Here is a 280,991-nt window from a genome sequence, read left to right as displayed (position 1 = left end):
AAAACCATTGGTTCAATAAAGAATGTGAAGTTGTAAGGATTTGCAAATCGAATGTATAATCAAGACAACACTTATGAATTGCGTGCATTGCTGCACATGAAACTAGAGCATTATAGTGGTATAACTAGTAAAGCTAAGGGGCAGTTAAATTTTTAACAAAAGAGTGAATTATATTATATGTCTAAGCCTCAGAATTTTTTGAAAGAATATAGAAAATTCGAAATATTAGGCCTAAAGAACATAATATTACCAAAGATGATTTCTTGAATAATTTTAAAAACTCTTATTGATGGCGAACCATTCTAAAACGATGGAAAAATTAATACAATATATAAGTAAGACCATGATTTTACGTTTGAAAGCCTTGTGAAATTTAATAATTAGTTTATTAAAAAAAAAAGGTAAAAGAGTTGGTGTTCATGATTTAACGCTTGAAACGTTCACTGAATGCAATGATGTTTTTACAACATGTTTGTGTAAACTTTAAAAGTTTCGGTATGTAAACTGTGTTTAGCAACACAGCTGGACAAAATATAAAATTGTTGTATTGCCTAAAAAGGGGATTCTAATCAATGATGAAAATAGAAAAGTAAAGCTCTTACAAGTATGTTTTCTGAATTAATTTCTAAAGTGATGTTTCTCGATTGCGGAAATTGTCAGATTGTCAATATGGGTGGAACAGAATATCATTGACGCCTTTTGGCATTGTCAACTGTCATTAATAAGATTATACACTGTGATAAACGTAAGTTGTTCTATGCTTTTATTGACTTTGGTAAGGCATTCGCTGTTGCATATTGAATAAGTATATGGTACAGATTATTACAATATGGTGCTTCGACAAAACTTTCTGAAATGCTTTAAACGATTTATGAAGACGGGAAGTCATGTGTACGTGTTAAAAAATATATGCGTGTTTTAAAACAAGGAGAACCTCTTTCACCACTTATATTACTATTTTTAATAAATATTATGGAAGACTTATGTAATATGTGGGTATATCTAAGTATAGAGAGAAGCTTTATAATGGTTTGTAAATTGGCAAAATAATTTAGAAAATGTAAATTGACTTGATGCTCGTCATAAATTGGATGCTGTTTAAAAATTACCATATCTAGGTATAATTTTACCACCAAAATGAAACCTATTTGCACAAAATGTTATTTGAGCAGGCACATCTTGCTTTGTTATCAAGTAATAGACTTTTTGATGTTATGCTTTAAGATTTACGCAATAAATTGAGTTGGAGTACTATTTTGAGTACAATTCACATTCTTAAAACAAATATGATGTGAAAGACAGCAATCATGCAATGTTGAAGTGGATGGTGAATTGCCGAGATTCCTATTAAGTTTGTTTAGAAAAATACGAATAATCAAGTACTGGTTTAAGGTGAAACAGTATTCTGAGTACGTTAATGACGAATATAAAAACACTTGTACAGTTAATTTTAAACAGTTGTTGAATGAGCATGAATTTGCTAATTTGTTTATATGTGATAATGTAACGAAGATACGGATAGAAGCTGCTGTTAGAAGATAATATTATACTTACTTACATCTACAGTAAACAAATGTTAGAAATTCAGGCAAACTACAGTGCTATGTAAATTTGAAATAAGATTTTAAAATTGTAAAATATTCAATTTGTATTAATAGCAATGTGTTAAGGATATTGCATACTAGATTAAGACGTTCGGTACACACCTTTTATATTAAAGAAGGAAGATTATAAGTTACGAGGCTAGTAGGTGACCCGATATAGGATATAAGGGGCAAAGAAAACATTATCCGGTGAGATCTGTCACCTTCACGTCGACAACCTGTTTACATGTTTCAATGTCTGTTGCTATTGATGCCCAGTAACAAAGCATTCTCTATTTCACATAAATGGATTAAGGGTAGTAGTAGAAGTAGTAGTAGTAGTAGTAGTAGTAGCAGTAGCAGTAGCAGTAGCAGTAGCAGTAGCAGCAGTAGCAGCAGTAGCAGCAGCAGCAGCAATAGCAGTAGTAGTTGTAGTAAATTTATGGCAGATACAAAGGTTTTACATGAAGCGACCTATATTACAATCAGACAATCTTAATTCATATGAATAGTGTACATATTACGGTAGATAACAGAAAGTCGGTTAATTGTTATTTGATTACATGATTAACAGAAAGCAAAACTCCAATCTTCCGTAATGAAATATGACAGATAAAACAGTATTTCAGTCAACGTCCTATATTAATATCAGAAGTATTTTAAATTGATGATACGTCGATACAGTTGTTATATGCTTAACGTGCAGATGACATGGCTTCTAATTTTTTATCATCAACAATAAGAAAGGGATCGGATTTGATCAACGATTTTTCATGCACACCTTGCAAGGCAAAACTCTTCAACAACGAGGCTCAACATTTTTGTGAGGACTGTAAGAAATACTTCTGTGAGAACTGCTTAAAGTTTCATGCTGAAATTATTCAAGACCATACGATATACAGTCGTAAGGATCTCGCTAAATGGGGAGGAGGCTCCGAGATGTGCGCGATCCACGGTAAACAACTTGAAATGTTCTGTGATGACCACCAAGACCTCTGTTGCAGCGCCTGTGTACCCAACAGCCACAGGTAAGAAATAGTTTTCACATGTTATTACAACACTGTGCTTCAGTTCGAAATATCATCATTAAATTTGGTTATAAAAGAGGTGTCTAAAACAATATACGTATTTTGTAAATTTTAAGGCGAATAATCATTGTCCATGGAAACATAAACTTAACGAAAGAAATGAGAAGTCTATTAGATACGTTCATGTCGTTGTGTTAGTACATTGTTGCAAATGTCACTCATGCAGAACTTTCGTCACAGGATGTTCGGGTATTTAGTTGTCTGTGAGTAACTACTGAAGGTCACAGGGAGACTGCTAACGGCCACAAAATAGAGTACTGCCGGTCATATACGACTGCTTGTCAGAGATTCTACCGACAAACGCAGATAGACTACATTTGATTACAAAGAGACCTCTGACAATCACAGCGATAATAACGACGGTCACAGGGAGAAAACTGACGGCCCGAATAGAAAAAAGAGAGACTTAGTTGACGAACACAGCGAGACTAAAAAGAACGCAGAGAGACTGCATGCGGCCAAGAGAGACACCTGACGGTCATACTGACTGTCAAAGGGTCAATTACGGTCTCAGAGAATACTCACGATCACAGGCAGATTATTAATGGTCAGACGGAGACAACAAGCGGCCCAAAAAGGCAACGACGTGCAGAAAGAGAGTTATGACGGTCACAAGGTAAAAACTGAAGGATTCGGGAGACAATTGAAGACCAAGGATAAACTACATAACAAACGGCATAAAGAGACTAATTACGGACACAGAGAGACTAATGCTGGTCAAAGGTAGACGACTGAATATATACGGACACGGAGAGACACTACTGAAGACCAAAATAGTCCAGTTACTGTCAACATGAGACTGTTGGAGGTCAAATATAAGAGTACCGATTTTCACAAAGAGACTACTGACGGTCCGTGTTAGACTTTTGGCGGTAATGAAAGACTGCCGATGCTCACATGTATACATTCACTAAGAAATGACTGACGTTTTCTGAGAGACTACTGACGATCAAAAAGGAACTTCTAACGGTCATAGAGAGACGCCTGGCGGTCAAAGAGATATTACATGCAACTCAATTTTCTTTCTCCACGTTCATCTGCACACGATGTAAGATCATCTGTAGAAAATATAAACAGATCGAATTGTAAACTCGACGAATTTTCCATACTTAACACCATATCTTTTGCACTATCACGACTTCTGCTTCGCGTATTTACGTGTTTTCATTTCTCGTCTCATGCCATGGGTACGTCGTACAGATATCGCTTAATCTTATCTTAAGTCGAACTAATGTCGTCGTTTCTCGAATAGTGTTGGGAGTGACTTTAAGAAGAACTTGAACTGTTTATAATGTGGTTGGTCAAAAACCGCCTCGCGCAATTCTCAAGTCTCACATGTCAAGGAATGTATCACTGTCGTCAGATGGCTTATAGTATGTATCGCTTGTCATTGCCATCGGACAGTGCATGAAAACCCAGTTTGATAAAATTGTAAATGAAATACGACATGTTGTAATCTCTTGCGATATATTGATGGGATTGATGGCGGATTTTTTCCACGGTGTTTCTTCGAGTATAATCATTATATGTAAGACACTGCGCGAGGTTTTTACTGGTATTGCATGTGTTCAGGCAGGATGAATGCAAAGCATTTGTAAAGTCTCGTAGCATTCATATCCAATGTCAATAGACATAGATTGATTGATATAAAATATATATTGCTCTGCAACCTATAGACTACTTTATCGTAGTTCGCCCTTTCTCATGTCGCAATCATATCGTATCATTTCAAACAGAATTCATCTTAGACGTGATACGGCCGTAACCATATCGGAATTTACCGTTTCATTTCAAACAGGACTCACTTAACTTCACTTGTCTTCTTTTTTTGAATGTGGCTAGATTTATCTCGCCGTATATCGAATATCGCAGTATGTTGCCAAAATGTCGAAGCAATGTGTTAGTGAATAATGCAGCGTTTGTCTGTGTATGAAACGGGTTATTATGTCACTTTCATTGAGTTTCACCTACAAAATAATGATTCCCTCTTGGCTGTCATGTGCAAAACCAATGATGTCTTGAAATCCTACTCAAGTATGCATTAGCGATTATAATTGATAAGTAATGTTTTCAGAGAGTGTGGCAGTGTCCGTCGCATAGAAGATGTTGCCAAAGGCATTCATGAACAGCTGGAGTACAAACGATTGCCTGACATCATAGAAGAAATACAAGCAAAACTTAACACCATAAAGAACTTTGAGAGGCAACACACACTGCGAATTCAACATTCCAAGAGGTTAGTCCGAGATGAGTCACTTCGGAAGGATATCAATACGTTGTTGGATGATATCGAAAAAACAACACTCATGCAATTGGGTGATATAGTAGCTGATATCGTTACCGAGGCAGATGAGGACATACGAAAATGCGAAGAAGCTCATGATTCTCTAGCGGTGTTTGATAACTTGCTGCAATTTGCAAAACGGGAGAAATTGTCTTTTATTCAATTTCAGAAATGTCAGCATGAGGTTAAGATAGTGGAAAGGTTTATTCATGAGATGTATTTTCAAAAAGTTGACAAACAGGTAACATTTCAGCCCGACATCGATTTGAAGAAATTTATTTTCGAGATAGAAATGTAAGGACAAGTTAAAACTAAATGTGCAATAAAACCATACCATACTTTCAAGTTAGTAAGTAAAACAAAGTTCAACGTTAAATCAAAACAAGACAAATCAATCTGCATGATAAACGATATATGTGAATTACCGAGTGGCGAATTACTAATTGTTGACCAATCCAACGATCAGCTCAAGCTTCTTGACAACAAGAAACAGCTCATTTCTCGATTGCGTGTCAACCTAGAACCTTTCAGTGTATGCTACATTGAAGACAACGAAGTGGCCTTTTCACTGAATACGCGTATAGGATACAAAGGTGAGGTACATTTCATTTCAATTAAAGACGGGGAAATGGAGCTGAACAGGAAGATCTCCATGCAGCGTGAGTGCAATTTAATCGCCCACCATGAGGACAAGCTCATTATTGGCTCCAACCGGGAAATTAACCTCTACACGATGAAATGCTACCTGGTTAAACAAATATACGAAGACACGCAGGGAATAGACCAGATGGCAATAAGCAATGATGGCAACATAATATACCTGGTAAAAAAAGAACCAATGAGCTCATTACTTTAGATAACACCGGAAACATGATATCAAAACTCCGTGTTCCGGATTTATCATCCCCTAGCAATGTGCATGTTAGTAAGAGTGGTTTTATGTTTGTATGTGGGTTTCAATCCTTCACGGTGTTACAGCTGGACAGAGAGGGGAAACGAAACCTGGCCACACTGGCCGAGTGTAAGGATGGTGTTAGTAATCCACTGTCATTAGGGTTCTGCTCTCGTACCTCCTCCCTCATTGTCGGACAGTTTGACAACAAAATATTGGTTCTAAACCTTAAATGAACACTAAGCAATTCTATCGTGACATGTTTAAATCATGAATATAATGACCGATATGTTTACTTTGCCATTTGAACAAGCGGTGGATAAATGATTAACCTTAACGGGGGAATGGGGGGGGGAGGGCAAATTGGTTTGCGAACTCCTCTTTAGTATACGGTTTAGTACGGTGCAAGAGAAATATTGAAAACAAATATTAATATATTGACAATTTAAGTCTGATAAGCGCGTTCTTGTGTTTCCATTTAAGTGTTCTATATTGACATATATTCGTATTGTTACCTTAAAGCTAGGTGCGGTGTTTTTACCCCCTTCCCAAAATTTGTGATAATGTAAATGTTATTGGCTTAATTTCTTTATTATTTAATGCACTAGCATGTTTTATGATTGTACCGTTAAAAAATATTACAATACGTGTTTGATACTATCTGTTTTCTATAATTTAATTGACTTGTTTAATAATCTCCTCAGAGACTCTCCCTTATGTGGCCACTGTAATACTAAAGAAAATGTCGAACACTACTTCTTTAACTGCTCACTATTTATAGTCGAAAGGCAAAGACAATTTCGTAACACTAGAAAATTTTATCCTCTGAGCACTAACAAACTACTTTTCGGATCTTCTAACCTCTCAAATGATGATATTGTTGTTTACTTAAAGTATATAAAGTACAGTAATCGCTTCTTAAACACTCCACAGTGAGCACAAAGAGCACTCCACCTCTCCCTTCCAGCTTTCGCATTTTCTCTCTTGATATATCTCTCTCTTCAATCTTATTTCGTACACTAAGCTTAACTTCTACTTTTCTATTATTATTTATTGCTTTCACAATCTATTACTTAGAAATCACTTTCCTCGAAGTTATTTGACATATTATTCTAATTCCTATGAACGTTACATAAATGCATGCAACATTGCATTTGGTTACATATTTTATGTGACAAGTAATCATTTTTGCTTTTCATGTGACATTTTGGGAAAGGGCCGTAACTGAAAAACTCGTGGCCCAATCCCTTTGTATGTCCTTTAACATGAACGCAAGCTTTGTTACATTGCACTGTTTCTGTTTCTTTGCGGTTATCATCATCATATAATGTGTAAATGTATCGTCATGCAATAAATATAAATTAAAATTATAATTGAACACATGCATTTATATATATAAAAATAATTGGTATGTTTATCAAGAATTGTAAGGTACCGGCTTGGAACGGTCAGTAAAATGTAAATTTAGTGGGGGTTTAAACCAGTTTATGTGCACAAACCTCACTCTTATCCCAACAATTCTTAATAGAGATAAAACGCAAAAGGTAAATCTTATCAAAGTATGCATTAACTTGAGGAAACTTATCAATAAAACAAATAATAATAAAAAACGAAAAGGTAAACCCCAAGTACTTCAATGATTAGAGATCCAAACTCTATCTGTAGACGGAGGGAAACAATTCAGAGCACCTAATGCAAATACTTTTCAAAAATACGATGCAGTCATCGTTAGAAACCAAAAACATCACACACAGTCTGCCTTATAAAATAAAAGGTTTAAAACTGTGTGATCATAACGTTTCAAAATAAAAAGCATCATTGCACTAAAACTGGGAACAAATAAAGAAAAACATTATTAAAAATAAAAGCGACTTGTATATGCTATTCTCTCCTTCAAAATGATTTGAAAACGTAAAATATTTGAAGAAAAATAAGTCACAGCCAAAACACTCGGAGTCAGTCAACACGTGTCCGCCAAAAAAGTTTTTAAAGATAACATGAATTAGCAAATTCTTCAAAAAAATCAAAGCACTGAAAGTTTAGTTATGAATGAATGTTATATTCAACCCAATATTTTGTTTCAGGTATTCATCTTCAAAAAACAAGAAGAAAAGTGCTCTTCAAAATATTGCCTTTATATCCACGGTTTAAATAAAATCCAAGTTATTCATTCAAAACTACAGCTTTTTACCAGAATTATTTCGACAACATTGATTGTGTCTGTTTCAAACGGCCTTAGAATAACTAAACTGAATACTCATGTTTTTCTTACGTATGTTCTAAAATGAGCTTTTGTTAGGATAACACCTAAAACTATGTGTTAGTATCTATATAGATGCGTGTATTATACTTGTCATTTCAGCTATGTACGTTCGTTCTGAAGTCAATTGTGTGACGCCAAATTTCACATCAAAATGTGCACTTCATATTCCAACTTGTATCCTCGCTATTAATGATATAATTATCATTATGGAATTTTCATAAAAAAAACTTGTGTACATTAATCTTAAAGTTATTAAATTATGTTATTTTCATTGTTATTAAACTAGATAATAAATGTGTTCTGTTATTTAGTGTTTCGGAAACCTTTTTTATTTTCGTTTAAATGTATCGTTCCCGAAAGGCCTTAATGCCATTTTTCGTTACATTATTACCTAATGAACGATATTGGTTGTGTAACCCTTACCAGTTTGTAAAAACGCGTCTGTTTACCTCGATCGATACGATCTAGATAGATACAGATGCTTGCCTTAGCATCGACTGCGTAGTTTCGTCAAGTTAGGTGAGGATAAACCCTATAAATTACTGTCAAAGTCTCAAACAGCTAAAATGTAAATATTTATCATGCGCTGGAATGACATTACCGACCGCGTGCAAAATTTTGAGGCCCGTCTTTTTTTGCAAAAAGTAACTGTAATTGTTATTGATGTAGATACTGTGCTATTACATTGTTAGCTGTCTTCCATCTGCTGCACGCATCACATATTTGCCTTTTTCTTACATTTGTTGGTAAATTATCATGTTATTCCTCATTTATATTTTAATCGTATTGTCATGGGTAAGAAATATTGTTAAATTTTCTAAGCAAGGGACACAACTTCTTCAATTTATTATCATATTTTGTTCGAGTTGTTTTCCATTCAAAGCAGACTTTCTCGGAATCTTAAATGGATTTGTTCATCAAATTTGAAACTGGTGCATTCCCAAAAATATGGAGTGTCCGCTACAACTATACGTGAAAATGCCAAAGGGACAAAGCGTGCACCTAGAGGTCAGAGACTCAATATGAATCCAGAGGACGAGGCCGCCATCGTACAGTGGCGCCTGTACTTGGCTTACCAGGGCGTGCCAGCCTCAAGAATAATCTTGAGGCTAAGGATGAAATAGATAAAATAAAAATAATTATTACATTCGGTATGATTATTGAAAATATGGTAAAATAGTATGCGATAAATTAAAAAATACATTCTGAAATAGATTATTATTCTGCTAGTTACTAATGTTTCGTAAAATATTATTTTAATCAGATAATTCAACCTGCATCAGTACAGAAAAGGCCCACCCATAACTGGATCCGGAGTTTTCTGACCCGTCATCCTGTTCTCTCGGATCGCTTTGCCGGGAACATGGACAGATCAAGGGCGTCTATGACCACCTAGGAGGTTATTGACCAATTGTATTCGAACTTTATCAGTGTCCTGGATGATTATGACCTTTGAGTCGAGCCGGACAGGGTGTGCTTTTTATCAAACTTACTGCATTATTAAGCGATTTTTTAAATCATCATTCACCAAAATGTTCAGAGTTTACTGATAAGTATTTTGACATGATTCTAATAATTTCATGTTAGAATGAATATTTCAATTGAGCAGTTCAATGAACTCATATCGCATTTGTTAGTATCACATCATACGGATATTATTTCATACATAACACAACCTGTCTAATTTTACATCAGATCTACAATTGTGATAAGATTTGATGGACTGGGAGAGATAAAGTACCGTGATGGTTGGGCTAAACCATTGCCATGTTTTCCAGAATAAGATTCTGGGAGCAGGCATGTAACAGCCCCAATATGTTCCTCAGCTGCCGGCCTGGTTCTATCAACACTCATGATTTTTCAGGTACAAATTGCCGTATGCGCTAGTGCTGTATGATACGTCTCTTACGGTCGCTGTATCCTAGAATAACGTCAGGAAAATATTATTCAACCAAACAACAACAGAAAAAAGTCCGTAGTAAGCGGGATATTAATTATTGAATCAAATAAATTACATGTATATTCCTTCCCCGTGTAAATGAAATTGCTACTAACGCTGAAAGTTTTCAGGGTATCATTCCACACATGGCAATCGAAAGGGTACCAGTGGATGTTCACCTCGAGTGAAACAGGCTAAATTAATACATATGTATTTCACCAGTGGTTGGTAAGAGTATTCATCCCCCACTGCGAAAAGGATATTTCTGTTTTGCCTGTGATTGACAACCACGATAGCAACGTTTCCATCAAGTCCATTAAGACGGTTCGCGATATTCTGCCTGGACTACCGGACCATACAACCCATTTCCTCAAGCCCCTAGATAGAAAAGTAAGCTAGATTAGACCCTTAATAAAATATGTTCTGTTAAAATGCGTCCTAAAAAACTGGTGAGTTTTGCAAGCACCTGTATACACCAAATTTAAAACAGTTCTCATCTGTATACAGTCCTGTTACCTATAATTTTCGTTTTTTGCTTGATTTGTGTTGTATAATTGGAGGTATTCGGACCTTTGAAGGCTAACTTGGCCACGATCATGACGAATCTTGGGCACTTATGTACCATTTGCCATGTGAGTAACCACAAATTTCAAGCCATACTGAGGCACGCACTGAGACACAGCAACGTCATCCCCCATCCAAAGAGCGCTTGAGGTCACGGGTATGTGTCCCTTCAACCAATCGGCGGCCACCCGACCCAAATTATTCAACTCTTCTACTTGACAAGACAAAAACCAGACGGTAGAATTGTCATTGTCATTGATGCGTTAATCGAATTATACACCATTGCAGGAACATACACAGACATATATGCTGATATAAATATACTTTATACTATATAATATATTGTTCAGTGTGATGTCAATTTAATTCATTTCATTTTAAAACTGCAATGTGCTAAATTGTTTAAATATGAAAAACAGAGAAAGACGCAGAGACATGGCCTATCTGTGGCAAATTAACAACAAGCCCTATCGTATCCAAGGGGCTTAAATCCCTAAAGACTGGCCGATATATTGGTGCCAATCCCTGTCAACTCGCTTGATACAACGGAATCCCCGTCGCGGAAACAGGTAGAAAGGGTTATTAGCATTTATGAAATACTGCAAGAGTTGAAAGTATTTTTATTAATTGTTTTATCTGTCAATAAATGTTGCGTTGAAAAATAATTTGATAAAAAAAACGAGCTGTCATTGAAAGGAAAAAGGAGGGGACCGAGGAAAAACGGTTGGCCCGAACGCTAGAGGTAGAAAAAAACGTCACCAGCGGGAGGAGGCTAATGCTGCACGGGTTGAGGAGAGGAAGAGAGAAGAAGAAAAAAAGCCTACCAGGAAGAGGGCCGGGCATGAGATGAGAGCCACTACAACAAGGAGTACCGCAGCAGAAATAAGCGTGATAAGGGTATATGCGTATGTGTGTGCGGGATGTGATGGAAATAGGTGAGTGAGTGATGAGGGGAATGGTGTTTTGGTATAGTTGTGATGTGCGCGATCGATGCTTTCATAACAAGTATTAAAGTATGGAGGAATCTTCTGAGTGAAGTAGCAGTGTGATTGGATGTGTAGGATGCGAAAACTTATGAAGAGTAAATGATAGTGCACTAGTAGTTTTCCTGTTGTTATTTATATGTGATAATGTCAAACATTTCATCAATGAACTGCGACTTGACGCTATAATGAAACGTATTTCAATGTCTCTTTTTTTGTATAACTTGTTTACCTCAGAGATACGTTGAGTGATTGTGATTGATTTCATGAATTATTATGGATGTATTGATTGATGTATTGATTGATGTATTGATTGATGTATTGATTGATTGATTGATGTATTGATTGATGTATTGATTGATTGATTGATTGATTGATTGATTGATTCATTCATTGATTGATTGAATAATTGAATGAATTAATGAACGAACAAACGAACGATCGAACAAACGAACCAATGAATGAATTAATTAATCAGGGTATCGCAGTGATCTGGCTCTATTTATATTATATATATAAATAGAAGGTTTAAACTTGAAACAAAGAGAAGATGTTTTGAAAACAACACGACAGCTATGTAAGTAAATAAAAACATAATTAAAATAAAATAATGTTATCAATCGTATCAATCAAGTACAGCTGATTATGTTTTTGAGTCGATTGCTGCCGTTTTTCATTTCGATTGAAATACTGAGCAGTTCTAACATATCTGAATCGAAATAAAACCCAACAATGGAGGAATAGCAATTCATTTTTAGAAAACAAATATAATTTTAAAACCTATCGGGATTTCCATACTATAAGTCATGAAGTGAAGTGTGATTTACTGTGTATGAAATGAACGTTTTGCGAACATGAATTAAACTATTTTGTAAATGTGTACTTTGGCGGATACTGATGGCTTTTATCCATAAAATATCTACATTATTGTATTTGGTCTTATCTTATAAACATAAATGACACACAAAGCTTTACAATGCAAATGTATTACACCAATGAAGTTATCTTCAGTTAACAATATATTATAAATGACTCAATGAGTGTATCGATATGTATTGAATTTAAATAGCAAACAGGAATAATTTCACAAACAGGTAAAACAGACAAAAAAATTCGCTTTGAGCGACTGTACGTGTATGATGGAAATGTACTTCTTTCATATTATCCTTACATGAATTTGAGGGTGGCTAGAACGGATGTTTTAAGGGTGAAGACTTTGACGGTCACGCGTGGTGTTCCATTACATAGATTAGTGTTACACATGCACAATGCCACCATGGCGCCGCCAGGTTGTTTCACTACATTACAATCCTCCTTCCCAACTTCGATTGGATCGCATGCCCTCACAACGACTGAAAAGTGGACGTAATAATGTTTGTTATTGATAATTTTGAACAGATTCATTAATAAACCTATTTCAACTAAAACAGTGACGTAATTAGGTCAGTTATTGACAGCTTCGAAACATTTTATTCATTTGCCAATTTTGACCCCAAGTTGGATGTAAAAGGTTAATGAGTATTTTGAAACGATTTATCAAATAACCTATTGCAACTCAAAATAAGACGTAATAAGGTATATTTTTGACAATTTTAAAACAAGTTATTGATAACCCTATTGCGACTCAAAAAGGTCGTAATCAGGCAAGTTATTGACAATATTAACAGAATTATAATTATATCAATCAACTCCCAATGATTTAGAATAGAACCTTATAATTTTGCTATTTAAACGAACTTTCATGACGTTTGTTATGAAATTGGGTGGTCAGTGTATATAAATACAATTCAATGTTTTATACTTTAATAACGATATACATCTCATGATATTAAACACAACTCTCCCATGAACAAAAGCCTGCAGCAGTAATAAGAAACACATAAGACAGTATGCGGAGCCTTATATTCATTAGCAGCTCTGAGTAATCATGGTTACATTTGATATGAATGGAATACCAAACAATGACTAAGTGACACGTACTGGGAGCGGATGGGAAACGTTCGTCATATGTTAATGCAAGTTAATATAATGAAGTTGTTCACCTCATTTTAGATAACAAGCTGTTTAGTTCAGAGAGAGAGAGAGGGGGGGGGGGGAAGGCTAGCAATGAGTGACAGTGTTGTCTTATTGTAAAACTCATTTAGCATAATGACGCCACCAGAGTAAATCAGAGTTACTATGCATTTTGATAAAAGTCACAAATGCATTTGAATATTTAGAAACAGAAAATAAAATTTATCACATAACAAGAATGATTGCACTAAAGAATATTACAAACAACAGGTATTGTTTTAACTAGAATTCAATCGACCACAAACATTTAATAACTAAGGTAATTAAATAAAGATTGCTGAATATTTGTTACTTAAATTGAAGCTGCCTTTTGACAGATTAACCGTTTTGACGACTTTTTAATATTTTGTCTTGGAATGAGCCATATTTTGCGTAAATGTCGGGAAACCGGTGATATAAGACTGCTGATTAAAGATCAGGTCATAGTTTTTTAATATTTAAACTCTGAAAATGTTTTTGGCTTAAACCGTTACTAACGCTTTAAGAAAAATGAAAATTTTGGTAGATTTCCAAACAATTAAGATCTGTTATATTCTGTGTTATTCTATATGAATGATTTGAAAACAGTGATGCCAAAATTAGCTGATTCCTGGACGAAAAATGAAATAGTTGTCAACTCGGTCAATATGTGGGAGTGCAGCTTTAATAAGAAAAATGACTCATTACCCTAAAAAATGAAGAAATCATTGATTAAATGAAGTTGTTAAATGAACGCTGACGCTTCATCTGCAAAACGCATCCCAATAAGAAAACATGATATATTCTTATTTGTTTGTTATAAAAAAATAATTTATTAAACTTTACAAATGCCTAGACTTTATAGAGGGATAGACACTAGATGATACAATTGCAAGAAAAAAGAAAATTGTCAAAAACTTATATATAAATGACATCGGTGTGTACAACGCATTGCATCTTACTTACTGATGTATCACATCGCTTACGATTCATGCATCGTTCGCAGTTTTTGCGCATTTTTCCAATTCTCAATTTACTGGGATTGTTTACCACGTTAATTCCATTAAGTTCAAAAATTAAAAATGATAAATTAATATTTTGAATTAAGATGTATCTTGGGATATCGTAACAGTTGATTTCTTGATAGCAAAACATATGTTTAAAGTTCCCTAAGTATGAGGTTGATGGAAAAAATAATTAGTTTTTCCTTGCAAGCGATCATATTATTATTATTCACTCTGTGTTCATGAGTAAAACAATTATTCAATTATCAAAATTATTTCCTACGCCCAAACAAACAACCAACACAATAATAATGAATAAGGTGTTTGCCTCCCTTTCAAATTTTAAAAATAACACTGTTTGAACGGATCAAGTAATTACGTAGAACTTTAATACCGCACTTTGTCTATTTTGATTTAAAGGCAAAACAATGTTTTCACATGCGAACGTCCCACAATGCGCACAATGCGCATGCGCATTACTAGCATTGGCATAATATGTAGGTCGCCCAAATTAAAACTCCGGTGATTCGTCGGGGGCATTAATGCGAAAATGAACGTAGTAACTATATTCGTATGAATAAAAAAAATATTAATCTAAATTTGAAAAAAGGAAGATACATTTTGATGGTTTTAAATGCGTGTCAACAAAACTACGTTTCACTTTCATGTATATGTGTATCACACATAACAGTTGGTGATTTCGTGCATTGGGTTTATAAAATATATGTGTATCACACATAACAGTTGGTGATTTCGTGCATTGGGTTTATAAAATACTTAAAACATGAAGTAAAAAAGAAATTTAAATGAATTTGAATATATTTGCTGAATGAAATTATTGTTAATAAGTTTTAATGATATTCGTTCCTTCCCATGTTTATGAATGACTTTTAGAACTGTTGTTTTACTACAATGATAAATAATATCAAGCATGTATTTTTGTTTACTTAAATCGATTAGTTGTTTCAGTGTCCATACTACGGAAAGATCCCTCCGCGCAACCAGAATGACGCCTCTTGCCACTTGAAGTGATGTTTCATCAACAAAACCTCCACCCGACTCATTGATTCACTACATCCCTCTCTCTATTCGCGCCTTTTTACTGTTCAAGTAATGGATGCAGTATCTACCTGTTCACCCACGGATGTATTAAACCAGAACTCTCAATAATAATGTGTAGTGCACTTCAAGGGGTATCTGTATTTATTACACGGACCCACGTTTTAAATTAAATACTATCATGAGGACCCTTTAACTCCAGATGGACCCAAAGGGTATTTCCAGTATGTTATTAAGGAGCCACTCTTATCTTCATTTTAGGGACCATCTCATGTGTTAGATATGTATTTATTCATAGGACAACTCACTAGGTTTCGAAATTATTGTTTGTTTCATAAATGTTTATTCTACACTTTATATTTAAGTAGAATTACAGAGCAGTTCAAAGTTTTAGCCTCCACCTTACCGGACATGACAACCCCATTCAGCCGAAGGTGATGCCCCTTGCCATCTGAAGTGATGTTCCATCGACAGGACGTCCTTCCCAATTCATTGACGCACATCTATCCACCCCGCCTCTCGCTTTGTGTCAGCTGTGGTTGGTAGCAACAGTACCAACAGATGCAGTTTTCTGTATTCATTGATGTTTTAGAAATTGTTCGAAACTCAAAAGTATGTTTTGCGTTTTAAGATCTAGAGAAAGTTTAACAGTTATATGTTTTCACTACATAAGTTATTTAATTCTCCATGAGAACTACATTTATCTCTGTTGTAAAGTGTCATTAATCTCATAAAAATGATGTGTGGATTTGTTGTATGTCAAATGTTTTATGTTAATAATTGAATCATAACGGCCAAGAAAAACAACCTTGGAAATACATAAAAACCAAAAAGAGATTTCAGTTGGTTTAAGAAATCTTACAGTGAAAACGCTAAAAGGTGCCACCAGCCTTCCAAAGATTTCTTTAACCGCAGCTGGGTAGCAGAAACTCTGTTTGCATTCCCGTGTATATTAATATATTTATTGAACTCAATAATGAGGGTTTCGTTAACGGGGTTAAAAGGATACTTAACAGAAGAAAAGGCTGATGAAATAACGTATTTATTTATAAGACCAAATCAAGGTGGTTTGTTACATTATAATAATTTTACTCTAAACTGAAATAGGATTCGATTAGATGAACCGTTCAAAGTTTTAGCGTCTATAAAACCGGAGTTGTCATCCCATGCAACCGGAATTGATGCTCCTAGCTACCTAAAATACTGTTCCATCGACAGAACCTCCAACCGACCCCCCCCCCCCCCCCCCACCGGTTTGCTGACCAGATTAGCAGAAACTCTTTATTTTATCTTCGTGTATATAATATATTAAACGGTTGGTGGTTTCCTTGTTTTGATATTGATTGGGTTTTTTTTATCTAGAATGGGGTTAGTAGTAGTAGGAAAGGCTGATAGAATATGAAATGAAGCGCAATCATGTATAAAATATAGTAAGCTTTTTGGACATAACCAGTTTTTAAAACAATGTTTCTACCAAAAATGGCAATGGAGAATGGTGGTGATTAATATCAGTATCGTTTGCAAATCCATAACTGTTTATCTTTACTTTACTTAACATTTATTTATAGTTTTGTGTTGGCGCAACACGTTTCTATACTAGCAAGAGCGTAAATACGAACTATTGAATATTTAATTCAAAACCAATTAATGATTAAATGGAACATCGGAGACATAATGAGTGTAATGACTAATAGTGTTTATAATAAATCAAGTGACTTCGATGTTAATTTGGTGCAATATGGTGATAAAATATATACAGCATAATAAAATTACAATGGACAAAAATCTTTTTGCTACTTAAACAAAAACATAAGCTATGAAAACAAGGGAAACATTACATCATTACATTTAAACCTGTTGTAAACTTGTCTTTATGCAAAGGTAATAAAAATTACACAGTGGAAAATAAGACAATAATGTACAAAGTATTTATGCTTGACCTTATTCTTAGAAAATGAATATAAAAGCATAAAGGCACTTAGGTTAAAGTGGTATTGTTTGTAATGTGGCGAGGGAGATAATACTAAAAGTAATACTTTGTAAGTATTTCTGAATTGTCTCCTTTTACCTAAAGACCTTGCGTCTTTTTTAAGAAAATAAGTGATATTACACAATGACTTCAATCACTTTAAATAAATCTAAGTTAATATTTCTTAGTTAAAGTGACACTCTTATTTAAAATAAGTATATACACATGTATAACAAACATAAATTTTGACTGATAACCCTTTAACTACTTACTAAATAATGCATAAATGGAAGATATTATTTACGTATAACAAGATTGTTACCGTGTATTTAATAGCAAAAAGCGCAAAATATTAAATGATTGGTGAATGCTAAAAGATTTACTGTGATCTACTATAGTCTCATAAGGTAGAAATACCGTGTTTTATGCTCATTTCTTTCAAATTGAACTCGGCATGTTTCATAAGAACCATTGTTTAGGACATTTATTCATCCTTTTTGGAATATTAAAAATATATTATGAATTGTGGTAAACCTTATTTGGGAGTAAGAGTGCATCTTTAAGCAACATCATATACTCTTAAACTCCTTGAGGGCACAACCGTTGAGCTAAATGTTTTCAGAATGAATGTAGTAAGGGATAGTATAAAGTGTCTAAACGACGCACCGATTCAATGTATAATCGTGTGGTGAAATTATGATATCTCAGGCGCTTGATAAGTATGCGGAGAAGGGGTGTAGTTGATTATATTGTCAACACTTTACTTGCGAACGGGTGACATTATGACCAAAAGGCAGTGGTATTCATCAATGTCCTTGTGTTGTTGCATCCTTTGATTGGAGAACCCAACTAAAAATAGCATACACTTCAAAGCGCTCAAGGATGACCCACAGGTTTACTTTTTTAGTATTATAATGAACATATTGGATGATTTAAAACTAATGCATGTACATTTGTTAAACACGGACGGTAAATACGCAGCCATGTTTTACATGTTATAAATGTGCTAAAGTTATTGACATTGTGGTAGCCCTTGTGCGATCGCTTGCATGAATTCGTCAAACGATATTATCAGGTGTAGTTTAAAAACTATCATAAACATACATTGTGTAACAGTGAATTAATCTTAATTTTGAAGGTACTAAAATTTTATCGTTTAAACTTCCGGAATCTTGTTACTTTTATGCCACATTTTGGAAATAATACGGAGATTGCCAAGAGTTTACGATTCTGATTGAAGTACTCATCACAAAAACATGTACACGGAAGTTCATGTCTTACAAAATGAACAAGTATCAAAACCAGTTTTTCCGTGCCAAGGCTTCAACGAAGTTTGTTTGGTTTTCTGTTACAAATTATCGTCTTTTTGTAATCGTCTGTATTTTTGTTTGCACTTTTCAAAGTTCCGAGGACCCGTGCTTCTTATTTTAAATCAACAGGTCTTTTTATGAGTCCACATTTCTTTTCTACGATTAAATCAAAAGCTGATGAAATTTGGTGTTTTTAGAGAATAATACTATCATTACTAAAGAAAATATACCCAGACATTGCATTTTCAAGTTATATTGATATGACTTTATACACGTTTCGTATTACCAATTATTCAACTCGTTAGGAAATGGAAAAAAATATGTCTGATTAAGGAGATACACGGATGCAGTTCTGGGGCCGTATTCAGTAAGCATGTTAGTGAATATTTTCAACTTAGTGAGAATTTCGTAGTTTTTGAAAACGATTATTTTAAATACCCGCTACTTTTCATCAGATTTATTCATATGCATATATTGTTTAGACCATTTTTTTGCTTGTTTTCATATATTTTGGTGTACAGAAATTGTTCGTTTTCTTAAAATTCTAGAAAAATGGCAACTTTTCAGTTAGTTGACGATTACTCTGGTCCAATGACAAGGAAAGTATCACATTGCACTCAAACCCGAATGACACTTGCGTACTGTACATAAACCGTGATAAAGACATTTCTGCAATAATGATAGGCCCCCTTTAAGTGCACATACCCATACACATTCATTTTCAACTTCGTGTGTCAGAGACGGGCTACACGAAGGAAAAAACTCTGCAATCGTAAAGTAGTATTGGTATTAAGTAACTATGTTATCATATAAAGACAAAGTCTCATACATAGCATATATTTTTGTTATTGTTTATTAATCGATTATGCATCGATGCGATTCCACAGAATAAAGCCAATATAGCGCCTGAGTAATCCTATGATCAACAAAGGCAATGTTAACAATGGAGTTTGTTTATCAATGTATATATAACGGATGTATTTGAAGGCATTTATTTTTAGACGAACGTCATATAATTCTGAATAATACGAAACCAGTTAATACAAAACGGGAAAATTATATCATGGTATTGTTTTTCCACCAAGTATTAGACTGATAGAACGCAATAAAATTTTGGATGAGTGCCATAGCTATTCACAGGGAATTTCCAGATGAGACTATCGATTATATAACTCGTGTAAATAAAGCGCATTTATCAGAAAACTACATGTCACATACATATTTTATCGGATTTAAAGACGAACAATACGAAGAGCTCAGCTTAAAAATAAATGTATTCTAATTCTGGTGGTCAAAATGGAGAAATGTATGTACATGTACACTAAGGAATAACGATATTATTCTTTAAGAAAAGTGTTATATTATAAACAAAACGATATATTCTCAAGCTGTAAAATGGATGATGTTAAACAAGGCGGGCGTGAGCATTACGCTAAGCTTGGAATTATTGTACATATAAATGACCAACCATACGGAATTACAAATTTACATGTTGCGTTAAACAGTGATGGCATTGTCACAATAAAGAATAAAGGTGATGAACTAATACGGTTTGGTGCCTTTAGTGATCACAATTTATTTCTTGATACATTTGATATAAGTTTGCTTAGCATACGTGAGGAGTTGTGGTCACTATGTGACCATACTGTAACTGATTTAAGAGGAACTCAGAAGCCATACGCTCTTTTTGATGGTATAATTTCGGACCTTTACCATAAACGGGTATTTAAATGTAAACCATTTGGTGAAGACTATGTTTACAGCTGTATGAAAGCATCAACTGCCGTAGATGGCTTTGTCGCTTCCAAAGAAGTTCACAATCAAAATGCGGAAGTACTTGGTATGTCAAAGTTTCTTGTCGGACATTCATGTGAAGCATTTGCAGTACCAGGTGAAAGCGGAACTGCTATTGCCATAGACAACCAACAGGACAATACCATCTTAATTGTCGGCATAATATGTGGCGTAAGTTATGATATTGCGAACGGCAGGTATATAACATGTTGTTTCTTGCCAGATGCGGTTCGCAGCATTGAAGGAAAATTGAAAACCAAAGTCCAAATACATATTAAAACAAGCAATGAATGTCCACAATATAAAATGATTCAGTGTGGAACAACCATTTTCTTTAAATCACCTGAAAATGTATGTGCAGCTGATTTCGAGATCTCAACGCAATTAATCATATACATGGATTTAAATCATAGTTCCACAAAGCAACTATTACCACCATACTTCAAAAGAACTGAACATGAACTACGACACAAGGTATTTCAAAGGAAATACGCAACAAATGCCTCGATTTTTCCAATTGACGATCCCGAACAAATAATTGTTCTGAGTCTGTACGCTTGCGCAAAGTTTCTATATGAGAACGAACTAACATTGGCCGAGAAATCTCTTAAATATGGTTTACGAATTTTCATGAAGGCTAGTGACAAGTTTCATCTTAAGCTGATATGCAAAGCATTGACAAAAGCCACGTGGCTTTACCTAGACAAAGGTGAATTATGTAAGGCTGAAAATATGTTTAACGAAGGACTAGATTTCTTGAAAGAATACAATGACATCTTGCCGGAAGAATACTTGCCATACCATTACTATGACTTTAGCAGGTATTTCGATAAACTAGGTCAAACCGAAAAGGCTGTTGAAATGGCTTCAGAGTGCTTCGTGGCTTTCAAGAGCACATTTCTTCGAAAGAAAACACGAACGTCGATAGACAGGGTCATCTTAGCAGCTTCTTTAAAAGCGACTGCTCTTCTAAACTGTAGCGAGACGTTTAATCGTCATCAATCGGCAGTTACAGCACAAGCTATCCAAGAAGCAGAAGATACTCTTGACTACATAGAGCTCCATATAAAAGAATCACCAGTCGTGCAAAAGGTTGAGTATTATCTAGCAAAATGTGACCTCGAATACCGAAAAGAAAACTTTGTACTTGCGTTAGAAGCAGCAACAAAATCTCGTCAGTTATCAAAAGAAAACGACATTAAAGAAGAATTGATATGGTCCAAAAAAAGGCTTATATTAATAAGGGCTTTGCAAAAAAGATGAAAGGTCTAACACGCAGGCAATTCATATTCGCGAATACAGAATACCGAGACGCAGAAATTGATATTACAGTAAATGGGTAAAAGTATATGTTGCGAATTGAATGCATTTTTTATGTAGGGCTTATCCACGGAAAATTAATCTCCTCGCTTCCTGTTTTTTTTGTATTTATTTAATTTTGTGTAGAAAACAGTTGTCAGTTAACAAGGGAATAAGTGCTGTATAAAAAGAAAATTATAATAATGAATTAAAAAAGTGAAAAGTAAGAACAGATTGAAAGAGTATTTTGTGTATTTTATTGTAATTTATTAAGGTAAGAAATTCGAGTATAAAATATCGAACATAAAATGTTATTATTATGCTGGTTTAAATAAGTTTTACATTTAACTTATTTATAGGCGTATCATTCAATCGTTTTAACAATGCTATGTTTAAATTAATGTGTGTGAGGTTTTAGTCACACCTGCTGGTTTAAGCCACCCCCAGTAGACTTGAGTTCCAGTAAGCTCTTGTTTCACTGACCGATCCAAGGCGGTAATCCAAACATTAAATGGCAAAGCAAGTTTTGATTAGGGTATGGCTTGTTTGTGGTGTTTATGTATGTGGTGTTATATTGTTGTTGTTGTTTATACATGTGTATGTGATGCTAATATGATTTTGTCTATAGTTCATTGTCGTTTGATCCCTTGCCTTGTGCCTTCTTACACAGAAAATATTAAGTTTTCGACTACTGGCTTGTACCTGTATTTTTGATTGTATTTATGCCACGTTCCTTTTACACTTACGGAGTTGTCACCTTTACTGTTTATTTAAATCTAGTTCTACCTTTTTTGTTTTCAAAAAAAATAAACTTGATGTACAAACATATGATTTTTTAACTTTATAGCCCATGCTTTTCTATAATATATTTGATCTAATTGACGCTGTTTATTATGGGTGAAATGAGTATAAATGTTGTGATATTTAAAGAGAGTAAATATTGTTACGTTATGCAAATGGTATAATAACATGTAGTGGTTGACTATAACAATCAAAGCTCCTTTCTTTATATATTAAAGCTGCACTCTCACAGATTGAACGTTTTGACAACTTTTTTTTATTTTCTGTCTTGGAACGAGCCATTTTTTGCGAAACGGCATGGAAACCAGTTATATAAGACGTCTGACAAAAATTAGATCAGATATTTTTATATTTAAATTCAAAAATTGATGTTTTATCTATTGTTTTTAAACCGTTAATAACGGTTTAAACAATAAAATATTAACTTTCGAGCGAAAATATAAAAATCTGCGATCTGATGTTTTGTCAGCAATCTTTTATCATTGGTTTGCAGATATTTACGCAAATATTTGCTCTTTCCAAGACAAAAAATAAAAAAAAGTTGTAAAAACGGTATATCTGTGAGAGTGCAGCTTTAACAAGATATAAAAGTACGTTCACGTCTTGTTTTTTTATCAATAAAATAATAAGTAATACCTAGAAGGAAATAATAGCGGGAAATATAATGATAGAAATCGCCAAGTCAATAGATACCAGCAGGAAGAAAAAATGTGAATTGTTAAGGTTTTCACATATGTTCGAGAGCGAGTAACGCTTATGAATAAATATACTGGAATCCCAGCATTTTATTGATAAAATTACGCAACGCGAAGTTCTTAAGACATAGGAAAATCCAAAACAGATCATTTGTATTTAGCCACGTAATGTTATTAACTTTATAATATTATATATACAACCTTAGTAAATTGAATCAGCAATGAACTTAGTACTATAACTGGTGCATATGAATGAAGTTCATCTTTTTAGCGGAAATTTGTTCTCGATGATATAATTTATGAGTCCTACAAAGCATGTGCATGTCTATAAACCTGGTTAGGTGATACGAAAACCGACAAGAAACCCGGTCTAGAAAAGCATCTAATTATCAATACCAACCATCTGTCTTTTAAAGAAGATAAATGCTATGTTGAAGCCCAAACAATTTATAAAGGCGTCCGTCATTAATGTTTGGCATTGACGACAAATATAACGACGAAACATTGACATTTGTCTTATAATTTCGGGTAAAATTGTATTCATGTAATTTTCTTGTTTACAACGTGAAAGTAAAAAGTATTATTGTAATAATGACAAATAGATACTTCCGAAAAAAAATCAACCGTATCAAATAGCAGTTGCGGTTTGAAACCGTTCGTTTACTTTCAGACACGGTAAGTGCAAAATTATTAACGCTCCTTAACAGCAATTTATGCGGTATTATATCAGCAACATGTAAGCAATATTAAGTTATAGGTGACTGACATATACATTTAATAACTACGACCTGCTTCTATTTAATTGGATGGATACATGTTAAACATATTTGTAATAAAAACGAGACTGTCCGTCTAATTGCATCAAGGTAGTTTGATGGATATAACACATTTGTAGTAAATACGAGAATGATAGTTGTTTTGCTTCTAGTTTATTGGACATATACATGTAAAACACATTTGTGATAAATACGAGACTGATCACTGTCATGCTTCTAGTTATTTGGATGGATACATGTCGAGGGGTGAAAGCGTAAAGGTTCTTCTTCTTCTTCTTTATTTAATGTCACTTAGAACCTTTTCGCATTCACCCCTCGAAACACATTTGTTGGTATACTAAATGATATAAATATACCTAAAGGTCACACGGATACATCTTTACTGCAGGTGTTCAAGGGCTATATAAGTATTCTTCCGCTGCTCTCAGAATTGAAGTCAGAGCAAAAACATATAATTTAGAAGGGGCTGGTCATAACCCTTGATACGTAAACATTTAAACATTACACTCTTGTCATTCGTTCGATATGTGTTGTTTTTCCAAAGGCCCCTTTTCCTAGATGTATTCATCTCACTAAGAACATTGTTGTAACATGTCAAAAAACGAAAACAAAATACTAACATCAAACACCAACATAAACGCTCGTGTCTCCAAATTCCTTTCACCTTCTCTGCTGCAAACACTAATTTAATAACCACGTCGATGAGAGAGACAATATAAATCCAAAGTCGCATTAAATGGATGAGCTGATAGAGCGTGTTTGGTTTCACCCTCGACGCATCAGTCCGCTTTCTTTCCGCACATGATCCATGAGCGCCTACCTTGCAACTATTTCAAGAAGATCTGTCACCCATTTCTCTTATCTGAAAAGGATATTTATCATTAAACATTGTATATTTTGGCGTCATTATTAACGTGACATCATTCGCTGACATCTTCAAGTAGCCAAGTGGCCAGACTATCTTTAAAATGTTTATCAGAGGTGCATCCATTGATAACAAAGTTTAACCTTAATCAATTCATGTTTTGAGTCAGTCATTAAACACATACACTACTATTTTTAACCATACAACTCCTTTTCCTAACCATACACATACATATTGTCCTACTTCCAGCTCAAAGCCTCCGCAAGCGGTCATTTTCCCCTCGATCAGTGTGGAGGAAGTGCAGTTCATCATGACAAATGTCACCATGATAAATCAATTTTCACTCAAGTCTAACTTAAACAACAACATATCTACAGTACCCCAAACCTATTATGATGGTGATCGCAAATCTAGCGTTTCTCATGCAAGACTGCGTATGTTTTGTGGCAGTCTAAACAAGCGTCTGTTCTCCAAAAAAACATGACAGGACGGGATGACTATGATTTCTTCTCAAGTCTGTTTATTTATTGTTTTGTGCAAATATCACGTGTGTATCATGTGTGGAAATAATTGCTGTTTATGCACAAAATATGTACAAATTGTAATTAAAATAACCGAAAAAAATATAGTTTAAACAGAAAAAAGTTATAATTTCCAAAGTCATCGGCAAGTTTTATATGGAACAGAGTACAAACGACATTATACTTGCGAAGCCTTGTAATAGCAATTTTCATCGGAACAACAATTAAAGAAGAACACTCTACATCCCCCTATTGAGCATTATAACAACGGAATCAAAGAATAACCAAAACTACAAGATTATCACGGAATATCAACATACTAATAGTGAAACTTATCAGTGTACATACAAAAACACATCCGTTTTAATAAAATACAAAATCCTCCCCCTTACCAAATATATTTATAGCAAAATAAAACATTACATAAAGTATATCATTAAGCTTGTTATCGAGTTGTCCGACTTGTCATTGATAATGACATCGAAAAATAATGATATTTAGTTTTTGTCGAAATTATCAGCAGCAAACTCTTTTCAGTTAACAAAAGGAAACAGTATCGGAATAACTGACATGGTCCGAAAAAAGGCTAAAACATGTACGCGCTGTGTACTTAAGATGAATGGGTAGACTTGAACGCAATCCTATTAGATATATAACGCATGTCTTTTAAACTATATTATATCTTTGCTCTGAAAGACAATGTGTTGTATGTGTTATAGGAATATGAATGTTGTTATATTTCATGCCGAATAAAGAAACGTTTAGTTATGCAAACAGGCTAATGCATGTTGTGGTTAGTCTATACCAAGCACAGCTGCATATAATTTATATTGATCATTGGTACAATTGCAATACCGGTTTTATTTTTGGCTTCCAATGCAAAGAAGGAAGAATAAGCGGTAAACCCATCAAAGAAACCGGCAGGTAAAGAATTACCTACCGGAAGAAAATAAGGCGTTATTTAGATGATATTTCTTCCTGTTATATTTGGAATTGATTAATGCTAAATCATGCACTATTATACTGAAATCCCCAATACTGATTGATTATATCATGAAACGCGCAGTTCTTCAGATAATGGGTATTACAATATCTATTATTTCTATTCAGCAACTGAGCGTATTTTTACGTAATAAATTATTTTGTGCTGTGTTTTAAATAACCCAAATGAAAAGTATCATTAATGAATTGAGGACCTTAACATTCTAGGAGACATTTGTTTTCGGTGTCACATGAATTAAAGAAAGAACAATTACTTGGTAATGCCCTACACATGTCAGTTGGATGAACATACACTAAGCATGTGCTGGAATTAAGAACAATGCAACGGGTCCCTCCATATTTTATTGTATTATTGAAACATGGTATAATGAAAACAAAAACAGAACGTGGTAAAACTATTTCTTGGATTCAATTCGAATATTGTTGTTTTTCTCTCGAAACGTTGTAAACATTCAAACTCACGACAACAAAATTTTGAAAATGAAATGATTGAAATATTAAAAACGCGCCATCATCTCAAAAGATTTTTTTCAATTTTCGAGACTAAGTCTCATGTAAAACTACGATTTTAAAGTTTCGTAAAAACAGTTTAGACGTTGAAATTTGCCACAGTTTGTCCCCATGGCCGCATATTAATAGAAGATCAATATGTTCACTTTTCATCGGATGGATTTGCATTATTTTTTAACAAATTGTTTTCAAATCTGTGAGTTTAAGTGAAGCTTTACATACAAGCTTATCATTGTAATTGTTTCATAGATGAATCTTTTTCAAATTTCCAAAAATGTGCAAAATACTGATGGATGTTGAAAAGGTTATACATTTTACAAATACATATAACCTGCTTTCCTTTATGCATATGACTGTTTTAATATTTCAAGTATCATTGATTTGATACAAGCACGCAATAGGCAAAGTCCTTCCCACCCTTTTTATGATTCTCCTCAAACATAGAGGGATGAGTTTACGTCTTTCATTTCATGTGGCGTGGCATGATCACTCTGAGCCAAGTCCCTAAGCTAATATACGCCTAGCATTATATATTCAATGCAGCCTCTAAATTAACTTTGTCAAAACTAACTGTCAATGTTACGACGACATTGCTAATAATTTCAATGTTTTGTCGTTCGATAGGAGCTGTGGTAAATTTGGATAGTTAAAAAAATGAAATTCACAAGCAAACAAGATTTCATCTAGATTTCGGTTTCTTTACCAATATGCATGACCGTCAAAATACAGCTCACTGGTATTTCTCTACCCACATATCGAACTTCGTTTGTCAGTAAATGAACAAATGCTCTATTAGGCATATGATCTCAAAATCGTATTTGTATTTAAATTAAATCTTCAGAAATTGACATGATAGATGCAATGCATCAAAGACCGCCGCATATTCGGCAAAGAGAAAATAATCTCGTTAATTATGTACGTCTATGACCTAGCAAACACATGCAGAGAAGAAACCGTGCTACCAATCTCCTTACGTGAAGACGAAGCATAACAGTGAACAATTAAGACAAATTTCTTAGATCATTGTGACAAATCCACAATTCACAGCACCATTCTTACAAGCTTCTCTTGAGCCAATATCTAAACCAGTAATGCAGCACTATTGTTCATGTGATCTTATCTTAGAATTTAACACAAAACATTTAAATTTTCCTCTGTTCCTTCAAATAAAAAGTAGTCATTTCAGTGTGTTTTCCTCATCAACAGTATGATAAAACCCGTTTGATTATGGTTTCAGCATGGACATTTAACATGCCAAAAGTGGACGATTGGATAACAAAACCTTTAGACTTCTGGGAACAGTGCTTTGACCTGCCACAAGTATACGCACTAAACATAAAGCAGCATAGCACGCTTCTCTGTCTATCAAGACGATACACACACGAAGAGACAAATTTCATGAAATAAATATACTTTCAGAATTAAATTGAAAAAATTGTTGTTGTATTCCAACTGTTCAAACCAACTCCTTTATTTGAGATATCCTGTCAAACAAAAAGTTACGGTACAAACATATTACAAAAGAAGATAGCAGTATTCAACTCCATGTAAGTGAAATAAATTACAATACTTCTTTACAGTTATATTTACAACACTTTTTAAAGCTTGTGTTTCGTTTGTGTGATAAGTGTTTTAAAGTTTTTGAATAAGTAAGAAAGAGAATTTGCTACACCAAAGAAAAGGAACATCGTTGAATTTTAAAATTGATGAAGTTTCCGTATTATTATGCTCTGTGTTTGAACGTATTAAGGGTGAAGAAGTAATTTCTCGGACATGAAACAAGGTATCAAATGTCGGAAAACATTCCAACCAGCATTGGGAGCACATTTAGATACCAGATATTGATGGGGTGTATGTGCTGATGCTGACCAAAATTGTACTAATTGACTAAAATCAAAGCGTAAGGGTGGACTATAACAATGGAGAATGCATTTCTATGCAAAATCGGGGGCATATATATTGAAATTCATTGTTTCCATTTCAAAGCACTAAAAAAACATTATTTCATTGGTTAGACAATAGTAACATTCATACCTGACATTTAAAAACACACCCATCTATCTATTACATCAGTACATGGCCACAATATGTAGTGTACTGTACATCTGTCATCCAGCGAGCTCTGCAAAGATTTTGCACAATAATGAAACAGCCATTTTGTCCATATACATCAATTAAAAAAACTGTAAATCTGGTCAGCATTCATTGTCATTGAAAATTTGACTGAACTCAAATTAGAGAATTATGTTATACCTGAAGTGAAACTTTATATCCTGAATATTAAGCAAAAGTCGTGAAACCTTTACATACCATAGCAAGTTTGACAAAATACATTTGTTTATTGACAGATTCGTTGCTTATAGCTGAAATTGTGTGCATTTATAGAACTCGTGGTAACAGATCACTGCAACATTTGCTTCATTCTGGTCATATCATTAAATACTTAAAGATAAATTTGAAAGGCAGATATGTATTTTTACGAGAGAAACATTTCAACCGCCAAAATTTCGTGATCATGAGTAAGAAGATTTTGAAGAAGCATTACAGTGTAAAGTAAAAAGATGTTTCAATTCAACAGCAAAAACGTATAACTCAGATTTTTAATAAAATTATCGAGTTACTAATTGTATTTGTAGCAGTAATAAACGCTGACCATTCAGAGGCTGCATTTTATTTGTGTATGTGCTAAATATACATGAAATTCATTTGTCTGTTATTTTCTTATAAAACACTTGGTAACCTAGATAAATCATAAAAACTGAAGAGACTAAACCAATAATAAAAAATGGCATTCTTGAGGCTGACAGAGGTGTATAGAGATTTGCAGCAATTGAAAACTTTCAAACATTTGTGGTAATGTGATAACAATTCGGTGTGAACCAAAAAGAGCAACTTCACCTTTACATCCAATCGAGGGTGAATACCAGGACGACTGTGTCAGAACTCATCAGCATAGAGAAATGGGAATCCGACGGAGACAGGCCGCCATTCACTCTGTTTTGTGAACCCTACAGCAAATGGAGAAAATCTAAGAAGTAGAAAGACAGATGCCCTGTGTGTTATGTTAACATTTATTTAAAAAGTTGCTGTTGAGAACAATGTCAGAGTAAATGTTCTACAAATACTTACGCACGATTGTTTTCCAGCTCAAAAATAAATAACATATACGTAATTTACCTGGCATTGTTTTGCTTCAGGGTCCCGAAACCATTTAAACGACCATCTTCCACCAAGTTCAAACAAGCAATACATTACAAAGCTAAAAAAACGTTTATGTTGAAGAATATAATGGTTTTTGAAAATGATCAGCTTATCAATAAAAAAATAAAAATGAATTGAATGATAAGCTCAATGGGTAAAATAAATACTACGCAGAAATATCCATGTTTTTTATAATTTTTTAATCATGTTTCTTTTTGTTATTCATGCAACATTAATGCTCTTGTTTTCCTGTCAGATGAAACATACTATAGTCTATTAAATCATCACAAACAAGCATCGTCTTGATGATCATATGGATTTTTATTTATAAAATGTGTTCAACACACTTTCCAAATGGATTTACATTAATCATGTAAACTGGCAAAATAAGCACTTTCTAGTATACACATGAAAGATTGTTTATGTGTGCTGGTACCAACATATTATGAGGATACACTTGAGAGCATAAACATACAATTATTAGCAATTGGTTATCCAGGCAAATAACACAGTATAAATAAACATTTTATTTAAAGCCATAAAACTAGAAATTTGTAAGGACTTACAAAACTTTACTTTAGCTTTCACCACAAGAGGAAATACACAATACATGCATCTTGAGCTTTGTACTTGGTCACCCCAAATATCTTTCACCGTTAAATAAGTTTGTTCAACTGCTCGGCTTTATGAAAAATAAGGAAACACAATAAACTTATCAAATATTGAAAAGAATACGTATACTATGTTTAAAAGCTAAAAGACAATTTTTGTCGTGTTCAATTTTAGAAAATATGTCTACTTTCGATTTCTACTTTTAACCATATATTCAAATAAATTCTACTTTCGATCTCTCAGAAACCCTTTTTCCGTAACAAAGTCATTAAAAACTGTATCATGATGTTATTCAATCAACAGCATATATTAATTATAATAAATATCGATACCTTACCTTAAGGCAATGAGAATATTAAGAATAAATTCATTAAAATAAATGGAAACAAACAAAGCAGACAACAGTTTTATTTATCTATGAGCACTGTTGCCCTCCCTTTGCAGAACCCTTATAAACGTTTTGCTGTGGTACAGTTCCCCGAAACAATCTGAAGACTGTGCAAGAAACAGCATTTTGTCACCTGCAGTTGAGTCGTTCATCATCATCCACATCAAATAGGAATACAGTACCGGACACTATATTGAAGATACATTGGTGCTTTCAAACGTTGTCGTACATGTGTTGCTATGAGTTTAAAATGTGATTGTTTTATCTGCTTTACCTCTCCCTTCTACGCCACAATATTCTTTAATGACTTTTTGGCAGCCTTAACTATGCCCATTGTGAGTAGTGTTTTATCAACGTTTTCGAAAAGTATGAAGCGAGATCCAACGAGCTCGTTATTGCATCATTAGAAGTGTGGTATTCCGACTTTAATCAGGGAGTTGCACTTGTGAAAGTGAAAGAAAATGAAAGTCAACCTAAAGAGTATAGAAATCATTTTAGAACATTAATTGCAAACTTTAACAACTGGATCAAATATGAGGACCTTTGACTTAGCTAGTATTAAACGTCAAAATTAGCAGTCCATAACACTTTGTCCCAAAAGTTTTTTGTTTATAAGATTAATCACTATGATTATATTTTTGTAATGTTAATGGTATGTTTTGTACTTATATATCTGTGGAATAAAATGATGCAAAAAAGAGGCCAACGTCCTCAAATCTTTAGATAATGTACACAGCGGTTTGTCATTATCTAGTGTACTACGCGGTATGCAATTTTGTGACGTAATGTCTTTGACAGTTTCGTATGCATACCACGTGGTATACAGTATAAAAGGTTAATCGTTTTAAGAACTTCAAGACAGAAATATAACATAGATATCACAAAAATTATTTTACAGAAAGATGTGTGAAATTTGTCAATAATAATATTTAATATATGTAATCAGAATATTGTTTGCAAAATAGTGTAGGTTAACCTCGTTTAAATTTGACAATGCCCTTCACACTATCATTCTAAAATACGCGTTATTATGACAAAAACATAATACATGCATCGCATTATTGTGTACTTACTGAAGTACATTGACTTTAAATTGAGCATTCACTTCGGATTCGAAATGTCGCGGGTTCAATTCCCGCTACGACATACCTAGATAGTAGCTTTTCTAACACTTGGTATTAGAAGGGAAATAGTACTTTGAAACCAAGGTCACTAGAACCCTAAGTGCTAACACCGGGTATGTTAAAGTGTCAAGAGGTCTCTGATCCCAATTTCAACAAAATATTTTAGTCATATCTCAATGTTCTGAACTCATTTCACCACATAACGTCAAGATATTGTAAAACGTAAATGTTTTACTCCTTTTTAATAGCGAATTCTCTCATACATTAATTAAAAACATTGATCAAACTTCCGAAGAAAAAAAATATTCAGCAGAAAATGTATAAAAATAACTGAAGTATAATTATTACTCTAGAATACAATTAGAAAAAAAATGATAAACGTTTTTTTTATCTACACATTTTATGAGAAAAATAAATGTTTTTAAAAAGAGTAAACCCATACCAGTTTTTGAATCATACTATGTTTTTATGTACGAAAATTAAATTATTGTTCCCAGGTCAATGCCGGTGTTTGTAATGTGTTAAACAGTTGGAAGTCAAACAAGTATTCAATACATTATGTCATAATGGGCAAGCAATGATAATCTACGACCAAATATTTAAAACAATCACAATTAAATGAACTTTAAATGTCTAAATCTTACCTAAACATATCTATACAAAGTGTTTTTACCGAGAAAGCAATGGAGAAAGGGTGTGATTAATATCAATATTATTTTCAAAATCTGTTTTTGTTTACCTTTACTAAATCATTAAATGGTATTTTAGTGTTGACGCAACCTGTCTCTAAAGTAGCCAGTGCCTACGTACGAACTATTGAATAACCCATTTATTTTAAAACAATTAATGAGTAAATGGAACATCCGAGACATTAGGGTAATAGCTAAAAGCATTTATAATGGATCAAGTGACTTAGATGTGTAGTTGTTGGAATATGGTAATGTAATATATTCAACTCTTTAATACCTTTTGTTAACACAAATATTTTTTTAATTGGTTTTACTGAATTTTACCAGATTTGTCAATTTCGACCATTTAAAGGGAACAAAATACTTTGCAACTAAACCTAACGTAAGCTATGAAAACAAGTGAAACATCACATCATTAAATTGCAACCTTTTGTGATCATGTTTAATTGTAAAAGTAAAAAACAGTGCCAAATAAGACAATTATGAACAAAGTATTTATGATTGACCTTATAATTAGAACATGATTTCAATTAGCATCAAGGCATTTAAGTTAAAAATGATATTTGTGTTTGTATGATAAGGGAAACAATACTTCAAGTTATATATATGTAAGCATGTGAATTGCACTCCCCTTAGCTAAAGAATTTGAGTCTTTATGTTCAATTTTGTAGATGAATACATTTATTGCCTAGTTATCTTTGGCAATAGTCGAGCATGAATTGTACATGAGGACATCAAGCCCATTGGCCAAAGGTTAAAAATGTCGTTAAGGTAAAGACTGCTTGCCTTTTAACTTAGAGGCCAATTTCTTGTCTATTTACCTTTGGCAAGAGTAAAACAGGTTGTTTACATGAAAACTTGTTTATTTATCTTAAGTAAGAATATCCATATCAACAACCACTAAATTATACTTTAAAGTGTTTCCAAAAGTTATGTTCAAAATATGATGCCAAGTTCATTTATATAAAGACACAGTTTACAGATTATACAATACAGCAGCATTGGACCATTTGTCTTTCATTTACAGTATTCGGGCAGAGAGAAAGGTGCGCTAAATAAAAAAAAACATATTACATGCACGTTATTAGTTGATAAAGAGACACACTTATTCAGAATCAATAGAAACACATGTATGATAAACATAAATTTTGACGGAGAAACCTTTAAATACTTACTAGATTATGCATTTTTTGAAAATATTAATAACTGATAACACGATTTAACCGTATATTTAACAGCTGAAAACGAAAAAATACTAAATGATTGATGAGTGCTAAAATATTTACTGTGACTATCGTCTCATAATGTAGAAATACCGTGTTTTCTGCATCTTTCTATAAATTAAACTCGGTATCCTTCATAAGAACCATTGGTTTCGACATTTTTCATCCTTTTTTGGTATATAAAAATAAATTTATTAATTGTGATAAATATTATTTGGGAGTAAGAGTGCATCTTTAAATGATACACAAAAGGGCCACAACGGCCCTAACTTGTTCACCTGACTACAGTTGCTATCAACTGCATGATTTATAATCAGAAAGGGTAAAGCAGCTAACATATTTCTACTAAAATGCAATACATTGTATAACAATAGATCGTAAAATAATACAAAAAATCTTGATCATGGTGAAAAATAACCCAAGAAACAATAAGATCCCGAGTTAATGTTTGCGTCAATTTCATTTCAATTCATACCATAATCTTTAAAATATGTTTATAATTATTTATTTAAACAGTCCATATACCTCTTTAAGAGGGGTGTTGAGGTCGAGGGGACCGGCACACATCCTTGGTTTTATTAAGACATATACTTCATTTATATCAGAAAAAAAGCTTAGCTAAAATAATAATGAGTCTATGCTTAATACGATTAAAATACTACGAATTTAAAGAAACACAAAAAAACTACAGTTTCGAATAGAAGACACAATACATGCATTTATAATACAGCGAAAGATAATTTTGTAATCTAAATCGATTAATTTTGTTTTTAGCTGCGATGCTGACTTTGAATAACGTCATAATTTCAAGCTCTGAATGAATCTATTTTCAAACATGCCCGTTTTGTTTGTATCTACTAATAAATGTTTAAAAATTGATATCTGAATTAATGACAAACATACTATGTATGCGTCTGTATTTCCCTCTGTTGGTGATTATCCTGCCAAAAACGAGACAATGATGAACATTAACCTAGCAACGTTTTATTTTTATAAATCAACCAAAGTGATTTAATACTGTTTTAACAACACCTCAACACCTCTTCTTCAACAGAATCTCTGAGGTTTTAATTGCCTTAAAGGTGCACTTTGTGTTCGGAATATACACGTTTGACGAGTATATTTAAAAAAAAATAAACGATGGCTACCTACTTTTCACCTGACTCAGTGTGTTGTTATTTTGAATTGTCAGGTAAATGTATGACGAACAAGTTATTATATCAATGACCAGTATTACAATATAACATTCAGATAGCAACATTAAAGAAATGCCTCTAATCTACATTCCATCAGATTCCATCGATTCGATTTTATTTTGTCTAATACATAATTAAATTGTCATGTCCTCGTTAAAACTTTAGACATGTACTTTCATTGTAAAAAATACTGAAAGTACACTTATTTTATAACTTACCCATTCGCCAATCACAGAGGCCTGTCTGTTTATATTAACCTGATTCAATTTCATTTTCAACCTTGAGCCTCAAAACACTGTTATCGTGTTTGGAGTGTTTACTTATTTATCAAATTACCATAAGACTACAACATGAGATATTAATTTGTGATAATGACAGACAATCTTATTTGGGACAAATTATTCATCTTAATTAAACCAGCTCCAACAGGAGAGCATAATTGTTATAAATGACTCGATAAAATTCAATCAGCGCGAAACAATGCCCTAACTTAACCCATTATATCTGTGAAGATGATACAGATTAAAAAAAGCTGATATCTACTATGTTGTCCCTTGCTTTTAGCCACAGTTAATCGTAATACTGGACCTCAGTGAGATTTGTACAAAACATATCAACAGTATACAGTTGTTACATGGGCATTTGTGTGACAGTCAAAGCCCATGCAACAACTGTTTTATTGCCTTATTTTAATTTGTTCAAACACGACAAAGACAAATACTTTTGTGAATCGAATGTATTGAAGTTTCACAACAAACATCATTGTTTACGTGATATAGACAATTGAGCGCTTGAAATTTCTTCGGTCTTCTCCGTGAACCAATTAAAATTACCAATCGAATACTGGAAATTCACGAGTCTAAACTATATGCACTTTGTTTTTAGAATATCGGTAAAACCCATGACGTACCTATGACGTAGCATCACGCGCGGATAACGGTCCATTCTGTTTACCGGTCAACAGTTCAAAACATTGTATTTTTTACTATTTGTAAAACAGTCGAAAATAGTGAAGTACATTTATAAAGGGCATCGGTTAATAATTATTTTTGTTATCAACAGCCGAAGAAGTATAATAGTAGCAGTAAGAGTAGTAGTAGTAGTAGTAGTAGTAGTGGTAGTGGTAGTGGTGGTGGTGGTGGTGGTGGTGGTGGTGGTGGTGGTGGTAGTAGTAGTAGTAGTAGTAGTAGTAGTAGTAGTAGTAGTAGTAGTAGTAGTAGTAGTAGTAGTAGTAGTAGTAGTAGTAGTAGTAGTAGTAGTAGTAGTAGTAGTAGTAGTAGTAGTAGCAGCAGCAGCAGCAGCAGTAGTAGTAGTAGTAGTAGAAGTAGTAGTAGTAGTAGTAGTAGTAGTAGTAGTAGTAGTAGTAGTAGTGGTGGTAGTGGTAGTGGTAGTGGTAGCGGTAGCGGTTGCGGTAGTGGAAGTGGTAGCGGTAGCAGTGGCAGTGGCAGTAACAGTAGAAGTAGTAGTAGTAGTAGTAGTAGTAGTTGTTGTAGTAGTAGTAGTAGTTGGTTAACAAAACGGTCGTACATCGTTATATGGTTTACGCAAAATTAACATGGCTTCTTTTTTAGCAAAAATAAATAAAGGGTCGCATTTAAACCACGATTTCTCTTGCATACCTTGCAAGGATAAAGAAGCCCAACATTTTTGTGAGGACTGTAAGAAATACTTTTGTGATGACTGCGTTAAGTTTCGTGCTGTCATTCTTCAAGATCACACTTTGTACGGTCAACAGGATGTCGATACATGGGGTAGAGGCTCGGTATTGTGTGCGACCCACGAAGAAGATCTTGCAGCATTTTGTGAAGACAATCAACAGGTCTGTTGCAGCGTTTATGTGGCCATCAACCACAGGTACAAATAAATGTTTGACATGCTCATATATTTGATGCTAACATGTATATTACCGTGACACTGTCGAGCATATTGTTGTTGGATATCTTATGTTTTCGCAATCTCTCGTCCACCAAAATAGAGTGTCGAGTCAGTGCGACATACGGTGAAACAAATAAATAATACCATCTCATGGACTCTCAAAATGGACAGCAGTACTGGTTTAAACCCAGGAAATGGGCTTTCTATAAGCTATCATATTTTGTAACCATCGAGCAAAAGAACATAAGTATTTTTTATGTTAAACTAAACATTGTTTAGAGTCATACTCCCTGAAAGGATATTTCAAGTCATATATCTCTGCCCACCCCGCTCCCAAAAATACTATATCGTAAGTATGTCCTTTATATGTTTCATTTCCTTAGCCAGAAAAAGTTACAAATTCCTTTCTAAATACCTAACTCTTTAAGAAATATCTCAAACCTTTTTATCGTGGTACCTGTTTACAGAAGCCACATATTTCATAATTTTCAATTATGTTGGCGACCTTTAATTCTTCCACGACCAGCTTAAATAACTAAATATTTCATGATTATAGATTATATCATTCAAATATTCATTAACGCGTTTTGAACAGATTGACGTTATATTTCATTTTTTATTTAAGTAAATAAGAGCTGTCTTCATTTTTGGCGAAATTAAACTCGCCGTGTATCAAACACCGTGGTATGTCGCGAGAAATGTCGCTGCTGTGTTACAGGAAATTATATAAAAAAGTCCAAGTTCGCATTGGCCTATAACGTCATTATCATCCAGTTAAAGCCACAATGTTATGATAACCTCGTGGTAGCATAACCAATAATAATAAATCCTACTCCAGTAAGCTTATTGACAATTGATTTTTCAGAACATGTGACAGTGTCCGTCAAAAAGACGAAGTTGCCAAAGGAATTCACATGAAGCCGGACTGCAAACGATTGCCTGCCATCATAGCAGAAATATAAACAAAACTGAAAACAATGAACAACTATGCGAAGAAACACAAATAGGGAGTTCAAGATTCCGGAAAGCAGATCCGAGATGAAATCAAGTCACTTCGGAAGGAAATCAATACGTTACTGGATGACATCGAGAAAACTACACTCGAGCAATTGGATGCTAATGTAGCCGACATCGTTACCGAGGCAGGTGATGAAAGCAATTAAGCAAAAAAGGTTAGAGACGTTTCTGTTTAAAACAAAACTCGTTCTCAATGCAACATATACAAACTCATATTTGAAAATGAGATGACAAAAGTTTTCTTGTGACATAACTGTGACAAGAAATATCGAAGAAGCTCATGATTCGCTTGCGATGATTAATAACTTGCTGCCATCTGCGAAACGGGAGAAATCGTCTTTCATTCAGTTCCACAAATGTTCTCATCAGATGAAGAGAGCGGAACGTACCAATCATAAGATGTCTTTTCAAAAAGTGGACAAACAGTTATCATTTCATCCCGACAACGATTTGAAGATATTAATTTGCCAGATAAAGATGTTTGGAAAAGTTGAAACCAAACGCGCAATAAAACCATACCATATATTCAAGCTGGTAAGTAAATCAACGTTCAACGTAAAATTAAAGAAAGACAAATCAGCCTGCCGGATCAAAGGTATTTGCGAGTTACCGAATGGCGAATTACTGATTCTAGACATAAACAACTACAAGCTTCTGGCCATCAACTACCGGCTCTACACTGCTCACCTGAGATTTCCAGCAGAACCTGTCAGCCTATGCAGTATTGTAGACAATGAAGTGTGTGCTTAACACTTTAGATAGCACCGAAAATGAGATGTCAAAATTCAGTGATCCGCAGTTAATGTGCATGCGATTGATAGTGGTCACGTGTTTGTATGTGGGACTGAATCTCACACGGTGCTGCTCTTGGACGGAACAGGAAGGCGTAAGATTGCCATGTTGGACGGTCGTAGGGATGGTATGTATTTCCCTCTTTCAGCGTGTTTCAGTTCGCGTACCTCTCCTCCCTTATTGTAGGGCTATTTGATGGACACGAAATCCTGGTTCTGAAACTTGAATGAAAATTTAGATATTATATCTTGACAGTTTTTAGTCTGGAATTCAATGTTTGAATAGATTGTGTTCGAATGAAATGTGTTAAAGAGATTAATTTGAAGCTGAAAAGATCCTCGAAAGTACAAAGATAGCCAATGGATTTTGTTTCTGTTTTAAAAATGAGTATTTAGCTTTCCAGGGTTGGAAGCGGTGAAACTGAAATTCCCAGAAATATACGGTGCATCTGAGGTTAGACAAAACGTCTGGAAACTAATCTTTCAAGAAGTGGCTTACTTAGTCTGAAATTATGTATTCTGGTGTATTTTGTTCATTTACCTCTCCTTTATTGACTAAAAACACACACAATTGAAAAAGGGTCGGGTGTTGATGATAAATCTGCTTGACTAAGTGTCAGTTTTGTTCTCATGAATATACTGCACCATTCATGCAATATTCATACCTCTTACAATACTTATAAGATACAGTCTGTTATCTTTGTTGTCATATCTAACACATGCATACATATAGAACACGTTATTTGCATTATGTTGTTGTGTTCAGTGAACGTCCTATCTAGTTAGATATAGGATCATATTTTCTTAAATTACCGTGCCGTGAGGTATTTTATGTGCTTAACTGGTATGCCATCTTAATTTTAATCAAATATTAGTATGTCTATTTCATATGCTATAATATCGGACGTGTTATCCTGCCATGATAAAAATTATTCTCATCAAGATTACGTGTCGTTATGTCTAACGGGGGAGATGTCTTATCTTGTTTCAAACGAAATCATGTTCTAAAACGGCACTCAAATTACCCTGATATTATCTTATTGTACAACGCTTCATGCATAGCGTGGTTTTGGCTACTGAGCTTGTTTCTGTAGTTGTTCATATAAATTTAGATCAAAGTTATTTACTATAATGTCATCAAAGCGTGCTGTGTTGTCCAATCAATATGTGACCTCGCCAATTGAACATGTTATTAGGTGCAAGACACATGCTTTTCAGTCGACAAGGTATATTTTTACAAATAAATGTGTTGTTATGTGACATGAATTTTAATCCTTTCTCTACATATGTTCTATAAAATTTCTTTGTTAAGATCAAAACTAAAAGTATAAGCTTGATGCAGTACTAATACGTTCACGTTCATGACGCGTGACATTTCTCTAATGTACTTACTGGTTATGAAGTTATATGTATGACGACAAATTCAGTGTATAAAAATGCACTGCGCGGTCTTTCTTATAGTCCCGTATTCTTTGGTATTTCAGAAATATCATCATGAGTTGTTCAGTATTGCTTTTTAAAATGTTAATTAATTTAAATACCAACTGCTTCGATAGAGCAAAATTCCTTCATAAATCCCAGAAATGTGAGTCCCGGCTAATATATCCATTTTATTTTATGATACATATATGATTAAATTCTAAAACTGTTTACTTTTTGTTGTATTCATGAATAATAAACTATGCATCAAATGTTTTAAATTATTTTATGTTTAGAAAACTCTCGAAAACCTTCCTGTATTTGCGTCTAAAGGCACTCCTTAAATAGGCCTTGTGGAAGCCTTTCTATGGGTCTTAATTTGCCAATAAAGAATACAGCTGTGAGACCACAGCCGGTATTCATAAAACACCATAGTCATTCCCTTACTTAAGTTCTTTTCCTAATGTAAATATCTCACTGGTCTTATAACATAATAGCTTGATAAAATCTACAATACTTTAGCCTAATTAATGCCATGCAAAACCCAAAATGTTTTGTAAACAATGCTTGTACTCCTCTCATAATTTGACAATGATTTTTTAAGAATTCGACTTAAGATAAGAAATGACCTAAGTCATCTTAGAAATACCAGCTCAGAGCATTTAAAGGGGGATGCATATATTCGGATAAACAAGCCAGTAATAAATTAGGCCTTAAAAGTAATAATTTATGAATAACATTGGTTGATATATGTCCATTTATATTCGTACCAAGCGTGGTAAGTACTTAACACAAATGGATTGCTTGAATCGTACAGCGATGCATTACCGTATTTTCCTAGAGAGCATTTTCAACACATATTTGAAGAATAAACCCCTATTTATTACATTTTCAAATCTGACATAGAAAATAAGTTTTGTTAGTGTCCTTTAGAGTTTCAACGTTATTATGGCATACTTGTTATCATCATGTGGCTTTGACTCAATAAAAAAACATGCATTTTGTAAATCACTTTGCTGTAAACATGTGTGCGAAGTTGTTGTTTTTTTAAATCCCTAGATGAATTACATGTTGCATAATAGACAAGAGTCCTAGATGCAAATATTTGACATTGACTTTTGTCAAACGTTCTTGAAACTTGAGTTCTGAGAGTTGTTTTGATGAGGTGAAGAGCTCAAACTGGTTCCATAAACGACATACACGTGGTTCAAGAGGTATGGAACGGTGACAAAATCCTTCGCTCGAATCTTTGAACTGCAACAGCTTCAATTGTGCTTACACACCACTACATAAAGATTTGCAAATTCTTCAAGTGGTTTCAAAACAGCGAAAAGAAAACATCAGCCAAACCCTTGGTTAAGATATTTGACTTATACCGTGTTCGTGACCGTGACCCGACGCGACAAGAATTCGATAGTTGACATTAAACGGGCCTGTCACTTTGAGGTGACAAGTCAAGAATATGAGTTCTGTACCGCTATCAATGGCAATGAGGTTATATTCTTGAATCTTACTCTGTTTTTTTACACAAATATTATTGTTTTCAAGATGTTGCAGTCACGTTGTGATCTCATTGTCATTTACGGCATTGAAAAAACTTTTGTGAAATATACTAGTTTCCGAATTGGATTTGGTAACGCACAGAAGGGAAAGTGGAAGACAATTAAAATGATACTCTAATTCAAAATCAAAACATAGACATGTATAACAAACATAAATTTTGACTGATAAGCCTTTAACTACTTGCCAAATAATGCATTTATGGAAACTATTGATTACTGATTGTAACCGTGTATTTAATAGCTGAAAATGCAAAAAAAAAATGTTAAATGATTGATGAATACTAAACGATTTTCTTGTGATCAACGTTAGTCTCATTAGGTAGAAATACCATGTTTTCTGCACCTTTATTTCAAATTAAACTTGGTTTCCTTCATAAGAACTATTGTTTTCGACATATTGTCATCCTTTGGAATATTAAAATAGTTTTAATTATAGTAAATCTTATTTTGAAGTAAGAGTGCATCGTCAAGTCAGTGTCTTGTTTTAAAATTACGAACACACATATATACCCGCATTTTTAACTTTCTATTCTATATTTGACCCCTAAGATTGACCTTAACTTTGATGTTGATAGCTTAAACATAAACTCTGACTGTTGTATCAGTGAGGTTTAAAGTTATACATAGTTAGTATTTTGGAAAAGTGAGGTCAGTTGATATGTGATCTTGTCATTTGTTGTGAAGTTGTTTTGAAAGCCTTTCGTAATGTTACGATATATGTAGTCAGCTCACATGGTTTTGTGATATTTTGACCTCCTACAATCATCTCCCGCACTGAACAACTACCTTTTCTTTTGAATATCTATTTTGAAATTGGAAAACACAAGACTGACTATATAAATTGTGTGCTTGAAAGAAGATGACTGCAAATTGCGCGCTGCTAATGTGATAATTTTGGTAAACGATTGTTGCTAGTTACTTTTGAATTGATTTCATTACAAGTAAATAAATGAACACAAATATCAGTCATTCGACCTTTGATCTTTTAGTGTCTAGTTCACATTCGAAATATGTAGCTTTAAAAATGTTACCACGTAGTCTAGAAAATAGCTTCATCGAACTTAGACTTATGAAGCGGCCACAAGAAATGTGACCTTAAAATTAAGGGTAGATGACTGGACTATTGGCTCTGCATGTCAATAATTTACTTTACCTACTTGACAAGTTATTAATGAATCATTTCATTAACAGACATACTGACATACCGGCAACTTACGCTATCTTTTTTATCTGGGAGACATTAGAAATGAACACTGTCACAAATCTGATGGATCTAATTTGTAACACAGTAAAGAACCATCCGGTACATACCGATTAGATCATCCAATTAAATTAAATCTTTTAGTCATGGTAAAATGTCATGAAGAGTTGCCATTTTAAGATTGAATCTAATATGGATTACTTTTCGCATCACCCCATCCCATATAAAAGGGTTTAATGCATAATTTAACCCTTCAAAAACTGACAACATCTATAATACTGCAATGTATATATTACAATGCAGGGATTCGTGTAGTTATGACTAGCTATTGTTACAAATATTATTGATTGAATTGTTCCTTTGAAATTTCTTTTCTGTTATTTTTATTCTTTGTTCCTCGTCTAAAGCTGATACCGCTAAGCACAGTATGTAAATATTTTAAAGCATCGTGTACCATTGAACAATGCCTGATGGAATAAGATTAGTTCAGCGATATTGTCCTTCTGGGGCTATGAAATTGATATTTGAGATATTCGGACATGAAGTTTGCGAAATCTGAACACTATAAATGGAAATATACATTTAAGAAAAATTATGTCAGTACTGTGATCTGCGTTTGTTTAAAAACAATCAAAGCAAAGCAACAGAAACTTTCAAATGAGCCACATGTTATAGCTTAATGAACTAAGACTATAGACATCAACAACGTTACCAGAAAAGAAATAACGAGATGATATATGAGATAAACAGTCCCTTGGAGTTAATCCTTTTAACAAGCACTTAACCAAACATTTGTCCCACTTAATAAATTAAGCTGTTCAAAAAGCATATTATATAACAACAAAATGGCAATAATGATTCAATACTAATGGATTTTGAAACCAGTTACAAAATTTAGTCTTCTATGAGTTAAAAAGGATTGTACTAGTGAGAGTTTACGGTTAATTATTGAAAGGTTGACTTTAAATGCTTTTGAAATACCTGCACACGAGAAATAAATATTAACTTGGTTCGGAAGATACGGCGTAAGTTCAAGGGAAGTGTTTGTTATGCACGTATATGAGAATAAGTATTTTTTATTTAAAAAATGAGCATTAATATTTTTATTGCAGTTTTTCATATACAATGGATAAGTATCTATGGTTTAACTGCTGGACAAGTCATTGCAATGAATGAAGGTGGTGGGATCAGATTTCATGGAACAATTAATATCTCAAATCCGACAGTTTGGTTGGAATATGTTAGTTTTCATGGATGTGTAGATGAATGTAAACTTCGCTCATCTTGCACGGCTTTAAATTACTACAGGTTTTACAACCTATGCCAACTGAACCTAGAGCCTAATCCAATAATAATTCCGAGTAACCAAAGAGGTCTTCTTTACTGGATAAAAACAGCACCAGAGGTATTATGCTTTGCCATAAAATAAATTGTTATTAACGTCGTAAGTCACCTTATGAAGAACTGTAATAATTCGGATAGAGGTCAGTCACGTAAAGGATCAGAGCCTGCAAATGTAAACCCTTCACCATATTTACACGTGTTAGCTATGTACGTTTTTATATTTACATTATCGAAGTCCTTTGTGTAGATAAACATTGATTGACGTTCATATTGTATAATACGCAAGGAGTTATGACGTCATTGTTTACTTTGATACTGCGCTCCGATTGGATAAGCGCGACCTCATTTGACCAATGATATACGGCATTGCAAAAATCAGCTTTTCTTTTATACAATATTGTCGGTTACACTTCTTTGAGAACAAATACTCAATTGCAGATGATACTGAGAATTTTAATACCAATGAATATGTATTGCGTTTATGCTGTATGAACGCAGTAGTGCAAGCGAGCAAATAAAAAAGATGCGCTAGCACGATTCATGGAATTTCCATGTGTGCCATACTGCGTTCATACAACATAAACGCAAGAACAAATGCGATCAATCCTTAAATATAGCAAAATAGGTTGTGCCTATGTTGTTTATTTCTTTGATAAATGTGACGGTTTCGGGCGTAGCACCTATCTGAAGCCTGTTCATAATAATAATAATGATAACATTAATAATAATAGTGTTTCGGCCGCACCTTGTACTAAATTATAGAAAAGGACTCGGAGCGTATAAAAGGCCACGAAAAACAACTTTGCTTACCAATAAGTATAATTTCACAACGCTTGTCTGAAGTACTGGAGCATTAGATTATGGTTTTAATTAAAATAAGTTTTACATTAAATGAGTTTGATCAATGACAGAAATAATTCTTATCAAAAGAAGCACATCATAGAGACTCGCAGGAAATGGTTATTATGTTTATTAAATACCTAATTCATTATACATTTTTAACAAAATAACATAAGGTGGGTTTTATACATTTTAGATGTGCTATAGTTTTTAATACCAACCTTGGACGATGACAGTTATTTCCTTGTCTATTTGTAAATAGACATATAAATTGAAAATTATTCTTGAAAAACACAAATATGTGCCGCTAAATAAATTGTTTGAGAGTAACGTTTATTCGATTGCCAGTAGCTACTACATATCATATTACCTCACTAAGTTTCATGGATGGCTGGTTTTCAGTATCATAAATTTTGCTTTGCTAAGCTTCTGCATCTCCACAAAAAAATTAAACACCCACTGTTACCAGCCATTGTTCAATTGTATTTGTATCAGAGGGTAGAACATGGACATTAGAAGTACTTCGATCTGCCCTAAGATTTTCAGTTAAGTGTACTAAGAGTAACGTATTCGATATAAATCTCCGCTTGCAGTGTATGCTGCGCTGAAACTGTGATTCAAAACAGTTAGCTAACGCAACTTTAAGAAATGGTTTTATACTTACAAATATGTCTACAGTGTATCGGTGCTTTTCACCTGGCACGTTAAAGAATAAAGAGGTTAATAACCCTTGTATTGTAATGCTGATATCGAGATGTTACTGGAAATTGCCGTAACGTCTAACGCATGCCATTTATGACATTTAAACACACTGAAAATATTGGTTGTTAAACGGCAGGGTCAAGTCATAAAACAGCTTATGTGCACTGGCAAATCGTCGCAGACTCTAAACACTGTGTAGTGGAAATGTGATGTGCGACTTAAGGAGCGCAATATGTTTCCACTCCATAACGATTAAAACAAACACAAATAATCTGAATAACATTTTTATTATATTCGGTTACAGTAGCGTCTAGTCTAAATCAGTCCTTTAAATATTATCTATTTGGCCTCATTCTGCATAAAAACATTGTAAATACTTTTAGCGCGTATATTTGCCACACAGGACCCCGTTGTACGTCCTTCCCGGAAGACGGTTGCCATATCAGAGTCTTAACTTAATATGTTCAAATTTTAGCCGAAACAATGTCGTTGTTCTTGGCATCTTTGAAAATCGCCCCGAAAACAAACAAAATCCGCCACGATATACCAGAAATCGCCCATCGAAATGTTCTTGCTTTCGAACATTCTTATTCATTTCAATTTGAAGTCAGCAAGTTAAACTAATTTTAAATTAAGATAATAACAAAATCCTTATTATTAAATGTCATGGCTCTACAGAATAAAAACATGCATAAACTGGAATTCTAGAATCAGCTTACTACTAACATTATCGTCATCGTGTCATTTTGATGACTTCTTTGTTCAATGGAATACATAAAAACAATATACAATGAACAAATACGTACCAATTTCAATACGTATCTATTTACTTTACTTAAAACAACAACAACAACAACAATCAACAATTAAAAAATATTGATCTTTTTTCATGGTTAACAATTAACATAAACAAACTGAAAATGAATATGCTACGCTACTAATAGACGTAGAATTTAATCCTCAAAGAAATGCGATTTAATGTTTGAATTATAGAAAAAGTATATGATTTGAAGTGTTTAATTCTTAATTGATACAGTCACAATTTGTAATGGCTTTAGGGGGATTACGTATTAATGGTGCACTTAGTTTGATCGAGTGTATGAAGATCCTTAATTATTAAAGGCCACTTAAGCATTGAAATCTACTTTGACAATCAAATTAATTAATCAAATTATCTCTTTCACTTTGTAGGACTCTGCAGAATGCGGCACACACTCGTGTAAGCCAGGCGCTGTATGCAATATTCAGAAAAACGAGTGTGAAGTTAAGGGTAAAGGTGTTGTTTACGACGGCATAAAACTACTTATCAAGCGAAGACTAATATTCATATTTCAAGAGAAAAGAACAAAAATGAATATATAGATTATATGCGTACACAATATTTAACAATTATATTATAATTACTATACAATTTATTTGCTTGCTTTGTACATCTAGAGTTCCAGTAACTCAAGTGTTAAAATAGTAAGTTGTGTTATCCCTTTGTATTTGAATAAATCTTACTAATGTTTTTATCTATTTTAAAGAAGGTCCAATCATTTGACTATTCTTAATATTTAGTTGATTTTTACACTTTTAAAGATTCAAGAATTTGAACAAATACCAAAAATAAGCAGACATTTCCCGCAAATATATTCGGTTTTTTAGTTGAATAAACATGAAACATAAATTTATTTTCAGAATGTTCTTCTTTATCGATTGCGGATAACACTATCCTCTTTGGTAACGTAAACTCAATCGGAGCCAAGGTTGAGATGCGGTGTAAAGAAGGATTCATTTCGAACGGACATACACCCATCACTTTAACTTGTGGAACGAACGGGGCTTGGAGTCCAGAACTTTTGATTTGCCTGCGAAGTATTTTATCACACAATAGTCCTGCAATTCAAATTTTAATGGTGCAAGTTCATTTTCAATATATTGAACAACTACCAAAATTAATCGAAATTTTCCTTCCAAATATATCGGCCTTTTTTCGTTGAACAAGTATTAAACATAAATTTACTTTCAGAATGTTCGTCTTTACCAAATGCGAACAACACTATCAACATCGGTAACGACGTAAACACAATCGGAGCCACGGTTGAGATGCGGTGTAAGGAAGGATTCGTTGCAGAAGGACAGACAGCCGTCACTTTAACTTGTGGAACGAACGGAATATGGAGTCCAGAACCTTTGATTTGCCTGCGAGGTATTTTATCACACAATGGTTTTAGAATTGAACATTTATTGTTAATGATGTTTATTAAACGTTTTCGCGTAAATATCCACATACAAAGTAAATTATAAATGTTTGTAAATCAAAGGACGTAACGTTATATTAACTGTTTGACTTAGTTTTGCTTTTCCGGGTTTAAATAATACTTTTGTTAGTGTCACAATCTCAGAACCTCCGTTTAAACATTTACTATTTTAGTATATTATACCTTACAAATATGCTTCCCTTCTTTGTGAAAAAAGTTGATCGGTCCATATATCATCAATGTCTTTAAATAAATATCCAGTTTTTATGACGTCATCGGTCCATATCATGTTTTTGGCCGGTCCGGACCTCGCCAAAAATATAAAGGTGTTGTTGTTGTTGTTTTTTGTATTTTACATTTCTTGGTTTGATCGGTTTTAACCCCGACTTTGAGTGGCTTGGGGTTTCTTGGCGTCGTGATGTTTAGGCTGCCTTATCTTTCGTATCATGTTATATATACAAATACTTCTTAAAATGATAAAATGTTTCACTGAGTATCTTATTCATGATCTGTTTGCTGTTATGCCATCACATTAAGAAGACGTTAAGAGTACTGTGTATGGTTAATAATTAACTGAACTGCTGAGCAAATGACTTATATTGCAGACTGTCCAAATGGTTGGCTGTATAACGAAGGCTCCTGCTATTTCTTTGGACCCACGACTCTTTCTTTTGCAGCTTCTGAGGTACATTGCTTGCCGATTAATGTTTTAATTATGGCATGTATATGACTAAACAACGATTGCTGTCGTATGAAATACATCTGTGTCTGTTATATAATGATTTGTTACGTAAAGCTTGCTATAGCAGTGTGCAAGATATTTTCATTCATATCAAATAAAACGTAAGTGAACGTATACTTTTTCCGTCGTTTATAAACACTCAAAGTATGGTTGTTGAGTTAATAACTGAAATGGTGTTTGACTACGATGTCAATTCGTAGTCGCAGTGATTGACGTAACACGTACTATATCTTCAACGACGAATCATCGTATACATTCCGTTACTTGTACTAACTATGCTAGACTTGAAACCGTTCGTTTACACGTGCAATTATGATTTTAAGCTTCTCACTACTAGTTTTTTCCTATAGGGTTTTTGTGAAAACTTGCACAGTCATCTTGTCGTTATCAATGACGCTTCAGAAAACAAATTCATCAAAGACAACGCTCGTCAAATGACACGTAAGTACAATACACGATTGTGTGTAATATAAAACCAATCGGTACAGTATAATCTCCATCAATTATCTATAGTATAAAACTGATAATCGTTGCCAACAAACACACACACACACACACACGCACACGCACACACACACACACACGCGCGCGCGCGCGCGCACACGCGCACACAATCGCCACACACACACACACACACGCGCACACGCGCGCCACACACACACACACACAAAGGCATACGCGCGCCACACACACACACACACACACAAAGGCACACGCGCGCCACACACACACACACAAAGGCACACGCGCGCCACACACACACACAAAGGCACACGCGCGCCACACACACACACACACACAAAGGCACACGCGCGCCACACACACACACACACACACACACACACACAAAGGCACACGCGCGCCACACACACACACACACACACACAAAGGCACACGCGCGCCACACACACACACACAAAGGCACACGCGCGCCACACACACACACAGGCACACACATACATATACATTAAATGTTTTGATAATGCCTACAGTTGCTTTGTTTACGACTAAACAGCTCAACAATGGTGGATTGGTTTTACTGTCAATGCAGTCGAGGGGGGTTGGATCTGGAATGACGGCTCGAAGGTCTCTTTTACTGGTACGTATGGAAAGTTACAATAATAGCCAGGAACGGTGCATCTTACTTATTACATTTCAAAGACATTCAGTTATTAATCAGCGCCATGAATATAAAAGATAGTTTATGGAAAAATGAAAACTTCAGAGCTTTAATTTAAGCTATAATCTCTGCCGTGTGAAAAATGTAAAAAGCTGCTATACGACTATCCTCTAACTGACACGAGTTCTTGCAGATTGGCTAATAGGCGAGCCGAGTGGGGACGGAAACTGTGCCCATCTGATGCTCCAGGCTGACTTCCAATGGAATGACTGTCAGTGCACTATACAAGAAAGCCGTTATCCCATATGTGAAAAGTAGTTTACCAACAGGACTGGCCAATGACACAATTCAATCATAAATGTGATTGAAAATCACCATATGCGTTTATGCTCGCCTGAAAGGCTTTTCAAGTGAATAAAGCCGTGCTGAAAAATTCCATTTGACACCCCTGTCAGATGTGTCACGCGCAACAACACTTCGTTTCTCCTTTTTTATTATTTAATTGATGGAAACTAAACTATGTCATTTCAAAAGAAGTCAACTGAATATATATTTCTAACAAATCATATATAAACAAAACGAAAATAATAATCTTAAAATTTCACTGTTTTACTAGAGCTATTGATCTTAAAGAACTAAGCATTCGCTGTAATGTACATCTGGCGCATTATACAAATTGAAATTTGAAGGTATGCTAGAACGAAAGATCTATCAAGTTGCAAGATCTGGACCAAAATCACATACAATATTAACGTTTTCGGAATTATATAAACGGCTGTGTAAATTTAATCATACTATTCTAATTTAAATTAACTTAAAGAATCAATATGTTATAAAACACAATTATGCAAATCAAGAAATGTTCATATGAGCGGAGAAAAGTGTTTTACATATATCCCAAAGTATCACAATCGACACAAATATGAAATATTTGCTGGTTTAAATAACACAAACGTATTAGTATTATCTATGAATCTGGCTTCTTAAAAGGTATTACAAGTTCACAATGATAAGTTATGTATCAACTTTCTCTTACGTTCTAACAGGGTCAGACCTTAAAAGTATAATTTTGTTGTTGCGTTCAAAATGCTGTTGTTTTTGTTGTATGCGTGTCTTACGAACTTTGTTTGTAAATCAAACCCAGATAAACATTGAACAAGATTTATAAGTAGTAATATGCTTCATCCAGACCAAATCGAGATAAAACAGAAAGGTTAACAACCATATCAAATACCATGTGAAATATATATTAAGCGAGCTCTAATTTGTTTCCGGTTTTTAAACCTAATGTATGCGCCTACGAAGCCATTTGTAGATCAAGAATGAGCATGATTCAAATCCCTTTACCCCCACCCCCCCTCCACACACACTTAACGAGACTTTTTAAATTTTATTTGCAGCCTGCAAGCAGTTTTAGTCTGAAGAGGAGGTTTGCTACTCCTGCATTTCTGGATATGCTCCATTAACCTCAATATGCATATTGAATATTTCTGCTTTAATAAATTATTTTTTATTATATATTTTATATTATTGCTATTGCTTTTGTAGGATTGTCAGTTGTCTTTAATAAAATACTTATTCTGATATAAACATGTGGACGGTGAAACGTGTACTCAAAAGGATTATACTCTTAGGTCAAACTCATCACCACAATCAGTTGTAAAACATTTGAAATAAAAAAAAAATGGTAGAATGATACATTTTGCCGGTTGAAACAACGTGAGAGCTCTCTAATATAAAATCTGTAATATTTATGACTTAAAAGACAATTAAACAGAATAGAGGCACACTTTGCATGTGCATAATAGATTTAGAACATTAAGAGTTTGTATTACTTTGTGTTTCATTGATAGTTTTGATTGTTCTTTGCCGAGTTTTGTCACATTTTAGGATTGTATTCTCATGGTCTTTTATTATATAAGGGACTGGTCTGTATCAATGACTATATTTTTTATTATTCGCTTGTTTAATAACTTCATTTTATACATATATGCATATATATATATTGTAAAAGTGTTTTTAATAAATATTTTGAACTATGTTATTTTGGTTGTATGAAGCACGACGGGTCGCCGGTAAGATGAACCCCGACGGGTCGTCGGTTGGATGAAGCCCGAAGATTCGCCGGTGGTATGAAGCCCTAAAGTTTTCCGGTTGGATGAAGTCACAAAGGTTGCCGGTTGCATGAATTCCGACGGGTCGCCAGTTGGATAAAGCCCGACGGGTCGCCGGTCGGATAAACCCCGAAAGGTTGCCGGTTGGATGAAGCCCGACGGGTCGCAAGTTGCATGAAGCCCGACGGGTTGCCAGTTGGATGAAGCCTCAAAGGTGTCCGGCTGTATGAAGCCCGACGGGTCGCTGGTTGGATAATGCCCCAAAGGTTGCCGGTTGTATGAAGCCCGACGGGTCGCCCGTTGGGTTAAGCCCGACGGGTCGCCTGTTGGATGAAGCCCGACGGGTCGCCGGTTGTTAGAAACCCGACGGCTCTGCATTTGTTTAAATGCAATAAAAGGAAAACAACAGAATAAAGCCAAGGAGCAACATGATATCAACCAGAAACGTAAAGCGTAACCAGAAGAGAAAAAACGAGATGATACATGACTGACATATAAATGGTTTGTAATCAATAAACGTTTCGGTACCGTCCTTCCATCGGTCAAAAGGAATTATCCCTTTTAACAAGTACTTAACCAGACACTTGTAACATTTAATAAATAGACGTCAACACATATTAAAATACGCATCGACTCGATGCTTACATCAACAGCGAATAGATTATTCAAATCAAAACAAAGAGGCAACCGTTTATTTCTATTTTAAATTCGGTTAAGTATTTAATTGTATATCCCAATTTTAAGCTTATAGTTTAATAAAACATATTAAGAGAAGAGCACTACGCGCGGGTTTACAATTTATTTCAATTTGTTAAATGTTTTAGAACAATTCCCGTGCATGCATATATTTTTATAATATCCAGTTATTGACAGAAAGTACCATTATCATTCTATTCATTGGAATTTTGTCCTTGAATGCATTCGATCAATTATTCTTCATTACACAATTGTATAATTCGCGCGCAATATTAAGTATTCTATCGTATTTTGGAAACGATTTAATTCAACTGTTCAAGAAACATATTATTGCATAAGATGTGTGTTTTCGGTCCGTTATCGCGGTGTGTTAAAACGCAAAAACCCGGGCGTTATCGGTAGAAAACGTTCAATACTCAGTAAATTCACGTGCCGTTAATGCCCGGCTTTTTGTTTTACATAAGCGCTTTCAGGGCTCTCATCATAACAATGGCAGCTGAGCGACCTTGTTTCTGAACAAAAGTGGGTCAACGGTTCCAACTTTTGCACAAAAACAAATTTCAATATATATTGCTGTATACAAATATCAACAAATTAAATACACCGCATTTAACTTACATATTTTCTTCTGAGTTGTCTTTTCCTGGCATGCTGATGTTTGTTTCCTAGATAGTACTTTATGCAGTTGTTTTGACTATTTGTTCCATTACGTCGCACGCAATGCACAAAGAATTTCAAATATTTTTTTCTCTGATGCTGAAGATGCTGTACATTTTATCAAGAACATATTAACATTTTTTTTCAGGATTAAATTAGTTGTCAAAACAAATAAAGGTTAAAGGACTATATCGGTAATTTATCGATTACCAAATAGGTATTGTGTTTAAATTATCCCATTAATCCAGTCAATTAAAAAAAAAACTTTCCAAACGAATGAACACATCAAAAAATGGCGTCGAAACAAAAATACAACTGCCGAGTTATGTTGCGGCCCTAATCGAACTTAATGTAAAACTTTTTCAATGGCATCACTCATGACGTCACACAAGCACCTGTTATGGAGGTTATTTTGAACTTACTGTTTTTGCATTTTCGTGTCATTTAACAGCTATTTTAAACACAAGCGTTTCTCATGGTGTGTATTTTATGCAACAATAGCGATAGTACACCTTTTTCGGTCGTTACCATCTGCAAAGGCCCTTAAAATAGTAAACCATTTTGTGGGCTTTTGCAGATGGCAACGACCTCTAAAAGGTGTATTAACCCTATATAATACAACAGCAACACGGCAATATTGATTCAAAACAGATAGATCAGTTCAAAGAAATTTTATTGCGTCTGCTCTGAGTTTAAAAGGATAGTACGACTGAATTATTTAAAGGTAAACTTTTAAACGCTTCAAAAATTCCCGCACAAGAGAAATTACCATACACTTGATTCAGAACATTTAGCACAAATTCAAGGAAAGTGTTTGTTATACAAACGTATATGACAATAAGTATTATTGTTTAAAAATGAGCATTTATATTTTAAGTATTGCAGTTGTTCTTATACAACTGCTAACTAAATTTGGCTTATCTGCCGCACAAATCAGCACAATGAATGGAGCTGGAGGGATCAGATATCATGGAACAATTAATATATCGAATCCGACAGTTTGGTTGGTATATGTTAGTTTTTATGGATGTGTCTTGCTCGGCCGTGAATTACCACCGATTTTACAACCTATGTCAATTGAACCTAGAGCCTAATCCAAGAGTTATTGCGACCAACCAAAGCGATCTTCGATATTGGATAAAACCAGCACCAGGGGTAGGTAGTTTTTTTCTTAAAATAAATTGTAATTAACGTGGTAAGTCACGTTATGAAGAACAGTAATTATTATGATAGAGGTCAGTCACGTAAAGAATCAGAGCCTCCAAATGTAAACCCTTCAGCATATTAATACACATAAAACAACTATGTAAGATGGGGTTTTTTTTAAAGCAAAAGCAAATTGTGCCGATGTTGTTTTTTCCCTGGCAAAACTGACGGTTTCGAGCGTATCACCTATCTAGAACCTAATCACAATAATAACAGAGTTTCGACGGCGAAAAGAGGTGGTGTTTTATTCTAATTACAGTACCGGATTTGGTGCGTAAAAATGTCATGAATATACAACTTTCCTTACTAAAAAGTATAATTTTACAACCATTTTCTTGAGAACACGAGCATAAGAATACTGTTTTAATCAAACTCAAGTAAGTTTTACATTGAATGAGTTGTATCAATGAAATAATCCTTATGAAAAACACTACATACGGACACGCATTGTAATGGAATCTTGTTTATAATATATAATATGTAATATATATTTATAATGCAAACAAATGCTAAATAACAAAGTTTAATTGGCACCAGATACAAACACAACATGAAATGTTTCTAAGGGGATTGTCATCTTGCGTAGACCAACAACAATTTATCTCTTTTACTTTGTAGGACCCTGTAGAGTGCGGCACACACTCGTGTAAGCCAGGCTCTGTATGCAATATTCAGACAAACGAGTGTGAAGTTAAGGGTAAGTGTGCTGTTTCCGTCGGCATAAAACTTCATATAAAGCAAAGACAGTTAAATATTCATACGAGAGAAAATGAGAAAAGAACACATAGATAATATGCGTACACTGTCGTTTTCGTTTTGCCGTCCGCCCATTAAGAAATTGCTATACAATTAATTTCTTGCTTTGTAAATTTTGAGTTTCAATAAGCACTATGAGTAAAAAACGAAAGTTGAGTTTAACCTTTGTATTTGAAGAAAATTTATTTATTACAAGATTCTGTATACCTGTGAATATAAAAAAAATCATTATTTTAAACAAACCTATCGGAAGAATATTCTTAATATTAAGCTGTTTGTTTACAATTTAAGAATTTGAACAGATGCCAAAATTAATCAGTTTTCCTGCAAATATATTCGCTTTATTTCGTTCAACAAATTTTAAACATATATTAACTTTCAGAATGTTATTCTTCATCGATTGCGAATAATACGATCATTATCGGTAACGTGAACGCAATCGGAGCCAAGGTAGAGATGCGGTGTATAGAAGGATTTGTTGCAAAAGGACAGACAACCGTCACTTTAACTTGTGGAACGAACGGAGCATGGAGTCCAGAACCTTTGATTTGCCTGCGTGGTATTTTATCACACAATGGTTTTAAAGTTCAAAATTTAATGTAGGGTGTTTATTTGACATTTTCACGTTATAAACCACAAAAAAGGAGATATTGATTTTAATAAAAATTGTTCGTAAATCAGGACATAGCGTTGATTTAATTATTTGATATAGGTCTGCTTTTTCGGGGTTTATATACTACTATTGTTAGTGAAGAGATAAAGTGTCAGGCAACAATATCATATGTTTATTTTACATTTAATTATAAATGGTATGATTTTTGGTATATATATTTCTTAGTCTGATCGGTTCCAACCAGTCGATTGAGTGGCTTTGGTTTTCTTGGCGTCCTGGTATAGACTGACTGACCTTCAGTATCATGTTTTATATATATATATAATTACTTCTTAATATTATTAGATATTTTATACAGTGATACGTTTAGACAGAGTATCTTATTCAAGATCTGATGTCTGTTATTTCATTACATGGAGAAGACGGTTAGTACTGTGTATGGTAATTAATTACTTGAACTGCTCAGCATAATGACTTATATTGCAGACTGTCCAAATGGGTGGCTGAATAACCAGGACTCCTGTTATTTCTTTGGACAAACGCCTTATTAATTTGCAGATTCTGAGGTACATAGCTTGTCGATTTATTGAAATATTATGGTATATGTATGACTAAACAACGTTTGCTGTCATGTGAAATACATCTGTGTCTGTTACATAATGGTATGTCATGTATACCTCGCTAAAGTAGGGTGCAAAGTACTTTAATTCGCCATAACATAAAACGGAACTTAACGTATACTTTTCCGTCGTTTATAAAAAAGTATGGTTGAGTTAATAACTGGGCCGATGTGTACCTTCGGTGTCAATTCGTAGATGCAATGATAGACAATACACTATCTTTATCTTCAACGACTAGTCATCGTATACATTCTGTTACTTATACGAACTATGCTAAATTCAGACTTCAAACCGTTGTTAACACCTGCAATTATGATTTAAGCTTCTAACCACTAATTATTTTCTTCAGAGCTTTTGTAAAATCAGCGGCGGTCATCTTGTCTATATCAATGACGCTTCAGAAAACACATTCATCAAAGACAAGGCTCGTCAAATGAAACGTAAGTTCAATACTATATACGAAATATTTACGTTAATCAAATACGTTTTAATCCGAGATACTTATGTGTAACATTATCAAAATAAGCATTGGCAACCGTCTCTTTAAAAAAAGCTTATATTTTTTAAATACACTTAATCGACTGTGTGTAATATGAAAACACTTCGTTCATTATTATTCCTCTAAAGTATTTATAATATAACCTGGTAATCGTCGCCAACACACACACTTATATACCTCTATATATTTGATAAACAGAAATGTTTTGATGAATATTAAATGTATACAGTTGTTTTGTGTACGACTCTACAGCTGAAAAATACTGGTGGATTGGTATGACTGACAATGCAGTCGAGGGGGTTTGGACCATGATCGATGGCTCGGAGGTCACTTTTACTGGTATGTATAATAAGTGACCGTGTCATTCAGGGATGGTGCATGTTGCTTATCTTGTTTTAGGGACATTCAGTTATTCTTCAGCGCTATAGATAAAGAAATAGTTTATGGAAAATTGACCATTTTACTTTTCTTTTTATTAATGCTAGAATTCGGTTGAACAACGTTTGTCTAGTAATAATATCGAAATTTAATTTTACTTTAAGCTATAAACGCTGTCATGTAAACAATGTAGAACCTGACTTCTAAATAGCCGGTTATTAAGAGTTCACAGTGATACATTATGTATCAACATTCTCTTACGTTCTATTGGGTCAGGATTCATCCATCCTAATCAAACTAAAAACAGAAAGATCCAAAGCTCTAATCATTCCTGTTTGCTTAAGCTCAAGCCTGCGCTGCGTTACGAAGCAATTTGTATATCGAGCATGAGCAAGATTCAAACAAAGAAGAGGAGGTTTACTTTGTTTTTACTTGATTTTGGATTGTTGGGATAATAGTGATGTTTTGCACATAACTGGTTTAAACATTTTACTGACCGTTCCTGGGCGGTACCTAGCAATTCTTGATAAACACACTTAGTTCTTATATAATACATAGTTGTGTACTGTGTTGTTTGTAGAATTGTGTGTTGTTCCATGTTTCTTGTTTGTGATTGCTTGTTTTTGCGTTCTATGTCTTTGGCGTTTACCCTGTGCTTTTAAACGGGGTTAATGGTTAAACTCTCGGCTACTGAGCTTGTTTCTGTAATTTTTCAAGTCAATTGCTACTCCTGTGTGCCTGGATATGCTTTATTAACCTCAGTATGTATATTGAATATTTTTGCTTTTATTCATTATTTAAGATTATATATTTTATAGTATTGTGTTGTTTTTGTACCACTGCAAGTTGTCTAAAATATTTATTCTAACATCCTGACTGTGAAGCCTGTGCTCAAAATGATTATACTCCTAACTTATCATCAGGATCAATATTATTGCAACAAAATCAAATTTCAGATAATTTGTATATGGTAAAATGATACATTTTGCCGATGGAAACAAAGTGAGCGTTCTCTCATTTAAAGAGTCGGTAATAGCCATGACTTTAAAGACAATTGAGAAGAACGTGTATTAAACATTAATATACTCTTAAGTCATAATCATCATTAAGATATATTGTCAAAACTTCAAAATCGATTTGCTTAAATGGTAAAATAATTGTGCCAGTGGTAACAAATTGAGAGATCTGTTATATCAAGTGTGTTATAATAATGACTTAAAATGCAAATTTACATTTTAGAGGAACACTATGCATGTGTATTGTGGAATTTGAACATTAGGAGAGTGTGTTTTCTGTATTTGTACTATGTTTCATTGTTTGATTTTTTTTCTTATTTTCCGAGATTTGTCACTTTCTAGTTCGTATTCTGATGATCTGTAATTCATGAAGAAACTGATCAGTAACAACGTTTGTATTTTTTTATTATACGCCTGTTCAATAACTCTATTTTATACATTTTTTATGTATAATTATGTTTTAAAAGTGTGTTTATTAATAAAGACATTTAAGTGATCACGGTTCTTTCATTTCATGTATTTCGATATATGAAGTAACTGACCTTTAAACGCAATAACTTGCCACACTAAATGGTTTGGTTTAAATACATGATCGAAATAATCAAAAACTTTTGAAAAAAAAAAATGACGTGTGTCTAAAGTGATTTCATTATAGTAAGGTCTATGAATTTGGTTAGATTCTTTTGTAAATAATCTGTTTTTCTCCTTTGTTCTCTATGCTCTATGGGCGGATCAAAAGAATAAATGATTCTCCAAACTTAACATGTTGACCCATTTCTAGGAATATCTTTGTTAAAAAATTATATTTTAGACTTATTTTACTGTAAGACATTCAAAGTTATTCCTTTAATTGAAACTGAACTTGTCTTTAAGGGCCTTCCACAGAGAAAAGCGAGGAAGTACAAAAAATAAACGTTTCAAAAGTTCATGTTTTATTTGGAAATAAAAACATACATTCTTGGTGACATGTGTTTTCGAATAGTAAGAAGATGAAATACTTTTACAAAAGAAGATTTCAACAGATTTTGGATTGTTGATTCCGGCAATTCAGACTCATACACATATTCATTATGTAATAAGAGATTTCCGAGAAAAAAAGGTATTGTTTTGATTGGAAATCTGATAAAATATTCTTTCGTAAAAATTGATTAACTCCTAACTACAGCTCCACATGTTGTAATGGATATATGAATTATGCTCACTTAACATTGAACGTCAAAACTAAATAAATACAGTGAACGCCGAAGGGTCGTATATTGAATGAAGCCCGACAAGCGCTGGTTGGATGACGCCAGAGAAGTGCCGGTTGGATGAACTCGACGGGTCGCCGGTTAGATGAAGCCAGACGGGTCGCCGGTTAGATGAAGCCAGACGGGTAGCCGGTTGGATGACGTCCGATGGGTCACCTGTTGATGAAGCCATACGGGTCGCCGGTTGGATGAAGCCATACGGGTCGCCGGTTGGATGAAGCCAGACGGGTCGCCGTTTGGATAAAGCCCGAATGGTCGCCGGTAGAATGAAACCAGACGAGTCGTCGGCTGGATGAAGCCGGATTGGTCGCCGGATGGATAAAGCCCGAATGGTCGCCGGTTGGAGGAAACCAAACGAGTCGCCGGTCGGCTGGATGAAGCCGGATTGGTCGCCGGATGGATAAAGCCCGAATGGTCGCCGGTTGGAGGAAACCAAACGAGTCGCCGGTTGGATGAAGCCGGACGGGTCGCCGGTTTAATGAAACCAGATGATTCTCTGGTTGTTTTATATACTGACTTAGTCGATCGCATCGAGAGTCAACACGCCAAGCTTAGGGTTAAAGTCGTGATTTACGTCTCTGATTATCATCATCGTGCTAGGTTAACGGGCTCACAGTTCTTAAGTGATCCAATGGGGCATGCCATCAGCCAATTTTGCCTTGGGAATTTATATTATCAGTTGTTATCACAATTTTGTTTTGAGTATGAAGTATAAAAAGCATAAGTGGTTTACTAATACCTGAGTATAAAAAAATTAATGCCAATATAGCCTCTCAAAGAAATGTACTTGCAACAAGAACGAACATGCATGCTTGGTAAAAAGCTGTCTTTACGACTCTGGTTATTATAATCCGACTAGTTAAACGGGTGCAGAGTATCTGCCGTGATTTATTTGTGGTACATACTTCCCCTGATACAGTGAAAACATGCCTATAATACAATAAGGGTTGAATAATTAAAGGCTTTCTAAGGTAGTATGCGATTAAACAATAGAAATAATTTAACAAACCGCTATTTTTTTCTAAGGACTCTTTAGTTGTAAGATCAATACTATCATTGATGTTTGAGCTTTGGGTCAGAAGTTTGAAGAGCACAGCGTGTTTTACAACCATCTGCGTATGAATGACGAATTGCCAATATAGCCATATATAACCCATCAATAACATTCGAACCTTTAACATTACTATTTTATGCAATGACTTTAAATCGTTCTCCTTTTAAAATGTTATTCAAGACAATAGAATGTAGTACAAATATGGGTTAACTTTATCTATAAACGAGAGCTTCAACTATGTAAATTGAGCATTAGTCCCTCAGGTTAGAGGTTGTGCACAGACATTAGTTTAAACCCCCAGTTAATTTACTCCCCGTTCCATTGCGCTAACTAACAATCCTTCATAAACACCCCTAGTTTTTATATATATTATATATCCAGAGTGTTTTATGGAGTTTTGTGCTGTTGTTCCATGTTTCTAGTGTTTGATTGTTTGTATTTGTGTTCTATGTCTAAGGCGTTGCCACTGAGCTCCGGTGGAGGGGGTGGTGGTGGTGGCGGTGGTTGTGGTGGTGGTGGTGGTGGTGGTGGTGGTGGTGGTAGTGGTAGTGGTAGAGGTAGTGGTAGTGGTAGTGGTAGTGGTAGTAGTAGCAGTGGTAGTAGTAAATTTATTATTATTTTTATTATTATTATTATTATTATTATTATTATTATTATTATTATTATTACCTATCCTCTCCAAAGCTTCATATCTTAAAGAGGGATTTATGGTTTAAGTGGTGCACATATTCACCATTTTAAGCCGATATGCAGAATTTATGTTCCAGCCAAGTGTGTTTAAGGTCAGACAATTTCTTATTAAGAACCCTTCTATTGAATGGAAGATTTTCAAAAAAACTTTCACTAAATTAAGCGGACGCGCAGATTGAGAAAATATATCTCGGTACTTCGTGTCCGCTCATCATCTCGATGAAAGGGTTTTGAAATGTCATGGAATTCGCATGTAAATGTTCGTGCCACTTTCAATCAGACAACCAATTTCCTGACCAGTAGTTAAAACGCACGAGAGTTGGTAATATTTATGGACAACCAATAGTATGTATTTAACCTAAGCAATTAGATTGTGTTTTTAACGTATCCCTTTTACGTGTTTATGTGGATATTTTGTTGAAGAAAAAGAAAGGAGTCATAAAGGTTTTCAAAACCGTTGGAATCATAAAACAATTTAAAGATACATATACAAGTATATCATGAGCTACATTTATCTGCATTTGACAGCATAAATTTACCGCCTCTTATCTATATGTTTATATAATATATTATAAGAATGATAGCAGTCATCATTTAATGCATATGGTAAACGTTTTGAACATCATGTTTTCCATCCGATCAAAGTACAAAGTGGTGCACCGAAAGCGAAGAAAACAAAACCTGCATTTCAATCTTGACAGTACAGAAACTAAGATATGTTTTATAACAAAAAAGACTCCACACATTTATATAACGCAAATACAAAACAGATAATTAAAATGACATATATTCTCATTTAATACACATTTAAACGAGATGACAGTAAACATTTGGCTGTTAAATTTGTCACTCTAGTTCCCATTGTAATGTAGGTCAAGGTTATACATTGTCGATTTCGATCATTTTTTTACATTTACGTATTTACCCACTTTTCAATCGAATTTCAAAACCAGTATTTTGTTGCTTGCATCCTCTCCTAAAATGAGGGAGGATGTACGAGTGCAGAACCACACCGGTCGAGGGAAAAACAGACCATCCTCGCTCCCAGCCAGTACGGCCAGCTTTTGCCTGACCTCACTGTCCACCTGCATTACTGTGTGAGAATCCATTCCACAAACAAATACGTGTCCACTAGCACTCACGTGTATACCTACAGGTGATTTTAACTGCGGGTCTTTGAACGTTGATATTTTGTTTCCCATGTTGTCCAGTGTTATAATTTCATCGGTGTTATCGTTAGTAACATATAACGTTTTACCATTATTGCCTATGGCTAATCGGTTAGACCATACCCCAACATTCAAAGTGTCTTCAAACACTTTCTTTACAAACTCACCATTCCTTGTGTAGAGGTAAATGGCCTGGGATGAGCCAACATACAGCTGACCTTGGTGGTGGGCGATGGATATGCACTCATGCAGCATAGGAAATTTCTTCTCCAGCTGTATCGCCCCGTTGTTAATCGTGTAGAAATTTACATTCCCTTTGTTCTCCCAAAGATTATTCACTGTAACAGCCGCTTTGTTGTCTGCAATGGAACAAACGCTTATAGGATCTGAAGTAACACTCAGTTCTGCGATCAGCAGGTAATTGGTGTCAAGAAGCTTGACTTTCCTGTTGAAGAGATCAACAATTAGTAATTCGCCATTAGGTAATTCACATAAACCAGATACATGACAGTTCGTTTTGTCATCTATAGCTTTAACGTTGAATCTCGATTGGCTAACCACCTTAAAAGTATGGTATGGTTTTATTGCACATTTGGTTCCTAATTTTCCGAACAGTTTCATCTTGCTAATAATTTTTCTCCAATTGTTTTCGGGTCGAAATGTTAAATGCTGGTCAGATTTTGTAGACATCTCGTGAATGATACGTTCCGCTAACTTAATCTCATGTAGACATTTATTGTATTGTATAAAAGACGATTTTTCCCTTTTCTCAGATTGCAGCATCTCTTTAAATACCTTTAGCGAATCATGAGCTTGGTCACATCCGCTTATGTCACCATCTACCTTGTGAACGAAGTCAGTTACAATACCATTTAATTGGTCGAGCGTGGTTTTTTGGATGTCATCAAGCAACTTGTTGATTTCTAACCGAAGAGATTTGAACTCTTCGCGGATCCTCGTCCTGGCGTCTAGGATTTCGTGTCTGTGTTTGTTTTCATAATGTTTCACGGTGGCCAGTGTTTCTTGTAGTGCTGTTATAATGTCAAATAGTTTTTTGTACTCGGGTTTATCGTGAATGCCTCGTGCAACTTCCAGTATGTGTCGGATCTTATTACACAGACTGAAAAAGAAAGTGTGTGTGTCCGTTTTGAAATTCGACTGTTCAATTAGATTCTGTTCTGTGATTTCAATACTATTTTTAAATTGTATGAGCTCATATGATTCCAAATCTCCGGAACTTAAATTAAAACATGACAAAATTCATTGTTGAATGATTGATAATATGTCATTTATATTTTTACGCAACTCTGAAGTATTTCTACTGTTCATGTATATAAGTGGCTATTTTCTTCCTTCTCCGGCATGATGGCCCTAAACCATTTTGATTCGGCAAGTTTTAACAAGAAAAGCTTGTCATTTATTGCTCATTAACTGCTCGTGTAGGTCAATAAGACGTTTTTTATTTGATCGAACTTATTATACGAAAACATTTCTGTCATAGTTAAGGAACAAAGTTAAATCGTTCTTCCACATGTCTTCATTTATATGTTGGTGTATGGACTTGAAAATTTCTTACTATTTTATTTTTTCCTTCCGAATTTGTTGTTGTTTTTAGAATAACAAGCTTATGGTTGGAAATACAATATATGTTATGCATCCGATTATTAAATGTGTAATGTAATAAATAGTCACCCTAAATGAGTTTTTAAAGTAATCAATATAATCATTGTTATCATTTAAATTGTTTGTTTTTATATCTGTCAATGGTTTAACGTATCCATAACATTTCGTACCCAATTAGATGTGAAAGATAACACCTTTTCAATGTAAGGCAAACAAAAGGCTCACTAAAGTTATAAAGGTGTATGCATAAATCGTTCACTGTTGAATGTTTGATATAAGGCGATGCTTATATTTAGTATCTGAATAACGTGATGCATATCAGTAATCATTTGAAAAAAGTAAACGGGGTTTTAAAAAAAACTACGGTTTAGATACTTATGCTGTATTAATATCTTTATGAAAGCAGTCTTTTATATTCCATTGAAATATAAACAAGACATATGTTCATATATGAACATTGTAAGAACAAAATGTGTACATATGCAACATGCTTATGTTTATTGACATACATTATGTTATTTAAAACATTCAAGTGAGAATGTAAAATAAGCCCGATAAGTTTTTTTTCACAGATGAAGTGAACGAGTTGATTAGCTACAGATAATTCATTAAACATGTTCACTAAACTAACCAAGCATTGTTGAGAGTAAGGGTCTTCCGTATCATTAACATTAGTGATTGAAGTCATGTTTTGTCAAGTTTTATGTATTTAAAGGGTTTTTGTTCATTCGATGTGTGTATACAAGCAACAAATCTTTAATCATGAATATGTTTATGGTTTTATTATATACTCGCCTATAACGTGCAGCCAAAAATGTGATGTGTCTGTTTTACTCATAACCTGATAATTTAATATTAAAGAAAAACAATACTATTTAACTAACGCGTCTGTCAATATTGCTCCAAATCAGTTGAGGCAGTGCCTTATTTAATTTATTTTACCTGTGATTAACGGTCACACAGACGCTGCAACAGAGCTCTTGGTGGTCTTCACAAAACGCTTGCACCTCTTTCACATGAGTCGCGCACATTTCATTGTGTCCGCCCACTTTAGAAAACTCCTGCTGGCCGTATACCGTATGCTCTTGCAGAATCTTAGCATGAAAGTTCAAACAGTTATCACAAAAGTATATCTTACAGTCCTCACAGAAATGTTTGGCTTCGTTGCTAAAGTTGTCGGCCTTGCAAGGTGTGCAAAAATATTCGTGGATCAAATCCGATCCCTTCAGGATTGTTGATGATGAGAAATTAGAAGCCATTTCGATCACATGTTAAACATATACAGCCATTTTGTTAACTAACGTTACACATTTATTATGTATATGACTTTAGATTGTCTGATTTTAATATCTATAGTTTCTAGTCCGTCATGCAATACTGTTTTATCTATCATAATTTAATCATGGTAGAAATTCAGTTATGCTTTCTGTAACCGCATATCATATGAAGTAGATAACAGGAAATTAAAACCAGAATGTATTAACGTGTTAACAGTTTTCCTGATCAAATTATATTTTTATCGCGTAAGATCATAAAAATAATCATGCTAATAACAAAAATATTGAATAAAAGACAGACATACAGCAGACAGACAGTTTATTTAGACTTGTACAGTATACATCATAATCAATACATATGCTTATAATGATCAATGTCAACGTGAATGCATAATAACAAACAATATAATACAAACAGGTTTATATACAAACAACAATCTAAATCAGAGGCTGAAGAAATTTTTACAATATTAAGTTTCAACATTATTAATGTAAGTCTTATTCTAAGTTAATCTTTAACAAACATACATAGTTTAAAAAGCTATTATTTGATTGCAGTAGTTGTAACAGACGGTCTTGTACAATAGCATTTCTTAATATCTTCCTTTCTTAAATCATTGAAAGATTGACGCATACCGACAAAGTTATATCCACTTTCAATATTATTGGAATTACAGCAATGACAATATTTTTTTATTTCGTACAATATAATTTCTAGCGTATCAACCGGTTTGAATATGAAGTAGGTGCACAGACAGTCATAGTCTACAAAACATTACTCGTAAACTTTGAGGGAAAATGTCTGAATAACTTTCATATTCAAGACTTGTCTGAACATTTATATACATATCTAACACTCTGCTTTTACCAAACCATATCTGGTTCAAATGTATTATGTTTTCTACATTTGAAAACTGTTGTAAATCAATTAACATCAATATTGAAAATACCTTGAAAAACATAACCAAACTATAACCAAAATCATTTAACATCTATCTAATGTTATACACCCGATTACGACAACATGTATCACAATCATTCTTAGCTTGTGCATAAATAGTTTTGATAATAATTTGATCAGTGATAGCAACCATCAACCAATTTGGCAATATACGCACATGTCTTTGAATATATAACGGGTATATTCCCAATTCGCCATAAACAATGACAATGCAAGTATTTGATTTGACTCTTTTACAAAACTATAAATGAATTCTTTCTTACTTTCTAACCTTAGATTTGTTGTGGCAAGGATACAATATACAACTTACAAATATTTATAACAACCACAATTAGATAATCATAAAATGTCTAAAATATACTAAAACGTATCTATAAAAAGAGTTTCTACCAAGAAGGAAATGCAGAAAGGTGATGATTTATATGAGTATTATTTGCAAATTCATGATTGTTTATCTTTACATAATCATTAAATAAGATTTAAGAGTTGTCGCAACACGTCTCTTTACTAGCCAATGCGTACGTACGAACTATTGAAAGACCCATTTATTTAAAACCAATAAATTACTGAACGGAACATCTGAGGTATTAGCATAATAACTAATATCATTACAATGGATCAAGTGAGTCGATGTTTATTTGTTGCAATATGGTGATAATATATATACAACTCAGTAAAATGATTATAACAAAAACCTTGTTTCCTTTTAATAACATCAGTATTTCTTTGGTTTTACTGAAGTTACGAAATTTCGACCATTGAAATAGACAGAAATCTGTTTGCCACTTGAACAAAAACGTAAGCTATGAAAATGAAGCACACATTACATCATTAAATTGCAACCTATTGTGAACATGTCCTAATGTAAAAGTAAAACATATGCACACTGGAAAATAAGACAATTATGTACAAAGTATTTATGAATGACCTTAGAAAATGAATTTAATTATCATTAATGCACTTATTATATTTTTGTCAGTATAATAAGAAAGATAATTGTACAAGTTTCACTTTTGCAAGTATATGTGTATTGCACTCCCTTTATCTTTTGACCTTGGGTCTTTATGTTCAATTTTGTAAATGAAGACATTGATTGCCTAGTGTTTCATTGCAACGTCGAGCATGTATTGTTGAGGAAGACATCATGCCAATTCGCCTTAGGCAAAAGTTGAATATGTTGTTAAGGTGTAGACTGCTTGCCTACTAACTTAGAAGACAACTTCTTGTCTACTTCATTTGGCAAGAGTACAAAATGTTGTTTACATGAAGTCTTTACTTGCTTCTTTATCCTAAGTAAGAGAATGCATATCAATAAACACTAACCTATACTTTATAGTGTTTCCAAAAGTAATGTTCAAAATATTATGCCAAGTTTATTTAAGGAAAGAATTGCGGGCTTAATGTCATTATCGGGGTATGAACGCAATTGGGCTGGTCAAAGTGTGGGGAGTCCAAAGGACTCCACGAGTACTTTAACCAGCCCAATTGCGTTCATATCCCCGATAATGACATCAAGCCCGCAATTCATTACTTATATTTACACTAATAGTTCATTATTTCATTCAAGAATTGTTAAAAAAAACAACTTAATTTCATTAAAAAAAAACTTTCAGTAACGCATTCCTACTAATTCTGTAAATAGAACGACCCGACTCTAACCGGAAGCATTTTTAATGACGTCACAATATTACGGGAAAAGATCAACCACTTGAAATCATTTTAAACGTAAAATTCAAACAGTTATGGCAACTACACATTTAAAATTTAAAAAACTAACACTTTCTAAAATGTTGATTTATATTTTACGGGACCTTCTGACACAATACAAACAATAACAAGATAAATATTTTTCATGTATATTGTTATGCAATGAATTGCGATCCGAACATATCCGAAGATGTTGCGTTCATCGAACGCAATTGCCGAAATGACGTTCATTTAAGGAATGGAAGTTGAGGTGTAAATATTAAAACATAGACACCGCTTAAAGGTTATGCAATACAGAAGGATTGTTGTTCTTTCAATAACATCATTCAAGCAGTTAATCACAGAAAGGTATGCCAAATAAAAAACAAGAATATTTCACATACATTTCAATGCACGTTATTCGTTGTCGTTAATTCATTTACAAAATACTTTCCCTCGCTGTTTCCCTTTCGCCAATTTATATTCGTTTTAAGCTGCACTCTCACAGATTTATAGATTTGACCATTTTAGTTATTGTCTCAGAATAAGCTGATTCAAATAAGATAACTCACAATATATCAGACCTCAATTGTTTGGAAAATTGCCGAAAATATTTCTTAAAGTTTATGTAACGCTATTAGCCATAAAACATTAATTTCCGAACGTAACTATGACGATCTGCGAACTGGTGTTTTGTAAACAGTCTTGTATCCTTAGTATAAAGACATATACCCAAATCCTTACTCAATAAAAGACAAAAAAAGTGACAAAACGGTCAATCTGTGAGAGTGCAGCTTTAACATGCCAAAGATACATTAACGCAGGGATACTCTGTGTTTATATGAGCAACATTCGATATTGATTTAACCTTACAATACACATCTATTTCAAAGTTACAGGTAGATAGACATGTGTCATCAGCAAAGGTTGGTTCATGTACAAGACATTTCATTAATTTATTTTCTTTGATAATAAAAGATTCTGTGTCTTTTAAACGAATGAATAACGTAATAAAGCATCAATAATTGAATTGCACCCAAGAACGAGCCTCTAGAAAAGCAAAAACGTCTAGCAATATGCCAAAAGAAGACAAAATAACAAGCTGTTCTTCATTATATACTATATAAGTATGACACTCAAAACATTTTCATTATGTCGTTTTCTGTCAAATGACACATGCGAAAACTATATATGATAACCAGACACTTTCTATAAAATTTTAAGGATTATTCACTGCTATTAACAAGACGATAAAGAACCACCCTGTACATACCGATTAGATTACCCAGTTATATCTAATCTTCTTGTCATGGTAAAATGCCATGAAGAGTTGCCATTTAAAGATGGAATCTCATTCAAGTTACTTCCCGTATGACCCTATCCGATATTGCAATGCAATGGTTCGTGTAATAATAACAAGCTATTGTTACAAATATTGATTGGAATGTTCGTTTGAAATTCCTTTGTTTTCTGTTATTTAGATTCACCTTAGTCCCTCATCTAAAGATAATAGCGCAAAGACCAGTATGTAAATATTTTATAAGCATCTGGTACAATCGAACAATACCTGATGAAATCTGATTATTTCAGCGACATTGTCATTCTGAAGCTTTGTAGTTGATAAATAAGATATGAAGTTTGCGTTTCGTACCGTTAAAACTCAACACAATAAATGGAAATATAACATTTTAGAAAAATGATGTCAGTGCTGTGCTTTGCGTTTGTTAAAACATAATAAATGGAAATGGAGATGAAAAAGCCACATGAAGCACATTCTTTAGCTTAATTATTTAAGGCTATAGATTCTCGACGAGAGACATACAACGTAACAAGGGGAAAAACTAGATAATAAATTACCTAAACATAAAAGGTATAAGATGAATTATTGAAGGTTTAACTTTTAAACGCCTTCAAATTCCTTAGCACTTGAAAAAGAGGAACAAATATAAACTTGATTCAGAACATCAAGCGCATACAAAGAAAGAGATTGCTATACACGTATATGAGAAATAAGTATTTCTTTGATAAAAAATGAATATTCATAGTTTTATTGCAATTGTTCATATACAACTGCTAAATATGTATGCTTTCGCTGCTGGACAAGTCATTACAATGAACGTAGCTGGTCGGATTAGATTTCATGGAACAATCAATATCTCGAATCCGACAGCTTGGGTGGAATATGTTAGTTTTTATGTATGTGTAGATGAATGTAAACTTCGCTCGTCTTGCTCGGCCGTAAATTACCACCGATTTTACAACCTATGCCAACTGAACCTAGAGCCTAATCCAAGAGTAATTCCGACCAACGAAAGAGGTCTTCTATACTGGATAAAAACAGCACCAGAGGTATTATGCTTTGTCTTGAAATTAAAACTGTAACGAACGTTACAAGTAACCTTATGAAAAACGAAAATTATTAGGATGGAGGTCAGTCTCATAAAGGATCGGAGCCTACAAATGTAAACGTTATATTATACTAATACACATCTGACAACTATATCAGTTGTTGTTTTAAAGCAAAAAGTTGTGCTGAGGTTGTTTATTTCTCTGACAAAATTGACGGCTTCGAGCGTATCACCTATCTAAAACCTGTTCACAATAATAATAGAGCTTTTGCCGCGAAAAACATGGTGCCTTATACTAAATAATGGTACCGGACAAGGTACGTAAAATGTCATGAGTATACAACTTTGCTTACTAAAAAGTATGATTTTACAACCATTGTATTGAGTGCATTAATATTTGGTTTTATTCAAAGTAAGATTTACATTAAAGGAGTTGTTTCAATGGCATAAATAGTCCTTATCAAATATCATCACATAGAGACTCGTTATAATGGAATCAAGTTTATTACATGGTAATATATATTTGTTATGGAAACAAATACTTCGATAACAAAGTTGAATTGGCACCAGATACAGTCACAACATACAATGATTCTAGGGGGATTGTTATCATGCGTAGACCAACAACAAACATTAACGTATTAATGGTGCACTTAACTCAATTGAGTATATGAAGATCAATCGTGATTGTAAAGATAATTTAAGCAATAATATCTACTTTGACAATTAATCAAATTATCTCTTTTACTTTGTAGGACTCTGTAGAGTGCGGCATACACTCCTGTAAGCCAGGATCTGTATGCAATATTCAGACAAACGAGTGTGAAGTAAAGGGTAAGTATGTAGTTCACGACGGCATAAAACTATATATCAAGCAAGGGCAGTTAAATAATCATACTTCAAGAGAAAATGACAAACATGAATACATAAATTATATGCGTACACCATTGTTCTCGTTTTGCCGTCCGCCCGTTAAGAAATTGTTATTTGCTTGCTTTGTTAATTTAGAGTTTTAGTAAGTCCCATGAGTTAAAATAAAGGTGGAATGAAACCTTTGAAAGAAAGAATTCTTATATTTTACACTAGTTTGTAAAGTGGTGAATATAAAGACATAATTATTGTTAACAAAGTACTATCGCTCATATACTTTATATTTAGTTGTTGTTTTTTAACTTTTAAAGACTCAAGAAATTGAACGAATACCAAAATAAATCAGAAGTTTTCTTGCAAATATATTTGGTTTATTTTGTTGAACAAACATGAAACATAATTTTACTTTCAGAATGTTCGTCATTACCAATTGCTAATAACACTATCACCCTCGGTAACGTGAACGCAATCGGAGCAAAGGTCAAGATGCGGTGTAAGGAAGGATTCGTTTCAAACAGACGGACAGCCATCACTTTAACTTGTGGAAAGAGCGGATCTTGGAGTTCAGACCCTTTGATTTGCCTGCGAGGTAATTTATCACACAATGGTTTTAAAATTCAACATTTACTGTAGGACGTTTATTTTACATTTTCGCCACAAAAAGCAGAAATTGGTTTTAATTATAAATGTTCGTATATCAAAGGACGTAACATCATATATACTATATGACATAGTTCTGCTTCTCCGGGTTTATAGTCTAGTTTGTTTGTGCAGAGATAGAGCCCAGGCCTCACTATTACGAAAATACCTAAGTCAAATCTCAATCTCAGTTTGAACATTTACTATTTAAGTATATTTATTCTTTTATCATAATTGAGGATTTTGTATCTTATCTAAGGCTCAGGCAAACGTATTTATATAAAGATGTCGCACATTCGCACATTCCAGAGATTCATTTATTTTACACCAACATATGAAAATGGCTGTAATAAGAGCAGTGAGTTTTTGATAAAGGTTGTATGATGTTTAGGCCAATAACATTTATTGGTGTAATCGGTTTCCACCCAGAGCTGGAGTAGCTTGGGTTTTCTTGGCGTCCTGATGTTTAGGCTGGCTGACCTTCAGTATTTTATATACAATTACTTCTTAAAATTAAAACGTTTCATACAGTGATTCGTTTAGACTGAGTATCATATCTGAATGCTGTTATTCCATCACACGAAGAAGACGGTCAGTACAGTGTATGGTAATTAATTAACTGAACTGCTGAGCAGAATGACTTATATTGCAGATTGTCCAAATGGGTGGCTGTATAACGAGGGCTTCTGTTATTTCTTTGGACAAACGCCTCTTTCTTTTGCAGCTTCTAAGGTACATAGCTTGCCGATATTTTTAATAATTATGGTATATGTATGACTAAACAACGTATGCTGTCGTGTGAAATGCATCTGTGTCTGTTAGATAATGGTTTGTCATGTATATCTTGCTATAATAGGGTGCAAAGTATTTTAGGTCGTTTATGAACACTAAAAAGTTTGGTTTTGTTCATAACTGGGCCGATGTGTACCTTCGGTGTCAACTCGTAATCGCAATGATAGACATAACACGAACTATATCTTCAACGACTAGTCATCGTATACATTCTGTTACTTATACGAACTATGCTGAATTCAGACTTCAAACCGTTGTAAACACCTGCAATTATGATTTAAGCTTCTTACCACTAGTTATTTTCTTCAGAGCTTTTGTAAAATCAGCGGCGGTCATCTTGTCTATATCAATGACGCTTCAGAAAACACATTCATCAAAGACAAGGCTCGTCAAATGACACGTAAGTTCAGTACTATATACGAAATATTTACTTTCACCAAATACGTTTTAATCCGAAATACTTATGAGTAACATTATCAAAATAAGCATTGGCAATTGTCTCTTTAAAAATAAAAAGGTTATATTTTTGAAAATACACTTAATCGACTGTGTGTACTATGAAAACATTTAGTACATTATTATTCCGCTAAAGTATTTATAATATAACCTGATAATCGTCGCCAACACACACACTTATATATCTCTATATATATTTGACAAACAGAAAATGTTTTGATGAATATAAAATATATACAGCTGTTTTGTGTACGACTCTACAGCTGAACAATACTGGTGGATTGGTATTACTAACAATGCAGTCGAGGGGGTTTGGACCATGATCGATGGCTCGGAGGTCACTTTTACTGGTATGTATTATAATAATAAGCGACCTATCAGTCAGGGTGGTGCATGTTGCTTACCATGTTTCAGGGACATTTAGTTATTCATCGGCACTTTAGATAAAGAAATAGTTTATGGAAAATTGACCATTTTACTTTTCTTTTTATTAATATTAGAATTCGGTTGAACAACGTTTGTTTAGCAATTTAATCGAAATTGAGCTTTAATTTAAGCTATAAACTCTGTCGTGTTAACAATGTAAAATCTCAATACGACTTTTCTCTAACTAACACCATAACTTGCAGATTGGGATATACGCGAGCCGAATGGTGACGGAGACTGTGCCCATCTGATGTACCAGTATGACTTCCAATGGAATGACATTTCGTGTACTACACAGTACCAACTTTATCCCATATGTGAAAAGTAATTTACCAACATGATTGGCCAATGACACATTTCAATCATAAATGTGATTTAAAGGCAACACATGCGTTTTTGCTCGCCTGACATTTACAGTGAACATGGCCGTGCTGGAAAATTCCATTTCACACCCCTCTGTGAGATGTGTCGTGCGCAATAACACTCCATTTTTTCTTTTTATTATTTAGTTGATGGAAACCTAACTATGTCATCATAATATTGAACATTTGCTGTTTTAGTCATACTTTGAACATATTATTTTTTCTATGAACCTGACCTCTAAATAGCCGTTATTAAGAGTTCATGGTGATACATTATGTATCAACATTCTCTTACGTTCTACGGGGTCAAGCTTCATCCATCCTAATCAAACTAAAAAAGAGAAAGATCCAAAGCTCTTAATCATTCCTGTTTGCTTAAGCTCAAGCCTGCGCTGCGTTACGAAGCAATTTGTAGATCGAGCATGAGCAAGATTCAAACAAAGGGGGCTTACTTTGTTTTTACTTGATTTGGGATTGTTGGGATAAGAGTAAGGTTGTGCACACAAACTGGTTTAAACATTTTACTGACCGTTCCAGGGCGATACTTAGCAATCCTTGATAAACATACTTATTTCTTATATAGTACATATATAATGTGTTGTTTGTAGAGTTTTCTGCTGTTCCATGTTTCTTGTTTGTGATTGTTTGATTGTGTGTTATATGTCTTTGGCGTTTACCGTGTGCCATTATACGGTCTATGTGTAAACTTTCGGCTACTGAGCTTGTTTCTGTAGTTGTTTTTATACAAATATTGCTACTCCTGCGTGACTGGATATGCTTCATTAGGCGAAGTATATTAATTGATGATTTTTGCTTTATTATCTTTTGTTTTATATTATATAGTTTATATTATTGTTATTGTTTTATGTAGCCCTGTCAGTTATCTATAATACAATATTTCTTCTGATATTAAAATCTTGACAATTTTGCCTTGGGAATTGTCAGTTGTTATCACAATACTGTCTTTGAAGTTTAAGTTTTGAGTATAAAGTATAAAAAGCATAAACTGGTTTATAAAAGAGTAAAAATATAAAATCCCAATATAGCCTCTCAAGAATATGTAGTTGCAACGAGAAAGAACATGCATGCTAATGGTAAAAGCATTCTTTAAGACTGGTTATTATAATCGGACAAGTTTAACGGGCGCAGAGTAACTGACGTGATTTATGTGTGGTACATACTTCCCCTGATACAGTGCAACATGCCTATAATACATTAAGTGATGAATAATTGAAGGCTTGGTTAAGTAGCATCCGATTAAGGAAGAGAAATAATCTAACAATCCGCTATTTTTTCTGAGGAATCATTAGTTGTTAGCGCAGTACTGTCTTTGTTATTTTAGCTTTGAGTTTGAAATTTGTAAAGCCAAGCGACTGTTACAAACATTTGCGTATGAATGACGAATTGCCAATATAGCCCAATGCAGCCTATCAATACCAATCAATCCTGTACTTCTTCAGTATGCAGAACAAAAACCGTTTAAAATCATGTTATCGTTTGTTAAAGTTGTTTAAAGACATTGGGATGTAATGCAAATATGGTTTTAACAAGAGCTCTTACATTTCAAACCTTATTTAAAATTCTCCGGTAAATGGGTACATTCGAGGACTTTAGCCCTGACCAACTAACCCATGCCAATAGAAATAGTTCATGTATTGAATGGATGGTATTTCTTTTGAAGTAAATACCGGTATTCATTTTTATACTAAATCTTTTCTTGCTTTAAAATGAAACACTTAAGTCTATAACATATGTTCTTGAACATTTTCAAAGAAAGATTAATTTATATTGACACATTTTCTCATAATTACCCTAATAACTAATCGGTAGGAAAGTTTATTTCTGGCTTGAAGACTTTGGTTACATTTTATTGCTCTCAGAGTCATTCTTTTGGATAACTCCATATTTAATATGTATGAAAATAAGCAGTATGATCTGTCAATAGAGAACAAATTAACCATTGAAGCATAATTCAACCACAATAATTGGGGTTTTGTTCAAATTGACAAATAAATAGATGTGAATTAACAGTCATCACTGGATGTGTTCCGTAATAATGTAGACAATGAACATGAGCCGATAATTCATTGCCTTCGACATCAGAGGGGGGCAATTTGGAAAATATTATAAAAACTATACAGGAAAGTGAAAAATTGGTGAAAATGATGTTAAAGCGATGTTTGTGTTCAGCATGTGGGACAATACATGAATAGGCATGACACTGTTTGGAGGCAGTGAAAATCGCATGAACAAAATAGAATATTTAACAGAATAAGATATAGAAATTATTGTCAATGATAGATCGCAAAAATGCATGATACAATCAAAAGTACATAAAAATGATGTTTTAATTTTTTGAAAGCGTTGCTTTGGTAAAAGCAATCTGAAAAACATCCATTTGTTTACATCTCATAAATTATAACAACCTTTTTCACAACACAATCACATAGTATAGTTGCTATTGTAACACAGTACCTGGTTATCATGATGCTTAGTGGAGTTGCACCTTTTCAACAAGAAAACCTTTCAAGTTGTAAGTAGTTTTGTCGCTATGGACAAATTTAACCATGGAGAAAACATATGCTTTGGTCAGCATGGACAATTGGTACCATGGGTTTTGATAGCTGTCCTTTTTATTGCCATGGATATTCATGGCCAGAAAATAGCAAGTGGCTTGGTTGCAATGGAGATTTGTAGCAATGGATATAGTAGACAAATGTTGTCATGTACAATGGCAACCATTGTAACTACAGTCGGCTTATTTGCTATGGGGTACACGCACTATGGAGACATCAGGTGGTTGGGTTTCCATGACACAATGGAAACCATCGATACTGCAGGAAGTTAAATTACCATGGTGAATATCAGGCGTTTGGGTTGCCATGGATAATAGAAACAACTGATGCTGACTGTGACTTAGTTACAATGGACATTGCATGTACCCGTGTAATAATTGACGAGAGAAACAATGGATATAGAAAATGGTTTGCCATGGACAATGGTAACAATGGATATGTCAGGGGGTTGGGTTGCCAAGGATAATTGGTACCATGAAGATAGCAGATGGTTGGCAGTTGATAATTGTTAACATGGATATAACAGTTTGTTGGGTTGCAATGAAAATGCAAAAAAGGATAAAACAGGTGATTTGGATTATCACGAAAATTAGTAACCATTGACGTAGTGTTTCCATTGAGAATAGAAGCCATGTATATATGAGTTGGTTGATGTTATTATAATAATTATTATTATATACCAGATTTTTATAGTGCTCATTTCATGTACAAAATACACGTTCAAAAGCGCTTTACAAACTTCATATCACATAAAATGAAAACAGAATAGCCTTACTTCATATATAATGCTTAGAATAAATTACCAATACCGAATTGTAAATTAAACAGATAAAACACTTTAAACGAAGATAATTTTATAAAATATTACAAAATAATTAAAACAGTTGTAAAATTAATGTGGTTTAAATATAAAAACTAGATATATGATAAAGTTTTAAAATTATGTATTGTCTTTTTAATATCAATTTGATAGTGTAGATATAATGAGTTCCCATGTACTTCAGTGAACTAGTGAGTTTTGAGTGCCTTTTTGAAAATAGCCAATGTTTATACAAGAGGGAAGCGCGTTCCACAACCTTGCAGCTGCTGACTGAATGCTCCTGTCGCCATATCTTACTGTACGACTTTTTGGCAACACAAGTGTTAGAGACTTGTTTTGGGATCTTAAGTTCCTGGATGGCGGGTATATTTTAATCATGTTTAATACATATTTTGGTGCTTGGTCATTGAGTGCTGTATAAGTATATGTAAGAATCTTGTACTCTATCCTGCATTGCACTGGAAGCCAATGGAGACCAGGTAACACGGGAGTAATGTGGTCATATCTAGATGTTTTGGAAATGATTCGAGCTGCAGAATTTTTCACATTCTGTAGTTTGTTGATTGAACGTTTGGGTATCATGTTATCACTGTTTTCAATGCTGTAATCAATTTTACTATTTCTAAGTGTATGCCTGAATATAATAAGTAACCCCTTTTGTAAATACGTGTTCCAATAGTTGTACCTATTTTAAACTCCATGCTTTTTATTTCCAGGTCACAAGCTCTTTTTGATGTTTTGATAGGGCGTGTCTGTTTGTCAATCATGTCGCAAAATAGCTAATTGAGCTAATGTTTCTTGTTAACATATACTCGACTTTAAATAAAGATTATTGTATCATGTATCACGTATCTTATTGAGTCGTTTGAGCCTGTGGTTTGGGCCTAATGGTTGTAGTGTTTTAAAGGCAGGCAGGGCGATTTTTTATGACCGCTGACAGAACAACGTGTTGCATTTTTCCCAGCTGAATGAAATGCGATCAGTACGAGTTGGGCTACCTTAGGCGACTGTGTGATTATTTTGACGACATATTTTACCAAGCTTACACTTTTAATGGAAAATATAGGTAAAAAATGGAGTTTTCAGAAATGACGTATTTTAAATTGTGCGCGTTTCATCGACCGATTATGTTTACGATCCATATCAAAACTTGTATAGTAAACTGAAAAGAACTATTTGACTTGATCGTGATGTGATCTTTTTACCTATATATATCATAGAACATCACAATTATACTAACGCAAATGATATCTATAAAAGAAAAATACAAATAAACCCACATCCTGGTAAAGTGATATAATTTATGTACTAAATGTTTAGATAACTAGTGCGCAAAATAAGAATATCCAAGCTATCTTTATACCAGCCTTAGAACTGTCAACTAGAAAGTAGGAGAGATATGCAGACATGACATCATATATATTGTAAGCGCGCTCAAATTATTTATATCATTGAGGTATACGTTAATGTCAATGTAACTACATATTCTGATTTCATTACGCAGTATTATGCCATCTTATTATGCATTTGACGGAAGCTGTAATCACGCTAGTTTACTGTAGATCATGGCTTCAAAAATGCTGTCATCAATTTTGAAGGAATCGTTGTGATCCAGGAATTTTACTGCACAACTTGCAAGGCTAAAACATTCAACAAAGAAACTCAACAATTTGTCAGAGATTAAAAGATTTATTTGTGATAACTGTTTGAATTTTCATGCTGAAATTCTTGATGATCACATGGTGTACGACCCGCGGTTTGTAGACGCATGGAGAAGATAATCTGAAATGTGTGTGGTACATGGTAAAAACCTTGAAACATTCTGTGAAGACCACCAAGGACTTTATTGCCTGTGTGGACAATCATCACAGGTAAAATGATGTGTTTTACAGATTTATTTAATTCATACTAAACTTTTAATTTTAAACATGCTTTTTTATCATTTTTATAAAATAACTATTTGCTTTGTTAAGGCAACCGTACATTTTACATTGACGATGGATTTAGATAGAGTATTATTGCGTCTACTGCAAATTGATAAACATGCAGTTATTCATAGTTTAAAATGATTACGGTTATATGCATACACTTGTTCCAAAGCCAGTAACAGATTGAAGCGAAATTGTATACATGAGGCTAGAATATTTTGTTTTCTGTAAGTCAAATAATAACTCCACTGTGGCTTTCATAGAGAAACTATATACATCCCAATATCCTTCTTTAACGATCATATATTTACACCTCAACTTCCATTCCTTAAATGAACTGCCTTTCGCTAATTGCGTTCATCAATCGATGAACGCAACATCTTCGGATATGTTCGGATCGTAATTCATTGCATAACAATATACATAAAAGCTATTGATCTTGTTATTGGTTGTATTGTGTCTGCAGGTCCCGTAAAATATAGATCAACATTTTTAAAAGTGTTAGTTTATTATATTTTAAATACATTGGTACCAGAAGTGTTTTAATTTTACGTTTTAAAGTGATTTCAAGTGGTTGATCTTTTCCCGCGTTATTGTGACGTCATTTGAAAAAAAAAGTTTCCGGTTATAGTCGGGTCGTTCTATTTACCGAATGGGTAAGAACAGATTACTGAAAGGTTTTCTTAAATGAAATGAAGTAATTTTTTAACAATTCTTGAATGAAATAATGAACTATTGGTGTAAATATAAGGAATGAATTGCGGGGTTGATGTTATTATCGGGGATATGAACGCAATTGGGTTGGTCAAAGTACGCGTGGAATCCTTCGGACTCCACACACATTGACCAACCCAATTGCGTTCACACCCCGATAATGACATCAACCCTGCAATTCATTCCTTTAATACACACGCTATTGATCATTTGTAGCGTAGTAACGAGTCTCGGCGCGTTCATTAAAAATTCATGTTGTTGGAAAGTCGTAGAGTTGCCACTATACCTTGTATGCCTAGTCTTGTCTTTAAATTGTTTAAAATTCGTTTTCGCAACTGACTTCTACATTGTTTTCAGCAGTCTTTAAATTGTTTAAAATTCGTTTTCGCAACTCACTTCTACATTGTTTTCAGCATAATCTAGTCGTACTTAAATATCTTGATAAATAAGTACCGACTCTTATGAATACTTTCCAACGACGTTTTTCTAGCAAGCTAAATTAATTATAACATTTTACCAACTACATATCACTGAACCATGCTGTCATTCCTATGTACATAATGCTACTTACAATTTTGCTGCTTTAAATGTATACGAGTATCCTTATTTTATACTTTTGAAAGAACTAGCAATTTAACAGTGGTATGTCAACTAGATGAACCGTGCGCTAGTGGACTCGCCTTACAGCCGGGAAAACTTGATGTGTTCACTGTATACAGTGCTCTAATCCATCTCACTATTTGTAATTTAATGCATGAATATAGTAAGAAAGGGCTTTGGTAAATATATGTTCAAGGTGTTGGGGCCTCGGCCTCTAAAATTGCCCTTTATTAAACGTATATAAGTTGGGTATTTCGAAAATCGTTAAATAGTTTCTAACACGCCTTTCAATAAAGCGTTAGTGCATTGGCAATGGTATAATCTAATATGGATACCTTGTTACTTCCTATACTACCCTTTATTATTTCTATAAACATCAGTCCAACATGCAACTTCAGTGCGTAGGTATCGCTCACCACCAAGGGCAGCTATATGTAGGCTCTTACCGGGAAATATACCTTTACACGCCGGATGGCGAGCTTGTGATGGAAATATATGCAGACACGTCGGAGTGTATTCACCCGGTCAATCGATTTCATCGCTCCAACACAGTGTTTCATATGGACAGTGAGGGGAGAGGGAAGCTGGTCATTCTTGCCGAGAAGAAGGATGGTGTGTCCAGACCTATATCGGTGTTTTTTTCAGCTCTCATACATCCTAACTCATTGTAGGAAAAGTAGGAAACGCAATTAAGGTTTTTAAAATAGTTTGAGCATCATCAATATCATTATATGTTATTATTATCTATAAACTATACATGTGAATGAGTGATCAAACACAATGAGATAGGTTTACTTTGTGATTGCATTAAGACATTAGAATTATACATTCTTGAGAGGCCTTGGAAGCAGAAACTATATCTAAAACATGAAAGTAACAGTTCGAGTGTTTCGAGAACAATGTAATATAGAGCACTGTCAACACCCGTATCACCGGCATCAGTGATGCAAATTAAGGCCCTTTGTTGACAGACTGTATACTCTCACAACAACTGTTAATTGTTAGGGTCAAATAGTCAATTATGTACATAGTGGGGATAGAGGCACCGTACATTGTCCTTATACCAACGCATCCGCACTGTTACATTGTCTGTAAATCGTAAATTTGGTGAGTTTTAACCATTTTGTTTTCGAATATTCTAGTAGTGAATTAGTACTCGGGTACTCGGAAGACCGATGAGTACTCGGCTTCCGAAGTAGCTGGCTTTAGCAAGGTTCTTATAGCCTAATAATGATAACATCATTGTACAAACAAGGAAGAAAATAATAAAAGAAATTTACATATCGTTTGATCAACTTTACTGCTATAACTGTATGCATGAGATATGTATCTATATGTTTGTGTATGTAGGCATACAAATGTTACAATAAAACCACGTTTTTGATTAAAGAAAACTTTCAATGTGCCAAAGGTATTTGATACGTAAACTATAAATTCATGCATAGTCATGTGATACTTATATGTTAAAGCATGTTCTTGTTTACTTTCTTTACTGTTTTAAATGAAATGAAAAATGAATAGTATCTAGTAGTAAACTTTGATTTGAATCATATTATTGACGTCATGTGTTCTACACAATGATAGTTTATTTCATAATGAATGACACTCCGATACTCACATCGGTTTGTTTAAAATACGAATCTCTTAACTGCCGCCATGTAATTTTTGTCTGGTGTATTTAGCCTTGTTTGACATGTATAATTGTATTAGTGAATAGACGGTGTTAGAATTTGAATTGAACAGATTAAAACTCACCAAAGTCAATGTATGGAACATTTTATTCATTTGTTTATGTTTTTTATTGAGAAATGTGTTACCATATCTGCCAACATAATACGCAATTCCTTAAGTTAATGGCCAGCAGAAAATTGCATCAGTGTGTTAACTCATTTTGGTTATTAATTGGTCAAAGTTATCCAGTATTTTCTATTAACCAATCAAACCATTTAAATAAACAAACTAGCCAAAACATAACCTGTGGAAAAGTAATTGAGGTTTTATACAACTAACTAAAGAACAAATTATTTTGTTTGTTTTTGCAATTTCCAATGGTAATATTCTTATTTAAAATACGGATTTAACAGCGGCGATTTAAAAATGAAAATTGGCCGAATCTAATCAAAATTATTATATGTTCAAAATAGGTAAGCCTATATTCACATTCTTGAAGTGAATAAAGCAACAACAACAATAACAGAAACCATAATCTTTATCGCATTGTTGATCACAAAGAGATACAGCAAATATTTAATACATCCAGAAATTACCAATAAGGGCACAAATCATGAAGGATGACTTTTTCGAATATAAAGTTAAAGGTGCACTCTTACTCCCAAAAAATAATTAACACAATAAATCCATTTGTTTTAACATATCAGAAAGTATAAATAAATGTCGAAAACAATGGGTCTTATAAAGGATACCGTGTTTAATTTGAAAGAAAGTTGTAGAAAACACGGTATTTCTACCTTATGAAACGATAGTAGATTACAGTAAATCTTTTAGCATTAACCAATCACTTAATATTTTGCGTTTTCAGCTATTAAATACACGGTTAGAATCTTGTTATCAGAAATAAAATAGTTTAGTTAGTAGTTAAAAGTTTATCACTCAAAGTGTATGTTTGTTATACATGTGTAAGTATTGATTTTGAATAAGAATGTCACTTGAATTCAACAAATTGATTTTACATTATATGACCATGACATTAAATACAAATTTTCGATATCGAAATACAACGATTATATTCTGTATATTGACATATATTACATATCATTATTTGCTGAAGGGATCAAGCTTTTTTCAAAACACTCCAAATGATTTGCCACACTTAATTACGTAAATAAAAGGTTTTACAAACAATGTGCGAGTTACTTTAAATATTTAAGCAGTTTAATTTGAATGTTCTATTTTCTGTAGAAAGTTTAGGTAAAACACAGATACAACAATAAAGTAAACATAAGCTCGTATGTCTGAGAGGTTTAGATATATACATTATACTTTACAACACGGGTATAAAAGAATGACGCATATTAATGCAAAGCATGAAGTCGGCGCGAACAATTTATCAGAATAAGAGTATCTCATGTATATCAATATAGGGTTCCTACTACTGTTTCTCAAACGAAACACAGTTTAGCTCATAATGTACACAAAGGCTGAGACGTGATTCTTAAGTTGTTATAGTTGAGGATAATACATTCATCAGATTAAAGATGTATGTTTCAAGTATGAAAATGAATCTGTGACTAATATGTAAATGATTTGCGATCTACTTGGGATACAATGAAATAGTTTCCGATGGGATTTGATAAACATTTGTTTTGTACAGCATGGGATCATGTGAAACATTGTAACGTATAGAAAAACATGTTTACATAGCCGATGTATTTCAGTAACAAAAGCATGATACGGTTAGAACAGAAAGCAGTTTGTACATACAGGTTTATATAAACAGATAAGCGTGCTTCAGTACTTCAATGATTTAAAAAACATTAAAATACACAAGCATGCGAAAAAACACTATCGTTAAAGGGACTAGACACCAGATAGTCTCAAAATCAGGAAAAACAGTATTTCCTCAAAACCAACCAAGAATTGACAATACGATCTAGTTTGAGACCGATAATAAATCACTTTACATGATTAAAATAATATTTCGTCGCCGTCAAAGCTGGGTTTATAAAAATAGCTCATAACGGTTTCCCAGTTTATCTTATGAATACTGAGCATGTGAAAGTCACGTGATAAGTACAGATACATATACCGACGCTTTTTACAAATTTACTATTTACGTGTTATACAAACCCAGTAAATTTCTAATTGGAAAATGCGCAAAATTTCGGAAAGATGCATGTGTCGTTAGTCATGTGATACATCAGTCAATAATATGCAATGCGTTGTACACAACGATATTTATTTTATGTTAGTTTTTGACAATATTCTTTTTTTTCTTGCAATGGCATCATCTGGTGTCTAGCCCCTTTAAATTATTATTATGCTTTATGAGAAAATAACATTATGTTATTTCTTTTGAAAGGCATTGCAAAAGGAACAATAAAGCAATCACAATAGAGAACAGTCTTCTTTATAAAAGCTAGATGGTTTTCCTTCCAGCTCGCCAATGGATATTTCTGCGTAAAACATTGCGCAAAATATACAACATGTTAATTGTAGAGTGTAATCTTTAGTAGCGGTGACAATCAAACGGAACACATCGGTTATTTTCCATTTCCATATTCGATAGAAAATGCCCGAGTTTTTTACGATTGGGAGACAATAATATTCAGGGATAAGTTAGTATTTCAAATAATTTTATATCATCAGGAAACAATAATTTGGCCTTTAGAATTTTAGTCTTAGCTATCAATTTAATAATTTAATACTAAAACACTCTACGCTTCACATTTCGTCCTAAAACCTGAATAATATCATAATTATTATTCTGCAATTTATATACTGGTCCCCATATAAAGTATATATATTAAATAATATCAAATATATACTTGCTGGCAACTAATAACAACAATAAATTAATTTATGAACAGGTGTGGGTTATTTTCACACTGTAAATGTCTACCAATGTAAACTTTGAACAAATGATCAAAATATATTTATTGGTTAAGTTGGGATAGCCGCCTAGGGACGAACAGTGAAAACAAAGCAGTTCTAATGAGTGTGCAGGTGCTGATATCAATTAGAACAGCCCTCCTCACTGTCGCCCGATGTTTCCTCATTGTAAGAAATATATCCAAGATGTGACATTATGGTGTCCGCAAGTTTTTCCCTGAACTGTATCCGCAGCAGTTTGCTCGCCCGTTGGTGACACATCCGTTTCAATATTTGCGGCATGGCGCACACAAAGATGGCTGTGCCTACGTGCATGATCGTATGTAAGTCTTTGAATTTGTCTGTCGTTATCAATAAATCAATCGCCATTGACATCAGCAAGACAATTATTGCAAGTTTAAGACAAGTAGTTGTCATTTGTCTTCTACGAGGGTTGTGTTCTTCTATGATTATTTCAAAAATGCTTTGTCTTATTCCACGCCGCCTTCTCACCTTGCAAAGTAATCTATCCTCCCTGGATCGTCGTGATCTCTGAACGTACATTGCGGCCTTGATTGAGTCGTGAAACAGGCGGTCGTAGCAAAGGGAGAAGTCGTTTATAGCGTCCCATAGGTAGAAAACAGTAGTGAAATAGAAAATAAGGTATCCATATGCTATCTTAGGTTCAAGAATCATTGCCGTGTAAGAGAATACGCAAATTCTTGTGATGAATAAAATGGTTTCTAGAAAGACTGCGCACAACATATACAGAAAGAAAAGAACTGCTATGAAGGTCAAAAGTTTTATGAAGTGCGCTAGAATCAGGTATATCGGGTTTCTTTTAGGCAGAGGTAAAGCAGAACAATAGCTTGATATGACAAGACGTCCGAAAGATATTATTGGGAGACCGTGGATAACGTATGTCAAAACCAATTCTACGATGCATATGGCAAGGTAAACGGGAGCAAAAATTATAATACAACAGCAGCCACATCTGTTGTAAATTCTTTGCCACCGAGCGATCTGAATAGCAATGGATGTCTTCCAGAAATTAATATTCAACACCATAAGTACCTGTGAAACTGTAAAACGATACAATAACAAATATCCAGTTGAATTGTCAGCCAAACTTAGTGATCCAAAACGTTTGACGATTTTCAAACTTTCACTCATGGGAGATAATTCTGATTCACTTACATTTGCGCATGGACCATATATTGTTGGTCTCAGACCTTTGGCGAGAAACTCTGGGATAGACTTTGGAATCATAAGCAGAACTGAGGTGACTACAACATAGCAAGCAAGGGCTACAAAGGGACCACCAAGAAAGGGTAGAAAGTTGGTTCTACTCACTTCGTAGCCCGTGATTATTGACCGCAGCCCATATGGTACGCCCAATTTCACACTCGTTGTAATGAAACTTAGCAGATTTGAGGAATCAACGAATGCCTGAAGACCAATTATACACAGAGTGACAATTGGAAAAGCTGCTCTGGTTAATCTACCAAAGAACACACACATGGAACGTGTTTGTAACGTTACAGTGACTTTCTTTATAGTAGCAAGGGGCATGAATAGCGTTTGAAAAAAACTGACATGTTTATAACCCTCTAGTAAATAGATCTCGGTATTGTGACAGTGTCCGCCCATTCCTTGTTCTTGGTATCCGTCTTCTGATTCATTAATAACTTGTCCATTAAGTCTTGGTGTCACATAGGTCGAGCGAGAATCGTCAAATATTTTGTACGCGACAAGCAACAGAGGTATTGGAAAGTAAACAAATAGAATAATGGCCAACATTATTGGAACAATCCACGAAATAGTGTCATACATGAACTCATATTCTGGACAGGTAATATTACGTTTCATCGTTGTTTTGTCGAATCTGTAATCGCAGCAAACTTGCTCAATACCTCCGAATGGGCATACAATGTTTTCACATATCACTTTCATGTACTCTGTTACGTCTCGTTTTCTTGTGTAACAATAGTAACTTGGTCCGTACTTTTCCCCATCCGATAAATTGCTCATCAGCGCAAGAGTGATTCCATTCAGCGCCTTACTAATCGCCCGATCATCTTCTTTATTTCCAACCGTCAGGTTGGAGCAATCACCACTGACTCGTGTCAAAACCACTGGTAGCACTTTAGGATGTCTCAGAACGGACTGATACAGTATACCCAATGACCATATTCCAAACTCGATGGGCCATCTCAAGAACTCCTGGGCTCCGTCCTTACCCCAAAATGTCCAGATCCAGATGTCCCCGTTTATCACATCAGGGTTGCTTTTTATCGTTATACCAGAATTGTTCCTCTGTTTGAGTCCTATAAAGACGTAATTGGACTGGAATCTCCATATACTATAAGCAAAAGTATTCAAAGAACAGTTTTCGACTTTCATTACACATTCCTTATTGTCCGTGAAGTTGTTAAAAGGAATTGAGTTTCTTCTGATAGCACGGTTTTCCGTTTCATCCAAGGTATTATTTAGTTGAAATAGTCCAATGTCTTTTGTACTTGATCTCAATGACACTTCATTCTTTGACAAGCCATCGTGAGATTTATCTCCTTTTGTCGAATATGGCTCATTTCGATCTGATGTTATTTCTCTATATGCTGGCGTATTATTTCGTATATCATCATTTAACTGTTGCAGCGCTAGTCCCATTATTCCCACTAATCCACCGAGTGTCAAATAACAAATAAGAAGCCGTGCATACATCGTTTGACCAATCCAATCTGAAAATGTGGAACAACAGTTTCTGATTTTGTAATTAAGTTTTACTTTAAAAACGTTTATCACGAATATTTCCTCACAAAAAGCTTTTTTGTTGTTGTTGTTTCAGACGTTTTTCAGATCTAAATATATCAAATCCAATAAAAAAACGTTTATTGATTAAACAGGTAAAGTGCTTTGATATTGTGTTTGCGAATAAATGAATACAAAAATTAAATTATTTAAAGAATACATGAATATTCTACGACAATTGTATTTGATATTCACCAGAAAAGTTTCCGTTTAATTATCTCCCACTATCTGTCGCATATCTTAATATGACTTATTCATAATCCTAGCCAAACAGAATATACAACCAACACAATGTGTTTTTAAACTCGACAGAATATTACAATCGTAATATGATTTAATTGTATTCATATAAATCTAACAAGACACACTTTAATTGTTCTAATTGTTCTAATTGTTCTAACAAAATATCTTCCCAATATAAACTTCCTTTTCGCTATACTTTCATCGTTAAGTAGGTAACCGCTATACATACTTTTTACATGAAGAATTAATCCATGCTAAATACTTTTGTTCATTTATTTCCTGGTTAGTATTAAAATAGTTTGCAGGGTTTCATATACAGATAGTTTACTTCCTCCATATGTGGAGAGCATAAACATTTATACAACAGGGAAAAGAATTACACTTGTACAAAAAAGAAGTCAAACTATACAACTATCTATATACATGTACATAAAGCTCATTGGTATGATTTCAACAACTACGTGGACGTTACAGTGAATAAAGCGAAAAAAAGAAGACTTTTTTACCCATTATGATTAGGGTAAAGAGAGAGTTTCCCGTATGGCATAAGAGTCTCTCCATTGCCATCTCCAAAACAAGCTGTATATTCTACACAATGAATGTAAACGTATGGAGACACGTGTGTTGTCAACTGGATGACAATAAGCAAGGATGGCAACATTATATATCTTGCAAAATTGAGCACTGATGAGCTTAACACGTTATTATAGACCAATCTTACCCATAAACATATTTTTTTCATATACCACTTTTCAAATTTATTTTATTTTAAAATGACAGCTATTCATATGGCAATATCAGTTCAATACATTAAAGACTAATGTCGAGTAGGTTTGAAATCATCTGCGGAATAAAGTGTTGACAACAATATTGTTAAAAGGAAGTGTAGAAATGAAATACTGCTTGTTTAGGAGTTTGTTTAAGCCACACACGAGTACGTGATTGGCATTGAAAATCACTGTTTTGTTTTGATGTTATTAGCATAAATATGTTTCCACATATTTGGGAATGTTTTTTTGAATGTTCGGGAGATCGTTGATTTGTGCCGCTTAGGGTGACCATACTGTGGATGTAGGTGGCTTGAACATAATATCTGCAAGTTGTCTCAATGTGGTGATCATTTACACCATGAAATTTATTTTGATTCGTTCTATGATTGGAAAATGTTATGAAGCGGTCATTAACAATATCGATGTGGTCACTTTGGCCATTGTTTGGCAGTTCTCTTAAATATCATCGGGGTTCTGTTTTGGTAAGCTTATGTTTATATGCAATTAGCTTTTCTTAATTCGCAATTAGTTGGCTTTTATTCTAAATGTATTAAGTGTACATTTTACATTTCTCTCAAATGCTTTACCATTTGCAATCACTTTTCTAATAACTACTTTTTAATGATCTTTAAAACAGCCTACCGGTGTGGGTCTTCCTGTATAGGCTACGCATATATACATGTAATGTACTTCACTCCACAAATGGTTTGAGCGGTATGGTTGTTGTGTGTGAGCGTGCTTTGTGAGAAAACATAATATTTACTTATCCTACTGTTAGTATATATTACATGTAATTTTGAAGCATAATATGCATTCTTATTTTGGTATTGTTTTTCATTTTAGAATGCGCGTATTTATCTTTCATACTTCCAACTCAATAAAAGAACCAAGTTAATTTTAATTATAGAAGTAGTAGTAGTAGTAGCAGTAGTAGTAGTAGTAGTAGTAGTAGTAGTAGTAGTAGTAGTAGTAGTAGTAGTAGTAGTAGTAGTAGTAGTAGTAGTAGTAGTAGTAGTAGTAGGAGGAGGAGTAGGAGTAGTAGTAGTAGTAGTAGTAGTAGTAGGAGTAGTAGTAGGAGTAGGAGTAGTAGTAGCAGTAGCAGTAGCAGTAGCAGTAGTAGTAGTAGTAGTAGTAGTAGTAGCAGTAGCAGTAGCAGTAGCAGTAGCAGTAGTAGTAGTAGTAGTAGTAGAAGTAGTAGCAGTAGCAGTAGCAGTAGCAGTAGTAGGTGTTGGTGTTGGTGGTGGTGATGGTGGTGGTAGTGGTAGAAGTGGTAGTGGTGGTGGTGGTGGTGGTCGTCGTCGTTGTAGTAGTAGTAGAAGTAGTAGTAGAAGCAGTAGTTGTAGTAGTAGAAGTAGTTGCAACATCAGCAGCAGAAGCTTGTAGTAGTAGTAATAGTAGTAGTAGTAGTAGTAGTAGTAGCAGCAGTAGCAGTAGCAGTAGCAGTAGTAGTAGTAGTTGCAGCAGCAGCAACAGCAGAAGCAAGAGGAGGAGGAGGGGGAACAGCAGCACCAGCAGCAGCAGCAGGAATAATAGCAGCAGCAACAGTAATAGCAGCAGCAGCAGTAGCAGCAGCAGCAGCAGTAGTAGTAGTATGTTTATTATTATTATTATTATTATTATTATTATTATTATTATTATTATTATTAATATTATTGTAATTATAAAGTCAAAATTAAGTTTGCGTTATACATTCTGATCTCATTTTTCAATTATCTGTTTCATATGATATGTGATTACAGAGGGCAAAACTCAAATCTTAGCAATATTAAATTATGACAGATAAAACAGTGTTGAATGTCGCGATAGATAAAACAATTTTACAATCTAAAGTCATATGAATAGTTTATATCTAGCGCTAGTTAACAGAATGTCGGTGAATTTGATGCGCATAACATATACTTGACATGGCTTCTAATTTCGCATCATCACCAATCTTGAAGGGATCGGATTTGATCCACGATTTTTCCTGCACACCGTGCAAGGCCGACAACTTCAACAACGAAGCCCAACAGTTTTGTGAGGACTGTAAAAATACTTCTGTGATAACTGCGTAAAGTTACATGCTAAGATATTGCAAGAGCATACGATGCTCGGTCGGCAGGATGTCGCTCAATGGGGCAGAGCCTCTGAAATATGCTCAGCTCATTGTAAAAGTCTTGAAATGTTCTGTGAAGACCACCAAGATGTCTGCTGCAGCGTCTGTGTTGCTGTCAATCACAGGTACAACCTATTGTTTAACTTATTTGTAAGATTAATTGCATACAATTTAACATGAAAATCATGTACCTTGAGAAAACAACAACAATAAAAGTGGTTGCGAAACACCTCATGAACGTTTATGCGGATATGTAGCTACTCACGTATGTAAAAGTTACAGTCAGCCCTTAATAGTTGTACTTTAACGTGTATGTATTTTAGTTGAAGTTCAATAGTTTTTAAATGTATGTATGTCTTTTTTTCAGACAGTGTAGTTCTGTCCGTCACATACCTGAGATTTCCAAAGGATTTCAGGAGAAACCAGAGTACAAAAGATTACCCGATATGATAGCAGATATAATATCAAAGCTTGACTGCGTGAAGCGTTATGAACAGGAACACCGAAAAGAGGTTCAAGATGCCGGAACGAAGATCCGAGACGAGATCAGGTCACTTCGGGTGGAAATAAATAAGTTGCTGGATGATATCGAGAAAACAACGCTCAACCAATTGGAGGATTATGAAGCCGACATTGTTACCGAGGTAAATGATAATATACAAAAGATTATACCAGCTCACGAGTCAGTCGCGAATTTTAATGAGATGCTGCTATCGGAAAAGAGCGAAAAATCGTCTTTCATCCTTTATTATCAATGCCAGCGTGAGAAGAATGTAGCTGAATGTCTACTTCAAGAAATATCATCAAAACCTGACAAGCTTTTCTCATTTCAGTCGGATATCAATGATTTTAGAAAACTAATTTCTGAGAGGAAAATGTTCGGAACATTTGAAAACAGGCGTACATTTAAACTATACCATACCTTTAAGGTGGCAAGCAAATCGAATATAGACATGCAATCAATATGGGGCGTAATAAGTTTTCCTAAGGTGGTACTAAGAGAATTTTATGCAAGTTTGACTGTTGGCTTCCAGGATGTTTAGGTGTTAAACTTTGTGGATTACCGAAAGGTGAATTACTGATCGTTGACGTTTCCATTCAGAAGCTCAAGCTTCTGGACACCAAATATCAGCTCGTTGCTCATGAGAATCTTGGTCCAGCAAGACCTTACAACGTATGCCATATTGCTGATTACGAGGTGGCCGTTGTAATAGTTAATGCCAACAATGACAAATCAGAAGTGCATTTGTACACGGTTACAAGTAGGGCGATACGGAAAACAAGACGGTTCCCCGTGCAACATAGGGTCATCGCTATTAGCCACTATCAGGGCAAGCTGTATGTGGTTTCTTCAAACAATACGAAATCGACAATTAACCTCCACACAATGAATGGCGACCTGGTTACGAAAATATACGAAGAACCGTGCTGTTTGAGGAGCATTGCAATAAGCAATGATGGCAACTTTGTATATGTTGTAAGATGGGAAGCTGGTGATCTTATCACTTTAGACAGCAACGGGAACAAGATATCAACATTTTGTGATCCGCAGTTAAAATCACCGAGCGGTGTGCATGCTAGTGAGAGTGGTCATGTGTTTGTATGTTATTATTCTTCCAACACTGTGTTACAGTTGGACAGAGAGCGGAAGCGAAAGCTGGCAGTAGTGGCTAGGAAGGTGGATGGTGTGGACTCTCCTGTGTCATTGTGGTTCAGCTTACGTACCTCCTCCCTCATTGTAGGACAGGATCGCAGACTATTGGTTCTGAAACTAGTATGACCAATGACTGATTTATTTTTAATGGTCTTCAAAAAAGGCTGGAAATCAATATTTGCAGGTCATATTGTCATTTGTGATGACACTTTTAGCTGCATATTCAATCACTTTCACTTTGGACAACATTTGAATGCTTTTCCAATTACGTCATTCAAACCAGGAAAGTCGGTGGTAGCCGTCCAATGAAAATGCGTCTTGCATTTAAGACATAGCCGAGTGCGCGGTCAAGGTCAAAATTGCAAGAGGGTGATTCGAAGTGAAAGTAGAAATACCGCAACAAAAAAAAAACGTTGGATTTGGATAAATACGCGTCTTACTCAACAAGTTTTCAACGGTAGGAAGGATCTTTCAAGCTTCTTTTTGTAATGCATGCGCAAAGTTTGCATGTCCGTCTTTATTGAACGTGTTTTAGGGGGGAAAATCCGTTGTTTTTCAACCTCCCGGTTCTTTCGTAATGGCAAATTTCAGCTTCTGGTCGGTGCATTTTGTTTAAATATGCCGTAAAGATCAATCTTACTAGAATAAAAGTTATGTTTTTCTTGTAGATGGGAATTTTACCTTATCAGAAGTGTAAAAATTATTAGATTATCTCCATTATTGTAGGAACTATGTTCTATTGATTAGGTCCGTTTGGAATTGATGAATTTTTGCACATGTTCACTTTATATTTATTTATATATATATACTAACTTTTTCCATGAAAAATTGTGGAATATTTTTTTGAATTATATAAATTCACTATCTTGACCAATAAAAAATAAATAATAAAAATAAAAATTAAAAAAAAATTAAAAAATAAAAATAAAAATAAAAGAAATTATAAAAAAAATATATATATTACTGTATCCAGGCAATGTGACGAGCACCTGTGGTTCGAAGTAAAATAGATAACAGTAAAGGCCAAAAATAGAAGTTCATGGTGCATGTTAATGTGATTTATGCTCTTCTCTGTGTTAATTTCATTATTAGTAGGCGATAATAGCAACATATTTCATGTATGATTCTAATGGTTTCGAAAACCTTTAATAATCTTCCTTGATTTTATGTTAAAAGGTTTTCTAAAACAATACCAGTGGGTTTACTTTCGCTAAAAACAGGATAAATATATGCCTTTATATGTTGGTAACATTTAGCGCAACACTCGGAGCTCCTCGGCCATTTTTATCGAAAACAACCTCGGATGTATATGGACGGTTTACAATGTCAGAAATCGGTTCACTTTAAGTACGCTGCAAGTAGATCGCGTAGTTATAATAATTTAGCAATTAAACTTAATGACTTAACTCTTTGGAATCTTAATTATCTTTGCAATAATACACTTCACTGGCAATCAAGTTAAACTTAGATCTACAAATACAAGCCAAAAAAATACAATTAATTAAAGTATAATTAAAAAATACAAACTACTTCTACTGATGTACCGGCATACATCCGAAGTTTTTTCGATTAAAATGGCCGAAGAGTTCCGAATGTCAGCGCAAAGTAAATACTGTATTGCCTGAATCATAGAGCAGGCTATGGTATTGGCGTCGCGGACGGCAACGACGTTTGGCAACATGATCTATTTCATGATACGCATGTTACATGTTTATACCGACAAAAAAAATCTATACCATTTTCTTGTGTTGTGTGTTGCTTTTAGTCCCTCTTTTTTACGAGGCGAGCTTTCGGTTTGGGTAAAACCAGAGACGGACAATTTCTACGACCAATGTTACAATTCACGAGGCACTAATTGAACAGGGCAGGCATAAGAAAATATATCATGTTTCTTTTCATTTTTTTAATAACCTGACATATATGCGTTAGACAAAGGCTGGAGACATCTACATGTACACTGCATGTTCAACTTATGACTTATGACGAATGGATTCGGAATCATTCATAACTTTTGCTCGGTAAAAGAGCAGATGCCATGTTTTAAGGGAATTGTAATTTGGAAAATACTCGTTTCGGAGTTTCTTTTGGTAGCACACACAAGGGGAGGTAGCTAGTGGTAGGTATAAAAATCAAGTGTTTTGTTTCGTTGTGATGAAAATCCATACATCCCCTCATATTTGTAAATAATTCCTCAATGGTACGGGAAATGGCTGCTCGATAACTTTGACTCTAAAATGTTACCTTAATTTGGATTTATGTGGTTTAAACATATTCTCACTGTGGTGAAGATTAATTTCATGAAAATTAGTCTGAATTCATTTTTATTTGAGCTATATAATTATTTATTTGATAATTTTCTCCGGCAATTAACGGAGCCGTCATAAACAATTTTGATATATGAACCTAATGTGATACCTATAACATGACTTTGCTTTGGGCAGTGGCGAGCCTTCGAAGCATAAGCTTGATGGGGTGAACATTAGTGTCAAGCTCTTCTGAAACCCTTCCGCAATGTCACGACTTATAAAAAAACACATAAATGGCTTTCGGATATGTGATGTTACAGGTGACATCTACTAAATGTTGTTAATGGATGTGTGCCAAACTATTGTGAAGTACAATGTAAGGAGTAAACACGAGGACTTTTGACCTTGGAACTAGGTGTCTGGAATATGCTCTTCATATCTTTTCAACATCGTGAACGCGCATGAATAGTTATTTAAGAAGTACTTCAAAAATTAAAAGCGATAGACTGAACACAAAAATCGACCTCATGACCTTGACCCTTGCGTGTGACATTGGCCTTGGAGATACAATGTATGTCGGTGCATCATGCACTCTGCGCTTAGGCTAGAAATACACATTTTTGCCAAGTTATTGGAAATCCTTTCATCGGTTTAAGACATTACTTTGACCACTAAATGTAACCTTAACCTTATAGGTAGGTGACTCGAACATTGCCTCTGCAAATCACTGATGTTATTAACAAGTTTCCTTTGACCACTGTGATTTTAACCTCAGGTACATGTAGGCCTAGCCTCTGTTCATCACTGATGTAATTAACACGATTCCAGTCATTTGTGAAATTATTCAATGGCCTGAACGGAAACAATCTGGCTTTTCGCCACTTGATATGACATTGAACTTGAAGGTATGTCGCTTCACCGTTCGCTCAGAATCTCGGATAATGATGTGAACATTTGTTTTAAGTTATTTCGAATTCATCTATTGGCTTCGGATGGTAGGATGTGAAATAGTGAATGGATGGATGCTGCTTATGCTCTTATTTATTCGATGAGGGCATGAGAAAATACAACAACAGGGTATCTCTAGTCGTTTTTTTTGGTTTTATTACATCATGGAAGATGAAATCAACATGGTTGGCTAGTTATAAGCTGGCATGATATTAAATACTGTACATTCATTTTCAAGTGGTTTATCTATACACTGTACATGGATAATGAAAATAAACTCAGCTGGATTAAATAATGAACATAAAGCACTATACATGACAGTAAACCTACGGAGTAATAAATATTAAGAAATAACTGTTCATACAGATAAACCTACAAACGTCTGAACACAGCACAAATAGTAACAGAAAACTGAAATATTGAAGATATTTATCAGTTGGGTAGTATTCATATATAAAAAAACATATTTGCCAGACAGACTAACAAGTCACTCAAAACTATATAAATATATATATATAATCTATAACATTATGTACAATGTTCATTAACAGTTGTCAGTATATAAGTTTTAATTGAGTAGATATTACAAAAGCACAATTCAATTAGCCAAGGCACTATGTACAAATTGCGAAGATGTATCAGTATCAATATTAATTCAACAAGACAATGCACACATATATCAAGCATACAGAAAAACAAATATATTGCATCAACGAATATTGTACATGCACAAGACCAGGGATCTGTACATCTACTTTGACAATAAATCTGGTAAGTGATTCTGTGTCCTTAACGAATGAATAAGGGGATAAAGTCTCAACAAATGAAACGTACACGTCGAACAACACTATCCAAATACGAGTCTCTAGAAGTGGAACATTCAACAACACCCAACAATGTGTCTATAACAGACAAGATAACATGTTATGTATCATTATATACGCATTTCTATATGATATGTCTCCAATGTTTTAAGTAAAATGAGTTTAAGCCTTATAAATGTATCATGGATATGATTCAAACAGTAAACATCCAGACACTTTCTATAATCTTTCAAAATCACTTGAATGGCTCATTCACAGTAGATAGCAGAAGACAGTCACATGTCATGATATGTTCAACCACGAATAAATAGTTTTTTTGCCATGGTGAAATGTCATGAAGTGTTGCAATGTCAAGCTGGATTCTTGGTGTTAACATTTCATAAAGCACCAACAAACACATTCTGGTTGCTATGGTTATTCATTGCCTGGTTGTTATGTTCCTTTAGTGGAAATGCATCTTTTCAACCAGAGTTGCTATGTTAAGGTGGTAGCGATATCTTACATATTGTAAGGCCCTAAAACACAAAAACACAGATTGCTTATGGTAAATCAGTGCCCAATTGCTATGATGCTTAAGAGGAGAAGCACTTTTTTCAGCGAGCAGTGCTCAAGATGGAATCCATATTTGAAATATCATATCATAGAGCACAAAATCACATATTTTGGTTGCTATGGTTACTCAATGTCTGGTTGCCATCATGTTTAAGTGGTTGCAATTTTTCCACGAGAGCCAACACTATCTTTTACAAACAGCTTGGGTAGGATTCTTGCATACTGTAGGTAATATCGTTGCCATGGACAACGGTAACCATGGAGATGGTTGGCATAGACCATTGTTACCATGGATGAGAGATGCTATGGTGATTCATTAAAAACCGGGGTTTTGGTTGTAATGGAAATTTCATGTTTTTGAGTTGCCAGGGACAATCTTAACCATGGAATGGTCAGGTTGTTTAGTTGCCATGGACAATTGCAGCCATCGAGATTGCTGGTCCTCATGAAGGGGAAGGCATGACCCTGGGTTCCAATGGATAATTATAACCATTTACATAGCACATGTCTGTGTTGCTATGGCGATTAATAAGCTAGGAAATTTAAGGTGGTTGAGCTGCCATCTTTACTCAGTAGAGACCACATTGTTGTTTCATCTTGGACTGTTTCCAGGCAGGCAGGGCGTAGAATTCATCACGGGTCATATCCAAAACAGACTGAAAAGGAAATGTTTTGATTGGGTAAAAGTAATAAGAATAGTTAAATAAATCCCTAATAGATTAATTTTAACAGGATATTTACTATTGTATCATCATTGTTGGAAATTGTTTTTATTGTTTTAGTCAAAACATTAACTTCAATATCTGAGCAGTAACAAGTAGGGGGAGCTTAACTGTGCAATAACTATCATATCTTAAGATAAAATACAACACTGACTTCACTTATATGCATGCTTGTTATTAAACATAGTGCTTGACTACATGGTACACAGCAGTTACTTTACCCACAACTTAAGAGATTGTAATAATAGACCAAGGCTAATGTGCTGATGTGAAGGCTGATGAAAATTTACCAAGCTGTTCTCTAAAGATCAAAACAAATCATGTTAAAATATTTATGAAGGCCATTACAATTCTTACCTCAAATTCCTCATCAGAAAGATAGGACTCCAGCTTGAGAGGGTCAACTCCCTCTGGCAATGGTGTCTCCAGAAGTTCCTGAAATAAAGGAGAACAATTCAAGACATTAAATAAATGTTCAAAAGGAAACTTAAGGAATTTGATCATTAAATAAGCTCCTAGTTCCTAGAATCCGTTGTGTGAGATTTTTAGGGTCATACATCATTGACTTCATTCATTTTATTGGTCAGTTATTAATAACAAAAAATCCGATTAGCTACATCGTTCTTATATCCAATTAACACCTATATTGAATACCAGCCCTTATTCCTTGTAAAAGCATTGGAGTTTTCCTTGATGTATGTTTTAAAATTAATTTTTTTTTTAAATATGAATCATAAAAAAGACTATGATACAAGTTAAAGTTTTTTAAAAGAAAAATTATTTTTTTCTTAGTTAAAAACAATTTTAAATGACTTAAATTACCTGGAAAGTGTATCGAGTCTTAGTGATTTTCTTTAATTCGTTAGCCACAAGAATAAGCTCTCCTTCGGTTCTTCCATCCTGCAAAATACAAATCTTTATTGAATTTCTTTCAAAAAGTTAATGATATTTACTTTTTTTAATTTAATTCATATTGATTTCTAAGGCAATTTTCTGGACATCTTGAGGATTTTTTTCAGAAACACATACATGTAAGCTTAAGTAAATGTATTAGCAATATGAATAATCTATGATCAGGTGCAACTGTTATATGTATTTTTGAGAAAAATCAAAACAATCCAGTGTTGGAAAATATATAACAAAGTTTTTCATTTGTCTTAACAAAATATTGCTTAAAGTGTCAGTGATACAACCAAATCGACACTTGCACTATTTTATCAAATATCTACAAAATGCTTTAACAAGAGCACCACAGAGTGAACCCCCAACACTCATCTGTTTGTTGTTCCAGTTGAACAAGGGGCATAACTGAATTACTTTTAAAGGCAGGGTTATGGCCCTTGCCTTACTTATTTTTTTAGTTTACCAATTTTCATTTGGATATAAAAAAAAATGTTATGGCTAAGGCTTATTTAGTCATTCACAGTGACAACAAAGACGCCAGGACTATGGCAATACCTCAACTTTTTTTATAAAAAAAATACACAAGCTAAAAATAAAAATATTTTTATCATAATATAATTTAATGAGCCATTCAATACCCTACAAACAAATACCATCAGGCATGTTGATACAACATATACAACCACAATATGCACAGTTTAAACAAACCTTAACCATTATAACAATGTCCTTAAGGCACCCTTCATGCAAAATGTCATGCCTTACATGTAGTTGAGGGAATGTTTTCTTTCAGTCATTATTTGGTAGTGTATTCTTACTCATTTAGCTTGATTGTGACAGCTATATACAAAAAGCTGATATAAACAGCCAGTCTGTGTCATGGCAAAAATCCAGTACTGGACCAAATGTTCCTTTTGAGAAGCCAAGAGGCTCTTTGGGCTCAAACCCATAACTTCTTGTGTGAGAGGCAGACACCTTCACAACTCCTCCACTCTCATCCAGTATAAATCATATAACAGACTAGACCATACATGTACGTATGTTACAATGTCTTAAAAAGTAAAAATAAAAAGATAATATATGTTTAACTCAATAGATTTGATATCTTATTTGGCATTAATCCTGTTTTATACAATTACTTACATATACACAAAGTTTCAACAAATTTTCTTTGCTTTGTCAAAATTCCATGATTTTAATGCATGTACTTAAATGCAAAAGGTTTTTCAATTTATTTTCTCGTTCTTTTATAATTAGGGTTTTCACAAATCTGCTAAAACTGTTGAACTAGTAGCTAAACTATGATGAATGACAACACTGCTGTTAGTAAATCTATAACAATTTCTATAAAATGCAAATTTGAGAGTTAAAATTGCTTTCAATTTTAACAACTAAATTTAAAGCACATCTATACCAGTTTACACTACTAACGAAATTAGATTCTTTTCACATGATGCTATAACCTACATATATTCTAGCACCATAATAAAACATACTACATTATTATCTATGGCCATGCCAAATGTGTAACAATGCCTAAAAAGCGTTGCCATATATAACAATGCAGTGTATTACTATATATAGCTTGCAAAAAATGGTTTAATGTAACCGCAATGTCTAAAAATAGAAACCTGGTGTTTGATCTTTAGGTTGCAATCTTGATCAATAGCAAGCTAAAATCAAAGAAATAAATAATTACTTAAAAGTAATCCAAACTAAACTATTTTTGGAGTCAATGAGTTTAATTATTAAAATTTTTTTCCTATAAATAATGAAAATTAAATATACATGTAAATAATGTTTAAAAAAAACAACATATTTTTATCATTAGAGAAGAATTTTAGATTTTCAGGAAATTATTAAAAAACTTAAGACCAAAAAGTAAATTTAGAAATCAAGAAATAAAATGTGAAATTAAAGAAAAAAACATTTTCAAAGATTTTTTTTACGAAATAGCTAACATATTGACAAAAATAACATACCACATACAATAAATGTACAAGTAACAACAAACAAGTGTCCCTATAAAGCAAAACAACAAATATCACACAAAATAAGGGGAAAAGTCAGAAAAGTATATCTACACAGAGATGAAAAGGATTTAAGCTTGGACCCCTAAAATCTGACATTTTCTTTACATATAATGGTGTTTATGGTGAACATTTATTTTATTTTTCTATGTTTAAGCACAGACCTAGGTTTATAGGTCTATGGTTTAAGTTTCAAGCTTTGATTTATAAATAACAATAAAACAATTTTAATGTATCATAATAACAGAATGAAAATACAAAACATGAACACACTAAATCACACAATTTTTTCCCTTCAGAAATATAAATTATTTCACATATCTTTCACACATACTGAGGGAAAAGAATATCACTTTAAATACAAACATCTCTGCAGAAAACAAGGGATACTTCACAACACCACATGGAAACAAGGAAAAACACACACAAGAAGACACCCAGAGAAATATTTGATACTCGACAATAAACATATAAAAAATATTGATTCACATACCCTTAGGTTAATTTCCCGAACATTTTCCGCGACAGTCCAGAATGGGAACAGGTTTGTAAACGCCAGTGGCTCAAGCCCCCCATACACCAGATATGCTGGGGGTGGATTGGTAGAATCAATTTCTGAAATAACAATTAGTTTTGTTAGTTTTCAATATTTGAGCTATTTTGTGTTTCCTTTCCTTATAATAAATATAATATAATGACCATATCTTACTGATCTTAATTAATATTTGTTTCCTTGGCACAACATCTAGTGTGTGTATACCAAGTGATAAATTGCGTCATAAATGCTTGGTCAAAAGCAGTATTTTGCTTCGAATGAAGCCTTTAATCAAAGATAACTTTCACCTTATTAAATGAAACATAAGGCATTCTACGCCACTAACAGAGCCCCATTCAAAATAAAATGATGCCTTCCAACGCAGCATTTATTACCTAATTTATCACATGGTATACACACACTGACTTCTCTCCATCTGAATTTTATTTGAGCTCATTTTTCCATACAACGAGAAAACTCTTGTGGTTATGTACATATGTATATATATATATACATAAACATTTGGCCAATTGTTCAGATCTTTATTAAAGTTAACAGCCTGATTAAATACAACATTGATAACTTATACATCATTGATAACTTATACATCATTGATAACTTATACATCATTGATAACTTATTAAGTTGAAATATTTTATGAAATACTTGTATACTTAGATATAACAAGTACAGCTAGCTAAAACAATTGCCTCAAATATTGTTAGAAATATAGCAGATCACAAGCATGAAACATCTAGTGAAGATTTAAAAGTAAACAATGATGAATTTAACAGTGTTGTTAACTTCAACAAAGTTCCTAACAATTTGCTTATTATCTGCATGTACAAGCAAATCATATCTCACAGATCTTATCAATACATGGCACATCATACGTCCACAGAGAACCATGTTTGAGTAATTCTGTCTGTATATTGACTTTTAAAAACAATGTTGCACAAGTTACAAAAAAAAAGTAACTCCACCCACCTTTACAGTACTCCAGTGTGGTTTCCATGGCGCAGCGTCTATCCACGGAGAATCTCGTCTGCGCGGATCCTGTGTGCACATTTTCTACATCTTCATCTCCTTCCGGCCACCAACCCTGGATAAATATACACAGCAATTTCCTTTAGATAGAGTTAAGACACAAAATGAATACCGTCAATTTCCCTTACATAAACTTCAGACAGGTAATGAATACAGAGTTAATTCCCTTAGAGTTAAGACTCAATGAATACACAGTTTCTTCCCTTAGATAGACTTAGGACAGATAATACATTGTCTTTACATTCCTTTATGAATATCTAAACAGAAATTGAGATGTCCGTATTTAATTCTAATTTTTTTTTTACAAATAATCTTAGATCATGGATCCTAATAAACTAATTTTCAGATGTTAAGATGCTAAGCATAAAGCAGGAGTTTGCAACCTGAAGTACGGTAGTTAAAAAGTTTGCTGTATATCATCAAACAAGCGAACATACTGCTGTTCTATATAACCAACACCTTAAGACAGTAAATGATAGAGATTTTTTTTTTGATTTTTTTTTTTTCCGACCAAGTCTTGATATAAAACACAGCATACCTGCCAGAGGAAGACTTCATGTCCGTTATCTACGAGGAACAAAGCTGGTTGTTGTGCGGTGTACAAGTCTGTCTGCAGCATGGGAAACCGTGTTGGAAGGTCCGGCGCACGGGAGGGGTTCATTATCTCGTGGGCCTCAAACACGCCTGAGACACTCGTCATGTGGAACAGACGTAGAGTATGACTGAATGACTCTGGGTCTAGAAATAGAGGATGGAACTAGAAATGGCTTGGTTCATGAAAGTACATGAATGGCACTGGATTGCACCATATTGTAAATTTCCCATTCCAGCATCATTTTCACTATTTTTACAAAGTATAATTATCATGTATCCTTTCAATATCAATTTCTTTAAAAAATATTGTGTTTTTGAGTTAATAATTTCCACCAAAAGAAACCAATGTTTTACCAAAATGATCGTCTATCTGCCATTTTTGTATCCTTAAAGTCAATAGAACATAAGCTTATTGAATAAATATTGAGCAATAAATAAAAAAAATGGCGAACCGAATCAAATTGCTTGAATCAAACAATTGGTTGCTGAATTTTGCTGCAATGATTCATATAACCAATAAAAAATGTATGAAGTATTGGTGCATAAAAATCCTTAATAAATTATAATGACATAATTTCATGATAGACAGTTAATGTCTTATTTTTACAACGAATCTAAAAGAATCGAAAGTATGTAGTAATTCCTTAACAGGCTATTCAAACACTTGGTATAGGCTACTCACTATCCATTAAGCAGTGGTACTTGGAGCGATCATCCATATGGACATTCAACATTCTCCAGAAGTTGAGTCTTTCCCGCCCCTCGTCAACCTCCGATATCGATATTTTAACCCCCTCGTGGAGACCGACCTCCATCGGGCACCTGAAAAATAATCAACAATATATATTGTTGTTTTAAGAGGAAACCAATGTGGAACAGAATGATTTCTTAACATATTTTTGTGCACCTGAAAATAATGAGCTCCTACTGGCATCTGTTCATTACAACTCTTAGCAAGCTAATGAAATGTTCATCATTAAATGTATGAATAAAATTCACTGCAACTATTAACTTTGCAGGTTTTTCACAACTTTTATGGAGAGAAGTGAACATATGCCAATTTGCCATCATGGGAACCAATATTTAATAGTTAATACAGGAGCATTCACTTTACGATCAAACATAATATGAGAAAAATTGACAATTTTGGTCAGGTTACATTTAGTGACGTTGCCATAGAGACTGCCTTCTTCTTAACTGACCTATGAATATTGGTTTTGTTTAATTGCTAATCTATATTCTAATTTACATATCTTAAAGTTTTAATGCGGTTTGATAATTTTTGAAGAATATCAATTAAAACATTTTTCCATTCCACTCCACTTCCCTCTCTGACAAATCTTTCTCTCTTTTTCAATGGGTGTTGATTATTTTATGAAGAAATGAATCCATTTTTTACCCCCTCCCCCTTCCAGTACTTTTTAACGCCCCTCTTACTTGAAGTCATAACTTATTACTTTAAATTTGTGCTATCCGTACTCACCTTTCTTGAAGGTTTTTAGCGGCCTTTCCAGCAAGAATGCGGACATGTTCGGGTGACTTACAACCGTGCCACACTGTCAGCGCACCAGTGACGACATTCAGGAAGAGACAAGACGATACACTACGGAGATTGTTGATTTCTTTCGGAATCTGAAATGGAAAAAAACAACAAGAATGAAGCATTTATCATTATTGAATAGATTTGCAAGCAGATTGGTCTTAAAGGTATTATTCATTCACAATGACTTTTTTATCTTAAAAGATATGGTGGCTATTTCGTGAGGGTTGGGGGGACTTCATCACAAGGTTGTTTTTTTCAGTTTCAAAATTTACATAAATTAACATTTAAAGTTAGACAGTTCACTAAAATTTTTAACATATGGAATTTATTGCTGCATAATAAATACAACTTTATTTGGTAATTTGAATGACCAGGTAAAATAAGGGAGACAACTCACCTCAATAAGGCACATTTCGTTCTCATATTCGTTGCGTATACAGTACATTCTCCACGGCCCTTGAGTATTTGTGTCTTCCTCCTCACGTTTACCGATGTGGATCATCATACGACCTTTAAACAGGTTCAGGAAACAAGCGGGCTCTTTTCCTTCGGTCACACGTACCTATAATGTATTGGGGAAATTTCAATATTCCCTCGGACATACAAACCTATAATTTATTGGGAACATTAGTAAGTCAATCTCAATATTCCTTTGGACACATGAACCTATAATGTATTGGGGACATTAGCTAGTCCATAACAATATTCATTCAGACACGTGAACCTATAATTTTTGTGAGTATTGGAATGAATTCAAAGTATAACAACTATAAATCATTTGTATTTATCAGACTTACAACAAAATATTGGTCTGAAGTAGCATTCTCAATCTTAAATAAAGAGAGTGCATCCTGGACCACATTCAGGCACTTGGCTTTAAGTTATAACATACCGAAAGCGCCGCATTTTGACCCAAATGGTACACTTTCATGCACAGCTTTTTCGTAATACAATGTATATGTTAACACTCACCTGAGGCCCCCTCTCCTCATCCAGTTCCACAGTCATGAGAGCTGATGCCCCTTTCTCGTTGATAGTGGAGGATTTCCCTTGCCAGAAGAAATACGCGCACCTCTCCCGTCCCGCTGTGGAAAATTTGGACGCTTGACCTTTCAGATTCTTCATGCCTGACAAAAATAGAACATGGTAAAAGATTATTTATACATTTGAATGATTGTTCAGAACTTTGTTACGTCGTTAACCTTCAAATCTTTACAGCTCTGGATTTTTAATTGACACACTTATGATCAACTGTATTTTAATCAAGATTTGATACCACTGTTTCAGCTGTACATGTTTAAATTAAAATATGTGAGCACGTCATCAAATAGTTCACATTTATTTAAGTTAATAACGATTTCGTTAATCTCATGATAAACAAGTTCTGAACAATTTGCTAATTATGTGTAAAGAACATAAAAAAAAATTAGCATTCTATTCTGCACCTGCCCAAGAATATTGAATAGTGTCTTGGCTTACGAAAATATTTAAATCTTAGAATCAGAACAACTGTCATCTTTATGTAAACAGCAACACCCACTTCATTGATTGATTGATAAATCATGTTTATTCCAATTTATACACACTTATTTAGTATACAAAGCGAAACATATAATACAGAAGCTTAAATGTTAACATTTACCCAACATACTGTTACTTACCAGCATTAACTATCATATACTGCCATCGTATAACGTAAGTATCTCCTTCATGGAATTGGCCGAACGAGTGAGGCTCGCTCTCGCTGTGATCGTATTCCAGAACGTGCCATACACGAACCTTTAAAGTCTCGATGCAGACCTCACGCATAAAGCCTTCCATATCTTGCTCCCTGAAATCATAATCATTTTCGTCAGCAAAGTGTGAATGCTTTTTATAAAATTAATGTAATAAAACAAAAATTAGTGATACTTTTCTTGTACTGTAAATAAGATAACATTATCCGTGGTAAAGTTGAAAGAAAATTGCAAAAATGAGCAACAATTTTTTTCAAAATCTTTATTTCATACAGAATGCTCCTGTGCTAAATTTTGATTAAAATAACTGCATATGTCTTAGTACCAAATTCATCTATAAATATATCATTTGGATCTTAGCGCCAGAAATTGAAAACCCCATGTAAAACTTGTTTCATGTGTAAAATTTAGCCGATTTTAAATTTGAATTGATGAATTTGCGATACTGACATCAACACATTCATTTGGACAACTTAAAGGGTAGGTTCCTGGACTTTATTAGCTAATGCAGCTCATTTCTTTTGATGTCTGTAAATTCAAATGAAAAATATGTAAGAGTAAAGGGACATAACATTTTATAATCATACACATACCATTTATCTCCCCTGCCAACATGTGACCCTTCTAGCATCAAGGACACAGGACTGGTATTCACGGCAACCATTTCTTTGGCATCATATGGTTTGAGATCAGCAAGGTCAAACTGGAAACAAATAGAAATTAAACATGATCAGAAAGGTCAAACTAGAAACAAATAGAAATTAAACATGATCAGAAAGGTCAAACTGGAAACAAATAGAAATTAAACATGATCAGAAAGGTAAAACTGGAAACAAAAAGGAATTAAACATCATTGCTATGTTATAGGTATATCACAAAATGAATATAAACTATTCCATCATTCTAATATTTTTGGTTTTCATATTTTGCCCCTTTTAATTAACTAGTAAATAACTTCACCATTTTTGTCAGTATATGCATACATACAACCAATTTTAATAAACCTCCCTAGCTTTGAACAGAACTCTTGCAGCCATTATAATTTGTGTTGAAAACTTTATAAGATTATAAATGTGATAACTGTACAAGGGTTTTCAGGGTGCTTAATTGTATTTGATTAACTGAGTTACATTTTTTAAACTAAATTTCTTGTAACAATAAAGCACTTACTGTTACAACCAATATCCTTCAATTAAAACATGAACAATACTAACCTTAGTTGGATTGACCTCTTCCGGACCTTTGACCTTTATAAAGCGTGAAGTGTCTGGCCAATCAGAAAACTTCTCTCTAAACAGGATGGTTTCCATATTTTGGTTCACTTTGCCAAACAGGGCCCAGTCAGGACGAGAATCGGCTTTCCTTGGCAAGCCACCTTCATCCTCATCTGTAAGTTATTTATAGAAATGATGTCATTATATTTTATAGATAATAGTAAATTGCCAAAGAGGGCCCAGTCAGGACAAGAATCAGCTTTCATTGGCAAGCCACATTAAACCTCATCTGTAAGTTATTTATAGAAATGATGTCATTATATTTATAGATAATGTAATTTGCCAATCACAACCTCTAGTCAGGACAAGAACAAGCCACCTCATCTACAATTTATTTATAGAAATGACTTAATCATACTAAATACATGTAAATAGAGATTACATAATTTTCCTACTCAGGATGAGAACCACCTGTATGTTATTTATAGATATGATGTCATTATATTTATAGATGCTGTTATTTGCCAAACAGGGCTTAGTCAGGACGAGAACCAGCCATCATCTTGCAAGTCACTCTCATCATCATTTGCAAGTTATTTACAGAAATTATGTTATGCTATTTGTAGATGATGTTGTCATACAATATTGTTATTCAATAGCTAATCATTTAGGGTTTTATTTATCTATTTTTTTCATATGAAGTAGGATTAAACATTGTCACCATTTCCTGTATTTTTTTACACCAAAATTTATTTTCAAATCAAAACATTTGGGTTGGCAGGGAAGAAGTCTTTATATAATTTTCCGGCCAACTGCGATATTTATTTTTCGTACAATTCATTCAATATTTACCTATAAGAGGTGAGAGTGGATTAATCTCACAGCTGGTATAATCGTATCCTTGCGTCCACAACTGTTGGGCAAGTTTTACTGAGATCTTTCGTTGGTTAGGGGTTGCTGACTTTCCTTGCCAGAGGTAAAGCTCTGTTCCAAAGTCAAATACGTAGACCTGAAATACAGAGTCATCCTTTTGTTAGGAAGTGGATTGGATATGATTTAATGTCTCTAAAATATTTTTGATCCCAACATTTTTGTTTTTTACTTAATTCAACTTCTTGCAAATGCTTCGAGAGCATGGCTTCCATTACATTATCTTCATTTATTTTCATCTCTTCAACCTTAAATGGGTTCATCATAACATTTATCAAACAAAATCTAAACTTTCTTTAAGGACCTGCCAGCGGAATGGGGCTTGTTCTGATATGGCCTGTTGCTGACTCAACAGCTAGTTAAATGAATGGGTACTTATTGCCTTCTTGCCAGACGCCAAACATATAGGATAGAAATCGGAAGTAAAAGATCAGCATTAAACTGTCTCATATTAAGTTCATTTGGCTTGCCCTTAATGTGGTGACTATATTAAACAAACATTTTACTATAAGATGGTGCTAAATGACTTTGATTATCCAAATACCATAAAATATATTCCAATTCATTCTTAACCAAGTAACTAACCCATTAAAGAGTAAGTTTGGCATATTTGGGGTAAAAAACAACAACCCAGTACTCTCCCATGTGCTTAAGACTGGTTACGTCAAGAAATATATTAGACAATTAACCAGGAATAATTGAGAACCATACAAATAACCACCAACTTGCTTCAGGTAATCATACTTGGTCAGAGCACCAGAGTACTCTTCTATGGAGACTTGACTTTTACCCAGGATAAATTTACTTCAGAAATTATAAATCAGGAGTAACTGAGTATAATATTAATGACTACCAAATATAGTTGTAAGTACTCATAAGTACATATTTGGGCGGGATTACCCCAGTACTCCTCCATGGGGATCCAAAACTGTACTTTATAAACCGGGAACAAATGAGTATGATATAAAAGACTACCAAGAGTTGTTGTAGGTACTCACTTGATCAGGAGTGAGCATTTCATATTTGGGCGGATTACCCCAGTACTCTTCCATGGGGACGAGACGAGTACCCTCCAGTTGATACACCATGTTGGTCCCCACTATGTGGTTTTCATAAAGCTCATCTTCTTCAGTAGGACCACATGCTGTAAGCAGAGTTTTACATTTATTATTATTATCATCATGTATATCAGAGAATTGAAAAGGGAATAAAAATTCCTACATTCTTTGTATACGATAAGTAAAATGAACAACTAAAGGAAAACACAAATACTACATTCTTTCTTTGGCCAACTACCAGCAATAGATTATGGGCTTTCCAAGCATAATAATGTGTCTCCTCATTGTAAACATGTATACTAAGTTTCATGTGATTTAGCATGTATTTGTACCCACTTTCACTTGAATTATATCTTTGTACCAAGTTTCATGTGAATATCTTCAAACAATCCTAACTGTATGAGGGCTAATCCAGTAAAACATATAACCCTTGGGGGGAAGGCAATTATTTAAATTGTGTATGGGATGGTGTCTTTTATCGCTAATTTGGACCCCTAAAGGGTAAATTTGCTTCTGTAGGTGGGTGGCATAATTTAAAAGTGCCTTCACTCCAGTGGTTATATGTTTAAATGGAATAGTCCTGAGTAAATTATAATGCCTAACTTTAATTTTGCTTGACGCTAACATCATGCCACAATGATGAATAAATACTTTATTCATTAAAACACCATAACAATAAAAACAACAACAGAAAACCAAACTGAGAAGTATTTTTGCACATACACATGTAAGGTTTGTGTCCACCAATGATCTCCCAAAAGTGTCGGGCATTTCCGAGGTTACCACGCTTCTCCTCGATCGTTGTTACTTCCCTCGCAGACTTACAACCCATATCACGTTTCTGCTTGATGAAATCACAGACATCTGCTGCCTGAAAAAAAAAATCATGAAATAGGTTTAGGTAGGAGTAAAACACAATTTATTAGTTTACACAAACAATATATTTCAGTTCAATAATGAACACAGCTGCTGTAAGGTGATCATGAATCACTTTTAAGCCCTTTGAAGAAGCCAGCATGTGCGTCCTTTTTGAGATGCCAGAAACCAACCCACCACATTCTGGTCTAGAGGAGGATTCATATACCACTATACCACTCTCATCATTGTTATTTTATTGATAAATTTCTATTAAAACCAGGTTGCCCCAGAGTAGACTCCAACTCTTGTCTGTTATTTTTCAATTAAAAAAAAAAGCACAAGTCCATAATTAAAGAAGTCAGAGTCCTTGGCATTGTCATGCACATGCTTATTGTATCTAACAATATATGCACCAAGTTTGATATGAATATCTTGAACGGTTTTACAGTTGAGACCAGTGCACCAAGTTTCATACAAATATCTTGAATGGTTTAACTGCATGACCAAGTTTTTTAACTACAATGCCACCATCGATGAAAAAGACATTAAGCAAGGCTTTGACTAAACATTTAGTAATTTTTATCAAAAAACAGACGAACTTGAATTAATGAGTCTGCTTACCTTGGCTTTTTCTATGACATTACAATAATCTCCAATCCACTGGATAATCCGGTCTGACGTTACCAGCACAAAACAGTCTCCACTGTTTATGGACGACGCATTTGGTTCAACGAGACGACATTGCACTTTTCTACGGCCTGAAAAATTAAAAGACAGGTAAAGTTTTCTATTGCATCATATATCATTTAAATATATATTATGTCCTCAGTTCATGCAAGACATTCAAAGAATAATTTACTAAATCTAAAGAATAAAAAACTGAAATTATTTATTGGTAAAATTGATTATACCTTGAAGATGTTAAAACTAGGTTCTTTTTCATGATTTAGTTTGATTTTCAGCAATTGTGAAGAAAGTTATGATAACGTATATTAAGTCACTCTCATTGTTTCGTGAGAGTGTGGTCTTGTGTTGTCGGGGAAACCGGAGTACACAGAGAAAACCCACTTGTCCAGCTTGGTGACCACTAACAAAACTCAGATACGCGCAGGCCGGGAATCGAACCCACTTTGGTGAGAAGCAAGTGCGCTAACCACTGCACTAACTGGACAACATTTTTCCTGATTTGAAAACATTTCCAAGTAGTTAGACAGATAGAGGGCTTACTTATGAATTCATAAATATGCCGTGAGTTGAATAATTACAGACATTCGTTTCAACTATACCTTTAATATGTAAGAGCATTATAGGAAGGTAGGGATCCATTCTAACGTTCCCTGCGGTGGTTGAGCCATTGGAGTCTGTTTTGCGTAGCTCCACTTTGGAGAAGTTTTCCTTGCTGGCTAGACCCGCTAGAGCCTCCACGGCAAATCCCGAGTTCTGCTGGACTGTGAAAAAAGAAAATGATATTTAAGGCATTTGCTGATGTGCTCATATTTTCAAATACAAACAAGTACAGTTAATACAGTTGTCTCAAATCTTATAAGGAAGTGTATCCATTAAACTTCTAAAGAGTAAAGATTTGAAGTCAACAAAGTGCATGATGACATAAACAAAGTTGTTAGCTTTAAAGTGAAACTCTTATTCAAAATCAATTCATACACATGTATAACAAACATAAATTTTGAATGATAAACCTTTAACTGCTAACTATAAAATGTATTTATGGAAAATATTAATTACTGATAACAAGATTGTAACCGTATATTTAATAGCAGTAAGCGCAAAATATTAAATGATTGGTGAATGCTAAAAGATTTACTGCGGTCTACTATAGTCTCATAAGGTAGAAATACCATGTTTTATACTCATTTCTTCCAAATTAAACTCGGTATCCTTTAAAAGAACCATTGTATTCAACATTAACTCATCCCTTTTGGAATATTAAAAACAATATAATTAATTGTGGTAAATCTTATTTGGGAGTAAGAATGCATCTTTAACAAAGTTCTGAAAATCGGCCCAATGTCTCATAAAACCACACATTGAAGCAGGATAATTGTTATTTAACTTACTGGCTGCTACTTTAACGCTCTTCAATTCCCTTTCTGCCACCCCAGTGATGATTTCCGTGTATTCCGAGCGAACCTCCAGGTTTGCCGACATCGTCCTGAGAGGATTTCGGCTCTTTGGATTGTGGCGACGCTTTGGTTTTACACGACGTGTGCTCTCAAGCCTGTGACAAAAAATCGTGTACATTTTTCAAAATCATATTCATCCAGATTTCCTTACAGGATAGCTCTATATATTAGATCCCTTTATAAATTACAGGTTTTCAAATTGAATGGGAATGAGATATACAATTACCTGTAGTGGCGGAATAAAACAACCACTATCTGATTTTTTTTATTAGTGACAAGCTTATCACATTTTTTGACTTGTTGGAGTTATAATTAAGTGTCATCATTGAGTAGAAATATATATTTTAAGCATAAGCAATAAAAAATTACATAATCTCATCATTGCAATGTAAAAATTGTCCCTTACATGTCGTTTGCTTCCAGGAAAAGCTCATTAAAATCATCTACTGAGACATTCAGCGCTTCTCTGGGTCCCTGTACATCATCTGACTTCAAGAAGAACTTATCCACTTCATCGCCAATGGTGGGTACCATTACACTGGTACCAGACTTGTCATCTTCCTCTTGGGATGGGATCCGGGCCAATGGTGAATGGGCTAAAAATAGACGCAGGTGGGTGGGGAAATGAAATCAATGATGTAGCAAAATTGAGAAAAGGCACTGAAAGAAGATATCAGTGCAAAGCAGCAGTTATTTGTTTTCCTCTCAGTTGATTAAGGGGTAAATCTTCAGCCATAGGGGCATGTCATGACAATTATCGTAGCCAGAGGGGCATGACTATACAACTATCGTAGCTAAAGGGGCGTGTCTTGACAATTATCATAGCTAGAGGGGCGTGTTTTGACAATTATCATAGCTAAAAGGGTGAACTTGACAACTGTTTTAGCAAGAGGGGCTTGTCTTGACAATTATTATAGCCAGAGGGGCATGTCTTGACAATTATCATAGCTAGAGGGGCGTGTCTTGACAATTATCATAGCCAGAGGGGCGTTAATTAAGCAAAGAGTAAGAATATATTAAATAAAACAAAAGATGTATTTAGCTGCAATGTTCAGTTAAAAAAACAACAACATATTTTAATCTCATTTAAAACCTATTTTAGCTGGTAACATATATAATAAATTATTAGTAATGGCATGAAAGCATGCAACAGAAAAAGCAGTGTGACTAGCAAGGCAAAAGTTTATTAAATACAGCATAAAGCATGCAAGATAAATTTCAACGGGCTAAAAATAAAAATTCAAATCTTTGAAAAACCATGGCAACGCTCTGGTTTCAGTAAAACTTATTTAATATACTAACACATTTATTGTAACCTCAATTGTTTATAACATTTGTGTATTTATATTGTAGCTTTACTTCAACGAGACAAGAATAATTATGTTGCTAAGTAATAGTTCTAGGTAATGATTATGTATTTACCAAATTAATGGTTTAATGTGACCCAGTATACTTATGTTGCTAAGTAATAGTTCAAGGTCACTAGTACGTATTTACCATATTAATGGTTTAATGTGACACAGTTTTAAAACCATTTAATTTGGTAAATTAAAATACATACTTATAACCATTAACCATTAACTGTTTGAAATTATATTTTGTCTACAAACCAAGCCTCTGTTTAAATCTTCCGATTGAATTTCAATAACAGTAACGGCTGCTGATTTATAAAAATACATGTACGACAGATTTAAAATTATTTAACTGCCATCACAATCGACAAAATATAATTTTGAACACTAAATGCATTCTTTTAAGTTAAAATATGATTTTATGATGATTTTTCTTAATAAATATAAATTATGAAAATTACACATATTATTGCTATGTTTGCCTAATATTTGTAACAGACAGTGACTTATTAATGCTAATCTGACTAAAAGAAAATAATCTAAACTAAGTATCTTATATAACACAAAAATAATGAGTGAAAAAAGTTTAATCTGCGAAGGATATTATAACAGTAAACATTTATATCATAGATACATTGCAATATAAACTAAGGCCATAAACAAATTGATTTTATCGGTTTTCCTCTCAAAATTGTACAAAAAAAAATCAAGAATCAAAATTAAACCCAAATTATTAGTTTAAAAACAACAACAGAAAATGATAAAATTAGTCAAGTATTTGACAAGGAAATTAGGATTTACAGTGAAAAGATAATTTATTGCGAGATTTGGCCCTACAAATCTGTACGACTTTATCATAAAAAAACCCGTGTGAATTTCTGCTGAACACTTGTTGCTTTAAGGAACTACATGATGATTTTTTTTTCACTGCTCTATCTTTCTTCCTGCCGGGTTGCTAAGTTTTAAATTGAAACCCGACACTAAATTTGGAATCAACTTGATATGGCCAAATATGTAAGATGCACATTAAATATGTAGCTATTACATGTACATGTATAAATGCAAAATGTAAAATATATACAGTAGTAAAGTGACTAATAGGATAAAACAGTAGTTTATAATTGAACGATTATATGTTGTTAATACAACGGAAACAAGACTTCATTTGATCAACTTTTGCGTCCAACTGATTTCATTAATAACTAAATTGTTGGTGTATCTTCTTTGTGATGCAATAACAGATAAGAAAAAAGTAATCTTACCATAATTTATACTACAGTTCCAGTAATTAGGTCTGTTACCTGTCAGGGGCGACCATCATTTTTTATGTCAAGGTCAGAATTACAAGGACCTTTGACTATGACCTTTGCCCTAATTAAATCCTTTTAAAATAAAATAAAAAAAGGATCATCTACTTGACTAATGTGCATACCAAGTTTGAAAACTCTACACGTCAAAGTTAATGATCAGTACCCAAAGTGTGGCGCTGCCAACAAGGATGATGCAGACAACAATTATGGAAAAAAAAATCCGTTGAGTTTTGCCATGCTTTAAGCGACACAAAAACATAATTTCAATCAAAGTCTGTCAAGCGTGAAGCTCTAAATATGTAAACATACAAAATTTTATTACATAAACATTGAATACAGTTCTTTTACTTCTTTGTCAATGATAACTTCCCTGAATGCAATGTTTAACTATTAGTTATTCTTTTCAACTGAATGTTGTGCACCTATACATACAGTTATACCTTAGTGATGCAAAAGTTGATGAAACAAGGCTACTGCAAGACATCTGTCAGAGATTAGTAAGAAAAGTGATCGGTGGGATGGGGGTCGGGCAATGTGAACTTACTCTCCTCGGGGGCGATCAATTCGGGCGGGAGGTCAGGACATGTGACCTCTCGGGGTGTGGGCTTTGTCGGGCTTGACGGGGACAAAAGCCCGGGTGAACCTGGGTCACTATCTGTAAGTCACACAGTGAAAGAAAAACACAAAAATGTGTGGTTAGCAGAGTTTTAGTGAGTAGCTCTTCAGTGATACAGACAACACTAGGTGATAATGATGATGGTTTTTATAAATAATAACCCTCGTATAATTGTCTGATTAAGGTAAGAGTAATTTGCCATCATACATGCTTCAGGCGATAAAACAACTTAATAATTTATTATGAAACTAATGGTCCTAAGTTTTGATTGATAAAGAGTCTTGTTTATCTTAAAATTTAAGTGTATTATCAATGATAAAATAATAACATAATAAAACATGTATTGAGTTTCTCGTCTAAATATCAAAAACAAAACTTATATCTTTATTTGTTCCACACCTTTTCCTACCTAAGCAACCACGTAACAAAACAACATATAAAGCATGAAAATGAAAGGGAAATAATTCTGTTTAGTTGCTTTTTTTAATTACTTCCCTTGAAACAAATAAATGACAATAGTAACATATAGCATAAAACAATGAGTAAGCAACATTTAGCTTTGATGAAATAAATGACAATAATGGTCACTGCTCTATACTGTCTTCATCTAAAATTAATTTCAATTACAAAGTACCGGTACAGAATAATTTGAAATCATAAATCTTATGGAGGAATAGAACTCAAATAAAGATTTTGATGTCGATGAAAGAAAGTATAAAGCATTTACAAACAAAAACATGATGAAATGGCTTCAAAGGAGAATATTTTTTTTGAATAAGACAGACAGAATATGACTTGAAAAAAGAAGCAAAGATGTATTAATTGCTCGTGTTATATTCTGTTTATTTTTATCATAACATAACACATATATTTGAAATGTATCAATATTTCACAGTTTATGAAATTTGCTCATATTCATAAATTAAATTTCCATTTTCTGAGCGTATCAGTCTATAACCATCACCGCTGTTGCAATAAAGCTAGCACACTTTTCACAACAATATATTATACACCAAGGGGGGCAATTTAGCTGGTGTGTAAGGGGGGCTATTCTTGACAGAAGTTACCTACCTTTACTTAACTCTTTTCTAAGGCCTTTTCCGCGTAATCTGGAAACCAGGGGACTTTCATTAACAGTCTGACCTGTAAGGGAAATAAAATAATTCAAAAGTTCAGTTTAGTTTCCACTTATTTAAATTGCAGCTTACATTTTGTAACTAATCAACCAGCATTCACTAAAATTTCAAAACCATGGACAATTGGCTAGCCTTGGTAACAAACAACATAAGAATAAAGCAAAAAGAGCACCAAAGAGTGTACGCAAGCGATTGTCTTTTTTCTTTAGTTAAACAAGGGCCATAACTTGAGAATTTATGCAAAATTTGTACCACGTGAACATCTTGAACATTTTTAGTTTAAACTTATTTATGTTACAACGATTGTGAAACAAGTTGTTACAAAATTATATCAATCTCTCTAGTGGCACAATGTTACGCCAGAGACAGTGGTCTTGTGCTGCGGGGGAAACCAGAGTATCTGCAAGAAACCCACTTGTCCAGCTGGATAACCACAAACCAAACTAACATGCGCCCAGACTGGGAATCCTTGGTGACATATGTGAAAAGCAAGTGCGCTAACCACTTCACTAACTGAACAACCACGAACAGTTTTTGAGTCATGGTTAAATCTAAGGATAGGGTTTCTGCACACCCACAACAGCCAGGATTATCATAATACAGTCACTTCTTTCTTTGAGTAACAGACAAGATTATAAACCTACAAAAATCATACCACAATTTTACTTATCTTCTCCTAACAGTACCATTGACTTACCCGAGGATGATAATTTATGCTCCACTGTGAATTTCTTCACGTCCGTTTCTCCCACACGATCTCTCCATCCGTCCTGTGAGCCTGTCAACGATGACAAACGATCGGCAATACTTGACGGCCGAGGTACACCACTGCCCGTCTTTTCCCGCATCTTAACTATAGCTACTGGGGTTTCTGGACTTGTTGATCGTCGATCCAGTTTGTCCAACTCCAGAGGACGAGAAACACGCTTCTTCCATTCTTCGTCACCACTCTTTTTAAGGGCATTTAATCTGTTGGTAGAATATATATATTTTTACAGACTCCTTTTTTCGAAATCATGAACAATTCATCAAATTGTTTCAAATTAACTTTACATCTTTGAAAGTCAAAGAACTTTGTAAGATTGTTCAGATTATGGTTAGTGTTTGTGCACATATCTTTGCCAAAAACATTACAGGATGGAATGTTTGATCATTAGAATATGATCGCCAAAGTTCCATTACGTCATTAATCATTTTACTAAATTGGATATTAACCAGTAAGGGCAGGCGGCTAGTGTACAGACATTCGTGCTAAGTTTGGTTATAACCAAACAAATAAGAAGGCAGCTGGGCACAGTTCAGTAGATTGTTGGTGTTATTATATAATCTCATCTTCTCTGCAAGTTGTTTTTAGATCAGATTTCAGATTATAGCCCAAGTAATACACTTTTTAGGTGCATACAACTTTTAAATAACTTTAAATATGTATTCTTCGCTTAACATTATATATTTTTCAAAGATTGTGAAGGAAGTTATGATAACTTATAGTAAGTCACTCTCATTGGCACGATGTTGCGCAAGACCATGGTCTTGTGTTGTGGCGGAAACCAGAGTATTGGGAGAGAACATACCCTTCTGGTTTGGTGACCACTAAGTAAACTCACATGCGCCAAGGCCAGGAATCGAACCCGGGTCGCCTTGGTGAGAAACTAAATATTCATTCTTGTTAGCATTAGTTATAAGTATGGGAGCGCACCGCCTAATACCCTATCAGCCTGATCATACCTGTCATGTATGGACCCAGACTTCTGGACTTCCGGCATGTCAGTGATGATCTCTGCGTTCTTTTTCTCATCTGGGGTGACCGGCTGCGTAAAGTGACGACCCATATATTTCTTTTTAACATGGCTCGCCTCAGTTTCATCAACTGACCCTGATGTCTCGGAAGGCTGCGTTTTGTATCTAAAAAGAGAGAAAGAAGTTTTAGAACTAAATGAATGCAACAGAGGATGACCAAATATCAAATATTCATGCAGTCTGGAACTTGCTCAGCAGCCAGTTAGACAGGTCCCCCCCCCCATAAACTTAAAAATGCCCCTAATTGGACTCAAACCTGTAAACCTTGGGACAGATATGAGTGAAATGACACAATGCAGAAAAGTCTTTGACATTATTATATATTTTTCAAATATTTCACAATGCACCAAACCCTTCTGCACTGCAGCAAATAATTTTTTGTTCATTGAAAAATGCATCATTCATCTACATGGTTAGTGATGCAGTCATGCTTAACTATCATGCCACATTTGGCTAGAAGTCATAGAAGATAGGTATGACATTCATAAACAGATAAATTGAGTGAATTTTATGTTCAAATCATTATCATCAAAATAACTGACAATTGAAATACTTAACTACGTATGACATAATACCTTTTTTCTTTATTTTTCCAAAACACAAAAGGCGAGTCCGGAGAATCTATCGGGCTGTTTTCTTTATCCTCAGATGATATATTAGAATATGCACGCTTCATTTTTAAACTTTTGTTTTTTCAACACAAGCTAGTTGCTTTCATATATATACAGCTATAACTGATAATAGTTATATATGTGTTATTTTTAGTGGTGATGGGGTTGAAATAAAAAAAAAAAATATTTGATTTTAGATTTCTTGATTTACATTTGCATGAATATTATGAAGTAGTAAACAATTCATCAAACAAAAGTTAAAGATTTATGGCATTGTTTATTTGTTTTAAAATGTGTTCATCCATCCATTTAGTAAAGTCCTGAACATTGGAAAGATAAACTTTAACACAATACTGTTCAAGTCAAACAATCTGATTAAATCCAATCTTTTTGACAAAAATCCACAAAAGGTTTCGATAGTAAACACTCTTTTCCACAAATTTTACACTGACATGCATTCAAATACTGCAGAACGAATTCAAATTTCAGTGATAACAAAACCGCTTAAATTTCAAATCTTGCCATGACTCAAGGTAAATTTAAACCTTGGCCAATGCATGCAGGGAGAACACATAACAAACAGTAGCTAAACTACTGATAAAACATCAAGCAACTAATTAACCTGAACATGTGATCAGGTAATTAGACTGGCCTACCGATGTAAGGGTTTCCAGTCAACCTTAACCCAGATGTAGGCATTTGTTGACTATTTTAGCACAAAACGATTTAGCAAAAAAAAAATGAATGATTTGATGGGAAGAGACTATAGGTTTAATTAAAACCAGCAAATTCTTATTGTAGACTTCATTTTACATCCTGAAATAAGAATGCCACTATTTAGTGAATGCCAACTGCTGTCTATTTGTATTTTAAAGTTGAACAAGGGGCATTTAAACTCACTTGACAATTATTAAAGCCAGATTTAAGAGCCTTGTTGTATATGTGTATTGTCTCTGGCATCATGTGCACAAAGTTTATTTAGAATATCTTTAACAGTTTTTACGTGTTGTGGCCTAGGTTCAAGTTTCTGTATGAGTGTGTTGCAGCTGCCGACAAATAGTTTAAAGAATTCCACAGGATTGTCACAATAAACTAATTGCTATTTAGTAAATTCAAGATTAAGTTAGCGTATATGACTTATTGAGTTAGCTATTTGAACGTGTTAAGCTTAAAATTTGTCGAGAAATTGGGGCCACAGTGCAATAGTAAGAATTCAATCTTGTTCATTAAAAAGTATATTTTGATTTCCCAGTCTTACTTGGAATTGTAAATTGATAAACACAATTAAATGGACACACAGAAATTTAACTGAAATAAATATACACTATAGCCAACCCCTGCTGGTTAAATAACTCAAGGTACTTGGTCTTTCAAAATGATTCCGGTCACCAGTCTATGTATTTATCTGGATGATACAATTTAATGAATATTATGAATTGCTTTGCACATCAATTTGTTATGGATAATTCGATTCATGTTGCATGCACTGCTGCACATGTTTCTGCACCATAAAAAGATGTATCACTGAAGTGGATAAATACCCCCGAAACCTAGCAAAAATCAGTCATGACCAGTTTAATATGGCTGTTTCCTATCCAATCTACTGGTTTTAACTAGATTAGCTAACTGTAAATTTACAATGGATAATTGTAATCCATTTTAATCCTACAAACTTATCAAGGAAATATGAGTAAACTGCCATTGAAGTGATTCTCCCATGTCAACAATTTGTGTGACATATAACTGTGAGTGAAATTTAATTCAAACCTTTGAATTACAAATTGATAATTTCAGATTGACGGGATGCGATGCCAAATGAACAGGTAAGAAAAGACAGAGTCATCAAGCAAAAAGCAAATTTTTATCCAATACAACCCTGAGATAACCATTTTTTGGTGTATAAATATGTAAACTTAGAACAAAAAAAGAACTTTAAGTATATCAAACAGAGTAATTATGATATTTTACAAATTGCAAAACTTACACAATACATGACAAAGGACGTTGTTTTCCGCCATCCCGTTCATAAAACCTCCTCAGAACCGGGGAGAAATGCATGTTTTCCATTATTCGCACACTTCCACCGTAATTTGTTTCATGCTAGATTACTTCAATACTTATTTTTGACTTCTCATACTTCGTTTCTAAGACGTAACTATGGTTTCGTATTCAATAATACACCACAAAGTCTGTCTCGTTGTTTGAGAATAATCACTTTTAATTAGTCATTCTTAGACGATGTATTATGTAACGATATTTATAGAGATCTCTCAGCAATTATCACAATAGTGATTTTGTAAAATGCGACGTATTACTATACATGTACATATTAAATGTACAGTTTGTACATTAGTTGTTTCCAAAACTTCACTTTAAATTTGAACTTCTACTCACTCACTCTGAGACTTGCTTTTACTCGTAAATCACTTTCCTCGCACCTTGGTTCATGTCATTATAAACTTGTACAATGTATGTACACATTAACAAATTAGTCAACAAAAAGTTGCCCACACTTACAAGTACACACACGAGTAGCCGTTTCAAATATCCCTAAAATTTCACTTTGCAAAAAATTTGCACAAGTATTACTTTATGCTAACCGAATGTCTTCTAGTCGTTATGTTACAACTCATTAGATTTCATAATCACCTCACAGCCATTTTTGCAAATTGTGACTGAAGTATGTCCAAAAACAAGAATTCCTTCTACAGTTGCACACTTAATTACTTGTAATATTACAGAGATAATTATCAACAGAGCAGTTCCTTGTGATATTATCCGGTCATGCGTTATCTTAACAAATCCATACAACACGGACGATTATTATAAATGCACGATAACATCTTCCTAAACAGCAAATTCAATTTAATATGACAATGTATCAAATTATACATCAAAATGGTTCAATTGAGACATAATCGTTTTTCTTTAGAATAAAACTATCCAATAGCAACATACTCGTTTTTCATCTTTAATATTACATACATCATCATAAACTCTTAACACTTGTGAAGTAAATATATGCATACATAGCTACATTAGTATATTGTAACACTTAAAATACTTCCGCAGTAGTTTGAACTTAAGTATTAAGTATTTCCTTCACTTTGACGACAGACCCTATCGACCCTAAAGAAGTGTTTTCCCCACATTTAAGGGTCAAGTTATTGACAAAATTTTAATATCTCCTGTTTACAGTCACATTTAAGTGTTTATTTTTCACAATGTTTTTGCTCTATTTTACCACTATGGTTTCCGTGGTGTTTTGACATGTATATAATGTGGTTTTAAAGGAGTGAATATTTTGTCCTGGTTTTGTATCAAAACACTACTATAACCTTGAATCAAAGTGCCCAGTTAAAGTGATACTCGTATTTAAACTAAATGCATTAATACATGTATAACAAACTTAAATTTTGAGTGATAAACCCTTAAATTAACTTACTGAAAATGCATTTATGGAAAATATTTATTACTCAGATAGCAAGATTGTAACCGTGTATTTAATAGCTGAAAAGGCACAAATATTAAATGATTGGTGGGTCCTAAAAGATTTACAGTAATCAACTATTGTCTCATAAGGTAGAAATACCGTGTTTTCTCCACCTTTCATTTAAACTAAACATGCTATCCTTCATAATAACTATTGCTTTCAATATTCATTCATCCTTTTCCGTAAATTAAAACAGTTGTATTAATTGTGGTACTACTTATTCGGGAGTAAAAGTGCATCTTTAACTTTTCAAAAATCTTTATTTTTATTAATCAAAGAAGCAAGAGCGCTCGGGTAGCGAACATGATCGCTTGTCTTTGTGTGTTTTTTTCATTTAAGCATGTGGTACAACAATTTAAGCAAGAGTTATGGCTCTTGCTATGCGTGTGCATATTGACTCTGGCAACATGTGTACCAAGTTTCATCTAAATATGTTTTACAGTTTTTGAGATATGGACAAAGTTCAAGTTTTTGCACAACACCGCTGATCCTACATCAACGCCAAAACAATGTTACGTCCACTTTTTTCTTCGACAAACAATCTACCTTATAATATCAAGTGGTCACATTTAACATTATATGAAACATAACATAAACAGTCATTGAAATTAGACTTTGGGTGAAGTAGCCTGAATTCCTAACACTGGTGCTTGGCATCAACATTCTTAACAAGCCCTGCTATATAAAATCCAGAATTTGAGCAAGCCCAGAGAGCATTTTACCAGTGCAGGGCTTGGGGCTTGTGCTAATTTCGCCCACTTAATATATTCAGCACTTTGTATTTCTTAATCCTTCATGTTAAAATCCACATTCAATTCAATTTCATTCAAATCCATTTGGCACATAAAAATGTGTCTCACTTGTAACTTTATTTTACAAAATGAACTTTCAAACTCATTTGTATTGTTTTGTTTATATTTAGAACACTAAATAAGTCAATTTTATGACAAAAAAGACTTGTTATTTCACTTTGTCATGAAAACAAACAAAAGTTATACAAATACAATTGACAAAAACTAACAAAGAAAAACTTTACAAAGACCTCCACCAATTATTTAAAGGCAGTGAGTAAGGACGTCTAGTCGCTTGAAAACACTGTATGATTTCTGTAGGATATATCCCATTCATTTTCAAGCATCTTTTCGAAAAAAAATATTCTTTAAATCACATTTGAGTTTGAATTTGATACACTTTTTTCATTGCAAACTTAATTATTCCATTTGTGTATAATTGTATTTCTTTTTAATCACTTTTTTTAAAGAGAAAATTTCCATTTTACGCCCATTTATGCAATCCTATTTCCAACAATATTTGTTGATTCAGTATGAAATATTTATACATTTCTCTATATTTAACTGTGGTTATAGGCAAATGTAATGTTTATTTCACCTAAAATGTTAGGTTGTAATAACTTCACAAGCAGCTAATGGTTTAAAGCTCATTTATTTTGTTTACAACTTCATAGCAAATTGATCAATTGACCTTACTTCTATATGCAAATTATTGTTTAATGCATCATTACTATAATATGCTAATAAACATAGTTATAACTTCACAAGCTTTGGTAAAAAAATACCCTAAAAATTGTTTTCCATAAAAAATACCCCATTTTACAGCCAAACAAAGCATATTTACAATACATTATATCATCATGAAAGAACTTGATATTGATAATTTTATTCCCCTGGTAACTTGAACCAAACCTGTTTGTTTTCATGATATTAACTCCAAAAATAACATGGCTGGTCAGGTGACCAAAACAAAAGAACTACAACCAGATTCCAACCCCTGTCTGATTTTGCATGTTGATCAAGGAAAATAACTCACCAATAATCAATGCCAGAGTTAATCGACATGGCTACATATATGTATATTATCACTCGTAACATGTGAACTTTAAGTCTCATGTGAATATCATAAAATATTTTTAAGTTATGGTGGATCTGAAATAATTGTATAACAACAGCAACAACAACAGCAACAACAACAGCAACAACAACAGCACCATCAAGGCTATGACAATATCTTCACACATCTGTTCCCTTGAACACCAAGAACACTAAATATTAGTGCTGCGGGGACAACACAACCACTCATCTTTCTTGTTTTCAGTTCAGCAAGAGGCTAAACTCAACATTTAATCAAACCAGAGTTACTGGCCTTACTATACATGTGTGCATTGTTCCTTGCAACATTGTTACCAAGTTTCATTTGAATATATCTTAAATGTTTCTTGAGTTATGAACAAGGTTAAAGTTATTGAACATCAACAATACCAATGCTTTATATATGACATCTTCCCTCGAAGAACAGACAATCTAAAATTATAATTTTTCCTAATGCTTTTTGCAACTCACCTCTCCTGTTCCAAATTTCGATCCCGATTAAAACGACGTCGAGATTTGCTGCTACGTCGATTTGGGGTGTCCTTGTAAACTCGAGCCGAGGTACCGTCAAGAATTGCGTCATCACTGTCGAGGTTATCTCCTGATGATTCAACGCCCTCGGTCGTATTTTCTTCACTCTCCGTAACTGGGGACGCCTCCTTTCTTGGACCTGTGAAATTCATAAAAAGATTGATGATAAAATATGTTATCAAGCCATTATCGTTCAAAGCAGGTGTCCATGAATTCTGGCCATCCAAAGGGGAAGTTTACTTTAGACCGATCACATTTTTTTATTGGGGAATATATTCAAGTTAAAAATGACTCATTTTATTTTGTTTTTTACTGAAACTGCATTAAGTTATGCACAAGCACAAAGACAAAACTTCAGTTGGAGTACTTATACGAAGAAAATTGCCTTTCATCACGTAGATACACAAAGGGTCAATTTGAATGAGCTGATTCATTATTCATGACATTGTGCAAACATTGCAAAAAGGATCTAGTGTCTTTTGATATATATTCGTTTACATGTCTTGTAATTGTATCCACATGTTTAAGATGCATAGTTAAAACCATATTAAAAAATCCTAAGCATAAAATTTGTCCATTTATTGCCAGAGGGCTTATAAGTATAATTATTTCATCAATACTTAGGCCATTTTAGCAATCATTGGACAAAATTATCACTGGTGTTATACTAATTCATTTTGTCGATTAAGAAAACAGTTGAAATCTGATGTGTATCACTCTCAAGGCCATTTCCTAGGCAGAAACCAGTACTAAGCCCTTTTTGAGAAGCATATTAAAGAACTATTCCCTGATTGGGATCGAACCCACAACCTCTGGGGTGAGAAGCGGACACTTTCTTTGCTTGGGTTTAAGCTCCTTGTAGGCACTTCAAGCCACCCTGGGCCTGCATGGTTATTAGACAATATGATTATTTAGCAGGAAAAGGCTTGTGCAGATATAATTGAATAGAAAAGGAGTACAGGCCTTGCATCTACTTTTGATCTAGCTGCATCCATGTAAGACTTCTGCAGACAATACTGAATAGAAAAGGAGGACAGGCCTTCCCCTTTATTTTTGTCTAGTCGGGCTCATGAATATTATTTCTGCTGCCTCACCTATTGCACTAGATATTTGTGAGATCACAGTATCCATCTTCCTTGTCTCAAAACTCCCCTCCTTCTTCAGAATGCTCTTGACCTCTACCGTTTCCACGGTAACGACCACCTGCTCTGCCTCTTCTGATACACTCACTTCTTCATCAGGGGGTGGGGCCTTCTTTAATGCTTTATTTATATCACTAACACTCATAACAGAATCGCCGCCTGGTTTTCTATGAAATAATGATAATTTTTCCTCTAATTGAGACTTCAGCACATTCTTTTTACTTGAGTCCAGTAGACTGGTTGTGATTTTCTCTTTTTCAGGAGTTTTTATGGACTCTTCAGATTTGACTGGTTCAAATCCGCGAGTCTTTACACTGGAGGGTTTAACACTGTCAGGTGATGCGCCGGTGTCAATGGCATTAAAGTTTCTGTTCTGATCTGTGTTTGAGGCTGTTAGAGTATCTGAAATATATAAAATGGCATTTTGAACCTCTCTTTGTAACCAGTCTTTTTTAAATGATCATTTAGAGGAGTATAAAGGGAAGATAACTGTCGAAAATCAACATCGTTTAGTAAAATGTAGTATAAGTCGATGACTCAGTTTTTCCCGGTGGTCCTGGGCCCATTTCAACAAAGATGGTATGGCTTAAAATCATTAATTTAAATTCCTAACCCTCAGTTTTTGGCATAAAATGCGTTTAAATAAAAATATCATAAGAACATTTATAGTAGAGAATCTGCCCATGACTGTATGGGTGTCTACTAGCCCTATTAAGCAGCGTTAGGTTTACAACTGAACAAAGATATCATATTTAAACAAAACCCTACGTTTCATACCTACTGAAGTTCAAGTTTAACTTTTCTTTATAATTTAATCATTTCCCATTTTCAGTCATTGATAAAAATTATGCCCAAGGATAAATTGATTAAACATGTTGTATCTTTGATATTGAGCTTTTTAATGTTTACGCTTTAAACATGAACATGTTGTTGACTAATTGCAAGTCACTATAAATTCACTATAATTTCTAGCCGCTAACAGATTAGGCCATAGAAAATCGCATTATGATTCGCATCCCTGCCTTGCCCATCCAAATCATCTGGGCCAAATATCACAAAAATACTTAAGTAAATCTCAATCTCAGTCTCAACTCATTAAGTGATTAAAAATCAAGTATGTTTTTAGACCTTTTAAAAGCGCATTTTATCATAGAATATCTTGATTAACGTCTTTGGTCAATATTCCAAGGGTAAGATATTCTACAGCCAAAAATGTATTTGAGTAAAATTAATATATTTTAACAATTACTTGAGTACATTTTTGCTCTAGTATAAGTTTTCTTTGAACTATTGACAAAAGCTTTTTATCTACACATTCTATGAGAAAATATGATTTCAAATAGTATAGGAACTTGATGTTCAAGCATACTTTTCTTTATGTGGTACATGGAGTTAATATTGAGATTTATTTTTTATCTTTTGTGATATTGGGGCCTGAAAATCAACCTCAGTAAAATGTAGAGAAAACAGCAGTTGCCCCTTTCTTTTACATTCAAGTATTCTTTGTACTTCTGTAATAACTTTTTACATTAACCACCAATAAAATATTTAATACCTTGCTGTATAATCTCCCCACTTAGGTCTGATATCGACGTAGCTCTTGATGGTGTTCGGGACCCCGCTCGGGAGCTCGGTTGGGAAAGGGTTTGAGCAGCATGTTGGGCGATAAGGTCCCGTTGCGCCTTAACTGAAAGCCCGGATAGAATCTCTGGGTCGGGTGGTTTGACGAGACTACACGCTAGTGGTGAGATCTTGGCGGCCTTTTCAACTTCTTCATATGTAACCGGCTGGAATGATGGATCACAATTCAGTAAACTTTCGTTGAAACAATATTCATTTGACAGACTGCTCCAACAAAGTTTTTCAGGGAAAAGGCTACAAACTTAACAAAACAGCGATTTAATGACGGTGTAAATTAATGGAAAGAGTGTAGCTGTATTGTTTTTTCACAGTTTGGATACATGGTAGTCACAGTCCAGAAAGACCGATTAGAGTGAACTGTAAAACTTTATTTTAGTGATCAATTATTTTGGTGATTTATAATTCTGAAAGCTTATCGAACTTTAAGTAATCAATTAAAGCCAAATCAATCAATTATTCTTAATTGTAACAATCGACTGTAACACAGTCCATTGCTTTTGCTGGATATGATTAACCTACACAACTCTTCCTGCTTGGACAATTGTCAATCTATTATAAGGGTTGTGATTGACCAGCTGGAGGGCTGTCAAAACCATTTAAGGCAATGGGTTTGGGGGGTTGGACACCTATGGGCCCCCATGGGGGAGCAAAGGGGTTGAAGAACACTGCGGCAAAAGCAAAACTGGTTTTAATTTGTATTTTGTATTTTGTTTTTTGTCCAGAAGCCTTTAGATCTGGGAAATCTTCGAAAAGAAATCACATTCCTGTATTATCAACTGTAATGTCAAATATTCGCAAGTACCAAATTTGCAAATAATAATGCCATTAAGTCCTATTCGTTAATTACCTGAGTTGCAAAGCGTGACGCCTGTTTTCTGTTTTTACGTCTTGGAGGTGGAAGTACGCCTTTCTTTCTCGCAGCCTCTTTTTTCTCTTCTTCTATCGTCGTGAACAACTTAACCTTATCTGCTAGACTTTGTCTGAAATCAAATTTCAAATTAACTTTTTATAACATGGTGAATTGTACAAATGTTTTATAAATATAATTATATAGTTCATTTCTTTCTTAAAAAGCTTAGTTGACTTAAACAATTGATGTATTGGATTTGAACAGCTCATTTTGCATGTTTTGTCAATAAAACGAGTAATATCCTCGTGTCTGTTATCTCAACTATATTGACACAGTTAAGCATTATTCATATAGATTACCATTTCACATCAATAGATCCACTATTAAATCTACTGCACACAAAAAGTTCCGTTTGATTTTCAGTATGTCCAAAACATAATATTCACATAAATCCAGCTTCAAGATTTTGTTTAAAAATTACAATCCACTTGAATCCACAATTCACCAATATTATAATATCATTTAGCAATAGAAATGATTGAGTTTTTTTTTTCTTTACTTTCATATCACTTAAAGGCAAAAAAACTACCGATACGCCTAGCATGTATTTGTTTGTTTAAACCGCTAAAAATAAACCTCCGTTGTGAGTAAATCTAGTCGTTCCTCCTTTTGCGGTCATAGAACTTGGGTCTTATTCACAGAAAAGTAAACATGCACCAGTGATAAGATATGAACAACCCAGAAAACCAACACAATGAATGAATAATTTATCTTGCATTTATTGAGTTATCACTGATTTTGGCGTGAATGTGAGTAATGGTGGCCTTAACATTAGGCCAAATAAAAATAATGTTGTGGTTATGGGTACCTGACCAACCCTATTTTTAAATCCTTTGCTAAATTATTTTTTAGGTAAGATATTAAATGAAATGAGACTCGATCATTTTTCTAAGGTCATACAGTTTACTTAATGTATTGTGTTTCTTTCTTGGCAATCATTAAAGCTTCACTCTCACAGATGGAATGTTTTGACAACATTTTTTTTTTTTTTTTCGTCTTAGAATGAGCCATATTTGTGCAAATGTATGAGAACCAGTGAAATAAGATTACTGACAAAGGAACAGATCACAGTATTTCAAATTTATAAACTAGAAGTCGGAAAACTCATTTTTCTTAAAACGGTATAAATAACGCTTTTAGTAGCAAAACTTCAATTTTCGAACGTAAATATTAAAATCTTTGATCTGATATCTTGTCTTCAGTCTTATATCACAGGTTTCCAGATATTTACCCAAAAATTGGCCCAGCCCGTGTTTATTTGTCAGCAAGTCACAGGTATACCACAATTTTACATTCATTTGGCCTTAGGGAAATTGGCGAACATTGCTATATTGGATTTGCACAAGAGCATTATGGAGTTATTTATAATTATATCTATAGTCATTATGTCTCCTATCTTGACATTATTTCTTATTTATAACTATCAGTTTTTTGCCTACCATAATAAATACAAGTTGATTGTTTACATATTATCATAAAGTAAACAAAATTTATACATGAGATAACAAGATTATCAGATACTCAAAAACACTTTCACATGATACATGGTTAAAATTGTATAAAAAATTTCATATTGGCCACTGACACTCTGTAATCATTTTTCATAACATGTATAATTTTCATTTTGATATGAAGTGACAAAATCTAGCAAAAATTTTTTTTTTTTTTTAAATTTTGCTTACAAAAAATAAACTTACTTTTATAAAAACATTAATAATACCACAATTAATCCACCACAAAAACCAACAAGTAGGTCAATTAACTCACACCTTCACAAATAATCAGTCAACAGAGGTATAAGTTAAGATTGTTATTCGATTGTCAGTCGAAATAAAAATACGTTATCAGTTATCAGAAGTTTCACTTTACCTACAAGAAAATATTTATTGACAAGGCCTAAAAAAAACTACATTTGGTTCGGGTTACCCGACCCTAACCTACAAAATAGATGCCCACCCTACCTACAAAATGGGTGCCGACCCTACTATATTTAAGGTCAGTTGGAAAAAAATATAAAAAAAAAATATATATATATATAAAAAAAATGTGTGTTTCAATATAAAGTTTAAAAATTAAAATGCTTTATATAGAAGATTATTTTATCACCATTCTCAAATAATGACAATAACATTCTTATATAAAGTCTAATACTAGAACTCCACGAGTCGGATGTGTCGCCTGACGAATTATTTACTGTCGACATTATAGCTGTTAGATTGGCATTTTATTCATTTATAGACAATGATGTTGCCATTTAACTTGAAAGTGTAGGTGGCATTTGAACCCTCAATCAGATATACCTACGGAATAAGTTTCAGGTTGAAACCTCCTATAGTTTACGAGATATGCCACGGACAAAACCTAAGCAAGAAAATTAACAAAGGGCAATAACTCTAAAAATATGGCAGCAAGAGTAACGGTTCTTGTGCACTGCACTTGCCCTCAATGAGATCTATCTAGCTATGAAGTTTCAAGTTGATACCTCTTATATTCTTCAAGATATGCCCCGGACAAAACTTTAAGCATGAAAATTAACAAAGGGCAATAACTTTAAAACTAAGAAAGCAAGAGTTACTGTTATTGTGCACTGCACTTGCCCTCAATGAGATATATCTAGCTATGAAGTTTCAAGTTAATACCTCTTATATTCTTCAAGATATGCCCCGGACAAAACTTTAAGCATGAAAATTAACAAAGGGCAATAATTTTAAAACTAAGAAAGCAAGAGTTACTGTTATTGTGCACTGCACTTGCCCTCCATGAGATCTATCTACATATGAAGTTTTAAGTTGATAACTCTTATATTCTACAAGATATGCCCCGGACAAAACTTTAAGCATGAAAAATAACAAAGGGCAATAACTTTAAAACTAAGAAAGCAAGAGTAACAATTCTTGTGCACTGCACTTGCCCTCAATTAGATCTAACTACATATGAAGTTTCAAGTTGATACCACTAATAGTTTAGGAGATATACCCCGGACAAGCGAAAATGGGACGCGGACACCGCCGCCGCCGCCACCGCCGCCGCCGCCACCGCCGCCGCCGCCGCCGCCGCCACCGCCGCCGCCGCCACCGCCGCCGCCGACAATAGTAACCCCTATATGTCGTCTTTTCAGGCGACACAAAAAAAATAAAGGACGAAGCCTACCTCCCCTACCTGTTTTTAAAACGATTCAGTAACCCTAACCAAACCATTTATTTATTTCTGGCCCAAGATTCATGTTAAGGAGTACTAAATTTCTTTTCTTAAAGGTCACATCAATTACTGACTTGACTGACCATAGTAAAGGACATGATTCAAAAGGTCATCGTTAATTTTCAACAGGTATCTAAAATGATTTAGTCATTATTGAATTTCTATACAAACAGACGGTATTATAGACTTTCATTATTTTTGCTTTTCATTTTAATTCTTGCAAATGTGCAGCATAGCATATATATGTGAGAAATTATGCGTAAATTTGAACTTGATTTATAAATAATAATTGTGAAGATTTGTTTTTTAAATGGATTAGATTTATAAACAATAATTGTTAAGATAAAAAAAATGTTTTTTAAATGGATTAGATTTATAAATTATAATTGTTAAGATTTGTTTTTTTAAATGGATTAATAATAAATGTGTCAACTTTTTAAACAGTACGATAAATAATTCAATTATAACTAGTCTATTTATTCTAAGTAAAAGTTACAACATCTTAAAATAGGGCTGAACAAGCATAGCCAAAATGCCCTTCTTAGTCATTCAGATTTTATAAAAAATGTTGCAACTGACAAAGATTATATATATCCAGTGTTTTCAGTAGGCGGAAAACCAAATAATGACATCATGTCAAACGCATATTCTTTATGATTAAGCTAATACTTTATGAAGGCTATTAGGTAATTCGTTGGCTGTAAATGTAGGTTAAATTCAAAAGCTCATTTTTCATAAATAAAGTTCTAACTTACTTAACAAAGCAATAAATATATCCAACAATGAATCTATATTTTACTCCCTTTCACCGAAATGTTTTAATATTTATAAGTCCATAATTATGTCCAAATTTAGTAACTCTTATGGAAAACAAACACTCCACTAACTTTATTACATAACCAAGATTGTATGATAGCTAATTTCAGTTACTTACGGTGTTATAAATCTAGTGCAAAGTCTTCAAAATAAATCAACAACTATATCATATCATCCCTCATAGCTATATAATTACATTCCCCATTTATCACAAAAGATTTAAGTCATATGAAACATCTAAAAAGATAAATCTATGTAACAATAAACAATGAAATATACAGAAAAATATCAAGTTGAGAAAACGCATTAATGGCCTAACATAACAATGAAAACATAGCAGTGACATCATTTTTGCATAAATACTAACTTATGAGTACAAAGGCAGAAAAACTTTCCCTATTCTACATGTAAATATGACAATGTCAAGATAACTATTCCGATGTAAGGACGTTAAATTACCTTCCCAGTTATATGGCGGTCAAATTACTCCAACAACTTTAACCCATATATAAGGTGAGGCTATATCAACAAAATCTGACGTAATCTGATATTTTCCAAAATTTATTAGGTTATAGAATGATAATGCAAGTGTTTATTTATGATAGACTAGGATTTGCACAGTGGCGTTTATAATATATTTTTTCACTAATTACAAATATTGGGAATTATTATCTATATATATCCAAAGTACAATATAGCTTAAAACTCATGCTTTAATAAATCAATTTAATACCAATTTCAGAAAAAAATCAATTGCAAAAGGTCCCTTTTAACTTAATGTTGCATGAACTGAAATGATTAAACGCCTCTGCCATTACTACATTAATGCCGTTTTATGACAGATATAGATTGATTTTGTACTGGAGCAAAATCTATCAATGTATTACCTCACAAGCTCATCTGTTTGCTCATTGCCTTCTTCTGTTGCCAAGGCAACAATTCCTGATTCCGCTGCCTTCTTTTCTTGCTCTTCCTTTTCTTCATTATCTGCAATTTCCGCTGCAAGTTTGACCTCGTCCTCTGTAATCGGCAATGTTCGAGATCTTTCCCGCTTTTTACGATCGATATATCTCTTAGCACCGCTTGCTGAAGGTTTTTTAACCGATTCCTCGATCTTAGTATGAAACAATGAAGCCTTAGCAGAAACACTAAGTTTAACCGGGTCATCTTCACCAATATTTTCCTCAACGCTAAGACTACGCCAACTTTCACTTTCACGTTCCAAATGATCGACCTCGGAACCGCTTAAAATTCCCGAATCTGCTTTGGAGTCTCTACCTGCTCCGAAATTTTCAAACTTTTTCTTCAATGAATTCATCGTCTCCGAAACTTGACCCTCAGGGATGGCCCCGAGTTCCGCAGCAGTAACAGGAAGTGTCTTGTGTCGCTGATTTCGGCTTCGGCGATCGCGAGGTGGAACGTGTTGTGGAAACTCTGTCTTTTTCAATGGAACAGCTTTGCTCTCTGGGTGTTGGAGAGATTCAAAGACGTTGATCGAAGACTTTTGTATTACTTCTGATCGGAACTTTATGACTGTTTCTAGGCTGAAAATAGATAAAATTGTTTTTTGGCGGTTTATTTACATGATTTTATTGGCTATGTTACCAAGGCATTGTAAAAAACCTGACATTTGAAGGATATTGATTAAATTCAGTAAATAAAGTGAGTTTTAAGAAAATCTTATCAACAAACTGTCCAAGGTTGGATTCAGACAATTACTGTCACAATTAATTATCCGAGAAGAATCCGCTGACTTATAAATTAGAATAAATAACATTTTACTGGAAACATCAGATTCTGAGAATTCTTGTACAAGTTTCATGTGCAAAACATATATTTCTCATTTCCTAGTTACAAAGCATATTGATACACATTAATGGTTGTTTCTCAATCATGCACCATAAAACATGCTGATTAAACCAACACCAGGACTCAAGGTATGAGTATTACCTTTTGCAAGAAAGCAAGAAAATAATGCTATCTCTTCCAGACAAACAGCACTATATTGATATTGCAAAATGTTTGGAAAGTTATCAAGAGCATTAATATTACCTGTCTTTTAGTATAAGGACAAATACAATACAGGGTTTGGTTAGGGTTACCTCCTTTTCAAAAACAGGTAGGGTAACCAGGTAGGCCGCTGTCTATTTTTTATTATTAGGCTTTATATTGGAACGCAATTGTCATCATTGGAGAATGATGTTAAAAAAAAATTCAGAATGAATCTTGAAAGGGTTTAAACTACATATTACAGCACACACTTAAAAAAAAATAAAAACATTTTGATTTATTTACTTAATTTTATTTTGTTACCAACAGACTATAATTAGGAAGTGTCAGCCCCTATTACTTAGGTAGGGTTGGGTAACCAGAACCAAATGTTGTCGTTTTTTGAGCCCCAAGATATATTGCATGGTGTACAGTAAAAATGTACAGGAATATATTTTGCAACACCTACGACCATACCAAATTGTTTCTATGTGGACAGAAAGTTTTTAGGCTTCCCGATCAAAGAAACAGCACATTTTGTATGACCAATGATCTTGCCAAATATCTTAACTTTTCTTTAAATAGAGTTTCTGACATCAGAACACAAGTGCGAACAACATGCTTCATACTTTGTACTTGTTTTCTTGGCATTTGATATCAGATATGATGCATTCTGTGTGATAACCAGGATCAACACACTTAGGTACAAGTTTTATTTGAACTCATTTTGCAGTGGAAATCTATCTAGCTATTGAGATACTCCAAAATGGACTTAAGAGGCTCTGGGGGCTGTTTCAATAAAGGATTTTAGTCGTAACTTCAATTCTCTTAAACCTGTATAAAGATTAACAATACATGTACATCAATTATTTTTATTTACTCAATTTGGTGTTCATTTTCAATGCTGACTCGAGTTTAATTCACTCAAATATGTAATAAAATAATGGAACTATGACACTAAGATAATTTCAACTTACTATAAAAATCTTTATTGAAACGCACCCCTGGTGTCTATATTCTACATATAGGATGTCACTCATTTAGTATTTGGGGGTTTTCCCAGTTGTTTTTTTCGAGGGTTTGTTTGTTTTTTCTGAATTATAAGCTAGATAGGTTTTCTTACTAAGGCTTATTTTTAATTTAGGAACTTAAATAGCTACATAAAAATGTTGGGAAAAGACTTAAGTGTGAGGTTGAGAGCTTAAAGTAAGTTCAAACCACTAGTAAACTCTTCAAATCCTCTTTTCAACTCCTGCTTTTTACTGACAGCTCGAAGGCGATAACATTAAATATTAATATACTATTAGATACACTGTGCATTGTGTGGTCGGTCTATATTGTTTAACAACTTTAAGTGTCTCTCATCCAGTGTCCTTCAATATTCTGTCCATAACAGGATCCTCGTAAAGTGATTTTTTTTTAGAAATATTTATACCGCCTGTGCCTTGTAAATTGGGAAAAAGGTCCAGATCGGAAAAAATACAAAATAAGATCAAAATAGCAAACATAATGGCAAATATACATGGTTTTACCTTCTTATGCATACATTATGATGTGAAAGAGTAAGTCTCGTCAAGATTTTGTTTATTTTTCAAGAAATTCATTGCTTTTTTATTCACTAACATAATCTGCTTTTATGAAATTGGGAAAAAATTAGGGCATTTTTTTGCAAGGGGAAACAGCCTTTAAAAAGCAGTAAATTGCACCAAAAAAAATCACTGAATAGGCTTAACCCTAAAGATTACATTGTTTCATAAAAGTTCCTGGTTATATTGAAGCATTCAGTCCAATATCTAAGAACTTTATCTCTTTTTATGTTTAACATCCTTGTAACCCTCTCTTCTTGTGATGCGTTAGTGTCTTGCCGCTGTGACAGTCACGTTTGGCAGTAAAGTCACATCGACCTTTAAGCCATATGAATCATCTTAGCCAACTGAGCTAGCTGGGTAATAACCCCTAAAAAATAGCTAAGCTTACTTATATAAGGCTGCGTCATTCTACTCAAGTCTGGAAACAGGGCAAGGCTGCTGTATTACGTATTTCTTTCATGTTTTGTCATAACTGCTGAACATGTGAGGTATTGAAACACTCTTACTGGTATTGTTTTATAGTCACAATATTTGAAAAAAAAACAAATATAAAAAAAAAATTAATTATTATATTTATAATACTTACATCACAAATATAATCCATGGTATTATATATCGAATGAAACTCCAAAGCCACCACAAAATAGTCACTAATAACCAAACAATCAGTCTTATAAGATACGCTAGTCCTTTGTAACAATGGTAAACTCCCAATTTCACCATTTTTAGCGACTTCATAACTAAAACTTTTCCTTCCATTATGATTTACTCTTAAATAAAACAGACCAATTTTTTTTAGATTCTGAATTGCAATAGTTAAGTCCCCTGACCTTGCAAAAATCTTATTTTATCACTGTGATGCTCAAAAGTTATTGTTTAGTATTCAAGCTCATGCTTCAACCAATCCGATCCCTGGTAGGATTCACTTTTAATTGTTTAGAAAGCCTCTTACAGAAACAAATTAATTGTTTAGAAAGCCAGTGAGTCTTACGAAAAACAACTGCCAAACTTGCATTTTGTTATTAATTGGTTTTATTAAGTAAGTTATTTAGAAGCTTGCACACATGTATGCACACTGGCTATTAAAAAGGCATTCGTGAGGCATTTTGTGCTGAACACTAAGTTAAAAACTTATTTCTCAAAATTGGTATTAAACAGCTTGTCAAATAGTCAACCATTTGAAATTTGTCTTAAAATGTTGTAAAGCATATCAAATAACCAGTGGCGAACATTCCTAAACAAAATTTTGGCAAGTATTCCACTTTTCTTTTCATTTTTTTTCACACTGTCATTTTACATTTATATCGAACACTGACAATTTTAAATGTAAACTTTCACACAATATAAGGTTACCCTAACTCTCTATAAATGTTTTTCTTCAATTATGAAATGTTTTAAGTCACGTTCACTTGACCATCAGTAATAACAATGACTCACTCCTACAGATATACAAATGTCCATGTAACGCAAAAACATCCTCGTTATTTCTCACACCAACAGTTGAAGGACATCTTCCGTTTGTAGTGGTGGTATTTAACTACTTGTTGTTCGTAACAGAATATAAACTTTTGAATTGTCAGCATTTGACATCCCTACTGGCTATGTCAGTTGGCCAAATTAAATTGTCAACCGTCAGCTGTTATTTTAACCACAAGTCATGCAAGCTATTATATTATATATCATATTAGGAGTGACTTGTTACAAAGAATATTTTAAAGATCCTGTTCTGAATTATTTTTCACTTTTTATCATCTCTTGTTACACGTATCTCTCAGAAATGCTGATTTAACCATGACTTTTTTTTGTAACCTTTCTTTTTTTAATGTTCAGACAAAGTTATTTATAAGGTATTCATATTACATATATATATATATATATATATATATATATATATATATATATATATATATATATATATATATATATATATATATATATATCAGTTAGCCATCCCACTTGAATATCTAACATCTTTATTTCTGATAATAATCCCGATTTCAAAATAAATTTCAATTCTTTTTTTTCTTTCATTTCACAAAAATGTTTCTGTTTTTACAGTTCTGGTATGATTTAAGATTTTAAAATCCATGAATTTTTATTTATACCACATCACAAAATAACACCAAATAATTTTCACTTCAAATATGTTTTTATATTAGGTGGTTAGAAAATCTTGTTATCCCGACAGGTTGCAGTGGTTAACAAGTTTATTACCCTAACGACCTACTAAAATCTATTCATGTAGACTTACAACTGTCATTTTTACAGCAATTTAGGGCGTAAATGTTACACAAGCAAGTTTGGTAAAATACTGTCATTTTTTACCTTAAACTTTTCACCTTAAAGAAGATTATAATACTTTCATATTTATAAGGAGAAGCAAACAGAATTTTATCCCTATTCAAAACATTAAATTTAAGCTTTCCTCATTTCTGTTATTGATATTTTCCCCTTTTTCGTATTGGGAATAATATTGACCATTTAGTACCCAGTAATATCAATATAATTTAAGTTTACATGAAATTTCCCCTTTTGAATTTTTTGTTTGTTAATTTTGCAATTAAAAGGAGTTTATTTGATTTTTGGCGTTAATATTGCAATTAACGACTGTTTGTTAATTTTTTTCTTAATTTTGCAATTTAACACTGTTTGTTTATTTTTTTTGTTAATTTGCAATTAAGGACTGTTTGTTTATTTTTTGGTTAATTTTGCAATTAAAGGCTGTTTCTTTTATCTTGTTTTTTTCTCCCAAGAACAGGATGTATGGTAGGGAAAGTTTTTTCTAATATATACAGGGTACTTGGCTCTGTACCATCACATACACTTAATCTTTTATCTTTATTAGAAATTAAATATAATTGAATTGTTTTAACCAGAAGGCCTCTTAGTGAAATTGCTTCTCCACTGACCAAGGGGAACTACTCTACACATTTTCAAACCAGAGTAGTTTATAATGTTAAAGAATGATTGTTTTGTGATAATGTTAATCAGTATGCACCATATTTGAATAATTTAGAAAGAAAAAATTAGGACTATCAATGCAGTATTAGCACACAGGTGCCCATGATGACTATGATTCCAGCAACAGCAATGATGATAAACAACAAACCCATGACAATATGCAACATTGACACATTGGGAAACTCGATGATTCAAGCAAATGATTGGTTACCTGTCACAAATCTGAATCTCCTGAAGCGTGACAGGCTGTGTTCGTGTTCTACAATCGTCACGACGACGTCGCTGCTGAAATCGTGACCTTTTCTCCGCAAGGTCAGACTGTCGCCCCTCAAGACTGGATAACCGCTCGATAAGCTGGGGACCGGACAAACTCGACTTGTTCTGGTTTTCCTCGTCAATACTTGACTGGTTTTTAGGAGTTATGGTTCCTGATCTGAAAAAGAACATTTACATTTTTGATAGACTAATAGAAAAAATAATACAATTTCTTTTATATGTTATAAAACACTCTATTCTCTCTTTTTATAAATTGTCTACTTAAACTTTGTTATTTTCTGTCAATAGTAGAAAGTAGTTTTCCCTTTCAAGACAGAATCTATTTCACATGCAATTTTTTTTATACTAAAACTAATATTATATAGTAATAATAACAAAATGACCATTTAAAATACCCACATTTCCTTGTTAAAGTATATGCATATAATATACTTAAGTCATTTTTTTCAAACATCCAAACATAGTTCATATTCATACAAAAATTGTTACACCTTTTTTTTATTAAATGTCATCCTCTAAGATTACAGTTAAAACAAAAACTATTGAAGGGCTTGGAAGAACTATCTTCAATATTTATAATTCAGAGATAAAGGTGAAATATAGCAGCCATAAAACAAAATGCAAATAAAAATATTGATGGATCAACTTGTTTCAAAAGTTTTGTGAGGTCGACTGACCATAAACACTGAAGTGAGAAATATCTTGAGCCACCAGAAGAATGTATAGTGCTTTATAGTGTGGATTTGAATTAAAATAAGCTTACAAAAGCTTTAAGGCTGCACTCTTACAGATTGACAGTATTAACAACTTTTTTTATTTCTTGTCTGAAAATGAGCCAGTTTTGGGGTAAATGTCTGGAAACCAGTAATACTAGATTGCTGACAAAATATCAGATTGCAGTTTTGCATATTCATGTTCGAAAAATGATATTTTATGGCTAACAGCGTTACTAAAGCTTTAAGAAAAATGAGTTTTTGGCAGTTTTCCAAACAATTGAGATCTGTTCTTTAGCGTGTTATCTGATATGACAGGACTGAAGGTATTGATACCATTGATAAAACCGGCTGATTCTGAGACAAAAACTAGAAAATGACAAAACTGTCAATGTGTGATAGTGCAGCTTTAATATGCTCACAAAACTAACAAGAGAGCACCAGAGTGAACGCCATCGCTCCTCTGTTTTTCCTTTGTTGATAAAGGGGCATAATTCAACAATTACTTAGGTCAGAGTTATGGATCTATCCATACATGTGTGTATTTTATGTCTCATACTTAATTTCAACTAAATAAGTTATCAGTTCTTTTAGTTAAGGCCAAAGGTAACAGTTTTTGAACAACAATGCGGACTCCTTTACCAATGGGGAAGTCAATTAAACAAAGGCAATAAGCTGTCTGTCTCTCAGAGAAAAAAAAAATACAGTCCAAACCTATTGGCACGATATTCCAGAGACCAGCCAAAATACTTTGACCCTCGCAAATATTGAGCCAAGCAGGAATGCTTACAACGAAATCAGTTCTTTAGTCAAGTTTGAGCCAATGGGGAAATCGAGCCAAACGATATCGAGCCAACAGGTTTCAAGTGTATGTTATTTTTTATCTTTTAGAGACAGACAAGCTGAAAAGATGACTTTTTTAATTCAGAAGGCTTATCTTATATTGCTTATTCTAGCCATTATTGTGTATATGATCTCCCATTTTACCGCTGCAGTAGAGCCTTCGGGGTCGAGAAACCAGAAAATGCTCTAGGAGTTATCGGACACGATCGAACCTCTTCTATCTTGTTGTGCATCTGAAACACGCGCTCTGCCACTGACAACTCTCGCTCCGGCGTAGACTCAGCATCTTGTGCCTCTTCTCTGAAAAGTCAAAAGGGAGATAATTCATAAGAATGGATGCTGTTGAATAGTTTTGTAGCAATATACTTCACTTCTGGAAAGCCAGTTCAGTCCGCTTTTCCACCTTCTACGTTTATTTTAAGATATCAAACCCATAAATAATCAGTGGTAAGTGCAATCGCTTCTCACCAAGGTAACTAGGGTTCGATTCCCAGTATGGGCGCATGTGAGTTTTATTAGTGGTCATCAAGCCGAACAAGTGAATTTTCTCCAGTTTTCCCCACAACAAAAGACCACACTCTCACGCAACATCATGCCAATGAAAGTGATTATAACCATAATAAACAATCGCTGTAAAATGAATAATGTTTAAACTAAATAAGCTAGTTCTCTGGTCACTCATGTAAAAATAATATGCCTCGTCACCCCTTACACTTTTCGTATCATTTAAAAGGACATTGCTTGCTAGATTCTTATATGTAAAATTTTAACCAAATAATAACAAAAATTACATCATATATTATGTTATCATCGTTTGTACATTTCTCTTTCTTTTCAACTGAAATTAGACATAAATGAGGTATTTTGCAATCATTAAAGGCCAAATAAAAGTTGTTTGTTACATTATTTTACGTTGTTTTTATCTATTTTTGTGTGCACAAAACATTTTCAAATTAATACCAAATTCACACAGGCTCACCTGGAGGCAACCTTATGTATATAAATTGTGTTTCCGATATCTTTAAAGCTAAACGCCAAGAGAACTGACACTGAACGGACTTGAACCCATGGACACCTTAACCATTATGCCACCGCAAACACATTTCACTATCAAATGATAATCGGTCAATCCAGACCAAAATTACAAAATCTGTTGACACAATATGCAATATTCATATACCTTAACAACCATGTACATATGAAACATTGCCAAGATAACCATAATTCTATCAGCCAACAGCATCAGCCAACAATGATATTCCAGGCTGCACAAAATCACTTCTCCTAATTTTCTATTCTGTAAACATTAAACAGTTTATCTTATGTCCAAAAAACAAACAGAAACCAACAAAACATAATAAATTTATCACAAACACCCATACATTTCAACACCCTTCCATCTAGTTTAGATTTCTTAAAAACACCTGTTAATCAAAACTTGATAAACTCATATCAAAATCATACCTCAAGAAATCTTATCACTTCATATAATACCACAAAAGTTGCAACAGTTCAATGCAGGAAATAATAATACTTCTACAACTTATTCCTGCATGATAACCAATGTATCTCCAACCATATACAATCACACCCACATACATATATCAACAAGCAACACTCACACGAAACTATATATATACCCAAGTCTCAGAAAATGAACACACATGTGGCAATATACACGACTTCTGATATTTTGGCAGGAAGTTTCTCTCTGTGTGCCTGAGAAATATTGTTATCATCCAATGTTTAAACCCAGGTAACATGCAGACAATCTCTGAGATGCCACAGCGGTTCCATTATAATGGCAACAGTGTTTCCATCTTGTGCTCACAGAAATGACATGACCTTGTTCTCTTTTTTGGCAACAAGTTAATTGCTTCCCTTAATTAGTGCTTGAAGCTCCATAAACTCACTCTTGGTAGAGGTACTGACAGAAGTGACATTGACTTGATTTGCCCTTTGGGAAAACACCATTTCTTAGGTCATCTGTACCTGTTAGCCAGTCATCAAAATTAGACTTTTGGATGAACAAGCCCGAATTCTTATACTATTGCTTGGCTTCAAATTTTTTAACAGGCCCTGCTATATAAAATTCAGAATTTGAGCAAGCCCGGAAGACATTTTGCCAGCGCAGGGCTTGTGGGCTTGTGTTAATTTCGACCACTGGTTAGCTATCAGCATCATCGCTGTCACCATCACAACATCATCGCTGACAACACTCAGGTCCAATATAATGGTCTCAATTGTTCAAAATGTTTCCACACAATCCAAAGGTGTTTTTTTTATGAACATAAAAGTCGGCAAGCTTTAGTTTTCTCTCTGTTAACTTATGATAAGCACAGCCAGATATATAAATGGCTTTTAAACAAAAAGCATGTGTAATATATTTTGAAGGGAATAGACAATAATTGCCCCAAACAAAGCACAATAACTTATGAGAGAGCATGTTTTTGTGACATAATATATAAAATAGAGGCTACAGTATGGTATACATTACATACTGTAGTCATTATGTACATTCCCTTATGTCAGATAATAAAATCAATGTATGTTATTTGTTAAACATCATTTTGTGCATATTCTTATAAATTAATTTCAGACAATAAACTCACAAAATAAACTTGCCAAGTAAAATAATAAAAGACATATGTAATTTTCTTGAGAACATAAACAATTATTTCTCTTAATTTGCCACAAAATTTTGATAAAACATCATAATTTGTTTTGCTCACAGCCAATTCAAGATTGAATAAAATTTCAATTTTCAGAAAAGTTATCAGATCATCAAGGTTTTTTTTTTTTTATGAAACAGATCGGAATGGTTTTATTTAAAAAAAAAATTTCAATTATATATTATCAATGATTTATTTGCATTAACAAAGTTATTCCATCAGAGAAAATGAAAGTTACATTTTTGTTGCATCAACTAAATTAATTAATTAGAAATATCTGTACCAGATGATATTTATCCCTGATGCTCCTAATTTGTAATAATTACTAATCCAGACATCAGATGTACAATGATTATTGCACTGTGCACCAGAGAGAAATTCCCTTGATAATCATTTGCACCTGTAATATTTTCGGTACATACAAGGGAGGTAATTGTATTGTACAATCATTAGAAACATTATTTGTAGTTACCTCCCTTAGATATATTTTGAAATTATTCCATTTTGAGAAAAAAATTCTCCCACGCATTCCAAAAATTGCAATGATAAATTAAATATAAAATAATATTATTAAGGGTAGGATTTTTATGAGAAACTTAAAACAGAAAACATTTCTGAGAACTTTTGAAGTAATCAGAAACATTCTGAGCAAAACAATAAAATTAATACACCCCAGTGAAATAAGAGTATTTTGATCAACTTTCCCACATGCAAACTATGTAAATAACTTCTGTTTTTGTGTAACCCACTGAAAGACATGTTTGTATTCCTGGCAACAGAATAGCTAGCCTATGTTTCAAGGTGGAAGAATAACATAGGTTTTGAGTGATTTTATTGCAAAACGAGATAAGAGGTAACTTATCACTAATTGATATATCAGAGAAAATGCCAAAAAAACTTTGGTACACTCGTGAGAATAAAATGAACATTTTAACCCTTTTATATGTCTACCCCTGAATAATCACTTTTATTAACTTTGTTTTACAACTGAATTAAGTTAAAGTGCACACTAGATGAACTTCAGTAAACTTCCCTGAAAAAAATGTACTTTAGCATATTGAACAAGGGAATGAACTCATGTTCCTTTTTTAAAGGGGCTGTCTCACGTATGATAAAACAGCGAAAAAAATTGTTGAAAACTAACATAAACTTGGCATCGATGTGTACAATGCATTGGAACTTACTAACTGAAGTACCACATAGTTTACAATTTATTTAAGTTTAGCAGTTATTTCGTATTTTTCCATTAAAAAAGATTACTGGGTATGTCTACCAGGTAGAATTCATTCCTCATGCGTGATTGGCTAGTCGGTGTTATCACATGATATTACCGAGGTAGGTGTATAGCTTAATTATTTCACCCGATTAGAATAAGCCTTTGTAGCGCAGTGAGTAAGACACTGGACTTCAATTTTGGCGACGCGGGTTCGAACAAGGGACTGAACTTAGTCAAGATCCTTCTTTAAAGTGTACTGTAGCCTATAAAACAGAGGACTAAACTTAGTCAAGTTCTTTTGTAAAGTGTACAGTAGCCTTTTTAACAGGGGACTGACCTTAGGTAAACTTCAAAGATCCGAGGGTTCTGTAAATGGTACATAACCAACCTTAACTGGGAGAAGATGGAAGATCCACTTGACAATGTGTTTAAATATAGGCAACAAACCTGTAACTAGTTCTGATAAAAGAACTAGCGAAGTAGTACAACGTTACCTTCATGTATCTAATAATGATAATAGTATACTGTAGCCTACCTAGCCTTGCGAATCTCTTCCTCAGCAGTGAGTTTCAATCCGTCATCGTCTTCTTCTGCCACACCCTCCTGTTGCTCTCGACGAGATCGCAACACCTCCGCCAGTTCAGGATCCACGTGCATGGAGCCTGTGACATAAAGTGACACCATCAAGTAAATTCCATTCAAATTATACCAAAAGAATATTATATGGGGAAAAGAAATGAAAGCAGGGGGTCTGGGGTTTGATCACTTGACTTGCAACATACTTATCTGAGCCTGTGACATCTATAATTGCAAACTTTGAACAATTCATATATTAAGTTTTTCTTTTCTAAATTTTTAATGATACGAAACACTGATCCAAATTATCAGTCTTTACGTCGTCAATATTGGTAGTTGAACATACATCGGATTTGCCTTGTTTTTGGTTCAAAAAAATTATATACTAATACTACAGGGGCTGGCTGGTGTTGTTAGAGTTGGAATCATTATAGTTGATGAACACCAAGTGACCTTTTCTTTATCTTAGATTCAGATCTATACAACAGTACGATAGATTGTGCAAATCTTTAAGAAAAGTCCAGCATTACCTGTTGTCTTCAGAGATGGCGTTCGTTTCAATATTCCTTTCGGTCTTTCTGACTCGGTGCGGCCCATCGATTCAGTTCTTGTGAGGCCCGTTTTTGTTCCTGCATTAATAATAAGAGCTCTATCATAACTTGCGATCACAAAATGCAATTTTAATTGTTCCGGTTACTGTTTAAGCATGTTTTCAATTATGTCATTGATTGTTTATTGAACTAAATATTTCTAGTTATCTTTACAGGCATCATATTTTCAGCTTTAATATGAACACTGTGAAATTCTCTGTCTATGGTTTCAATTCCTTTTCATGATTTCTTTTCATACTGACTCAAAATAAAAACAAATTTTCAAGCCCTGCATTGGTATATCTTTACTGAGCTCGCTCAAAATCTGAATTTTCTATAGTGGGGGGGTGTTGATTTCTTTTATCCATGTAGTACTGTAAGATTTTGGGCCTGTTAATTCAAAAACCTTCAATTTCAATGACTGTGAATCAACATGTTTTTGCAATCAAATATTTTTATATCTTTTAAAGAAAATACAACTTACCCTCTGTATTTAAAGGAGACATAACTTTCATCGGTCCCGTCCTTTTCTGCACTTGTCTCTCAGGAGTTCTGTCCCTTGTCGAGATTTTCCGCATTATTTCCGACTTATTATTAATATTGATTGCGCCCCTTTGTTGATTGGCAGTATTCTTACTCTCAACTTCTATACTAGAGGATTTAACTATTATTTCTTGTTTTGGAACACTGAACACTTCAATCTTTTCCGTATCATTACCTTTACTTGGTTCAGATGTATTCACAGATGAATCTTGGTTGTCTTTTTCTACAGATTTGATAAATTGCACAACTTGTGTCGGAGATGTGACATTAATATGAGATAATTCTGATGTAAATTTTCCACCTTGCACAGAAGTCTTAGCCTTTACCTCATCCCTTGCTTCTAAGTCATCAGTAACAGTTTTAAGCACATTTAGACTTGTGTCAATCGAAGTGAGATCAAGTCTGGGCACTTGAGATTTTTCTGAATATTTGGCACCCGTGACGGCAGTTTTAAGTTTTTCAGATCTATATTTCTGTCTTTCCTCAGATGATTGTGAATTTAGTCTTCGAGATATGGCACTTTTTGGGGTTTTAGAGATATCTGAAATTGCCTCAGTCTTATTCAAAACACTTTTAGACTGTTTAGCTGATTTATTTGTATCTGTGTGAGACTTTGAATCACTGTCAGAGACAGACAAACTAGAATCTGTTTCTTTTCTCCGATTTCGTAACATTTGTAAAACTTCCTTATCCGCGATCACTTCATCATCACGTGCGGCAGAAAATCGATCAGCATGCTCAACTCGACCATCGTGGATTTTACGACGATCCACATCTTCACTGGCTTCTTGTTGCTTAGTGACAATCTCGCTCCGCTTGTTTAGAACTTTGGCGAGTTCAGGGGAGGGTTTATCATCTTGTTGTTCTTGGCTAACGGGTGTTGCAGGCAGACGACGTCTCTCGTCTGGTTCAGGGCTGAACCTGGAATAGTATCATTCTTGATTATTTAATTGTTCAACTCGGATATATAAAATTATTTCAGATAGTTATTGACAATTATGAAAAATTATACGAACTTAAAAATAAATGTACACACACAATGTTGGCACATTTGTGAACATTTTCTCCCATATCTGCCCTGGCACAGATTTTGTTCCCTAAAAAGTTTGAGGGAAGGGATTTTCAGACAGTGGCAGCAAGTGAAATGAGAATCCTTTTCCAGCCTTTTAAAAAGTTGGCTACAAAAACATTCTGCTCTCTTACAATGATCACAATTAACGAGCTATTTAAAACATCATGCCCATATACATTCTGACTAAACTTTTAAGTGATGATTGGACAAATGCTTCTTAAGTTATTGATCGAACAACATACTTGAAGCCGAAATTATCAAATGCAACATTTAACCTACAAACCTGCGTTGCATAAAAGACGATCTAAAGCTTGACGATCGTTGTACAGAGTTATCCATATTTTGCTGTGGAGTAAGTTCAGGCTGGTTACGTAGTTTAAGACTCTGTGTTCGTTCAGGTGTTCTCCGTGTGCTTTCACTGCTGGAGCTACTTAGTGAACAGGCCTCTTGTCTCTTCAACAACACTTTTCTCGCTCTTGGCGATTCTGAGTCTGATTTTTCAGACCCTGATGCTTCTGAGCTGGAGAACTTTTGTAACAGCTGTGAGAAGTTGTTTCCACGACGTATTGGTCGAGAGGCCTCTTCCGGTTTCTTAGCAACTGGCGCGACCTCTTTTTCACTGGCTTCGCACAGACGTGAGATTGCAGTTGAGACCTATAAATATCGGGGGAGAAGGTGGTCTGATGAAATTTGCAGGATAATTATTACCACTATAAGGTCTCAGCCTAATTGAGAGGATGCTTCAACCACCCTCGTGAGTTAAAAACTTCAACTTTAAGAATTAACTTAATTGTTTCATTAAGTCATGAATGTGAATTTATGTGTCCAATGCTGTTCCTCCTTATGAACTTACTTCACATATGAATATTCATATTAGTGGGCACTCAGACTTCAGGCATCATGTCAACAATAAGAAATACATTTCAAGCAAATTGGTTAGGAAATGTTAGGAAAATAATATTATTAAAATAAACTTCAAACATAAGTTTAGCAAATATAGATAACAGCACACATTAACTAAAATATTCTAGAGCGAGCAAACCAATCAAGGCAACGACACGTTTAGGAAAACAAACATGGACAAGTCACTTCGTTAAATAAGCTCTATTGAGCTTTTTTAAGAACAGGCAGGTATTGCATTTAGCTATAATTATAGATATAAGCTTTAATAATTCATGTGATTGAAGACAAATATCTCTGTTGTTACAAGGTATAAGAACTGTGAGTTTCCTGGCTTAGGTCTAGAAAAACACTTTCTGGTGTGGGAACCCCACCTAGTACCTACGAAATATCGCCAACCCTACCGTTTTTATAGTCCCTTGATACTCAGATATACTGATTACTTTAATGCCATTACCCAATGATGACAATAATGTTTGGACAATTATAAATAAAGCCCAATCGATTTTATCATAGAAGTGAGCTGCAATGACAATCATTTAAATTGTGTTTATCTAACAGTGAAAATTATGTATTCCAGGAAAGTACCAGTGGTAAACTTTTAGTAGAATACCACCAGAATTAACCGCTGGTATTCCAGTGTTTTTCTGCATTAAATGTTGGTGGAATTCCACTAAAAGTTTACCACTGGTGGTATACCGCTGAAATTTTTACCAAGTTACATCAAGTTTTCATGAGATATAGAAGAAAAATCAATCACATGGATATTTGCCTTTAAACAAAGTCTACAAGTCCTTGGTATTTGTAACCAGTACTTTGGATTTATGGATGACCATTTGAACAAGGATCGAACCAAAAATCATTTCATCCTGAAAAATGAACATCATCACAGTTCACCTTCATAGACATTTAACTTCTTTGTTTTATAATAGAAATTATTCAGTTTGTGACTTCACAACTTACTTTTGACGGAAGTGCAAATCGGGACGGCAAAACCGAGTCGATAACAGACTTATTGCCCAATCGGGGTGAGTCTGGATGACTTAGATGCTTGCTGTGATCAGAGTTATCCAGAGGCTTGTCAGCAGACTGGTTATTATTGTCTCTGGCAGACTGGTTTAAGTGATTTAGTCTCAGAGAATGTGCTAAATCATGCCTCTGTAAAACTGCATTAACCTGTCGGGGTGGGGTGAATGTAAGAATCATGAACTGTGTTAGCAAAAACAACAAAACAACATTGGGTCGATTGTTCAGAGCATTTTTAATGTTAACAACGTTGTTAATGTCATCGGAACTTTTCAATTATTACTTTTTTGGAAGTAAGATGGATTAACTTGTGCTCAGCTGTATTTCTTTAATTATAATGAGACAACTGTTTCAGCTGTACTTGTTTATATTTAAATATGTGAGCATATCATCAAATAGTTCACGTTTAAAAGTTAATAACGATGTCATTTATCGCAGTGTTAACCTGACCAAAGTTCTGAACAATTCGCCCTTTATAACTAAGGCCATACTCAATAAAGCATGTGTTTGTAGTTGCAAGATTTGGGAAATTTTCATGTGGATTGAAGGGGAAAAAATCACACAAAAAAACGTGTCAAAAAATGTGTGTCAAGATTAATTATTGCAACTGCAATTTGCAAACACTTATTATTAAGTATGGCCTAAAATGCACACAACGAATGTTAGAAAAGTCATCAATATACTGTGAATGCATCATACCATCTTTTATAATTATTTTTCTAGAAAAAGCATTGTTTTAATTTGCACTAGAATTTTCTTGACTTAAACCTTGTTCATCTTCCAGAATCTGAAACTTGCATCAGGTTCATTTCACCAACTTTTAAAGGATGTTAGCAAACAATATACAGTTGAAACCCTTTGGCTCTATATCGATTGGCTAGATTTCCTCATTGGCTCAAACATGTTGTCATTTTAGGACCAATTTTTTATGCTATGTAACCATTCCTGCTTGGCTTGACATTCGCTACCGTAGGCTCAAAGTATTTTGGCCCGTCTCTGGGAGCACAGGCCAATGGGGTTTGACTGTAGAAAGTTCAACAAATAAATACTAAGAATGAACATTGTAAAACTATGCCAACAACATAACATGCTTTTATAGACACAATTTGATGACTTTTCTTATAAATCAAACTGAGGATCACTCAATTAGCATACATATCTATTAGCAGTAACCAAGTTTAGCAATTAAAATAAATGACTAGTATGTAAATGTTACAACAAAACTGTGAAAATGCACTCAGTCGGGCAATTAAAGCAGTGAATCACACATTACTATACAAATAGATGGGAAGTTTCAATTTAATGACCGAAAAATTCGCATACTAAGCGTTATGTTTAAATGGTAATTAACTTTTTCGTACATGATCGTCCGATTTTGAAAACAGACTCGATTCTACATTCACTTTATGTGCACTATTCATTCATGCACAATGTAACGAGATGATAATCTTTTTAATAATTTCATGCAAACTTTAGCTTAAGTCATAAAACATGCAGAAATGCACAAGATGAGTTTAAAAATGCACCCAATTGACTTTAACAGACAGGAAATATATTGATTGAAAAGTGCAACTGATATGTGATATGTTTAACTGATTAAAATTGAAGTTTTACCACAAATTTAACAAGAAAAGGTTTCGCGACACTAATGTAAGTGTACCTTGCTGGCATACATGTACATAATGACTAATATATGGGAAGTGATTAATTAATGCAGACAGCTAACAACTTATATCAGAAATTTGGCTTAAAAGTTCCCAGATGAAAAAAAGTATAGTTTTCCCAAGTTTTTATAAATTTTATTGGTTCCAAAAACGAAAATAATAAAATTATAATACTAATGGTACCTATATTTGATTGCACTAATGTTTTAATTGTGTTTGTTCCTAAATTGCATTATTTTAAATAAATGAGCTAGAAGCAATAACATGCTGTTCTGAATTTTCCGAAAATGAAAAAGCCAGGCCTCTTCAAAAATTAATGTTCTTTGAGAAAGCCCTGCATGATAGTTGTCGCTGTGTGTACAAGAAAACGTACAGGTAGTCCAACCTGATTTTATAAAACTGCATGTAGTACATTCTCTCTTACAGACCATTCAGTTTTGGTTTAATAAGATACATTTTGAAACTAGAAACCAATATGCTCTTGTTATGTGTCATCAAGATTTTTTTTCTGCAGTTTGTTATTTTCAATTTCAATTTGATATTTGACACTCACATATCCAACACGAACATCTCAAATGATCAGGACAATATAGTTAGTCCATATTTCAGACGATGAGTTTTATTGTGATCACATCCAATTTACCTCTTTATCCTGTGAGCTCCGAGAGTCTGTCCGATTTTCCCGTGCGAGCCGAGATGACGAGACTCTTCGTACACCAACACGTGCTGTATGTAAACTGTCGTCAGACGCGCTGTCAGCTCGCCGACTGGATAATGAAGCATCTGAAAAATATCAATGTCAGAGAAAATTAAGTTTTTCAAAGGATTTTAAGTATAACAGCATTTTTAATTTTTTTTTACTAAAGTTTATCAATGAATTGCAAGACGGCTATAAGCTGATAAATCACACATGTATGGTTTGGTTGGACATCTTCTGCGGAAAAACTGTGTTGTCCACCATGACAGACTTTAATGAAGTCTGCAGGGCTTGACGAGATTGAACCAGCAATCCATTTATTTAGCACTTAAAGATCGTCGCCCTTATATTTCCCTTTGTATAATACAAACAGCGTCTATTTGAATTACATGCAAAGTCCATGTGGTGACTTGTGGCACAATTCGTGACGCCTCAAACCAAGAGTCAAATGTATTGATAAACTTTAAAATCAAGCTTTTCATTACATTTTTCCATTGTATACATACAATTAAAAGAAATCTGGGCAAAACAACTCATGGCATATGTGAAAGTCCAAAGTCAATGAAAAAATACATCGATCATCGGACCTATTTTTTTTGTAATGACAGAGATATATTTAGACTTTTAAACAGTATCAAAGCAACTTGTGTTCCATTTAAGTGTAAGCCATTTGAAACAGTGTGAGTGCACCATTCCTGCAAGCTTATGATCAATATCACGTAGACATCCATTATGTCATTTTCAATTCAACGCTTTAATGCAACAGGAACCCAGTTGTACTTCGAGACAATTTCCATAATCAATTTTGTATCCTGGTCTATTATATAAAAGCTTTGAATGCTTTTCAGCCACAAATTTGTACTGCATATTGAAGTGCAATCCCCTGGTAGTATTACAGTCTTGCTGTAGTGATCATAGGGTGGGGGTGTGGGGTGATGGGGGTGGGGGTTGTTAGGGTCAGTGTTTTCAATAAGAACCGGCTGCCGGCCAAATTGGCCGGTTCAAATGGCGTTTGGGCCGGTTCAAATTTGGAAAACTAACTAAATGAATTTTAAGTAGAATTAGAAGTAGCTGGTCGGTTACTTTACTATTTGAGTCGGTTCAACTGAAAATATATAGGTAAAAAAAAAAATAGATACGTACGTTTTATAACATTTTAAATCCATAATGTAACATATTCCAAATACACATAACTTAATACAAAATTCCTACTCAATCTACAACATACATTGTTTCACCAGTTTCATGGGCTTTATCAATGGTCACAAAAAGTCCAAACATTACATCGAACTGAGTATCCAAGTCTCAAGTATGACAACAAAGACACAAAGCCATTCAGCACAAATTTTGTCACACGTTCTGAATAGCATTGACCCTAATGGAAGCCATTACAATCAGCTGTCTCTTACTAGTTACTTCCAATAATAGTGCTGACTCATAGTGAACCAATAACATTGCAAAAACCAATAATAGCAGACGGTCCAATTAAGAAACAAAATTCTGTGAAAGCTGTGTGAAATTGATTGATCCAATGAAATTGACTTTAAATATTGTTGAATATTTTTCTCAGGAAGCATGTTGTTGATATGTGAGTAAATTTAAAATATTTAAAAAAAAGAAGTCAATTTTTCCCTAACTCACAACGATGATGAAATAAATAAGGGTCAATACTGACACTAGAATTGTTCACCACATTAACAATTGAGTTAAGCACTGAAAGACCAAGCTGAAAATTGTGCTAACTTAATAATTGTTGTGGGCGAATTAAACCCTTCGACCCGGAGAAAACCCACTTATCTGGCATGGGGACCACTAACCAAACTCAAACATGCCCAGGCTGGGAATCAAAACCAGGTCTATTTGGTGAGAAGCAAGTGTGCATACCACTGTCCTAATGAGACATCTTTATGTCTTATGCTCAGTAACACTGGTGTCTACAGCCATTTCAGAATAAAACTTTTCCAAGGTAGCAGACTAATGTTTTGAGAAACCTCCAGCCAGCAAGACAGCTTTTGTTTTTACTATTTTAAGACTTAGTGTCTCTTTGGCTACCCCCAATAAGCCATGTCCAATGTTGAAAACATTGGTGCCATCACAAAGACCATATAAGGCTTGACATTCAGTGGCTTTTCTATTGATCAGGTCATGACAACCCACAGACAAAATATTGTTACCATATTTAGCAGAGTGAACTGTTCAAAGGTCAAGCAAAGGTTGCAATCAGAATTGCTTTAAGAAGATTATAATTTTGGTAACTCTTCCAAGGAAAAAACAACATCCTCAATCAGCACCCTTAAATAGATTTCATTTTGGGAAGAAACATGACCTGTTATATTGTGAAGAACCAACACGTTTCTTCATGCATTTGATACTCATAAAAGATAAATCTCATTTAATATTCACATAAAATTAACTTTCAAACACATCATCATGATAGTGCAGTTGCACTAAATTTGAAGTAAAAAAAAGTCCATTTTAAAAATGTACATCAAATGTGGGTTAATTTAAAACTGCTGTCACATTTTTAGTTGCTGAAAATGCCATCCCTAGGCCCAGGGGCTGTATTCAATAAACATCTTAGATTTAATATAAAGATAAAACTGAAATCTAGCTGTTTTGATTGGACAATCAAAGATTTGAAATTGATTCTAAGATTATGATAAATAGATGTTTATTGAATATGGGCCCGGTTAGCTCAGTCGGTAGAGCGTTGGACTGTTAATCGGACAACCCGGGTTCCATTCCCGGGCGGACCAGGTCACTTCTGTTGTGATTGGTTATGAAATCCTTTCTACAACCATTCGCACTGTACCACTGCCCCTGGCATGTACAGAAGTTGACAGTTCCTTGCAGAAGTGAAGGCACCTAGTACTGGTTCACCGCCCAGGATAGGTGTGCGGTGGTTGAACTGTCACTCTGGGACCCTTCAATGTGCTCACGCCAGGACTCGGAGTATAAACTACTAACACCACCATGGGCCCCACAGAATGTCAAAAACGGTCTCTTGATATTGACATAAATTGAAGGAGTCAAATTCCCCTACAATACTGTCAAGAAACTTTTTCAAATTTCGGGACCAGCTATACAGCTATATGGCAATTCATGGCAACGAACAAGATACCATTTGAAGGGGTTTAATAATGTGCAGTCCTTCAACGCAGCACATGCAGCAACAGATGTGTAAAGATAATTAAAAAATATCTTTTAAAACACACTTTTTTCTTTGGGAATTTGAATGCGCTTCTTACCGTAATCATGAAACACTCATTGTATCTATTAGTCATGTCATAAAGTTTTTTGTCCGCGGTATCAATTTCAAATACAGAATTTGTTTTAAAAACAGAAAAAAAATATTTGCCAAAAAATAATATTTTCATTGATCAAAATTGCAAAATCCAGAAGAGCTATGATTACTTGACAGGCAATCAATTTTTTATACAAAATACCAATAGGAATATTTAGGTGCGGCAATATTAATTTTTATCGGTCAAAATGATAACAGCTCCTGCAATTTTGTAAAAAAACCATTTCAAAACTCGCCTATCTAAAGATACATGAAAGTGCTCATATTTTAACGATCAATTAAGTGCACCACCTGAAGTTTACGACAGGTTAACAAGGGATGCGACATTTTATCACAAAAATATATAAAATGTTGGAGTAATTTATCAAATAACCATTATAAAACACACGACAAATGTGCACAATATCTCGGGTTTCGAGATGAAAGGCAGTGACTCAGACACGGATTGTAATGGACTTTAATAAAACCTCACCTTAGCTTTAAGTAAATAAATCGGCAGACATTAAAGTTTTTTTCGTGAATTAAGGTTGACAAGATGTTTTCAAAATGTTATCGAGTACTTCAGACAATTCAATCATTCCCGTTTAATGCAAATTCACATGCACAAGAGCCCATCAATGTTTGTCTGTTTTAAAGTTGATCAAGGGTCGGCATCTCACCGAAGAAGATGTGGTTTCAATCCCTACAATGGGTACTTTCTCATGGCCCCCTCAAAAAGGACTCCATGGAGGGGCCCTATTCAATAAGCACCTAAGATTGAATTTAAATTTAAGATTAGAAACTAAGTGTTTTGATTGGCCTGTATATTTAGCTGACCAATAGGCTGAATGGAATCACTGAGGCATGTCTAAGGGTAAGGGTAAGGTCAATATTAATTACTGGTCCTGTAAATATTTTTATCCTAGAAATGGTCTAGCCAGTTTCTATAAGCTATCAGCTATAATTAGCTTTCATCAAACTTAGTATAATCTAACCTAAAGGGGAACAACTCAACATAAATTTGTTACCATCTTGCGTTGAAGCCTGAGTGACTAATACAAGTCACAATTCGAGGGGTGAACGCGAAAAGGTTCTAAGTGACATTAAATAAAGAAGCAGATAGAACTTTTTCGCTTTCACCCCTCGAATTGTAGCACTAAACAACCAATAATTGTTGCCCTGAGGTGACATTTATATAAACAAATAATGAGTTAATGATATGCTATGCTTTGATAAATATCATGTCATTGTTATTGTAACTTCTAACAAATTTATCTAGCTGTAACCCAACTGTATGCAGTCAGGCGTCAATTTGAAGCAGAAACCAAACCATAATTTTAACTGAAAAATATGTAACCATAGCTTAATTAAAATAGTTTGTGGCAAATTATATGGAAAAAAACATTGTGGACAAAACAAATATCCTATTGGCATACTTAGTAATATGCTGGAAAAATTATGACAAGTTTGCAACATCATAATATTGTTTTTAAGTAATTGATAGTTTATCACAACGGTTGGCAAGCTGTTGCTTTCAATCAATTCGTAAGCACGTTAATAACATCTGTATCAATGTTATTAAAGGCCCTATCAGAGTACCATCTTGTTCCACTGATTTTGTTTCAAAAACAGAATGATATTATAAGTTGTAACCCCCTCCCCTTGTGTAGTTAACACTCCTTCATTTTCTATCCAAATCCTTCTTAAAAGAAATAATACTAAAATATTTTGATGGTCTAGCTGCATGCCAAAATATATAATGCCAAATTTTTAGTGAATGCATTCTGAGTCAGCTGTCCTTAAAAATCTCCTAACTACCGTGTACCAAAGGGTAGGGCGGGGAGGGGGGAATTTCAGCCTGTCAATGATGTCATATTTGCACCAGGCACTTTATCAAATTCTGCTGGGGAGTATAATCAATGATGGGCGCAAAATTTAACAGACTGCACATTTAATTGCCAATGTCTTTTTGTGAATGTTTATTTAATTCAGCAATGTTTTCTTTACCATTTAAGTGCCATGCACCCGTCTATTTGCTAAGGTTTGAAATGGTTGTCTGAAAATGCATGATCAACAGTGGTTGAAATAAGTACAAGCCCGCAAGCCCTGCATTTGTAAAATGTGTTCTGAGCTTAATTTGCTCAATTTCTTGATTTTAAACAGCAGCGCTTGTTAAATGATGGCTAGCACGAATATACAGATTCAGGCTTATTCATCGAAAATTCTAATTCCGATGATAAACAATTTTTAACTCTTACAATTAAATTGATGGAAAAAAGTGAAATCACACAAATATTTTCATTACCTTTGCAACCATTAGGCTGTTGAAGAACTAGAGTGAGAGTAGACTTGTATATTTTTCCTTGCATCTTCATTTTTTAAAGATTTGAGCACCAAATATGGGTTTAAGGCATTCCATCTATCAGTTAGTTTTTAAAAGCTTAAATATAAACTCCGATTTCACACACCATTTAGGCTGCTATCAATGAAATCAGCTCACACAACACTTGTATCAAAGAGTATAATGATTTAATGAGCCTTTTGCAGTTTTGCCATGTAAAGGCATGTACTTATAAATGAATGGCATTTCATGTGTTTAACAGGCCTAAACCCTCATTTTGTTGGCCTTTTTTCGGATAGTTTTTGCAAAAACACAAAATTTATAATGTCTGTAAAGATATCCATTGTTAGATTATCAAAGGAAATATGGAGTAAAAAAACTTATATTTCCAATCACTTAAAATTTTCACTATTTTTTGTACACTTTAGTACACTTTATAACACAGTAACCCTTCAACAATCTGTCACACTGATAAAAATGTTAAGTAATCACTCATCAGGACAATACTAGTTGATAGTTGATAGAAAACCTGCCTGTTTTATAGATAACAAACATTACTTTTCACCATGGTAAAAAATGAACCTTGAGGCAAACCAGTCGTTTTTACTATGTTTGTAAAATATATTGTATGTTGTTTAATTTAATTAACAAATCAGGGCTGTTTCATATTGTTCTCGTTTTTTAAACATTATCCAATATTTATTGGCAAAACATACTTGATCTTTCAGAAAAGTGTTGATTGTATCAAAAGCCTTTAAGTAGTCTACAAATGAATCACCACTTTATATATATAAATATAATATTGTATTCTATTGGCAAAAGGATGCTTGATTTTGCAGAGAATGAATGTGGTGTGCATATAGGTCCTTCAAACATCTTTTTTTCATATCCATTTGGAATGCTTTCAAATAGCGTTTTTTCTTATTAAAATAGTATCAAAAGCCTTAATGTAGTCAACAAATGTATCACTAAATCATCAGTTTATGCAGAAATTGAAAACAATACTCAGACATTATAATATTGCACAATAAAAATAACATTTCTTCCTTCCTGCCAATAACTCTGAACAAATCATTTTATCCAAAATTGTTGAAGTGAAAAAAATTGAACAAATGTTTTAATAGTGCTTTATAAGATGAGACAATGAATGACTTGATATAATCTACTAAATCGGCTGACCAGACAATAACAGCTTCAGGCTGGTTGACCTTTCTTAATCACAATTGAATCTCAGAAAAGTTTTACTGAAGACTTCTAGATAAATTCTGGACAGCAAATTGTGTCCAGAAATTTTATCACAGTTACGACAAGCTAGGTCAAGAGGATTAACTCGACAAATACTTGAGCAAGAGTTGAAGGCCCTGACACAGTGATCATTGAGCCTGTAACTGTCACTTGTATCATATCAATGTGTACTTAAGTTTCATGAGAATATCTTGAACCTTTTTTATATAAATTATTGCTAGTTAAGGTTAATACAATTTTGCATGATGCAGTATAAGCTAACTGACGGTTTACAGATAAATAACTTAACATACAGATTTACTGTTTTAACAAAAGTGACTTAATAAGTTTCAGCACTGATAAGTCTGTTAGTATTAAAAAACCTAGATTTTCAAACACAAAAATATATCAAATACTCCTCTCTTCTTTTCAACTGAAATATGTCCTATCTCAACTTAAAAATAAGTTTCTTTAGCATAAAAATGTTAAGATTTCAAAATTAAACTGTTAAATTAAAATCCAATTTCAGTCCAGAAGCATACACACATTACATTTCTATTTCAACAAGACTTATTAACTAAGCTCCCTAAATATCTGAATAGACATAATTGCGATACGGTTTTGAATTTCAAAATAAGTCAATTACTGCCCATATAATAATAGAACATCATCGTTTATACAATGCACACACATAAACGAAGAAACTGTATCTTCTATGAGCTAAAATTTGAATTGTTCAGTTTACGGATGTTATCTTTTTGTAAAATCAAGTTAAACTACTGTCTGCAAGCAGATGCTAATCCTTGGTTGTTCGTTACACTCAGTTCATCAAGGGACATAACTTAACATTTCTTAAGGCAGAGTTATCACACTCTTGGTCACAATTATACATTGTACCAATTTTCATAACAAGCTCAAGTCAACATTTTGTTTAATATAACTCTCTTAAAAGAACTTCTGAATCACAAGGTTTATTTTCATAATATTGCTGATAGCTAAGATGCAATATTGTTCAATTTGTCAGATGTTTATCAAAACTTGACGTATAACCACTCAATTTCCATTATTTATATTAAATCCATAAGAATTGTGAAATATGAGAACATCTTTTGCACACATTTCCGTAAATCTCCATAACAATCAGAATCCGTCATCATGTATACTGACTTTGTTGTACAACCAAACATTTCAACGACCATGATGAAATCTTGACCCCTGAGGTGCTTTTTGATGACAATGACCAATATATTAGCGGCTCAGCACTTGACAATCATCGTTTACGTTTTACCATCTGACCATTAACGCAAAAAGTCAATATCTGCAGTTGTTCAAACGATCATATAGGTCATTGTTGACTTAATGGCTATAGAACCATTTTAAAGCCATATTCAAAATGAACTTCAGACATAATATATAGTTTGAAACTGTCCGAAAACTAAGGCCTTCTAACTTCTGAACATTAGTCAAAGGCTTTAAGTGACTAATAACAAAAAAGTACAGATAAAATATAAGGAGCAATTGTAATTTATTTTTAGAGAAGGGATTTTAGAGGCAAAAGCTAAACTTAAGGCCAGTTATAGGACTCTACTTAATCACTTTCTTTAAAAAAATAAAATGACTACTGAACATTTTCAAGACATTTTTGCAATTTAGGGCTTGAAGCACCTGCATTCTGAGGGCATTTTAAAGCACACTTTTGTTTTTCAAACAATTTCCACAATAAGAAGTAATGTGGTAAGGTAAAGTTTTTCAAACAAAGTTCTGAACTATCAGTCCAATGTTTTAAATGTTATCAATTATAAGCATCTTAAATGTAACATGTAAATTTGTTACATTGAAGTTAAAAATCATTTTTTGATATTAATGTATCTGATGCTTGAAACTTTCATCCACTACTAAAAGGATATTTTTAAGATATCTTTAAGTAAAGTTAAAAAATTACTTTATGAGAATAAACTGTTGTTGTTTTTAAAAAAATTTCGTTTTTTTTTACATGGTTAAGAAATTATTTGTCGTAACCAAGAAATCAGATCATATTACAAGTGAGGTAATTAAACTAGGAAAATGATTTAAGGAAGGAAATTTCTACCAGGCCTCATATACAATAAAAAAAACGTCTATTTTAGCATGAATGCATGTATGAGTCAACATCAAGGAATTTCATTTTCTTGGTAAAATATTCCATGATAATATCTTCAAATCAATACATTCCCAGCTCGGATGCATGAGACACACATAATATAAGATCTGCAACAGTTTGGAAAATGTCCTGTCAGTATTGGGCCAAAATTCATTATTAAAGCATAAATCCCTGGAATTGATGTTCCCTCTATATTCTGATGAAAACAGTGTCTATGTTAGAAACAGACAAGTCCATGATAGCTTCAGGACTGCATGAGACATGCACAAATAAATGAGATGCAATAGTTTGTAAACTAGCTGTCCTGTCAGTTATAGGGCCAAAATTCATTATTAAGGCTTAAATCCCTGGGATTGATCTTGAAGGGCCCTCAATCTATATATTCTGATGAAGACGGTCTGTTAGATACCCAATTTGTGGCTTTAAAAGCCCACAGTAAAGGGTGATGCCAAAAAAATATTATTATTTTTTTAAATTTTAATGCAGTATCATGTTTTAAACTCACTGGACTTTGATGACCAAATTGAAAGAATGTACATGACTTAGGTACAAATATAAAAAATATTAGCCCTTACCAATGTTTTTGTTTAATTAATAGTACTTGTATCAACAAAATCTGCAGTTTAAAAAGGTTAAAATATTGCTTATACTTTTTTATCTGTATATGTTTTATCATATGCATTTTTTTGTTTGGATCATTTAAGTCAAATGAGATAAAACATGATTATTTAAATTAATGCATAAAAATAAATAAAAATTGGCAAGTATTGTGCGCCTTTTACTTCCTTGGGCACTGAAAAATCCATTTACTATATATATGCCAATCAATTTCCTTTTCCAAATCTACCAGTGTAAATATTTCATTTTTTTCTGAACATATATTTCAGCTAAATAGCATGTGTTGAGTGCTACCTTCTACAGACTTGTTTATTCGGGTTTTTACAATATTATAAAAAACTTTTTATTAACATATTTGTTCAGGATTGTACTAAAAAAATTATTTCCTTTCACAATGATTTTAAATGTACTCACACTGCAGTGCGACTGATTTACGACACTTTTTCCTTATAAATTATATATGAAAATTCTGGGAAATGTCCTGTAAAATCTAAGTGCAGTTTTGTTGGTTTAGGCTTAAGGTGGTGCGTTTAAACATGAAATTAATCAAAGGAGACATATCATATAAGGAATATTACAATTATAGGAAGCTTTTATGACGACCTGTTGACCACAGTCTAGTTCTGAGTGTGCATGTTAACATGCATCCGTCTGGACCACTACGACTGCACGCTCAGGTCTTAACAGATAATGTTTACACACCGAACTCGACTAAAAACAGGACATCAGAAAAGCGTCCTTTCATAGAAATCCCACCCCCACCATGTATGATGTATGCCGTTTGGGTAACAAAAAGATACCTGAATATATCATCTATGAGGGCCAACAGCGATGAGCGAAATACTGCTAATATGACTCGAAACTAAAACACTAACTAAAACATAATAATGTTATTATACATATTTTCATAAATTACTTTGAACTTACCCATTTTTCGAAAATCCACCCGAAACATGTTTAAAAATTCCACAAACCACAAAAAAATCACAAAATAAGCAAAAACACAATATTATGTCACCCACAACTGTCTTATCAAACAATATCTCTCAAATTGCGAAAAGGTAAATCCTTTCGGCAAAATATTTTCGTTTCTCTATAGAAGTTCAATTAAATAACAAATCGACAACGATCAGCAGTGCTTCAAAACACGTCTATATCTCATGTCTTGGATATTTAGGGCTAAACACCCACGAATTTCGCCCATATTGAGTTCACTTACGATCGGTTTTATATACAATTCATTGATAAAATCCATCATCTCGAGAGCTCTTCAAATTTTAAATGTAAGCTAGATAGATAAATAGGTCCAGTTTTGAAAGCTCTCCACGAAAGGAGATGAAAAAAGTCATAAAATCATTAAATAATATAATAACTTTTTCGCTAGTTTTAACTCATTTTGTTCAAGAGAAGAGACTAAAAGTTGAAGTTGTACACACTTAATGAGTTTGTTCATGATTTTCAATTAATTATGAAATAAATTGCAAATTTGTTTAACAACACATCAAATTGTCATAAAAGTTTCAGCTGTCTATCAAAAATATGACAGAATGGACAGTATTTTTTGACAATTTAGAGAAAAGTCCATAAAAGAAGCATCTGGTACAAATAAAAAATAAAATTAATATACTTAAATGGTGCTTTCATACTTTTATAAGAATCTTAAAAAAAATGATATTACAATACCATGAAGATCCAATAGTTTTTTCAAAATAAGTGTCACAAATTCTGTTTTAATTTTTCATTATTCACTCCCTTTTTAAACAAAATTTAAGCACATATATATTCAATGTCCTTAATTAATAAATTCCATGAAAATGCTATAATTATAGGGCAGCATCATCTGTGAAAAATCTTTTATCACTGTAGAAAGTGAATATTTCTTCAAGAAGTTATAATCTGCATCATCACGCCTATATTTCAGATAAGGCTACAGAAAATAATAAATAGATTTCTCAACCGATTATTTGAAAAAAAAGTTTAAAGGCTGATTTTATCTTTTAGCTTTTGCAACCAATCATACCAGTTGTTTTTATATGTCGTAGCGCAGGTCTAAATTAATGTTGGCACCATTTTCCTGATTTTTTACCACATACTCTGCCATTATATTAAGGAAAAAAAATCAAAGAACATTAACTGTTGGAGCCAGTTGTTTTGGTTTGGGGTTGGCATAGGTGAAAATCTAAAATTAATGTTTCTATGGCCTAAAATAGACTATAAAAAAAACTACTGAAAGAGTGAATCATTCAGTTTGATAAATTTTCTCATTTTTTCAACCTAAAATATGCTGAGTTTATGGGGAACTGACTCAGCACTTTACAGAAGCTTTCAGTTAAGAGTTTAATACAGGGCAAGTGGTTGTGCCAGCTTCAATTAACACATTAACACAAGCTGATCAAGAACAGAGAGTGATCTTTCACATCTGGCAAAGTGAGTTTAAAAAAATGTTTTGGTTTATGAAATAAAAGTACAGGGTTCTGCAAATGTAGCCTGGATTACCTTACCATTTCATTATCATACTTTTGTTGTGCAGAGTACGCCGGGTACCAGGCAAATAGGCTGGTTGCAGTTTCATCTGTTTTGTTTTTTTTAGCTCACCAAGGGGGAGAACTCTTAATAAGAGCTCCATTCAGAGTCAAATGCCTTCCTCTACTTAAGTGCATAATGATGAATGGGTAAAAAGGTATTTTGAGAAATAAATTTACGGGTTGGGGTAAAATTTTGTGTCATCCCATACCCAAAGTTAAATGAAACAATTGCATATTAAAAATAAAAACAATGCAAGCAAGAGAGTCACAATAAGGTCCGAATTTGTAACCAATTCAATTATTTGCTCCTCCTTACCAACAGACAAGCTAAAAAGGCATTTAAGCCAGGGATGCTGGACTTGGTAATGGCCACCTTTTAAGGTTAATGAACAGCACCTACATGAAGATGACATGGGCACCTGACCCAAAGCAGCTTATAGGGTTCAGAGTGATGCCTCCACCAATGGGATCGCAAGAATCACTTAAAAACAATTCAGTTAATATCAATCACTTTATTCCCAAATAGAAACAAGTCATTTATTGTTGAGTTATTTATAGATGCTCGCCCATGCCCACTAGAGGCATTGGATAGGCGTTGAGACTTGAACACTAAGAGTCTTCTAAACAATTTAGTCAGCAGGCCAGGCAAAACACATCTGTTTAATTATCTTTAGCCAGTATAACATTACAATAGTTTCGTTTCAATTTCTACTTACGTTTATGTCTGTTATAATCCATTTATCTTTTTACAACCTCCCTCAGTTTTTAAGAACACAATTTTAGTCCACTTTCTGTTCATTTCGCTCCAACTAAGTCATTTCTTTTCATAACATTTGGCAACATTTTAGCTCTGTGGTAAATTTAATGTATATAATTTTGCCATCAAAAATGATTTTCAGATCAACGAATATCGACACATAAAGGATATGTTTACATTGTATCCGTACTTCAGCTCGAGTGAACGTTTTATTAATTCATGGTTTCACAGACACATGTTAGTGTCGATACAACATTTGATGGTCTGCTAGCTCTGAGGTTTCATTTTTATGCTTGAATGCAGTTCATACATATTCCATGTAATACAGATCTAGCGTCAGATGTTGTTTATATATATATGTAGAGATCAAGTTACTATGATCATTATAAATATCGGCAAAAAATGACAGCAGTATTTTGAGCACATTATACAATGTCAATTTAAGGTTGTGTTAATATTTTCATTGGTGAATTCTAAAACTATTTACACAAAGTTTAATATTTCTCTTGACCTACGATTTGAAAGATCTAATGGAAATGTCTTGTAAGCTATAAATTGAACAATTACATTTTAAAACTTTTCTAAAATCCATAGAGTTGATTCTTTTTAATCTGTAAAATAATTACACCAATAATGATCTTTGTTGTTGTTGTTTCTTTCAAATTCCTGTATAAAATTGATATTTCGACCCAATTACTTTAATTTCGGGTGTTTAAGTTGTTAAAATGTTCATTCTTTTCATTGTCTAATTTTTATTTCTTTCCATTTTAGAAATGTTGATTACAATAACCAAGCCTGTTCAAGCAAGAAAAACTTTTTGGACATTTGTGAATTAGAAAACAACTTAATTTAACAATTTTTTAAGTTTTTAATCAATTTTTCCGATTATTTTAGTAAATATAATAAAACAATTTTGAGTATAATGGATTCAATCCACACATTTTAAGCACCTTAAAAATACTTGAAAATACTTTAAAAACAACCTTATAAAAAAGAAAAAATGCATACACAGTAGAGCTTGTGATAGATTACACAAAACATTTTAAACTGAAAAAGACAAAATAAGGTAAGTCATCCATCAATAAAGATACATCAATATTGTATGCTTTGTTGATATTTAGATCGCGATTGTTTCTATGATTAATTTATATTGATATAACCATATTTTTTTTTCTGCATGGATAGCATTTCTGAATAACACCACAATGACGCTACTATTTTGATTTAATTTTAAAGGGAGGTAATATAAATTAGTATTTTTTTTATTTTTATTTTTTTTTTTATTTTTTTTTTATTTTTTTTTTTTAAATAATGAAAATAGTATGCAAAAAAATCTCTCAGTGAAAACTTAAATATATTCATACTTAATATTTTGCAACTTCTAAATGAAACTTTATCACAAGCAATTCATTTTTGTATCAATAATGGACTGGTTACCTTAAAAACAGACTGGCACATTTTAAAATGGCCAGCCCACGATAATGTTTGCTATCCACTTAGGTGAATGGCAATGAAAGCCCACAAATGTACAATTATTGTAGTCTAAATATGTATGTATGCAAACTCTACTCTTCATGGGCTATAAAACTTGACAATAAAATAATGTAATGAAACTCTGAAGGAAATCAAGTGCCTTTTTTGTCCATTAAATGCAAACGATGTTATAATGGTTAATATATTACAAAACCTAACTCCATGAAATCTCTTGAATTTGTTCAGGACATGTAGTTTGGAGAACATTATTAACAATCAAGAGACATGATTCTGAATCCCAGTAGTTTGTGTTTTACATTCAAGGGACATAATTCAGAATTCCAGTGGATTGAGTTTTACAATCAAGGGAGGTACCTCAGGATGCCAGTGGTTTGTGTTTTACAATCGAGGGACATAATTTAAAATATAGTTTGGGTTTTACAACTAAGGGACACAATTAAGAATGCCAGTGGTTTGGGTTTTAAAGCCAAGGGGTATAATTCCGAATGCCAGTAGTTTGTGTTTTACATTCAAGGGACATAATTCTGAATCCCAGTAGATTGTGTTTTACATTCAAGGGAGATAATTCCGAATGCCAGTAGTTTGTGTTTTACATTCAAGGGACATAATTCCGAATGCCAGAAGTTTGTGTTTTACATTCAAGGGACATAAAACCTAATGCCAATAGTTTGTGTATTACAATAAGGCACTTAATTCAGAATGCCAGGAGTTTGGATTTTACAATCAAGGGACATAAATCAGAATGCCAGTTGTTTGGGTTTACAATCAAGGGACATAATTCTGAATCCCAGTAGATTGTGTTTTACATTCAAGGGACATAATTCCGAATGCCAGTAGTTTGTGTTTTACATTCAAGGGACATAATTCCGAATGCCAGAAGTTTGTGTTTTACATTCAAGGGACATAAAACCTAATGCCAATAGTTTGTGTATTACAATAAGGCACTTAATTCAGAATGCCAGGAGTTTGGATTTTACAATCAAGGGACATAAATCAGAATGCCAGTTGTTTGGGTTTACAATCAAGGGACATAATTCTGAATCCCAGTAGATTGTGTTTTACATTCAAGGGACATAATTCCGAATGCCAGTAGTTTGTGTTTTACATTCAAGGGACATAATTCCGAATGCCAGAAGTTTGTGCTTTACATTCAAGGGACATAAAACCTAATGCCAATAGTTTGTGTATTACAATAAGGCACTTAATTCAGAATGCCAGGAGTTTGGATTTTACAATCAAGGGACATAAATCAGAATGCCAGTTGTTTGGGTTTACAATCAAGGGACATAATACATAATGCACATTGTTTGAATTTTACATTCAAGGGACATAATTTAGAATTCCAGGAGTTTTGGTTTAATATACAAGGGACATAATTCAGAATGCACATTGTTTGGGTTTTACATTCAAGGGACATAAATAAGAATGCCAGTTGCTAGGGTTTTGCATTCAAGGGACATGATACAGAATGTCAGTTGCAAGGGTTTTGCATTCAAGGGACATAATTCAGAATGCCAGAAGTTAATGTTTTTCATTCAAGGGTTATGATTCAGAGTGTGATTTGTATGGATTTCACATTCAAGGGAGATAATTCAGAATGACAAAGTTTGGGTTTCACATTCAAGGGAGATAATTGAAAATGTCTTCAATTAAGGTTTCACATTCAAGGGAGATGATTCAGAATGTCAATAGTTTGGGTTTCACCTTCAAGGGAATTAATTGAGAATGTCATTAGGGTTCCACATTCAAGGGAGACAATTCAGAATGTCATAAGATTGGGTTCAACATTCAAGGGACATAAACCAGAATGCCATTAGTTTGGGACTTACATTATCATACAAGAAGATCTGCAGGTACAGGTTTAAACCTACCAAAACCAATGCTTTGTTTAATTTGATATTTTTATCTCAATTTTTCCCAGCAATTTATATATTTACTGATATTCTTGTATGATATCGTTCAAAAACAAATAAAGTAACAAAACAACAATCTAATTAATAATATTCAAAGATAACAATATGAACATCATAGCTTCAGGGGTGACAAATTTTCAATAAACCCAGGGATGAACCAAGAACGTGTAATACTTATCTAGTGCCAACTGACAACCTCGGTAATCTTGTCAGCCATAAAGACTTAAGTCCACTTGAACATTTACAAGTGGACCAGTGGCATATTTCAAGGTCTCCAGGGCTGTGGGTAGATAGTTGGAAAGATATATTTTTTTCCTGCATTCCTTTGAATTGGGAATGTTTCAGTCATTTTTCACAAAACTATGACGTTTGCTAAATTCTTATGTTACTGAAGAATAAAACTGATTTCAAATACTTTCTTCATAAATACCATATTTCAGGGAGGGTTCCCAGGAGATATTGGTCTGAGTTCCAGGGGATTTTGATGTTTAACACCAGGGAATTTTTATGCAGCAAAATTTTAAGCAATAACAACATTAATGGTATAAGAATAAATACAGAAAGACACTAATTATAAAAAAAAAAATAATAATTCAGGGGATATGGATTCCTCGGACAGGGACCAGGGGATGTGTCGGAATTCCAAGGGATTTTTCCCTCCTGTGGGGGGATATAGCATGTATGTTTCTTAACCAATAATTTATGGGCCTTTTTAACTTCCAACACAAATATAAAATGACACATTTTCAAAAAGAACTTCAGTTTAAAAAAAAAAGCATTTTTATACATATTTTTTTCTTTAAATGGAATATCCATTCCACATTTGGGGAAAAAGATTTTTTTTATCCTTTTCGGCATAAGGAAAATAGCTGAATTTGCAACAGGCAAATATAAACTTTTTAGAGCGAATGCCAGCATATCTCCGACCATTTCTTGAAATTATACAAAGTTATTGTCTTAATGATCAGCAAAATGGACTAAACTGATTTGATTAACAATAGCCAAATTTACATCTAGTCATCAAGTGTGTTTTTATTATTATTATTGGTTTGCGCATGCATGCGCGCTGGCTCAGTATAGAAAATATTTGCCCCACACCGAGTCAGTTATTATTTATTTTTAGTAAACTAGACAATAAATCCAGCAGTTGGGCTGCGCCTGGATAAATTATGCCCACGCAATGGTTTAATAAAGCAGAAATAAGCAAAAAATGAATACTAAATTGCATAGATTATCATTCGTATTACGTGTAAACTATTGTAAAAATACAAACATATAAAACTTACTTAAGTGCGCGTATGGTTTTGTGTGTGATAAAAAAGCATAAAGTTATTACGCCTTATTTAGAAATGACTACATATGTATGTGGCGATTTGTACTCAATGTATATATGAGAAAATAAATACCATAAAACTTACCTAATACATTAAACTCTCCAATTATCAGCACTTAAAATAGCCACAGTGTGTAGTTGATTTATTATATTTATTTTAAATTCTTATTAAATCAAATATGAATCAGCTTATTACCCATACGTAATACCTAAAGTATACGGAAGTGAGCTAGGTCTCAAACAAGTCGAGGATCTTCGTTCATATAATGCATGAACGACATTCTATATCCAGGTATATATCTTAGGTATATCCAATTTAATTTAAATAAATTTAATAGCTTTAAAGGTGGTGGTTAACCAGCAGATGCATAGCACATGGAATATTAAGTAAGAATGACAAATAGATCTGTCATATTTGACAATATAATTGTACAAAATTACTCATTCGATGCAGGCAATGGGCAAAGGGTGTACTTTTTATTTTAGAAATATAAATAAATATAATTGCTTTATGGCCGACTGAACAGAGTTCCTTTATTGCAGTATGTACATTATAAGATCTGTAAAAGGGATATATCCTGAGATATAGGTAATTTTCATCTACCCCAGATTATAAGTATCTTCCATGGCCGCTCGTGTAAGATGGATTCATCCCAACCTGAGCGTAGGGTGTTTTGTGGAAACGAGGTTTACCAAGTTTCCGCAGAACATCCTGTGCGAGGGTCGGGATGAACCTCTCTTACACGAGTGGCTATGGAGAAGCTTTTTCTCCCACCTCAGTTAAACAAAATGAAGTTAAAATGTACTTTTTTGCTGGAACTCTTTTGTGCATAGTGAAAATAAATGTGTATAGATGTGTGATAATTTGTTGTTGACTGTCATGGATATCAGCGCAGTGATTCAGATTATGTAAATAATCAAATCGTTCTTTAAATAGTTCTGAGGAGAGTGCAGCATTATTTCTTGAAAGGAGCTGTAAAACCTTTTTATGGTAAAATTTGAAGCGAGAAATAATTAATAAGCTTTCATGATATTGCACTGAGACAAGGTTTCTTCAATGCTACAGACAACAGTCTTCAACAAGGGAGGTAATTACAATGTGATGACCATTAAAAAGGAGTTTGATATGGGCGTTTTATCTTTGCCTGTGGGCAAGATAAGAATTTCTAGCAATTGGTTAAATTTTTGGATCTACTTATCTGAGTTGGGGGAAAAGTAGATTGAAACATTTGACCATGCTGGAAATCCTTATCTTGCCCACGGGCAAATATAAAAAAGTATCAATATGTAAAAAATAAATCAATAACATTTTTACTTTATTTTGTTTAACTGAGGTGGGAGAAAAAAACAACATCTACCATGGTGGCTTGTGTATAACAGGTTCATCCCAATCCTCAAGCAGGGTTTTCTGCTGAAACTTGGTTAACCTGACATTGCCCTGAATGTTACACTCTCAGCAATGGAAGATTCATTTATTCTTCTATTTATCTCATGAAAACAGTACATTATCATGTAACTAAACACAGTCATGATTAGTTCCATGATCATTCATAATTGCAGCATACTTTGTAAGGCCATGAATGATATAATCTATTTGTAAATTAACCTATTTGACATTCATTGGCAATAAACTGTATCAGATCTATTGATTAATGAAAAGATATCTGGATAAATCAGCTACTGTACAAGGGTCTTATATACTTGTATCAGAGATGGGTGAAATACAGCTAATCCATGAGTCTGTCCTCTTTCCTTACAGTAATAACAGGGATAATATTTGCCTTTAAAGGGGCTAGACACCAGATGGTCCAAAAATTGGCAATTACAGTATTTCCCCTAAACAAGCCTAGAATTGTCAAAGCGAGCTAGTAGGAGGCCCATAATACATCATTTTACATGATTAAAGAAAAAAAAAACAACAATCATGTTGCTGTCTCATCTGTCAGAGTTTCCCTGTTCAAAAATAGCAGATAATGGTTTCCCAGTTTAAATCATATCTGTTTATGAGAACAGATAAATATACTGACGCTATTTTTAAACTTACTGGGATTAACATGGTAGACAACAGCTGTAAATTTGTAATTGGAAAAATGTGCAAAAACTGTAAACAATGATATCTGGGTAAATCAGCTACTGTACATGTCAAGGTCCTCATATACTTGTACTAGTGATGGATGAACTACAGCTAATCCTCAATCCATGTAACAATACGGATATATCCCTTTAATTGAATGTTTTAATTTTATATTCCAACTTGAAACTTTTCTTATTAACCTATTGTGGTTTTAAGCATTTTATTTTAGGCGATTTCTTTGTTATTAAATTTCTTTTTAATACCTATATATATACTTTATGATAATTCTGACAAAAACCATGCCCTTATCCATGGATGATTGAGGATTTGAGGTTATACTGAGTGGGCAGGGCGCTCTAAGGCACATCTTAAGGTAGGTGCCCAATATATACCCAAGAATCCCATAAAATTATGCTACCAACATGGTTTAGAATGTGGGGGTTCATGGCCAAAAATCAAATTGACTGTTTTAGTATAAAATGATACCCTTTTTTTCTACCTTATTGACATAAAAAGTTTACGTAAAGGGAGATCATGCAGCAGTTAGCCTCCCCCCCCCCCCCGCACCATAATATCTGCTTGCAACAAAAACCATGACATCAAACCTTTAATACCTTTAAATTGGACACCATTATATACCCATGATCCGCTTGCTCTGAACATAGGTATTACTTTCAAATCTGTGACAGGCTTTAGCATCCTAACTCCTATAATTTCATTGTTAAAATGTATCATTAAACTGTCCGATGTATCGGTTAACATGAAAAGAGCGGACATTTAAATCTAAGTACAATCAAATATAAAATGAACATAACCCCAACATTTAAGGCTGTAAACTTTGTACCGACTCACTCATGTACCTTAAATGTTGTTGTCAAGACATCTTCATACAAAACATGTAATTTTGATTATCATTGTATTGCAGTTAGAAAGAAAGTCAGCAAATGGAAAATTCAATAATACAGTGGGAGTGACACTAATGTGCTATAGTGTTGTTGTATTTTTTATCAAGTTAGGGCTCAGATATTTGGCCCCAGGATTGCCCATGCCAAACATTTTTGTGTTTATGAATTCATGTTTTCTGAAAGGAACCAACCTTAAAAGTCCTTTTTATAATCTCTCTGTTAATTTTTTACAGCATTGTTATTAAATTCTTGGAAAAAGGGACTTGGTTAAATGGGAATTCCAAATTGAATACAAAACAACCCATTTTTCTCATTTCAAAAAAGGCCCTAAGATCCATTTCCCATACTGTCGGGATAAAAAAATTGAGTTCCAGGTTCCAGCTCAAACCAGGAACACTTTTGGCCTCTCACCACATTACACAAGAATATGTGAGCCCTAAATCTATCAGGCACATTTCCTTTTACACAAGGAAACAGATTTCATCTTAAAGCTTATAGCTGTCTTGACAATAAATATTAAATTATGAACTAAAATGGACAGGTTGAAATGTATCACCACTTGTATGCTGTCAGCTGTATGCTATATAGTATGATTAAAAAAGATTAAAGCAAAAAACATACCATCAGCAGATTCGTTCAGCTTTGATTTCCGCATAGAGCTTTTGTCTTTCCGTCGTTTACGTCCACCGTCACTAGCCACCGAAGACGACGTAACGCTCTGATCGCTGTCTGACACCCTTGGGCCTTCCTCTCCGCGAGATATAAACCTCCGACGGTCTGACATTTCAGATGTGTCGGAGGTAACGCCACTTGCAATTTCCGAATGGCTCAGTTCTGACACACTATCTAACGCCTCCTGTTGAATAGGATCGCTGTAAAAAAATTCCGAAACTGAAGCCGAATCTCTCCATCTTCCAGACTGGTTTTTATTTTGCTCTGCTAATCGAGTAGATTCAATAAAACCAGTCTGATCTGAATCACCTGAATGCTTGTCTGCCTTTTCAAGCTCCTCAGAGACTGGTTTTCCAGTCTGATCTACATCATCTGGATGGTTGGCTCGTGTATGATAACCACCTGCTGTTGCTGCTGTTGCAGATGAAGAGGATGATGATGAAGATTTACGCTGTATATTGAAGCTTTCATTGTGCTCATCAGATCTGAAAAGAGACAAAAACATAAATGAATATTTTAGCATTTATTTGACACTTAAAGAATTTTGACACTTACAGAATTATTAATGTTTTTAAAAGTACAAAAAGAAAATGAAAATCCAGAAACTGAATTAAAGGATAATTATACAAAATTAATTAAACATTTTTTTAACATATTAGAAACAAAACACAAACATAATTATATAGATGATTGTGACAAAATTCAACCAAAGAAGAAAATAAGGTTAAAACTGTTGTTTTTTTTAAGCTTCAAAGGACGTTTTAGTTGATTGAAATCTGATAACTATTGTCAATATAAATATTGTCACAATTTCCTAAAGCTCAGCTTGACATACTTGATATTACTTTTACATGATTCATAAAGGGGATTCACACACAGGTAAAAATCAATGTTGAGAGTTTGATTTTCTTAAATTTATATATGTTTTATAAACTTAATACAAATTTGAAGTAGAGTTTTGGGCTGTCGTTTTTTATTGTTTAATAGTGTGTTTTTTTCCCTTCTTTATTCTTTCATGATATACTCTTTCAATGCTAATTATTGTGCGTACACAAATTTAATATAATATTACACAATACTTGGCATGCAACACAGTCCCTTTAAAAAGCCCTAAAGGTTGTCAGGTCTGTAAGCGCATTAAAGAGTGTTCTTTGATTTAAAAAGAAAATTGAAAATCTCGCCAGGGTGTAGTGAATGAAAAATAAGCCATGTTTTATGCAAATATATTCAAAACTCAGGGTACAAAACTATCATCGGTGATTAAAATTAATCTTCAAATGAATTAAGCATAAAAAATGCAACAAATCTATATATGTAATGTACAAAAGGTAGCAACAGAAAAAAATAAACAATATTAAGCATAAGATATATGCCGCTATTGTTAAAAATTATCTATTTTTAATATTATTATTAAATGTTTTGAAAAAATTGTTACTTAACCAACCAAGGGGGAGAAATCTTCCTTTGAAATTTACTTTCTTTTATAACTTTGTTCAATGAAATTGTCTCCCTTTCAAAATAAGACTTTTAGGCCTAAATGTATATTCTTATTATTCTTTCATTTCAAAAACAATTTAGTATAAAACAACATCAAATACATACATCTTATTCCCTACACCATAAAATTATATAAAAGCCAAGATTTTAATCCTTAATATTAAAACGTAACACTAAAAGTTTCAAATCCTAACGTCACTATAAAATTATCACAAAAACCTTTTTCAATGACATCTTGTACTCAGGGTACGAAGGTAATTTAACGTCCCACTTACTCACCATAGGATGTAGTTTAAGCATTAAAAATGTATCAATTTTCTCTTCATTTCACCTTCAGTAAATTTGAAAAGTATGCACTCTCTGTGTGTCAGGGTTTGAAAATCGCACGAATACAATCTTAGGGTGACTGTATGATATTAACCGAAAAAGGAGTTTAGCTCTGAACATAGTTTTTCTTTTATTATTATGATTTAAACATCTCATACAGTTAAGAGAAGACATTAAAATGATACTCGTATTTCAAATCAATACATAATAATTTATAAACAAAAATAAATTTTGAGTAATAAACCTTTAACAACTATTTCAATAATGCATTTATTGAAAATATTAAAAACTGATAGCAAGATTGTAACTGTGTATTTAGCAGCTGAAAATGCACGAATAGTAAATGACTGGTGGGTCCTTAAATATTTACAATGATCAACTATCATATTATAAGGTAGAAATACTGTTTTCAGCACCTTTCTTTCAAACTAAACGTGGTATCCTTCGTAAGAATCATTGTTTTTGATATTTATTCATCCCTTTTGGTAAATTAAAACAATTGTATTAATTGTGGTACTGCTTACTTCAGGGAGTAAGAGTGCATTTTAATAAAAAAAAATATGCTTAAATAAAGAGATGAAAAGGGTTACTTACATTAGTTACATGAATGATAAACAATCCATGACAATTTAATTATAATTTACAATTATTTTTTACCAACAAAGACAATGACCAGTGTCAACTCAAATTTTATTATGAAGAAGGGCCCAAAATACCTCAAAGTCAGCAAACTATGGCCGAGTATCATGTACAACCTTTATTAAAGGCTGCTCTAATTGAATTCTTTATTGACTCGGCTCAAATAAATTAACTCTGTAAGCCAATGTTTACAAACAGTATGGCTATCTGACAAACTTTTGACCTCTCGGTCACAAACTTAACTCACCATTGATTTCCATAAACTGCTTACCTATATATCACCTTAATTCAGTTCACTATTCTTTAATACTTAAAGGGACATGTTTACATTTCATAGAGAAGGAAAATTGAATAAAAAAGTTTAGATGAAACTTGGTAAACATGATTGCTTTTTAATTTCAATGATTAAACATCATTAAAATTTGAAATCAGAGATCAAGTAATTATAATTACTGAAAAATGTGACAAGAAAATTACTCTATTTTCTACCAGACATTGAATATTGTATTAATACCGTATTATATCATGCATAGGACGCACTTTTTTACCCCCAATTCTCGTCTTAAAAATTGCCTGCGTCCTTTCTATGCTATTAGAATTTCATCTGTTTTTTTCCAAGTCCATTTCAGGTCGAAAATATCGGACCGGGGAAGAACGCGGTAATAGTAAGTATCTGTACTGCGTCACCGAAGAGAACAACTGACATAGGTAAAATCATGCAAGTTAACACCCGCAGAAATATATTGAATGTTTACTTTAAAATGATTTATTGAGAAATAAATTGAAAACAAACATGAGTGTTTGCTTTTTTATAAAAGGGACGCTACTCACAAAAACTCGATGTGAGTCAGCACTTTAACTGGATTGAGTTATAACGGCAACGGAAAATCGGGAAACGAGGTAAATATCAATTAATTGTGTTCATGATTTTAATGTTTCGATATTTTACAAAACATTTTGGTTGTATGTTACTGTTTTAAAAAATTAATAAAGGAATGTGCATAATGCAAAGTAGCATTATTGTCACTATCAAATCTTTTCAAATGTGCGAATGTGTGAAAAACACCCGCTGTCTGTCATTAGAAAAACATCAATAGAACAAACTATTGCGATGGTAATTCCGTATGGTTGTTTGTTCGCACTTAACCCGATGTGCCTTCCGCTGGCAAGGCTAATTACCGACATGCATTAATTATGCCAACATGCTTTAATCCGTGCAGCGACAAGCCTTATCAAAACAATCAATAGTTTTGACAATACACAGTTTTGTTGCGATTGCAACGGTTGCAACGGTTGACTGTCATTAAGAAGGCATGTCGGGACTATTGCAACGGTTGCAACGGTTGACTGTCAGTCGGGACTATTACGGCATTTGTATAAGTCTTATAATATGCGTGAATGTTCTCAAAATATCAAGACATATATCATTGTTGTGTATGCTAAATTACGACGATAATTATCGAAATACACAAGACAGTTATCGAAATATGCCTTATATACAATTTTTTGGTTGTCTTTTACTTCAATATATGTTATAAATTCTTTACCAACCTCAATTTTTCGGCTCCGATTTTGACATTTTTCCGCTGCGTCCTATCTTTAATATTAAGGGTTTTTACCCGTTTTCTCAACTATTTTTATGCCTGCGTCCTATCTATGCTAGCGTCCTATACATGATATAATACGGTAGTTTAGCCTTCGTTTCATAAAACTGTGGAAATTAGTATTTTAAGGGGACATAGCCCAGTCAGGAATGGGCAGATCTGGCTGGGTTTTTTTTAGACTTATAAGTCCGTTTCTGACTACTGTTTTAAGTTTGGTGAAAATCAGACAAAAATGGAAACGCTATTCTGTTCACAAGCCGTAAAACAGCAATTTTGACAATTTCAAGGGCCTTAATGTAGTCATGCATTAGCAGATCTGACATGGATATCTAACTTCTATATAAGTTTGATTGACAATCAAGCAAAATTGAAGACTTTATCCCATTCACAAGCAATTGTTTACAGACGCACAGGTGAAGGACACCACGCCATAGTATAAGCTTTTATCGCTTTTGGCCAGTAGAACTAAATTTTAAATTTGATCAAAGTTTAAAAAAAGGTTCCCTAAATAAAATATGTGAGCATCAGTGAGCCCCTTAAACTTGATACTATTTTTGACATATTTTAATTTAATTTAGCTTAATGATATATAGCAGCAGTAAAAAAAAAATTCGCAACTTTGCAAATTAAAAGTACAAAAAATAGACTTTTAATAGCATTAAGGCTTAAAATATTTAACTTCAAATGAACATTGGATCAATAACTTAATGTCTGGGCAATAATTTTTTAAAAGTATTTATTATGATGGGTTACGACTTCGACAGTCCATGTAGACAGATATATATTCTATATCTTTGAATTGTAATATTATTTTGATAAAAGCAACACTTAAACCAAGAACAGATTTGCATTAATATTTATTGCAAAAGTTTAAAAAAAAAAAACACTTTATTTTAAAATGCTTGAAAAGGTTGAACATCGTGGATGTATATGTCTTAAAGCTGCGGCACTCTCAAAGATTGGCGGTTTTGACAGCTTTTTTATTTTTTGTCTTGAAATGTGCCATTTTTTGCGCAAATGACTGCAACCAGTAACATTAGACTGCTAAAGAAAAATCAGAATGCAGTTTTTCATATTAATGTTCGAGAATTGGCGCATTCCAAGACAAAAAATATAAAAAATGTCAAGATTGTCAAAACAGTCAATCTGTGAGACCGCAGCTTTAGGTTTAAGACTTATTATGGAAAAAGAATGTGAAGTGATCGAAAATTCCTTAGAGATGAAAAAACACACAAGTTCTAATTTAATCTAGTTTGTGTCTGCAACATCTTTTATTTTGTTTACAGCATGCACCAATCACCTGTTCAATGTTAATTATTGGATGCAGAAGACAATTTTCCTCCTGCCAATTATTACATGCAATTAGCTTCATGTTTTTCTAATTTCTTCAATCTGCACTATGAAAATAAATCTTCCAAATGAACATTCAGTAAAAACAACATGATTGGCACGTGTCACGCAAAGCAATAGAATTAAATTTAATGAAATGCTGTAATTACAATTATGTAATATAGCTTGCTTTATCATTGAAGGGAGACAAATCTTATTCAAAACAAAGGACTATAAACAAAGGGAGACCACTCTCATTATTTTTTACAAACAAAGGGAAACAACTCTGTTAAAAATACACAATTACAGTGCAAAGGGAAACAACTCTGTTTAGCACATTAGCATCTGGAATAAACCTGAATAACTGTTACAATTACAATATTTATAATACATATTTTGATTATTTTAAATTTAGCAAGATGTATACAGCCACAAATAAAAAATATATTAAGCAGCTAGCTTATTCCACATTTGAACTTTGTTAATACAACACAATACACAAAACATATGAATGAGTGAAAATGGCTGAAAAAATGGTGAATTACCTGTCAACAATTATATATCCAAGGAACCATTGGACAAGTATTCCAAAGGTATATTTCCAGATGATTTGTAGAAATTGCACAAAGTCAGCCATTTTGACTAATGGCTTGAACACTTAGCTTTTTTTGAAAAGCTGTAAAGTTGTATCAGCTGTTTTTGAAAAGCTGTATCAAAAAATTCATTGTCTTCTTACATTTTTTTTTCTTTTTAATTCAACAAGATTGTATGTTCCGCACAAGAGACATATTGCCTATAATTGTTTACCGTTTATATGATACATACCATATATATCTTGTTTAAATATTATACTTCATTTTCAAGTCGAAATCACTTCAAAATTATTTAAAATACTATTTTCCAATCATCGATAACAAGGCACATTTAGTTAACTTTTGAAGAGATTTACAAAACTGCTTAAGATACACATCTCTGAGAGGTTGCAGATCCTATATCTTATATTTTATAAATTATGGCTTTCTAAAAATAGAGAAAATGAATTATTCACCACCTACTACCTAACAATGAACTACTTATACATAAAAAACATCAATACTTCCAAATTTTACTCGAAACCATTAACTTTGATAGATGTACCTTAATCACACAAAACCATTCAAAACTTATAATCCTTGTATAGGGAGAGATAAATATCCAAGTTCCATATTATTTTCACAGTATTTTGTGAATTTCTTCGGTTTCTGACATTGTTTTCCACAGAATCTACCTTGATTCATAGAAAGTCTGGTATAAACAATTTCTATTTCCATAGGAACATTACTGATCCAGATGATTATAGATGTATATATGGCCAAGAATAACATCCATTCCTTTAATCATAAATCTTTTTTTTGATTTTTTACCATTTTAATTTGGAACCAAATATTTAGATTCAACTCATTCAGATTCATTTTCCTCCTTTTTTGATATCAAAATAAAGCAGTTATGTAAAACTAATCAAATTTCACTTTTTACAGTATCCCATGCTTAATCACTTCCATTCTTAGTCATTTTAATTGAAAACTGAAAACTCCCTTTTATTTCTAATTTTATTTTCTAAAATTTAATAAACTCCACTATAAACGAAATGCACAATAACACAAAAGCATTAAACTTATAACAATCATTTCTCTTAACAATAAAGATATTACTTTCATTATATCTCTCATTCCTATCCATGTATGCTATTGTATCATAACCAAAATAAACATCATTAGTATACCATACACACTTTCGGAACACATTGCCAATATATACTTAGTAACCGATGATGTCTGTTCGGAAAAAGTTATAACAGCATATTCCAGACTGAGCCCTAAATCGCATTAAGTCCTAGCATAAACTCCAGCTTGCTAAACCATTATTGCGTTCATATCAAAATAAGTCGAAGCATGGTTGTTATAATCAACTGATAGCGACTTGTATATACTGTCGAAACAGGCATTGCACATTTTTTTGTGAACGAAACATAAAACATATATATCGCGGTCGTATTTGCCAAATATTTACCTATTGATCTTGCAACAGGTAATGAACTTCCAAATTGTTTGGCAGATAAAACAAAACAATTACGAACACTGTTTGTAAGATGTTTATAATTCTTTCTGCTCGCGTCTTTTTTCAATTAATGATAATATCCCTACAACCAATACCAAATTCAGTTATTCACGTTAAAATAAGACATTGCTTATAAAACTTCATTGTTTCTAAACATAATAAGTATCATTGTTACATGGAAAAAAACCTACTTATTCAATTTAAATTTACAATATATTATAGAATGCATTATCTACTAATGATTTTGTTGCATAATTTTCATCATTAAGAATTTATAAATAAGCACTTTAAAAGAAAAATGTTCATAAAAATTCATCAAAATGATCAAACAATGAATTCGTTATTGACTTTTATTATTCATTAATTATCCCAAAAATGTTATCTAAAATAACATAAATGACACACGTAGATATATACAATATATTTCCACAGCAGTTAAGCCACAGTTAAACCACAGACCCCCACAAGTAAAACAAAATATAGGCAGTAATTCCTAAAGTTTGTTAACACAGCCGTTGTTCAAAATCCTTTATTCGCACACTTAAAAAGTTCACAATGAGGTCTGAAAAACTTTTGAGTTGCAATTAATAGAAACATTCCTTACGAAAAGGCCCACTAATCCATTGAAAAATATAATCTGGACTAGTTATTTGCTACAAATCCCACCATTATTCATACTTGACATGTAAACATTTGGATAAATTAGACCATATTCGACTTATTTCAATGTAATTCACATTAAATTGTAACAAGTTTGTTATATTGAAACATTGACAAGCTGGTTATTTAATAAAGGTCAACTGGTACATGATTTATATCGCTATTTCGATACTCTATGAAGTAAATAATTCAATCAAATGTTAAAGCGCATTTCAATATAAGACACTAAAATTACATTTCATTTATTGATATATTGCTTTGTGTAATAAAATAAATAACATAAAAACTCCTGAACACAAAAAATGTTTATAACAGAAAGAGGAAATTAAAATTTCAAAAAAGTAAAAAAGAAATTTATCATTGTCAATATATAAAACAGAAAATGAAAAAAACACATTTAGTTCAGTGTTTCCTACCCAATTCTTAAAAAAACACAAAAAGTATTAACAAAAAATAAGTGAACTATTCAATATAAACTGAGTGACTCTGAGATATTTGTGATTTAAAATCTATACCAAATAAATAACCCAGAAGTTAATTATGACTTCATGGCAAGAGTTATACCAAAATTTGTTGACATTCCTATGCCCGCAGAGGGATGTTCGTTCATAATATGTCACCTTTACACCTTAACTCATTAAAACTCTGATAAGAAAATATGCATCATCACCATCTAGCTGCACTGTCATGCTTACAAGACCTCACTTAATGACAGCCTTAATCCTTTTTAAGTCTGTTAAAGTGATTGCATACTGAAATTGATGGGGTACCGGTAATTCTTTTTTCTCTCTTCTTTTTAAAAAACAAATAAACTTATGTCGGCCACCGATTTAAACAAAAAAATACACATTTCAATTTACTCAAATTCCTTCAATGATAATGTTTGTTTTCCCTTTCGATTTGTTTACAAAAATAGATTAAATTGCATATAAATATACATTAAAAGAACACTTTCGTGATGATCAAAGCTAAAATCGTTCATTTTCAATCTCAACATTTCTATAGCTGGGCTTTCATAATATTGGTAACTAATTTCTCAATGATTAATATAAAACTTTACCTTAAATAAGTAACTATTTCTAATATTAAAAGGTGAATACAATATGGGTGGTATGAATACAAGGGAAGCAACATGTATAGGAAAACTTTATCTATCATTAAACTACAATTATCACAACATTCCGAGTAAAATGGAGCAAATCTTGAACAAACAGTAGAAATAGGTACTCTGCTCTTGAAAATTACCGTTTTTCTGATACCTACACATAGAAAAAATAGACAATTTAAAAGGCTTTCAAACTTTTATCCAAAGAAATATTTATCTTAAAGTATTAAAGTCAGAGTTAGGGGCTTTGTTACACATGTAAGAATGTCCCTTGCAACATGTGTGCCAAGTTTCATATACATATCTTGAAATGTTTTATAGTAATGGGCAAGCTTCTTCAAAGCAAGGTCAACAACGCCACCACCAAGGTCATGGCTACAGGTTGACTTCGTTTCTTCAATAAACAGACCAGCTCAAGAAAAATTGTTAATATTATGCCATTTTTGTTACTTCAGAAATGGATATTTGCAAGAGCAGAGTGTTTCAAAGACTCATGAAAAAGATAAGGGTAAACAGTTAAACAAATCAGGATGGGGTAGACTCTACTACTGATAACTACATGATCTTTGCCTTTCTTTTTTCGAAGCCATACAGAGTGATCCAAGGAATTATAATTCTCAATGGACAGCTGCATCAAATTGTATAAAATTGGTTATTTGTTTCAAATTGGGTATTTCTTTGGTTTGGTTATACTTATTACACTAAATGTTTATTGATTGGTCAATATTTCTCCAATAATAACTGTTGACCAATCAAATTCCACTTATGTGCCAACTACCCAAAAAATTACCTGCGTATAACTTATCCGATTTTACACAATAAACAGCAGAACTCAATTATTGAACACACTGATTTTTCATGTTGTTTTTTTTAAGTGTCTCAGAGCAGCATTTCTGTTCTAAGTTGCATTGAAAACAGAAGCAGTTTTTTGCTTGCAAATGCATGTAAAAAGTTTCAAGTGTAACCGCACCCCTGCTTGTCAAACTTTTCAACCTTTAAAAATAGCTCCTAGCAACAATGGAAATATAACCGGGTATTCCATTTACAAGGACTGTTTAACTGTCTTACTAAGTACTGAGCTAGATTATACAGCGAAACATTACAAATGTCCATCTGTTTAATCCCCACCAGATGATTATTTTTGGAGTTAACTCAGTCACAATACTTATTGGCTCTAAACAGTGTCCTATATATATAAAATACCCGGTTACAGAAAAACAACAACATATCACAATGTTATAAGCATATTGCACTGTAACCCTAGTGTCTGGCTGTGTGTATGAGCACTTACAAGAGTTGTGTCCCATGACCAAGTGGTAGTAGTCGTTTGACCTTGACCTTTCCTACAGGAATGTCCTCTGTGACCTTTGACCTTGGGGCCTCGTCTTCCTCCTCATCTTCGTCTGAATATTCCACCTGTTGGGGAATATTTCACTATTAGTTTAGTTGTGTATGAAATTATTCTTACTTGATGTATCAAAAACTGCCTGATCTATGAAAAATGGATTTATGTAAAATAGATGAAATGATGTCACAAAAGTTGAAGACTGTAATTTTATACTCAACTCCAACTTAAAGGCATACAGTAATACTTTTGTGTACTTAAAGGTGCCTTAAGAAAAAGCCCCATTAGTGAAGTTCCCCCATCGCCCCCCCCCCCCCCCCAACCCCCACCCCTTCACATGTTTAAAATGAACTCCGAACATCTTGTGTAAGAAGTAGACACCAACATAATTACACGTGAACACATCCGCTGGACTTCCTACAGATATGACAAAAGTGTAAATGGTTCATACAATACCTGACTTACATTATTGTTTGCATGCTGTCAACGATAACAAAAATAATAAAATAAGGACACCAAGGTTACCTAAATACCTCAAATATTTTCTTTAGCTAAAATGTTTCTTTCTTTTAACATTATAAATCTATACTTATATATCAAGCAATAAAGTTTATTTTGACTTACCTTAAAATGTGACCGGTCTTCAGACTTGCTTCGCCTGGAATCCACTTTCTTCTTGAACGTTCTCTTGGTCTTATGATGTTCATGCACACTCATAGGCCGAGATTTCTTGTCCAATCCTCTCCCTCTTGGCTGCTCAGGAGGTTCAATGTCACTTAAATAATCCACATTCCTGCTTAAAATATCATCCAGACTAGTATCCATTACACTTCCAGATTTTAATTTAGTCATTGCTTTAGCTTTTTCATTTCTCTCTCTTCTACTCCTTTCATCCCTCTTTTTCACAGGTTTAACTTTCTCAGTCTTTTTGCTCCTTTCTTTATGCTCTTCTTCTTCATATGGTTCTATTGGCTGTGGTTTTATTAAAACCTTTGCTGCGACTGATCTTTTCATCATTTCGAACTTGCTTAGCTCAGGTTCAGTTCTTACTCTTTCTCTTCTTGGCTTAGGTTCATGGTGTTCTGATTTTTCATGCTTATCTTCTTCTTTAGCTAAGTCTTTTTCTTCATGTTTTCTGCTTTCACTATCTTTATCAATACTGTCTTTTCTTTTCATGCTTTCATTGTCATCACTTATTTGCTTCCTAGTTTCAACAGGTTTTTTCATGATCTGCTCAGTGACTTTGGTATCAGATGTTTTTTGATGATAAGGCTTAATTTCACTATGAGTTTCTGCTCTGTCTACAGTCTTAACATATTGAGAAGTGACTGTTTTGGATGATGTTTCAACTTTAGGCCTTTCCTCAACATTTTTCTCCACCACCTTAGTGGAAGTCTTAATTTCAAACACACCAGAGGACTTTTGCCTTTCTGGTTGCTTCTGTTCTGTAGTAGCTATCAACTTTTCCTGTTTAGGAGAGTCTTTCTTAACATCAATTGATGTTAGAGGCATGATGGATGAAGTACTTTCAGTTTTTACTGACATAGCTTTAGGACTTGCAACAGTACTGGTGATAATAGGTAAAGCTTTAGTGGTTGGTGTTACATTTGAACTAGATGTTACTACTATCTTTGCTGGTTCAAATTTTCTGACTGGCGACACTCCTCTAGCAGTTGAAGAAACAACAGTGGATGAGGAGGAAACAATTTTCATAGGTTCAGTGACAGTTTTTGTTGGAGATATTATGCTAGATTGTTTTGGAGATTGTGGCATTTCTGTTTGTTTGCCAGTAGCAGTTAATAAAGATTTCGCCTTGATGTCAAAAGTAAATGGTGTTTCTGACTTGGATTTTACAGGTGACTCAAGAATCCTTTGTTTTTCCAAAGATTGTGATTTATCATCTTTATCAATAGATTTGGGGGATTTCAGCTGTATTGATGATGTATTTGTAGACCTGACAGAATCCACCTTTACACCCAAATCATTTATCTTTTGATCAGGTACAACTGATTGTGTTGCTTCTTTTTCTGACTCAATTATTTTACTTTCTGTTGCTTTTACTTGGCTTTTTGGAGGAACAGTTGTTTCTTTCTTAATGTAACTTGTGCCAAACTCGAAAGGTTTCTGATCATCAGATCTGTATGAAACTTTTCCAAATTTCTGTTCAGATGCTTTCTTTCTCTCAACTCTTGGGGATAATGTTGCTATCTTTCTATCACTTCGTGGCGATGAAGGGGGTTTTGTTACAGTTTTGTCTTCAGTTCTCTTTTTGTCCCTCTCTTCTATTTGATTTTTAGTTTCATCTCTTACTGTGGACACAGTTTGTTTTGCTGTAGTTTTAATTGATTCAGATTCTGATGCAATATTTTCTGTTGGCTCCCTATTTACACCTAGCATGTCCTGCATTGTTGGTTTAGTGTGTTTATATGAGACAGATTTATCCTTTGAGCTTTCTTGCATTGATTTAGATTCTTTCTTCCCAGTATAAACAGTTCCTAATTCAAACCTACTGGGATCCACTACACTTGATTTATCTTCATCTTTAAACCTCGACTTAGCTTTTTCAATGTTTGACTTTATCTTACTACTTTGAATTTGTTTTGCTGTAAGCTGCTCAATATCTTCTCTGGATAATCCAGACTTAACTGAAGAATCACTTTCATAAACAACATCAAATTCCTTTCTTTCGACATCTTTAAAAGAGTCCATCTGTTCAGCTTTTCCAGTACCTAGAACATCTTCAACAGATGGTAATTTTCTTCTTGCTCTAGTTAATGAGTCACTTATAACTCTTTCCACTTCAGGAGCTTTACTTACTTCTTCAGCCATTTTTAATTCTTTAACTTGACTTGCACTTGTTTCAGTGTCTTTCTTTGGTGGTTCTTTTTTAGAAAATACAGTTCCAAATTCAAAGTAACTTTTTCTTTCAGGTTCTTTAGCCTTTGACATTGTACCTTCATCCTTATCACTAAATATCCTCGACTTCAATGCTATACTAGATGCTTCACTACTATCTGAAGCATTTCCATCTCTGGTTTTATCAGTAAATCCATATCTTGGACTTTCACTTGGCTTGTACCTTAAATCAGATCTGTCTCTTGAGGGTGATTCTCTACCCTTATAATGTCCTCCCATAGCTCTTTCAGCAAGTGCAGTTCTACTAGTGTAAGTTCCTTGTGAAACCACATCTCTTTCTAAACTAGAATCAGTTCTGACTGGGGATTGCTCCCTTGAAGATAATGCCTGGTCATGTTGTCCAATTTTCAGATCTCTTATAGCATGTATTTTATCTATAACACTTTCCGGTTTATACCTCTTATCATCTGTATCATATATTTCATTTTCATGTTTATCATGTTTAACTTGAGCACCCAATTCAGCTAATCTCAAACCAGACATTTTTGGAACATCTCTTACATTATGTCCAGAAGCTTCAGAGAAGTCACTACTTGTGTCTTTTTCTTCCTTGTAACTTTTTGACCTTGAAACACTTGAAGCATCAGATTTCTTTTCTGAACCAACTTTCATGCTTTTTGATCTAGCTACTTGAGAGTCTGTGTCCCTACTTGGAGATTTGCTTGATAAAAACAAAGAAGGCAATTCAGATTGTTCACCTGCAAATCTTTTCTGCATGGCTTCCAGCTGCTTTTTTCGATCTTCCTTATACTTGACAATTCTTTCTTGTCTAGACATTTGAGATAATTCTTCAAAGTTTATATTAGCAAGAGGAGTTGAGTTATCTTTAAAATTCTCATCAGGACTTTTCTCTCTAGTTTTATTAGATAAAGCACCTAGTTCAAGAGATTTTGCCTTTGCATATTTCTTATACTTTCTTTCAGTCTTACCCATAACTTTTGCCTTCGGTGTTTCAATAATATCCTCAACCTTTGTTTCCACTTTGTCCACTGTTTCTTGTTTAATCTCAGCAGGTTTACTTACAGCCTGAGGAGCAGGTTTAGCAGTGTAGACTGAACCAAATGGGGATGAATGATCAACTCTTTCAAACTTTTTGGCCATTGAAGAAGGCCTTGAATGTCTTGTGGAACCAAGAAGCATTTCTTCCATCGATGGCACTGATTCACTCTCTGCTTTAGTTTTATGATCCGAAACTTTCTGATCTTTATCTATTTGCTTATCTTTAGATTGATTTTCCAAATGCTCACTATGCTTTTCCTTTCTGCTGTTTCTTTTCTTATTCACAGAGTCATCACTAAAATGTTTTGTGTCCTTATCTTTTTCTGTCTCATCTTTCCTAGCTTCCATAAACTTTGTTTTGTGATCATCAGAAACCAACTTCTGCCTTCCAAGTTTTGTAGACTGCCTGTGCTTCTGGTCATCAAGCTTAGTTTCAATCTCTTTTTCTGTCTCAAACTTCTGAGAAGCACTACTAGCGGATCCATAATGTGACAGTTTGGATTTCTCTGGTTTCTCTTGTTGTTTTTCAACCTTAAACTCAGTGGCGAAAGCCTGAGAGCCAACTTTCTCTGATTTACGTTGCTCAGCTATTCTAGCTCTTGCAGCTCTTAACCGCTCTAGCTTCTGGGCAGCAGGGTCATCTTCACTGCTTTCAGATGGTTTTTCCACAATTGTGGCTGGTGACTGCCCAACACTTGATGGCGTCTTACTCTCTCCGGCTCTCTCGCTTTCCGAAAGTGCATGGCGACGAAGCGCCTGTCGAAAGTTAAAAATCAGGTCATCAGTACTTAAGTCCCCTGATTGTTCATCCCCTGCCGCCCCAGCGATCTTGACCTCAGACTTGCCACCAGGCTGAGATGACCTTGACCCTTGACCTTCTTTGTACGAATCACGTTTCCAAGAGTCTCGCTCGTTCCCCATTCTGCTTGATTGACCTTCAAGAGCTACCTTATCTCTGTGATGATCTTGAAGGCTAGAAGCTGCAGTTGCATCTTCGAAGTTTCCGCTCCGTCGCCATGACGAAAATGGTGCCCGCATTGATGTATCATCATACTGTTTCTCAGCTGATTCTTTGTAACGGTGCTTCAAGGCATTGAAAAGGGACCTGCAAAAAATAGAGGACTTTCAAACAAAGTCAGAAGATTACTTATCTAATCCTTAATACTGATTCCAGATACCTTTTTTTAAGTCAACAACTTCTTAGAAAAGTACCATTTTAACAGACTGTTATAAAATCAACAACTATTTTTTCAGTAAAAATTTTTCATCGAAATTAGTCTTTTGGATGAACAAGCCCAAATTCATATACTACTGCTTGGCATTACATTTTTTAACAAGCCCTGCTGTATAAACCCAGATTTGAGCAAGCCTGGAAAGCATTCAACCAGTGTGGGCTTGTGCTAATATTTGACCAATGTATTAAAGCATTCCTAAGAAATATAGTAAAGCTGATTGGGGAATAATTCTTTTTTAAAAGCCAATACTTTTGTCCCAAAACAGCCTTTTTTCTGGGATTTTTGAGACACAATTTTTGCATCAAAATTAGACCAATGTATGACTAAATTCATTATTTTCTCGAAAGAAACACTCTAGACTTACCTATCCTCTTGTCCAGTTGAACGATCTGAGGAGTGACTACTAGCTGAATCACCAGAGTTGACCCTCTGTCGGATCCTCTCCGATGGTCTCTCCCCAGGTGGGCCCCTCTCTGTGGGGGTGGGGCCTCGATCAACTGGACTTCTGTCTATCGGGGCCTCCAAAGAATGTCTGGCCCCAGCTGCCCGGTCACTGAGGCTACAAACAGAAAAGATGTTTCATTAGAGAGGGTTGGGTTACAAGAAACAAACAAAACAGCCCTGATTAAAGCCTCTAAGAAATGTCTGAACTCAGCTGTCTAGTCATTAGAAGGCTTAAAACAGAAATGAGGATATGGTGTTATGCATTAGGAGTGAGGTAAAAGCCTAAAATCTAAATAAGGTAATGCGCTCATTCAGAAAAATTCAACAAGGGCACCGTAGAGAGAACATAATGCTCATCTTCGTTTTTTTCCACTCAAAAAGGGACATAACCATTGCAGGGATGTGATTGACCTGGCAGCTGGAGGGCTGAAACCATTTCGGCCATGGGTTCTTGGGGCACATTTGGGGCCAAAAGCAGACTGCCGTAGAACAACTTTTTTTTTAGAAGCTCTTTCGAGGGTTCTTCTGACTTTAAATTTGAAGCAAACTGGGAGATCAACTCTAACAACCAAAAGCACACTAGTAACATTTTTAATCAGCTGAAAAAAAAAAAAAAATCATTTTTAAAAAAAAAAATATATATATATTTTTTTTTATTTTTTTTATGGGGGGGGGGGGGGTCCCTGGAGCAATTAGATCCGCGGACAAATCACATCCCTGCATTGTTAAGCCAGAGTTATGGACCTTGCTATACAATAGGGTATTGTCACTCTGGCAACAAGAGTACCAAGATTATTTGAATTTTATGAATGTTTTTGAGTCATAATGGTCATGGTTTTTTCAATAAGTGTCGAAGACAAAGTCACCACGACTGCATCAAAATATCATCAAAGCATCATTTGCAAAAAAATCATTTTCATCAAAGCACACACAAGCAAAAAAAATGCCTGTATTCAAAATAAGGTAGGTCTATAATAAATTCCATCAGGAAAATGAGAAGAAGTGATACAAAACAGTCAAAATATATTATTTTTAATAGACATCAAGCAATTTATGTGATGGTTTTCCTTTAAAATGAAAACCTATAAAAAAGAGGTTATTTACACTTGCATTAAAAGAAACAACAATACTGATATTTGTAATGAAACTTAATTATAAAAGAAAATGTAGCCACTGATCATTCTTCCAGGGTTTAAAACTGAGAACAACATGGTAAAAATATAAAGCATTTCTCAGCAAAAATGCACCTGCGTAATTCCAAGCAAGTCTTTTTTGCATAAAAAGTCAGATGAAATTAATCAAACCTAAAGCTATAAATAGAATGCATGAAATGAGCAACAGGTACCTGGTTAAAATAAGAAATGCAAATAAACAACAGAAGCAAAAAGTATTAAAAATAAAAAATGCCGACTTAAAATAAACTGTTGAAAGATAGTATGAGAAAAATGCAGATACCATGATGGCATTTGTCCCATGATGAGTGATCATATCCAGTTTATGCCCACAAATATAATAACTCCCAGTGTATTTGCTACTAATGAAGCACAGCAACTTTATGGGAGATGTGACTTCTTGGAGTGACTAATTTTTGGTAGAGGGGCGTTCAAAAAGTGACTGTTATTTTCATGAGAAGTTTTTTCCACATAGAACAAAATGCCTGGGATACTGCTGCAATTACTGAAGTGATAAAACCCTGCAATGTCACAACCATTGTTAATTTCAGTTTTTCATGCTCTGTCCGCGCCCATTGGATGCATTATGGCTTGACCCCACCGTAAAGCCATAACGACTCTGTTTAAATGCCATATTAGTGACATGAGATAGAAGTGACAACCATTTGCAGTCAAATCCAGACATTGGAGTAGAATTGAAGAAACAGAGTGAGATACAAGAGATCTGGGTGTGATAACCTAGCTCTTTGCAAAGAGACGTTGGTTCTTTAACATGCTCAGTGTAAAGCACCAATACACAGGATACAACTTTCCTGGGTTGAACCAATACCAAGTACACCATTTGCAGTAATACCCTTGAAGTGCCAAGCACTAGGCAAGGAAGTTACTGGCACCATATTTCAGTTTGACGGAGCCAATATTTGAACCCCCAACTTTCTGCACCTGAAGCGAATGCTCTACCACTGAGCTATCGGGGCAGTAGTGTCATAACCTCAGACTGGACTAGCATATATATATATATATATCTTCCTGAGGTTTTAGATGACTGCATATTGAACAAACCCAGTCAGCTTAAGTGTTGGGGAATTTTTAGAAACACATTAAAAACTTGTCCAATCTCTGAGTCTGTGGCACAGAGTCTGCCTTTCTTTACCTTTGTTCATTATAGCATCCATCATTCATATAAATCTTTAGTTACAAATGCAACAAACAGCATTATAAATTTTATTAGCACCCCTCATTTCCAAGATTTTGGCTGCTCAAGGGATTCGGAAATTCACTAAATCCTTTGATCCAAAGAAATACATCACCAATGAACAAAGAAAAGGTAGGATCTAAACTTGATTCCAATTAATCATAGTTTTTTACTTATTCGAAAAAACCCAAGATCAACTTTTTAACGGCCCTCATTTCCAAGAACTTGAGCACCTCAAGGCACTGAGGAATGTTTGGATCTAAAGGAATACATCACTGGGTAAGATAAGACAGGAATCAGTTGTCATTGCAGATACATCAACACGTAGGTTCATTCAACATTGGAGCCTTCAGTCTAGTCAAGCTACCAGACTTGTTTACCAAATATAAAGGCAAAAATGTAAAACCAGTCTATTTTATTGTTTTGAACTCAGATTCACTTTTACCTGGAAATTTGAAAGTTTACTAAGTGGCTTTTTTAAACTTAAATTGATCTTAGATCATAGAATTGGACATGAGTTGCTCTTAAGTGAGGATCAACCTCACTGATCAACTATAACATTGCATCCAATGTCGAGGTCAAACAAGTTTGTGAAAAAATCATTCCTTTGAACAGTACTGGATCAGGGGTGAATCCTGAATTTGACATGAGAGGACTTAGGGACATAACCATTTGACTTTGGCCCCTCCCTCAGGACCAGAATTTATGGATCTGCTAGTGTGGATACCCAACCATATGATAATCTGTACAAGACTGAAATCTGTTCCATGCTGGATTGCTTGTGAACAAATGAGTGTTCCAAGTTTCATGAGCACGAAGTCATCTTGATTTGTAATGGAGTTAATGCTAAGTTTAATTCTTTTGCCCAATACCACTGCAGTCATCCAAAATAGACTTTGGGTGAACAAGCCCTAATTTGACACTAGTGCTTGGCATCAACATTCTTAACACTGCTATATAAAATCCAAAATTTGAGCAAACCCGGAAAGCATTGTGCTAATTTCGACCACTTGTAACCACTTCCAGCAATGACAACATTATATAATTATATAATTATTAATGCAAAGCGTATAAGACAGAATCTCAACAAAAACCATTAAAAACAATGAAAAATCCTATAGATACATCTACAACACCAGGCTATTATTCAGTATGTAATTTTATTGCAGGTTTAAATCTCTCATTTATTATCATTTGAAGGAATCTTCAAAGACTGATTATTTCCAGAAAATAGATTGTGTATCTTGTGGTGCTTGCTTGGAATTCCAGGGTTAATATTTCAAAGCTTAAAAACAGCAGTGGGTCATAAATAACATAATGATGTGATTTTTTGCATCTATAATACAGAATATTGAAGTTAACATTGTAAGACTTATTACAATTATTCATCTTTTGAGGTCAATTAATAGGGTTTAAGCCAGATTTCCAAAAGAACAGGGTGCTGCAGAACAAGAGCTGTCACAGAGACAGCGCGTTCGACTATTCCGCCACTTTTCGTTGTATGGATTGAAAAGTTTTGGTGAAACATGCATGGATCACTGTTAGATTAGATTTCAATGCAATACGTAATGTGCTGAGATATTTACATAAATTTAATGGAAAATATTTGAGGTGGTACGCAAACTTTAATGTAAATTCTAAGTCGGAAAAGGGACATATTTTGTCAAAATGCTTGATAGAGTTACCTCTTCCTGTGTACAGGTTGGGGGCATGATGGTGAACAAGTGTGCAAAGATTCAAAGCCAGATGTCAATAGACTTTGAAAATATTTGAGGTGGTACGCAAACTTTAACATAAATTCTAAGTTGAAAAAGGGCATAATTTTGTCAAAATGCTTGATAGAGTTACCTCCTCCTGTGTACAGGGTGGGGGCATGATGTTGAACAAGTGTGCAAAGTTTCAAAGCCATATGTCAATATTTGAGGTGGTACACAAACCCTTACAAAAACTTAAACGTAAGTGGTTACGCTCGGGTGACTATGATAGCTCTCCTTATTCTTCGAATAGTCGAGCTGAAAAGGACATCATGGTGCTACGGGGGAAAAGGGAGAAAAGGGCGGCATTGAAGAATTTGAACATTATGAATTTCACCAAAAATACTAGGAATTGTGCTTAATTGACATAATAGTAGAATTCAACTGCCAAATATGTCAAATTTGTATGAAATTATAATAATATTTTCAGCTTGAATAAAAAACGAAAGGATCTTTTTATTATCTTGCATTTAATTCCATGGAGGCAGGAGGGTACACAAAGTCATACTGGCCTCATTGTGAGGGTAGTAAGGTGTCACCAAAAAAGGACAGGGTGGAGTAACCTTCCATAAGTCCACAGCATGTCAGGATCATTCATTGTTAGCCCATTCTCTATATTGCCTATGGAGCAATCTTCCAAGAATGATAAGGTACCACTCACTGCCAGTAGTGCCTCAATTGCTTCACATTTGGGTGTTGTCAATCATAACATGTGTACCAAGTTTCATTTGAAAATCTTGAAGTGTTTTTGAGGGATTGCCTAAGGTTAACATAAACAGGATGGCATTATTTTCTTCAAGGTCAAGTTTGACAATAAACAAGGGCCATAACTCAAGTTACTTATCAAATCTATTTGGCATGTTATCAAAGGTGTAATGGATATTATGCCCATAATCATTGTAACCATGTCTGATATATTAAGTTTTGTTGAAATCTAGACAATTTTATAATAGAGCAGATAAGTCTTAAGAACAACACGAGCCCTATTGACTGCTCCCTAGCCATGGGGTGTTCTGAACAATATGTCCCAATATGTCCTTATTTCAAAGGGGTTAAAAGGTGGGCAACAAAATTTAAAGCACAATGTTACCAGGCCTTCAAGTGCAAAGCAATAACAGATCAAATATTCCTGCAGAATACCTTCATGACTCCATATTGACAGCTCAGAAATCCTGGCCAGGGAATGTATCTACCTTACCATGCCTTACATCAGGTTGTGTATGTACAACAACATAACATCATGGAACACAGCCAACTTGCTATCTCTTACATGTTCATGTGTTGCCAGTTCTTAGAACTTCTTCCATCATGATTCGGAACATAACCATAGCTTAGAAACAGTAAAGCCAGGAGAGATTTTAAGTAATTTTACTAACCATGATGCATTGCTTCATGCAATGCCAATTTCTGAACAAGAGCCCCTCCGTGTAATGCCAATGCTTGTCTATACTTGTCAGTTGGTCATAAGAGGCGTGAGAGGCAGGCTGTGTAAAATGGGCAAACAAAACCCACTAGAACACCATGGAGTGAACACCAATGCCTGTTTATTGTTGTTTTTTCATTCATAAATATTGAAGCTAGAGTTATGGGCCTTGCTGTGCATATGTGTGGTAGTTTTAGCTTTATTTATTTTCACAATGATTGTGAAGAAAGTTAGATTAACTTTTACTATTAAGTCACTCTCGTTGGCACGATGTTGTGCAAAAGTGTGGTCTTGCATTGTGAGGGAAACCAGAAAACCTGGAGAAAACCCACTTGTCTAGCTTGGTGACCACCAACCAAACTCACATGCGCCCAGGCTGGGAATCGAACCCAGGTTGCCTTGGTAAGAAGCAATTGCACTAACCGGACATGTGTGTGTTGTCTCTGGTGACATAACTTTACCAAGTTTCATTTGAATATCCTCAACAGTTGTTGGGCTTATAATGGTCAAGATTTATCTTTCACACAATGATGATGATGATGAAGCTACCATTTCTTTGAAAAAAGGATTGAGCTAAAGATCACTTTTTGCCCTTAAAGGGACTGTACACCAGATTGGCACCAAAAAAAGTTTTTTTCTGTAACCAATCTCAGGACAATTATTAAATAAAATGTTTTACTCTTTAATATCATCGAGTCGGAGACCGGGTTCGAACCGCTGTCGCCAAAATTGCAGTCCAGAGTCGTATCCACTGTGCTACAAAGGCTTACATTAGACGGTTGGAATATTTAAGCTATATATCTAACTTGGTAATATCACATGAAAATATCGACTTATTAAAAGCCAATCACGTATAACGAATGAATTCTACTATGTAGACATACCTAGTAATCTTTTTTAATGGAAAATACGAAAAAACTGCGAAAAATAAAGTTATCGTAAACTATGTGGTATTTTAGTTAGTATGTTTCAATGCATTGTACACATCGATATCAAGTTTATGTCAGTTTTCGACAATTTTCTTTTTTTCCGCTATTTCATCATTCAGAGTTCAGCCGCTTTAAGATGGCCCAAAAGAAAATTCAGTGATACAGAAAGAAGACATTACAACAGGACCAGGATGATGCCTGGAATTTGTCTTTTTAGGGTATTTGAAGAGTAAAATCATTGTATGGGGGCATTCAGCTTTTACTTTGCATAATTTTCATTTTTCGACAGGCCCAACTTAGAGGAGTTGCACTTCAAGATTTGGTTTGCTTAGACTGTATTTTTTAAGAAAGAAGATCATTAGACAATTTAACCCAAGCAGCATAGCAAAAACAGCTTTCCTCTGAGTGCTTATGGTGCAGGCTATTCACATTTTGATCTTGAACAATGAGAACAAAATATTTACCTGCAAATAATGAACATACACCCACCTACTCTAGCCCTCAATTAATACAGGTAAAATAACAACAAACCTTACATTAACATAAGAAATCTGTGTGTTGTTATTATTACAGTGTTGTCTGACAAATTACACACAGCAAAATAAAGATTCTGAGCAAAATCATAAACATGTTTCCTGGTAGAAAACAACAAAATATCAAACATATGTCACCGACCATTTCAGAGTTTAGATCAAAGGGAAACAACTCTTATCAAATGGTGTATAGGTGAATACAGCATTATTGCCCCTGCTAGTTTCATGCTAAGTATAGTTTTTGGAACCATATTTTTGTGGCTTGGTGATGACTGCTTCTACTCTAAAAAAAGATATTTGCATAACTAGAAAGTGACTTTGTTTCACTATTCAACTATTTTTTAATCTTTCCAATGTGCAAAGATATCATCTAGAGGCCATTGTGTCTGAATTTATTATCAGTTTCATTTTAGTCATATAAATTCCTATCTTGGTTCAAAATATTCTAGCAAGAATAAACCACGACTTACTTGTCACATGGCACACATTATTACAATTCAAATACCAGCAAACTGTTGTAAATTGTTATTCTATTCTGGTGATAAACATCAGCGTATAAAAATTGACAGGCAGATTTTTTAGCTGTATATGTTAACACAACCAGGTGACCAGAGCTCTTAACATTATGACTTTTATACTTTGTTAATTTATACATTTAAAATGTGGATAGATTATGACAAAATTAAAGATTAAAATGATAATACTTTGATGGACCAGCATCTTCAGATCATGCAAAATATTGTAGAAATAAAAAGTTGTTCCAGTACCTTCTAGCAGGGGATCTGCGAGTTGTGACATCATCAATATTTGTGCTCCTGTCATAGCTTCTTCCGATGACATCATGGGTTTTTGTGCTCACATCTGGAGATCTGGTGTAATGGACCCCAAACTCAAATGGCGCTACATCACCAGGTTTGTCAAATTTATCACGGTCAAAAAACCTGAAAGTAAACGAGCAGAGACTAATTTGATGGTACAACTAATTTGATGATACGACTAAGAGCTCTTAAAATAGCTAGAAGCTATAATGTCTGTTTGTTTTTCTCAGTTAAAGAAGGGTACATGATTTGTAAAAAGCCTTGCTTAATCACACATCTTTATTGTGTCTGGCAACATGACTGTACCAAGTTTCATTGGAATATGTACCATTGAGCTATGGCCAAGGTTAAATGTTTTGCACAATGATGCGGATGAGGCCGCCTAAGAAGCAGAGATTGCTTATGTACAGTAGTCTCCACAAGAAGAGTGTCACTAGGAGTATGCCAACCCTCATCTCTTATTTAAATGAGGTAAAAGGGGCATAACTCCAACACAATTATTTAAGCTAGGGTTATGAACGTTGCTATACAAGTTAATATCTCTGGCAGCATGTGTACCAAGTTTCATTTAAATATCTTGAACAGTTTTTTTTTTAAATATGGCCATGGTTCAAGTTTTCTCACACTGATGCCTACAGCAGCACCACCATGGCTACCACAATACCTTAAATAAAAGTTTACTTCCTACTGACACAGGGCTAAAAACAGAGATGATTTAGTGTCTGCTAGTAACATCATTACATTATTGTTTACTTAATTAATGACATTGTAACTCCGTGTGGAGTTTGACATTTTTACCTGGGACTTGATGTTGTGATGTCATAGTTTCTGTTGGTGATGGCATGTACTTTGAAATGCTTACCTGGACATGATGATGTGTTGTCATAGTTTCTGTTGGTGATGTCATAACTCCTTGTGTGCTTTGACATGCTTACCTGGGACATGATGATATGTTGTCATAGTTTCTGTTGGTGATGTCATAACTCCTTGTGTGCTTTGACATGCTTACCTGGGACTAGATGTTGTGTTGTCATAGTTTCTGTTGGTGATGTCATAACTCCTTGTGTACTTTGACATGCTACCAGCATCAGGGTAAAGGTCAGGGTTTCTCAGTGATGGGTAGGAGGCATAAGGGTCCCTTGAGTAGTCTGAAAATCAGAAAAATTGTTTGGATTTTACAATTTATTTTCCAAGCAAATTCCATGAAGTGTATAGCACTTCTTCATTTGCCCACTGTATGTAGTCACTGCAGATTATTTTCAAATGATGGAAACTTCTGTTTTCAGTTCATCAATGTAAACACTGATTACAGCCCTTTGTTATTTAAGGTATGTTCATTTTTGGGGGGCTGAATATATCATCATCTCCCATAGGCAGAATAAATCTTATAATATAAATCCTCCTAACTTCCCCTCCAGGGAGACGAGGTAATAAATGTACGGAAACTATCAGTGTAATCAGTTTACCCATCAATGCCAAGAGTACACTGCAGAAAGTTGTGTAAACACATTTATTACACATGCACCAAGCACAATTCCAGTATTTTACTGATAAGCACCCTGTGATGTCTGCTTGTTGGATATGATATCGGAGCGCACTGGAAGTTTTTCTGAATATCCCAGACTGCACAAATTAACAAGAGATGAAAATGTTATTAATCAATTACCTATTAATTTGATATAGTTTTCTTCCAATGATAAAATCACCTCCTATGACATTTTTAAAATTACATGGGTACAAATTTATTAAATACTAAGAGTTTCCCAGGACTATATCTCCAACATCCAGGTTCTCCATCACATCATCTAAAGTTCATTTCAAATGTGATTGTCAGTCATTTTCAAACTAAGTTCATTAAATTGTTATGTTATGTTCACTAGAAATAAACGTGAGTGTCAACAGTTCAAAAAAATAAGGTAAACAGTTTAGATTACAACTTATAGGTAGAAGGTCAAGGTCAACAGTTTCAATTGCTCTTATGGTTAAAAAGTCAAGGTCAACAATTTAGATACCAAGTTAGAAGTAAAAGGTCAACATAAACAGCTTGGATTGCACTTCATTGTAAATTGCCAAGTTTAACAGTTTCAAATAGACTAAGAGGTAAAATATCAACAGGATGGATTACAACTTAGAGGAAAATGCTAAAGGTCAACAGTTTGGATTGTACTTAATGGTAAATGGTCAGGGTCAACAGTTTGGATTGTACTTAATGGTAAATGGTCAGGGTCAACAGTTTGGATTACACATTGAGGTAAAATGATCAAGGTCAACAGTTTGGATTGCATTTAGAGGTAAATGGTCAGGGTCAACAGTTTGGACAGCACATAGAGGTAAGCGCTCAATGTCAACAGTTTGGACAGCACTTTCAGGTAAGCGCTCAAGGTCAACAGTTTGGATTGCACATAATGGTAAATGGTCAAGGTCAACAGTTTGGATAACACTTAGAGATAAATGGTCAAGGTCAACAACCTGGACTGCATTTGAAGGTCAAGGTTAACAATTTGAATACACTTAAATGGAAAAAGGCTGTCATGGTCAACAGGATATTGCAGTGAATGGTAAAGGTCAATGGTCAAGGTCAACAGTTTTGATAACACTTATAGAACCATTTATTTATATATATATAGTTCAGTGGTATCATAAAAATATTTAATCAAAACATGAAGATGTATAAATAAATCCTTTAACAGTTGATAATAGACACAATGACAAAATATAATGTCAGCACAATGAAATTTAATCTGATTTCATACAAACCAGCTGAGCCCATATTCTACAAAACTATTTCTTAGAAATTCATATACCTCATTCATTTTGACATTTCTCCAATTTCCTTGTGGTTTTATTTTTCAGGTATAAATCTTAAAACCAGACACCAAACTACTCAGTGCTGACAGCCTTTCATAACAGGGGAATTATTGCTATTCTATTAGTGTTGAACTGAATGCTGGTTTGTTGTACAGAATAAACATAATGTGTGCACAGTCGGGTTAATGGAAGGCACATCATAATCAAACCTATGTGAATGAATCCTGCATTCCAAGAGTGCTGGGGAGGGACTGCCAAAGCCCATCTGTTATTTTACAGTTGAAAAAGGGGCATAACTTTTAAATCCAGAGTTAGAGGCCTAGCTAAACACGCATGCGTATTGTATGTCACAACATATGTACCAAGTTCCAAAATTTGAATATTTTGAACAATTTTTGAGTAATGGCCTAAAAAGTTTTAGCCTAACAACAACGCCTTTGTGAACAACACCAAGGCAATACCTTAAACAGACAACCAGGGGCTTAGCTGACTGTACACATATACGCAGATCTAGGCGTTATGAAATTTTGACAAGTAAAAAATTTTGTTGACCAAAAACCCTGTATTTGAAATATAAACCGAAGGGGACCCACAAGGCTTTAATATGCGTATCCCCAAATTGGCCTTAGCTACGAGCAGTTGAACTGCCTCAAAAAACTAAAGAAATGGACCAGCTACTACTTATTCTACTTGAAATTCTCTTTTTTTAATCTAAAATTTAACCAAATTCATTTCAACTTGCCATTTGAATCCATTTTGGCCAGCAGCTGGTTCTTATTAAGTACACTGGATACCACAGATAATTATGTAACACATATTTTCCCATTTATAAGAAATTTCTGATACTCAGTGATCATATCTGAGAGCATTCACAAAGGAGGCTCTGTCTAAGAACTGGGTTTTATATCTGTATAATCACTAGTCTTACTTTTCCTGGAAGAGATAGGTGATAATAATGTTCAGGAAAATCAATTATGTGCCATAACTTTAAATATTTTGTTTCTTGTTTTAAAGATTGATTTGTTATCAATTAGGACTACAATATGAGGCTCAGAAACTGTGAACATAAAAATAATCACTGCATATGAATCCTACCAAAAGTAATAATACACCACAGGTGAACAAAATGTTTTTGTGAATATGTATGTTATAACAACAATGTTGGGTTACTCTCATTTTCACAATGTTATGCGAAAGTGTGGTCTTGTGCTGTTGGGGGAACCACTACCTGAAGGAGACCCACTAGTCTACTTTGGTCACCACAAACCAATATAAATCAGATAAGGTTTAAGTCACCAAAGCAGATATAAATCAGATAAGGTTTAAGTCACCAAAGCAGATATAAATCAGATAAGGTTTAAGTCACCAAAGCAGATATAAATCAGATAAGGTTTAAGTCACCAAAGCAGATATAAATCAGATAAGGTTTAAGTCACCAAAGCAGATATAAATCAGATAAGGTTTAAGTCACCAAAGCAGATTTAAATCAGATAAGGTTCAAGTTCAAGGTCATGGCCAACCTCCATACCAAGTTTGAAGATTTTGAATGTAGGGCCAAACATACTCTAGTTATCAAGCATACAAGTTTTTTGGTGTTCAAATACACTGACCGTGACCTTTGACCTACAAATCAAAAGGGGTAATATGCAGGCCATGACAAACCTTCCTACCAAGTATGAAGACCATAGGCCAATTTTTAGCATACTTTTGTTATCAATAAGAGAAGCTTTTTGTGTTCAAGGTCATCATGACAATGACCTTTGACATACTGATGACAAAATCAATAAGGGTCATTTGCAGGTTATGACCAACCTTCATACTAAGGACTGCATGGCCAAGCATACTGAGACTATTCATCAACCAGTAAAGGTTTTTGTCCAGTGACCTACAAATCAATAAGGGTCATCTAAAAGTCAAGACAAACCTCCCTACCAAGTAAGTGACAGTAGGCCCAAGCGATCTCTAGTTATCAATCGGAAAAGGTTTGGTCTACAAACCAATATTCCTATTTGCATATATGACCTTAAAAAACAGTTGCCATAGTAACATTCTACCTTGGTAACTATGGAGATATTGGTCACTAAAGAGTGAGCTAAAGGTTGATTCAAATGGTCAATATGAATTTAAGTGTCAGATGGGATTAAACACACAATAACTTTTAACTTCAAAAATAGTCAACATAGACACAAGTTCTGTACCATGATTATATACATGGTGATAAAGGTCACTGTAGGCGGAGATTTAGTTTAAAAAGTTTCTAATATGTTTAGCACATAATAGTTAAGTCTTAAATCTCAATTTGTTACCATAACAACATACCATGTTGGTAACCATGATTATATCGGTCACTGTATGTGGAGCTAGTATAGCTTGAAAGGTCACTGCTGCCTGGGTAGCGAAGGTCACTGGGGTTTCTATGGCGACCTTGAAATAGACAGAGAGCAGTTGTTAAAATATGAAAATGTGAACACAAATTAACAAAATTGTTCTTTATTCTTAAGGTTGAGAATGAAGTCATGCATAGGGGGGAATAGAAGATGAACAAGGGGAGTTAATAAACACATTAAAAAATAGAGTGATAGGGCCTGCTAAACAACAGGATAAAGTCATAAATTAATGTATAGATATAATTTATATAAATATCTTTCTGACCTATGAAAAATATTATTACAAGTCGGCAAAGATTGCCATAACAGTAACATGAATTAAAAGTATACAGCATAAGTTGATGTTTCCAATGTGGCACAAATAAAAATAATGTTTGATTGAACGTTGTAACCCTCCTTCCTACCAATCCCCCACCCCCAACCCTCTTAGTCTCCCAGCACCTCAATCATTCATTACCCATATACATAACAAAAACAAGCAATCAACAACACCAATCTGACTGGTAACATACACAGTTCCTATGGAAACATAAAACAGTAGAAGAATATCGTTTTTATCACCAGAAGGCATGTTAAACATTTCCAACTCTTTCAATCACATTTCTTCAGAACTTTCTTCCCATTCTCAGACTGGTTTACATGAGTACTTCAATAAGAAGAAAGATAAAAGCACTTGGGGTTCTTAATGGTGGCCGAAGAAAAATGGCATAAAAGAAAAGAAACATTCTCTCATTTACAATGTACACAGTTTATATTTAGAAATGAGTTTTTTTATGAGGCATAGTTTATTACATCGAACAACAATAGACTCTTGTTTTATTACCTCATCAGGTCAAATGAATGTTTTCAAAAAACAAGAGAGCGGTAGAGTAAAAGTCAATGCTCGCCTAGTGTTATTTTCAAGTGAACAAGAGTATGTATACCTCAACAATTATTCAAGCTAAAGCTACAGGCCTCAATGTGCATTTCATTGCATGAGCATATTAACCCTTAGGCTGCTGATGGCGATTTTAAAGGCTTTGCAAACAGCTTGGAACCAGACCAGGCACCGAGTAACTCGGCGCCTGGTCAGGTTCCAAGCTGTTTGCCACTCAGTCAATATATCCCCAAAGTTTTAAGTAAATTGAAAGAAATTTAGAATAAAGCAGACGACATTTTTGAGCAGACGACAATTTACCCAGCATGCAAAGGGTTAATTGTCTCTGAAAGCCTGTGTAGTTTGTGTACCAAGTTTCATTTGAATATCTTGAACTGTCTAAAAAAATATGGCTCAAGATTTTGAATGCAATGACTGTTGCCATGCAACAGCACCTGCAAGAATATGAATATCTTGAACTGTCTAAAAAAATATGGCTCAAGATTTTGAATGCAATGACTGTTGCCATGCAACAGCACCTGCAAGAATATGAATATCTTGAACTGTCTAAAAAAATATGGCTCAAGATTTTGAATGCAATGACTGTTGCCATGCAACAGCACCTGCAAGAATACAACAATAACCTTGACCAGTGGTTGAAATAAGCACAAGCCCGCAAGCCCTGCACTGGTAAAATGTCTTCCGGGCTTGCTCAAATTCTGAAGTTTATATAGCAGGGCTTGTTCAAAAATATGATTCTATGCAATAGTATAAGAATTCGGGCTTGTTTATTTGAAAGTCTAATTTCAATGACTGCTTGACCCAGAATTTCTAAGTCGAATAATAAACAGCACAAGCTAAAAAATATTCTCACCAACTGTCCTTAATGATTCTTTATAATCATGATGATTTCTATTTCCAAAGATGGGAGAAAAACCTTCCATAGTTATTTCATGACTTCATGACCTCCAAAGTCAAAATATTTTTGAAAAAGCTTTTTTGCACCAATAAAAAGAACATACTGCCAAGGGGCATAATTTGATAATAATCTAAACTAGAGTGATCGACCATGGTACACATAAATAAAGAATGTTATATGAGCAATTTAGAGTTCATCATTCAAAATAGTTGAACCACTTTTAAGACATAGCCCTTGCTTTATGTTATTGCACTACTTCATAGCAGTGCTTAGTATAATAAACATTCTTTCGAAAAAACAGAAAAGTTTTTTGATACTCTAAGATTTCGAGGAACTAAACCTTTCAAAGCAATCAAAAACTCACTGGGATCCAACAGTTTTGGTTGAAACACTTATTTATATTTCAATTTTATTATTTTGTTTTCTCGATATAGCAAAAAAATATAATATGTTATAACATAAATCATTTTCTGTTATAACGCAATTTTATTCCAATACTTATGTTTTCTCGATAAAGCAAAAAAAAAAATCGTAATAACATAAATCATTTTCTGTTATAATGCAATTTTATTCCAATACTTTTCAAAATTAAAATAAGTGCTTCAAAGAAAAATAAATGTCGGTTACCGTCACTACAGGGGCTCTGTAACCATGGCAACCAATGCTGATGCTTTGCAAAAAAATGTGTTAAACTTAAATCAACAACCAAAATTGCAGTTTCATTTCATTGTTTTCTACATTTGATAACAAAGTTTTACAAACTACAAACATCTCAGCATTCATAAGGAAGATTCAACAAGTCAATCAGTCTATCTCTGTCTAAATTATTCATGGCAAACGGTCCATCAATTAGGACAATCACAAAGAAAAAAATGTGATTCATCATGGAGTAAGTTATAAAAAAACATGTGATGGTTGCAGTGCCTTAGAAAAAAATGAAACTTTTGACTTTTTTTTCTCATCTTCATAAATGATATAATTAGGCACCTAAAAAAGGGTTACATCCTTTTCTAAAACAGGTAGGGTAGGTAGGCTTTTTATTTTTTTATTATTTTTCTAAATAGGCTTTATATAAGGACATTATTTCAGCATTGGAGAATTATGTGTTAAAGTAATCTTCTGTTTAAAGCACTAATGGTTTTAAACTACACATTATAACCCGAACCAAGTGTATTTTTTAGGCCTTATAATTGTTTGGAAGATATTGCATTTCACAAAATTTACAGTTTATACTGCTAAATGTTATAGAAAGATGCACTTTCAATATTCTGCATGAACATGGCATAATGTTATGGGGATCTATTTTAAAAACAACAGTGTTACAAATAAAACCTTTCAAGTAAAACAAAAAAAAAAATTAAAAAAATCTGAATTCAACATTTGGACATTTCGAAATACAGTGTCATAACATTAACAAATAACATATATAATTATAAATTATGTATGATAATGTGAAGAAAATATATAAAAGAATTCAGAAGCTCAGGAAAGTTTTAAGCCTGGGTTAGAAATCGAGCCCGGGACTCCTTCCTTACAAATCAGAAGTTCTGTACCATCTCAACATCCCAATTGTTGTCTAATTAAAAAATAAAATGAACTGTGTATATGGTTAACAAGTTGAATTCCACAACCTTTCAATTCTTCTTTATCTCTATAAGAACCACCGAGGTTACATTTCACCATAAAGCTTACATTCCACCATTACAATAAATTATTGGAGTGTAACCAGCCATTGCCAGCCAGACAGTGTTCATCAGTACACAGGTGTTGTGGTTTTCCCAGGTAGGTAAGGCTTCTCTGTTGATGTTTTAATGGCTAATTGTGAGGAAATGTTACACACACAAGCTAATTTAGGAACGTTCAATGTATCACTATGCACTTCTTGTTGGCCGTAAAACAACACAACATGTTATTTGTTAGTCACTTTTGAATGACAATTCCAGAGAAAATAATAAAGCAAAGCAAGAATGGCCAAAGGTGAAACTAGTTATATTTTAAGCAAATATGAAATAAAAATGTTCTTTGAAAACAGGCACATAATTGTAAGAAAGAAAAGAGATAAATTGAAACTTCAGAAACATTCTTATGTTCACTCATCAGGGCTTGACGCTTATTCTAATACTTGGTTGCCCATCGGGCAACCACCTAGCCATTTTCACTTGCCCGAATGGATTTTTTACTTGCCCAATTTTTGGGGGCTCATTTTGTTGTTATTATAACAAACAGTTATACTTCACATCAAAACCCATTTCCAGATTCAACCTGCACATCAGGGCTTGCTGTATTTGAAATAAATCAGTTGTCATGAAATTTGTAACTAATAGCACATACATTCAAATTATTAAGGATGAAATAAAATTGAATTATAAGAACCAACAGTCAACCTCTTATTATCTTAGCCTTGTAATCTTACATTTATTTTGAAGTAAATTACAATTTATCGCAATGTAAAGTGAAATCGTAAAGTTCCAAAAACCGAGCATCCGAAAATTGGAGCAGTCCGAAAAATAGCCAAAATGACCATTCTCGCTGTGTCTGAGTCCAGGAAAATTGTTTCCCCAAGACTCGACCCAGCGTCATTTTCGTTTCTTTTTATAGCTGATCTTTTTCTCGGATGACTTAGCCTTTTTTCGTTTGAAACATTAAAAAACTTGACAGCGTCGACTGTCAAAACATCATTTGACGTTTCATGTACATTGTGAGGGCATTAACTGGAATGCTAGCTATATGGATTTGGTGCAGCTCACGCGATTGGCCAACGGATCTAGACGGAATTACTCGAGCTCTATCGGAAAATATTCTGCAGTCTTCGCCATCGTAGTTTCGAATGAAAATGTCAGAGGAGCTCCGTTTGACCCGATTTTTCGAGTCAAAAACCAATGAGTGCATTAGTTTCGGTTTGATAAATACTCTCCAAGAAGGAGATTACGGACTACTATTTTTTACCAGAAAAGTCGCCACTATGACGAGTTTTTTTTTGTTACTGCCCGATCGGGCAGGTAGATTCTAAAAACTACTGCCCGCCTGCAAAAATTACTTGCCCCGGGCAATCGGGCAGTGGTTAATGTCGAGCCCTGCTCATAGAAGAAGGTAAATTCATTTGCGGTGAAATTTTAACATTACAAAATTACCTCCCTTCCTGCAAAATGTAATAATTCAAATTTCTGGGACAGAAAATACCAAAGTTACCTCCCTTTCTGAAGACAAAAGGTATTCATTTATCATAATACAAATTTCTGGAAAGAAATATGCACAAATTACCTCCCATTCTAGAAAAAAACTGCATCTCTTTCAGCAAAGATAATTCAAAATTACCTCCCTTAATTCAAAGACACTTCAAAATTATCTCCCTTCTACCAAAGATAATTAAAAAATACCTGGCTTCTACCAAAGATAACCCAAAATTACCTCCCTTCTACCAAAGATAATTCAAAATAACCTCCCATCTACTAAAGATAATTCAGAATTACCTCCTTTCTACAAATGATATTGCAAAATTACCTGTTTTCCTCTTTAACAATGGCAATGAGGAATTTACCACCCTCACAGCATTACTGCTACATTAAAACACAAAACCAGTGTATAAGAACATGCATCAGACTCCCTCACAAGTATGTATCTAATAATAATCATGTAAAATGAAACAGTTTGTACAATTTTCACATCAGGAAGAGGACCCTGAGGAAAATACAGAATTACTTGCCTTTACAGCCAATAATATGAGAATTAACTCTCTAAATACAAAAATACAAAATGCACTCTTTCTTATTCCACAACTCCATCTTGACTGGTTAACAATTGTCCCATAACTATTCAAAAGACAAGCACAGGAAGTCTGTATACCGAAACACTTTAAACCTCTTGTTTCCATGAAAGTATTCTTATTGTTCCACTTGAAACAATTCTTAACTGATCCTTCACTTGGCATATTAGCTACTGTTTAACATTTTCAGGATGTTTGATCAATGTCCAACTAAAGTACAATGTATGAACTTTCTAACAATAAATTAAAAGTCCAAGATGCATGTTACATTTTCAGGATGTTTGATCAATGTCCAACTAAAGTATGAAATTTCTAACAATACATTGAAAGTCCAAGCCGCATTTTACCGCATTGTAACACAGTTTTAAATCCACTGTTTTCATTGTGGTCAAAACTGGCTTCAGCTTACAATGGGGTAGGGGCCTGGGTTGAGGTTATTTACTTTCTGTTTCGGGTAAGACTCATTGGGCTAAGCCCACAAGCATCAAGCTGGTGAAATAGACATGTATATGTCACACTGGGCTCCCAGAAACCTGAATCATGTGGCCAAATTTCATGATACTGGATCAAATTAATTCTATTTATCTAGCAGGTATAACCAGACAATTTCCTAGAACCTTACCCCATTCAAGGTCAGTCTGGCAGCTGTCAGGAATAAATCATCAAGAACCAGATTCCTTCATTATCAACAATAATCAGCAATATCTCTCCAATTAAAAGCACATGGCTGATTTGCATGGACCTACAACATTGCATGATATGGGCCTTGTCATCAATCATCAAGTAATGTACTAGTTTCTTAGCTACAGCAGGTGTCAATTGACTGTAAAATAGCTTCATTCAGAAATTCAGTATTTTGTCAGCGCTAGCAGATTTAGTCAAAGGAGCACCAAGCATGTGCTCTCAACTAAAACTGTCTTTTTTAAAGTCAATATTGAAGAAATAATATGAAAAGAATGCATTTAATGCACTAGTTTATTGACTAAAATGGCTAATTCTTTCCTTTGGAGTGACCACAATAGAACCATGTCATGTTTGTATCCTTTGGGAAGGGGGCCTACTTTCTTAGTTATCCTCCAGATGTGTGCCTCCTCTGAAGCCAAATCCTGAATCCGTCCCTGCTGAATAAAGTATTGATAATCATTTTCTTTCCTTCAATATGCCTCAGTGATTCTCTTGACCATGCAGTTACTTTTACAGATCAATAATAAGCACTTAGAATCTACTCTTTAGTAAGATTGTAGCTGGTTATCCAATACATGAGCCCCTTAATGTCTCATGTATACATAAGAAAGTTACAAAATAACAGCAGGCCTATGAAAATATGTAAAATTAAGATTTTTTTTGTAAAAATTAAAAAAAATTGGCATTTATGCATGTGGGAATGCATTTCAACAGCTTTCAGCAAGTTCATTTTCATTGCTATTTCCCAAATTAAGTTATGACAAGATAAAACATATGATTGTAAAGTTTGCAGATGAAAGTTATTTCAAACCATTAAATGAACAACCACTAAACAGCTCTGGTATGTCTATATTAAATGTCCATCAATCAATGCAATCCTACATATAAAATCGTTCACAGTACAAAAAGTATTTCTGAATTACTTGTGATGGAATATGAAGTCATTCTGTACCAACAGGGCCATGATTAATCAACAGTTTATAACTCAGCTGAAAGATTTTTAACCCCTCTGAGTGGTCATACTTTTTACTGTTGTTTTTTTTCAGAATAAAGAGGTAGGAATTTAAAAAAAAAATCAATAAAACATATGTACCTACCCGCACCTAAATATGTGAGTAGAAATATGCCAAACAAATAATTTATTAATTGTGGACTAGAAAGGTTAGACTGTTATAGAAATAATTTTTTTTATATTTTCTACTTTCAAAGCAGGTGTTTATAATGTTTATCAAAAAATCACTATGGAAACCTTTTAAAAGTGTTTTTTTGTGGAAATTATTAATACTTTAAAAATCTTTATGCACTCGTCGAAAGAAAAATGTGCAGCTTATGTAACTAGCTAAAGTGAAATTTCCTTCACAGAAAATGTCATTAAGACCCTTGACAGGAAAATATTGAAACCAATTTTCCTTCAATTGGAAAACAACCGTATGAAAAAGGCAGGTTTTTCGTGTCTAAGAGCCACTGTTTGGCAGAAACTCTGATATCTACATCCTTACATCTTAGGGAAATTACAAGTCGAGATTAAAAGATAATCCCCAGTGTTAAAAAAGTGCAAACATTAGTCTGCCAAATTACTTTGTCTACAGGATAATATGGGTTTACAGATGTTACGAGCATATTTCATGCTTAAATATTAAACTCACTAATTTAATAGACCTATCTTACAAACGATGCATTCTTTAATAGCTGTATTATCAACAAGGCCGTTTACATGAATACTGAAGTTTTATTGTTACTTTTATTCATGAAGCAATCATTACAGTTTCCCTTCCCTTAAAGCATTATTCTTCGTAACAGCAAAGATCGTATTAATGTTAAACTTCACACTTGTGTAAGCTGTTAAATTAAATTGTGTAAGCTGTTAAATTAAATTAATCTGCATTTTTACGAATTTATGTCGTCACTTTCAGTGCGTGTTTATGCGATTTATAAATCTAATAACTTGCAGCTGCAGACATTAAATGTACCCAGTTACAAATAGTTTCAATGAGCTAACAAATAAATATTTTATCAACTTTTTTTCTTATATATATACAGTGGGTTTAAAATCTATCATAATTACTACCAAAAAACTCCTCTGCTGAGTGAAATAGCGAATAAAACTAAATTACCAGAAAATTACATTTCTTATTAAAGCTGCACTCTCACAGATTGAACGTTTTGACAACTTTTTATTTTTTTGTCTTGGAACGAGCCTATTTTATCGAAAATCCATGACCTTTAAAAACTGCTGACAAAAAATTAGATCGCAGATTTTAATATTTAAGTTCAAAAATTGATGTTTCATGCATTTTTCATAAACCGTTAGTAATGGTTTAGGCCATAAAACATTCATTTTTGAACGGTAATATGAAAATCTATGATCTAATTTTTGGTTACTAAGCAATCTTATATCATTCATTTGCAGATATTTATGCCAAAAATTGCTCTTTCAAAGACAAAAAATAAAAAAGTTGTAAAAATGGTAAATCTGTGAGAGTAGCAGCTTTAAGCTGAAGTACACAATTTCAATAATCAATGCGGGCAATGAAAAAGGTCATCAAAAACACAAATTTAAGTAACACATTACCGTATCTTAATAAAATATCCAAAACCACAAGAATTAAATGAATTCAATAACCAAATTAATCCACTTTTCATTACAGAGGTAACTAAAATTAACAAGTGCCCCTTGTCTATAATTTATCACACTACACAGGAATGTGGCCTTCAGAACTAATGGCTTATCAGTAGTAGGCTGCCCAACCAGACAGCTTATCAGCACAGGCCATGATTAACATCAGAACTGATCAATCAGTTACTGAGAAAACTATGTAAGATGAGCAGTATGAATTTCAATGAATGTTCAATAACTGAAACCAGAGGCATGTTTTTTGGTTTATGTCAACAGTACTGTGTAAGCGCTATAATTTCCAATTAATATGCTGCAAGGGATTAATGATTTTGACCTTGACATGTGACCTTGACCATTAGGCTAAATGTTTCTGACTTTGGGTCACTTATATATGAAGATTTTTAATGGTTCAATATTAGTACAACATGGACCATTTTTGCTCAAAATTAGTGCTATAATACGCTGCATGGATTAATGAAATTTGACCTTGACATGTGACCTTGACCTTTAGGCTAAATGTTTCTGACTTTGGGTCACCTATATATGGACGATTTTTAATAGCTCCAAATTAGTACAACATGGACCATTTTTATTCAAATTTAGTGCTATAACATGAAGCAAGAATTAATGAAATTTGACCTTGTCCTTTCACCTACAGGACAACACTGTCCAATACTGGTTCATTTGTGCCAAAAAGGACACCCAGAGTGTATACATGTCATCACAAGTGAATTCAAATGCTCCTCCTTTCCCTCAGTTGGTGCTGTCAAAATGGAGGGGGGGATAAATAAAACAGACCAACGAGCATCCCCAAAAAGCACACACAAACACTCGACAGTCCTAATTTCTGTCAAACAATGGGGAACACATGTATGTAAATAACTCAATTATCATTCATAAAGCCAGTGTTTTAGCAATGCTCCTAGTGACATTGTGCCTATTGTCGCCGTCAAAATGCACATGTGCACCAAGTGTCATTGGTTTTTGTGTTTATATATGGAATAAGATTTTCAAGCTGACGATTATGCTGACAACGACACTTAAAGGCTATATTACAATAGCACGACTTTTTTTCCCACAACAACTGAGCAAAATTTATTTACCATTTATAAAGGTCATTCATTGGCCAACTGCAAAATATATTTATACATTCAACCCACCCATTTCCTTTTACCCCTCTTTTTATTCAATGGAGTGGCGGAGGGGTCCTAAATAGATTTCAAAACCACCGACATGTTGATGGAATCGTAATAAATAGACAATTAATAGATATTCCTCACTTATTCTATATTCATACAGGAATATTAGTGTGTATGTCAAATTCTTGGCACTTGAAAATTGGCACTGCTGAAGGTAGAAGAATCCACACATTTTGATGTTGGAGAAAGCAGAGATACCTATAAAGATATATTGATATTTATGCAAGCATATATACATTTGATAGTACAAGAAACAAGAACATAATGGCTATGATTATATTTACTTAAAATATTACATTAACAAGAAGCTCGATCATGCAGTCATTGAAACTACCGGGTAAATTCTTGGATGAACAAGTCTGAATTAACATACTATTGTTTGGCATCAAGTTTTTTTAACGAACGTACATGCCCTGATAATACAAAACTCAGAATCTGAGTAACCGGGCTGGAAGACATTTTACCAGTGAAGGGCTTGCTGGCTTGTGTAAATTTCAACCACATAGTAAACTTCAAATATGCCAATACATTTATTTCAGTATAAATCAGCAGTAAGTAAGTTGAAGGTTGTACATATGTACTTAATTACCATAAAATATATAGTTATAGTAAATAAAATAGTTATGCAACTGTGTCAGACCAAAACATTTATTTTTGTAAGAACATACCAACAACCTTTAACCAACTATAAGTAAGTTAAGTCTTAATGCATGTACATATAATTTTCACCAGTCAATTGTACCCACGAACCCCCCAGGTCCGGAGAATAGTGGGGACTTATTGACTTTCAGTCCAGCCAAGCCAGGGTAAAATCCCCACCTTGGGGGAATCAACTGCTGGAAAAATCTCCACCAAAGACCCCGCACCCCAGGGACTCTAGGTAAGGCCTATTCCCCGCTATTTTGGGCGGGAAGACAAAACCATTGCATTCACCCGGCACTGCGAAGCCACCTGGAAGGTAAAAACACGGCCCATTTCCTCGGCTATCCCGGGACTATATCCCCAGACCTGGGGGGGCTGTGTTTACAATTGACTGGTGCATAATTGATAGAGAAGACTTAGTGGATTTATTTCAAATTGTCATTCTTGGCTAAGTGGGGGGTGGGGAATATAAGTAAATAAGTTGAACAAGTACACTCAAAAAATCATATTTAAAGCACCTTTTTCAATATTGACATTCAAAAATTCGTAATATTCACTCTGGCCTATTAAAAACTGAACAGGTTTAAAATTTAACTTCACAAAAGCTGTGAAAATATTATGTTTTTTGATAAGAATAGACAGTCAGTCAGAACTGAGGCTATAATGTCATTTATCGCAATTCAAACTGACAACTTAAATGTAAGGCATTAGTTCTATGAATAAGGTATTTAAATTTGCTAAAACTGACATGCCACTTATTAGAATATTCAATGAATGACTCATTCTGTCATGTTCAAAATCTTTTAAACATATATTTGACATCTTAAAAAAAGAATGGTTTTATGAAGTTTAAAAACTTACTCTCCAATTACCTATATACAAAAAAAAATTGTAAATAAAAAAAAATTAATTAAAAAATTGAACAAGAAACGAAAATGCCCATGTACAATTACAGCAATTTTTATTGTGGTACATTTAAAGTTTTAGTATTTCAAAATCAATCCTATTCAACAGGCTTGTAATCGCTTATTTTGACATTTTTTACTGCAACTTATCTATCATGTATTAAAGTTAAAGTTTTTTACTCCATTTTTCACATATTATTTTGCCTGCGTCCTACCCGAGTATCTTTGCTTAAGTGTCCTATTCACTATAATGCTGTAATCAATTAAGGACAAAGCTTGTTGCAAATAATGACTTTAAAACACTCATTAAGTTAACCAAAAAATAGATTCTTCGATCACTGCCTCAGGTTTTTGTGCTGTGACTTAATGGTTACTGTGTATCTAACAGTCAAAACTATGTTAGTCCCTGCTTAAGCCCCAGTCACACAAACATTGTTGACATGATGTGACCTCTTCAGGACTGATTCCATTTGCAGCTGACAGCAGTGCGGTACCACTTCTGCCCATATTTGGAATTTGGATATGAATGCAGATCATTCAGCGATAGGTTTTGCAACTTGTCTGCAGCGATTATCTGCAATGTATCTGCAACTGTCCACTGCAGGTACATTATAGGCTTGAAATTTGTGCAACTGTGAGTGAACAGGGACTGCTTGGCGATTAGCTGTCGATTGTCGAATGTTGAAGGACTCACATTGGGAGAATATGCAGAAACCTCTGTGCGACCAAATCAGTCACACCAAGTCTTTTAAACATGTCTGCACATTGCAACCGACCTTAAATCCTTTTAGCGAACTCAGCAAATCTCATTGCTATTTCTTTTCGTTGCAAAGCGGCCACATCACAGCCCCAATGCTACTCACAGTGACCAGGCATTTTGTTAGATAAAGGGGTAAACATAATGTCACAGAACTTTGCTGTTTAAAGGCTGTATAAACCCCATTTCTCAGCCTTGAGAACCAAATACGGTACTCCTTCATTTCCAATCCAAATCCTGTGGTAACAAATATCATTAAAAAATTATAAGAGTTTCGACATACACAATAAAGTCAGTTTGTTTCTACATGCCACATATACCACCCTCTTGACATCTGAGTACAGTCCTTAAGAAAACACCTTGAAAATCTTGTAACAAAAAGGGGGGCTAATACACTGGCAGAAATGAAACAAAATATTAATATCAGCGGTACAACACTGATAGAGCCTCCCTTTTCAAATCCATAAAACTGGAGATAGAACATGAAATTAATAAGTTACCTTGATATTTGATGGGATTTTAATATTCCTGGCTAATTTTAACAAAGATAAATTCACAACAGGAGAAGGTGATACTTCATTCCGGTTGAACCAAAGAAATGTGAAAATGTTGAATGAATAATTAATTCCATATCCTAGAAATCTGTAACTGAAAACTCAACAATTTTATGATATTCCTCCTTTCTTCAAGAGTTTCTATGTCAGGCTATGATGATATAAAATACAGTTTCTGAAGTTTCATCCTTGTCCTTATATAAGGCCCACAGAATGTTGGCCACTGATTTTTTTCATGAAACAAAAGAAAACTCATAATTTGCACCATCAGCAGTTACAATGTATCTTAATGTACCAGACTAACCGCCAGAGAAAGTTGAATGTGCTTATAATGTCTGGTCTAAGAAGAATGAGAATTATGTAATTCAAAACTGGCTGATTGTTGTTGTTTTTCAGAATATAATGAACCACTTGACTGTCTTTCTGTCGTTTAAACTCAGTCAAGTCAGCTCTTACATATTTCACTGCTGACGTTTTGCTTTAAAATATTTGTTAATGTATGCAAATGTGAGTACTTAGCTGAAGGTAATGTTATAAAATAAAATTATAAAAAATTTGAAAGCATTTTTGCATCACAGAGAAAAAACAAAAGCGGCAGAGCAAACACCAACTCTCATCTGTTTTTTTGTAAAAAGGGGCATAAATCAACAATTATGAAGCCAGGGTTGTCGCAGGGCCTTGCTGTACAAGTGCATATATGGTATCTCGCAACATGTGATTCATTTAAATATCTCAACGCTTTAAGAGTTATGGATCAGGTTAAAAGTTTAACGCTGTGGGTTTTGACGCTGCTGTATAATGACAACACCAAGGCAATATGACAATACCTCAACTTTTTTTCTTCAAAAAACAAAAAAACTAACACAGAATTCCATTTGCTGCTAAATAGGATCATTTTTCTTTTTATTAATATTTCACATTATCTATTAGTGGACTTAAATAGATTCCATAATTTTGTTCATAATCCCTTATAAACTCACCAAATATCTGTTACAGAAGTTGTATGTATTCTTGATGATTAACAGCACTGTTTAAAGCCAAAATCTGATATAAATCCAAAATATCGGTCAGCACAGCACCGTATATTATAATTAATAAGTCTAAAATATGGCACATGACATATATTTTAACGAAAACCTTTTGACATCATTTGCTCCAATAGTTTAAACGAGGGAGATATTCTTTAACGCTTGATAACAATGTTATCTGAAATCAAACATATCATTATCACCGACTATCTCAATCGCCAATATTTACTCAACTTACAATTCATTAATTAAATATGTAAAACATTCCATTCAGCTGTGAATGAAACTGCTTCACATAAATATACGATACTTCGATCACAACTGAAGTGTCAATGCTGCGATTTAAGTAAACAACTGGATCGTAAATTAAATGTTTAAATGTACTTGTGATTCAAGGCTAATGATAAAGCAATAGAACAAGAACAACTTTTTCCTCAATTCAACTTTTTTTCCATTGAAGGATTTCTTATACATGCAAGTGTCAGATCAATAATTTTATTGATTTGATAAAAATGTTTTTATATACTTAAAATATCATATTACAACTAAGGATGAGCAGATATTGTCTGATAGAAAAATATCAGTCAGTGTTTATTTTTTACCAGTTTAGGAAACCGAAAGGGGCTGGGCCAGGCCTTTTCTGATTGGAAAAAGTTAAATGACTAAAATTGAGTTTCAATTTTCCTAGAAATTTCCAAAAATGCTTCACAAAATAGACCGAAAACATACAAGAATGTGATAAAGCTTGTTTATTTAAGAATAAAAAATCCTTCAAATGAAAGCGGTCCATTATGTATTTTTTTTTCAAAACATAAAATTGGGAAATATAAATCCCCTATGTATTGAACCGCCATTGTGACAGCTTTATTATGTCTCTCTCACCAAGTTTGGGGAAAAGTTGAAGAGAATTTAGGAATTGAAATGAACCGAATGTCAGCCACATAATGGTCAAAGAGTTTGGTAACCTTTCGTTTTACTACCATATACCTGGACCGGGTAACCCGGTACTTACCATTTGCAATACAATAAAAATTCCATTGATTTTTCTTTCAATTTATTACTTGTACCGCCAGTGTCTTTTTGATAGAGAAAATAAGCGTTGTAAGTTCCAAATCATGGTTATATTAGATCATGCTAATTAAATAAAAAAGTATGTACATAAATTATTGTACCCTATTAATATACAATCTTTATACCACTTAAAATGTGGATCTTATCATTATAACACTTAAACAATCAAGCAGTTACAAATAGAGCCAGTTTACTGTATCTTTATTGAATAATTGTATCTTCTTCTCTTTTATTCCGCAGAAATTATTGCTCTTAAATTGGGTGAAAATGGAGGCTGTATTTTTACTGACAGTAATTAAATTTTATGAGCAACAAGAGCACCAACTGTCACAAAATGTTGGTTTGAATAATTTATAACACCATAAGTTGTTGATAAGTGGTAGTAGTGTTTAAGCTAAATTTAGAGAGCAGACACTAAAAATAAAGTTTTTGCCAATTCAAGGGTCATAACTCTTGAGTGACTCGGGTGACATGGCTGCTTAATGAACCTTTAATTATAACTAACAATATATTATTCCCATAGTTAAAGGGTGATAACTCTTAATTCACCAGAGCAGTTAACATATGGATGGTTTAATTGCACTTATCCAATATATGCCAATACACATTCTGACCAAATTTGGTGATGATTGGATAAAACTGCCCACTCAACTAGCCGTCCGCCTGCACTTCGCCACAGGTAAAAATATAATATATGTACGGGGTTTTTTAAAATTGGGATATAAAAATCCCTGTCTTCAAATTGGTCCAAGAAAACATTTCCCCTTAAATTTGCTTTTAGCCAATCTATGATAGAGTCCCTTGAATATAACATTGACATTTTATGAAAACAATATCCTAATGAAAACCAAGGAAAACCAAAAATTGATAAAAAACAGGATAAAATATCTCTTAACAATATACTCTTTCAGGTGAAAATACCAAGTTCAAAATACAACCCATAGAAATGCTCCAGTATAAAGCCAGATGCATTTCAATAGGGTATGCATTTCAATAGAATACTAAAAAGTTTTTCTCCTAATTCAGAAAAAAATCAGTGAACACTACCCAGTAATCTAAAACAAAACGTGAGGCAATTGAAGACAAAGTGGCAATTTTCTGCACAATTTAACACCATTTAGCACCTCTTTGATAGAAATCTACACTTCTCTCAGCTCTGGTAAAATATCTATTAGATACTCATGTAATTATTATACTAGTTTCACTTTTATTACACTTAGTTAAGAGGCCTATTTGTTAACAGACATTATGACTTAACATGATAACATGATAATTAAGGCCGTCCCTTAAAAATGTGTGTTTGGCTTGGCTTGACCCTACCTATCCTACCTTATTTTGACAAGGATGAAACCCTAACCAAACCATTCTTTTTGGCCTTAATCCAGCCAGGAAAGATTCAGTTAATCAGTCGGGCAACAAGTATTTTTTAAGAAATTAATTTGGCCTTATATTTCATTTTTAATATTGGATCATTACAGATGAGAAACTGGTCATATTTTTTTACCAGAAAAAGATTGGCAAAAATAATCTGGAAAAAAAATCATAATCTTCAACAACAAATTTTACATACCAGATATTGTTTGTAAAAGCAACTGGTAAAATATCCAACTTGGTCACTTGATTTCAATTTAAATTCCCAAAATAAGAGACAAAAATTCCACTGCAGCCAAAATTTGTGAAAAAATCCAAACAATTCACAGAACAATCATCAAGGAAAAATCATTTGGTTAAAACTCAAGGTACTGCAGAAGCTTGCTTTCTTGGATCTGTTTCAGATGGAAGCTTGCTAGGAATTTACCTGAGAAAGCCAAAAAGAGAAACCCACTTTTACCTTGTTCATGTATTGAGTAGTTTGTGTTATATGACTTGTTGAAACTCTGGATGATTTCTGCATGCCTGCGAGAGAATTATTTGCAATTCTACCCTCCAAGTGTCTGCGTCTGACGATTTCTCAGCATGTTCTCAGAAAAGACTTTATTGAGAATGCGTTTTGTAATCTGTCGAAACCTATGTTTTAAGATAAATTGATGAGTCAAGTACTAAATATTACATGAAATATCTAAATTCAATAATCATTAATGTATGAAGTCTCAGGTAACAATTTCAGCAGTTCAATATTGTAACATTTATATCAGGATTTCTAGAACATTTTATTTGGTTTCTAATTGGTATCAGTCACCCAGCGCAACATTGTTTTTCAGCAGTGTTTTTCCACCTATTTCTGAATGGTGTCTGAGGGCTCTTAAAAATGTGAATATGCAATGTAGCAAAAATGCCCAAAATTGTGAATTTATTATATTTCAAACAAGAAAACAAAGCAAAAAATTTAAGAATTTTAAGAATTATGAATGCATTTAAACATAACTGTACCACTACCAGTTGACTTGGATTGTGAATTTTGAGTCTGATTTTTGTGAACTTTTTGGGGATTGTGAATAAGGGAAAGTCTCCCTGGCAGGAGTACATGTATTCCATATAAAAAGCCACCATCAAAGTATTTTGACAATTTTGCTTTGGCAGACTGTAATGTATGAAAAGCCAAATGTTTAAAACATCTATCTAGCTTGCATTAATGTGGGTAAGCACGAAAATGCGCTTGTGCCACAATGACAAAACAGGCAGTTTGAACTGATTTTTTTTCACCACAATTGACATTTGAATAAATGATTTTGAAATAATTTTCTACTAATGTATCACAATTATTATTAGCTTCATTCTAAATGACTGATTCATGCATTGATAGCAACTGAAAAGATTATTAAGTGTTTTTCTTTTCATAAAATTTAAGTTTTTACATGTAAAAGAATGCACAAATTGCTGTTTGCACCTGTAGCTACAATAATGAGCGATCAGGGATACTTTTTTTTATTATTTTGACATTTCTTATGTATCCCTGTAACGCTACAACTCTCTACCATTTAACAATGGGCGAAATGATATACTGTAATAATATGCATTGATGTTGAATAATAATGACAAAGTTGTTCAATTTTTATCCGACAGTTATATGAACTGGATTTAATTTGTCATTAGAGTTTTTATTTTCACATTAATATATTATGGGTCACGAATACCGTTGTACACAACCAGTCATATTTTTCCCAGATTTACCAATATCGGGATACTTGATAAACAATTGACACTGGTGTTTTATGATAACTAAACATGTTTTTTGGGCATACTGACATAACTTAATATGTGTTTAATGGTAGGCAATAATATTTTCGTAGAAATTTGAATTTATAACAGAGATAATTTCAAAATTGTGGCCGCAAGGATTCTCTGCGCAAGGTCCACTTGCTACTTTTTGCTGGGATGGTGGACGTCACGAGTCTGCCATATTAAAAAAATCGTCAAAAGACTCGTTGACGGCCATTTAGGTGGACTATTTGCACCTGGTGGGGATCGAACACTTGACCCCTTGGTCAGCTGGTATCATTATAAAAGTTAGCATTTGTACTGTCTTGATATCACTGGATATTTAATATGTTTATTGTGGCACTTGTATTGTCATGCTGTTAAGCTAGCTTTTAAACTAAGTTAAAGCGACCCGATAGTGTCTGCCTGCAAAGCGAGAGATCGTGAATTTGATACCATCATATTGTGCACTCTGTAACATACAGAAATGATCAAATCAGGCTTTATAATGCAATGTATCCCCTGCACTTTATGTACCTTTCGCCGCGTTACGAATGAATGCAAAGCGAAACCAATGGTACGAATGGAATGGGTACGAACTGCAAGGAGATTAAACTGGCAATAAAACAAAATTCTGGTATAAAATACAATTTCGTTGGCATCAAAATAAGAAAATAACGTTAATAAGACAAACCAAAATCTTACCATACGAGCCTTAAGCCTTTATCCTTTAAATAAGGTAGATACGAAACATTCGCCAAAAGATAAACATTGGTTAAGCGTTTGACCGACCTTGAGCATATAACATGTTCATATCTCCAAAAGAAGAGTTGCGAATCGCGGGAAATTTAAAATACACGCTTCCGAAATGATTTTGAGAAATATTAATTTCATCTAAACTAATCTTTGATTTTACACAGAAATTTCAGATCTACTAGATATAGTCTGGAGTTCCTTCCCCTTTCTGCTACGCAACTGTATGATTAGATGCCGGGAACCAGAACATACTAGATATAGTTTATACTGGAATTGACCGACTCGTAAATCATCACTTATACTTAATCTACATTTAATTATAAACCCAAAATTTAACAAATTAGAGATCTCTTCAAGGCTTTTCTTTAGAAGGCTTAGAAGCTCTATATAAGTCAATTGAAGAACTTTTTAGTTGATTTGGAGAGGTCTCTAATTATTTGTTGCCATCATGATATAATGCTAGCGACAATTTAAACATCAGAGAGCTCTTCAAATCAATTGTAGAGAGCTCGATTTCATGTTATTCATAATGGCAAGAAATGATTTGATTTATCTCTAATAATATAGTATCCGTATATAATGCACCAGTCAATTGTAACAACGCCCCCCCCCCCCCCCACCCCCAGGTCCGGAAAATAGTGGGGACTTTGACTTACGGTCCAGCCAATCCCGGCTAAAATCCCCGCCGTGCGGGGACGAATAGATGGTAAAATCCCCACCAAATGCCCCCGCACCCCAGGGACCCTAGGTAAGGCCCATTCTCCGCTATATTTAAAGCGAAGACAAAACCACCGCATTCACCGGGCACTGCGGGGCCACCTGAAGGGTAAAAACACGGCCCATTTCCCCGGCTTTCCCCGATATACCCCCGGACCTGGGGGGGGGGGGGGCGTGGTTACAATTGACTGGTGCATAAGCTCCTTTGTTAAGAGCAATGATGGGCTAAATTCGAAACAACACAATATATAATAATGATTTGAAGATTTCCTGACATAATTCTATAAAAGGTTTACTTTGTCGGTGTATCAAAAACATTAAATACAAGAAGACCTGGAAGGCGATAATTTCCTCTTGTCCCCAACCATCGTTCCAGATTCCCGTCCAAAAAACAACAACAACGGGTATTCCGAATTCCTAGGGTAGGATTGGGGCGGAGGAAATACTCTTATATATGTAAAACTAAAATAGTGTATATGACCAACATCAGAGTGAATAGAAAATCAGATGTTTCAGAAATGTTAACTTAAAGCTACTCTTATAAAAATGCTATACTCTGATTCAAATGCTAAATGCATGTTCTAACTAAGTGATTTGTACACATGTTCTCATTAAAATGGTATGATTCAAATGCTATATTATAAGTATATACTTACTTCTAAACGTGGACAGATCATTTAATCCGCATCGTCGTCGGCTATTCCCCGACGAGATCACAATATTACCGATAGGCATGATGCTAGATTTGAAATCTCACAATATTTCCAATTAACTCCCCGTAGCTGGGCTTATCAGTAAAACATATTTGGTCAATTTCACCAATACCCAACGGTGACGTGTGTTGGAGTTACCAGTAAGCTATTATGTAAGTGTCAATTTCCATTCTGGTCTACCGACAAACACAATTGTGAACACGCTATTTAGTGAACATCACTTTTTATATCCACACTATTAAATGCATTAAAAAGCAACCTCATTTTTTACACAGTGATCTCATGTTTCGTAGGTTATATGAAGCATTCAACTCATTTGTCGCCCACTTGTTCATGTTATCCACTAGCATAGAAAAATCTTAACTGATAAACTATTTGAATTCAAATGCACACTCATCTTTCAGGTTTTTGTTCCCACTCCATTTAAGAATGGTTACTGTGGCTTTAAATGGTGCTATAAATTACAAAAAACATTTAGTATATTAAGAAATAAATACGTTAATGTTTTGCACTAAGCGTTAAAAGTACACCATGGAATAAGTTGATCCAATAATTTTCACAAAAATATCGTAGTATCATATTTAGCATGAAAGAAATACAGTTTTTTTGTATATTGAAGTTAATTCCCAAAATAACACTTAAAGTACACTATGTAATAAGTTGATCCAATAATTTTCGCAAAAACATCATAGTGTCGTATTAAACAGGGAAATAATACAGTTTACTTTATATTGAAGTTAATTCCCAAAAGAACACTTAAAGTACACCATGAAATAAGATGATCCAATAATGTTCACGAAAATAATAGTATCATATTAAATAGGAAAATAATACAAGTTCCTTTACACTAAAGTTAATTCCCATAATACCACTTTAAAATGTTCACACATGATTTTATAAACGTACTGTCTTAATAGTTGACAAGATTTTGTTAAGATTAGAGATCATTTGAGGATTTATAAACAAAGGTTTGGCCGATAATCCTAATCCACTTTAAATTCCTTCAACACTTATTTAGAGCCGTGAGTTATTCAATACATCGCCCATGTTCGCATATTTACATAATCAATTAAAACTATAAGTTATGTATAAGTCGCAATGAGGTTTATATGTGAACTCGTGCATTTCCTAAATATCTACTTAAATTAAGAAAAACATTCGTAAACTATTTATACAGATGTTTAATGCAAAACTTGCCCACAGCTCAGCTATTAGTTATAAACAAGCATTTATTAAATTAATCATCCATATTAACGTAAATTAGTTTCATATCTTCCCAATTTCTTTACATAGATAGCTAGCGATGTATTCGTGTTTCAATAAACTAGCTGACTTAAGGCGGCTTAATACGAATTTATTATAATTGTCCGGAGGTAATTTATTCATTTTTATAAAGCAAATAGTATCAGATATTGTATGGTGATTATTTCAGTACACTATCAGCATTTTTAATATGACAGATAAACCGAAACTGGAAATTAATTTGAACAAGATTAATTTCGACCTTGACCTTATCTTATTTCCTTAATAATATGTGTTGACCTCGATAAAAACACGAATTCATATTTGTTTGATATTAGTTTGCAACATAAGTGTTCGAAATTATATTCTGTCCAATGCGATGTATGTTTGTTTCAATCTGACTTAGATTTAGTTTAGTATTTATAAGCAGTTTTAATCAGATGAATAAGAAGGCTGGATCTGGATCAGTAGACAAAATATAATCTTAAACACTAAGCTGGTTAAATGCTTATAAGTCAGCCGTTACAAAATTAATGGGCCGAGTGGCTGCGTCACCACAGACCCATTTTTATTGGTAAATGTATACTTATAACCTTTAACCATTACTTAGTATAAAAATAGTACGTATCCCTACACTTTTTATACATGTCATATATTTCAAATATCCATGTTCGGCATTATATATCCCATACATTCACAAAGACTCCAACAAGTTAATCCTCAAATGAATACATTTCACATATCCTTGAAATACAACTTTAAAGCACAATACATCTTTTTAACACGCATGTATATATCACATGTTCTTAAACAAAACTTTCAAAACACAGTATATGCGTTAAACTCCCATGCATGTGCTTCACATATCCTTTAATACAACTTCAAAGCACAATATATGTTTTGAACATACTTGATGCATACCATTTTCGTTGTAATGAATTTAGATTAAATTCAGTTTAAACGTTCTGCTGACTTTTCATTTTTGAATTCAGGCGCGTCAAATTGGTGATTCATGAAGTTTACTGACTTAAGCCGCACTACAAGAAAAGAGAAAAGACATTCAGATAAAGATTTTTCTGCTAGTTTTACTCACACAAAAATATAAGGCTTTGAATATAATATCATTCCTTTGTCTTAGACAAACTATGGACGTTTGTTTTGTTGTGCCCTTTTGAAAAAAAAAATTAACACGTTTAGGTGCACAATTACTTCATTTTCTACATAATCCTGCCTAACAAATACTGTGAAACCATATTGAGAGCCAGCGTACCGATCGATACAAACATTTGTTTCTCAATACTGCGTACCATCATATTGAGCCCAAAAAGCCCTGAATATATTCCTGAAAGCTCCCGGAATATTAGATATGCATTTTGTCTGTGTAATTGACGATATAATAACAAAATCACATATGGAATTGAGATAGTCGTCTGAAAAGAGCATAAAGACAATATCAAAATACGAAGCCACATGATTGTAGAGACACTTCGGTGATGATGCTCTCGTTTAATTTTCAAAATGGACACGTTGGGAACATGACTGGCTTATATAGACTTGAAAGCGCTTAGAACGGCAGACGCTTGAGAATATAAATTCCAACGGGGGCACGCTCCGACCCCTAGCAAGACAAGCTTTTTTCTTCTTTCTTCTCCTTCTTTCTTCCTTTCTTCTTCTTCTTTCTTCTTTCTTCTTCTTCTTCTTCTTCTTCTTCTTCTTCTTCTTCTTCTTCTTCTTCTTCTTCTTACAATCCTAAATCCAAGCCCTTCCTAACAAAACATTAAAACCGCGTCTATACTATCTACATAAAACAACCATCAATGGAGACACTTTGACTAGTCGCGCGCTAAACCTCAGCGGCACGCTTCAGATATCATAAAACGCCTTTTCTAAAAGTGCACATATTATATTGTATTTTAACTGTCACAGTGGCTAACTGCATATCAGAATGAAGAGAAGAGTATTGTTTGTCGTACATGATATAGCTATCGTTCTATGTTTTGTCTCACGAGGGCTCGAGGGCGGTGGACACACCCAACAGGATTTATGATACTTGCAATATCTCAACCGTTTGGGTTAGAACATTTGTTTTAAAATCATGGGGTCGGGGATATTTTAGACAGAAGTAGAACCAAGCTTTGTCAATTACCCGGGTGTTTGTCCAAATCCCACCTTTCGTATGTCCCTGGTATGCCCCCTCCCCTGTGACCTCGGTGAAACATTTACATGTACGTGCACACGATATTATTTTAATGATGTTTATGTTAATAATAGTTAAGTGACGAAACATATACAGATTTCATGCAGATATTCAACGTTTTATAATGAGCACATTTATTCCGATGAAAACAAGTAATGAAATAAATAACTTCGGATCCGCCCAAAAGATATCTTGATGTTTCCGTCCACTTATTTTTTTTCCGGTAAAACCCATGTCTTATGTTAAATAATATAACTAATCATAATTATGGATACCTTTTTTAATCTTTTCCTCGAGCCGGGCGACCGAGATTCATTTCCGAATACCAATAATGCAATTAAAGGAATGACTAAGAGACGATTAGTTGGTCAAACAATTATTTGAACAAGTATTGAACAAGTACTGTCTCGGAAGCAATCAACGAATGGTGCCTTATTTGAACAAGTACTCACTCAGAAGTAATCAACGAATGGTGCCTTATTTGAACAAGTACTCACTCAGAAGTAATCAACGAATGGTGCCTTATTTGAACAAGTATTGACTCAGAAGCAATCAACGAATGGTGCCTTATTTGAACAAGTATTCACTCAGAAGTAATCAACGAATGGTGCCTTATTTGAACAAGTATTGACTCAGAAGCAATCAACGATTGGTGCCTTATTTGAACAAGTACTCACTCAGAAGTAATCAACGAATGGTGCCTTATTTGAACAAGTACTGACTCGGAAGTAATCAACGAATGGTGCCTTATTTGAACAAGTACTGACTCGGAAGTAATCAACGAATGGTGCCTTATTTGAACAAGTATTTACTCAGAAGTAATCAACGATTGGTGCCTTATTTGAACTGACTCAGAAGTAATCAACGAATGGTGCCTTATTTGAACAAGTATTTACTCAGAAGTAATCAACGAATGGTGCCTTATTTGAACAAGTACTCACTCAGAAGTAATCAACTAATGGTGCCTTATTTGAACAAGTATTGACTCAGAAGTAATCAACGATTGGTGCCTTATTTGAACAAGTACTGACTCAGAAGTAATCAACGAGTGGTGCCTTATTTGAACAAGTATTGACTCAGAAGTAATCAACGATTGGTGCCTTATTTGAACAAGTATTGACTCAGAAGTAATCAACGATTGGTGCCTTATTTGAACAAGTATTTACTCAGAAGTAATCAACGATTGGTGCCTTATTTGAACAAGTATTTACTCAGAAGTAATCAACGTATGGTGCCTTATTTGAACAAGTATTGACTCAGAAGTAATCAACGAGTGGTGCCTTATTTGAACAAGTATTGACTCGGAAGTAATCAACGAATGGTGCCTTATTTGAACAAGTACTCACTCGGAAGTAATCAACGAATGGTGCCTTATTTGAACAAGTACTCACTCGGAAGCAATCAACGAATGGTGCCTTATTTGAACAAGTATTGACTCAGAAGCAATCAACGAATGGTGCCTTATTTGAACAAGTACTCACTCAGAAGTAATCAACGAGTGGTGCCTTATTTGAACAAGTATTGACTCAGAAGCAATCAACGATTGGTGCCTTATTTGAACAAGTATTGACTCAGAAGCAATCAACGAATGGTGCCTTATTTGACCAAGTATTGACTCAGAAGTAATCAACGAATGGTGCCTTATTTGAACAAGTACTCACTCGGAAGTAATCAACGAATGGTGCCTTATTTGAACAAGTACTCACTCGGAAGTAATCAACGAATGGTGCCTTATTTGAACAAGTACTGACTCGGAAGCAATCAACGATTGGTGCCTTATTTGAACAAGTATTGACTCAGAAGTAATCAACGATTGGTGCCTTATTTGAACAAGTATTGACTCAGAAGTAATCAACGAATGGTGACTTATTTGAACAAGTATTGACTCAGAAGTAATCAACGAATGGTGCCTTATTTGAACAAGTACTGACTCGGAAGCAATCAACGAATGGTGCCTTATTTGAACAAGTATTGACTCAGAAGTAATCAACGAATGGTGCCTTATTTGAACAAGTACTCACTCAGAAGTAATCAACGAATGGTGCCTTATTTGAACAAGTATTGATTCAGAAGCAATCAACGATTGGTGCCTTATTTGAACAAGTATTGACTCAGAAGCAATCAACGAATGGTGCCTTATTTGAACAAGTATTGACTCAGAAGTAATCAACGAATGGTGCCTTATTTGAACAAGTACTCACTCAGAAGTAATCAACGAATGGTGCCTTATTTGAACAAGTACTGACTCGGAAATCATCAACGAATGGTGCCTTATTTGAACAAGTATTGACTCACTCGGAAGCAATCAACGAGTGGTGCCTTATTTGAACAAGTACTCACTCGGAAGCAATCAACGAGTGGTGCCTTATTTGAACAAGTACTGACTCAGAAGTAATCAACGAGTGGTGCCTTATTTGAACAAGTACTGACTCAGAAGTAATCAACGAATGGTGCCTTATTTGAACAAGTACTGACTCGGAAATAATCAACGAATGGTGCCTTATTTGAACAAGTATTGACTCACTCGGAAGCAATCAACGAGTGGTGCCTTATTTGAACAATTACTGACTCGGAAATAATCAACGAATGGTGCCTTATTTGAACAAGTACTCACTCAGAAGTAATCAACGAATGGTGCCTTATTTGAACAAGTACTGACTCGGAAATAATCAACGAATGGTGCCTTATCTGAACAAGTATTGACTCACTCGGAAGCAATCAACGAGTGGTGCCTTATTTGAACAAGTACTCACTCGGAAGCAATCAACGAGTGGTGCCTTATTTGAACAAGTACTCACTCGGAAGCAATCAACGAGTGGTGCCTTATTTGAACAAGTACTGACTCAGAAGTAATCAACGAGTGGTGCCTTATTTGAACAAGTATTGACTCAGAAGTAATCAACGAGTGGTGCCTTATTTGAACAAGTACTGACTCAGAAGTAATCAACGAATGGTGCCTAATTTGAACAAGTATTGACTCAGAAGTAATCAACGAGTGGTGCCTTATTTGAACAAGTATTGACTCAGAAGTAATCAACGAGTGGTGCCTTATTTGAACAAGTATTGACTCAGAAGTAATCAACGAGTGGTGCCTTATTTGAACAAGTATTGACTCAGAAGTAATCAACGAATGGTGCCTTATTTGAACAAGTATTGACTCGGAAGTAATCAACGAGTGGTGCCTTATTTGAACAAGTACTGACTCAGAAGTAATCAACGAGTGGTGCCTTATTTGAACAAGTACTGACTCAGAAGTAATCAACGTATGGTGCCTTATTTGAACAAGTATCGACTCAGAAGTAATCAACGAGTGGTGCCTTATTTGAACAAGTATTGACTCAGAAGTAATCAACGAGTGGTGCCTTATTTGAACAAGTATTGACTCAGAAGTAATCAACGAGTGGTGCCTTATTTGAACAAGTATTGACTCAGAAGTAATCAACGAATGGTGCCTTATTTGAACAAGTATTGACTCGGAAGTAATCAACGAATGGTGCCTTATTTGAACAAGTATTGACTCAGAAGTAATCAACGATTGGTGCCTTATTTGAACAAGTACTGACTCGGAAGTAATCAACGAATGGTGCCTTATTTGAACAAGTACTGACTCAGAAGCAATCAACTAGTGGTGCCTTATTTGAACAAGTATTGACTCAGAAGTAATCAACGAGTGGTGCCTTATTTGAACAAGTACTCACTCAGAAGTAATCAACGAATGGTGCCTTATTTGAACAAGTATTGACTCAGAAGTAATCAACGAGTGGTGCCTTATTTGAACAAGTACTGACTCAGAAGTAATCAACGAGTGGTGCCTTATTTGAACAAGTATTGACTCAGAAGTAATCAACGAGTGGTGCCTTATTTGAACAAGTATTGACTCAGAAGTAATCAACGAGTGGTGCCTTATTTGAACAAGTATTGACTCAGAAGTAATCAACGAGTGGTGCCTTATTTGAACAAGTATTGACTCAGAAGTAATCAACGAGTGGTGCCTTATTTGAACAAGTATTGACTCAGAAGTAATCAACGAGTGGTGCCTTATTTGAACAAGTATTGACTCAGAAGTAATCAACGATTGGTGCCTTATTTGAACAAGTACTGACTCGGAAGTAATCAACGAATGGTGCCTTATTTGAACAAGTATTGATTCAGAAGCAATCAACTAATGGTGCCTTATTTGAACAAGTATTGACTCAGAAGTAATCAACGAGTGGTGCCTTATTTGAACAAGTACTCACTCGGAAGTAATCAACGAATGGTGCCTTATTTGAACAAGTATTGATTCAGAAGCAATCAACGATTGGTGCCTTATTTGAACAAGTATTGACTCAGAAGCAATCAACGAATGGTGCCTTATTTGAACAAGTATTGACTCAGAAGTAATCAACGATTGGTGCCTTATTTGAACAAGTACTCACTCAGAAGTAATCAACGAATGGTGCCTTATTTGAACAAGTACTGACTCGGAAATAATCAACGAATGGTGCCTTATTTGAACAAGTATTGACTCACTCGGAAGCAATCAACGAGTGGTGCCTTATTTGAACAAGTACTCACTCGGAAGCAATCAACGAGTGGTGCCTTATTTGAACAAGTACTGACTCAGAAGTAATCAACGAGTGGTGCCTTATTTGAACAAGTACTCACTCAGAAGTAATCAACGAATGGTGCCTTATTTGAACAAGTACTGACTCGGAAATAATCAACGAATGGTGCCTTATTTGAACAAGTATTGACTCACTCGGAAGCAATCAACGAGTGGTGCCTTATTTGAACAATTACTGACTCGGAAATAATCAACGAATGGTGCCTTATTTGAACAAGTACTGACTCGGAAGTAATCAACGAATGGTGCCTTATTTGAACAAGTATTGACTCGGAAATAATCAACGAATGGTGCCTTATTTGAACAAGTATTGACTCACTCGGAAGCAATCAACGAGTGGTGCCTTATTTGAACAAGTACTCACTCGGAAGCAATCAACGAGTGGTGCCTTATTTGAACAAGTACTCACTCGGAAGCAATCAACGAATGGTGCCTTATTTGAACAAGTACTGACTCAGAAGTAATCAACGAGTGGTGCCTTATTTGAACAAGTATTGACTCAGAAGTAATCAACGATTGGTGCCTTATTTGAACAAGTACTGACTCAGAAGTAATCAACGAGTGGTGCCTTATTTGAACAAGTATTGACTCAGAAGTAATCAACGAATGGTGCCTTATTTGAACAAGTATTGACTCGGAAGTAATCAACGAGTGGTGCCTTATTTGAACAAGTATTGACTCAGAAGTAATCAACGAGTGGTGCCTTATTTGAACAAGTATTGACTCAGAAGTAATCAACGAGTGGTGCCTTATTTGAACAAGTATTGACTCAGAAGTAATCAACGAGTGGTGCCTTATTTGAACAAGTATTGACTCAGAAGTAATCAACGAGTGGTGCCTTATTTGAACAAGTATTGACTCAGAAGTAATCAACGATTGGTGCCTTATTTGAACAAGTACTGACTCAGAAGTAATCAACGAGTGGTGCCTTATTTGAACAAGTACTCACTCAGAAGTAATCAACGAATGGTGCCTTATTTGAACAAGTATTGATTTAGAAGCAATCAACGATTGGTGCCTTATTTGAACAAGTATTGACTCAGAAGCAATCAACGAATGGTGCCTTATTTGAACAAGTATTGACTCAGAAGTAATCAACGATTGGTGCCTTATTTGAACAAGTACTCACTCAGAAGTAATCAACGAATGGTGCCTTATTTGAACAAGTACTGACTCGGAAATAATCAACGAATGGTGCCTTATTTGAACAAGTATTGACTCACTCGGAAGCAATCAACGAGTGGTGCCTTATTTGAACAAGTACTCACTCGGAAGCAATCAACGAGTGGTGCCTTATTTGAACAAGTACTGACTCAGAAGTAATCAACGAGTGGTGCCTTATTTGAACAAGTACTCACTCAGAAGTAATCAACGAATGGTGCCTTATTTGAACAAGTACTGACTCGGAAATAATCAACGAATGGTGCCTTATTTGAACAAGTATTGACTCACTCGGAAGCAATCAACGAGTGGTGCCTTATTTGAACAATTACTGACTCGGAAATAATCAACGAATGGTGCCTTATTTGAACAAGTACTGACTCAGAAGTAATCAACGAATGGTGCCTTATTTGAACAAGTACTGACTCGGAAGTAATCAACGAATGGTGCCTTATTTGAACAAGTATTGACTCACTCGGAAGCAATCAACGAGTGGTGCCTTATTTGAACAAGTACTCACTCGGAAGCTATCAACGAGTGGTGCCTTATTTGAACAAGTACTCACTCGGAAGCAATCAACGAATGGTGCCTTATTTGAACAAGTATTGACTCAGAAGTAATCAACGAGTGGTGCCTTATTTGAACAAGTATTGACTCAGAAGTAATCAACGAGTGGTGCCTTATTTGAACAAGTACTGACTCAGAAGTAATCAACGAGTGGTGCCTTATTTGAACAAGTATTGACTCAGAAGTAATCAACGAATGGTGCCTTATTTGAACAAGTATTGACTCGGAAGTAATCAACGAGTGGTGCCTTATTTGAACAAGTACTGACTCAGAAGTAATCAACGAATGGTGCCTTATTTGAACAAGTACTGACTCAGAAGTAATCAACGAGTGGTGCCTTATTTGAACAAGTACTGACTCAGAAGTAATCAACGAGTGGTGCCTTATTTGAACAAGTACTGACTCAGAAGTAATCAACGAGTGGTGCCTTATTTGAACAAGTATTGACTCAGAAGTAATCAACGAGTGGTGCCTTATTTGAACAAGTACTGACTCAGAAGTAATCAACGAATGGTGCCTTATTTGAACAAGTATTGACTCAGAAGTAATCAACGAGTGGTGCCTTATTTGAACAAGTATTGACTCAGAAGTAATCAACGAGTGGTGCCTTATTTGAACAAGTATTGACTCAGAAGTAATCAACGAGTGGTGCCTTATTTGAACAAGTATTGACTCGGAAGTAATCAACGAATGGTGCCTTATTTGAACAAGTATTGACTCGGAAGTAATCAACGAGTGGTGCCTTATTTGAACAAGTACTCACTCAGAAGTAATCAACGAGTGGTGCCTTATTTGAACAAGTACTGACTCAGAAGTAATCAACGAGTGGTGCCTTATTTGAACAAGTATTGACTCAGAAGTAATCAACGAGTGGTGCCTTATTTGAACAAGTATTGACTCAGAAGTAATCAACGAGTGGTGCCTTATTTGAACAAGTATTGACTCAGAAGTAATCAACGAATGGTGCCTTATTTGAACAAGTATTGACTCAGAAGTAATCAACGAGTGGTACCTTATTTGAACAAGTATTGACTCAGAAGTAATCAACGAATGGTGCCTTATTTGAACAAATATTGACTCAGAAGTAATCAACGATTGGTGCCTTATTTGAACAAGTACTGACTCGGAAGTAATCAACGAATGGTGCCTTATTTGAACAAGTATTGACTCAGAAGCAATCAACGAGTGGTGCCTTATTTGAACAAGTATTGACTCAGAAGTAATCAACGAGTGGTGCCTTATTTGAACAAGTACTCACTCAGAAGTAATCAACGAATGGTGCCTTATTTGAACAAGTATTGATTCAGAAGCAATCAACGATTGGTGCCTTATTTGAACAAGTATTGACTCAGAAGCAATCAACGAATGGTGCCTTATTTGAACAAGTATTGACTCAGAAGTAATCAACGATTGGTGCCTTATTTGAACAAGTACTCACTCAGAAGTAATCAACGAATGGTGCCTTATTTGAACAAGTACTGACTCGGAAATAATCAACGAATGGTGCCTTATTTGAACAAGTATTGACTCACTCGGAAGCAATCAACGAGTGGTGCCTTATTTGAACAAGTACTCACTCGGAAGCAATCAACGAGTGGTGCCTTATTTGAACAAGTACTGACTCAGAAGTAATCAACGAGTGGTGCCTTATTTGAACAAGTACTCACTCAGAAGTAATCAACGAATGGTGCCTTATTTGAACAAGTACTGACTCGGAAATAATCAACGAATGGTGCCTTATTTGAACAAGTATTGACTCACTCGGAAGCAATCAACGAGTGGTGCCTTATTTGAACAATTACTGACTCGGAAATAATCAACGAATGGTGCCTTATTTGAACAAGTACTCACTCAGAAGTTATCAACGAATGGTGCCTTATTTGAACAAGTATTGACTCAGAAGTAATCAACGAATGGTGCTTTATTTGAACAAGTATTGACTCAGAAGTAATCAACGAGTGTGCCTTATTTGAACAAGTACTCACTCAGAAGTAATCAACGAATGGTGCCTTATTTGAACAAGTACTCACTCAGAAGTAATCAACGTATGGTGCCTTATTTGAACAAGTATTGATTCAGAAGTAATCAACGATTGGTGCCTTATTTGAACAAGTACTCACTCAGAAGTAATCAACGTATGGTGCCTTATTTGAACAAGTATTGACTCGGAAGTAATCAACGATTGGTGCCTTATTTGAACAAGTATTGACTCAGAAGTAATCAACGAATGGTGCCTTATTTGAACAAGTATTGACTCGGAAGTAATCAACGAATGGTGCCTTATTTGAACAAGTACTCACTCAGAAGTAATCAACGAATGGTGCCTTATTTGAACAAGTATTGACTCAGAAGTAATCAACGAGTGGTGCCTTATTTGAACAAGTATTGACTCAGAAGTAATCAACGAGTGGTGCCTTATTTGAACAAGTATTGACTCAGAAGTAATCAACGATTGGTGCCTTATTTGAACAAGTACTCACACAGAAGTAATCAACGTATGGTGCCTTATTTGAACAAGTACTCACTCAGAAGCAATCAACGAATGGTGCCTTATTTGAACAAGTACTCACTCAGAAGCAATCAACGAATGGTGCCTTATTTGAACAAGTACTCACTCAGAAGTAATCAACGTATGGTGCCTAAGAAGCCATCAATGCATGGTGCATTAATTGAACAAAAACTGACCCCATGGTGTCTTATTTGAACAAGATATGAAGAAGATGTTATGCAAGTTTTGTATGTTAGTATTTGATATACATTCCTGCCTCGCATTTCGTTACGTGTTACTTTGTGGTGACGGACGGACGGACTGGTCGGTTAAGCCATATGATAGATCGATTTTTGATTATTTTGCACTGATCGAGGTATAGTTACAGTTGCATACCAACTAAGAGAGCTAACTCTAAGCTATGAAACACGGAGTAACAAACATAGTTGACGCCCGTTTACAGTTAGCACTGATTTTAAATGCGGTGTACACTCGATGAGAGGTTTTTGGGAAAGAGATACCACAGAGGTATATTTAATTCATATAACATTTAATAATTGCTGTCCTTCAGCGATGAACGATTTTTTTAAAGTGACACTCATATTTAAAATCAATACATCCACATGTATAACAAACATAACTTTTGTGTGATACACCTTTAACTACTTACTACATCATGCATTTATGGAAAATATTTATTACTGATAACAATATTGTAACTTGTATTTAATAGCAGAAAACCCACAAATATTAACTGACTGGTAGGTCCTAAAATATTAACATTGATCATACCGTCTCATTACGAAGAAATATCGTGTTTTCTGCACATTTCTTTCAAATTAAACACGGTATCCTTCATAAGAACCATTGTTTTCAACATTTAATCATTCTTTCTGGTATATTTAAACAAGTGTATTAATTGTGGTAAATCTTATTTGGGAGAAAGAGTGCATCTTTAATAATCTGCATACGGTATACTCTACTAACAGGGTCGTACACAAACGACTTACAATACGATAGACACTAACCTGGACTTAGTAGACTGGAGTATCGTTGCTGAATGGACTGTTCGTTCGCCCGTCTGTGCGTCTCCAATCGTCCGAACACGTAACACCCCTCCTCCGTGTTCATGTTGAAGAGTACTGATAAGCCCGTCATGATGTCACTAACAATAACTATGACGTCATATGGTGGTCACGTAGATGATGCAGAACGTTCTTAATTCGATCCACGTAAGATATATTGATAATGGTCTGTGTTTGAGCACTGATTTAAGCATGAAAGTGGGCTGTGTTTAGGTTATCATTATTTATTTTTTTATCCACTTTTACATCACATACAGCCGTAGCCTCGTTTTGGCACGAATTTGCGTCTGCTGTTCTTTTTAGAGACGTTTCCTTTTAACTAATCATACATATTGTTTCATTGTGTTTCAGTGATTATGTTCAGCTTGTTTTTAGTATCCATTTTTTGTATTTTCGTCAAATCGGTAAATCCTTTGTCTTGAATGTTACCCTGTTTCATTTTTTTCTACTGTTATCGTATAAAATCTTTAAAAATAAACAATATAGCTGGTTACATATACATACATTACAAATCTGTTATATTCCGTAATAATATCCAAACGTACATAAAAAGAAATATAAAAGCTAATATCATTTCACGTTGTGCAAATCAGATTTGAAATACTTAATTATGAGGAAAGAGAATTTGACACTGCGATCCGGTGTCTAATGTTACAGATAGTGTGAATGGGAAGAATTATAAATAAAATGACTCAATGAACTTCAATGAAACCGAACACTTCCATATGAAAACTCATTTGCTTTTCTTTTATACTGTCTCAAAGGGAATATCATTATTATTGGGACAGATATACTTCAAGGTTTTGTTAATATGTTTATTTAGCGTTTAAAGTCTAACACTACTTTATCATGAGTTTCACTAGCGGATCCATGGGTGGGACGAGGGGGCGCACCCGGCGTGTGCCCACCTAAAATCGTCCAAGTTTTTGTTTTAATATGTTGAAAAAAGTAATAAAATACGGCCAAAATGTATCATTTTTGAAGATGAAACTGTTAAAAAATTATTGGGGAGTACTCCCAACCCCCTGCCAACACTATAAACAAACTAATTTTCGGCTCGGAGGGAGGGTGCAAGTTAGAAGGTTACACCCCCTAACGGCAAGTCCTGGTGTCGCCCCTGAGTTTTATTTCCTGTGTTTGTTATCTGAATGGTAAGTAAATGAAGGTCGCAAAACAGCCATGAGAAAAAGATTCCCATTCATATACATGTAAAAGACTATTGTTTCCGTTATTTTTATAAGGTTAAATGAAACAAACTTTTAAACACAAATCTAAGGTGTATTTCCCCTTTCTTAAAATATAGCAATTGAGTCATTATCTTAGTTTTTTGTGAGCAAATTACATCTAAATAATTATCTATATTTCTAAGCGACCTTGCAAGAGTATTTTAAGTAATGGTTGAAGATAATAGAATGCACTTACAAAACAAATAGTTTGATTCGACGCAATTTTATATAGTGGTCTACATTTTAATGTTTAAACTACCCACTAATTGGACCGGCTACTGTTCATATCGACCGCTTCATCTGATTAAAATCAATAACGGCTGTCTGCTGATCTATTGAACTCATTGTATTGGAAAACCTTTCTCATTAGACAAAATATGATATTGACCACTAAACACTTTAAACGTTCATTGTAATATAAATGACCACTGTCGATAGAAGAATTGTGGTGTAAATGTGATGATAATCAATGATTTATAGGATTGATGTCAAGGAGATTATCAAATAGTGTATTAAATATTATGTTTTATTCAGTTACTATTGTAAGTACATATATATATTCAGTGATTCATTTTGAATTATGTCTGAATGCGACTTAAGGACTCACATATTCCAAACCATGGGTTCAGAGTTAACTTTTAAAGGTAACAGTCATAGTTTCGTGCACAGATTACTTTAAGGTAATCCATCCATGGCTTACTCTTTTAAAAGAGGCAGTTCTTTGAGAATAATGGGTCCTTGAGAAAGGCCATGGGTCAATCTTACCAACGAACAAGTAGTACGATTTGTTTTTTGATTGGAAATGTCTGAGAAGTTATACTTAATATTTCAAAACTATGAATTTTATCGGTCAGTTTAGAGAAAGTGGATTTGATAATGCAAGTAAACTTTCAATTTAATTTGTGACAGTCACTAAATGCACAATTGTAAAACTTGATCACATGCTGATCAGTATGGTCATTCTCGCATTCATAAGATGGCCCGAAGGCTTCAATGAATCACTGCATATTATATTTCAAGTACATCCTGCAATACCCTCATTTCTAGAAACTTCTTAAATCCCTTTAAACAGGATTAAGCTTAGCTTACTATTTTGTCTGGTAAAATTTGTGTCATATTTACCCTCAAAAGAGATTTTGGGCTTTAAAAGGAAATGATCTCTCTGATTATAACGATAAACTTGTTTTTTATTAAGTAAAATAAAGATTAAGTTAGAATATTGGCTTATTGGAATAATCTACTTAATCTTGTTACGCGTTTGAGAAATTGAGGCATGTCAAATGTTTGTAATTTGTACGTTATAATAAATGTCTTTCGTTTTATGGACAAAAGGATGTAATTCATTTGTAACAATAAATGACTTTCGTTTCATTGGGAATGTATGTTATTTATACGTTATAATGAATGCTTTTTGTTTTAAGAAGAATGTATATTATTTATACGTAATAATAAATGCCTTTCGTTTTACCGAGAAATGTATGTAATTCATACGTTATAATAAATGCCTTTGTTTTGTGGAGAATGTTTGTAACTCATACTTTAAAAATAAATGCCTTTCGTTTTATGGAGAAATGTATGTAATTTATACGTAATAATAAAAGCCTTTCGTTTATAAGAGAAATGTATGTAATTAATACGTAATAATGAATGTTTTTCGTTGAATGGATAATTGTATGTAATTGACAAGCTATAATAAATGCCTTTAGTCTTATGGAGAAAATTGATTTGATAAATATCAATCTATATACATGTATGTATAAGCCCATTGCATCTAAATAAAATGAAATAGAAATGATGCACTCTACAAACTTTCCTGTCTTAATCCACACATTTGTTATCACTGCACTTCATTTTCACTGGGATAAAATAGACAAAATGAACACTTAAACCAGTTTTATCTATTGATTGGAGTGAATTCGACAATGTATATTTACAATAGAATTTGCACATGGTCGCTACAAATTACAGCGCACATTACGGCCAAAACTTACTCCACTTTTACTCGTTAAAGTATTTACAGACTAAGTCATCAATCTTACAAAATCATTAAAATATTTGCTCAAATTTGGGCCAATATTTAACAGATTTTAAAACAATTATTTGCACTATCGAAAAGGAATGGTATAACATAACATTGCATTGCGTTTTATAGAAACACTGTATGTAAACGTAAGTTATCCCGTGTACAAATACGATTTTCCTTTTATCGTTAAATTGTGCCGCGATATTTTAATATTTGATGCCTGATGACCCTATGTTATGGTTAGAGTTTCTATTTCCCTAGCGGATCCGGGGGGGGGGGTGGCACCCGGCGCGCCCCTCCCCGTTAAATCGTCCAAGTTTACTTTTTATTTCAATATAGGAGAAAAATTGTAATAAACTACGCCCAAAATGCACACGTTCGGACTAGAAATTGCCTAACATTTCCCAAACATCCTGCCAACACTTCAAACCGAATAATTTTCGATTCTGAAGAAGGTGCGCAAGACAAAAGGTTACGCCCCTAAGTTACACCCCCTCTAACGTCAAATCCTGAGCCGCCCCTGTTTTCTTAACAGTTACGTCAGCGCTGACAAATAGTTTAGAAGACCTCAAATAAATGTTACTTGCTTAGTGTTCAGCACGAAATGCCTCGCAAATGCTTCAATACTGGCTTAGAGCACGAGCTTCTTAATAACTCATGTATAAAACCAATAACTGACCCAATGGAAGTTTGATGGTTGTTTTAGTTACTAAATGGAAATTTGGCGACTTTAACCCGTGTAAGAGCCCTTTACAATGGAAAAGTGGGTGGGGAAGGCCAAAAAAAAGTTTTAATTTATTTTCACACATTTTCAATCTTCACATCATAACCTTTCATATGATACCATATAATATGATACAGTGTTTTTAATATGTGTTTTAATAACGTTAATACCTTCACCTGATAAGAGTCGTCTCATAATAAATAACCCCACTTGATCTCATTAATATAATCCTTCATGGAATGAGAATTATAATTATTTATAGAATTTTGTTTGTAAACAAATCAGTTCATTATACGATATTGGTTTACTTCAAAAATATTTCAAAATTAATTCAGAAGTTGGCATACATTATATAGCCTATAAGGCATAATAACATTATTTGATATACTAACCACCGCACTAAAAATAAACACATTTAATCCACATGAATAATTGCATTTATATCCGAAAATGTATGATTTAATTCATTTATAATCACTTGGTTTCAAATAAACATTTCAATAAAAACACAAATTTTGTCAATCAAATAAGTGAACGCAAGTTTTATTCAGTTTCTATACTTAAGTATTTTGTGTAAATCATAGACAAGGCCATGGTATACTAAAATATAAATATTGGAAACAAAACATTGCATGGTATTGTTTTTATGTAAATTCCAAAGTATGTTATCAAAATAGTATTATATTCCCGTTCAAAGAGGTCACATTTCAGCGTATTATTTTAAGCTCTTATGAATATTGAGCCAATTAAGATTTGACATTGAATGGCATTAGCCGATTACCCATTGTCCAATTCTGTGATCGCTATTTCATTGTTTATGTTCTGTTTATGTAAATTATTTTTCTTCTAGTTGGGAGCACACGATCCGGAAAATTGAACAGATAAACTTGTACCGATTACAGCAATCTTTCAAAACATTTCAACATTCTTTAAATGGACTTACCGTAAATGTCCTATTAGGAGCGCATGTCCTAATAGAAACGTCCATTTCTAAAGGGCCTGGTGTGTTTAGCTTAACAAAATGGCCTATCATACATTTTCGCGAAACGTCCATCTCTAAAGGCCCTGGTGTGTTTAGCTTAACAAAATGGCCTATCATACATTTTCGCGATATTTACTTATGATGAAAGTGCATTTCTTCCCATAATGGGAATATGTTTGTTTAATTGATCGGACTCACGGACGGATTCATGGTCGGACGCACGCACAGACTCACGCAAGGAAATACAAGGGCATATCTATATGCACCCTACCCTCCCATTTTTGTTGGTGTATAAAAACACCAAACACACTATTTATTGTGGCCTTACTTAGATTGTTTGCGTAATCAACATGCCACGAGTTAGTAGCACTTGGCATTTAAGAGGGTTGGTTTAACAACAAACTAGGATTCTGGTATAGTATATGTCACATGTTTGAAGCAATTTAAGCCTTTTTGCATGACAACCCACACCAAGTCCTTTTGCGACTTCAAACGGAATATATCATTCTACCATTGAAAAGGAATTGATCGGCACCAATTGTTTGGGGCGCATCTTCTCAGGCTGCTAACGTTGTTCATACACATATTCGTTACACATACCCTATAGTATAATTCAAACACTGCCAACGTTGATTACAGTGCGAAACATTTTTCTTTTTTTTGCCGAAAGCTATGTACGCGTATTGATATATTGAAGCCGCATGTCCAAGTTCTTTTTTATTTACACACTAGTTGTTTTCTTAATGCTAAGCTGTAACGGAAACTGATCGATGATTGGGCCGTCGGGGGCTTCCTATTCCGTCTGCCGCCTAGGTGATGGGTTATTGTGACAAGCGTTGGCGGTATCTGATATGTAAGTTTGATGAATTTGGAAAACTGGTCCTTATTTAGCACGCACGGTTCTCAAAATCAAAGCGCTGATAGCGCTGTATGAACAGGGTTTTAAACGGGTTTTCACCATTATGATTTACGATCATGTGTGTATTAATAAGGTGCTGATATGTTGCACAGTGAATCTAAGAGTCCGCGTGTAAAACAACCATAGGGGCCGCCCCAGGTTTATTAAAGCATGATGGTTAATGAAAAATTAATATTTTATTGACAATAAAATTAAAGTCGGTGTGTAAGAAGGCAAACAATGATGGAGAACGTAACCAATCCGAGCAGAACTCCATCATATGGTGTTACATATGAGTATATATATACTAATCAAACTTTACTCATTAGAAAGAGTTTGCCTATGTTTGCCTTGTTATTCACAAAACAACTTCGAAAATAAAACAGATTAAAGAGAAATGGTTTCTTAATTAAAATGATGAAAAATTAAATAATTTCAAACAATTGTAGATATATATACATCATATAAAGTTAGCATAAAATCTTTAATTTCAAAACTGTTTTTCCTTCATTGTCTATATGGTCAGCAACTCTCTTCTATTTCTATATTGTCAGGTAACTCGTCAGCACTTTAGCACGTTTGTTATTCCCACGTGGGCTATCACGTGATGTTTTAAGCAGGGAAACTGTGTGATAATTGAGATCAATGAGACTATTGTTGCTTTCTAGGTCATTCCAGGTTTTAAGATGAGAATACATTTGTAATTCCTAAGCGAGGGTGGGTTTATATGTCCAGGTTACCATATGTAGCAGTTAAAATTCAAACAACAAACACAGTGTTCTTCAATATCTCTATATTCAACATTATCGAAGGTAGATATAAAATCGGAGCGTCATGAAAATATAAATATAAACAACCATAAGATAATGAATAATAACATGTTTATAAGTTAACATCGTAAACAGTCTTATATCTTATACCAGATACGATTTAATCGTGTGCAGTGGCAGATTAAATTAAATGGCTAAAGCATATAAAACACACATATAATACAAGCGATTACAACAACAACAACAACAACACTGTACATCATAAAACAAATCATTGACATGGAACTTACTGATTTATGGAATCAAACACTCCTACTCCCTCGTACTCCCATGGTGACTTCTGTTATCTATGCATGTTATCATCATTAACCAAACCCACATATATTAGTATATGGAAAGAGGCTAAAAGAATTTCACGGAACTGCCATTCTCGGTTTAAATACAAAATCTGCTGATGTCGTAAAAATACATGACAAAACTAAATAAATGCAGCTGAATGAAATAATGATCATTCCAATCCATTGCTAACCCAAGACAAACACAAAAGACTACAAATGCAAATTAATACTAACCATCAGAACATCAGATTCCAAGTAAAACAATCAAGTTTTCTAAAACAATGTAAAACAAACATCTCTGTAGACTTCAAATGTGCACGACAATCAATCAAGCTTGGATTTCCCGCTTCTTCTTTACAAAGGCAAGGCAGAGAAATCTGATTAACTTACTGCATTATCTCATTACAGGATTATCTCTCTTCGACTGTAAATTCACTTGGCTTCATCATTGTGTCACGTGATTGAATGATGCGCTTAGAGTGGATAGTAATTCTTTGTTTACGTTTCGATGTTCATTCATCTTTTGGTGCAGGGATACTTCTTTAATGTTATCTTTATCTAAGTTCAACAGATTAAATTATTTAAATAGATATTGCGTTATGATTGCTTCTTGCTTTGTCAAATCTACCTCGGTTATTTAAAACATAGCTTGCAATTAATATAGTCTGCACTTTCTCAAACTATATTTTTGGTGGTAAATCGGCTGGCGACATTTGTAACTATTAATAGGAATTTTCTGTTGTGAGTGTCGAGTTTGTGGCTACACTAAACAACCCTGTTCAAAAACTATCGCCCGCAGGTGCGCCTTATAGGACATTTACGATATTCACAGTTTATAAGGTGAAATAAGAAAAAAAATGCTTGTTCCATAAGCGTACGCATTACATACGGATCTTAATATTTATCGTGGTTTATTCTTCAATGTTTGTTAAGTAATAACAATAAAAAGATATCTTCCTAAAATGCCTTTCGGACGATATTCCGTATATTTCCTTTAAACCTTCGAGTCTAAATATAGTACGGAAATAAGAACTTAGTTCTTTGCTTTGATTTAGAAGCGGAAGTTAGAATCTCGGTGTTTTCGAAATAAGGGATTTATGCGAATATGGCGGCATTGTGCCTTCTATGACACACACTTCCCTAGGGAAACTTGCTATCAGATTGAACCCAAGGACCTGAGCGGCCAGCTCCCTCACGGTCAATTGGAAGACTACCAATCTTTTCACAACCTATGCGGATGCAAGAATGCTTGCGAGCGCCTTTCAGCTGAATTTCACCGGTCGCTATGCACCGAAGAGTAATTAACAATTTCTCGACAATATTCACAAACTCTTATGCTTCTTTATTGTAGGCTGCAGCGATAGCCCAAGCACAATTTCTAAATGCTATAAACCTGCCCATCTGAACCTGTATACATCCACCTGCAGCTGTAAAGAGTCTAGTTTGTTTTTCGTTCCGCGATACTGGTATCTGCAATGCTTGAAAATAATGTTACTGTTTACAAAAATCTATATTAATTTTGACTTTTTATGAGCGTTACAACGCATCAGTTATTGATAATTGTCACTAGAAACATGAAAACATCAAAGTCAGCAATTATTGATAGTGATTTTAAGATTATTAACGAAAATAACTTTCTTTCTTCAATCTTGACACTTCATCATTCCAATTAACCTTTTGTGTGCCGTTAAATTGCTGCGCCTGCCGCTGATCTAGTCAAGCAGTACCGGCCGCTTAAAGTGTCCCTCACCACCGGACGCATAACTTGCCAACCGACTCCTCGCATCAGCTGCTGAATATGCCATGTACGGGCCACTGGATTTGGTCAATCTGCACCGGCTGCTGAAAGTGAAAGGAATAATGCCAAGACCGTACCGTTTTTTTCAAGATGCTAAATGACATCCACAAAGCAGGCAATACAGAAAAATGCATAAGGTTTCATCAAGACAACATTAAAACAACATTTGAACCTTCAAGAGAAAACACGAACAATATCCGAAACTGGATGGAACATGGTAAAACATAGCAATAAAAGCTAGTATAACATTAAATTAGTTAATTATTATAATTAATTAAATTCGATGCTTGATTCATTTAATGTCTAAACTTTAAAATAATTAATTTCTAAAAAATATCGGAATTTTGTTTCAATAGAAAGGCAGTCTCTACTGTAAACCTCAAATTTAGGGAAACAAAACATGTATTAATTTCCTTTACGAAAGTCAACAAAAATGACTTTTGTTTAGATTAAATGGATTTTGCTGTTTTTCTTCCTTTCTCCATTAAAAATAACCTTTTATACAAGTTTAGTGAATTATTATTATTAATATTATTGATATAACTACCGTAATGTTTCTCTCAATGAATAAATATCCGTATTAAATTAAATGCGAAGCTGTTCCGACAAGGAACATACATTTAGGAGTTAGAAGCGATCATTGTCATTATAAATGCACAGGTTTATACATAGATTTGTGTCATTTACGACGATGATTTTGTCTTATCTATACGTATATACGTTTTGTGACCTTTAGCTAAATGATATTTGATCTTTTATCTAAATTTAATAAAAAAAAATGTAACTGAAATTAACTGAATTGTCTTTTTCACTCACAGTTTGTCCAAACAAACTTTAAAAGCAAATGTGTATTCTTCGGATTTAAACTTCACGCACAAGAAGGAGAAAAAAATTTAAAATCAAAATAAATCGCGAGATGTCGTCAATATTATACACTAATACCCATAATGTTATTTCTTGTTTTATGACTAACGAAAAAGAGACCTATATTCGAAAGGTCACTTTGTAATCAAACAAATTCCATTTTTTTGCATAATTTGAGCAGCAATAAGGGCAAATGTCAGTGTTATAAATTTCCTTGTATTTACTATCTCTCAGATATAAAAAACAACAAAATATTTTGTGTTTAATATATAGAAAACAGAATTATTACACTACTGTTGGTTAGTGCAGATTGTCGGAGGTCATGGCGGATAGCAACTGGCAACTGATAAGCCCAGCCTAATCTGGACGCTGATTGGTCAGTCGGGTATCGTCCGGCCAGTTTGACTTACAGGCCGCGTCATGTTAACTATGGTTTGTTTTAAGTACGTTGGCAGTACCCACCCCTTGGTTAAGCCTTCAACCAATTTCAGGGTGAGGAACTTTAAAGTGTTTTACAAGCAAATCTAATCTGTTCGCCTGTGTAGAAGCAGAAAATAGCATTGTCTTCTATAGGCAAAGAAATAATTTCAAATATTTTATGTCAAAAAAGTAATTTATAAATTAACGCCACTAGCTTGTTTTTATGCATCGGGTGTCCCCCGTGATGACCCATGTGAGAACCCCTTTGAAGTCACGTGATTCCACACCCTGCATTTAATTAATGCTGACAAAGATTCGGGACAACACAATAACATAAACTCTGGCGATCACAGCAATCTTAATAGCAACAACAAAAACCCACGAACATTTTGAATTCCAAATATTATATTATTATAATTATTTTCAGTGTTAAAATGTAAAGGTTCTCGTACGGAGGATGGTGGTTTGGTAAATATAGTATCTGTGTTATGTTTTTCAATTTTCTCCAAATTATTTGCATTCATCTTAGAACACAACACTGCTTCAGTAGATATACATCCCAAATACACTCGCAACAAAAACGAGCTTTTGAAACCAAAACTTCGAGAGCTTACTAACATTAATATTGATATATAATAACTGTTTATGTTATAATGATATTTTGTCTTGAATTTTTTACCATTCGAAGAATTGGAGAGGGACGTCCACAGGGTTGGTCCTGTCGACATTACAGCTGTCTGCGAACTACAGAAATGTTCAGAAATGCTTCTCAGAGCTACATGTGTTTTATGTGACCTTTAATTCTCCGCTAAAATAACTCATGTTTCAAGTTATAACGAAAAACTTTAATACGGTCTTACCAGTTACAATTCGGCAAACTGCTGATTGACATTTTCTTGTGTTCTTATAATGATTTTAGACAAAAGTGGTGAACGCTTCTTATTAATTTCCTTATATTAATTTTCTTATAAATTTAGGCAACTTCACCTTGTTATTTTTCACATTTGACTTCTGGGTTTGTCGCTGTAATTTTTATTGTATTACTGTCCGTGTAGTTTGCACTGCATTGTTTGCATGACGAAGTCTAGACAACTGCTGTGCAAGTGACCTTAATTTCTGTGACGGCTTAAAGCTGCACTCTCATAGATATACCATTTTTACAACCTTATTTTTTTGTCCTGTAAAGAGCATTTTTTTGCGTAAATATGTGCAAACCATTAATACGTATAAGATTGCTGACAAAAAATCAGATCGTAGATTTTCATATTTCCGTTCAAAAATTAATGTTTTATGGCTAAACCGTTACTAACGGTTTAAGAAAAACACATATAACATCAATTTTTGAACTTGAATATAAAAATCTGCGATCTGATTTTTTGTCAGCAGTCTTATATAACTGGTTTCCATGGATTTTCGCAAAAATTGGCTCGTTCAAAAAAAATAATTGTCAAAACGTTCAATCTGTGAGAGTGCAGCTTTAATTACCGTTTTTATTTTTATTGCACGATGATATGTGATGGGCGGTGTGTTTAAATAAACGTTAAATCAATTTGCATAATATAGTCGGACGGTACATTGAATAAGGAAGTTGTTTCCTCATAAAGTATAGCGATATTTTCCCCATTCATTAACATATAACAGTAAAGTGTGTTAGACTTTATCAAAAGCCTTTAAACGGTTTAATGCTTTAAACAAATAGTTCGAATTCTTATATATTTAATACGTTGTCATTGAAGTACCTTAACTATTGTTCTATAACATGTGTGTACATATGTCGATCTATTTATATCGTATCAAGTTTGTGTTACTTCTATATATCATTTGGGTATTGAGGTATATTTTTTATTAAAATCATTGACAACATCACATGCTGCACAAAGTCGATGTTATTCAAATGGCATTCGACACTTTGCTATTGTTTACACATTAACAACAATTCTTTCAAAGGATTCAGTTTCACAAGAATACTATACTTAATAATTTTATCAATGGATTATATTTCAACTTGTAAAACTTTATCATCAGCTTAAGACAAAACTGTACTTCATCAGAAACTGCAGCAGGAACCTCATATGTAATCTAGTTGCCATACTGTTATCCAACTATGTCGCTATCACCAACTTAGTGCTATGCATCAATATTTGTTATGTGTTCGCTATAGTTATTTGTATTTACTTCTCATGTTTTAAATGTTGATGATGTATACGTCTGGACCTCTCAGAAATACGAGACGATATTGACTGTATTGGCTTATTTATTCAATAACCACTTTAGATGTAACTTACTTTTAAGATTAGAATCCATGTGTTTTGATTGGCCCGTAAACAAAACTGGCCAATGAACTGAATGAAATCAGTGAAGCATATCTTAGGATAAGGATGATATTATTATTGAATACTGCCTCTGCCCTGATTCAATATATACCTTAAGTCTATCTTATGGTCATACACCATGGACTTCATTAACTCTATTGTTCAGTTATTAAAAACAAGAAATCCGATTGGCTACATCATTCTTAGATCTAATGAAGACCAATATTTAATACCGGCCCTGACCAATAAATGCGTACACTTTTTAACACTAGCAGTAAAAGAAAATAGAGAATTATCAATCAGTGATGTGTATCTTGCTAAATTCGTCTGTTCATCATGTGTAAATAAAATTTTAAAAAGCTGATATAAAACGCAAAATATCTTGATTACCCACAGTAACTAGTAAATCCTTTTTCAGGCCAGATCTGATTAAATATGTATTACCGGTGATTTGTTGTCATTATTTAGGTACTGTTTATTCTGAATTTGATAGCTCATACATTTTGTATTATTTATATGATACTATACACTGTTTACTTTTCTCTGTTTTGTGATTAACTTCTTATATGATTCGTACTTATATATCAATGTAATACACTAACATACTCTTCATGTTTTTATATGTTGGTAATGTAAAGGTTTACACTCTCAGACAAACGATGTTTGCACTCTCAAACATACGGGACGACTTTTACTCTATTGATATCTATTGTTTGTTACAAGGGACTTGTTTACATGTTATGGGGTAAGACATCGAACATTTAAATTGTATTGATTAACACGTGGCTGTGAACAACTAACAGGTGAGTAATTGGCGTTTATGAAATGTCGTTTATGAAAACTCCTGTTCTGGTTGCCATTACACTATAATTGTAGAATTGAATTTGTGTGTAAACAATTCTTTCTAAATGGCGTTTAATGGAGAAGATAAGGTTTGGGAAGAATGGAAAGGCCATTTTTCGACAAAGTTATCATATTTTTAAATAAAAATACAGGAATAAAAGTATATGTTCTATTTTTATTACCGATCCCATTCCAAATGTACAAACAACCAAAAAAACATCGGATGGAAAACAAAGAAGATAAATTTGAAAATATTCCTGATTTTACAAGCTTAATCCGGATACTGTTACGATAAAAATATATAAGCACTTTGCATGTATCAAACAGATTAGGAAAGTATCAAGCAGAAAAATAACTTCCCAAAAACATAACACATCCACACAATAGTGAATAAAGATGTACAGTCACAACCTGCAGTTATTGATTACATTTCAGTTACTATGTGGTTCAGCAATTCTTTGGACAGTAGCGTTCAATGTGAATTGGATGTTAAACATATTGGGAATACTAAAATTTTGTATAGTTTTTGAATGTTAGCTCCGTTATCGGTAATAGGAACAGAACAGAACAGAACAGAACAGACATTTTATTAAGACTTATACTAACGTACATTGTCTAATCACATATAATAATTCACTTAAATATGTCATGTGTTTGCACAAGGTAAGTTTAAAAGTTGAACAAATATTTGTGTTACAGGAGCGGTATGCAATTATATTTAACTACTATAAGGTATAAAAATGTAAACGCAGTAGTGTAACAGCTTCATAAACAGGCTATAAAAGAGGATGAACAGAATTATGTATCATTGTTTAGAATACAGTTACGGATACATAGTGATTCCTTAACGTATTTACAGAGCTTAATAAGCTCAAATCTATTAACAGAGTTTAATAGTTGGTGATATTTAAACACGGAGGGGCGAACATAATAATGACGTTTAATGTATTTCTGTCTTATAACTAAATAACATGGGCATATACATACAAAATGGTATTCATCTTCAATATCAAGATCGTTACAACACATACAGTAGTGTTCATTACGCGGTGTATTATTTCTGGCATATCGTCCAGTTTGTATCCTTAATGGATGTACAGATAATCGTAATCTACAAATATAAAGTCGGTATTTCCTTGGTAATATATTCAGATATTCTTCATACTGGAATGCATTTTTAAATACCTTATACATATCAAGAACAGAGCTATTAGGTAATGAACCATGCCATTCCTGCTTAAATGTATCTATAACTCTACATTTAAATTCGTGAACAAATGTATTTACGTTTACATTTTGTACATTATCAAATATATGTGTAAAACCATAATCATTAAGAAGTTTTTTAACATTGGTAATCCAATTGGAATATCATTTATTACTATCAGCTACTGCTTGCAGATATACAACACTTATCAATATATTATTAGTGTTAGCTATTTTCAACCAGTACTAAATTATACGTATGTATCTAGTAATATATAAAGGATATCTACCTAATTCTCCGTATACACTAGCAGTACAAGTGTTGATTTTAACATGTAATAATCTTTTACATAACTTCAAATGAATACGTTCTATTTCTTTCGATTTAGTATAACCCCATATTTCACATGAATAGTTTAATATAGACCCTACAAAGGCGTTAAACAACTGACAAAATATATGAGGCTTTAGATCATACTCTTTACATTTATACAGCAACACATTTAAAGCCTTTAAAGCTTTTCCAGCTAAATATTCTTGGTTTAATGCATAATTACCAGTATAGTTAAAAACAGTTCCGAGGTAGTTAAAATCGCTAACGACTTCGATGTTTTGGCCATCATAGGTCCAGCTTTCATGCGGTAATAAACGTCCACGCTTACGAAATACCATAATTTGAGTTTTATTTGTATTTACTTTAAGACCCCAAGTATTACAATAAGTATTAAGTAAATCCAATTGATGTTGAGTTTCAGCCGGTGTCTTTCCTAAAATGGCCATATCATCGGCAAACAGTAACATAATTAATATAACTTCATCTATGTTTATACCAGAATTAACGCTATCTTGTAAAAACAATTCTAGGTCTTCGACAAATAGTGAAAATAATATTGGGGACATTACCTCCCCTTGTCGTAAGCCAACTGCATAACTAAAGTATTCTGAGTATGAAGAACATGATTTTACACAAGATTTAACATTCTGATACATGTACATATTTTTCATAACATTCAATATTTTCCCTTGAATACCACATTTATATAATTTCAACCACAGCGCATTTCTATAAATAGTATCAAAACACTTCATCATATCGACAAATATAACGTACAATCGTTTATTTTCGTTCATATATTTTTGAACTAAAGACGTAAGTAAAAATATAGCGTCGACAGTCGATCGACCTTTACGAAATCCGAATTGTGCGTCCGAAAATAATATTATTGTTATCGCATATAAATTCAATGCGTTTATTTAATACAGTCGTAAACAATTTTGAAAAGCAACTAACTAGAGTAATACCCCTATAATTGTTAACATCATTTACACCGCCTTTTTTATGCAATGGTACAATAATCCCTTCTGTCCATTTATCCGGATAACAACCGGAGTTCAAAATACAGTTAAATATATCACATATGTGTGCAGCAAGTATGTCGGCACATTCAATAAAATATTCATTTAACATGCAATCATTACCATTGGATTTACAACGTTTTAATGCTTTAATAGCTTTCTTCACCTCATCAATACTAATCGGATTATTTAATTCAGGGTATACAGTATTAGGCTGGCTGAAGTCATTATTATTACAAAACGATTCTGCTTCTTCATTGCAACAATCTACTATGTTATTGCTAAGATTTTCAAAAAACAATTTGAACTCATCTAACGAAATATTGTTCTTTGCACTCATTTTTTAAAATTTAAAATACTTCCAAAAATCTTTTGGCGAGTGTGTCTTCAAATTTTCTATTTCCTGCATTTTACGTCTATACATTTGGCCTTTTTTTCTACGGATCAGATCTTTATATAACTTTCTCTTTTGACATAATATCAAACGACTTTCATCATTCTTATTAGCATTATACAATTTCAAAGCATCTAAATAACAAGTGCGTGCATTTATACAATCTTCATCAAACCAATCTGCATTTTTCATACAATCATCGTTTTCAAATACAGGTACCTCACTAAACGTACATTGTTTGGAGAATAAAGGATCCGCCACACTCCGAACAATATTTGTGAACGAATTTACAACATTATTAACGGATTCCTTATTTGTACAATCAATATGACTAACAAAAGTATTAAATTGTGGTAACATAGAAATAATTCCTGCTCGAAACTGAGCTTTACAATTACTATTCCATCTATACTTAACATCATTGTATCTATTAAGCTTAGGTGTTTTATTGTTACAATGTAGTGAAAAATATAACGGGGCGTGATCACTCCACTCATTAAATGATCCGATTGTAAAATACTTTAACAATGAAAAATTGCGCTCATGCGCTAAAAGATAATCTATAGCAGAAGAGCCGTTATGGGAAAAATAAGTATATTGGTTCGTATTGTCTACTCGACCGTTTAATATGCGTAAACATTTAGATTTACAAATATCTAATAAACGTATACCATGACTGTTAAATCTAGGGTCGATTGAGGCCCTAACAGAAGCAAAATCAGGCTCATAATCTATATCATCAATGGAAGAATTAAAATGATCGTGAGTAATAAAGTCACGCTTATTGCCAACGCGGCTATTTAAATCACCAAAAAACAAAGACTTTCCCTAGTTCCTAAAAAAACAGATACATCATTTTCTAACAATTCAAAAAGATCAACATTAATAGTATTATATGCTGGTGAGTCTTCTCCCCATATATAAGCACCACAAATATATACATCATCGTCAATATTAAAAAAATGTTTTATCGAGTTTAAGCCAACCAATAGTGTCTAAATTATTTTTAACAACTGTAATACCATCTTTTAAATGATCTTTGTAATATATTAAAACGCCACCACTATTTCTACGAGCATTCCTATGCTGGAATTTTCTATATAAATTATGCGAAACATAACCATTCAAATTAATCTTACTTTTAGAATTATTCCATGATTCAAAAAGAAAACAAATATCATGAGATGAAATAATATTTACAAAATCGGCACTATTTTGCTTAATAGCAGTAAGTCCCTGAACATTCCAGGAGAGCACCCGGAGTTCATCCTCCACGCATCCCTATAATAGGTAGCAGATTTTCTCAAAACAAACATTTGACCTCCTTTTTAGTCTATTTATACTTGGTGGGATTAGGTAAAAGTGTTATATTAATCTTATCGAAAGTATACTCGAACATTCTGATCGATAATGATGTCTCCGGCATGCAGATAAATATCCCTTCCAGATGTGGTTTTGCGGACCTTACTTATCGGGAGAAGAATTTCGAATACAGCACTTGTCTTTGCCAGATTACTCGTGTAAAATGCGCATGTGCCATCGTAGTTGTTTTTAGCCACATCCCTCCTCGCAGTTTCTAGTCCGAGTTTCGTTACATACACCCCAGAACCGAAAATTGCATCTGTACCGCTGACTTCGGATTGGATTATTTTTCCACTAGCTAATATTGCCGTTGCACCCTCGATGGTTGTGTGGTGGTAGTATGTTTCGTACATCTCTGAAACTATTTACATTCACCTAGTTATTTGTACAGATAAAGCTTGACGTTTATAATGTATAGCACGCAAGGAGTTCATAAACTAATTATGTAATTGTTTATTTCAATATTACGCTCCTATTGGATTAGTGCGACGTCATTAAACCAATGATATACGACGTTACAAATATCAGCTATTCTTTATACAAACGTATGTTGTCGGTTACATTTCTTAAAGAACACATATTAAATTACAGAAGATACTAGTAATTTTTAATCGTAATGAATACTTATTTAAAATGTAAATATAAGTATTGATCGCATTTTTTCTTGTGTTTATGATGTATGAATGCAGTAAGGCAAGAAAGCAAATGACCAAGAAGCGCTAGCGCGCTTCATGGCATTTGCTCGCGTGCCCTATTGCGTTAATATAGCATAAACGCAAGAAAAATGCGAACAGTAACAAGTGTATTTGGGAAAGGTATTATAACATGGAAAATGATTTGTCTAAAAAGATAAAATAGTATCAAAAGTGTTATCTTTATTCCAACGAATGAGGTAAGAGTTATCATAGATCTTATCACTGAAACGGAATGGTTGTCTCATAATTGGATGTAAACATTCTTATAAACACAAACAGAATGTTTTACTGAAATCAAAGTATGTTATTACATGCAGATGTATGTTAGTCCCAGTACTTCATTGTTTGGTAATTTAGTTTTTTGCATGGTTCTCTTGATTCATCAACATAAACTATGATATTTTAATATTTCATTTGTATTTGTCTACTTTTGTTTATAATGTTCTTGAATTTTCAATTTAATTAATGCCTAGAAATTTTAGATGAACTCTGATCAGATGCCGGCCTGAAAATACACACGCACTTTTTAAAAAAATAAATAATACATTGACATTCAGTTCTTCAGAGCCCAGATTGTAGCTGAAATGGATACTACTCAAAGCCTCTATGGCACCGATGTTTAAGCTTGGTCAATGTTTTCTCTGTGGCGTATCGGGTTTATATAATGCGGTGACATTGGTTGCATTTTTTTCAAAACAAAAAATAACTAAAACTCGTTTCAGGTCGGCATCTGATCAGAGTAATGTGGTTACATTAGTAACAATATGTTACAAATGTGTTGTTTTTTAAAAAGTGTGTGTGTTTTTTATCTTGTTACATTGGCTACATCGGTTAAATCGATCGAGTTCAATCCCAAAATCGACATAATATCATAACGGGATTTAAAAGAAGTGCGCCAAATTTGTGCCATAATTCTGCGTTATTTATTGGGAACATTCACATGTTAAAATGAAATTAAAATGTGCTTGATTCAATATATAAGATGATTTTATATGTTGGCAATATCGTCGTTCTTCATGATTGATAACCTTGGTTTAAACATATTTATTTTACAATGATTGTGAAACAAGCTATAACAGCATTATAATAATGACTCTCGTTGGCAGGACATTACGTGTGGTCTTGTGTTGTGTGGGAAACCGGAAAATCCGGAGGAAACCCACTTGTCCGGCTTGGTGACCACAAACCAAATTCACATGCACCCAGGCCGGGAATCGAACCCGGGTCTTCTAGGTGAGAAGCGAGTGCGCTAACCACTGCGCTAACCGGACCACTACTAACTTCGAACCAACGTCATTCCTATTCACTCCAACACTGCGGCCGCGATACGACCTCTTTTTGGCGAAATGAAAGCCAATTGAGGGGTTCACGTGTATGAAAGGTTTTGCAAATGACCCTTCAAGCATTCACGATTGGCAACTAGTCATCAATCAGTCGAAACCAGTCACATGAGATTCCCTGAGTAGTCACTGATCGATCTCATCCAGATTCAAGCAAATCGCCGTATCCGAAGAAATCCGCCGTTTGTCGCAAATGAAATCAGTCTTGTTGGTTCGCATTATTAGTGTTGGCGGTTCTTATGAGTTAGTAAATAATTAGTAATACTATTTTGAACTGAAATATTGAAACATTTCAGTAAAAACTAAAAAGAAATCGTGAACTTGCTACCTTCCTTTATCCTCCACGAGCTCGGAGATTTGACGACACTACGATTTACAAGTTTGTGTGGGTTTTAAGTAAATAGAAGTAGAATACAATACGCGGAGTAACGTCTCATCCCCGTCTCATTGAAGGCCCCACCCCCACCACGGAACCACTGCGATGATTCATACATAGTAACGTCTCACCCCGTCTCATTGAAGGCCCCATCCCCACCACGGAACCACCATAACCATATGCGGAAACGTAACCTCCATATCCTGCCATTTTTTATCCAAAATTTAAGCCTTTTGGTTAACAAAAATAATGTACTGGATGACAATTTACACTGACGATGTAAAACGTAAAGATGTAAAGAATGTAACTGAAACATATTTTAAGAGAACGCAGTAGCTTGGGCCGTTCAAAAAGTAACTAACATTAAATTATCATACGTGCTTAAAAATGAAAGAGTTTAAAACCTGTGTTTATCATTCAATTGTCCCCATTTGACAGTAACGTCAATTATTTCAGAAGTCAAATATTTGAACTCACATACATATTAGTTAAGCTTGTTATTATCAATGAAGTAACAAATTCAATGGCGTACCTCCTGAAACTTTACTATCATTTGAAAGGCTATTGTTTTCTTATTAAAAAGTGTATAAATAACAAAATAAACAACTTTTTATTTTTTGTCTTGAAACGAGCCAATTTTTGCGAAAATCTATTTTTATATTTAAGTTCAAAATTTGATGTTTTATGCATTTTCCTTAAACCGTTAGTAACGCCATAAAACATTAATTTTCGAACGGAAATATGAAAATCTACGATCTGATTTTTGTCAGCAGTCTTATATCATTGGTTTGCAGATATTAACGCAAACATTTGCTCTTTCCAAGACAAAAAAGTTGTAAAAATGGTATGTCTGTGAGAGTGCATATTAAAGTGTCATAGCGAATATGCGAAAGTCATCTTTCGTTCTCACAAGATTCGGAAAGCAAACACCCGAAAAAGTAAAATATGCCTCTAAAGTATTTGACCTTAATAATAGGTAAAACACTGACAACGACCCCCAGTATTGCTTTAGCCATATTCTTTGTTTAGAAGTCTCTAAGATCGAGGACAAGACACTCAATAATCACACTACTTTCAAAGAACGGGGCTAAATTTAACACTTACGCTATGCAGTTATAGTAAAAGAGGTCCTCCAGGAGCACAAATGTATCTGGTGGTGGTGTGTAAGCTTATTTATATTCGCACTCGGGCATTTCCCATTTGGCGAGTGCTCCGATAGGATTGTTAGTAATTTAAGTTTTTTTGGAGCATAGCGCACAGACAGAATTTAACTGGTTAATGCTACCCTAGTTCTTTAATGTGCATAGCAGTGTAAAGCACACTGTCACGCGGGACCCCAATTTAAGGTCCATACACGAAGACGATTAGTATTTGCTTAGTGGTGCGGCGGTGAATCGAACCTGCGACCTCTGGATTGACAGTCAAATGTGTTACTACTAGACAACGGATCCGCCCCAACAAATGCATCTTAAAGCTGCACTCTCACAGACTGAACGGTGATAACTTTGTTTTTTTTGTCCTGGAACGAGCCAATTTTTGCGAAAATCCATGGAAACCAGCTATATAAGACTGCCGACAAAAAATAAGATCGCAGATTTTTATATTTAAATTGAAATATTGATGTTCTATGCATTTTTTCTTAAACCGTCAGTAACTGTTTAAGCCATAAAACATTAACTTTTGAACGGAAATATCAATATCTGCTATCTGATCTTTCGTCAACAATCTTTTATCATTAGTTTGCAAATACTCACGCAAATATTTGCTCTTTCCAAGACAAAAATTTAAAAAGTTGTAAAAACGGTATATCTGTGAGAGTGCAGCTTTAAATGATCGAAACTATGTATTAACACTATTAATGGTCTACTTTCCAAGTGTTGTCACAGCAAGGTCTCATACATCATATGAATTGTTAATTAGCTAATACATGTAGCTGATCAAGACTGTGTTCGAAGAAAAGGGCTGCACTGGCTATGCTTAAAGGAGAGGCGTATTATCAATGAAAACACTCAACGGAGGGTAATAACGATTAGGACCAATAAACAACGTGTGCAGTACCCCGGAGTTTTGGATGGAAGTCCGTGGCCACTTAAAGAAGGCTAAAACTAGACCTTTAAGCGTTATTCTATTTAAGAATAATATTTGAGCCAGTTGCTAACTGATTTGTATTAAACGTTTACGTTAATGTCAACATACAATAATGCATGTTCCTTCAAAGTTAAGGACAATTTGACGAGACTAAGACTTATTTTAAGATATATTAGAAATTTGGTAGCAGAAAGGGGGCAAAACCCTAAGCCTATACCTGTTTAATGAACAAAAATGTCAAATATGTCATGTATTAGATGATGAATTCCCCTCCTCCCACACATACAACGCACGCACGCACGTATGCACGCACGCACGCACGCACGCAAGCAAGCAAGTACGCACGCAAGCAAGAAAGCAAGCAAGCACGCACGCACGCAAGCAAGCAAGCAAGCACGCACGCATGCACGCACGCACGCACGCAAGCAAACAAGCAAGTAAGCACCACAAATATTTATATTCATAACGCCACACAAATGTCAAACCTAAACAAAACATATCAAATTCAGAAGCAAACAACCACCGATACATAAACCTATTTATTATTTTATTATCTGGATTAGTTAAATACGCGTGCTTTCTATGGGTCGGCCCATATCCTTATTATTAGTCATGGGTTTTTCATTTTTGTCCAATACGCAATACAAAAAAAATATTATACGTATGAGGCTAAATTTATGAACATAAATCGTTTCCAATGAAATTGGATCTCTTACAGCTGTACACCCGTTGTTAGCAGTCACGCTTACAGTTTGCATATCTGCAATATCCCCATTTCTGCTGACTTTGATATGGATACAGACTGTTTTTTTTATGAATTAAATACTAAAATAAATAACATATATTTTAAATACTTGTATTGACAATACCAAGAATATATTCTTGTCCTTATAAATACAGTAGTTTGGTTTTCGTAGAAACTCAGACAAATCATCCAGTGTCACATTTTCCAAAAATCATGGTTAAAGAATGCCGCAATAAATGGAAAGATTTAATTAAGTTTCAAGTTACAAGTTTTATTTACATCTTTTGCATATAATATGCATGGGATGATGACATAGAAACGAGTTTGAAACGGTTTTAAACCAAACAGTGAAACAAATATCAGTAACTACATAATATAAAACACAGTGAACAGAATGTGTGCATCACTTAAGTTGAGATCAAATTGAAAATAATGTTTACAGCAAAATACAATACTATCAGATTATCACTGTGAATGTGAATTTAGAGAAAATAATGTTTGAATTAAAACTTTTATTAGATCATCGGTATAGACCGTATTCATGCCTCGTTTTGAAATAATCGAAAATAAGGCTCTTAAAGCTGCACTCTCACAGATTGAACGTTTTAATTTTTTGTTTTGGAACGAGGCAATTTTTGCGAAAAGGCACGGAAACCAGTGATTTTAGACTGCTTACAAAAATTAGATCTCAGCTTTTTATATTTAAGTTCAAAAATTGATGTTTTATGCATTTTTCTTAAACCGTTAGTAACGCTTTTAGCGATAAAACATTAATTTTCGAACACAAAATAAGAAATTCTGCGATCTGATCTTTTGTCAGCAATCTTTTAACATTGGTTTGCAGATATTTACGCAAAAAATTGCCCTTTCAAGACAAAAAAAATAAAAAGCTGTCAAAACGGTTAATCTGTGAGAGTGCAGCTTTAACGCATGGATTATCGATAATCAATATGGCGGCTGTCAAAATAGGTCTACAAGATCGAGGTTGGACAAATAATTCGAGTTATGTTTCAGATAATTTCTATAAGTGGTGTTATTTCATTATTATAGAACATTCAAAAGTTCCATGAAAACATATATAAGAAATGGCTACAAATTATTCCATGGCTCATACTTACATAATTCAGAAGGTAAGTTCAGAGGTCAAGTGCGCCCTGGCATGTGTATAATTTAGAAGGCAAATTCAGAGATCAAGTGCGCCCAGGCATGTGCATAATTTAGAAGGTTAGTTCAGAGGTAAAGTGCAACTGGGCATGCGAGGAAGTTTAAAAAAACCAATATACATGTATTTATAGATCAATTTAAACATCTTGTTTATTAGGATTGCTGTTGATATGACATAACCCTTTCTCTATGACAGTTATCTTTAGTGAAGTACGATTATATCGATAAAATGATATACTACAATACGGAACAGCAGCGATACGTATCGACATGTAATGGCAATGATGTAAATATTTGTTCCGGGTCCCAATTTTTCGAAACATAAAAAGAGTAAAAAACTGAATTAGTTCTATTAATTAAGCCAAATGTCTTGCTTTACCTTGATTTTATTAAACAATAAAAGCTTATCGTGATTATTTCCCTATAATTTCAAGACACTCAAGAATGGCAATATTACCCAAATGATACCCAATCAAAACATTGTGAGCTTATTTTGATCCTGTTGTAACGGTCTATAGTTAATAGATGATTTTAAAAATAGGGACCTTTTGTATGACGTAATGGGTCGTTTAAACGCATTTAATAGTTCCTTAAAGATAATTTCACGCCAGTTTTGTCAATATGGGACTTGTTGTATGACGTAATGGGTTTCTCGTTGGAACGCACTTTAATATTTCCTTTAAGTTAATTTCATGTCAGTTTTGTCAATATTTTGTTTTATATAAATACTTATATAATGGTAGAGTTTTCCCTTATGGTCACATTTAAAATTACTATATTACTTCTAATATCTGTTATCAATACGCTGATGAAATATCGAGAAACGTCTTTGCCGATAATTCCTACCCCTAGTCAATAGTGAGTTACTAGTTGAAGCCCGGAATAATAAATATTCTGGTTTTCCCAAGCTAATCCCCCGGTACAAACAATATCGTACCGTTTTAATATATACACACGTTACTTTGGAAACAATAGAATCATTGATCCTTCACCTTTTTATTTGTACCGCGATTGGAAAACCCAATTATGTGAACTCCGGGTTACATGTCTTTTGGACTGACAAAATTCCAAAATAGCTTGAATTTCACCTTTTTATTTTTACCGCCGTGGGACAACCCAGTTATTTGAACTCCGGGTTACATGTCTTTCCAAAATAGCTTGGATTAAGAATATATACTCAACCACAGAAGTATGAACAGATGTTCACGGGTTTTGCGAGGACTGTAAGCCTGTCTGATCATGTAAATTGACTATTACATCAATCGAACATACGAGTGAAACTAATGATTTAACCTGTCATTGATGACAACGCAGTTGTTGCAGCAGATCTCTTGGTGATTTTCACAGAACGTTTCAAGTGCGTTACCATTCGCCACGCACGCACGCGCACGCACGCACGCACGCACGCACGCACACACACACACGCGCATGAACGAAGTTTGTTGCCAATGACTTTCATGCAATTTAATTAATATACAAATATTGGCCCGCAATTGCGATCATGGACTTAGTGCATCAATCAGTGATTGCTCTGTATACAATGTTTTATTAGATATAGAAGCAGATTTTCTTAACTTGAGCAATAAATCTGAAATAATGATTGAGATCTAAATAGACAAGTTAAGTTTAATTACTTTGTAATTAGTTTCATATCGACTGTTTTGGATAAACCTTGTGCATATCCTACCGCGGTCTAGGTTTACGGCTCCCCTTTGCTACAGGAAATTGGCAACGCAGGAAACTATACATTCGGAACTCCTCGGCCATTTTCTACGAAAACAACCTCGGATGTATGTGGACAGTTTACAATGATAGAAATCGGTACACTTTAACTACGCTGCAAGTAGATCGCGTAATAATTTCAATTTAGCAGTTGAACTTAATGACTTAATACTTGAGAATATTAATTGTTTTGAAAAAATACACTTTACTGGCAATCAATTTATACTTAGATCTACAAATAGAACACAACATTTAATTGATAATAAAATTCAAAATTTGACGAATTACTTCTACTGGTGGACCGGCATACATCCGGGGTTGTTTTCGCAGAAAATGACCGCGGAGCTCCGAATTGAAAATTTAAATCAAGTTCGATATAATTTAATATCCATTACTTATATTTTTTGTATAATTCATTAATGGATAACAAATAAATATTTTTCCTAATTTCGAAAAGCAGTTTGAAGTCCCGAGTTTCGCTTTAACTCTCTCTCTTCTCTCTCTCTCTCTCTCTCTCTTACTCCTTGTCTGTACGATTGAAATTGCTTAACCTGTTGTATATATGTTTTGCTCGCCATATATGGAGGAAGTAAATGATCTGTATATGAAACCATACAAACATTGTTATTGTAATATAAACAAGGAAATTAATGGACAAATAATTCAACGCTGAATGATCCTTCATATAAAAAATATGTATAAAGCAACACATTTAATAATGAACAAATATATTGTAAAATAAGGAAGATATTTTGCTAAGGAGTTGGAGTTAAAACAATTATGAATGCAATTAAAGCATACACGATGCTATTGTAGCATTCATTTGAGTTTAATAACACATTGTGTCAGTTGTATATTTTGTTTGGCAAAGATTTGGAATAAATCACGTTAAGAGATGCGAAAATTAGTGTGAAATATTCTTAAACAAAAAACACGGAGCTTGTTAAAGGGAAACTACTCTGGTGAATATTGAATACATTTGTCTTTAGTGTATTTATGTCTTCTTTATATATTTTACTTTCTGTTTTCATTTATTCGAATAAAATCATATCAACGCACGTTACCTATAAAAAATGCACTCTTACTCCCAAATAAGACCTACCAAAATTAACAGAATTGTTTTAACTTTCCGGAAATGATATATATATATATATATATATATATATAATATATATATATATATATATATATATATATATATATATATATATATATCGCAACTAATGGTTTTTATGAAGGATTCTGTGTTTTATTTGAAAGATAGGTGCAGAAAACACGGTATATCTACCTTATGAGACGATAGTTGATCACTATAAATCTTTTAGCACTCACCATTTATTTAATATTTGTGCGTTTTCAGCCATTAAAAACACGGTTACAATCTTGTTATCAATTATTAATATTTTCCAATTATCATAATTTAGTAAGTAGATTAATCACCCAAACTGTATATTTGTTAAACATGCGTATGTATTGATTTTAAATACGCGTGTCACCTTGAAACTAATAACGTTTTTTGTTAAGTTTAAGATATATACTTTGATCTTAAACAACAAAAAACATTGTTTGTCAGTTAGAATACGCGATAACCGTGTTTCATGAAAAACTCAATGACGAAACAAGTATTGTTGTTCCATTTTTTCAGATTTGATCAAATTGGCTCACATGATGGAAGCACGTCTTCTTTTATGTTGTTTGGTTCTCGGTGGATTAGTGGGGACGATGGAACAAGCGCTGCTACAGATAAATGAGCGACAAGATAAAACACCGGAAAGAACATCAGATCAAAAATGGCTTTCTTCCACGAAAGAAGATGAAACCTCTGTAGGCTTGTCAAAGGATATGTTGCCATTGAAAACATATACAAAGTTGATTGGAACAAAAAATCCAAAAAGTACCTTGGATAAAGCAGAAAAACGTGTTATCAGAAGTAACTACCTTGCTTTTAACAACTCTACAGGGAATAAGAAATGTGAAATGGAAATGAGTCGATTTTCATTGGACTATTTTATGTATAGTATACAGAGATACGAATCCAATTACGTCTTTTTGGGACTCCGGCAAGCCAATAGTAGTTCTGGTATTACAATAAGAAGCAAACCGGATGTCATTAACGGGGACATCTGGATCTGGACTTTCTGGGGTAAGGACGGGGCCCAGGAGTTCCTAAGATGGCCCATCGAGTTTGGAATATGGTCGATGGGTATATTGTATCAGTCCGTTCTGAGACATCCTAAAGTGCTATCGGTTACTTTGAAACGAGTAAGTGGTGATTGCTCCAACTTGACGGTTGGAAATAAAGATGATGATCTGGCGATTAGTAACGCGCTGAATGGGATCACTCTTGCGCTGATGAGCAATTTGTCGGATGGGGAAAAGTACGGACCAAGCTACTATTGTTACACAAGAAAACGAAACATTACGGAGTACATGAAAGTGATATGTGAAAACATTGTATGTCCGTTCGAAGGTATTGAACAAGTTTGCTGTGATTACAGATTCAATAAAACAAAAATGAAACGTAATGTTATCTGTCCAGAATATGAATTCATGTATGATACTATTTCGTGGATGGTGCCCATAATGTTAGCCATTGTTCTTTTTGTTTACTTCCCAATACTTTTATTTTTTGTCGCGTACAAAATATTTGATGATCCTCGCTCGACATATGTGCCGCCCAGCCTTACAGTACAAAGTTTCAAAGGATCCGACGACGGATGCCAGGAAGAAGAACTGGACGGATGTCACACGTCAAAGATGTATTTACTAGAGGGATATAAACATGTCAGTTTTTTCCAAACACTATTTATGCCCCTCACTTCTCTTAAGGGAGCCACTGTTACGTTGCAAACACGTTTATTATGTTTGGTTGTTGGCAGATTAACAAGAGTCTCATTTCCCATTGTAACCCTTAGTATAATTGGCCTTCAGGCATACGTTGATTCGTCAAATTTGCAAAGTTTTATTAGGACGAGCGTGAAATTGGGCGTTCCATATGGGCTGCGGTCAATAATCACGGGCTACGAAATGAGTAGAACAAATTTCCTACCCTTCCTTGGTGGTCCTTTTGTAGCCCTGTTTTGCTATGTTGTAATCACCTCAGTTCTGCTTATGATTCCAAAGTCTATACCTAAGTTTCTCGCCAAAGGTTTAAGGCCAAAAATATATGGCGCATGCGCAAATGTTAGTGAGACAGAATTATCTCCCATGAGTGAAAGTTTGAAAAACATCAAACGTTTTGGATCACTTAGGTCAACAGACAATTCAACGGGATATTTGCTGTTGTATCGTTTTACAGTTTCACAGGTCCTTATGGTGTTGAATTTTAGTTTCTGGAAAACTTCCATTGCTATTCAGCATGCTAGGTTGCAGAGAATTTACAATAGAAGCGGCTTTTGCTGTACTGTAATTTTCTTTCCCCTTTACTTTGTCATTTGTGCGGTAGAATTGGTTATGACGTTTATTATTTACGGTCTCCCAATAATATCTTTCGGACGTCTTGTAATAACAAGCTATTGTTCTGCTTTACCTCTGCCCAAAAGAAACCCGATATACCTGATTCTTGCGCACTTCATAAAACTGTTCACGTTCATAGCAGTTCTTTTCTTTCTATATATGTTGTGCGCGGTCTTCCTAGAAACCATTTTATTCATCACAAGAATTTGCGTATTTTCCTACACAGCAATGATTTTTATACCTAAGGTTACCTATGGATACCTTATTTTCTATTTCACTGTCCTCTTCTACCTCTGGGAAGCCATAAACGACTACTCCCTCTGTTACGACCGACTGTTTCACGACTCCATAAAGGCCGCAATGTACGTTCAGAGAACACGGCGATCTAGGGGAGATGGATTGCTGTGCAAGGTAAGAAAGCGGCGTGGAATCAGACAAAGCATTTTTGAAATAATCATTGAAGAACACAACCCTCGTAGAAGACAGATGACAAGTACTTGTCTCAAACTTGCGATCATCATCTTGCTGATGTCGGTGGCGATTGAACTATTGATAAAGGCAGACAAATTTAAGGACTTACACACGATCATGCACGTAGGTACAGCCATCATTGTGTGCGCCATGCCGCAAATATTGAAACGGATGTGTCACCAACGGGAGAGCAAACTGCTGCGGATACAGTTCAGGCAAACACTTGCGGACACCATTCTGTCACATCTCGAATATGTTGTTCACAACGAGGAAACATCAGGCGACAGTGAGGAAAGCTGTTCTGATTGATATCAGCACCTGCACACTGCTTACATTTGCTTAGTTTTCAGTGAACATGCCAATGAGGCTATCCCAGAATATATACCAATGAATATATCTTGAATATGTTTAGATGTTTGCTGTCTTGTAACCTTGTGCCTCTTGTTTGCGGTGTGCTTGCCCTAGTATTTGCGTGCAACTTTAGACAGGAACTTGTTACTGAGCTAATTCCTGAAATGTCAATATTTAAATTGACATGGCAATGAGATATCATTTGGAGACAGTGTATGAAATTGTTGCGATAAAGACAAGCACCTGTTTACAAATTCGACTAAACGTGGAAACATCGAGACCAGTATATAAATTAAGGTAGAGTTCTTATTATATGTTTTACGTTGCACGACAAATTGTGATTGGCAGTGTATCAGAAACGAATATTTCAATTGATGACCAAGACTTAAGTTCTAAAGGCCAAAAACTAAATACCAACTTAGCCCTCAATATTATTGTCTTCACTGCTAAAAATACACGCTACCATAAACACACCAATTTTTTTTTATATAGTAACTGTGTACTGTGTTGTTTGTCGAGATATGTGCTGTTGTTCCATGTTTCTGGTTTTTGATTGTTTGTGTTTGTGTTTTTTTTTTGCCTTTGACGTTTATCCTGTGCCATTAAACGGGGTTTATGTTTAAACTTTGAGCTACTGAGCTTGTTCCTGTACTTGCTACACATTGTTAATTCACTTTTAAGATTATATAATTATTCCTTTTGTACTGTCATTCAATAATAGTATTATAATACTCTTTTATGCTGTCATTGAAGTTCACCAACACGTTTATCTGTTGATACATACATGTGTGTACATATTTGTTTCTATCTTTACCGTATCACGTTTTATTAATTTTATAAATATATCGCCTTTTATCAAGTTTTAAACATTACAATATTTCGCATGATCCTATGTTGTACAGAAATACTATTAGTCAAACTTTGCCATTATGTTCCAAATTAAGCACAGATCTTTGACATTTTAGGTATGGATTCAGTTTTATAAAACTTTTTAATTAATACATCTTCAATTTCATAAATATATAATCATTAACTTGAAAAACTTAATTGGTCAATAGGAAACAGTATTACCACTCAGCTCTTGTGTACAGTATGATCTCAACAGTACTTCGTTTGAAAAACAGTAGCAGGAACCTCGTATTGATATAATTGAGATACTCGTATGCAGATAAATTGTTCGCGCTGACTTTTAGCTTTGCTTTAACATACAGCATTCTTGTATACCCATATTTTTAAGTGTGATGTATATGTCTAGACCTCTCAGACATACGAGACTATATTTACTTTTAAAGTGTATCTGTGTTTTACCTAAACATTCTAAAGAAAATAGAGGATCTCAAATAAACTGCTCAAAATACATAAGGATCATCTCAAGAAATCCCATAGACCACCAATTTCATGCTATGTTCGCCTGATTTAGGAGCAAGCGGATGAAATAAAAATACGTCTAGTTTAAAAAAGAAAGAGCAGAACTGAAATCATTTGTATAAACTTTATAATCATTAACTCAAATAGGCAAATACATAATTTATTTTTGTTCTTTCTTCACTAACAATCTGTTATATATATATATATATATATATATATATATATATATATAATATATATATAATATATATATATATATATATATATATATATATCTACTACAGATATTAAGGTGACCATATATAATTAATCTAGGCATTATGGGGACCGTTGGATTAAGGCGACAAAAATTGGTCTCCTTAATATTTTCAGTCCAGATTTGATGTATCAAATGTCAATAAAAATGTCCATTGACAGTAAGTTGATAAGCTTGAATGTTTATTTACGAGATCATTTCATTGTTTTAAATATTATTCTCTTTTAATATTAAAAAATATTCTTAAACTTTTGTGTTAGTATATTTGTGTATCCATAAAAATAGCTATTAAGGCGACCAGGGAAAAAATCATAATTTTGGTCAAAAATAGCTATATACTAAGCATTTTTTATTTGTTTTACTTTATTTAAAGCTTATTGTATATTATCCCGAAGTTTCATTCCATAAAAAACAGAAATGAGGAAATTCGATATTTCGTGTACCATCAGCATCCAAATTTTCAAGTATACAGAAATTTAACTTTCCGGAATATAACGGAAATTTTCGGGTATCTCCGTGGTACCATCTCCGTGCAATTATGCAGTATGGCGTTCATCTCTTACAGAAAGAGAATGGTAACTTGGTAAGTGTTTAAAATACATATTCAACGTTTTTTCGTTTATTTTTATGACTTTTGTACAGTTGTATAAATCGTCCACCCTTTGGATGAAAAGCAAATGATTTATCCGGATTTTGTTCATCCGAAACTAAATCACTAGTATCAACATCCGGTGTAATTTTTGCTTGTTTTTGGAGAAACTCGATTGATTTCTAGCAAACTTGGTTTACCACTACTGTACATCGTCCCTTATTATTATTTGGTATGTTCCAATCTAAAAAATGATTTGCTCCCATAACATCTCAGATTTTAATAAATAAAAGACGAAAGGATACAAATGCCTTACATTTTGTTTGTCAATGTCATGTCATTAGTCAGTCTCATCACCTTTGAATAGCAGAACAGAACGAACACTATCACCAATTCGTATTGTGGCTTTTTGCATGTGTCTTAAATTCTCATATTTGATAATAAATGCAACAATAAAATATTTCCCTTATTCTGCCACAGTTATGCACCAGTCAATTGTAACAATGGCGCCCAGGTCTTGTTTATACCGGGGATAGCAGGGAAATGGGCCATGTTTTTACCTTCCAGGTGGACCGGCAGTGCTGAGTGAATGCGGTGTTATTGTTTTTGCGCTGATAACAGGGAATGGGCCTAACCTAGGATGTCCCCAGGGGCATTTGACGGGGATCTGGTCATTTCGTAACCTTACCATTTCGTAACTGCTGATCTTGGTTATTTCGTAACCATTCTGTTAGTCAATTCGTAACCGTCAAGTAATCAATTGACCTTTCGACAGCGGCTTCTAAGCCACGCCCCCTGATATCAAGGGAGCGAACTCTGTCTATGTCCGTCAAACAAACGAGGAAGTAATGGCGTCTCGCGTCGTTTCGCTTTCCGATATTCCTGACAAATTATCATAAATGTGACATTACAATGCGAAAAAAATAGAAGTCAAAGGAATTTGTAACTGGCTGCTACATCGGAAGGCTCGATATATCTTTAGAAAATGACGATATCTAACATTTACGGGGTGAAATCTATCCAAGTCAGAGAAAATCGGATAGCCGCCATGTTGTCAACATTGACATCGATACAAAGGAAAAGCGTGTGTGTGACGCATACTGTAAATGCAAACAAGGGTAAGTTTAACTTTTAATAACACCGGTCCTTCTTACAGTATTGTTGAAACAAAGATTAAATCATCGCACAATATGAGTAAATCATAAATGGCCCGAATGGGGAACCCGGAAGTGACATTAAATAACAGTTACTTGCCAGCTATACAGTATAACCTTGTATTCTATAGTATGAGCAGAAATGGTTTATTGGGGTTATGCATAAAAAGTTTCAGTTCTAAGCGATTGAACACTCCCCCTTATGAATAATAATGTAATAGTTGACAAGTGACAATCGTGGGTGATACCAATCTGTAACTTTTGCATTGCTCAAACATTCATGCTTTGATTTTTGTTCTTACAGAAATTGTGGAACATGTTCACACACTCTGGCTGTAAAAGTAGACCTGGGAGGAAAAGTGCCCCCGGTGTGGGGCTCGAACTCACAACCACCAGAACACTAGCCCGGCGCTCTAACCAACTAAGCTGACTGGGCAGCTGGTTCTAACCCACACACACTACCCTCCCCCCATTTACCGGTTAAGGCTGGTGGAGGGTCTCCTGCTATTTACCGTTGACACCATTAAAGTATTCTGATTGATGGAGATAAGGAAGTCCCCTTATTATTGTCTTCAACAAGCCTACCGCCACAGGGGACCTAGCATAAGACCGGAAACCGCCCCCCCCCCCACACACACACATGATATTTGCCAGTCCAGGCAATGTCAACCGCAAGAGAAAACCAGTGATGACAAGTTTTACAAATAAACGGTAGGACCTATTTTAAAGCTTTTTATAACATTTAGTTTTTACTTTGCTGTACAAAAGTAATGGACTATTTGTCCAGAGAAAAACAACAACCACAAAACATTAGCTAGTATCTTGTCAATATTTCATTATGATATACATGTAGAAAGCAAACATCAAAGGCAGTAGCATTTACAGCTAGTATTAAAATATTTAACAATACATGTAACTGATTTATTTTAATATTGGCATCTTTTATTTATTTCAGGAAAGTGTGGTCTTTTGAAGAGAGTTCTTGAAGTTGTTCAGCATGTTGTTTTGATGGATTCTTGGAAGGATGTACCTCTATGATGTTAGCTTCAGTTCTGGAGTATAACACCAGTTGTTGCATATTTAATATCAGATTTATTAAATACATTGTTGTTTTGCAAACATTACTTAAACTTTGATATTTCTTTGATGTTTATGTATGATATTGTAGGTGAATATCTCTTTATTGCAATGGCAAATATATTTTAAAATATATAGCATTAGCAGAAGTTATTTTTCACTGTTAAAGCTGCACTTTCACAGATTGATCACTTTGACAACTTACACATGATTCGATTGCATTTATCATGTTTTGGCTCGGAGAAGTTTGCTTTGTGATTTATATATTAGGTCTTAATTTAAAGAATGCCAAAATAAGCCGATTCTGAGACAAAAAGTGTCAAACTAGAATTCTGTGAGAGTGCAACTTTAAGAATACTGTTAATCGAGTGTGCATGTAATCCGGACTCTGAACATTGGATGAACTATCATTAAATATTGTAGATTTACGTAAATGGCCCAAAATATAAGAATAACAATGAAAATACATGCATGTTTGACTTGTTCTTTATTCATAATAAGTCTAAGTCTTTACAGCACATGTTTGGCAGAATCAAGTTCTAATGAACATAATAATTGATTTAAATGTACAGTGAAATAAATTGTTTTATACAGAAAATAAAACCTTAACGATTCAGACCGATCTGTTCTCGTTTTGTTTTGGTGGCTCAAATATTTATCTGAGTTTTGGAGGAGGCCTAGCTGGTGTGAGCTGGTCAAATAAAGTAGCTGCTTGAGGGTCAGTGTTTTCTTGATTGGATTTCCCGTCGACAAAGTGCTGATATGAAAATAAGAAATCTATGAAATGTGTCGGAATGACAGCTACAAAAGCCATTGTTTACATAGGAACCATACGAGTATATGAGATTCGGAAGCATGCGATGGTTCGGACAAAAATCTAGTTGTACGATATTTCCTGATTTACTTTGAAAGCAAAGCAGTTTATAAAAACTACATAACGGTATCAACAAAAATACCTCTATCTTGAATGAAATCAATCGTGTCCATGTTGAACCTGATATTAAATGGCCATTAATGCCGATTTGACAACACAAGCCAAAGCATAAATGTACGATGTTTATAGTTTAAAAATAGTAACACTTATTTAGGTCATGCACGGACAATTTCAGTATTAAATAAATTTTGAGCGGATTGAAATAAGTAGTTTTGTTCAAAAAAATACTTTTGTACAGACGTATAGATGTTTCGCCTTTGAACGATCTTTCAAAATTTCCAAGTTCAGCTGTTGATGAGGTCTTCCACAGAGTCTGATACAGCACTTGCATTTTTCTAAATAACTCACTGGTTTCGAATACAGAACGAATTGTAAGCCATCTTTAGTCGGCCTGGCTACCTTGTATCCGAATTACAAGTGCCATGACAACACCTTTTTACCATAATACTTAAAAAGGCGAGGAATTGCCAGCGCATGTATATGACGGACTCTGGTCAGTTTGACGGACAAAATGGCGGATAGCAACACGGCTTATCAGCCCTACATTCTGATTGGCTGATAGGACCTGTCAATCAAATCCTGTCGTAAGGTCAATTGCTCATATAATAACCACCATTTAACAAGGTGATAAATAGTACACTTAGCACCTCGTTAAGTGTATTGTTCGAACCTGGATGTATATTGCACAGCAACCAAGACACCAATTGGGAGACATTACTCGAATTCTCACTAGTAACAAGCCAATAATTTATGTTACTCAATAGTTATTAGATATATATATATCATGCTAAAGTAGAAATGATTTGTTATACTACCAAAATATGTTAATTATTTTCTTACATTTTGCTTACTTATAAACAATAATTAAAGACTGATCGCGATGTATTTTTGAGTAAAATTACGTTTACATAAATGATCATTCTTGACCTATTTCATTGACTATATTTGTTTGAATTGTTTAAAACGAACAAAATTTTGTTCTGTTTTTTTCTCAATTGATTCATATTCTGCATACTTTATATCCGAAACCGACAAAAAACAACCTTAAATTATTTGTTAGGCCAAATAAAAAAATAGGTCTGTTTCAGGTTACCCGACCGACCCTATTTTTCCCGCCGACCCTAACCTATTTTTCCCTGAAAAAAATGTGATTTGGGTACGAAAAGCATTTGTTACGAAATGTATGTACGTAAAGTTGACAATATTAGAGTTGGATTTTTTGAATGTATTTACCGTACTTCACCTTAGAGTTCGGACACCTTAAAATAATTAATTTTTCGCTCTACGAATTCATAGAAAATAACCATTTTTACATTTTATTTACATGTATGGTAAACCTGCCTTTTTTCTTCATGTCTGCATTTTACCACTTATTAATTTATCCGTAGTTATCAATGGTTATTACGCCTATAAGTCACTGTAGCTCCTTCATCAAGATGGTTAAAATCCCATTCAACACCATTTTATACATGCATTGAAATGAATAAACACCTTTTATCGGCTTCAGATCAAACAGTCCCATTGTGTGACGTCACATAACTCAGTTATACCCACGAGGATCTCATGGAGAGCATGGATATTGTTATGCAGGATTAATGTGTCTGGTGTTTTTTTATTGTAACTTGAGTATTGCATTTATAACTTTAATTCATCACATTTAATAGTTACCTGTATCATTGAATGTGTTGACTTTATTGTTTTCATGCCAAGAAATCCTATCCAATTTTCAATTAAGAAGGAAACCCCTGTATGCCAGCATATACCTGGATTTTAGCAGCATATGCATTATGTTCCATTCAGTGGTTTTGTGCTAAGGGTTAAAGGACTGACTTGGTTCTCCATGAAATTTTTATCAGTTATCTGCTGTTACAGCTAATTCATTTCATTTAATGGCCATTACGACCAGCATGAAATTCAGGGGAGCAATAATTTTGGTCATTTTTCGGAAAAATCTTTCTATAGTGCATGGTTCTTAGATTTAACGCTTCATCTCATTTTGTTGATTACGACACTTGTCAAAAATAAAAATAAAAATTCAATAATAGTTTATTATTAAGTATTGACATGATTTTCTTAACTATAAAAAGTATAATTATTAATTAACTAAGCTAAGCATTACATCTTTGATATTGTTTATGAACAATCTCCTTGATAACAATATTTAACTATCTAAACCACACTCTTGTTATTATGTTTAATTATGTTTAAAGATTGAAAACATCAAGTACAAATGTACTAACTATATTTCTTAGTTCCCCGACAGCTAAATATTTTCCTCACGCCGGCCAAATCCTAATAGCCTCTTATAGAACAATACCGTAATCAAGTCGTTTAATTTAACAACTTGAGTACGGTATTGTTCTATAAGAGGCTCTTAGGATTTGGCCGGCGTGAGGAAGTTTTTTGAAACAAATAGAATCACAAACCCCAGTCAAACTTATCAACTTCCGGCTCAAAATGTTATGACTCATGTATATTTAATAAAATGATACCGGGGAGTTGTTTATCTGTGGATGTCGAAAATCTGCTTAAAGGGGCTATACTCCGTATGATAAAATAGCGGAAAAAAAGAGAAAATTTTCGAAAACTGACATAAACTTGGCATCGATGTGTACACTGCATTGAAACTTACTAACTGAAGAACCCGGTCTCCGACACAGTTTTTTTTTACATTTTGGTACTTTTTTTTTACAATTATGATAAAGCGTAACACAGTCCATTAGATAATTGTCCTGAGATTCGTTACAGAAGAAAACTTTTTTGGTGCGAATCTGGTGTACAGTCCCTTTAAGGGTTCATTGTACTTTGCGCTCATTATAAATAGATAAATGAAGGGTCTTCGCATTGATACAAAAAGCTTAGTTCCTTCATTCACAGCAACATATAATTGATTAACGCAAGATTAGCAGCATCAGTAGAAGTTATATGATAGTTAGTAGAAGGAATAGTAGTAGCTGTTGTTGTAGAAGTGGCAACAACAACAACAACAATTCAGCAGGAGCGGCAGTAGTTTAGGGGTATCATCATCATCATTATCATCATCATTATCATCATCATTCATCATCATCATCATGGTGGTGGTGGTTGTGGTGGTGCTGACGGTGGTGTTGTGGCGGTGGTGTTGACATTGGCAATAGCAGAAGCAGTAGTGGCAGTATCAACAACAATAGCTGCAGCATTACCACCTGTATTACTAAGACTTAAGAGCACACATATTAAATGACCAACATAGTCGGTTCTGTTCGGTGGGGTTAAATACCTATTTACAGTAACGTTCTGAGTCATGTTATTATTTGGGGTGGGGGTGGGTCAATATTTTACAGAAAAGGAGTCACTCAAGGACAGCGACCATTGTTGTGAGTTTATGTCGGTCAAAACATGTTCTTTCACAGGTCACGGTATGAAGACAATGCCAGATGAACACAAAACTAAGCAATTTTTTAGATTGAAACATTGCAAAAACAAATCCCAATCAGTTATACGAAAATGCATTTTAACCGCCTCATGTGTTCATGATAATATGAACAAAATTGAAGTAAATTTAACATTCGGAGATTCAGTTTTGCCAATGTGATATATTTTTTCAAGTTTCGTTTGTATTTCCCATTTTCCATGGTGTATACGTATACTTACGAACTCAATATTTTTTACATTGAAATAAAAACAACAAAGCTTTAAAAATGAACAATAAGAGTGTGTGTTTTTGTTAAAAAATGTGAACCCAATAAATCTGACATTTTAAAATCAATATCCATACGCTTAGTAAAGCATACCCTTAAATATAATTCGACCTACGAGACGGCCAGATTCATATATAATGTAATATAGGTTACATTTTCATTCCAAATAAAACGGTTGGTTAAGCATACCATTTTCATTAACATCTGTCATACACATGTATGTCTAAAACGATAATGTTACTCATTAAAAACATCATATTTTTGTTTAAGAATAAGTAAATAATAAGTTTTACTAAATTAAGTACTCTGTAATTTTAATTAATTGTAGTTAACACTTGATACTTCTTCACGTCTTTCTGGGCAAAATTAAATACATTCTTCCAAATCTTGACCCAAACTACAGCAACTCCCTAGATATGAAAACATGATTAAACACATGGTCAGATTCTCGGTCAATTAGGGGTTAATGTGTAGCTGAAATTGGCTCTTGTGTAGAAATGAAAAGTGGAAAAATTGGCTGGTATTTCTTGGCATGATTGATGTTTCAATGAGTATTACTGTACGATTATTGCTTCATAAAGTCTATATTAAAAGTGTGATACAAGTTTCAAAGTTAATTGGCGGATCGTTTTACAAACATGTCATGTCTGTGTTTTAATCTCTGCATTGCCCTTGTTGTTTCTTTAATCCTCCATTGAATATATCACACATCCTTTTCACCAGGCAATAAATCGTTTAGGATGGGTAGTAACCAACTAACTTATCACAGTGATGTATACGGTTAGGTAATCTAGCCAGGCATTGTAACGATAAAGATCAATAATTTTTGTCTGTGAGACTTAGTAACTGTAAAAGTTCAGTCGATGTCCTTTGGGTGTCCGAAAATTAGGTACCTAAAATAAATTATTTTTGAAAATAATAATGGATGTCGGAATTTATAGAATGTCCGAACTCTTAAGGTGAATTACGTTTGTGCTTGTGTGGCAGGTATGTTTCAATTCTTGAACTATATTTTCTTGTCAGATACAAATGTGTCAGATACTGACTTTCGGATTGATATGTCAGACTTAAGTGTGCAATTTTGGCAATAAAACCTGCATGTTACTTGTTCTTCAAACCTGAACCCCCAGGTCCTCTTGACAGCATTGAGGTTTCCTTGGCTAATGGCTTATATGGTAAATTTGCTGTCCCACTCTTCATGTAATTATGTTTCAGGGAGGTTAGTATTCTACAGAGGGTGATTGAAAGCAAACGGGTGCATAAAGAAAAGTAAAACCGTTCCTGGAAAGTCTCAAATAATAGCAGAGTGGTGTACCATAACTTAGTTGAAATCCAACCACCATTGTCAAAAGTATTTAACCAGACAAATAAAGAATGTTTCCTTTGAAGCATGTAACATGTTTAAAAACTACTGATAAACCTGAAAATTGATGACTTTTATTTTTGTTACTTTCTGAGTCAACAGTTACTGAAATCAATATATCAAAAAAAAAAAAAAAAAAATATTCCGACCTACCTACCCTATTTTTTTTAGCAGTGTTACCTGAAACACACCTATTTTTTATTTGGCCTTATGGTATTAATTTCCAATAACAAGATACAAAATTAAACATATCGGCACATTTTTAATACAATAAGCATATAAAAAGCGCTTAATCTCATTTGGCAAACTCACTACATTTTACAATACTTCTATGCAATTTAATAAAAAAGAAATTCTAAAGTAATATGGTCTATATATTTAAAAAATATTGGCTTAAGGTCACAATTCCTCTCAATGGTAGAACATCTATGAATTAAAAAATTATTACATTTAATATTCAGCCTGCTTATAATATTTCCTTCGCAACATAAAAAAATAGCTAGTGTGAATGTTTCTATTTGTCATAGTTTCAGAGTTTATTGGCAAATCGCACTACACTATTAGGAATAAAGAAGGAATACAACTACTAGATTTAACTTTGTTTATGTTGTTATTCTTATGTTTTATACTTACAGTAAACTTATTTTGTAAATTCAAATGGTATTAAATTAATTCCTCATAATTATAGGAGTCAACGGTTAAGATATGACCATTCGATTTCTTAACGGTTACGAATTGACTAACACAATGGTTACGAAATGACCAACAATGAGCGGTTACGAAATGATCATAATTCATTTGACAGGGCTTTTACCAGCTGTTTGTCTGTGCAGAGCGGGAATTTTACCTGGGATTGGCTGGACCGAAAGTCAAAGTCCCCGCTATTAGCAGGACCTTGGGGGCCCATGCTGCAATTGACTGTTGCATTATTTGGATTTTTTCTTAACTTTACGACACGCCCCCCTACAGTATTTTATAGTCAAGTTTAGTAATATTTTTTTACAGAAATTGGATAACTTAACAAGTAAAGTAAACTGTACTGAGCTTTTAAACAAACCTACATACTTATAAATCAAAATTGATATTTTAGGGTCTACACTGAATAAACCCAAAATGTTAGTTTTGATTTGCTAAATTCGAACAGTATTTAGTCAATCCACACAAAATTTACAGGATCATCAGATAACAAATTTTCTAAAAATTCTCTGTTTGCCAAATAGGGAAGACAGGTTTAAGTGGGATTAAAAGGTTGCTATCTGTGACCAAAAAAATACTGTTCAAAATTGTGAGTATTCATTTATCTTTTGTTCAGTAAAGAGCATGCAATGGCATAGTGGTTGGATTAGATAATCTGACAGCGGTGCTGGACGTCAGGAGTTCAAATATTGTTGTGAGTTCAATGTACCAAAAGAATACCTTTGGAATACACTACCGGGTATTATCTATAAAAATGGCAGAGCAAATTGCCCATATTGTAGTAATGTCTTAGATCCAGCTTGGATAACTTGGACACAGTAAGCGGTTCACACCCAGGGAAATTCTCAGATAAAACAGCGCCTATAAACTTGAACATTACATTTTTCATTGAGACAATTAAAGAAAAAACATTATTGCTGATCTTCTGAAAACAAATCCTCTAACATTCAAATATTTAATTTGTTGGATGAACTAAGGTTTATATTGATAAGAGATTGCTTCAGTTGGATTTAAACTAATCACCAACAAAAATATATGCATTTAAATCACACAATGTAAACAACTGCGCCACATATCTTATCTGTATGTTTTGGGTTTTTAAAATTTAGCAGTTAAATATAGATTAGCATACTGGTAGGTCTGGTTGATCTGTTGCTTTAGTTGCTAAGTAAACATAATGTCAGTGATTTCATCACTATTTCTATTAAAATATCAGTTTTCTTCTTCAGGGCTTCTCACATTTGCACCATTTTTTTACCATTTGAATCATAAAAAGATAACAAACACAAGAACTTAACACTTTGTGAATATTTAAGGAATGTAAGGGGTCAGATTTCAGATTGCTCATTATTGCTGGAACACTAAATACTTTATTTGATTGTGTACACTGCACTTTCTTGTTAAGCATTCATCCAAATCATTTGGGTAAATTTTGGCAGAAAAACTGCTTTTGGATTTATACTGGTCATCAAAACCGGCACTGACAAAACATAAGACGTGTTTAATTAATGTGCGGGAAAGAGGTTTAAAGGTGTCGACCCACAACGAAAGGCTTGCGGGTTGCAGTACCCCTTTAAGTAGTTCTTGAAAAAAATGATTCTCTGAGGTAGCATTTGATTATGTGTACATTGTATTCTTGTATGTATTTTCAAGTTAACACATGATTTATATAAGGTTTGTATAATTTTAGTTTTATTTAAGTTTTAAAATTTTGATTTTTTTTTTAAGATTTGCCTGCCCCTGTCTGAACACTTAAATTCTTGGTCTTTGGACTATTGTCTGCAACTTCAAAACACACTTTTTGGAACAGGACACATTTTCCTGATATTTTATCCAGTTTGACTGCAATATAAGTTGTATTTATCAATAATTTAAGTAAAAAATGACATTTATATTTCCATAATTACCTGGTAGTTATTTGTTAATTTGTTTTAATTCATGGATAGGTTTATTGCGAGTGTCATGGAAAGCTGGAACTTTTCAGTACACAACATGCAAACTGAGAATGAACTGTGTGTGCCGGCTTTGTGAACAAAAACGCAAGGCGGCTACTGAATTTATTGTGTTAAATCTGACTTGGGAGTAAGAGTGCATCTTTAACAATTAAAGAAATGTTGTAAAGAAATATTCCGTTTATGATTATGTCATCACATATTGAATATAAATGAATTTGCATTAGCATCAAATACTACAACTACAAACTTTTAGAGAAAATGTCATTTTTGTACTATGACCTTTAAATGTCATTGACTTGACCTTGAGGTATAGGAATGCGACATATTCATTTAAGAAACATTAAAACACATGAGCAATTTACATTGCGGCCATTTCCAATAATTTTTAGCATTATGACCCGACTATATATGATATACTTAGATTAATATGAATTCATTGTACAACGATTGTGAAGAAATTAATTTACATTATTATGCCTGTTACTTTCGAATTCGTCTAGATATTTTCAACAATATATAATGTTATTCATGCAAGAACTAGTTGAACAAGATATTATTTAGATTTTAAGGTCAAATGGTTATATTTGCCAGAAAAAGTCGGGCAACCTACATGATAACAAAACATTATTTACATTTGTAAAGGTTTCGTACCATTTTATTCGACAAAAGAGTTCAATAGCATGCCCTTACTTTTAAAATGTTGATGTAGCGGTACTGTGACGGTGTTCGAAAAAAAAACCCACCGTACTC

The 280,991-nt window shown here is 34.0% G+C and overlaps 6 protein-coding genes and 3 long non-coding RNA genes across 20 annotated transcripts in view; 5 read left to right on the top strand and 4 right to left on the bottom strand.

Moving 5' to 3' along the window:
- Positions 1-24,480: 24,480 nt before the first annotated feature.
- On the bottom strand, positions 24,481-31,453 carry LOC128239875 (uncharacterized). 3 transcript variants are annotated; one of them, XR_008261957.1, is made up of 5 exons: positions 31,383-31,453; positions 31,000-31,115; positions 30,131-30,491; positions 29,267-29,354; positions 24,481-25,196 (listed from the first exon to the last, which is right to left on the bottom strand). It is a non-coding gene; the product is annotated as an uncharacterized LOC128239875 (long non-coding RNA). The 3 variants fall into 3 exon arrangements; XR_008261956.1 differs by having other exon boundaries at positions 30,131-30,240; XR_008261955.1 differs by having other exon boundaries at positions 30,131-31,115.
- A 31,549-nt stretch (positions 31,454-63,002) lies between these two features.
- Positions 63,003-66,121, bottom strand: LOC128240482 (uncharacterized). The gene is made up of 2 exons (XM_052957126.1): positions 65,805-66,121; positions 63,003-64,359 (listed from the first exon to the last, which is right to left on the bottom strand). The coding sequence occupies exons 1-2, from the start codon at positions 66,119-66,121 to the stop codon at positions 63,003-63,005; spliced, it is 1,674 nt and encodes a 557-aa protein (XP_052813086.1).
- A 4,744-nt stretch (positions 66,122-70,865) lies between these two features.
- On the top strand, positions 70,866-74,903 carry LOC128240481 (killer cell lectin-like receptor subfamily F member 1). The gene is made up of 7 exons (XM_052957125.1): positions 70,866-71,135; positions 71,890-71,968; positions 72,417-72,593; positions 73,296-73,375; positions 73,745-73,835; positions 74,155-74,241; positions 74,521-74,903. The coding sequence occupies exons 1-7, from the start codon at positions 70,866-70,868 to the stop codon at positions 74,643-74,645; spliced, it is 909 nt and encodes a 302-aa protein (XP_052813085.1). The 3' UTR covers positions 74,646-74,903.
- An 8,403-nt stretch (positions 74,904-83,306) lies between these two features.
- LOC128239951 (uncharacterized) lies at positions 83,307-89,104 on the bottom strand. Its single transcript, XM_052956415.1, has 2 exons — positions 88,872-89,104; positions 83,307-88,606 (listed from the first exon to the last, which is right to left on the bottom strand). Exon 2 carries the CDS (start codon positions 88,587-88,589, stop codon positions 86,010-86,012), a length of 2,580 nt encoding a protein of 859 aa, XP_052812375.1. The 5' UTR covers positions 88,590-88,606; positions 88,872-89,104; the 3' UTR covers positions 83,307-86,009.
- Positions 89,105-91,775: 2,671 nt separating this feature from the next.
- LOC128240480 (uncharacterized) lies at positions 91,776-93,564 on the top strand. Its single transcript, XM_052957124.1, has 3 exons — positions 91,776-91,909; positions 92,152-92,684; positions 92,819-93,564. Exons 1-3 carry the CDS (start codon positions 91,776-91,778, stop codon positions 93,562-93,564), a joined length of 1,413 nt encoding a protein of 470 aa, XP_052813084.1.
- A 3,198-nt stretch (positions 93,565-96,762) lies between these two features.
- On the bottom strand, positions 96,763-237,339 carry LOC128240559 (uncharacterized). 9 transcript variants are annotated; one of them, XM_052957229.1, is made up of 46 exons: positions 237,189-237,339; positions 203,513-203,617; positions 199,395-199,533; positions 198,335-198,508; positions 190,482-190,676; positions 185,592-189,987; positions 184,914-185,038; positions 174,314-174,849; positions 153,032-153,171; positions 150,662-150,874; positions 149,082-149,452; positions 147,668-148,647; positions 147,124-147,222; positions 146,553-146,679; positions 142,274-142,429; positions 140,509-140,730; positions 134,646-135,302; positions 129,682-129,814; positions 128,749-128,980; positions 127,146-127,595; positions 125,992-126,190; positions 119,459-119,635; positions 118,431-118,702; positions 117,669-117,740; positions 116,526-116,636; positions 113,726-113,915; positions 113,254-113,414; positions 112,465-112,626; positions 111,800-111,936; positions 111,044-111,191; positions 110,261-110,406; positions 109,185-109,341; positions 108,333-108,505; positions 107,712-107,821; positions 107,044-107,213; positions 106,355-106,509; positions 105,780-105,944; positions 105,323-105,471; positions 104,522-104,661; positions 103,784-103,983; positions 103,186-103,300; positions 102,157-102,278; positions 101,265-101,306; positions 99,553-99,630; positions 99,088-99,165; positions 96,763-98,664 (listed from the first exon to the last, which is right to left on the bottom strand). In XM_052957229.1, exons 1-46 carry the CDS (start codon positions 237,316-237,318, stop codon positions 98,578-98,580), a joined length of 13,296 nt encoding a protein of 4,431 aa, XP_052813189.1. In that variant the 5' UTR covers positions 237,319-237,339; the 3' UTR covers positions 96,763-98,577. The 9 variants fall into 9 exon arrangements, with proteins under 9 accessions (XP_052813189.1, XP_052813191.1, XP_052813196.1 ...); XM_052957231.1 differs by lacking the exon at positions 237,189-237,339 and adding an exon at positions 223,843-223,936; XM_052957236.1 differs by lacking the exon at positions 237,189-237,339 and adding an exon at positions 222,419-222,551.
- A 26,194-nt stretch (positions 237,340-263,533) lies between these two features.
- LOC128239943 (uncharacterized) lies at positions 263,534-267,869 on the top strand. The gene is made up of 2 exons (XM_052956401.1): positions 263,534-263,853; positions 264,537-267,869. Exon 2 carries the CDS (start codon positions 264,557-264,559, stop codon positions 267,125-267,127), a length of 2,571 nt encoding a protein of 856 aa, XP_052812361.1. The 5' UTR covers positions 263,534-263,853; positions 264,537-264,556; the 3' UTR covers positions 267,128-267,869.
- A 1,217-nt stretch (positions 267,870-269,086) lies between these two features.
- Positions 269,087-280,991, top strand: part of LOC128241634 (uncharacterized) — a 15,550-nt gene continuing 3,645 nt past the window's right edge. The window contains exon 1 of one of the 2 annotated variants that reach the window (XR_008262419.1): positions 269,087-269,376. This is a non-coding gene — a long non-coding RNA (uncharacterized LOC128241634). Of the gene's footprint in view, positions 269,377-269,956; positions 270,112-280,991 lie in introns of those variants that run through there. The other variant, XR_008262420.1, reaches the window with a different exon arrangement.
- On the top strand, positions 270,187-272,224 carry LOC128241633 (uncharacterized). The gene is made up of 3 exons (XR_008262418.1): positions 270,187-270,500; positions 270,841-271,247; positions 271,492-272,224. It is a non-coding gene; the product is annotated as an uncharacterized LOC128241633 (long non-coding RNA).

Source organism: Mya arenaria, chromosome 7 (assembly GCF_026914265.1).
Source record: "Mya arenaria isolate MELC-2E11 chromosome 7, ASM2691426v1".
Taxonomy (NCBI): Eukaryota; Metazoa; Mollusca; class Bivalvia; order Myida; family Myidae; genus Mya; species Mya arenaria.
Note: the sequence above shows the minus strand (reverse complement) of the source record. Positions and strands in the feature narration are given on the sequence as shown.

What these genes read in the sequence shown, in the direction of transcription:
- LOC128240480 (XM_052957124.1), top strand. Translation starts at nt 91,776, where the DNA reads ATGCTCGGTCGGCAGGATGTCGCTCAATGGGGCAGAGCCTCTGAAATA. An exon ending in TGTGTTGCTGTCAATCACAG is followed by an intron (nt 91,910 to 92,151) that starts GTACAACCTATT and finishes TCTTTTTTTCAG; the next exon opens with ACAGTGTAGTTCTGTCCGTC. An exon ending in CGGAACATTTGAAAACAGGC is followed by an intron (nt 92,685 to 92,818) that starts GTACATTTAAAC and finishes GTTGGCTTCCAG; the next exon opens with GATGTTTAGGTGTTAAACTT.
- LOC128240481 (XM_052957125.1), top strand. Translation starts at nt 70,866, where the DNA reads ATGTATGCTTTCGCTGCTGGACAAGTCATTACAATGAACGTAGCTGGT. An exon ending in AAACGAGTGTGAAGTAAAGG is followed by an intron (nt 71,969 to 72,416) that starts GTAAGTATGTAG and finishes TTTTACTTTCAG; the next exon opens with AATGTTCGTCATTACCAATT. An exon ending in TTTCTTTTGCAGCTTCTAAG is followed by an intron (nt 73,376 to 73,744) that starts GTACATAGCTTG and finishes TATTTTCTTCAG; the next exon opens with AGCTTTTGTAAAATCAGCGG.
- LOC128240559 (XM_052957229.1), bottom strand. Translation starts at nt 237,318, where the DNA reads ATGACGGGCTTATCAGTACTCTTCAACATGAACACGGAGGAGGGGTGT. An exon ending in GTTGGCAGGGGAGATAAATG is followed by an intron (nt 107,214 to 107,711) that starts GTATGTGTATGA and finishes TTATGATTTCAG; the next exon opens with GGAGCAAGATATGGAAGGCT. An exon ending in TTCGGGAAATTAACCTAAGG is followed by an intron (nt 101,307 to 102,156) that starts GTATGTGAATCA and finishes CTTTGATTTTAG; the next exon opens with CTTGCTATTGATCAAGATTG.
- LOC128239943 (XM_052956401.1), top strand. Translation starts at nt 264,557, where the DNA reads ATGATGGAAGCACGTCTTCTTTTATGTTGTTTGGTTCTCGGTGGATTA.
- LOC128239951 (XM_052956415.1), bottom strand. Translation starts at nt 88,589, where the DNA reads ATGTATGCACGGCTTCTTATTTGTTATTTGACACTCGGTGGATTAGTG.
- LOC128240482 (XM_052957126.1), bottom strand. Translation starts at nt 66,121, where the DNA reads ATGGCTTCTAATTTCTCATCATCAACAATCCTGAAGGGATCGGATTTG. An exon ending in TGTGTGACCGTTAATCACAG is followed by an intron (nt 64,360 to 65,804) that starts GTAAAATAAATT and finishes TTTCTTTTTCAG; the next exon opens with TCTGTGTAATAAGATCCGAC.